Here is a 288358-nt window from a genome sequence, read left to right on the forward strand (position 1 = left end):
GAGTCCTGAAAAATTCATATGTTGATATTTTAACCCCAAGTACCTCAGAATATAACCTTATTTTGACATTGGGTCATTGTGAATGTAAATAGCTAGATTAAGATGAGGTCTTATATGAATCATGCAGATTCATAATCTAACATGACTGGTATTTTAATAAAAAAGTGCTATGTGAAGAGAGAGACATATACAAGTAAATACTGTGTAAAGCTTGGAGTTATACTCCACTAGCTAGGAGAGAATCTTGGAACACCTTGATTTTGAACTTCTGACCTCTAGAACTCTGAGACAATAAATCTTTTATTCAGAGTCACTTAGTTTGGGGCATTCTGTTATTCCTGCATCAGTAAACCAACCAAATTAGATCTATCTATTTTGGCTTCCCTGGTGGCTCAGCTAGTAAAGACTCTGTCTGCAATGCAAGAGACCCCGGTTCAATTCCTGCATTGGGAAGATTCCATGGAGAAGGGATAGGCTACCCACTTCAGTATTCTTGGGCTTCCCTGCTCACTCAGACAGTAAAGAATCCACCTGCAATGCAGAAGTCCTGGGTTCAATCCCTGGGTTGGGAAGATCCCCTGGAAGAGGGCATGCAACCCACTCTAGTATTCTTGCTTGGAGAATCTTCATGGACAGAGGATACTGGCATCGTACAGTCCATGGAGTCACAAAGAGTCAGACACAACTGAGTAACTAAACACAGAAACTTGCATTTTGTGTCACACTTAGAAGACACAAAGTGAAGAGTACATGATCCCCAAATAATCAGTAAAGAGCTAATATAGTGATTTTTGATAAATGTAATGAAAGATTTCTCTCTTTGGTTAGGGTCTCTGATAAGCACCTCATAAGCTAAGGATCTAGGGTCATGTGATTTATTCAGGAAAATCTCACAGGAGGAACCAGAAACAGTGTAGAGGAAGCAGGATAGAAAGGGGGTAGAAGTTTAGCAAGGGTGGCATTTAAGTTAAAGTTCCAGATCAACTTAATCTAATCTAAGGGGGAACTCTGAAGTGTAAATTCAAAAGTCTGTTTCAACTGGAGGCCAGAGTTGGGCTTTTGTACTTCCATAGCTGTCACAGATACATATCACCCAGGATGTGGAGAAGATAATGCAAGAGTGAGAGGGCAGTACTGTGAGTGTTGCCGATGCTGCTAGCCAAGGGTGCAAGTGGGAGTGGGATTGCAGAGTGGATGTGGATGGGGTTTGAGGGCCAAATATTCTGTCTACACAGTTTATCAGACAACTTATAAGTGGCATGACACTAACCTTTAGGATTTAAGGAAAGCTTTTCTTGAAGGAGAGCCCTCTTTATTGAATAGTCTTGGGATATGTGTACATGTGAACCAGCTGAATGTCAGTACTCTTTTTAATTTCTCAGTTTTCTGATTTTACTTTCATTCTACATTCTATTTACTATTTTATTCCCTGCTGATTGAACTTGTATTTGGTTTAATAATGTTTTTTACACTGTCCAGCAGAGTCCACACAAATGTGTGTTAAAAGAATAAATATTGTTTTATTGGTATCAGCCTCATTCTTCTTTCTGTTGTCTATCAGTCACTGCTCTTCTAAAGCAAACTTTATTTTTAAATCTGTTCCAAGATATTTGAATTTTTAGGATGCTTTTTTAATTAATCACTTTATTTATTTATGGCTGCACTGGGTCTTCTTTGCTGCAAGTGGTCTTTCTCTAGTTGTGGTGAACAGGGTCTCCTCATGCTGTGGAGCACAAGCTCTAGGCTCCCAGGCTCAGTAGTTGCAGTTCCCTGGCTCTAGAACACAGGCTGAGTATTTGTGGTACAGGTGCTTAGTTGTTCTTTGGCATGTGAGATCTTCCTGGACAAGGAATCAAGACTGTGTTGTCTATACTGGCAGGTGGTTTCTTAATTATTGGAGCACCCAGGGAAATCCCAGGAAGTTTTTGACAATCCACTTATGTTACAGTGTCACTCTGGCATGAATAAAAAAATTACCAAAATGTTTAAACACATGTCCTAGACATGGTATTGTTATAATTAATTTATAAATAAATATTTGCTCATAAATATATATATATATATAATAGATATTTTAAACCTTAGAAGATATATGTAATAGACTGAATAGAATTTTCACTTCTGTCTTAAGCTTGATGTTATTAATAATAATATAAACATCAATCATTGAAAGCAAGATAATGTGATTTAATCCAATATTCTTTTAAATTGACTCAAATCATTTATATGGAAAAATAAAAAAAATTAGAACCTGTAAACCATAACAAGTACAGATTAAATGTAAACTCTAAAGTGAAGATTTTATTAGAAAAATGTTTTTTAAAAATCCAAATTTTATTAGCAGAACAATTGTTTAATTAACTTTCTGATTGTCTGAGGAATTCCCTATAAAATCTGAATCAAGTTCAAATATTTACCACAATATCTGTCATGGAAGAATAGCTACATTATGCAATACTGCTTTCTACGGCATGGTTATTTAATGGTTATAATAACTTGGGGCTTCCCCGATGGCTCAGTGGGTAAAAAATCCACCTTCAGTGCAGGAGACACAGGAGATGCAGGTCAGGAAGATCCCCTGGAGAAGGAAAAGGCAACCCACGCCAGTATTCTTGCCTGAAAAATCTCATGGATAGAGGATCCTGGTGGGCTAGAGTCCACAGGGTCACAAAGAATCAGACACAGCTGAGCAACTAAGCCAGCATGTCACTTAATAATAGTAGTGAATTTTCTGGTTATTCTTCTTTTGAAGTTTTCCATAATTTTTGGAAGATCTTGAATTACATGGAAGTGAATATGGTTCAAATGTAAAATTTCACCTTATACATCAATATATCCAGTAAGAAATGGAAACATGCTAAGACAGATGATATCAAAGGGTTGGAATTCATGCCTCTCTTTTCCCACTCCTTGGGAGGTCTTATCTACTTGAGGCAGGTGTTAAAGGAGACACTGTCCTTGGAAACAAGGAAAATAGAATTACAGAACTGCTAGTCTTTGAGGACCAGACTTACACAAATAAGTGTAATGGATGCTTTTAATGAAGTGATATAGCTCAAGTTTTACTGAAATTATTCAATGACTAATGACTCACAGGAAAAATAACCAACCTAAAAACAAAATGACTATTTAAATCTATATACAAAGTTTCATACACTTTTCTCTACTTTATTGTTAAATCTAAATCACTAAATGTATCTTGTGGTGCCATTGTAACAATTGCAAATATATCTAAAAATATATGTATTTGTAAAGCTAAAAGGTTTTTTTTTTTTCAATTTAAACCTTTTTTATATATCAAATGTTACCTGACAAGTTGTTCAGAAGCCATGTGTTAATTATTTACTTCTACCTGCATGGCCGTCTTCTACAATACTGTCTGAGATCAGACACTAGATAATTCCACTTCAGGTGTGAGAGTAATTTGTTTGATTTAGATATCAATGTTTTTCAGTATAGTTTGTGAATTAATTTCAAGATAATAAAAAGATTTAGCTCTCAAAGACATCAGCAGAAATGCCAATGGATATGATATAAAATCACAGATATATGTAGTCTGTTTCTTATACCTAAAATAAAAGAAAAATAAAAATATAAAATTTGCTCCTAAATACATAATTTATTATTCTATATTATAGGATTTTATATAATTAATTGGAATAAATCAGCATTAAAGTACAAGACTGTAATAATGAGACATACATGTATTGCTGTTAGCATAACTGATGCTGTCTTGGGCCTTCATTTTCTCCTGACCCTATGGCCTTATGTTCAGTTAACTTCAGTTCGGTCGCTCAGTAGTGTCCAACTCTTTGCGACCCCATGAATCGCAGTACACCAGGCCTCTCTGTCCATCACCAACTCCCGGAGTTCACTCAGACTCATGTCCATCGAGTCAGTGATGCCATCCAGCCATCTCATCCTCTGTTGTCCCCTTCTCCTCCTGCCCCCAATCCCTCCCAGTATCAGAGTCTTTTCCAATGAGTCAACTCTTCACATGAGGTGGCCAAAGTACTGGAGTTTCAGCTTTAGCATCATTCCTTTCAAAGAAACCCCTGGGCTGATCTCCTTCAGAATGGACTGGTTGGATCTCCTTGCAGTCCAAGGGACTCTCAAGAATCTTCTCCAACACCACAGTTCAAAAGCATCAATTCTTCGGTGCTCAGCTTTCTTCACAGTCCAACTCTCACATCCACACATGGCCACTGGAAAATCATAGCCTTGACTAGATGCCTTACTATGCTTTGTTTACTTCCAAACAATGCTGAAAATCTTAGTTGCATGTTCTGGAAGCCTACAAGACTAGTTATCCATTCATAAGTAATTGACTTAGGAAAGTACTTCCTGTTTCTAAGCACATACTCCCCTACCTTAGGTTAACTAAAAAACTGTCCCCATGGCCCCTCAGTGGTGCAGAGTGCAACTATGAACGCTTTCAGATTGTTTGTCCAGCCCTACCATGTGAGTAAATTGCCCTATAAAAACTTGATCCACTGGTTATTATGGAATTAATCTGCCTCATTTTTCAGTCTCAAGTTACGTCCTCAGCTCAGTGAGCACTTTTCATTCTCACCATTCTCCAACACATATGTTTTGGTAGATCCCAGTAGTGCAACTCTAAATCATAGTGTTAATTTGGAATAAACAGTTTCTCCATCATTTATTTAGTTATAAATATTTTTCCAAAAACATCTACTAGGCAACTACTTCATTCTGGGAATTTTGTTAAACCTTAGGGATACAGTGTTAAGAAGTAAACATGGGGAAGAACGTAATAGTTACAAAAAAATGCAACTTCTTAACATGGGGAAGAATGTAATAGTTGCAAAAGAATGCAACATTGATTGATAAATATTGTAATGAGTATATGCACAGAACATGTGTAAGTCCATGAATAAAATCATTTTACCAGTTTTCTGGCTTCCTAAAGAAAAGTTTCGAGTGAAGTGATTGCTTAGTAAAAGTCAGCAAGACCTAAGTGGGAAACCATTGGTTATGTTTCAGAAGGATGGAAACCAGTGGAGGAAATCCCAGACAAGAGAGGATCCATGAACAAAGAGATACAAGAGGACACAGCTTATTGTGGAAAAACCAAACAATCTAGTAAGTAGAGACTGTGACAAATAGTATGATTTATTAATAAAGGTAAACAAGTTATTCATTCTGAAGAAGGGTCTTTTTGAGTAAAGGATTTGGATGCTATCTGAGGCTTTGGTGTTTGCACTTTGGAAGTAGGTGATGATTATCAAACCCTTAACAATTATAAACAGAAGAAATTCTAAACAGACTTTTCAATGAGAGAAAAAAAAATCTTATTTGTTGTATCTATTCATATTTTTTTTCATTTTAATAAGGTTTATATTTGGCCAAGTACAACAAGCTTCAGAGATCAAGAGTTTTTATTAGGATTTTTTCCTGTCTTTACCCAACAGCACACACAGATATGTATATCATTACCTCAGTTGTTAATATTTTTAATCATGAGGTGACTCACAGAGCAGTTTTTTCAATTCAGTGCTGTATTACTCTACTGAAGTCCAGTCATTCCTCTTACAAATTTATGCAAAGAACTACACACTGTTAACAGTAAGACCTTTAAGTTGTGTACTTCTGATTGAGTATAAGTTATATCTGTTAATGAATATCAGCACATTGGCTAATTGCTTCACAGAGTTCTAAAAATTAGAAATATTTTAATATAATATAGATATAAACAATTAAATTCCTGAACTCTCAATAAAGCACTAACAAACCAACTATATTTTCTCCCAGTTCAAAACTGGGAATAGTATGGAACCATTTTATATAATACATATTCTTAAATGCTATAATCAAATTTAACATAAAGCAAAAATGTGTATGTTCTTTCATGCACAAATAATTTTATATTTCAGTTGCAGATATCTAAACTAAAAATTTTAAAGAATGCTTTATGTAAATGATGGATACCTTTAACTGTTTTATCAAATAAGCTATGTGAAGTTAAAAGAAATGAGGTACTTTTGTGACTCCAAAGTACTTTATACTAAGCATAGAGTTTTAAGTTATTGATGTCTTTTGTAAATTAGTGAACAACTCTGATTTCCCACTGTGTATTAAAAGTCTCTTACTTCCCATGAAAATTTTATTAGACACTAGATGACTTATTTTAAAATAGTTTTGTCTTGATAATCATTTTTACTCTGTGTAGAACAGGTGATTTCATAATCTATAAATTTTAAATGAATATTTTAACAAAGCATAGATTACTTTTCTTTTGATCACCAGTTGCTGTGTATCTGAACTTGTTTGTGCAGTCTATCTCAAATATGTGAAAAGAATTATTTGTCATTTTCTGGCTCAAGAATGAGTATATGTCTCAAAACAAAATGACAATCACTATAGTTGCTTAAGGATGGGGAATTAAGGTCAAAGAGAGGGGAGGATAGGGAATGTGATAGAAGATATGGGATATCTTTTTCAGGTTGATGAAAATGATCTAAAATTGACTGTGATGATGGAATATATATTTGTGAATGTTCTAAAAATAATTGAATTGTATACTTTGAATTAATGAATTTTCTGGTGTGTGAATTATATTAAAAAAATCAGTTAAAAAAACAAAAACTGCTTTACCTGGCTTTAGAAGATGGAGGAAGGGCCCAGGGGCCGTGGACTATGAGTGGTCTTTAAAAGGCAGAAGAGGTAAGGAACAGATTTTCCACTATGGCCACCAAAGAGACCTAGACCAACTTTGCCAACAATCTTACTTGCAGCCCAGTGACTCCATTTTTCACTACTGACCTACAGAACTGTAAGGTAACAAATTTGTGTTGTTATGAAACAATAAGTTTGTGGCTTAAAAAAGCAACATATAACTAGTATTCTTTACCTAGACTACATGGCTCTATTTGTAGCCAGTTAGTTGACAGAATGTTCAATGGATTCAACCAATGGATAGACAAATTCTGTATTAAAATAATAGAGGGGAAATGATGATCATGCAAACATGTCCTATATAAGTATTATCCTTTTAAAATAATGAAAGTAATAATACAAATAAATTATTTTAAAATAGATATAAAATAATACAAAATAATAAGTATTTGCCTCATGTGATACATCAGACCTCAGATTGCTTAATTGATATCATATATATATATATATATGATTGTTTGAAGTTGCTGATTTCTTAATTTCAAATGCATTTCAGATATCCTGCACTTGACTCTCCTCAAGATTACTGTTTTAGATAACGTATATGTGCATGGGTTATTTATTGACTTTACTATATGTTTGGCTTAACCAATGAACCTTCTCATTGCATAATTTTCTTGTTTCTAGTTGTAGCTTTTTCTTTTCTGCCTAGAGAACTTCCTTTAGCATTTGTTTTAAAGCCAGTTTAGTCGTGCTGAATTCTTTTATAAACAAGCTTTTGATGTCTCTATTAAATCTGAATGAAAGCCTTGCTGGGTAGAGTATTCTTGGTTGTAGGTTTTTCCCTTTCATCACTTTAAATATATTGTGCCACTCTCTTCTCGGCTGTAGAGTTTCTGCTGAAAAATCAGCTGATAGTTTTGTGGGGATAACCTTGTGTTTTATTTATTATCTTTCCCTTGTTTCATTTCAAATTTTCTGTCTTTGATTTTTGAATTTGATTACTGTGTGTCTCAGTATGTTCCTCCTTGGGTTGATCATGTATGGATCTTTGGATCCATTGTTTTCTCGAGTTCTTGGATCATCTTTAAGATAATTACTCTGAACTCTTTCTTAGGTTGATTGCCTGTCTCCATGTCACTTAGTTGTTGGTTTTATCTTGTTCCTTGGTCTAGAACATATTCTTCTGCCTTCTCATTTTGTTCTAAACTTTTATTTGTATTTTTAAATATGTGCAAGGTAAATAAATTTCTGGGCCTTGGAGAATTGTACGGTATGTTGTATGTTTCTCAGCAGTACATTCTCCTCTTGTCACCCAAGGGCCAGGGACCAGCTGGCCTCAGGGTAGGTTCTGACCAGTGTTTGTGGATTCAGTTCCACAGGCTGTGGGATTTTGTTTTTCTTTCTTCTGATGTATGTGTCCTTTTGGGTGAGGCTGGTTTACAGGCTTGTACAGTCTTCCTCGTGGGCCCTCCCACTTTTACCTACCCACTGGTGGGTGGAGCTCTCTTTTGACCTTGTGCTGGGCAGGTCCCTATCTAAGGGCATGTTATGGGCTCCAGAAGTCTTTAGACACCTTGTCTGTTGGTTGGTGGTATAATGTTCTCACTCTGTTGGTTCTTTGGCCTGGGGGGTCCCAGCACTGGAGCCTACAGGGTGTTGGGTGGGACCAGGTCTTCGTGATAATGACCTAACCAAAATGTCCATCAGCCTCTTTAGATGAATGCTATCAAATATGTTAATCATTAGCTTTTATGTCCCCAAAGAGATCCACAGCCACCCCTTATGTCCCTAAACCTTCCAGGACCAAAATGTATGTCTGACCCAGGCTTCTATGAAGTCACTGCTTTTGCTCTGGTCTCAGCACACATGAGACTTTGTGTGCACCCTTCAACAGTGGAGTCTCTGTTTTCCCCAGTCCTATGAAGTTCTTGATATCAAGTCCCACTGGCTTTCAAAGCCAAATGATCTGGGGGCTCCCCATCCTGATGCCAGACTGCCATCAGGAGCCTGATGTTGGGCTCAGAAATCTCACTCCTGTGAGGAAATTTCTGCAATATAATTATTTTCCAGTTTGTGCGTTGCCCACCTGGGTGGTATGCGGTTTGATTATATTTAAACTGCTCCCTTCCTACCCATCTCTTTGTGTGTGTGTGTGTGTGTGTGTGTGTATGTGTGTGTGTTTTGTCTTTAGAACTTACCAAAAGAGATACTCTACATCCTGTCTTTTTTTTATTGATTGTTTAGTGTTAATTGTAATTTGCTGTTCTTGTGGAAGGAGGTGAGTTCATGGTCCTTTTACTGCACTTTTCTTTAAAATACTATTTTCAAAAAATGTCTGTGTAGTTTTTATGTTCATCTATATTATAAAATCTAAATATCATTTCTTTACTATTATCAATCAATGAAAAATAGAAAATGTTCTTAACATAGTTTTGTTCTTTATTTTTATATGAAATTTTATTTGAAATACTACCATAATATATGGCTAGTTTTAATGTTAGAAACATTTAACTAATCTACTGTGTTTCATCAAATAAGGATAAGTATTTTAAAAAATCAAGTCTAAAATTAAAATTTTAAAGTTTCTTCATAATGCTTATTATAAATATGATGTCCACCATAGAAAATGAACAATATAATGATTCTATTTAAACAGTATCCATCCTATTCAATTTCTTATGTAACTTCCAATTTTTACATGAGAATAGTAAGGAAAAGCTTCTGCTTCTCAGTTTCTATTTGTGTGAAAATTTTATTTTAAATTTAAATTTTGCTCTGGCCAGGTTAGGTTGGTCAACTTAGTAACTATAATTTAGAAGTTGACCCTGACTATTAAGTGCAGGATATGAAATGTTAATTAATTTGCATAAGCTTTGAGTATTTCTCTGAAAATAATTTTTTAGCACTTTTTCATAGTGAATAGTATTACCAAAAAATACATTAGACTGAATGTTTTCAGATATTCTATTCCAATACAGAGAAGCTATTATTAACTTTGAAGTGTTTCTAAGTTACATTTTAGGTTTTGATTTGCTGTGTTCAAGTTAATTCCCAGATAATAACTCCAAAACCTTTCCAAAAGTAATTTTGAACTTAAGTAATGAAATGCATCTGAGGAAAATTGATGATGTTTTAGAGTGTTGATTTCTCTATATGGTGGCTAAAAGAATGTCAAGTATATTGTACTTTCCTTCGTTTTCAAAATATGTTAATACCTTATTGACCAGAGACTATTCATACACCTTTTGTTACCTGAACATTATTGTCCAGAGAGGAATAACTGGCCACAGGCATTAGTTTTAGCAGAAATCCCCTGACCAATAATGTGCTATTCAAAGAGATTTCATTTGCTACTAAGATGCTACTAATACCTACTATTGCCCTCATTATTTATATAGTGAAGTAGCTTGATAACACAATCATTTCTTTTGTCTTTCTCAGTGCTAATTAAAAGACATTCAAATCTAATCTTTCTCAGTCTACACTTCCTTCAGTCTATCTTAGCTATCTCTTAGCTTGAATGGGCACCACACTGCACAAGTTACTCAATAGCTGTAAGTATCTGTAGAGACAGATAATCACGATGGTGTGATCATCCACCTAGAGCCAGACATCCTGGAATGTGAAGTCAAGTGGGCCTTAGAAAGCATCACTATGAACAAAGCTAGTGGAGGTGATGGAATTCCAGATGAGCTATTTCAAATCCTGAAAGATGATGCTGTGAAAGTGCTGCACTCAATATGCCAGCAAATGTGGAAAACTCAGCAGTGGCCACAGGACTGGAAAAGGTCAGTTTTCATTCCAATCCCAAAGAAAGGCAATGCCAAAGAATGCTCAAACTACCGCACAATTGCACTCATCTCACATGCTAGTAAAGTAATGCTCAAAATTCTCCAAGCCAGGCTTCAGCAATGCGTGAACTTTGAACTTCCTGATGTTCAAGCTGGTTTTAGAAAAGGCAGAGGAACCAGAGATCAAATTGTCAACATCCTTGGATCATGGAAAAATCAAGAGAGTTCCAGAAAAACATCTATTTCTGCTTTATTGACTATGCCAAAGACTTTGACTGTGTGGATCACAATAAACTGCGGATAATTCTGAAAGAGATGGGAATACCAGACCACATGACCTGCCTCTTGAGAAATCTGTATGCAGGTCAGGAAGCAACAGTTAGAAATGAACATGGAACAACAGACTGGTTCCAAATAGGAAAAGGAGTACGTCAAGGCTGTATATTGTCACCCTGCTTATTTAACTTCTATGCAGAGTACATCATGAGAAACACTGGGCTGGAGGAAGCACAAGCTGGAATCAAGATTGCCGGGAGAAATATCAATAACCTCAGATATGCAGATGACATCACCCTTATGGCAGAAAGTGAAGAGGAACTCAAAAGCCTCTTGATGAAAATGAAAGAGGAGAGTGAAAAAACTGGCTTAAAACTCAACATTCAGAAAATGAAGGTCTTGGCATCCAGTCCCATCACTTCATGGGAAATAGATAGGGAAACAGTGTCAGATTTTATTTTGTTGGGCTCCAAAATCACTGCAGATGGTGACTGCAGCCATGAAATTAAAAGACGCTTACTCCTTGGAAGCAAAGTTATGACCAACCTACATAGCATATTCAAAAGCAGAGACATTACTTTGCCAACAAAGGTCCATCTAGTCAAGGCTATGGTATTTCCTGTGGTCATGTATGGATGTGAGAGTTGGACTGTGAAGAAGGCCGAGCACCGAAGAATTGATGCTTTTGAACTGTGGTGTTGGATAAGACTCTTGAGAGTCCCTTGGACTGCAAGGAGATCCAACCAGTCCATTCTGAAGGAGATCAGCCCTGGGATTTCTTTGGAGGGAATGATGCTGAAGCTGAAAGTCCAGTACTTTGGCCACCTCATGCGAAGAGTTGACTCATTGGAAAAGTCCCTAATGCTGGGAGCGATTGGGGGCAGGAGGAGAAGGGGACGGCAGAGGATGAGATGGCTGGATGGCATCACTGACTCGATGGACATGAGTCTGAGTGAACTCTGGGAGTTTGTGATGGACAGAGAGGCCTGGCGTGCTGCGATACATGGGGTCACAAAGAGGCGGACACGACTGAGTGACTGAACTGAACTGAGCTGAGAGACAGTTCAACATAGGCTTTAAAATTCCCTGTATGTTGATGCTGATTCTGCCAAGAATTCAAGACCCTTAGTGCTCATTAACTGGACCATTTTTCAGTATTAGGTTTGCAATAAACAACCTTTAGAGATGGAATTATGTCTTCTTGACAGAGAGCAACCTTGCTTCTACCCACTGTAAAATCGGAGAATTCTCTAATGCTGTGATCTTTCCTGTAGTGTAACCCACTGCACGTAAAGGCATTCTTCCTCAGCCCTTTGATTAAGACCTGTAGGGATTGCAGGAAATTGGAAGTGACACTAACAAACATGCACCTCTGATTACTCCTTTCACTATGATTAATTAAATTGTTTGTCTCTTACTCAGGAGTCTTGGGTTTCCTGCACATGAAATAGTAAGTAGCTACCTTATAGGCTTGTAAGTAGAGCAAAATCCTAGACTATTCATTATTCATGATGTTAAGAAGGAATTTCAATATAATGTAATACTACAATATTGGGGACCAATATCATTCATTATTCTTACACCATCAAGTAGTAATTCCAAACATTTTGTCTCCTCCTCAGCTTATTTGAATGAAATTTATAAAATAATCCCTTAAAATGTGGAGCTAATTTTAGTAATTAAACAAATATTTTCTAAGGCCTTAAATCGTTTAGTAGGGAAAAAGAATTTAATTTCATTCTTGAGAAGCTTCTAGTCAGTCCTTTGATGAAAACCAGAATGTCTCCTGAAAAGAAGTGTTAGTTAACAAGAAAGACGAGAGCTGAGAGTTGATTGCGGGAAGTGCTATTGTTAGTCGCAGTTGCTCAGTCATGTCTGAGTCTTTGTGACCCCATGGGTTGTAGCTGGTCAGGCTGCTCAGTCCATGGAATTCTACAGGCAAGAATACTGGAGTGGGTTGCCATTCACTTCTCCAGGGGATCTTTCAGACCCAGGTATCGAACCTGGCTCTTCCGCATTGAAAATGAATTCTTTACCATCTGAAGTCACCAGGTTGAGGGAAGATAGTGCACAATTCTAGAGAAAGGAAAGAGTGCATATGGATATCAATAATGATAACATAATGTGTTGTGCTCTGAGTAATACAAGTTCATAAGAGTACATATTAAGTTGCAGTTATGAAAATATATATTTTCAGGACTACTAGCACAGGACTATGGACACAATTAAATATCCACCTACCCACCACATTCTGTTTGTTTCTGTAAGCCCCAAAGGAACTAGAGCCATGCCCCTTCAAAAAAAAACAGTAATAGTTGACATTTATGGAGCACTCATTATATGATATTATAATATGACATAATATATTTTCATGAAAGTCTAAGTTTTAAATACATCTTTTCTCTGATTTATTAAATTCAAATGTATCTTTGATATCTATATTTTGATATTGGAGAGGCTTCTCAAAAGTACTAAGGTTATAAAGAAATGCCTAATCTTTGCATCACCATCTTCAGTTCAGATTTTTCTACAGCTATGACCACGTCAGCAAACTGCAAACCTATTTTTCCAGTTTTTTGGGAAAAAGGTGTAAGTCAATCTTTATGCCTTTTATTATTTTTCACATTAATTCCAATCACCCAGGGAAACCTGTTGGCACTTCTTTCACAGCATAAGAGAAATTTGATTGCTTTTTACTACCTTCATAGCTAGCATCTTGATTCAAATCACCATTATTTTTCACAATGATTATTATAATACCTTCCTTAATTATCTCACAATTCAACCCTTTATTTTCCACAATTTATTCTCAATTAAAAGATGCTTACTCCTTGGAAAGAAAGTTATGACCAACCTAGATAGCATATTAAAAAGCAGAGACATTACTTTGCCAACAAAGGTCTGACTAGTCAAGGCTATGGTTTTTCCAGTGGTCATCTATGGATGCGAGAGTTGGACTGTGAAGAAAGCTGAGCGCCGAAGAATTGATGCTTTTGAACTGTGGTGTTGGAGAAGTCTCTTGTGAGTCCCTTGGACTGCAAAGAGATCCAACCAATCCATTCTGAAGGAGATCAGTCCTGGGTGTTCACTGGAAAGACTGATGCTGAAGCTGAAACTCCAATGTTTTGGTCACCTCATGCGAAAAGTTGACTCATTGGAAAAGACTCTGATGCTGGGAGGGATTGGGGGCAGGAGGAGAAGGGGACGACAGAGGATGAGATGGCTGGATGGCATCACCGACTCGATGGACATGAGTTTGGGTAAACTCTGGGAGTTGATGATGGACAGGGAGGCCTGGCAGTGCTGCAGTTCTTGGGGTTGCAAAGAGTCAGATACAACTGAGTGACTGAACTGACTGAACTGAATCACTAATAATAAATAAAAATAAAATTTTAAAGGAATGATATAAAGGATGCCATCCTAAATCAGATTAGAGTTTTAAACCTTATTTGCTCAATGAGAAGTTATGAGTCTGATGATCTATAAAGTTTTAAAGAGAATATTATCATGGAGGGAATGATTTTTGGATGAGCAAATGTGAAAAAAGAATACATGACTATTACCATTGGTAAGTGAATAGTGATTATGTCTTGGACAGATTATTAAAAAAGAATCAATATAGTTGAATGGATTATAATTTAAAAGGAAGACAAAGTTTATAGATGCCTTATTTGTATGACAAAAGGGAATGGGTATAATCAAGGATTGATTAAATGGTGAGTGGATCATGATAATTCTTAAAGAGATATTGAATAAAATAGGTATAGTGATTAAAGAATTCAGATTTGGATATGTTAATTTTAGAACTCTAAATAAAAGAAGAAGGTGTGTCAATCAGGCTTTCTGTATCTCTTGAGAGTGATGCTCTCTGATGCTTGAGCATGATGCTCATCGATTCTGATGCTACACGTTTATGTAAAGAAATGTATAACTAGATCTTAGAGTTTGAAAGGCATCTGACAATTATTACCCATTTTTTTTTCTGGACCCTAAATAAATTTAGAAATAATACTGAAATGTTTCTGTTCAATATTATTATTTTAAATTTCTTTTGCATAAATTGTGAGACCAAATTAAAATAACATCTGAGTGTTCAGAAAAATATTATAAAACACTTTCACCAGTTTTAATTCTTGTTCTAGGTTCTAAATGACCAACTCTTCTTTCTTTTTTACTCTTTTCTTTGATAAAAGTTTGAAGCTAAATTTTTTATTTAAACAAATTATTTAAAAGTCAAAAACCTAAAATATGATTAAAATCTGCTATATATTTTTAAATGTCTAGTTCAAATTGATAGCCTTACTGAATTCACATTGAGAAAGCTTTTATGAGTTAACGTATTGCTAAAAAGTCAGAATTTTTATTAATTTAATTTGGATTTGGATATATTTAATATGATAAGTAGGTTTTTGAACACTTGGTGAAAGTATATTGAAATAATTAGCTTGTCAAATAATGAAGACAATCGTCTTGACATAAGGAACATTTGACAGTTAAAACGTTTTTTCAACATTTTAATATATTGGGGATACATGGCAAAATAATTTTAAATCCTTTAAACTGTAAATATCAAATCTCAATTTGCAAGCAATACAATATATGCTTGTTATATGAGGCCTGTCAAAACCTGGTTATATTGATAACACCAAATAAATACTTGAAAATAATGAGAAATTATGTCAATATTTACAAACACGTTTTAATAAAAAGTAAATCTGTGTAATTTCAAATAGTATTGCTTTGTAACTTGAATTTCTGTCGTGTTTTATGAGCAATATAGATTATGAAAAATGCACTTCTAGTTAAGTAAAAGGTTTTTTAATGTCAGTGCTGTCCTCAGTGAGAGTACCTTAGAGATTATTTTAAAGCTTGAGAGCAAAGCATTTCAAATTGCACAGGTGCTGTGATTATGCCTTTCTTGGAACTATATCCAAACACAAATTTTAGCATTCTTAGTATCAGTTATTGGGAATTGACTTTCTGTTCTTTATCACACTTTGCTGAGGACATAGAGACATAGCAAATGTCTGTATATTGGCAGTATGATATATGATATTTTAATATAAATGAAAAATTCATAAAGTGATAGTAGTATATAAAATAATGGTATTTTACTACATAAATAATAGCGATGAAATGTCATATTAAACATTATATTGGGTCGACCAAAAATGTTGTTACCCAAAAACCAGATGAACCATTTGGCCAACCCCAATATTTAAACTGAAGTTGAGTTAACAATACTATAGTTAATCACACTGTCATGAATTTCAAAGATTTCCACTGATTCTGAATCTTTAAAGTTCTGAAGTCAGAAACCACCAAAATCTTAATAGCTGTTAAAAATTAATAACTTAGACTGAAGAAACCTGTTGAATCATTTATTTGTTAAATAATATTGTGTGCCTTTTTTGTCCTACTCACAAGTTAGGAAACAAAATGTTAAATCAAGTCTAAAATTGTTCTATAATCACACCATATTCTGTTAAGCTTATCACTGCCACCACCATTTGGCACAATTAGCTATCCATATGTTACAGACTATTATTAACTATATTTGATGTAAAAAAAAAAATAATAGAATGCTAGCTTAAAAGAGAACAAGATGCATGACCTAAATGGAAAGTTCAACACTTACCAGGTTTTATTGTTGTTTAAGTAATAAATTTTAAATTTCGGTTTAAAGCATGTTTCATTCAGTCAGCTTTCCTTTTCTGCTTGTCAATGTTAAAGGAAGAATTGTTTCCTGATTGTCTAGAGAGTTTCAAGACTACTTTAGTGAATCTTCAATCAGTTGCAATTTATTATTGTATTTCTTCTCTAAGAACATATATTTATTGATTGAAACGTTAAAGACAAACAGACAATGCTTATATGTGTGTCCTCCTTGGATATGCTTCTTGGTAACAGGTAATTTATCTTATTCCTCTTCATGTACTCTGTACCAGCTAGTACAGTGCCCTGGACATAATATTATTCAACATATATGTGAATTTTAAATAGTCTGAAATAATTTCTGGATGTCTGCTTGACCATCTATTGTACCAAGGCTTAATATAATCTAGTAACTGTGCTAGTTGCAATGACTAACTTTCCCTTACATTATTTAGTAAAATGAGAAATTCAAACTTATAAATACATTTAAATTGTATACTGTCTGTTGAGGCAGTTATAGTTGTTTTGAGCTTTCCTTCACTAGTGTCTCAGACAGTAAAGAATCTGCCTGCAATGCAGGAGACCTGGGTTGGATCCCTGAATTGGATCCCTGGGTCAGGAAGATCCTTTGGAGAAGGAAATGACAACCCACTCCAGTATTCTTGCCTGGAAAATCCCATGGACAGAGGAGCCTGGTGGGCTACAGTTCCTGGGGTCACAAAAGAGGCAGACATGACTGAGAAACTAGCACTTTTTATTTTTTCCTTAGTGGTTAGATTCTTAATACCAAGGGCTGGAATATTAAGTATTGTTTAATAAATTGCTAATTCATTATGATGTTCTTTTTGAAATTAAAGAGGCAAACTTTTAGTTACCTACTTTAAACAAAAATGCAATAAAATAATAAGGTTTAATTTTTAACAATGCTATATTACCTTTTGTGATACCGGATAACAGATTGAGTAATGTATTTTTTTTTCCTTAAAATTTTGAAGTAATTTGAAAATATTGATGTCAAAATTTTTAAACTTAAATATTTTTAAAATTGATTTAACTTGTTAAACTATACATTTGATAGAATTTATTCTTCTTTCTATGGTGAAGTTAAATTTACAGACTTTAAGGTAATAAAGTTCTCCTAATAAAATTTCCACTTTCTAGCTCAAAACAAATAAAACCACCCTGTCAACAGAACACCTCCCTAAGACACGATATGGGAACAGCACTGCCTTCTCTTACCACAAGCTGTGGTAGTTCTGTTCAGGGAATTCTGCCTACTTTAAGCAAAGTGTAAATTTATCATATTTAATTTTTTCAATTAACTATTTTCAATAATTATTATTTAACTATTACTGTTGTTACTATTACTGGTTTTAGAAGGGAAGAAAAGAGATTCTTTAAACTGCCTAGATATGGGACAGCTTTTGCTAGAGCTTGGATTTTAACTTCATTCAGTCGTATTTTCCAAGTGCTTTCAGAGAATAGTTTTATTCAGTCCCTTACTTACGCCACACTCTAAATTAAATTGGAAAATACTGCTGATAAGTGCAATGTTTAATCTTTTACTTTGTTTTATCACTTAACTTAGGTGGCTGATACTTCCTGAGAAATAGCTAGAAAAGAGCAGAAAATTTTCCACAGAAAAATTCATCACCTCCACTTGCCTCACGCCACACTTAAAACTGCCACATTTATTGCTGTTGTAATTATATTTTCTTTGATTCTATATGTCGTGTGGACTACATTAATCACCAGATTTGAACTATCAACCTAAGTATTTACCTCTTTCTTATAAGTCAGCTTGCCTGAAACAGGCCTTTCCTGTGACTGTGCCCCACCTACCTTCTTATCTCATCCTTACTAGCCAAGTCAGTGTTTCGCTGTTCTAAATCATTCTAGAGGATGAGATGGCTGGATGGCATCACTGACTCGATGGATGTGAGTCTCAGTGAACTCCGGGAGTTGGTGATGGACAGGGAGGCCTGGCGTGCTGCAATTCATGGGGTCGCAAAGAGTCGGACACGACTGAGCGACTGATTTGATCTGAAATCATTCCAGGACCAGGTGGCAGGCACTGTAGACCACCACCGGAGCCAAGAAATTGGTAGAATTATTCAACTTAGCTAGTCTTACACTGTAATCCCTGACCTGCCTTGCCTTTCCGGCAGAAGCTCCAATTAAGGCCCTGGCTCAGGCTTTCCCTTCACTCCTGTCTTCTGACTTCTTGTGTTTCCCATTGAGCCTGGATGGCATGACATCTTCCTTTCTGTAGGATAATGTTAATAATATATTCTTTCAATGGCATTGGCCTCTCTGTCAGCACTAAGTAATAACTTTATAAATTAAGATCTCAGCACAGAAAAATCATCTCTTTAGGTCATAACATCTATGACACTGCTAGTCCTTTACATCATTTGCATACAAGTCTTTATTAGAGTAAGCAAGAGCACAGATCTGTTACTTAAAACAGTATTTATAGCTTCCACCCTTCAGGCCAGGTAAGGTAGACAACTGAAAGAGATTAAGAAATTGAACACGTGGATTGGCAGATATTTATCGTTCAATGTTGTTTAATAACATTTGTATATTGTCACCATGCTTATTTAACTTATATACACAGTATATCATGAGAAAAGCTGGGCTGGATGAAGCACAAGCTGGAATCAAGATTGCTGGGAGAAATATCAATAACCTCAGATATACAGATGACACCACCCTTATGGAAGAAAGTGAAGAAGAACTAAAGAGCCTCCTGATGAAAGTGAAAGAGGAGAGTGAAAAACTTGGCTTAAAGCTCAACATTCAAAAAACTAAGATCATGGCATCCAGTCCCATCACTTCAGGGCAAATAGATGGGGAAACAGTGGCGGACTTTATTTTTTTGGTCTTCAAGATCACTGCAGATGGTGATTGCAGTCATGAAATTAAAAGACGCTTACTCCTTGGGAGAAAAGTTGTAACCAACCTAGACAGTGTATTAAAAAGCAGAGACATTACTTTGTCATCCATCTAGTCAAGGCTATGGTTTTTCCAGTAGTCATGTATGGATGTGAGAGTTGGGCTATAAAGAAAGCTGAGTGCCAAAGAATTGATGCTTTTGAACTGTGGTGTTGAAGAAGACTCTTGGGAGTCCCTTGGACTGCAAGGAGACCCAACCAGTCCATCCTAAAGGAAATCAGTTCTGAATGTTCATTGGAAGTGAGAGAGTCATTTCCTAGGCAGGTTGATAAGAAGTCTAGGGGTTCCCAAGGAGAGAGGGGTCTGGAATTCCCAAGGAGGAAGAAAGGACAAACCTTTTTTTTTTTTTTTTCTCTACATTCCTTAGGATTATGTACACTGCCTGAGGACAGTCTCTGCATTAAACCTGGCTAATCATGTTATCTTAAAATGTAAATTATGGGAGTAGGTCTGGTGAGGTCTTTACAACCTCCAGACATTCTTTGGATTCATTGGAGAGTATATAACTCCATTGCTAACACTAGCAAAGGGGTACTGTTTCTACCCCCTTCTGATGTCTATGTCAGAAGCTTTCTCTATCTCCTTTACACTTTAATAAAACTTTATTACACAAAAACTCTGAGCGATCAAACCTCATCCCTGGCCCCAGATTGAATTCTTCTCCTCTGGAGGCCAAGAATCTCCACGTCTTTGTATGATTCAGCAACAACCTTTCAGAAGGACTGATGCTGAAGATGAAATTTCAATACTTTGTCCATCTACCTGATGTGAAGAACTGACTCATTAGTAAAGACCCTGATGCTGGGAAAGACTGAAGGCGGGAGGAGAAGGGGATGACAGAGGATGAGAAGGTTGGATGGCATCACTGACTCAATGGACATGAGTCTGAGTAAACTCCGGGAGTTGGTGGTGGACAGGGAGGCCTAGCGTGCTGCAGTCCATAGGGTTGCAAAGAGTCGGACATGACCGAGTGACTGAACTGAACTGAATATCATTTGAGAGTAGTAAGTATCTCTCTACTTCTAAGAATACATTCTGAATGGGACAAATTTATTTCAGTTTGAAGAAAAAGGATTATACCTGAAATCAACTCCTGAAAATATTTTTTAAACATTAAATGGTAAATTGTATTAATTTTTAAAAAATGTAACAACATTCAGCTAAGTTAAAAAACAAGCAACCTTTTTTCTTCCCACCATGACCATCAGTGGTCATGGATTGGGTTATAGCATATATAAGCATCAGTCATTTAATAATATGCTACATTTCATGTCACTTTCCATGTTTTTAAAGTATTTTCTACCTAATAGCTTATTGGATATGCACACTAAGATAAGTGTGTGTTGTATGTCAGTCTCTCAGTTGTGTCTGACTCTTTGTGTCCCCATGGGCTGTAGCCCACCAGGCCCCTCTGTCCATGGATTTCTCCAGGCAAGGATACTGGAGTGGTTTGCCATTTCCTCCCTCCAGGGAATCTTCCTGACCCAGGAATTGAACCCCAGTCTCCTGCTTTGCAGGCAGATTCTTTCCCATCTGAGCCACCAAGGAAGCCCTCCACTAAATATTGGGAGAAGGTGAGTAAGGCTACTTTAAAAAATAATTCTGTATTTTTGATAAGTAGCAGACATCTAAGAAGGCAAACAAGCTTAAAGGTAAATAATGACTCCTAAGGTTATGCTTTTCTTATTTTCCCTGTAAATATTGTTAACCAACAATATCAAGAACGAGCTACAAAATCGATTGCAATTAGTGCTTTTTAAATTGTAATTTCTAGTTTGATTGCCCTCAAGGGATCAATAGATGGATCAGAATCTCTTTGAAATAGTTGGATATGTGGGTATTATGTTTATATTAATATTTTATATATATTCTAAGAGAAGAATATAACTATACTAAATTACTTAAATGCAACTTAATGTGAACTAATTTTCTAGATGTTGTACTAAGGTGAATACATGCCAAGTTACTTTTATATTTAATAGCTCCTGGGACACTGAGATCTAACTTCTTAGTAGACCATCTTCTGGACTGAAAATGTTACAGTAATTTTTTGTTTCCTAGTACAAAACAGAATTTCTGAACAACAGTTTCCAAACAATTTAATTATATTAAAGCACTGAGTCAAGAAAACAAGTAACATCATATTAGCATCAAGAGAACAGGATGTTTTTAATGTTGTTTTAAAAATGAAATCCTGCCCCTGGATTCTAGGAATGGATGTCAGAATATTTTAATAAATTTATATAAAACTATTCAAAGCAAAATAATGCAGTGGTAAGCCTACAGCTATCATAATTTTTTTTTCCCCTGAGGCTGCTATATAAAATAAAGCAAAAACACTTTTTCCTATAACTACCCTTTTTAACTTGGCCTCATGTTTGCATATTTCATGGAAATGAAAAATTTCCTACATTTTTCATATGTTTGAAGTGAACAGATAGCTAAAATTACTTTTTGTAGCTTAATATGCTATATCATCTCTGATATCTCTCATTCTTAATGAAGTATTTTGAAACATCATCTTAATCTTTAATAATACATTTATATAAATTTTGTAGAATACAATTATATTTTACCATATCCTTCAACATTATTAAAATTCTGCAATCTAATATATATAGCTAATCTAAAATTTATTCTTAAATTTTAGTTGACAATTTGATCACTGTGTTAATGAAAAGATTGAGAGCTGCCCTTAACCTTGGTTTTCTGGATGGTGATCCTGATCTCTGTCAGTTTTGTTCCTCACGACAAGGTAAATCACAGCATAAATAGCAGTTACACATGTAGTACATAAAGAAATATTGACTACCATAACTTACTTTTCCATTGCTTCCAATGACTAAGTTAAGATGAGGGATACACTATGTTAAAATTGATTTTATTCAGGCCATTGGACATTCAGCTCAGCATGATTTTTCAATTTTATAAACAGCAGGAGACTCTACAAGAGATAATGAGGTAAAACAGGACAATGAAATCTCTAGCAGTTTTATTTTCTTCTTCTTTGGCCATTCAAGGTCAAAAGTTAATGCTCTTAGAAGGCAAAGCTAGATTGAAATGGAATTCCCAAGTAACCATGATTCATGTATGTGTCCTACATATACAGTGAATAACAAAGCATTTATCCTTTTAAGAAACATAATAAATTATAAAGGAGAAATGGACTGTATACTTTTCCAGATGTTTAAACAAATTGGATTTATTCACTACAGTAAATTTTAAAATATAATTCTGAATCAGAGATATTGATGCTTGAGAGTATTTTTCAGATTTCTATGAAGATAGTCACCCAGAACTTTTGTGCATCTTTGAAAATGATATATATTTAATGAAAGGCTGAATATTTCCTAGATATAGGTGAAGTATTTCACTTACCTAGGTACATGCCTCTAGCCTCCTGCTTTTATTCACATCATTCTATATATATCTTTTAGAATATCAATTATTCATCATATGTCATAGATTTTTTCCTAGATTCTAATAATATACTTCTATCTAGTCTTCAAATTTCAACACAAATTGAATATATATATATATATATATAATATTTGATGCCTTAATTATAATATTGTTTTCATCACATGTATATTTATTGAATACGGGTCTACATATTCTTGGAAAGTGAAAGTGTCTTTTAACTCCATTATCTAGAAGAGTGTTGACCATTAGAAATAACAAAATGAATAAAAAATGTGACCCAAATAAGGTTAATATTAATCATACAGTTTACTTAACTCAGTGTTTTAATTTTAACATATAGTCAGTATAAAATATTAGCAAAATATTTTACATGTGTTCCTAAGTGTAATCTCTTGAAAATATGTTGTTTATTTACTCATACAGAACATGTCAATTCCACTGGCCTCATTCAAAGTGCTTATTAAATTGATGAAAATGTGTGTGTTATGTATGTACATATATGTATGAAATAAGACATTAGAAAACATAACAATGTGGAGAAGGCAATGGCAACCCACTCCACTACTTTTGCCTGGAAAATCCCATGGATGGAGGAGCCCGGTAGGCTGCAGACCATGGGGTCGCTAGGAGTTTGATGCGACTGAGCAACTTCACTTTCACTTTTCACTTTCATGTATTGGAGAAGGAAATGTCAACCCACTCCAGTGTTTTTGCCTGGAGAATCCCAGGGACGGGGGAGCCTGGTGGGCCGCCATCTATGGGGTCACACAGGGTCTGACACGACTGAAGCAACTTAGCAGCAGCAGCAGCAGCAGCCACATAAATAAAATAGAAACGAAGTTGTTGAATCTGGAAACTGGCTGCTCAAATGAAACTTGCATCAGCCTCTACTCTTCACTGTCATCTGAATGTTCTTAGGAATTTGGAATTTAGCTAATGAAGATGTGTCATTTTTAAATGGAACTTTTCAGGTATTTCTTTCTGGACTTTTTTATTTTTTTTTAATACGGAACTTTCTTGCATATTGCTAGATGTATCAGTGGTCTCCTTTTGGTACAAAGCCAAGACACAGAACCTGCTCTGAATTCTGATAGGAATAATCTGGAAAGAACATTGATTTTCAGGGGAGAATGACTCCTTCCTAGAGGTCCTAAATTACGTTACAGTATTGTGGAGTTTTGTTGCTTGAAGTCTTCCTTCTGTCCTCACAGGCGATTTTGCCGAAGTATAATTGTCACATTTGGGGGAATTATTAAAACTCTAAGATAAAAAGTTTCAATAACTCATTTCTGATTGCATGTGAAGTCCCCCAGGGATGTATGAACAGGTGCATAACTTTAAAAGTGAAAGATAGTCAATGGTGCTGTCAATAAAAAGGTTAAAAAAAAAAAAAAAAGAAAACATAACAATGATACATTAAACATTCAAATTAATAGCTACAAAAGAGAAATGTATTTGGAAAAGACATAATTTTTGATTTGTAGATAGATATGCAGAATACCTAAAGAGACATGAAAGGAAGTAAAGAAACCAAAATTAAACAGAACAAAATTATTCAGTTATAAATTATTTCACTTTTATAACACAATGCTTAATATGCAGCTGGCTTAGAGATGACTTTTATCTTTTAAATAAAAATATATGCAAAAATTTTGGTGGTGGACATGTATTATATATACTTATCAGAAAAATGAAACAATATATCTTATAAAGCAAAAGTTGCCAAAGATTGAATGTTTATCCAATGTATTTTTTATTATTTTATTTTTAACTTTACAATATTGTATTGGTTTTGCCATATATCAACATGAATTCGCCATAGGTATACACGTGTTCCCCATCCTGAACCCTCCTTCCTCCCCTCTTTCCTCCCTCCCCTTTTTTAAGGAAAAATTAATGTCACTGATTGGAAAGGCCTTCAGGCTATTTATTTACAAAAGATAAGCTTCACCTTTCCAAGGAAACACTGAACTAGTGAGCAAGTGTGGAAACCAATACATTTCCAGAGTTCCTATCCATGGAATACTAATTGCATCAACTACCACTAATAGGGGCAATGTTTCTGTTTGTCAATAAATTGGCTTAGCCTTCCAGTGATCCAGTTCCAAACACTTCAAAGATACAATCTGATTGAAGATTGAATCTTCTCATTCAATCATTATGACTAGGAGAGTAATGTTAGTCACATGACACATAACACTATTCTTTCCAGTTGGTCACATGATTGATTCTTGTATAAATGCTCTCAGGAGGAAAAAAGCAATGGAATGGCATCTTTTATAAACCTATCATATATTACAATATTATCTTCACTATATAACTGCCATCATGTAGTTTGTTATGTATCGCTTTCTGTTCTTTCTCCCTGACATACAGTTTAAAAGAAATAATCCTTATTTTAATAAACAATTTTGCAATACAATTATACCCCGGGGGGGGGGGGGGGGCGAGGTGCGGGAATCACAAATAAACAATCCAACCTTACAGTGGCTCAGATGGTAAAGTGTCTGTCTGCAATGCAGGAGACCCGGGTTCAATCCCTGGGTTGGGAATATCCCCTGGAGAAGGAAATGGCAGCCTATTTCAGTATTCTTGCCTGGAAAATCCTATGGACCACAGAGCCTGGTAGGCTCCGGTCCATGGGGTCATAAAGAGTTGGACACGACTGAGCGACTTCACTTTCAAGAGAAAAACAAAAACCAAAGTTTGTGGAAAGAAATAAATTATAAAAGAACAGAGCAGAAATAAATAGAAATGAAAAATAGAAATGATTAAAGAAACTAAAATCTAGTTCTTTGAAAAAAATAAAATTAATAAACATTTAGGCACACTCAAGAAAAAAGGGAGAGTGCTCAAATCAATAAAATTAGAAATGAAAAAGAAGTTAGAGTCTTTGTATTTCTATGATGTCCATTATAAGAGACTACCACAAGCAACTACATGCAAATAAAATGGACAACCTAGAAGAAATGTGCAAATTCTTAGAAAGGTACAATCCCCTAAGTCTAACCAAGGAGAAATAGAAAATATGAACAGACCAATCACAAGCACTGAAATTGAAACTGATTGAGAAATTCTCAACAAAAATCCAGGACTAGTTGGCTTCATGGGCTTCCCTGGTAGCTCAGTTGTTAAAAAATCTGTCTGCAATGCAGGAGACCCCCGTTTGATTCCTGGGTGAGGATGATCTCCTGGAGAAGGGATAGGCTGCCCATTCCAGTATTCCTGGGCTTCTCTGGTTTCCACCAATGCGGGGGAAGATCACCTGGAGAAGGGAATGGCTACCCACTTCAGTATCCTGGACAGGAGAATTCCTTGGGCTGTATAGTCTATGGGGTCACAAAGAGTCAGACACAACTGAGAAAATTTCACTTTCTTTCACTTCAGATGGTTTCACAGGTGAATGTTATCAAACAGAGAAGAGTTAACACCTATACTTCTGAAATTCTTTCAAAAAATTGCAGAGTAAGGAATGCTCCTAAGCTTATTCAATGAGGCCACCATCAGCCCTATATCAAAACCAAAGAAAGATACAACAGAAAAAAAGAAAAAAATTACAGGCCAGTATCACTGATGAACATAGACAACAAAAGTCATCCAAAAAAACTCTAGCAGTCCAAATCCAACAATATTTTGAAAGGATCATACACCATGATCAAGTGGGATTGACCTCAGGGATCCAAGAGTTTTTTAATATCCGTAAATCAATCAGTGTAATACACACAGATCAACACATTGAAGAATAAAAGCCATATGATCAACTCTATAGATGCAGAAAAAGCTTTTGACAGAATTCAATACCAATTATGATAAAATCTCTCCAGAAAGTGGGCATGAGGGAAAATACCTCAATAAAGGTCATATATGACAAATCTGCATCATACTCAGTGGTGAAAAGCTGAAAGCATTTCCTCTAAGATAAACAAGATAAGGATATCCACTCTCAGCACTTTGATTTAACATAGTTTTAAAGTCTTTCCATGGCAATCAGTAGAAAAAAACGAATCCAAGCTGGAAAAGAAGTAAAACTATTTGCAGATGACACTGAAAGAATCAATTCCTAGGCAGGTTGATGAGAAGTCTGGGGTCCCCTAGGAGGAGAAAGGGGTCTAGGGTTCTCAAGGAGAAAAGGACAAATCAATATAACAATGTTTTTTGCTCCAAGGTATGTTTCTCCTTAACAGGAACCTTCTGACTAATCTTGTTGTCTTATGGGAGTGGGTCTGGTAAGATCTTTCTATTGTTAGTTCTAATCGTTCCATCTTTCCATCAACGAAGATCATGGCATCTGGTCCCATAATTTCATGGGAAATAGATGGGGAAACAGTGGAAACAGTGTCAGACTTTATTTTTGGGGGCTCCAAAATCACTGCAGATGGTGATTGCAGCCATGAAATTAAAAGATGCTTTGCTCCTTGGAAGAAAAGTTATGACCAACTTAGATAGCATATTCAAAAGCAGAGACATTGTTTTGCCAACAAAGGTCCATCTAGTCAAGCCTATGGTTTTTTTAGTGGTCATGTATGGATGTGAGAGTTGGACTGTGAAGAAAGCTGAGCGCTGAAGAATTGATACTTTTGAACTGTGGTGTTGGAGAAGACTCTTGAGAGTCCCTTGGACTTCAAGGAGATCCAACCAGTCCATTCTGAAGGAAATCAGCCCTGGGATTTCTTTGGAGGGAATGATGTTGAAGCTGAAACTCAAGTACTTTGGTCACCTCATTGGAAGAGACTCTGATGCTGGGAGGGATTGGGGGCAGGAGGAGAAGGGGATGACAGAGGATGAGATGGCTGGGTGGCATCACTGACTCGACGGATGTGAGTCTGAGTGAACTCCGGGAGTTGGTGATGGACAGGGAAGCCTGGCGTGCTGCGATTCATGGGGTCGCAAAAAGTTGGACACGACTGAGCAACTGAACTGACTGAATCTTCCCATCTTAAAACGTAAATTGTGGCAGTGGGTCTTGTAAGATCTTTACAACCTTGAGACATTCTTTGGATTTACTGTAATAACAAATTGAAAAAGTATATAGCTCCGTTTTCTAAGACTAGTGAGGGGGGCACTCTCCATCCCAATTCTGCTGTCTATGTCAGAAGCTTTCCCTGTCCCTTTTCTTACTTTATTAAAAGTCTGCTACACAAAAGTTCTTGAGTGATCAAGCCTGGTCCCTGGCCCCAACCTAAATCTTCTTCAGAAATCACGAATCTAGCACAGTTCAACTAAGCTATCAACATGATACTATAGATAGAAAATCCCAAAGATGCTGCCATAAAACTAATCTGAATATAACTCAATGAATTTGGAAAGGTTGCAGAATACAAAATTAACATACAGAAATCTGTTGTATTTGTATACACTAACAGAGATTAGAAAGAGAAATTAAATGATCCTATATACCATCATGTCAAAAAGAATAAAATACCTAAGGAGACAAAAGACCTGTACTCTAAAAACTATAAATAGATACAGATGAAAGAAATAGCAGATGACACAAACAGATGGAAAGATACACCATATTCTTTGATTGGAAAATCAATATTGCCAAAATGACTATACTTTTCAAGATGATCTACAGTTACATACACCTCAATGTTCATAGCAGCACTGTTAACAATAACCAAGACATGCACGCAACCTAAATGTCTATCAACAGATAAACGGATAAAGAAGATGTGGTAATATATACAATGGAGTATCACTTAGCCATGAAAAAGAATGAAATAATGCCATTTGCAGCAACATGGATGGACCTGGAGATTATCATAGTAAGTAAAGTAGAGACTTAGAGAATAAATTATGATTGCCAAAGAGAGGAGAGTAGAGGGGATAGATAGATTGAGAATTTGGGATTGATATGCACACACTGTTATATTTAAAGATCTACTGTATAGCACGTGGAACTCTGCTCAATATTCTCTAATAACCTAAAATAAAAAAGAGACATACCTTATTTTAATAATTTAAAATGTTTGTTAATACATGAGGCAACCCTTCTTTCTTATTTTGCTAACTTGGCACATTTTAAATATATTATTAATGCAATTTCAAGCATTCTATTGCCTGTCAAGATATACATGGACCATGGGTAGGTTTGTTCCTGACATACGCCTGAAAAGTGATCTGATGTTACCTCAAAAAAAATTCACAAGAGTTCTTACAAAGCCTCTTGTAAAGCACTTTCAAAATTAATGAAGTTAAACAACCAAGTTCTATTTCAGGAAGAGTTAATAGACAGTTCAAATCTCAGTTATTTCTAACATTGATTGATTATGCAAAACACCTGTTGGAATTGATTTTATTTTAAAAAGTGCTTAATTATAACACAAGTTCAATAGTTATTTATAATAGTATGAACATGAAATTATAGGAATTTAATTTTATTACAAATCATTACTGAAAGCAATAAAAATATGCTTAAAGTACAGTTAAACACCACCAGAACGAGTGGAAAGGTATCTGTCAAAACATTACGTAAATGTCTAGTTGTGGGATTAAATCTTCATCTTACATTTACCCCGAAAAAAGAAAAATCTGTCTTAAACAGTTCAGTTAAGTTCAGTCGCTGAGTCGTTTCAGATGCTTGCGACCCCATGAATTGCTGCACGCCAGGCCTCCCTGTTCATCACCAACTCCTGGAGTTCACTCAGACTCATGTCCATCGAGTCAGTGATGCCATCCAGCCATCTCATCCTCTGTTGTCCCCTTCTCCTCCTGCCCCCAATCCCTCCCAGCATCAGAGTCTTTTCCAATGAGTCAACTCTTTGCATGAGGTGGCCAAAGTAATGGAGTTTCAGCTTCAGCATTATTCCCTCCAAAGAAATCCCAGGGCTGATCTCCTTCAGAATGGACTGGTTGGATCTCCTTGCAGTCCAAGGGACTCTCAAGAGTCTTCTCCAACACTACAGTTCAAAAGTATCAATTCTTTGGCACTCAGCTTTCTTCACAGTCCAACTCTCACATCCATGCATGACCACTGGCAAAACCATAGCCTTGACTAGATGGACCTTTGTTGGCAAAGTAATGTCTCTGCTTTTGGCATGAAGACTATGTACTGTAGAAAATCATCAGATTTTTTAACTCAGAAGAAGCTCTGTTGATAATTAAATCACTAATATCAAAGATGCATACTAGGAATTTTAACTGAAAACATGACATAAATGAGAGAGGAAACTAAACTATCTCAGAGTATCTATATTATGTATAGCATATTTTGAATATATTTACAGTGTTTAAGTAAATGTATAAATATTTCCATCCATATGCCTAACATTTTATATTGTTCAACTGCCCCTTCCAAGAAAAAAAAAATTAAATATTTTATTTTTAAAATAGAGCATTATGTATTATTCAGAACTCTTTTAAACATGTGCCTAAGAAATCACCATATGTTTTAAATATGTGCACATAAAACAAGTATATAAGTTAGATTCTGAACTAGAAAATAAATGTATGACTGGTTCAAGGAGAATTCAATTCATGACATGAATTAAAATGATGAAAAGTCAAGCTAAACATGCTGCTGCTGCTGCTGCTGCTAAGTCGCTTCAGTCGTGTCTGACTCTGTGCGACCCCATAGACAGCAGCCCACCAGGGTCCCCCGTCCCTGGGATTCTCCAGGCAAGAAAACTGGAGTGGGTTGCCATTTCCTTCTCCAATGCATGAAAGTGAAAAGTGAAAGTGAAGTTGCTCAGTCATGTCCGACTTAGTGACCCCATGGACTGCAGCCCACAAGGCTCCTCCATCCATGGGATTTTCCAGGCAAGAGTGCTGGAATGGGGTGTCATTGCCTTCTCCAAGCCAAACATGAGTTGGTGATAAAATTACGAATAGATCATAAACATGAGAGCAAAACAAAAGACAGACAGGTACATGATAGAATCTGGAACCCTATTAAGAGAAAAATCCATTCCTGGAGACAGATACTACTCAAGGCAGAAAACAGGAACAATATCTACATGTCTTGGCTTTTCCCTTCTTCATGTCTTGCTATCTAGTTCTATTCCAGCATCACCTATTGTCCAAATTCAATATGTAATTGTATGATATGAATTTTACTTAAAAAAATGAAAATAATAAACAGCATGCCTAACAAAAATAAGAGGAAGCAGAATTTATTTCAGGTTAGAGGAAGACCTATGCAAGAAGCCATTGATGATTATCTCTTTTCTTATTTTCGATGAAATTTCCCATGAAGATATGTGAAATGTTTTTAAAAAGAATACAATCATAATAATATCCTAATTTTTAAAATCTTTTGGAAGTATATATGGAATGAATTTCCATTAAATAGAAATTGGATATTACTTGTTGGGGAGAAAAGACTCCATAATCTGCTAGTCATTAACTCATGTAGGAGAATAGCTCAAATAATACCAACTGCCTCCATTGGTTGTTCTTTCCCTATAGATGCTGACTTCTAATGAAAGGAGTTTTTAGGCAAAAATGGAAGACACTAATGTATTTCATAGGTAAAAGTATTATAATGTAACTTTTATTATATGTCACAATATTTCTGAAATGTTCATTTGCAGCCAAGTCCTAGGTAGCCATTTCTTTGATTAACAAATTTAAGAAGAACTCTCTTTTCCAGGGAATAGGAAGCAAAGTTTAAACATACACTTCACAGAATATCTAAGAAAATAGGCATTCAGTAAAAAATGCAGCAATGTTACACAAACATTGAAGGGAGAAGTAAAAATAACTTGGGAACTGCAGTGGGTACGATAATGGTTTTCCAAAGATATCCTTTTCATAATGTTCTAGCTCTGATGTCCTAATCTCTACAATCTTCAAATTGTGATAGATAGAACAAATGGGTTATGTACCTGGGTCCAATCTAACACATAGGTTTTTAAAAATCAAAAGTGGCGGATTAATTTTGATATTTGGCAAATCTAATACAGTTATGTAAAGTTTAAAAATAAAATAAAATTTTAAAAAAATGTAAAAAAAAAAAAAAAAAAAAACAATGCCACCCAATACCCATAGCTACAGAAAATAAATGTGTTGATGTTTAAAAAAAAAAAAAAAATCAAAAGTGTTTTCCCAGCTGTTAGCAAATTGAGATTTTGCTGTGGAATAAGAATCAGAGAGATGTGATGTTGCTGATTTGAATATGTGTATAAATGTGTTCCTGATGTGGGGAAGAGGACAGCCTCTGGAAGCTGGAAAAGGCAAAAAAGTAGATTATTCCCTATAGCCTCCAGAAAGGATGCAGTTCTGTTGACTCACTATCAAACTTCTGTTGGCCTTCTAAAGAACTATAAGATAATAAATATGTGAGGTTTTAAACCATTAAATTTGTGCTAATTTGCTGTAACAGCAATAGAAAACTAAGAAGATACTAAAAATAAAACCCTAGTGTAGGAGGATGAGGCTAATTTTCATTTAGAAGATGATATTAAGGTTTCTTTTAAACAAGAATAGAAATTAAGTTGGCACATAAGAAGTTGCCCCAGGCAAAAAAGACTGTAAGTGAAAGCAAAGAGCTGAGGCTCTTTTGGTAAAGTTTAACACAGAAAGGGAAGGGTAATTATTGAAAGATGACACTACAGAGATGACTGGTGATGGACCATAAACATTAGAACATGATAGCCTGGATTTTCCTAGGGATATGGATAATCAACAGGTGAGTGGCATGAATAAAATATTATTCCTGAGAAGGCAAAAATATTTTAATGTACAAGATGGGAGGCACAGGACAAGTAGCAAACTAGGATGATACTGTGCTACTGCTAAGTCATTTCAGTCGTGTCTGACTCTGTGCGACCCCATAGACAGCAGCCCACCAGGCTCCCCCATCCCTGGGATTCTCCAGGCAAGAACACGGGAGTGGGTTGCCATTTCCTTCTCCTATGCATGAAAGTGAAAAATGAAAGGGAATTTGCTCAGTCGTGTCTGACCCTCAGTGACCCCATGGACTGCAGCCTTCCAGGCTCCTCCATCCATGGGATTTTCCAGGCAAGAGTACTGGAGTGGGGTGCCATTGCCTTCTCCAGATGATACTGTAGTAAGATAAAAATACAAGTGACAGTTAAGGTAGAAAGGAAGAAAAACTGAGGAAGTACAGGTATGTAGGAAAAAGAGTTAACAAACCAAGGTCTGGTAACTGAAGTTAGTTTAAGGGACAAGAAGCAATTTCATACAAACCCCAGGTGTCTGGATAAAGAAGTTGAGTATAGTATAGTGTCATTCAGTGAGGTTGAAGATAGATGAAATAAGGGAAGGGAGAGAGGAAGTTTATTTTTAGACCTGTATTGGAGATTCCTGCTGGATATCTAGCTGGATATTTTAGTAAAGTTATCATTCATATTTTTAAACACAAAAGAGGCATTTGATTGGATATTTTTTGTTGAAATTATGTTACATATATGGTCATGATGTGTGGATGTTAAATAAAGTCAAGGAGTGAAAATCAAGTCCAAAGAAAAAAAGATTCTAAAATATATACCTAAGGAACATCAACTTTTATAGCCAGACTATGGAGAAAAATTCAACTGAAAGTATTTCCAGAAAGGGCAGATAAAGTCAGGCAAGAATTATTAGGATGCCCAAGGAACATAAGGGCTTCCCTGGAGGCTCAGAGAGTAAAGAATCTGCCTGCAACACAGGAGACCCAGGTTCAATCGCTGGGTTGGGAAGATCCTCTGGAGAAAGAAATGGCAACTCACTTCAGTATTCTTGCTTGGAGAATCCAAGGACAGAGCAGCCCTGGTGAGCTAAAGTCCATAGGGTAGCAGAGTGGGACAAGACTAAAGCAACTTAGCATGTAGCATGTAAGGAACATAAATCCATGAAACTGAACTCAAATAAAGGAGAAAGTTGGACTGTAAAAAGTTGAACCATAAAGAAGGCAGGGCTCCGAAGAACTGATGCTTTCAAACTGTGGTGCTGGAGAAGACTCTTGAAAGTTCCTTGGACAGCAAGGAGATCAAACTAGTCAGTCCTAAAGGAAATCAACTCTGAATATTCACTGGACAGACTGAAGTTGAAGCTGAAGCTATAACACTTGGGCCACTTGTTGTGGACAGCTGTCTCATTGAAAAAGACCCTGATGCTGGAAAGATTGAAGGAAGAAGGAGGATAGGGTGACAGACAATGAGATGGTTCGATGGCATCACCAATTCCAATAAGGATCTTTATGGGCTTCCCTGATGGCTCTGCTGGTAAATAATACTCTCGCAATGTGGGAGACCTGGGTTACATCCCTGGGTTGGGGAGATCCCTTGGAGAAGGAAATGGCTACCTACTCCAGTATTCTGGCCTGGAGAACTCCATGGGCTGTATAGTCCATGGGGTTGCAAAGAGTCGGACACAACTGAGTGACTTTCACTTTTACTACATCTCAATTCACACTTTAATATATACCTAGATTTTTATATTTTTAGTTAATGTGTTCTGAATTATACAGTCTTTTATGATCAATAGATAGATATAGATGAATGATATTTATCATTCATCAGTTGCTTACAAAACTGTTATAAAGATTTATTATAAGTGGCAGTGATTTCTCTTATATTTGAAAAGTTGCCTCTTTGATTTTCATGATACTTTCAAACTTAGTTCTAATAATAAGATTAACAGAGATTTCCATGAATCTTTCCATTGGAAGGAATGCATTAAAAATTAAATTAAAACTTGTTATGAACAAGCCAGGCTTCAGCAATATGTGAAACTTCAACTTCTGGATGTTCAAGCTGGTTTTAGAAAGGACAGAGGAACCTGAGATCCAATTGCCAATGCCACAGGAACATCAAAAAAGCAAGAGAGTTCCAGAAAAACATCTATTTCTGCTTTATTGACTATGCCAAAGCCTTTGACTGTGTGGATAACAATAAACTGTGGAAAATTCTGAAAGAGATGGGAATACCAGACCACCTGACCTGCCTCTTGAGAAATCTGTGTGCAGGTCAGGAAGCAGAACTGGACATGGAACAACAGACTGCTTCCAAATAGGAAAGGAGTATGTCAAGGCTGTATATTGTCACCCTGCTTATTTAACTTATATGCAGAGTACATCATGAGAAATGCTGGGCTGGAGGAAGCACAAGCTGGAATCAAGATTCCTGGGAGAAATATCAATAACCTCAGATATGCAGATGACACCACCGTTATGGCAAAAAGTAAAGAAGAACTCAAGAGCCTCTTGATGAAAGTGAAAGTGGAAAGTGAAAAAGTTGGCTTAAAGGTCAACATTCAGAAAACAAAGATCATGGCCTCTGGTCCCATCACTTCATGGGAAATAGATGGGGAAACAGTGGCTGACTTTACTTTTCTGGGCTCCAAAATCACTCTGGATCACGATTGCAGCCATGAAATTAAAAAATACTTACTCCTTGGAAGGAAAGTTATGACCAATTTAGACGGCGTATTAAAAAGCAAAAATATTACTTTGCCAACAAAGGCCCATCTAGTCAAAGGTATGGTTTTTCCAGGGATCATGTATGGATGTGAGAGTTGGACTATAAAGAAAGCAGAATGCTGAAGAACTGATGCTTTTGAACTGTAGTGTTGGAGAAGACTTTTGAGAGTCCTTTGGACTGCAAGGCGATCCAATCAGTCTATCCTAAAGGACATCAGTCCTAGGTGTTCTTTGGAAGGACTGATGTTGAAGCTGAAACTCTAATACTTTGGCCACCTGATGCAAAGAGCTGACTCATTGGAAAAGATCCTAATGCTGGGAAAGATTGAGGACAGGAGGAGAAGGTGACAACAGAGGATGAGATGGTTGGATGGCATCACCCACTCAATGGACATGAGTTTGGATGGACTCCAGGAGTTGGTGATGGACAGGGAGGCCTGGCATGTTGCGGTTCATGGGGTTGGAAAGAGTTGAATATGACTGAGCAACTGAACTGAACTGACTGATGAACAAGCTACCGATACATTTAGCAACATTAGTGAAACTGAAAACTATTATGCTATGTAAAAGAACGTTTCATGATGCATGATTCCATTCATATATTCTGGACACAAAAATACTATCATTACTGAAATCAGATCAGGACTGAGGATAGGTGGCATGGATTGAATGCTAAGAAACATGGAAGTGTGATTTAAGGTGATGAAATGATCTCTATCTTGATTTTTGAAGTATTAATAGTTATGCAACTATAAACAAACCCATAGAACTTAGGCATAATTACATAACATTTTGATAATATCTGACTTTAAAAATCTGAACAAATTGTAATGACTTAAAAGCTTAGTATAAGAGTTCAGTTCAGTTCAGTTGCTCAGTCGTGTCCGACTCTTTGAGACCCCATGAACCACAACACATGGCTTCCCTATCCATCACTGACTCCCTGAGCTTACCCAAACTCATGTCCATTGAGTCGGTGATTCCATCCAACCATATCATCCTCTGCCATCCCGTTTTCCTCCTACCCTCAATCTTTCCCAGCATCAGGGTCTTTTCCAATGAGTCACTTCTTTGCATCAGGTGGTCAAAGTATTGGAGTTTCAGCTTCAACATCAGTCCTTCCAATGAACACCCAGGACTAATCTCCTTTAGGATGGACTAATTGGATCTCCTCGCAGTCCAAAGGACTCTCAGGAGTCTTCTCCAATATCACAGTTCAAAAGCATCAATTCTTCTGTGCTCAGCTTTCTTTATAGTCCAACTCTCACATCCTTACATGACCACTGGAAAAACCATAGCCTTGACTAGACAGGCCTTTGTTGGTGAGATAGTGTCTCTGCTTTTTAATATGCTATCTAGGTTGTCCATAACTTTTCTCCCAAGGAGTGCCTTTTAATTTCATGGCTGCAATCACCATCTGCAGTGATTTTGGAGCCCAAAAATATAAAGTCAGCCACTTTTTACACTGTTTCCCAATCTATTTGCCATGAAGTGATGGGGCCAGATGCCATGATCAAAAATTTAGATTACATCCTGAGTTTTTCACAAACAACCAATATTTGAACTAACATGAGTACACATCCCTCTTTTCTGTTAATCTTGATAAGTAGCTAATAATTTCTTTCCTTAGTCAGTAAATTGGTCAATGAATTACTTCCTCTCGAACATCAGTTTTATAGCATATATAGTGCACTCTTCAAAGAAGAAATATATTGTCAGTGTCTAAGTTATTTTGCCATCTTTTGCTCCTTGATTTCTCTATGTCAGTAATAATTACAGTTTTGCCTATACTAGATTTAACATATTACAAGAGTTGAGGATAGTTCTTAATTATCTTTATCTGCAAAATAATTGTTTTAAAATTTCTAAAACCTATGTCAACTTTTTTCTAAAAGACAATTGTAAATAAAAGCATGTATTCCAGAAAACATATGAAAATAGAAACCACTAAATGTCAGCAAATATTCCATTTCTCTCCAATCTGACCTTGTGATTGATAACAAAGATTCTTAGAAATTTTTGGAAGAATGTATTTATTTTACATGCTTCCTGTTGTCTAAGGCTGAGAGGATTACCATTGATGTTCCCTGGTAATCACAGGAAAAGATTTTTTTAAAATAACATGCATAAAGGGACTAACAGAAAGACAGAACTGCTTATTTAAAATACAGCATTTTGTTTTAATCCTTGATAAGATTTCCACTACTGAGAGAATTCAACCTGATTTTGATTATTCTTTACATCTCAATTTATTTTTTAATCTATTGTCTACTTTGTCTTCAAATAAAAGATATTTTATCTGTCTGTAAAGTATCATATATTCTTACTAAATTTTCTTATTCAGAAAATGGAAATTCTGACAATTTTGTGCAATTTTCTAACCTCACTGCTAACTATTTCTCATAATATGTTTAACCCAATTTTCTGCCTTGATCTCTGTCCATAAAAAACTTGGTTCTAAAACTTCTCCTTAAAGTTGTTTTGAAAAGCACTATATTAGAGCAACTTTGGAAGATAGTCTGGCAGTTCCTTACAAAACAAAGCATGTTAACTGTATGAACTAGAAATCTTCATTTTTTTTTTTTAGTACTTACTCAAATGTGTTGAAATTTTACATCCACACAAAACCTTCAGTGAATATTTATAATACTTCTGTGCAAATTTATCAGCACTTAGAAGCATCTGTTCCTTCAACAGATGAATAAACAACCTGTGGTACAACCTTACAATGGAATATTATTCAGTGCTAAAGAGAAGTAAGCTATCAAGCCATGATACATGGATACTTGAATAGTAGCTTAGACCTTTCTTTTTTCATTAAAGAGGCAAATGAAGATAAAATAATCATAATAATTTTTCCATTTTATTTGACCCTTTCTATAATTATGATGGATGAAGATAAGAAGATCAAACTAGTCAATCCTTAAGGAAACCAACACTGAATATTCATTGGAAGGACTGATGCTGAAGCTAAAGCTCCAATACATTGACCTCCTGATGTGAATAGCTGACTCAATAGAAAATATCCTGATGATGGGAAAGATTGAAGACAGGAGGAGAAGGGGATGAGAGAGGACGGGATGGTTGGATGGCATCAACAACTCAATGGACATGAGTTTGAGGAAGCACTGGGATATGGTGAAGGACAGAGAAGCATGGCATGCTGCAATCCATGGGGTCACATTTAAACCAAGAGATGTACCCAAAGATCAAATTTATAAGACTCCAGAATGATATAGGTTAAAAAAGGATGAAACCAGCAATTGTCAATTTTAGCAGTAAAAAGGGGGAGTGAGGTAAGGAGGAGGGTCACAGTGGATTCTCAGTCATTTTTAATGGTCATAATGATATGAAAAATTCTATCTTAATAATATTAACAACTTAAGAAAATTGGTCAAATACCTCAAAAGAGAAAGAAACTATAGCTTGCCCAAATTGATAGAAGGAAAAAAAGAGAACAAGAATATTAAAAATACTGAATCTATAACAAAACACCTTCCCCCAAAGAAAAGTGGTAGCCAAAGAAAGTCCTCAAAAATACAGGGGAAAATTCCAATAAATATATGAGAACAGGCAAAACCACTGGAACATGCTATTTTCTAACAAAAAAAGAAATTAACACTCTCTCTTTTCTGAAGATAAAATTGTCATTTTCTATACCATTGCTTATATTTGTCTCAGTACTAAAAGGAAGTATTGCTTCTTTCCTAGTACTTTCTTGATGACTAAAAAGTTTTTTTTTTTTTTTTCCAATTCTAAATTAATGTTAGTTTTGCATTTAGAGACTAATGTCTGTTTTCACACCTTCCTGTTAACACAAATAGATTTTAATTTAAATGTGATTTCCTTCAGTTCAGTTCAGTTCAGTTGCTCAGTCGTGTCTGACTCTTTGCAACCCCGTGAATTGCAGCATTCCAGGCCTCCCTGTCCATCACCAACTCCCAGAGTTCACTCAAACTCACATCCATCGTGTTGGTGATGCCATCCAGCCATCTCATCCTCTGTCGTCCCCTTCTCCTCCTGCCCCTAATCCCTCCCAGCATCAGAGTCTTTTCCAACGTGTTAACTCTTCGCATGAGGTGGCCAAAGTACTGGAGTATCAGCTTTAGCATCATTCCTTCCAAAGAAATCCCAGGGCTGATCTCCTTCAGAATGGACTGGTTGGATCTGCTTGCAGTCCAAGGGACTTTCAAAAGTCTTCTCTAACAGCACAGTTCAAAAGCATCAGAGAAAAGGCAAAAAACATTTGGCTCTCAGCTTTCTTCACAGTACAACTTTCACATCAATATATGACCACTGGAAAAACCATAGCCTTGACTAGACGGACCTTTGTTGGCAAAGTAATGTCTCTGCTTTTGAATATGCTATCTAGGTCATAATTTTTCTTCCAAGGAGTAAGTGTCTTTTAATTTCAGGGCTGGAGTCACCATCTGCAGTGATTTTGGAGCCCCAAAAAATAAAGTCTGACACTGTTTCCACTGTTTCCTCATCTATTTCCCATGAAGTGATGGGACCAGATGCCATGATCTTCGTTTTCTGAATGTTGAGCTTTAAGCCAACTTTTTCACTCTCCACTTTCACTTTCATCAAGAGGCTTTTTAGTTCCTCTTCACTTTCTGCCATAAGGGTCGTGTCATCTGCATATCTGAGGTTATTGATATTTCTCCCAGCAATCTTGATTCCAGCTTGTGCTTCTTCCAGCCCAGAGTTTCTCATGATGTACTCTGCATATAAGTTAAATAAGCAGGGTGACAACATACAGCCTTGAGGTACTCCTTTTCCTATTTGGAACCAATCTGTTGTTTCATGTCCTTAAGGGATTTCAAATCAGTGAGGTTTAATAGTGGTAGCAGTGGCCCAAATATGTTAGCACTTTTGTTTATCACTATGTGATGCTGAAACTGAAACTCCAATACTTTGGCCACCTGATGGGAAGAACCAACTCATTAGGAAAGACCCTGATGATGGGAAAAATTGAAGACAGGAGGAGAAGGGGATTACAGAGGATGAGATGTTGGATGGCATCAATGATTCAATGGACGTGAGTTTGAGAAAGCACCGGGAGATGGTGAAGGACAGGGAAGTCTGGCATGCTGCAGTCCATGGGCCGCAGTGTCAGACACCACTGAGTGACTGAACCACAACAACAGTCCTAAGGAGAGAAATGTAAACAGCTGCCATTTTTTTTTTTGGCTTGTATCTTTGCCATGGAAATCAGCTTCTCATACCTATTCAAATATGAATATTTGTCATAATAAATTGTACCATTTCCCACATGTTTAAAATTCCTGTGCATGTAAAAACTTGCTCTTTTTTGTGAAGTGAGAGGTGGTGAAAGTCAGGAAAGAACCTTTTGATGGATTTAAAAGTTCACTTTTAAGGATGTGCATGGTGATGATGAAGAAGAGGAAGAGGATAACATCATGATGATAAATTCAGTAGCACAGTCAAGCTACATGAAAATTAGGCCATTTTCTTTAGTCCTAATACAGATTTTCTTGTGCTTTTTTTGGTTCTGTTTTTGCTTTTTAAAGTGGCTTACAGGCACCTGTGAATAAGTCTGAATGCATTTGTAAAGGCAGCTTTTGCTCTCAGCATAACCAACTGGAGCATTCCATAGAATAGCTTTGTGCCAGATTTTAATCTCCAGGACTATAAGGGAATTCCTGATTGCTTTATATTGCATTTCTTACTAGTAGCACTCAAAACTTGAAGATCTTGGTTCTAGATATTGCCTCTCTTAATGATTCCCAGTTCTCCTTTGTGCCACCTAAATTATTCAGATATTGTTTATCAAGTATTTTCTCAATTGCCTCTTTTTTAAACTCCCTGCTGAGCTTGAGTGTGCACAGAGGAATGCTCAGATAAAATAAAGAAGGAATATAAGAGTTGTAACAGTGCTGTGTCTCCTCACTCCAATAAGAACATTTAAGACACACATGACATTCTTGTTTACCCTAATAGATTTTCACTTTTATTACAACATCTTTACTCAAATTGGCAAAGTAGACAGCTATTCCATTGTAATCTTTGTAATACTAAACAGCAGGGCTGGTGATGTAACAATACAGCTAAAGTGTTTTCTTTCTGCTCTGGTATGAATCCACATGTAACTGGTGTATCTATTATAACCCAGATTACTTTTGTGATTACAAAGGTGTGATCAATCACCTTGAGCCAGACATCCTGGAATGCGAAGTCAGGTGGGCCTTAGGAAGCATCACTATGAACAAAGCTAGTGGAGGTGATGGAATTCCAGTTGAACTATTTTAAATCCTAAAAGATGATGCTGTGAAAGTGCTGTGCTCAATATGTCAGCAAATTTGGAAAACTCAGCATTGACCACAGGATTGGAAAATGTCAGTTTTCATTCCAGTCCCAAAGAAAGGCAATGTCAAAGAATGCTCAAACTACCGCACAATTGCACTCATATCACACACTAGAAAAGGAATGCTCAAACTTCTCCAAGCCAGGCTTCTACAGCATGTGAACCCTGAACTTCCAGATGTTCAAGCTGGTTTTAGAAAAGGCAGAGGAACCAGAGATCAAATTGACAACATCCATTGGATCATCAAAAAAGCAAGAGAGTTCCAGGAAAAATATCTATTTCTGCTTTATTGACTATGCCAAAGCCTTTGTCTGTGTGGATAACAACAAACTGTGGAAAATTCTTCAAGAAATGGGAATACCAGACCACCTGACCTGCCTCTTGAGAAATCTGTAGGTCAGGAAGCAACAGTTAGAACTGGACATGGAAAAACAGACTGGTTCCAAATAGGAAAAGAAGTATGTCAAGGCTGTATATTGTCACCCTGCTTATTTAACTAATATGCAGAGTACATCATGAGAAGTGCTGGGCTGGAGGAAGCACAAGCTGGAATCAAGATTGCCGGGAGAAATATCAATAAGCTCAGATATGCAGATGACACCACCCTTATGGCATAAAGTGAAGAAGAACTAAAGAGCCTCTTGACAAAAGTGAAAGAGGAGAGTGAAAAAGTTGGCTTAAAGCTCAACATTCAGAAAACTAAGATCATGACGTCTGCTCCCATTACTTCATGGCAAATGGAGAAATAGTGGAAACAGTGACAGGTTTTATTTATTTATTTATTTATTTTTTTGGTCTCCAAAATCACTGCACATGGTGATTGCAGTCATGAAATTAAAAGATGCTTCCTCCTTGGAAGAAAAGTTATGACTAACCTAGAAAGCATATTAAAAAGCAAAGATGTGACTTTGCCAACAAAAGTCTGTGTAGTCAAAGCTATTGTTTTTCCAGTAATCATATATGGATGTGAGAGTTGAACTGTAGAGAAAGCTGAGCACCAAAGAATTGGTGCTTTTGAAGTGTGGTGTGGAGAAGACTCTTGAGAGTCCCTTGGGCTGCAAGGAGATGCAACCAGTACATCCTAAAGGAGGTCAGTCCTGAATATTCATTGGAATAACTGATGCTAAGCTGAAACTCCAATACTTTGGCCACCTGATGCAAAGAACTTACTCATTTGAAAAGACCCTGATGCTGGGAAAGATTGAGGGTGGGAGAAGAAGGGGATGACAGAGGATGAGATGGTTGGATGGCATCACTGAATCAATGGACATGACTTTGAGTAAACTCCGGGAGTTGGTGATGGACAGGGAGGCTTGGTGTGCTGTAGTCCATGAGGTCCCAAAGAGTCAGGCATGACTGAGTGACTGAACTGAACAGCATCAACCCACATGTAAATGGTGTATCTATTGTAGATTCTGCCTTGTAGTTATAAGAAATCAAGAAAGCAAAAAGCAACATACAGTGCTTTTATATATTCTATATAATAGTCTGTATCTTATATAAGATTTAAAAATATCTCTAAATAACACTTATTAGCTAAGCCATGCTTCTTTATTTACACTGTTGTTTAAAAAGTTTCCCTCAAACAACAGGTAACATAAAGATTAGCATACTAATATTCAAAATATTCTTAAATTAAGTAATTTAAATAATTTATTTTTTGCCTGAATGAATGAACATTTGACAATTTTGCAGTGAAATTTTGTTCAAGTTATTAAGCATATTTTCATCTTTTCTTTAAGGACAAGTGCCAAACATATCTAGAAAAGGCTTACATCTACTGTAAGATTTAGTTGTTATTAAATATTTTTAAAGGTTTTGAAAATTTTGAAATGTTTTATAAAACAATTTAGAGACTTATTTATTTTTATTTCCCTCTTAATGATGAGATGGAATTTGTCATGAAAAGATCATCAAGGCCTTAATCTTCCTCTTAGTTTGACAAAACTTTAGACTGGCTCTTACCTGACTCTAGTATCCTGACTTCCCTTTCCTTATAACATTAATTTAATAAACAAAGCAAATAAAAATTCTTGTATATCCTTTCTTTCCCTCTTTGAGATGTAAATATTTTGAAAAACTTCTTGCTAGTTTTATTTATTTTTTTTAAGGGAAAGTTATTTTGCTTTTATTTCAAAGATTACAAAATGCTTCAATACTTTTAACTTCATGATATTCTAAGTATGCACATATTTTTTTTCCTAACATTTTTTTTTTTTTAGTTTTCTGAATGTTGAGCTTTTTTTTTTTTTCTTTAATTTTATTTTATTTTTAAACTTTAAAATGTAGGTATGTCTTTCTCAAGAACTAGGATCCATCCTTTTGAATTTTAATCAGCAAAGAAGGCAGTACTCCTGTTTCCCAGTCTCTGTTGGAAGACAGGAACCTAATTTTGGTGGGTAACTTGCTCCAAGTTGTAAAAGTACCACTTATTATGTAGACAAGAGAAAATTTAGTTTTCCTTTTCTTATGGGAAAAGTCAATATTTTCCACTATTAAAACCGCTCAAATATTTGTTTTAGTATCATTGAGATCAAACTGTGATTTGGATTCTCCTCCCTATTGCAGCAAATTTGGGTAAAGCCTTTCTTGCCTACTTAACTTTTTTAGATGCAGTTTTTGCTATGACATAAGTTGATAAAGGATACTCATTTGCTAAGTGTGTGTATATACATGTGTGTGCAGATATACATACATATATACACATAATATACATAATTTTATTCATTGTTACATGAAATATATAACATGTAGTATATAATAAGTTATGTTATAATTAATTATAATATATTAATAAAACATATAATATATAACATATCTTCCCTCATTTTCTGTTCAGCTGACCCTGCACTTCCATAATATATGTGTCATAATCTCTTCATAGTAGAAAATTTAGCACTGGTTTGAAATTAAAAAGTTAGTCTGACAATGAATGATCTATGTCAAGTCCTAATCATATTTGTACACTAATAGGAAGATATTATTAAATATGGGAAAAAGAAGAAAAACATGCTAGAAGAATATTAACAGGTTGAGGCAACTGAAAATGCCCTTATGATGAGGACACTTGCTTCTTTGAGAGGCTTGGTAGTGCCTGTCCTTTGGAAACCAGGATGATGGAGGAAGATGCTGTCATGGATCTGGAATACCTGATATTATTGTGGGTCCTGGGATCTTAGATTGTAGAGGCCAGTTATTTCTTTATGTAATCTAAGACAATTTAAGGATGAAGAAGTGGTATTTGAGATGCCATAGACCTAAAGGGAGCTCTGGCATTGTTTAGTAAATTGACTTCCAAAACAAAAATCGTTGGTCAGATGACTAAAAATTTGCTTAATTCGTGGAATAAGACAAAATAAGGAAGATAATTTCAGTCATCCTGGTGTAAAAATTTGGTAGCTTGCTGAATTTTAAGGTCTTGAGCCATTTCACAGATAACACACTCAATGGCCAGAAGCTGAGTCCATTGAATAGGACCAAAAAACACAGCAAATAGTCTCAACACAAAATCCTTCTATTCTTTATAAGATATTTGTAACTTTTTCACAGGCTAATGGTGCACACAGGAAGAGGGATTACCCAGCTATTTCAGAGTTGTTTAGATATAAGTATGAGCTAATACCAATGTCAGAATCATGGACTACTTTGGTAGATTTCTGGTTAGAGTTTGTGTTTATGTAAGCAAGGGAATTAATGCAGTGTTGACTCAAGTTAATATTATAGAAATTAGCTGTCATTTTTATATTTGACTCTTAAGGTGGAGTATCTTTTCCTAGTGATTGTTTTTAATAAATTATTTTGAATTACTTTTACTTGAAAATAATATGGAGTGATTGTTTTTTGTATTTAATTTGATTCAGGTTCACAGTAATTCTTTTTTTTCCACTCAACTACGTTTTAAGAAGTACAATATCTTGAATTCAACACCATAAGTATACATTTTTCTCAAGTTCATATGGAGGATTTATCAAGATTTTCCTTGGTCTAAGCCATAAATGTGTCTTAACACATTTGAAAAAAAGATGGAAATCATATAATGTTTTCTCTCATATCACAGGGATTTTAAACTAGAAATTAGTAACAAACAAATACACTCCAATAAAAATTAACTTAAAAAACAGGAAGATAACTGGAAAATATCCAAGTACATGGAAATGAAATAACATATTTCTAAATAACACATGGTTCAAAGAACAAATCTCAAAGGAAAATTTAAAAATATTTTAAACTAAGTGAATGTAAGCATGACATTAAAATTTGTAGGATGAATGAAATAAGTGCTTAAAGGGAAATTTATAGCAGCAAATATGTACTTTAGAGAAAAGACATAAAAAATAATCTACATTTCCACCTCAGCAAACAAGAAAAAAAAAAGTATAAGGTATGCAGGCCAAAAGAAATAATAAAAAATGAGCAAAACTAATGAAATTGAAAACAGGAAATTAAGCAACCTTGTCTGCGTTAGAGGCCACAAGTTGGGACAGGAGAAAAATTGGCAGAGTAGGAGACCTTGAGCTAATACCTTCCCATGAGAATATCAAAATCACAACTAACCAAAGAACCATCAATACAAAAGACTAGAACCTACCACAGAAGATATTCTACATCCAAAGACAAAGAAGAAATCACAAAGAGATGGAAGGAGGGGCACATTACAATAAAATAAATTGCATACCCACCCCCCTACACAGGTAGGCAACCTACAAACTGAAGAATAATTACATCACAGAAGTTCTCCCACAGGAGTGAAATTTCTGAGCCCATCAGGCTCCCTATCCTGAGGGGGTCTGACATCAGGAAGAGGAGCCCCCAGAGCATTTGATGGCCAGCAGGTCTTGATCACAAGAGTTTTATAGGACTGGGAGAAACAGAGACTCCACTCTTGTAAGAGCACACAAAGTCTCATATGCACTGGAACCCAGGGCAAAAAAACAGTGACTTAAAAGGAGCCTGAAGCAGACCTACCTGCTGGGGTTGAAGGATCCCCTGGGGTTGGGGCCTACTGAGACTCTCTTTGGGACTTAAAACCTCATGGGAAATATATCTAGAAGTACTCATCTTGTTAGATAACAAAGAAAAATCAGAAAGAGAAATTAAGGAATCAGTCACTCTCACCATTGCAAAAAGAAGAATAAAATATCTAGGAATAAAATTACCTAAGGAGACAAAAGAACTGTACACAGAAAATTATAAGACACTGATGAAAGCAATCAAAGGTAACATAAACAGATGGAGAGATAGTCCATGTTCCTGGGTAGGAAGAATCAATATTGTGAAAGTGACTATACTACCAAATGCAATCTACAGATTCAATGCAATCCTTATCAAATTATCAATTACATTTTTCACAGAACTAGAACAAAAAAATTCACAATTCATATGGAAACACAAAAGACCCCAAATAGCCAAAGCAGTCTTGAGAAAGAAGAATGGAGCTGGAAGAATCAGTCTCCCTGACTTTAGATTATACTACAAAGCTACAGTCATCTAGACAGTATGATACTGGCACAAAACAGAAATATAGACCAGTGGTACAAGATAGCCCAGAAATAAACCTATGTACCTATGGGTACCTTATTTTTTACAAAGGAGGTAAGAATGTACAATGGAGCAAATACAGCCTATTCAATAAATGGTGCTGGAAAAACTGGACAGTTACATGTAAAAGAGTGAAATTAGAACGCACTTCCTAACACCATACACAAAGTTAAACTCAAAATGGATTAAAGACCTAAATGTAAGTATGTGTGCTACAGCATTGGGAAGGTGAGTTAGTGACATGATATAAACTTGGAGATGTGAGTATGAGTCAACAAACACAGAACCTAGTAAGTAATGTGTTTTTGGCTGAAATATGTACCCCCAAATTCCAGATGTAAGCCTCAGTATCCTAGACCATAACTGTATTTGGAGATAAAGACTTTAAAGAGGTGAGTGAATTAAAATGTGGCCATTATATCAGGTTCTAATGCAATATAAATGATGTCTTTACAAAGCAAGGAAGAGACATCAGGGCACCTATGTATAGAGGGACAAAGATAGGAAGAGGCAACAAGAGGGAAGTCATCTACAAATCAAGGAAGCCAAGGTTGCTGGAACATTGACTTAAGCCTTGTAGCCTCCAGGACTTCTGTTGTTTAAGTTCCCTAGTCTTTGCTATTTTGTTATGGAAGGCCTAGAAAACTAATGCAGTGTGGTAAGGAGTTAGCACAATGATACAACTGACACTTTTTTTTAAAGATTTTTTTGTGTATGAGTGAAGAATGGACTAGAGAGCAGAATTATGGAGATGTGAAATCCAATTAACAGGCGTGTAAAGTTGTCAAGTTGAGCAAAAAAGAAATGCTGAATTATGGCTTTTTTAAGAGATGTAGATTCAAAAATACATTTTGATGAAAGGCCCTCAGAAGTATTTATATGTCACTGTGCATGAGGAACAAGCAATAGTTAAAAATATTCACTTGTGTTTACATTTCATACGTCAGTAAATTTAAAAATATATCAGTTTTAAATGTATTTATTTCTAAAATAACTCTAGTCAATATCAATTATCAGTTAAATTCACATATCTAACTTTTGAATAGTGAAGGAAATAAGATGAATATTTGATGTTTTTATTATTTTTTTGCATTAGGTATGTGAAAATTTCCATACAAAGTGGAAATCAGAACCACTGAGTCTTTAGTAAGATTACAAATTTTCCTTCAAAGTTAGAAAATTTTCCCATTCTTCAAGTGAAATGCCTTAAGCAGCCACCTATTCTTCCATCCTATGTATTTGTTTTCTCAAGACTACATAATTATTTTAAATGAAGCCAGAATAAATAGTTTATCAAATGTTAACAATTACCATTAACATAATTAGACATGGTTAACTCAAACAACCGCACAATTGCACTCATCTCACACGCTAGTAAAGTAATGCTCAAAATTCTCCAAGCCAGGCTTCAGCAATATGTTAATCGTGAACTTCCTGATGTTCAAGCTGGTTTAATAAAAAGCAGAGAAACCAGAGATTAAATGGCCAACATCCGCTGGATCATGGAAAAAGCAAGAGAGTTCCAGAAAAACATCTATTTATGCTTTATGGACTATGCCAAAGCCTTTGACTGTGTGGATCACAATAAACTGTGGAAAATTCTGAAAGAGATAGGAATACCAGACCACCTAACCTGCCTCTTGAGAAATCTGTATGCAGATCAGGAAGCAACAGTTAGAACTGGACATGGAACAACAGACTGGTTCCAAATAGGAAAAGGAGTACGTCAAGGCTGTATATTGTCACCTGCTTATTTAACTTATATGCAGAGTACATCATGAGAAACACTGGACTGGAAGAAACACAAGCTTGAATCAAGATTGCCGGGAGAAATATCAGTAACCTCAGATATGCAAATGACACCACCCTTATGGTACAAAGTGAAGAGGAACTAAAAAGCCTCTTGATGAAAGTGAAAGTGGGGAGTGAAAAAATTGGCTTAAACCTCAACATTCAGAAAATGGAGATCATGGCATCCGGTCCTGTCACTTCATGGGAAATAGATGGGGAAACAGTGGAAACAGTGTCAGACTTTATTTTTCTGGGCTCCAAAATCACTTCAGATGGTGACTGCAGCCATGAAATTAAAAGACGCTTACTCCTTGGAAGGAAAGTTATGTCCAACCTAGATAGCATATTCAAAATCAGAGACATTACTTTGCCAACAAAGGTCCATCTAGTCCAGGCTATGGTTCTTCCTGTGGTCATGTATGGATGTGAGAGTTGGACTGTGAAGAAGGCTGAGCGCGGAAGAATTGATGCTTTTGAACTGTGGTGTTGGAGAAGACTCTTGAGAGTCCCTTGGACTGCAAGGAGATCCAACAAGTCCATTACGAAGGAGATCAGCCCTGGGATTACTTTGGAAGGAATGATGCTAAAGCTGAAACTCCAATACTTTGGCCACCTCATGTGAAAAGTTGACTCATTGAAAAAGACTCTGATGCTGGGAGGGATTGGGGGCAGGAGGAGAAGGGGACGACAGAGGATGAGATGGCTGGATGGCATCACTGACTTGATGGACATGCGTCTGAGTGAACTCTGGGAGTTGGTGATGGACAGGGAGGCCTGGCGTGCTGCGATTCATGGGGTTGCAAAGAGTCGGACATGACTGAGCAACTGAACAGAACTGAACATCATAATATAAGTAACATCAGACTTCCCAGTTGGCTGTAGTTGTAAAGAACTCGCCTGCCAATTCAGGGGACCTAAGAGTCACAGGTTTGATCTCTGAGTGGAGAAGATCCCCTGGAGGAGGGCATAGCAACCCACCCCAGTATTCTTGCCTGGATAATCCCATGGGCAGAGGAGCCTGGTTGACTACAGTCCATGGGGTTGCAAAGAGTCAGACATGACTGAATCAACTTAGCACACGCACACAACATCGTAATGCATGGTGAAAAGCTGAAAGCACTCTGTTTAAGATGAGGAACAAGACAAGAATGATCACTCTACCACTTTATTCAACTTAGTGTTAGAAATCTTAGCCAAAGCAATTAGGTAAGAAAAATAAATAAAAAGCAATCAAATAATAAAGGAAGAAGTAAAACTTTAACTACTGCCTATGACATGGTATTAATATAGAAAATTCTCAAGGCTCCACCAAAAAAAACTGTTGCATGATATACAATAATATACAAAATTCTGTTACATGTCTGTCACTAATAACAAACTATCTTACAGAGAAATTAACAAAATCTCATTTATAATTACATTAAAAATAATAAAATGCTTAGATATAAACTTAATCAAGCAAGTAAAAGACATGTACACTGAAAAGTATAAGACATTAGTGAAAGAAATTGAGAAAGACAAAAATAGAAAGATAATTTATGCTTTTGTATTGAAAGGACTAGTATTACTAAAATACTCTAATGCTACCCAAAGAATTTACAGATTCAATGCAATTCTTATCAGAATTCCAATAGCACAGTTCTATAAATAGAACAATAAATCTTGAAATTTGAATGGAACCGCTGAATAGAAAAAAAAGAATATTGAGAAAAACTGAAGCTGGAGGCATCAAGCTTTCTGATTTAAAATTATATTTCAAAACTATAGTAATCAAAACAGGATGGTATTGGCATAAAACAGACAGGAACACATATCAATGGAACAGAGTCTAGAAAAAAATCCATGCATATATGATCAATTAATTTATGACAAAGGAGCTAAGGATATACAATGGGGAAAGGATAATCCCTTCAATAAATGGTGATGGGAAAGTTGGACAGCTATGTACAAAAGAGAAAAACTACACTGTCTTATATCATAAGCAAAATTTAGCCCAAAATGGAGTAAGACTTCAATGTAAGATCAGGAACTACAAAATTTCTACAAGAAACATAGGCAGTACTCATTGACATTAGTTTTGGGAATGACTCTTTGGATCTGACACCAAAATCAAAGACAACAAAAGCAAAAATAGATACATCAAACTAAAAACTTTCTACACAGAAAAGGAAATAATCACAAAATGAATGGGGAATGATATTTTCAAGTCATGTATCTGCTAATGAGTTAATATCCAAAATACATAAAGAAGTCTTTCCACTCAACAGCACAAACAATCCAACTTAAAAATGGGCAGGAGGTATGAGTAGACAGCTTTCAAAGAAGGCATAAAAATAGCTAACAGATACATGAACAGATGCTCAACATTATTAGTTATCAGTTCAGTTCAATTCAGTCGCTCAGTCGTGTCCGACTCTTTGCAACCCCATGAATCACAGTACAGGCCTCCCTGTCCATCACCAACTCCCGGAGTTTACCCACACTCATGTCCATTGAGTCAGTGATGCATCCAGCCATCTCATCCTCTGTTGTCCCCTTCTCCTCCTGCCCCCAATCCCTTCGGAAATGCAAATCAAAACTTACATTTTTGCAAGTTAACAGATTGCTGCTGCTGCTAAGTCACTTCAGCCATGTCCGACTCTGTGCGACCCCATAGACGGAAGCCCACCAGGCTCCCCCATCCCTGGGATTCTCTAGGCAAGAACACTGGAGTGGGTTGCCATTTCCTTCTCCAGTGCATGAAAGTGAAAAGTGAAAGGGAAGTTGCTCAGTCGTGTCCGACTCTTAGCGACCCCATGGACTACAGCCTACCAGGCTCCTCCATCCATGGGATTTTCCAGGCAAGAGTACTGGAGTGGGGTGCCATTGCCTTCTCTGAGTTAACAGATTATTAGCAGTTTAAAGTGATGTATAACTAGCAAGTATTTAGTTTCAAGTGTACAACATTTTATATATATATATATATATATTACAATTTGAATATGAGGTATCACCTCATACCAGTTAGAAAGGCTATGATGACAATGACAAGTGCTAAAGAGGATGTAGAGAAAAGGGGCACCCTTGTGCACTATTGGTGGAATGTACTTTGGTTCAGCCACAATGGAAAATGATATAGAACCTCTCCAAAAATAAATAAATAAATAAATAAAAGGTAAAACTTTAATATGACCCAGGAATTCCACTTGTGGATATTAAAGAAAACAAAAACAGTAACTCAAAAAGACATATACAACCCCATGTTTATTGTAGCTTATTTACAATAGCCAACATATGGAAACAACCTAAATGTTTATTAATGGATAAAGAAAAATTTGTATATATAAAATTATATATATGTAATATTATTCAGCCATAAAAATGAGAAACACCATTTGCATTAATGTGGATGGACTTGCAACATGCCAAGCAAAATGAATCAGCCAGAAAAAGACATAGAGCATGTAATCTGACTTGTACATAGAATCTTAAATGTCAAACAAGCTCATAGAGACAGAGAACAGAGATTGGTATGGCCAGAGAAGGGAGTGGTGGAGGGGTGAAATGGATGAAAGGTGTAAAAGGTACAAACTTAACAGTTGTAAAATAAATAAATAATGAAGATTTACCAAACAACATGGTAACTATAAATAACGCTTCTGTATTTCATATTTGAAATTTGCTAAAAGAATAAAATTTAGAAGTTCTCATTACAAGAAAAAAAAGTTGTCACTGCATGTTGATGTATGTTAACTACATTTATTGTGGTATTTATTTTGTAATATATATAAATATAGAATACTATATGCTTGAAACTAAATATATGTTAATTATACATAAATTTAAAATGCTAATAATCTGCTAACAATTTATAATATATATTCCAATTTATGGAAGGTTTTGTGTTTTTTTTTGACGAAGAAAATGTAGTATCTGAATACAAAATCTCTAAATGAGAGAAGAGGTAGACAGAGTTGTAAAAAGATATCAATAATTAATACTAAAGGTCCATTTTGCTAATATAACATAGTAGCAGTTATAGTGTGCTCATTAAATTCAAATACATATGGCTACAAAATATTCATTTAAATCTTTGTGTTTTATTAGCAGTAGACTGGCTGGACTAGCTTCAACTAGTGTATGTAATGACAATTGAAGTATAATCTTATTATAATGAATGTTCCACCCTAAATGAGAGAAGAGGTAGACAGAGTTGTAAAAAGATATCAATAATTAATACTTATGATCATGGTTGGTAACTAGGATATATATTAAAAATATAAAACTAAGATGTAAAATCAAAATAGTTATGTATATACATATTAAAAATCACAAATATCCCTTTCTCTATATAATTCTACATTATGTTTATTATTTTATACTGATAAATGTTTATAAATGCATATAATAAAGAAGGCTGAGTGCCAAAGCATCATTGCTTTCAAGTTGTGGTGATGGAGAAGACTCCTGAGAGTCCCTTTCACTACAAACAGAACAAACCAGTCAACTCTAAAAGAAATCTACCCTGAATATTCATTGGATAGACTGATGCTGAAGCTGAAGTTTCAATACTTTGGCCCACCTATGCAAAGAGCCAACTCATTGGAAAAGACCCTGATGCTGGGAAAGATTTAATGCATGAAGAGTAGGGCACGACAGGATGAGATGGTTGGAAGGCATCATCGTCTCAGTGGATGTGAGTTTGAGCAAACTCTGGGAGATAGTGAAGTGCTGGGAAACCTGGCAGGGTGCTGTCCATGGGGTCGCAAAGAGTCAAATATGACTCTGCGACTGAACAATAACCAGCAATAAAAGTTTTTAAAAGAGTAATGGAATTAGTTTAAAATGTATTATATCACCAAAACTTTTGTTTAAATATATGTGTGTGTATGTATGTGTGTGTGTGTGTGTGTGTGTATATATAAATATATATATATATAATGTAAAACATATACTGAACATTAATGATGAGAAAAGGAAAGAATCAGCTAAATAATGTTGACAAGTAAAATGAACTAAAGGTCCATTTTGCTAAATATAACATAGTAACAGTTATAGCGTGCTCATTAAATTCAAATACATATGGCTACAAAATATTCATTTAAATCTATGTGTTTTATTAGCAGTAGACTGGCTGGACTAGCTTCAACTAGTGTATGTAATGACAATTGAAGTATAATCTTATTATAATGAATGTTCCACCCCTATTCAAGCAATAAATTTTCTGTTAGTCTTATCTTAATGTAGTTGTTGTTTTTATTGTATAGTTCTTATATGAGTTTTAGTGTATATTGTGCATTAATTGTGTCTTCTCAAAAGATAAATCAAAGCCATAAGCCCCAATATCTGTGAATATGACTCTATTTGAGAATTGGCCACTGCGGATGTAATTGCACTGCAGTTAAGGTAATGTTACACTGAAAAGAGTGCTGTCCATTAAGAGGGGGTAAATTTGCATATAGACAGAGTTAAGATAGTCATATTAAGATGGAGTCAGATTGAAGTTATATCACAAGCCAATGAATGCCTGAGGCTGTTAGAATCTAGAAAAGGAAAGAACGGATTGTCCCCCAAAAGTTTCAGAGGAAGTGTAGCCCTACCAACACCTTCATATGAACTTCCCAGCCTCAATTACTGCAAGGAATAAAAAACAACAGCTTCTGTTCTCTTTCAGCTATCTAGTTTGTGGTACTTTGTTCCAGCAACCCTAGGAAATTAACACAGGGTATATAAAGTTATTATTTGTTGAATATATGACAAGTAGGTATCTTGAAGGAAATATTCCATTTATATTACTTATCCATGTAGTTTTATGATTTAGAAGTGATTTGAAAATTGTGTAATTATACCACAGTAAATTAGAATTTAATTCTGCTATGCCTCATAACCTACTAATAGGTTAAGTTAAGGTGTACATGCTTGAGAATGAGGCATCATTAATCACACTTTAGAAATAAGCAAAGAGACTTGTGAGGTAGAGGGAGAGGAAAGGAGAAAAGGGAAGGAGGGGGAGGGAGGGAGATAAAGAAAATAACAAGTCAAAAGTATATATTTTTTTACACAGATCTTTCTTCTTTTTCATTCTGCCTCTGTTTCAAACACCTTATCTGAACATATTACTGGTGTATATTGAAATTATAATTTATTTGTAGTCTTTCTACTCCATAAATTTTTCAAAGCTGTCAGTCAGATAAATCATACATGAATGAGTCGATTATGAAACGTTGAAAAAATGGCCCTGTGAAGACCTAGCAGGAAGGCAGCCATCCACAAGCCACGGAGAGAAGCCCTAAGAGACTAACCCATGATGGCACCTAGGTCTCAGACTTCTAGTCTTGAGTTATGAGAAAATAAACATCTGTTGTTTTAACCACTCAAAAACAAACAAAACAAAAAATGTAAAGAAAAAGAAACAGTGAAAGGCAGTATATGAAAAAGTTTCAAATTGAAGTCTTCTTTTGAAGGTAATTGGATGATGTATCATTATTTTTACACTAATATCTAGTATATAACTGAGTCTATAGACTTAGTGAAGGTTTTTATATGAGATCTTTACTGTGAAATATTGTGTACTGAAAATAGTCCTGCTTAATGTCATTTTAATTACAAATAGATACAAATCACTGTATGACAAAATGCAAAAAAAAAATTAATAAAAATGTCTTGTGTGCTCTATTCCTTCCATTAAGAGGAAATACCTATATAAAGCACACAGCATGAGCATTAGACATTCTATTCTATCATTTACGTCATCAAGGGCATTTTTATTTTCTTAACTAAATTACTTTTCTCCCCTTATGACACCTCCTTCACACTAACTATTCTGATATTTCCCTTTGAAAATTTGTCATGTATGTATCATTTCAATTTAAAATTAATATCAGCACTAAAAGGTCTACACTTCCAATAATAAATAGGCTAAAGGTACTACTGTGCCATAAAACCACCTAACTGTACTTACTTGAGAAGTAATTTTTCTGTAAGGTGATTATGTATGTACAAAAATAAAATACAACAACAAATCTCTTCCAAATTAATGATTTTTAAAGTTTTAAATCTTTAAAATTCATTTTTTTTAAATTTCATTAAAAGTTTTGTTGTTTTTATCTGCTATTGTTCTTGTTGTTTTTAATCTATAATCCCCAAATACTGGTTAGACTTGATTCATTTTTAAAGCATTTGCCACCCTTAAGACTGTTCATGCTATTTAGCCCTTTCACATAAGGGCTTCTGCCTATCTCTTCACTTCAACCAAAATTGTTTAGTTTCTTTCCATCCTACAATTTTTTAATCTATAGTTTACATTTATTATAATCAATTTCTACTTATCATGTCTCTCAGCCCAAGTTGTCTTCCTCAAGAAAGCCCTTCCAAACCTTCCTTTAGTACCACTCCATGATGCCTAAAGCTACACAAAAGCCCAAGTAGGACTTCTCCACTCATGTGTTTGTCATAGTGTCCTAGAATGTTCCCAGTATATATGTGCTACCTTATTGGATGGGACATTAATGGTTGAATGCAGTTTCTAATCTCCTTTCTCCTAAGAGGCACTCATGTGGTTCTGATTCAACCTACTCTATGACACTTATCTCCCTAACACTTCCTCAATCTCTTTAAGTGATGTCACCATTTATTCTGCCAATCAAGTCAAAACACTTGGGCCCTCATGTTTTCTCACTGTTCCCTCATTTCCAGTCTTTCAGCAAATAGTATTGATCTTACTTTAAAATTGTGTGTTAAACCTGCCTCATTCAAAACATTGTCATCTTCCATGATTTTAAGAACTTTCTGAATGTAACTGAACTTAATTTCCTATAGCTTATAAGAGAATAAGATAATAAGCTATAAGAGAATAAGCTGTGGAAAATTATGAAAGAGATGGGAATACCAGAGCACCTGACTTGCCTCTTGAGAAACCTATATGCAGGTCAGGAAGCAACAGTTAGAACTGGACATGAAACAACAGACTGGTTCCAAATAGGAAAAGGAGTATGTCAAGGCTGTATATTGTCACCTTGCTTATTTAACTTCTATGCAGAGTACATCATGAGAAACGCTGGGCTGCAGGAAGCATTAGCTGGAATCAAGATTGCTGGGAGAAATATCAATAACCTCAGATATTCAGATGACACCACCCTTATGGCAGAAAGTGAAGAGGAACGAAAAAGCCTCTTGATGAAAGTGAAAGTGGAGAGTGAAAAAGCTGGCTTAAATCTCAACATTCAGAAAATGAAGATCATGGCATCTGGTCCCATCACTTCATGGGAAATAGATGGGGAAACATTGGAAACAGTGTCAGACTTTATTTTTTTGGGTTCCAAAATCACTGCAGATGGTGACTGAAGCCATGAAATTAAAAGACGCTTACTCCTTGGAAGGAAAGTTATGTCCAACCTAGATAGCATATTCAAAAGCAGAGACATTACTTTGCCACGAAAGGCCCATCTAGTCAAGGCTATGGCTTTTCCTGTGGTCATGTATGGATGTGAGAGTTGGACTGTGAAGAAAGCTGAGCACCAAAGAATTGATGCTTTTGAACTGTGGTGTTGGAGAAGACTCTTGAGAGTCCCTTGGACTGCAAGGAGATCCAGCCAGTCCATTCTGAAGGAGATCAGTCTGGGTGTTCTTTGGAAGGACTGATCGTAAAGCTGAAACTCCAGTACTTTGGCCACCTCACGCGAAGAGTTGACTCATTGGAAAAAACTCTGATGCTGGGAGGGATTGGGGGCAGGAGGAAAAGCGGACGACAGAGGATGAGACGGCTGGATGGCATCACTGACTCCATGGACGTGAGTCTGAGTGAACTCCGGGAGTTGGTGATAGACAGGGAGGCCTGGTGTGCTGCAATTCATGGGGTCACAAAGAGTTGGACATGAGTAAGCGACTGAACTGAACTGATTTTCTTTATAAGCTATGATAATTTTTTTAATTGTTTTGAAGAGAGCCTTTGAATAGGTAGTTACATTTCAATGAGTTAAAATTCAGAAATTCCACTTGCAGTCAAAAAATAAATGTCATGGAGATGTACTGCATAGGGATTTTTTTTAATCAAAAATATTGTTATAAATATGAAAGTTACAGAGAAATTAAATTTTTAAAGTTTGTAAGAAAAGGGTGTCAATTTGTATGGTGACAGTAAGCCTATTATTGGGGTGATCATTTTCCAAAGCCAAAAATGTCAAATCATCAAGTTGTACACCTGAGATCAATACAAAGTTTTATGTCAGTTATACTTCAATAAATAAACTCAAGTTTCACAATTAAATTTACCAAGAACTTTCCCAATACTCATCTGTCACCTGAGGGGACTACCATGAACAACAAATGTCATTCCTGATATCAGATGATGTATAGAATTAAATAATGTATATATTTCATTAATATATGTTAAGAATCAACCCATTTTTTTAATTTAATATTATAAATTAAATAGTGGAGAATATTTCATATCAGAATTTAATAAAATAATTAATATGTTTTACTTTAGCATATTTCATTAAATGATGTAGCATAATCCCTAGGCTGTGCTGAGATCTCAAACTATGAGCTCTCTATCTCTTGTGCTACTCTGTCCATCAGGCTTCTGCTTTTGGCAGTGCTTGCACTGGGTTTATAGTTAGGAACTACATTAGTATTATTCATAATGGGCTTTGAATTTTTGTTAGTTCCTCTCCTTTGATGCTTTTAATCATCTGTGGGTGCTGCCTTCATCACTATTTTCAAACCAGAGGTGAAAATTTTTATTTTTAAAGAACAAAGCAGGCCATCCCTCAACTTGAAAGCCTCTAAGAACTTCTCCACTCACTCCAAATACAATGGAAACTTCTAAAGATTCCTACTCAGAATTAGGAAACTCCTGATGACATTTTATAAAATAGAGCCTAGCAGCATTGAATTTATTTGTATTCAGATAACACCATGTCATTTTCACCATATGTCCAATGATTTTGTTCTTGTCTATTACTAAAGAACATCTCTCACAAGCATTTTTCAAACACATGGATCTTGTTTTAAATGACATTTTCTGGGAGAAGATTTTCCTGATAATGCCCCTCCTTGATTCAGAAAGCCTATTCTAAAACATTATGTCCAATGATTTCTTTCCTAGGGCCTTTCAATCTAATTTATTTGCTTGTTTCTATATTTTCTAGTAATGTAGGATTATAATATAAACTCCACAAGTTTGAACTTTTTTTGCCTTATTCACTGCCATTTTCCTGGTACTTAAAATATATAGTGGGCATTCAGTAAATATCTTTTACATAAATTAACTAAAGAATATAATATCTTAAGTTTTTTCAGGAGAAAATTCAAAACATCAGTGAATATAGTAATTTGATAATAAACTTTGATATTGGAAATATTTCAAGGAGTCGTCTACCCTTTCATCATCTCATCATCTTCTGGAGAATCCAGCTTCAGTCATGGATAAAACCGTGTAGTAGAACAAATGTAAAGATATTATATATACTTTAGGGCTAATTAACACTAATTAATACTAACTATATCTTTGGAAAAGAGGTAGTGAGTCTAGTCATTGAAAGTATCAGAGCAGAACAATGGAACAATGAAGATGGGAACAGTGAAGAAAAATATTATTTCTATGATTACGCTACCTACCAGAGGCTTTCATGGGTTGAACTGTGTCCTCCCTAAATGGTATGTTGAAATGCAAACCTCCAGAACCTCCAGATCTGAACTTATTTGGAAATAAGGTTTTCACAGGCGTAGTCATTTTTTTGATGAGGTTTGTTAGATGGACTCTAATCTAACATGACTGGTGTACTTACAAAAAGGTAAGAAATTTGGACACAAATACCCACTCTCAGAGAGGGAGAATTATGTGAAGAGGCATCAGGATAATGTCATGGAAAGATTAGTGTTCAGTTCAGTTCAATCTCTTGGTCATGTCCAACTCTTTATGACCTCATGGACTGCAGCACACCGGGCTTCCCTGTCCATCACTAACTCCTGGAGCTTGCTCCAGCTCATGTCCATTGAGTTGGTGAGTTATGCTACCACAAACCAGGAAAAGTCTGAGGCTTCCAGAAGCTAGGAGGAGGCAAAGAAAGGGTCTACCTATAGGTTTCTAAGGGATAAAGTCCCTGTCAACACATTGATTTCTATCCAAACAGTAAGACAATAAATTTCTAGGATACCTATTTTGTGGTACTCTGTTAAGGTACTCCTGGGAAACAAATGAAAATGTCTGGAAAAAATTGGATTAAAAATTAATTCATATAATCCCTAACGTCCACAAGATTATACCATAATCAAGTAACTACATGAAACTTATAACAACAACAACAACAAACACCATCTATCAAAGCGAAATTGTTCTCTAAGAAACAAAGAAATACTCTGAAATAGAGCTCTCTTCACTAATATATAGCGCAACAGGACATTTTTCAGAATTCTTCTATTTCATAGGACAGCTGTATATACGAATCCCCACCCAACTCCATCTAATATTTAGTCATATCAACAGGTTAAGAAATGTATAGTGTTTTCATATTTCGTATTTCTTTTGCTGTCATCAAAACTACTTATGTTTCCTAGTTAAGGGACCATGCTCCCAAAGCCTTACACTTTATGAAATAAAACTAAACACTCATATTTATCACTTTATTCCTAGAAAATATGTTTAGTGGTGTGAATAAAGAAGATATTTTTCTGTATAAATTAATGGGATTTAACAAAAACATTTCAAAGAATAAAATTTTGATGTTGAGAAATACCAAAGGATACCAACAAAACAGAGTTTTAGAAGAATGAAAGAAGCACTTGGATCTTGTCGATTTGGTAATCATCCAAAATAAGTGAGGTTAATTTATATTAATTGCTAATGTGGTTGCTGAAAACAGAATATCCTAGGTAAACCCTAAGTTGAAATGAGGCATTTCTAAGTACTATTGTTATTAAAATTGAAACTAGCTAACTAAAATGGAGATTCTCTAGTGAAGTTATGGACAAAAGAGCAAGTGAACAGCTCTTCAAAGCATCCCCCTAAACAAATCAGTGTTTTAAAAATAATATTAGATATTTAAAATAATATTGAATCATTCAATAGAATTCTCTTTGCAAGTTGCTTTAGAATTATTGATGCATAAGAAAGTTAAAATTATGCATTTAGACAGCTAACTTAAAAGTAAAACTAATTTTCCTTTAAAAGTTATAAGCTTTTTATCATTTAGATTTATTTACTTTACAAACAAAATGTATTTTAAGTTTTCCCTTTTAGAACTTTCATTGAAAATGTTAAAACTAATTATTTAACTTAACAGTCCAAATGTTCCTAATTAAAGAGAAAAAAGTTTATGCTCCAAGAAAAACCATACTTTGTATACTTAATATAAATCTTATATGGCAACTAAAAATCAAATGTCAATGCATTCCAAAACCAAACCTGATTATTTGAAGTTTAGTTTAATTTGAAATTTATCTTCTTTCTTTTTCATTATTCATTATAACACTTGCATCTTGCCCAAACTCCAAAGTCTTTAAATATAACTACTGGGTCAAGTTTGCTTTTTAAAAAGCAATCATGGATATTGCTTTTGATTAGCCATTGGAAGTGACAAATAGATTCAAAGGATTAGATCTGATAAAGTGCCTGAAGAACTATGGACAGAGGTTCGTGACATTGTACAGGAGGCAGTGATCAAGACCATCCCCAAGAAAAAGTAATGCAAAAAGACAAAATGGCTGTCTGAGGAGGCCTTACAAATAGCTATGAAAAGAAGAGAAGCAAAAGGCAAAGGAGAAAAGGAAAGATATACCCATTTGAATGCAGAGTTCCCAAAATAGCAAGGGTAGAAAGCCTTCATCAGTGATCACTGCAAAGAAAAAGAAGAAAAATATAGAATGAGAAAGACTAGAGATCTCTTCAAGAAAATTAGAGATACCAAGGGAATTTTTCACAGAAAGATGGGCACAATAAAGGACAGAAATGATGTGGACCTAACAGAAGCAGAAGATATTAAAAATAGGAGACAAGAATACACAGAAGAACTGTACAAACAAGATCTTCAAAACCCAGATAACCATGATGGTGTGATCAGTCACTTTGAGCCAGACATCCTGGAATGTGAAGTCAAGTGGGCCTTAGGAAGCATCATTATGAACTAGTGGAGGTGATGGAATCCCAGTTCAACTATTTCAAATCCTAAAAGGTGAAGATTTTAGAGTGCTGCACTCATTTTCATTCCAATCCCAAAGAAAGGTAATGCTAAAGAATGCTCAAACTACCACACAATTGCACTCATCTCACACGCTAGCAAATGATGCTCAAAATTCTCCAAGCTAGGCTTCAACAGTATGTAAACTGTGAACTTCCAGGTGTTCAAGCTGGATTTAGAAAAGGCAGAGGAACCAGAGATCAAATTGCCAACATGTGTTGGATCATCGAAAAAGTGAAAGAATTCCAGAAAATCATCTATTCCTGCTTTGTTGACTATGCCAAAGCCTTGGACTGTGTGGATCACAACTGGAAAATTCTGAAACAGATGGGAATACCAGACAACTTGATCTGCCTCCTGAGAAATTGGTATGCAGGTCAAGAAGCAACAGTTAGCAGTGGACATGGAACAGCAAACTGGTTCCAAATCAGGAAAGGAGTACATTAAGGCTGTATATTGTCACCCTGCTATTTAACTTATATGCAGAGTACATCATTATAAATGCTGGACTGGATGAATCACAAGCTGGAATCAAGATTTCCAGGAGAAATAACAATAACCTCAGATATGCAAATGACACCATCCTTACGGCAGAAAGTGAAGAGGAACTAAAAAGCCTCTTGATGAAAGTGAAAGTGGAGAGTGAAAAAGTTGGCTTAAAGTCACATTCAGAAAACGAAAATCATGGCATCCGGTCCCATCACTTCATGGGAAATAGATGGGGAAACAATGGAACAGTGACAGACTATTTTTGGGGAGGCTCCAAAATTACTGCAGATGGTGACTGCAGCTGTGAAATTAAAAGACGCTTGCTTCTTGGAAGAAAAGTTATGACCAACTTAGACAGCATATTAAAAAGCAGAGACATTACTTTGCCAACAAAATCCACCTAGTGAAAGCTTTGTTTTTTCCAGTAGTTATATATGTATGTGAGAGTTGGACCATAAAGAAAGCTGAGTGCCAAAGAATTGATGCTTTTGAACTGTGGTGTTGGAGAAGACTCTTGAGAGTCCCTTGGACTGCAAGGAGATCCAACCAGTCCATCCTAAAGGAAATCAGTCCTGAATACTCATTGGAGGACTGATGCTGAAGCTGAAACTGAAACTGCAATAATATGGCCACCTGATGCAAAGAACTGACTCATTTGAAAAGACGCTGATGCTTGGAAAGATTGAAGGCGGGAGGAAAAGGGGATGACAGAGAATGAGATGGTTGGATGACATCACTGACTCGATGGACATGGGTTTGGGTAGACTCTGGGAGTTGGTGATGGACAGGGAGACCTGGGGTCCTGCAGTTCATGGTGTCACAAAGAGTCAGGCACAACTGAGAGACTGAACTGAACTGACTGACTTTGTCAAGTTTGCTTTTTTTTTTTTTTTTTAGTGTGATTTTATTTATTTATGTTTTTTTTTTTAATTTAATTTAATTTTATTTTATTTTAAATTTTATTTTATTTTTAAACTTTACATAATTGTATTAGTTTTGCCAAATATCAAAATGAATCCGCCACAGGTATACATGTGTTCCCCATCCTGAACCCTCCTCCCTCCTCCCTCCCCATACCATCCCTCTGGGTCGTCCCAGTGCACTAGCCCCAAGCATCCAGTATCGTGTATTGAACCTGGACTGGCAACTCGTTTCATTCATATTTTACATGTTTCAATGCCATTCTCCCAAATCTTCCCACCCTCTCCCTCTCCCACAGAGTCCATAAAGCAATCATGGATATTGGCTCTGAATGACTAAATTATATGACATAGAGTTGTCATTTATTTTACTAACATATTGGTCCATGGCTGTGAAGGAATTAAATGTATGAAAGCTTTTTGATAAGTGTATGCTTTATTATAAATGAAGAGATAATATGGTGGAAGTAATGATAAAATCTGACTTTACTGATAATTAACAATATGCAAGGCTTTCTTGAGTTAATTGATGTCAGTGCAATAATCCCCTGCTGTTTATCAAGTGTATCTGCCAATCTATCTGTCTAGAAATCCATCAATCTGATACAGATAAATATCCATATAGAATATTGACTATGATCTTGTAAGTGTATTACTTTTTTGTTTAACAATGAGTTTCTCTTTCAGAAAATCTATTATTTATTTACTTTTGTTGAGTACAAAGGCATAATCTCACCAGTAAAATTCCAATACCGAGGTTTGGCTAATTTTGCTTAAAAGTGACAGTGTACAGTTCTTAATATAGGACCCCCACTCTATTCAGCATTAGGATAATTATATTGTGTTTTTATTTTAAAATGTCATAAAGTGTAATCTGACTTTGAAGATATTTTTATTATAAATTTCTAATACCTTTGCATTTTTGTTATTACTTGATTGTTTTTTCCTCAAATTCTTATTTTATTATTAAAAATAATTTTTGTAAAAAATCAAATTTTTTATTAAGATCTGTCACTCAGATTTATTGACATATTTGCTAGCATCAAGTTGTTTCTAACAGTGACTGTAGTACTATTTAAATTTTAAAAATGGAAAGAAAATATTAAAATTGCATATGAAAGAAAATGTAAGTAGTCCAAAATATATGATTGTTGACATAGAAAATATAAAAAATAAATTTTCACTGGATGGATTATTAGAATTAATGAAAGTTGCGAGTTACTTGAATCACTGTTTCTTTTTTATGGCTGAGTAATACTCCAATATGTTCATGTGTGTGTGTGTGTGTGTGTGTGTGTGTTTGTATCACATTTCTTTTTTCATCTATTGCCAGACACATAGATTACCTCAATATTTTGGCTATTATAAATAATGTTGGCAATGAACATTTGAGAACATACACCATTTTAAATTAGTTTTTTGTTTTGTTTTCTTCAGGAAAATACCTAGCCATGAAATTGCTCTGTAATATGGGCAGTTCTATTTTTAACTTTTTTGAGGAACCTCAATACTGTTGTTCATCCTGGCTGTACTAATTAACAATATTTCCAACAGTGCATAAGCCTTCCCTCTTCCTCACATCCTCACCAACTTTTGTTGTTTCTTGTCTCTTTGATGATAGCCATTTTGACAGGAGTCTTTGTTTTTGATAGCTTTATTATAATGAATATTGGAGAAGATCTTTTTAAGTTGAATTTGTTCAGAGAACTATGAGCTTCATGAACTTGAATGCCACTCTCTCCCAAGATTTGAGAAGTTCTCAGCCATTATTTTTTCATATAAGCTTTCTGCCCTCTTTTGCTTTCATTCTCTTTCTGGGACTTTAATAATTTAACATTGCTTTTGTTGATGATATTCCATAGTTTGTGTAGGCTTTCTTTACTATTTTTTCATCCTTTCCTTTTTATTCCCAAACTAGATGATTTGAATTGTGTTTTTACTCCACAGATTATTTCTTCTGCTTGATCTGATGATGATGTTCTTTATTACATTTTTTTTTCATTTCATTCATACTATTCTTTAGATTCCGAATTTTGTTTTCTTTCTTATGATTTCTATTTCTTTATTAAATTTTGCATGCTGTTCACCTTTTGCTTTCCTGATTTTGTTGAATTATCTTTTTTTTCTTTTGTTTCAGCTCACTGAACTTCCTCAAAACATCTATTTTGAATTTTTGACATGTAAATCACAGATTTACATGTCTTTGGGGTCAATTACTAGAAGATTATTGTGATCCTTTGGTGGTATCACATTTCCTTGGTATTTTAATGTTCCTTGATTAATGTCCTGCATTGCTGTCTTTGCATCTGAAGTAGCAGATCACCCCCTCCAGATTTTACTGACTGACTTTGGTAGAGAATTCCATCAACCTTCCTAGGAATCCTGAAGCTCTCTCAGACACTCTGTGAATATGCCTACTCCACTTTACTTACTCCCTCTTGTGGCAGGTTTCTTATTGTTTTATGCTTATTTTAAATCCTGCAATACATCAGTCTGCATGCTGATAGGGTTTCACTAAATGCTGATGTTTGACATCTCTTGCAGGCTTTCTGTATGTGCTCATTAACCATCTGCAAAGATTCCCTCTCACTGCTATTAGGAGTGCACACAGGAGCTGGCTACAAAATGGTTGAGGGATGTGTATGTGAGACAAGCTGTGATGTCTATGGTCCATGTTGTGGGGATCCATAGCCACGCAATTAGTAAAATCTGCATCTTCTTGATGCTTTCCTAACCCTGGATGCTATTATCCCAGCTGCTAAACTAATTCTTAGTATGTAGCTCACAGCTCAGTGCACTGGATGTTGTGAGAGAAACAGGCCCCTTCGTCTGCATCTCATATAACTGGGAAACTGGCACTGACTCACATGCTCTCATACTGAGCTGTGCTGCCTTGGTGGACAGGAGTCATAGGTAATGTCACAGTTTTCCTCTTATGCTCTTCAGTGTGTCTAATCATGGAGATATAGTTATTTAGTTATTTATTTTAATTTTTTTTCTCCAGCAATATGCTGAAACTTCTCTGTTGGAATCTTGGACTTCCACAAAGACTCCCACATCAATAGGTGATTTTCTAAGTCAGTATTTTCCAGGGTTTCCCATCATGGACAAGAGGAGCTGGAGTCAGTTCACAGGTCAATTCATGGTCCACCGCTGCATCCAAGGTCTGTATGTCTATTACCTGACACAGAGGTATGTGAGACTCCTGTCAGGATCCACTGAAGTGTGGTGCTAGATTCCACATCAGCCACCAAGTCCCTTTTGTCCATGGATGAATGCCAAGTATTTGTTGAGGTGGAGATTTGGACTAGGTATGTCTTATTCACTTATCTTGCTACTGTCAGTCCTAATTCAAACTGTTTTGAAAGTTTTATTGTCATTTCTTGTGTGTGTATTTTATGTGAAATTGCTTAATAAGAATAGAAAAGAAAATACGAATATATCATATATCAAGACTCTTCCCAGAAAAACAAGTATACTGATCTGTTTTTACTTCATAAATTTGTATAAAGAAAATAATGAATTTCAGATAAATTTTGCAATGTGATTCATATTTTCTGTCACATTAATGTCTGGTATTTGACTTAGAATACTTTAACTGCTTTATTTGCTCTTTCTTATCCAGAAGAAAACATTAATCAACAGGATTTTGTTTTGAAATGGTTTTCTAAAGTCTATATAACAAAATAAATAATTTTGTATGGGAAGGATACAAAATGACAATATCTGCTTTTCCATTTTTAATCAAGTGTTTAGGAAGACAATAAACAATATTTTAAGTAAATTAAAATAAAATTTCCTTTTTACCATGCCTTATAAATGCTGAACAATGAAATGATTTAGTTTTTAAAGTTATTATGTCCCAATTGATCTTCCAGGAAGTGGACTTATTATCTAATTATGAAGATAGGCACATTTATCAAAAGTTAGAACCATCTGTCTCAATTCTGTTTAATTTCATTATATATTCATCATTTAGACAGCCAGCTTATGACATAAGCCTCTACTGACGAGTAATTCTAAACTGATTATCACTCAAGAACGTGCACAGGCACACACCAGTCAACTCTTATTAGTACACTTTGAAATTAAAAGCTACTAGTAACAGGCTGCTGATTAGCCTGTCATCACTGTTATATGCAATAAAAGTCTCTGGTATCCCTCTAAAGAAATCTAAAATGGTTAATATTTTTCAGCAAATTATATAAACTTAACATTTATAAATTTAGCTTGAATTGAGAAGTAAATACATTCAGACCCATCTACATATATTCAAAATTCTCATTTTTAGATTGAAGGAGAGAGTAATTATAATTTAAAGTAATTTCAGTTAAAGTATTTATAACATTCAGAAGATTTTATAATTCTGGGGAATATATCAATAATCCTAGTTAGTTACTCTGGACCAGAACATTAGATTAGATATGAAATATAATTTCATTTTCTTGCATGTGTGAATATTGCTGACAGAGATTAGTGAGAATATGGGAAATTACTTACTAAAAACACTATACCTCTTTTTGTGTATCTAGAATGAAGATTAAAACTATCTGGCATTCTATGATAAGGACACTTAAACTCATTAGAAAAATATCATATGTCAACTCATAAATAGGAATCCAGCACTTAATTGAGAAACAAAAACAAAAACATATCTTACATATGGCACATCTTTTTGCTTGATTTCTTTGGAAGGAATGATGCTGAAGCTGAAACTCCAGTATTTTGGCCACCTCATGCGAAGAGTTGACTCATTGGAAAAGACTCTGATGCTGGGAGGGATTAGGGGCAAGAGGAGAAGGGGACGACAGAGGATGAGATGGCTGGATGGCATCACTGACTCAACGGACGTGAGTCTCAGTGAACTCCGGGAGTTGGTAATGGACAGGGAGGCCTGGCATGCTGCGATTCATGGGGTCGCAAAGAGTCGGACACGACTGAGCGACTGATCTGATCTGATCTGATAAATAACACAAATGATAGGCTCAAAATTTTTCTAAAGAGAAAATCAAATCCTTCAAAAAAATTGTATGTAATTATTTTATATATATTATTCACATAGGTATTTATAATATATATGAAGGGCAAAACACTGGATAAAATAACTTAAAAATAAAATCTATTTTAATAACAATGTATGTGAAATGTTTAAGAGAAACTGTGTTTCTAAACAAATAAAAGTGTTGTATATTATAAGGGAATCCAGTTTTCCCCATTTATATCACACTGAGAGATTGGCTGTCAAAATGATTAAAGTCTCAACAAAGAGTATTGCTCAGAAGACAGTTGCCAGAAGCAGAAAGAATGGGGAAAAATGTAGACCAGACAGCCAACAAATTGAAATTTCTATAGAGTTAACCCATGGGCATGCTAGCAAGCAGGGTGCTTTTGACACTCATAATAGTATTAGCCAATAATTAGTATTTTTAAAAGAACAATATGTTGGATAGGACAAAAAAAATGGAAATATGAAGAAAGCCAAATATACCAATAGCTTCTTTTAAAATACCTTCTTTTTTAGAAAAGGTTTCTAGCCAGCAGCTGAATTTATTACTAACAGAATCAAATTTATCCAATGAAAAAATATAGATAAAAGTACTATATTAGAATTCTGACAACCAAGACTGTAATTTCAAACCCATAATGATATGATAATGCTTACCAGGATAACCAAAACCAAAGTATACATTAAAGATTGTTAATTCTTTCCCACAGTACATATGCATGCTGCTGCTGCTACTATGGCTAAGTCGCTTCAGTCGCGTCCGACTCTGTGTGACCCCATAGACGGCAGCCCACCAGGCTCCCCCCGTCCTTGGGATTCTCCAGGCAAGAACACTGGAGTGGGTTGCCATTTCCTTCTCCAATGCATTAAAATAAAAAGTGAAAGTGAAGTCTCTCAGTTGTGTCCGACTCTTCGCGACCCCATGGACTGCAGCCTACTAGGCTCTTCCGTCCATGGGATTTTCCAGGCAAGAGTACTGGAGTGGGGTGCCACATATGCATGCTAGGCTAACTTTAAGCCTCATAAAAATAAACATCAAAGTGATAAGAACAATTTGGCAATCCACCTTTTTGTCACGTGGAAGCTCAGAACTCTGTGATTGTTATGACTGACAGAGATCTGGGCTATTGTTTTAGGTTGCTGTCTTTGGAACAGACGGAGAAGGCAATGGCAACCAACTCCAGTACTCTTGCCTGGAGAATCCCAGGGATGGGGGAGCCTGGTGGGCTGCAGTCTCTGGGGTGGCACAGAGTCGGACACGACTGAAGCGACTTAGCAGCAGCAGCAGCAGCTTTGGAACAGAATGAGTCACTCACATTCGAAGAGTCATTCCAGTGTGTTATCTAAGACCAAGGGGCCTAAAATGTTAGTGTATATAGGGATTACTCAGAGAGTTATAAAATTTATATATTCTGCATCTTCCCTCTCCCAAATTTAAACAAACATACCAGGTGGCTCAGAGGGTAAAGCCTCTGCCTGCACTGCTGGAGACCTGGGTTCGATCCCTGGGTCAGGAAGATCCCCTGGAGAAGGAAATGGTAACCCACTCCAGTACTCTTGCCTGGAAAAATCTCATGGACTGAGAAGCCTGGTAGACTACAGTCCATGGGATCGCAAAGAGTCGGACACGACTGAGCAACTTCACTTTCACTTTTCACCAGGTGGTGCAAGGGGTAAAGCGTCTGCCTGCCAATTCAGGACAGGCAAGAAATGTGAATTCGATGCCTGGGTCAGGAATATCCTCTGGAGAAGGAATTACCAAACCACTACACTCCAGTATTTCTTGCCTGGAGAATTCCATGAACAGAGGAACCTGATAGGCTACAGTTCATGGGGTCGCAAAAGTCTGACGGGACTACGCGTGCACACACAAACTGAAATAGATGGTAGTGGTTCATGTTTTCAGATATACTATTCTAGGCAGAGTAAATGACCATTATGACTGCTTAAAGGTATTATTTCCTTAAAGAATTCTGACTCCTTAGTCAGACTGCTTGCAAAATTGCAAAGGTGGCATTACGGTTTAGGAAACTGAAAGAAGATTCTGAAGGCAGCATTACATCCTGTCACATTAGATGAAAGTTTAAGTGGATAATAATGAACTAAGGATAAACTCATACTTGAAATGATAAAATGAAAAGGACAAATAATTCCCCACTTATTTATCTTCTTTTTAGTTGAACCCCTAATAAAGATTTTAATGTTTTTATGAACTAGAAATATATGTTTCTGGCATTGTAAATAAGAAAATTAGATGGAGTGAAAAATATTTTCAGTTGTTACAAATGAAATCTTCAGAAATTAAATTCCCATTTTCTTTGGACCTATATCATTTTACAAGAAGTCGCAGTTAGCTTTATACTGCTTATTTGAAATATAGTCTTGCTTTTTCTCCAAAGACTAAGACATTTAATTTTTCATCTTTGGTTTTCAGTAGTTTTTCTATTATGAGCATATGGTATATACAACTTTGGGAATTGCAAGTCTTCTTGAGTATGCAGAACAATTTATTTTTCAATATTGAAAAATTCTTAGCCATTATTTAAATAATTCTTCTGCCTTATTAATTCTTATTTTCTTCTTGGACTTAAAATGAGCATATGTAAGCCTTTCACCACAGACATACTTCACCTCCATGCTTTCTTTCTGTATTTTATCATTTCTTCTATGTGTCATTCTACATTTTTTTTCTGAATTCCCTCAGTTTATTTTCTGTTCAGGAGTATATAAACAAACACTAAACATAGCCTTTAAGTAATTTATTTTCATTTATTATTTTCATCACAGCTACAATGTTTCTTTTTTCATTATAATTAGTTCCTGTTTTCCATTAAAACTCTGATCAGCTTCTCAAATTAAATTCTTATATCTTATTTCAGTTCTGTCATCATAGTAAGGATAGTTATTTGGAAGTACATAACTGCTGAGTTAATTTTGGGGGCTACTATAGTTTTTTGCCTTTTTTTTTTTTCTATTTTCTGCTGTTTGGGGTTATATTGTCTTTTGGATATTTACCTATTATTGACATATTCTTGCAAATTCAAGATTGAGAATTACACAATTAGACTTCCAGTTTCAATTCCAATATGTAAAGAACTTAGAAGTTGTCACTCACATCATTACAAGAAGAAACATGAAGTGAAAGTTTAGTTCCTCAGTTGTGTCCAACTCTTTTTGACCCCAGTGGACTATAGCCTGTCAGGTTCCTCTGTCCATAGAATTCTCCTGGCAAGAATACTGGAGTGGGTAACCATTCCCTTCTTCAGGAGATCTTCCTGACCAAGGGATCGAACCCGATTCTCCTACATTGTAGGCAGATTCTATACCATCTGAGCCACCAGGAAGAAAATATGTGAACAAAATAAAACAGTTTTTAAAATACCTATTATAGAACTGGAATTTCAAGGCAAAATACTATCATGACAGAAAAGCAAATCAAGACAGTCATAGATGAAGTTGGTTCTAAAACAGATATTCCATCAATTGGAGCCATAAACTAGTTGGACCATAAAGAATTGATGTTTCCAAATGTGGTGCTGGAGAAGACTCTTGAAACTCCCATGGAATACAAGGAGATCAAACCAGCCAATCCTGAATATTCATTGGAAGGACTGATGATGAAGCTGAAGCTCCAATACTCTGGCCACCTGATGCAAAGAGCTGATTCCTTGGAATAGACCCCCATGCTGAGAAAGATTAAGGCCAAAGGAGAAGAGGGTAACAGAGGATGAGATGGTTAGATAGCATCACCAACTCAATGGACATGACTTGGTGACTGAACAGCAACAAAATATTGACAAATTTGGGTAAGCTGATTGTGGTTAAGCTTGAGAGTGAGAAACTTCTAGGAGCTTCAGTCTTAGAGGTCTTTACATTTTCATAGATTTAATCTTCCGAAATCCCACAAGGTTGTCACTGTACATAACTAGGACAGAATCTCCAGTGGATCTGGCAAAAGATGGAAAAAATACTATCCATGATGAATTAAGCTCACAGTGCTCTTCATAACAACTCTTTAAGATAGAAAAAAAAAAAAAAAAAAAAGCTTTACCAGAGCATTATTACATTTAAACTAAGGGTAGTTCTCTGAGTCTAGCACCCTCCATCTTTATCACTCAAGTGAAGAAAAAAAAGAGAGAGAGAGAAATAAAACATTTGTGAAAATAATAGCCCAGAAACTCAGAGAAAAATTTAACTAAAACAATAAGATTTACTCATAAGATTATAGGAAACTTGCCTTCCCATATACTTTACCACCATGCCAATAGGATACCAGTTTAGTATCAGTGGAATATAGCTTAAAGAGTAGAAAGACACAGACACTATTTGATTAGGAGTTGTTCTGAAAGACCAAAGACAATAGAGGAGATAAAATCAAGGACAGTAATGGATTTGAAGTCTTTGGCACGTGTAGCTACAATATTCAGTTAATTTGTCAAATTCTAGAAAGATTTACATATAATATCACACTGAGACCCATTTACCTGAGTTCTTATTACTTGATACATTGTGTTTGGCTTTCAACAAAAAATTACAGAGGATGCTAAAATACAGAAAAATCAGTTTGAACAGACAAATCAGGCATGAGAACCATATTCCATTATGACAGAGATTTTGGAACTGTTACAAAGGGAATATAAAGTAACTGAATAATATGTGAAGGGCTCTAAAGAAAAATCAGGTAGTACATAAGAACAGATGGATGTTGTAAGCAGAGAGATGGAATATCTAAAATAGCATAAAAAGGAAATGCTTTATTTCAAAATATCTTTTATGGGCTAACCAGGAGGCCATATACAACTAAGAGAAACATAAGTGAGTCTGAAGATAGATCAATAAAATATGTAACATACAAATAATTGGAATATCAGAAGGAGAAAAAGAAAATGAAGCAAAATAAATATTTAGATTAATAATTGCTGAAAAGCCTTCAAAATTAATGATAATCAGACAACAAATAGCAGTTCCAGGAAGCTTGGAAAACACCAAACAGTATAAATATATTTTAAAAAATTATATGCAGACATATCATATTCAAACTTAAAAATACCAAACAGAGCAAATCTTAATCCTGGGAGTGGGAAGGGGGCAAGACCTTAACTTTAGAGACACAAGGATACAACTTACAGATTTTTTTCATCAGGCTGTGCAATCAAGAAGAGAGGGGAGTAACATTTAAACTGTTGAAAGGGAAAAAAGTTCCAGGTCTATCTAGGATAGACAAGTCCACTTACAGTTACAGAAGTTAAGAATCATCTTTCATAGACTGATGTATCAAGAAGGCAGAAAATTAGTAAGAATACAGTTGATGTGAAAAGTGCCATTAATCAACTTGATCTAATTGAAATTTATAGAATATAGAATAGCCCATCTAACAACAGCATCACTGACTCAATGGACATGAGTTCAAGCAAACTCAGGGAGATAGTAAAGGACAGGGAAGTCTGGTGTGCTTCAATTCATGGGGTCACAAAGAGCTGGACACAACTTAGTAACTGAACAACAATATTCCAACAACACAGAATACACATCCTTGTCAAGTTCACTTGAAAATTGACTAAGTACATATTATGGGCCAGAAGATATATCCTAACATATATAAAATAAAAATCATACAAAATATGCTCTTAGAGCATAATGGATTTAGACTAGAAATCAATAACAGATAGTGGGGGCTTCCTTTGTAGCTCAGTGGTAAAGAATCCACCTGCCAGTGCAGGAGACAAGGGTTCAATCCCTGGTCTGGGAAGATCTCACATGCCACTGAGCAATTAAGCCCACATGCTCAAGAGCCCAGGAACTATGATTATTGAGCCCACATACCTCAGCTACTAAAACTTGTGTCCTCTAGAGCCAGTGCTTCACAACAAGAGAAGCCACCACAATGAGAAGCCCAGGCACTGCAATGAAGAGTAGCACCTTCTCGGTGCAACAAGAGGAAAGCCTGTAGAGCAGTAAAGACCCAACACAGACAAAATTAAATAAATAGAATTATTCTTTGAAAAAAGATAGTTGGAAAAACTTAAAATATTTATAGATTAAATATACTTCTAAATAACACATGTCAAAAAAGAAACACAAAGATAAAAGAAGTTTGAATAATTTAATTAATACTGAAATGTAGCTTATCCAAATTTGTGGGATGCAGCAAAAACAGTGTTTAGAGGGAAATTTATAGAATTAAATACATATATTAGAAAATATTTAATAAAGATCTAAAAAAGAGTCCACCTTTGGAAAATAGAAAAAGGAGAGCAATTTAGCAAACAAGCAAAATAAAATAAATACTAGTTAGAGCAGAAATAAAAAAATTGTAAAATAGAAAACAACCATTCCAGCTAAACCGTAAGTGGGTTCTTTGAATAGATCAAAAATTTATAAACCTCTGGCCAGGCTAACTAATTAAAATGTGCTGTGCTGTGCTTAGTCACTCAGTTGTGTCCAACTCTTTGCGACCCCATGGACTGTAGCCCACCAGGCTTCTCAGTCCATAGTGATTCTCCCAGGCAGGAATACTGAAGTGGGTTGCCATGCCCTCCTCCAGGGGTTCTTCCCAACACAGGAATCAAACCCAGTTTTCCTGCATTACAAAAAGATTCTTTACCATCTGAGCCACCAGAGTGAAAGGACACAGATGACAAATATCAGAAGTTAAAGAAGAGTTATCATTACTAATCTCCACGCACGTTAAATGATTAATAAAGGAATACTGTGAACAACGAACTTCCCAGTGGCTCCCTGGTAAAGAACTTGCCTGCCAATGGAGGAGACATAAGAAACACCCCTGGGTCGGAAAATCCTCTTGTAGAGAGCGTGGCAACCCACTCCAGTATTATTCCCCAGAGAATTCCGTGGACAGAAGAGCCTAGTAGGTTATGGTCTATACGGTCTCAAAGAGTCTGACACAACTGAAATGACTTGGTACACACACACTGTGAACAACTTTATACAAACTTTTAATAAGATGATATTCACTCTTCACAGTCTTTTTCAGAAAATAGGAGCAAAGGAAAAAAGCTTTTGAACTCATTCAAAAATGCAAGTATTACCCTAATGCTAATGTCATATACAGATATTACAGGAAAGAAAGTCTACAAACCAATATCTTTCATAACAATAGATGGGAAAATATCAAGAAAACAACAAATTTAATAAACAAAGCATTAAAAGAAGCAAACACCAGGAATAAGTGGGATTTGTTACAGGTATACAAAGATTAAAATCAATTCCCCAACATCAATATGCTAAAGTAGAAAACATACACACACACAAAATAAAGTCAAAAACACATAATATCCTTTCATTGATACAGAAAATCATCCGACAAAATCTAGCAACCACTCATGACAAAAGAAGCCATCAGAAACTGAGGACAGTTTTGGAATATTTTCACCATCAAAAAGAACCTGTATAAAAAATCTGATGAAACACTGGATGCTGCTTCTCTAAGTGCAGTAAAACATTTACTCAGTATATTCCAACATCAAGAAAAGTAAATAAAAGTTATGAGGATTGGAAAGGGATAAATAAAATTATCACTGTTTACAGATACATATACAGAAATATATATTTGTATGCAAGTGGAAAATTTTCATCTTTTTAAGGCTGAGTAGTATTCAATTGTATTGATATATATTACATGTCACATTATATATCCATTCATGTGTGGATAGGCATTTAGGTTGTTTCCTTAGTTTGGCTGTTGTAAATAATGCTATAATAAATGAACAAAGGGATGCATATATTTTTCCAACTAGTGTTGTCATATTTGGAGATAAATACCCAGAAATAGAATAACTGGATCATATGGTAATTCTATTCTTAGTTTTTTGAGGAACTTCCATCCTTTCACTGAGCCTGTTTGTCTTTAGACTTGAGATGAATCCTCTGGAGGTAGTGTATATTTGATTTTTGCTTTTTAGTTGATTCAGCCACTTTGTGTCTTTTGATAGGGGGATTCAATCCATTTACATTTGGGGAAATTATTGATAAATGAGGCCTAAAATGGCATTTTACCTTTTTTTTTCTGATTGCTGTATGTCTCCATTGTTTCTTTTTTTGGTGTGTTGTTGTTGTTGTTTAGTTTCTCAGTCATGTCTGACAATTTGCGACCCAATGGACTGCAGCACTCCAGGCCTCCCTAACACTCACCATCTCCCAGAATTTGCCCTAGTTCATATCCATTGCATCGATGAGGCTGTCCAGTTATCTCATCCTCTGAGGCCTTCTTCTCCCACCCTCAATCTTTCCCAGCATCAGGGATTTTTCCACTGAGTTGTCCATTTGCATCAGATGATCAAAATACTGAAGCTGAAGCTTCAGTATCAGTCCTTCCAGTGAATATTCAGGGTTGATCTCCCTTAAGATTGATTGGTTTGAACTCCCTTGCTGCCCAAGGGACCCTCAGGAGGCTTCTCCAGTATCATAGTTTGAAGGCATCACTTCTTTGGTGTTCTGCCTTTTTTACGGTCCAGTTCTCACAACCATATGTGACTACTGGGAAGACCATAGCCTTGACTATACTGATCTTTGTCAGCAAAGTAATGTCTCTGCTTTTCAACACACAGTCTAGGTTTGTCATCACTTTCCTGCCAAGAATCAATCATCTTCTGATTTCATGGCTTCAGTCACAATCTGCAGTGATTTTAGAGCCCAAGAAGAGGAAATCTATCACTATTTCCACCTTTTCCTCTTCAATTTACCACTCACTAATGAGGGTGGATGCCATGATCTTATTTTTTTTTTTTTAATATTTAATTTTAAGCCAGTTCTTTCACTCTCCTCCTTCATTGTGTTGCTCTCTGCCATTTTAGTTTTGTGATTTTACTAATATTTTTTTTTCAGTTTTTTCTTCTTTTTTCTTTTTTATTTGTGTCTTCACTCTAGGTTTATGTTCTTTGGTTATCATCTGCTTTGTATAAAACCTCTCATAGACAAAATATTCCTGTTTTCTACTGACAGCATCTTACCTTCATTTGTCTGTAAAAGATCCATTTTCCCCCTCTTCCTCATTTGTGTTTTTTTTTTTTTTTTGGTCTAAAATTATCCCTTTTTATGCTGTGAGCTTATTACCAAATTGAAGTAGCTATGGTTGTTTTTATTGCCTTTTCCCCTTTAAATGTATGCTTTAATTTTTTAACAACCTATTCTGAAAAAGAGTTGCAATTTTCAGATTCTGTTTGTTACTTTACTCAAAGTTTTGTGTACTTTTGCTTTTTCTTTTCAAGTGGAAGAGTTCCTTTCAGCATTTCTTGTAAGGCAGGTCTAGTGTTGATGTATTCTTGCAGCTTTTGTCTGTCTGGGAAAGCCTTTGTTTCTCCCTCATATTTAAATGATAACTTTTTTAGATACAGTGTTCTTGGATGACAGGTTTTATCTTTCAAAATTCTGAGTATGTCATTCCACTCTCTCCTGTGAAGTTTCTGTTGAGAAATTTGTTAATGAGGGTTTCTTTGTAAGTTGCCATCCTTTGTACCCTGGCTGCTTTTAAAATTCTTTGTCACAGACTTCTGACAGTTCTAATATAATGTGCCCTGGAAAAGATCTTTTTATGTTGAGGTAATTGAGCATTCTCTTAGCTTGGTGGACTTGTATATCCAGTTGCTTTTCCAAGCTTGGGAAATTCTCAGCTATTATTTCTTTAAATAAACACTCTGCTACCCTATAGTTCTCACACAATTGCTTCATTTTAAAAATATCTTTATTATCTCTTTTTTTCTACCTGTATCATTTCAAGATTTCTATCTTTGCACTTACTAATTCCCTCTTCTTGTGGTCATCCCTATTATCACTGCTTTCTAATGTGTTCTTTGTCTTATTTATTGAGTTCTTCAGTTCCAGAATTTCTGTTTGGTTCTTTTCCAGAGTTTCAATCTCTTTGGTAAAGTGTTCACTTTGTTCACTAATTTTATGCCTGATCTCTTTGAACTCTTTTCTGAGTTTTCTTATAGCCTGATGAGTTTCTTCTTGATATCTTTTTTTAAAATTCTCTGTAAGTTATATCTCAATATTCTGTGACTTCAAGAATGGTTTCTAGAAAGCTGTCATTTAATTTTTGCAACACCATGCTACCATGGCTCTTCATGGTGCTCGATGATTTATTCCTCTGCATTTAATATAGCAAACACCATTTTTATTTAAGTAAAGCCTTTTTATTATTTTTTTTACTTGACTCTAGGGATGGGGAAACAGTGGAAAGAGTGTCAGACTTTATTTTTTTGGGCTCCAAAATCACTGCAGATGGTGACTGCAGCCATGAAATTAAAAGATGCTTACTCTTTGGAAGAAAAGTTATGGCCAACCTAGATAGCATATTGAAAAGCAGAGACATTACTTTGCCAACAAAGGTCTGTCTAGTCAAGGCTATGGTTTTTCCTGTGGTCATGTATGGATGTGAGAGTTGGACTGTGAAGAAGGCTGAGCACAGAAGAATTGATGCTTTTGAACTGTGGTGTTGGAGCAGACTCTTGAGAGTCCCTTGGACTGAAAGGAGATCCAACCAGTTCATTTTAAAGGATATCAGCCCTGGGTGTTCTTTAGAAGGAATGGTGCTAAAGCTGAAACTCCAGTACTTTGGCCACCTGATGCAAAGAGTTGACTCATTGGAAAAGACTCTGATGCTGGGAGGGATTGGGGGCAGGAGGAAAAGGGGACGACAGAAGATGAGATGGCTGGATGGCATCACCGACTCGTTGGACGAGAGTTTGAGTGAACTCCGGGAGATGATGATGGACAGGGAGGCCTGGTGTGCTTCAATTCATGGGTTGCAAAGAGTTGGACATGACTGAGTGACTGAACTGAACTTAACTGAGGGATTTAACAAGTTAGTAATTAGAAATCTTTCTTTTGTGTTGCAGTAGGAAAAGATATACCACAAAATTTGGATTTCTCAATCCTGAACTGCCTCTGGTTACATTTGATAATATGTTTTTTTTTTTAATTTAATTTTATTTTTAAAACTTTACATAATTGTAAATAATATGTATTTTTTACTTTGCATTGCTTCTGATAGAGGTATTGCCCATTATTCTTACTTCTAGTGCCTCCAGGGTCATTGCTGTTTTGCTGGTGGGGGTCACTCGCAGAACCATCTGGAGCCTTGAGGTGGGAAGAGAAAATTGGGATACCCAAGACTTTAGGTGTCTCTGCCAAGTTCAGGGTTAGCAGGACTTGGGCAGCAAACCTAGAGTTATTGGGTTGGGTATCCCCATGGTGGAGGGAAGAAGGTCACAGGTCTCTATGCCTATGCTGCTCAGTTCCCTATGGCTGCAAGTGCACTGCAACCAGGAAGTGGGAGTTTGTACCACCTCCTTTGATGCTACCATATTCTCTGGAATTGAAAGCTTAGCCATATGGTCACAGATCCAGAATCACAGGCACTACATCTGATGTCCTTCTGGTTTTACCTTCTCTAGGTATTCTAGTGCATCCAACATTCAATATATAGATGTATAGATTTCCCCAGCAGCCTGGTGTGTTGAATAGAAGTACCTTTGCTGAGTTATGGGTGTTTTACTGGTTGTAGATTGAAAGGGAAAGACAAATGGAACATATCACTTCACTATGATGCTTACATCACTCTTATATTGTCTAATTTTAAAGCTTACTGTGTACATGGAACAACAAACTGGTTCCAAATAGGAAAAGGAGTACATCAAGGCTGTATATTGGGAGAAGGCAATGGCACCCCACTCCAGTACTCTTGCATGGAAAATCCCATTGACAGAGGAGCCTGGTAGGCTGCAGACCATGGAGTCGCTAAGAGTTGGACACGACTGAGCGACTTCACTTTCACTTTTCACTTTCATGCATTGGAGGAGGAAATGGCAACCCACTCCAGTGTTCTTGCCTGGAGAATCCCAGGGACGACAGGGCATGGTGGGCTGCCATCTATGGGGTCGCACAGAGTCGGACACAACTGAAGCGACTTAGCAGCAGCAGCAAGGCTGTATATTATCACCCTGCTTATTTAACTTATATGCAGAGTACATCATGAGAAACGTTGGACTGGAAGAAACACAAGCTTGAATCAAGATTGCTGGGAGAAATATCAATAACCTCAGATATGCAAATGACACCACCCCTATGGCAGAAAGCGAAAAGGAACTAAAAAGCATCTTGATGAAAGTGAAAGTGGAGAGTGAAAAAGTTGGCTTAAAGCTCAACATTCAGAAAATGAAGATCATGGCATCCGGTCCCATCACTTCATGGGAAATAGATGAAACTGTGGAAACAGTGTCAGACTTTATTTTTCTGAGCTCCAAAATCACTACAGATGGTGATTGCAGCCATGAAATTAGAAGATGCTTACTCCTTGGAAGGAAAGTTATGACCAACCTAGAAAGCATATTCAAAAGCAGAGACATTACTTTGCCAACAAAGGTCCGTGTAGTCAAGGCTATGGTTTTTCCAGTGGTCATGTATGGATGTGAGAGTTGGACTGTGAAGAAGGCTGAGCACCGAAGAATTGATGCTTTTGAACTGTGGTGTTGGAGAAGACTCTTGAGAGTCCCTTGGACTGCAAGGAGATCCAACCAGTCCATTCTGAAGGAGATCAGCCCTGGGATTTCTTTGGAAGGACTGATGCTAAAGCTGAATCTCCAGTACTTTGGCCACCTCACGTGAAGAGTTGACTCATTGGAAGAGACTCTGATGCTGGGAGGGATTGGGGGCAGGAGGGGAAGGGGACAACAGAGGATGAGATGGCTGGATGGCATCACTGACTCGATGGACGTGAATCTGAGTGATCTCCGGGAGTTGGTGATGGACAGGGAGGCCTGGCGTGCTGTGATTCATGGGGTCGCAAAGAGTCGGACACGACTGAGCAACTGAACTGAACTGATGTGTGTGTGTCTGTTAGTTGCCATTGTGTCCACCTCTTTTCAACCCCATGGACTTATAGTGCTCCTAGTTCCTCTATTCATAGAATTATGCAGGCAAGAATACTGGGCTGGCAGCCCTTCTCTTCTCCAGTGGATCTTCTTGATCCTGGGCTCAAACACCCGTCTTCTGAATTGCAGGCAGATTCTTTACCATCTGAGCCACCAAGGAATCCCAAGTCTTACTATAAAAGTATAAAATAGACTTTAAAACAAAGGCTGTGAAAAGAGACAAAGAAGGTCACTACATAATGATCAAAGGATCAATCCAAGAAGATATAACAATTATAAATATATATGCACCCAACATGGGAGCACCGCAGTATGTAAGACAAATGCTAACAAGTATGAAAGGAGAAATTAACAATAACACAATAATAGTGGGAGACTTTAACACCCCACTCACACCTATGGATAGATCAACTAAACAGAAAATTAACAAGGAAACACAAACTTTAAATGATACAATAGACCAGTTGGACCTAATTGATATCTATAGGACATTTCATCCCAAAACAATGAATTTCACTTTTTTCTCAAGCGCACATGGAACCTTCTCCAAGATAGATCACATCCTGGGCCATAAAGCTAGCATTTGTAATTTCAAAAAAAAATAGAAATCATTCCAAGCATCTTTTCTGACCACAATGCAGTGAGATTAGATCTCAATTACAGGAGAAAAACTATTAAAAATCCAACATATGGAGGCTGAACAACACGCTGCTGAATAACCAACAAATCACAGAAGAAATCAAAAAATAAATCAAAATTTGCATAGAAACGAATGAAAATGAAAACACAACAACCCAAAGCCTGTGGGACACGGTAAAAGCAGTCCTACGGGGAAAGTTCATAGCAATACAGGCACACCTCAAGAAACAAGAAAAAAGTCAAATAAATAACCTAACTCTACACCTAAAGCAACTAGAAAAGGAAGAAATGAAGAACCCCAGGGTTAGTAGAAGGAAAGAAATCTTAAAAATTAGAGCAGAAATAAATGCAAAAGAAACAAAATAGACCATAGCAAAAATCAACAAAACCAAAAGCTGGTTCTTTGAAAGGATAAATAAAATTGACAAACCATTAGCCAGACTCATCAAGAAACAAAGGGAGAAAAATCAAATCAATAAAATTAGAAATGAAAATGGAGAGATCACAAGAGCAACACAGAAATACAAAGGATCATAAGAGACTACTATAAACAATTATATGCCAATAAAATGAACAACGTGGAAGAAATGGACAAATTCTTAGAAAAGTACAACTTTCCAAAACTCGACCAGGAAGAAATAGAAAATCTTAACAGACCCATCACAAGCACGGAAATTGAAACTGTAATAAAAAATCTTCCAGCAAACAAAAGCCCAGGTCCAGACGGCTTCACAGCTGAATTCTACCAAAAATTTAGAGAAGAGCTAACACCTATCCTGCTCAAACTCTTCCAGAAAATTGCAGAGGAAGGTAAACTTCCAAACTCATTCTATGAGGCCACCATCACCCTAATACCAAAACCTGACAAAGATGCCACAAAAAAAGAAAACTACAGGCCAATATCACTGATGAACATAGATGCAAAAATCCTTAACAAAATTCTAGCAATCAGAATCCAACAACACATTAAAAAGATCATACACCATGACCAAGTGGGCTTTATCCCAGGGATGCAAGGATTCTTCAATATCCACAAATCAATCAATGTAATACACCACATTAACAAATTGAAAAATAAAAACCATATGATTATCTCAATAGATGCAGAGAAAGCCTTTGACAAAATTCAACATCCATTTATGATCAAAACTCTCCAGAAAGCAGGAATAGAAGGAACATACCTCAACATAATAAAAGCTATATATGACAAACCCACAGCAAACATCATCCTCAATGGTGAAAAATTGAAAGCATTTCCTCTAAAGTCAGGAACAAGACAAGGGTGCCCACTTTCACCATTACTATTCAACATAGTTTTGGAAGTTTTGGCCACAGCAATCAGAGCAGAAAAAGAAATAAAAGGAAACCAAATTGGAAAAGAAGAAGTAAAACTCTCACTGTTTGCAGATGACATGATCCTCTACATAGAAAACCCTAAAGACTCCACCAGAAAATTACTAGAACAAATCAATGACTATAGTAAAGTTGCAGGATATAAAATCAACACCCAGAAATCCCTTGCATTCCTATACACTAATAATGAGAAAACAGAAAGAGAAATTAAGGAAACAATTCCATTAACCATTGCAACGGAAAGAATAAAATACTTAGGAATATATCTACCTAAAGAAACGAAAGACCTATATATAGAAAACTATAAAACACTAGTGAAAGAAATCAAAGAGGACTCTAATAGATGGAGAAATATACCATGTTCATGGATTGAAAGAATAAATATAGTGAAAATGAGTATACTACCCAAAGCAATCTATAGATTCAATGCAATCCCTATCAAGCTACCAACAGTATTCTTCACAGAGCTAGAACAAATAATTTCCCAATTTGTATGGAAATAAAAAAAACCTCGAATAGCCAAAGCGATCTTGAGAAAGAAGAATGGAACTGGAGGAATCAACCTACCTGACTTCAGGCTCTACTACAAAGCCACAGTTATCAAAACAGTATGGTACTGGCACAAAGACAGAAATATAGATCAATGGAACAAAATAGAAAGCCCAGAGATAAATCCACGCACATATGGACACCTTATCTTTGACAAAGGAGGCAAGAATATACAAGGGATTAAAGACAATCTCTTTAACAAGTGGTACCGGGAAATCCGGTCAACCACTTGTAAAAGAATGAAACTAGAACACTTTCTAACACCATACACAAAAATAAACTCAAAATGGATTAAAGATCTAAATGGAAGACCAGAAACTATAAAACTCGTAGAGGAGTACATAGGCAAAACACTGTCTGACATACATCACAGCAGGATCCTCTATGACCCACCTCCCAGAATATTGGAAATAAAAGCAAAAATAAACAATGGGACCTAATTAACCTTAAAAGCTTCTGCAAATCAAAGGAAACTATTAGCAAGGTGAAAAGACAGCCTTCAGAATGGGAGAAGATAATAGCAAATGAAGCAACTGACAAAAAACTAAGCTCGAGAATATACAAGCAACTCCTACAGCTCAACTCCAGAAAAATAAATGACCCAATCAAAAAATGGGCCAAAGAACTAAATAGACATTTCTCCAGAGAAGACATACAGATGGCTAACAAACACATGAAAAGATGCTCAACATCACTCATTATCAGAGAAATGCAAATCAAAACCACTATGAGGTACCATTTCACACCAGTCAGAATGGCTGAAATCCAAAAGTCTACAAGTAATAAATGCTGGAGAGGGTGTGGAGAAAAGGGAACCCTCTTACACTGTTGGTGGGAATGCAAACTAGTACAGCCACTATGGAGAACAGTGTGGAGATTCCTTAAAAAACTGGAAATAGAAACGCCTTATGATCCAGCAATCCCACTGCTGGGCATACACAGTGAGGAAACCAGAAGGGAAAGAGACACATGTACCCCAATGTTCATCACAGCACTGTTTATAATAGCCAGGACATGGAAGCAACCTAGATGCCCATCAGCAGATGAATGGATAAGAAAGCTGTGGTACATATACACAATGGAGTATTACTCAGCCATTAAAAAGAATACATTTGAATCAGTTCTAATGAGGTGGATGAAACTAGAACCTATTAAACAGAGTGAAGTAAGCCAGAAAGAAAAACACCAATACAGTATACTAACACATATATATGGAATTTAGAAAGATGGTAACAATAACCCTGTGCACGAGACAGCAAAAGAGACACTGATGTATAGAACAGTCTTACGGACTCTGTGGGAGAGTGAGAGGGTGGGAAGATTTTGGAGAATGGCATTGAAACATGTAAAATATCATGTATGAAACGAGTTGCCAGTCCAGGTTCGATGCACGAAACTGGATGCTTGGGGCTAGTGCACTGGGATGACCCAGAGGGATGGTATGGGGAGGGAGGAGGGAGGAGGGTTCAGGGTGGGGAACACATGTATACCTGTGGCGGATTCATTTTGATATTTGGCAAAACTAATACAATTATGTAAAGTTTAAAAATAAAATAAAATAAAAAAATGTACATTAATCAAGACAGCACTATATTGGTGAAAGAACAGACACCAAAATCAGTGGAACAAAATGGGAGATATCGACCCAAATAAATATAGTCAACTAAACTTTGAAAAATGAGCAGTTAATTCAATTGAGAAGTGACGAAGTTTTCAATAAATGGTACTGGAAAACTTGAATGTTAATATGCAAAAACAAAGCCAAAAACATAGAAAACCCCAGACATAGACCTAGATCATACAAAAAAAATGAATAAATAAATATTGCTTAAAATGGATCCCAGATTAAATGCAAAACTTTAAATTCTAAGTTTTCTAGAGTAAAACATACAAGAAAATCTACTTGACCTTTGGTTTTGCCGTGAGTCTTTAGATATCAAAAGCATGATTATGAAGGAAAAAAAATGTATAGATTGGACCTGATTAAAATTTGAAACTTCTGTTATGCAGAAACACTATTACAAAAATGAATATCCAATTCACAAATGGTAGGAAATATTTTTTAAAATTTTATCTGATAAAGGACATAAATTCAAAATATACAAAAGACATTTAAAACTTAACAATAAGGAAACAAACATCCCAAATAAAAATTGGAAGAAGGTCTGAATAGATGTTTCACAAAATTGGATATAGAGAGAGAAAGAAACATATGAACTCATGTTTGACATCCTTTGTCATTGGAGGATTGCAAATTAAAATAATGAGTACATTACTACAGACAAATTGTAATGTCTAAATTAAAAAATATATATGACAACACCAACTTCTGGGATATATGTATAGTATCAGGAATAATTATTATTTTTTGATTAGAATGTAAAATGGTACAGGCACTTTGGACTATGGTTTAGTAGTGAGATAGAAAATTATCAGGTAGTAGGTATAGGGTTGATAAGGCCTCAGTTTCTTCTTTTAAAAATGAAATTGTAATTTCCATTTATTTTCACACACAAGTGTCTTGCTCCATTAACCTATAGCCCTACTTGCTGTTCCAGTTTTTTAGTGTTCAGAGGAAATGCCTCCTTGACCTGGAGGCCGTAAAATACTCAGGGCCATGACTGGGCAATCAGTAATTGATGTCCAACTTATCAAGAAAAAAAACACCACGTAGACCATTACCTTTAAAACATACATCTGGTCCTAAAGAATTGCCTGAGGTCACTAGAAAAGATTGGGGAATGGACTCAATGTCTAAGAAAATTCAAGAACTGGGAAATCAAAGAGACCCATAAAATTGACAAACTGGACATGATGACATTTAAACTTATTGGTCAGGTATTACACACATCAGGACCCCAGAGCCAACCAAAAATGAACAGGTCAATATTGGTAAAGATACAAACTGTTGTGATTCCCTGTTTCAGGACAGTTTCCCCTCTCTCAGCGTTTATGCTGAGAGCTTTGTACTTCTATCCTTTAAAATAAAACTTTGCCTATGCGAGTGTCTGCATGTCTGTGGAGTCCATTCCTTGGCTTCTTGGATAAGAGCTCAGATTTCCATTTCAGTAGTTTCTTGGAAAGCTAAGCATAATTTTAGCTTTCATCAAGCAATTGTGATTTTATGTATTGATTTCACTGATTTCAAAGCTTAAGTGCACTCAAAAACTTTCATGTAAATATTTATAGCAGATTTATTCACATCACCCCAAACTTGATGCAACTAAAAGTGTCATTCACTAGGTAAATGGATAAACAAACTATGACATATATGTATAATGGAATATTATTCAGCAATACAGCAAAATGAGTCATCAAGAAAAAAATGACATGAAAGAAACATATCAGATCAAATCAGTCGCTCAGTCGTGTCCGACTCTTTGCGACCCCATGAACCGCAGCACGCCAGGCCTCCCTGTCCATCACCAACTCCCAGAGTTCACTCAGACGCATGTCCATTGAGTCAGTGACGCCATCCAGCCATCTCATCCTCTGTTGTCCCCTTTTCCTTCTGCCCCCAATCCCTCCCAGCATCAGGGTCTTTTCCAATGAGTCAACTCTTCGCATGAGGTGGCCAAAGTACTGGAGTTTCAACTTTAGCACCATTCCTTCTAAAGAACACCCAGGGCTGATCTCCTTTAAAATGAACTGGTTGGATTTCCTTTCAGTCCAAGGGACTCTCAAGAGTCTTCTCCAACACCACAGTTCAAAAGCATCAATTCTTAGGCACTCAGCCTTCTTCACAGTCCAACTCTCACATCCATACATGACCACAGGAAAAACCATAGCCTTGACTAGACGGACTTTTGTTGGCAAAGTAATGTCTCTGCTTTTGAATATGCTATCTAGGTTGGACATAACTTTCCTTCCAAGGAGTAAGCGTCTTTTAATTTCATGGCTGCAGTCACCATCTGTAGTGATTTTGGAGCCCAGAAAAATAGTCTGACACTGTTTCCACTGTTTCCCCATCTATTTGCCATGAAGTAATGGGACCGGGTGCCATAATCTTCGTTTTCTGAATGTTGAGCTTTAAGCCAACTTTTTCACTCTCGACTTTCACCTTCATCAAGAGGCTTTTGAGTTCCTCTTCAATTTCTGCCATAAGTGTGGTGTCATTTGCATATCTGAGCTTATTGATATTTCTCCCAGCAACCTTGATTCCAGCTTGTGTTTCTTCCAGTCCAACGTTTCTCATGATGTACTCTGCATATAAGTTAAATAAACAGGGTGACAATATACAGCCTTGACGTAATCCTCTTTCTATTTGGAAGCAGTCTGTTGTTCCATGTCCAGTTCTAACTGTTGCTTCCTGACCTGCATACAAATTTCTCAAGAGGCAGATCAGGTGGTCTGGTATTCCCATCTCTTTCAGAATTTTCCACAGTTTATTGTGATCCACACAGTCAAAGGCTTTGGCATACTCAATGAAGCCGAAATAGATGTTTTTCTGGAACTCTCTTGCTTTTTTGATGATCCAGCAGATGTTGGCAATTTGATCTATGGTTCCTCTGCCTTTTCTAAAACCAGCTTGAACATCAGGAAGTTCACGGTTCACATATTGCTGAAGCCTGGCTTGAAGACTTTTAAGCATTACTTTACTAGTGTGTGAGATGAGTGCAATTGTGCGGTAGTTTGAGCATTCTTTGGCATTGCCTTTCTTTGGGATTGGAATGAAAACTGACCTTTTCCAGTCTTGTGGCCACTACTGAGTTTTCCAAATTTGCTGGCATATTGAGTGTAGCACTTTCACAGCATCATCTTTCAGGATTTCGAATAGCTCAACTGGAATTCTATCACCTCCACTAGCTTTGTTCGTAGTGATGCTTTCTAAGGCCCACTTGACTTCACAAGAGATAGCAAGAGTGAATGTTGACATTCTAGGAATCAGTGAACTGAAATGGACTGGAATGGATGTATTTAACTCAGATGACCATTATATCTACTACTGCAGGCAGGAATCCCTCAGAAGAAATGGAGTAGCCATCATGGTCAACAAAAGAGTCCAAAATGCAGTACTTGGATGCAATCTCAAAATGACAGAATCATCTCTGTTCATTTCCAAGGCAAATACTTCAATATCACAGTAATCCAAGTCTATGCCCCAACCAGTAACACTGAAGAAGCTGAAGTTGAACGGTTCTATGAAGACCTACAAGACTTTTTAGAACACTGCCGGGGTCCAGCCCCGGCTGATCCAGGATATTCGAAGGAGATACGGCGTAGGCGAGGGTCAAGAAACAACTGCTTAATTAAACGTTAATTAAGGATATAAAGAGTAATAGAATGAGGATAGCTCAGTAGGAAAATTCAGTGGAGAAAAGAGGCTGAGTAGCTTGGTTTACGCGGGAGACCAATAAAACTTCAAGACAAGAAGTTTGCACCACTTACGTAGGCCGCAGGCGTCCTTCCGTTCTCCCAAAGGAGAGCAGACACTGAGGCCTCCCCGGTCAGATCTTAGAAGCCCAGGCATAATTAGCAAGCATGGTGGGTTCTGTGCTGCAGATGGAGACTCAGCCAGAATTTGAGAGAGAGAGCGACATGGGGAGACTAAGTTTCAGTGAACGAGGCCCACACTTTATTTTCCAAAGTAGTTTTTATACCTTAAGTTATGCATAGAGGATAATGGGGGAAGCGGTGGAGTCATGCAAGGACAGCAGTTCCTGGTTCTAATCGAAGCCAGGCTTTCAAACTTATCATATGCAAAAGTTCAGGTGATTGACATCATCTTCTGGCCAGGAGGCCTGTTAACATTTTAAGAAACTTATTTTTCTCTAAAGGTGATTATACCAAAGTCAGGCACCAGCCTCCAAAAAAGCACTGGACAAAGCTGCATTTTACATTTCTATACACCCATTATATCAACCAATACACTGCCAAGGACACAGTAGGTACAGAGTATGGAGACTTAGCAGCAAACATTGGCCCAACAAGTGAAAAACCCTTCACCAATACAATTTCTAATCAATCTTTTAACTACTCAAAGGAATCTGTGTTTAGGCAGTTTAGAACATCTCCTGCCTCTCACAGTTGGGAGGCTCTGAACAATCACATGTGGCCAGAAAAACCTATTCAGGCAGGCTAGAGGATTTCCAAAGGAGTTTGTAGGTTGAAACACTGTCACACCCAGGAATTATTAACTGGAGCTGTAAACTAACTCTTTTTTCAGAGAGAGGTAGTGGGGGACAGCCCCCCTAAAGTCAGAGGTGTAGGTGAAAGCACAAAGCAGAAAGTAGGCAGACTCAGGTTTGGGGGGTAGATGCTCAAGAATTTCCAGGGGGACTCCTGAGGCTCAATCCCGCCTTTGCGTATGCCGAGCCTACTTCCTCATGACCTTTGTCATGGGCGGAGTTCCTCACGCTGGCTCCCAGCAGTGATAGAATTCCAGTTGAGCCATTCCAGATCCTGAAAGATGATGCTGTGGAAAGTGCTGCACTCAATATGCAATATGCACTCAGTATGCAATATGCCGGCCAAAAAAGATGTCCTTTTCATTATAGGGGACTGGAATGCAAAAGTAGGAAGTCAAGAAACACCTGGAGTAACAGGCAAATTTGGCCTTGGATACAGAATTAAGCAGGGCAAAGACTAATAGAGTTTTGCCAAGAAAATGCACTGGTCATAGCAAACACCTTGTTCCAACAACACAAGAGAAGACTCTATACATGGACATCACCAGATGGTCAACACCAAAATCAGATTGATTATACTCTTTGCAGCCAAAGATGGAGAAGCTCTATACAGTCAGCAAAAACAAGACCAGGAGCTGACTGTGGCTCAGGTCATGAACTCCTTATTGCCAAATTCAGACTTAAACTGAAGAAAGTAGGGAAAACCACTAGACCATTCAGGTATGACCTAAATCAAATCCCTTATGATTATACAGTGGAAGTGAGAAATAGATTTAAGGACCTAGATCTGATAGATAGAGTGCCTGATGAACTATGGAATGAGGTTCGTGACATTGTAGAGGAGACAGGGATCAAGACCATCCCCATGGAAAAGAAATGCACAAAAGCAAAATGGCCGTCTGGGAAGGCCTTACAAATAGCTGTGAAAAGAAGAGAAGTGAAGAGCAAAGGAGAAAAAGAAAGATATAAACATCTGAATGCAGAGTTCCAAAGAATAGCAAGAAGAGTTAAGAAAGCCTTCTTCAGCAATCAATGCAAAGAAATAGAGGAAAACAACAGAATGGGAAAGACTAGAGATTTCTTCAAGAAAACCAGATACCAAAGGAACATTTCATGCAAAGATGGGCTCGATAAAGGACAGAAATGGTATGGACCTAACAGAAGCAGAAGATATTAAGAGGAGATGGCAAGAATACACAGAACTGTACAAAAAAGAAAGAAATATATATATATATATATATATTGCTTAATGAAAGAACTCAGTCTGAAAAAGCAACATATTCTATATAGCAATCAGCTATATGATATTCTAGGAAAGTAAAACTCTGAGGAGGAGAGGACAATTAAATGGCTGAAGCACAGGAGACCTGGGGAAGTAGCAAAATGGTTCTGTATGGTAGTGTAGATATCGATACTTGATATACTCCTTTGTTTATGGGCTTCACTTCTGGCTCAGCTGGTAAAGAATCACCTGCAATATGGAAGACTTGGGTTAGATCCCTGGGTTGGGAAGATCCCCTGTAGAAGGGAAAGGCTACCCACTCCAGTATTCTTGCCTGGAGAACAACATGGACTATATAGTCCATGGGGTTGCAGAGTTGGACACGACTGAACGACTTCCACTTTGTTCAAACCCACAGAAATTTACAGAAGAAAAAGTGAACCTTCAGATTATACAAATCAATGCAATTGTATTACATGTGTATGAAATGATCTCCCTGATATGAATAAGAGGAAAAACAACTGATATAAGTAATTTAAATAAGTGGAGTCAGTAAGACTAAGACAAAAGTAACTGGTTTTAGTTAATAAAATTATTTGCTAAGGATTTAACAGCAGATCCATAATTCTGACACTGCTCTATTTGTGTACTTGAACAATTAAGCAAATGGGTGACAGAAGGTTGAAGTTAGTTTCTTTGTGTGGGAGTGTGGAGTTAGAGATAAGGGGAGGATTCTAGAATGATCTATGTTGTAATGGACTAGAGTTTGAGACTTCAGTCTGATCTCATGTTTAATGTAATATGTGTGTGTATGAGCTATATATAGGAATACTTATGGGTCTGTATATAAACAGGTGTAAACACACACACACACTTCCTTGTTTTATCAGGAGAAATGGCCTATAGGCAATAACACACTAGTAGCAATAAGCACATCTAGTACACAGACCTTTGTTTCTACTACCTTTTCAAAAAAAGAAACCAGAGTTTCTGTGAGAAGTGTCTAAGCCACATGACTGGTACTACTAGTAATATGAGTGAGGGGGAGAAATTTTGGTGGAGAGATGGCTGTCTCAGCTAAATACATGATTAATGGATACAATAAAAATTCATACTAGTAGGAATATTCCCACCCTACTGCAAATCTTTACTTCTCATTTTAGATGAATTATAAATAAATTGCTTCATTTAAAGTAGTTTATTAGAATTACATGGAGTACCTTTATAAGTTTTACCTATATGAAATGAGTACTACATAAACCCTATACTATTATACTGTTTGAATGATAGGTAAAATGTAAAAGAGACACAGGGAAGATAAAAGTCTTATGCTTGAAATGCCCTAATTTTATATTTAAGCTTCTCATCAATGGAAATTTATTATGCACTACAAATAACTAATTATATTGGTCACACTTCTATTGATTTCCCACAATTTCCTTTCAATAGAGTCTCATTAATATCAGAAAGCTAATGAACTTTAATCCATAGTTGTGATTCATGTACGAAAGTAAAGAGATAAGCTTTTGAAAACAGGTAAATATGTTTAAAGTAACTTTATATGGCAAAACAAAACAAAACAAAACCAAAAACAAAACACCTATGCAGGAAAATGCCTTTGATGTTAAAGGAATATTGTGAGTCTTAATTCATATTCAAATATTTTATCTCTGGTAACTTAAAAACAAAGGAAATTGATGTGAACAGATTTGATCTTAGTAGGATTTGAGCTATTGCAGGCCTAAAAATCAAGAAGAAGAAAACAAAAGTGGGTTTTATGAAGTTCTAGGGGAAGCTCAAAGCAGATTTATCATGTGGCGTGCCTGGGAACCTCAAATAAGATGGTTAAAATAAAAGTTTCATGCAATAAAAAAATGAAAAACAAACAGTATAGTATTTCTTTCACTGAATGGAAAGAATCCTTTCAATTAAATTCAACAACAAAATAGGGGGAAACAATGTACATATTATAAAATAAATCTGAAAATTTTTAATTATATATTCTGTGGCTATCATGCTTTTGTGTTGTAATTTTTAAGTGATATGTTCTCTTCCTCTCTCTTGTCTTTTCTTTCTCTCTTTTTTTTTTTAATTTGAAGTTGGTTTGAGTCACAGTTTTGGAAAGAACTCCACCTGACATTCTCACAAAGATAATCCAACCATTGAAAGTATAATGTATTTTCACTGGCTAAGAGCATAGGCCCTGAAATCAGATTGCCTAGTTTGTATTCTAGCTCATTTATTAGGTGTGTGTATTTGGAGCAAGTTATTTATTGTCCTCAGGATTAACTATAAATGGGGCTAATAGTTTTTATAGGATAGCTTTGTGTGACAAAAATATATATATTTGAAATCTATTTGCCTACCTAGCTACCTACCTAATTCCTGTAGAAAAGTTTCCAGTACATTGTAATACATGAGAGCTATTTTTATTTACTCAACATATATAATTTAAAAGTCTCTTCTCTGTCCAGGTAGTGGGTGCTGAGTGGACCACAATCAGAAACACATACACACTTCAGTCATAGACCTTTGGGGATAGTGAAGAACCCTAGTACCAAACAAGTAACTGCAAAGATGAAGCTGTGGCATACTATGTTACTGGACAGTTAGGACATGTAGGACGGAGAGAATGAATAGGCTAGTCTTGAGTAGTTCAGAGAAGGTATTCTTGATGGAAAGACTCTTCAATACTGAGTTGAAAAATGATGTAGATGGCTAGGAAAAGTGGGAAATAAAATTATGCACTTGGAAATGAAAAATGAACACAGCATGCTTTAGAAACAACAAAAAATGTGCCCGTTAGAGCTGAAACAAAGAAGTAGGAGTATATGAGATCAGTTCTGTTCAGTTCCTCAGTCGTGTCCAGCTCTTTGTGACCCCAAGAACCACAGCACACCAGGCCTCCCTATCCATCACCAACTGCTGGAGCCTACTCAAACCTGTGTCCATTGAGTCGGTGATGCCATCCAACCATCTCATCTTCTGTCATCCCCTTCTCCTCCTGCCATCAATCTTTCCCAGCATCAGGGTCTTTTCAAATGAGTCAGCCCTTCGTATCAGGTGGCCAAAGTATTAGAGTTTCACCTTCAACATCAGTCCTTCTGAAGAACACCCAGAAATGATCTCCTTTAGGATGGACTGGTTGGATCTCCTTGCAGTCCAAGGGACTCTCAAGAGTCTTCTCCAACACCACAGTTCAAAAGCATCAATTCTTCTGTGCTCAGCTTTCTTTATAGTTGAGCTCTCACATCCATACATGACCACAGGAAAAACTATAGCCTTGACTAGACGGACCTTTGTTGACAAAGTAATGTCTCTGCTTTTGAATATGCTATCTAGGTTGGTCATAACTTTCCTTCCAAGGAGTAAGCGTCTTTAAATTTCATGGCTTCAGTCACCATCTGCAGTGATTTTGGAGCCCAAAAATAAAGTCAGCCACTGTTTCCACTGTTTCCCCATCTATTCCCCATGAAGTGATGGGACCAGATGCCATGATGTTAGCTTTCTGAATGTTGAGCTTTGAGCCAACTTTTTCATTCTCTTCTTTCACTTTCATTAAGAGGCTTTTTAGTTCCTCTTCACTTTCTGCCATAAGGGTGGTGTCATCTGCATATCTGAGGTTATTGATATTTCTCCTGGCAATCTTGATTTCAGCTTGTGCTTCCTCCAGCCCAGCGTTTCTCATGATGTACACTGCATATAAGTTAAATAAGCAGGCTGACAATATACAGCCTTGATGTATTCCTTTTCCTATTTGGAACCAGTCTGTTGTTTTATGTCCAGTTTGAACTGTTATTTCCTGATCTACATACAGATTTCTCAAGAGGCTGGTCAGGTGGTCTTGTATTCCTATCTCCTTCAGAATTTTCCACAGTTTATTGTGATCCACACAGTCAAAGGCTTTGGCATAGTCAGTAAAGCAGAAATAGATGTTTTTCTGGAACTCTCTTGCTTTTTTGATGATCCAGCAGATGTTGGCAATTTGATCTCTGGTTCCTCTGCCTTTTCTAAAATCAGCTTGAACATCTTGAAGTTCACAGTTCATGTACTGTTGAAGCCTGGCTTGGAGAATTTTGAGCATTACTTTACTAGTGTATGAGATGAGTGCAATTGTGCAGTAGTTTGAGCATTCTTTGGCATTGCCTTTCTTTGGGATTGGGATTGACCTTTTCCAGTCCTGTGGCCACTCCTGAGTTTTCCAAATTTGCTGACATATTAAGTGTAGCACTTTTATAGCATCATCTTTTAGGACTTGCAATAGCTCAACTGGAATTCCATCACCTCCACTAGCTTTGTTCATAGTGATGCTTCCTAAGGCCCACTTGACTTCAGAATGATCTTAAACACAGCATAAATATATTACATATATATAGACCATAAATTTACTTTCTGATTCTTTTCCTAAAATTGAATTTAGAGAAGGAGCATCTGTAGAAAAGTTTTAAGTAAAACAATTTCATTTTTTGAATGAAACTAAATGAAGATCAATCTCATACAAATTAAAATCTGAATGCAAAATTTTCAGTTTCCTTGTAATAAAAATATGTAACAAAAGTGTTTCAGAGCAGGAGGAGAAGTAACACAAGGATATGTCAGTGTTGCTTTGTAAAATTATTGCTTTGTAAAAATAATCTAAAAAAATGATGTACTAAGAATCACATCACAAAATGCCTCTAAGAATTGAAAGCACATAGTGTGATAGATAATTTTCCTCACTTTTTTTTCATAATTTCAATGCCTTCCAAAAATAAGTATATTATTTTTATTAAATTACATTTATAGAAGACTTAAAAGCTCAAAAACTTGTTTCTACTGATATTTCTCAAATGACTACATTGGGATAGAAGCAAAATTAAAGAAATTAAATTCAAAGTGGAATTAAAATTGAAATGACTATCTCAAGGCATATTGCCAATACAGTCTAGACTGAAGAGATAAGAGGCAATGTTGTTAAGCACAGTGTTTAAGATAAGTTAGCATAACTTTGTTGCTGAACCACCTAATAATTTGATTATCAACATTTTGTGCTCAATAGACTATTTTTGTGCCCTTCTATGCATCTTAAAAAAAAAAAAAAATCTCCTAACAAACCTAGAGCTTTCTAAGATATTATCTAACTTCAGTTCAGTTCAGTTCAGTCGCTTAGTCGTGTCCGACTCTTTGCGACCCCATGAATTGCAACACGCCAGGCCTCCCTGTCCAACACCAACTCCTGGAATTCACTCAAACTCACGTCCATCGAGTTGGTGATGCCATCCAGCGATCTCATCCTCTGCTGTCCCCTTGTCCTCCTGCCCCCAATCCCTCCCAGCATCAAAGTCTTTTCCAATGAGTCAACTCTTCGCATGAGGTGGCCAAAGTACTGGAGTTTCAGCTTTTGCATCATTCCTTCCAAAGAACACCCAGGGCTGATCTCCCTTAGAATGGACTCTCCTTAATCAATGTGGTATTCAATATCTGCCTTTTAAAAGAGAAAACTGAAAACTACATTTATAAAATAATTTATGTAAAAAATTGAGTGAATACTAGCTATCAGTAGTTTAAATCCACAAAACTGCTGTATTTTAGAGAATAATATTATTGTACTATAAATAATAGCAAAATGAAATATCTTTTTAGGAGTTTTTGTATGAAGGGATATGTGTTAAAAACAGTGCTCATTCCTCCTCATTATTTATTATTATTAAAAATAAGACAACAAGCTTAAAATGAAGGCACTTACACTACCACCACTTAAGTACAGCTTCAGCTCTCTCAGAAATGGAATTTTAAACCAGTTAACCAGAAATCACCTGACCAATATGGGCTGGTGTCTTTGCCAAGACCAATCTTTTTGCTAGTATAACTTCCTTACTTCTACTCTCTGCTGCCTGTGAAAATCTTTCATTTTGCACAGCTCCCCAGAGCTTCTTTATATTCTTAGATTGGATGCTGCCCAGTTCTCTGAACCATTGAATAAATAGAATGATATCTTTAAAAGTTATTCAGTTAAGTTTTATTGTTTGACCTTCAGTCAGTTCAGTTCAGTTAAGTCTCTCAGTCATGCCCAACTCTTTGCAACCCCATGGACTGCAGCACACCAGGTCTCCCTGTCCATCACCAACTCCTGGAGTTTACTCAAACTCATTTCCATTGAGTCTGTGATGTCATCCAACCATCTCATCCATTATTGTCTTCCAATTAAACCAACATTGCCTCCAGAATACTAATTTTACTAAGAAAATATTTAGGTTGTAAGGTTATTTACTCTCAATTCATAATAAACTTTGGTAACATCTAGGTTATATTATTTCAGTCTCTTGTCCAATGATAAATAATAAAGAGTCTGCCAGACATAATTTTTCTGACAGGGGTTGGAGCTTTGTTGAAGTAGAACATATGTTATAAAAGGCTAACTTTTGATAAGGGGATATAAATAATATTAATACTATAAAGGCCCCTAGCTCCAGGTGGCCCTGTACCAGGAATTCCTGTGTAGAAGGGGGGATTAATCACATTAAATATTTCAGGAATTTAACATCATTTTAAACTATTTAACATTGCATTGCTCTTTAGAAAATTACATGTCTCTTATACAGATTAAAAACATTACCTCTAGTATTGTTAGAAAATGTGTCAATCTTACTCGTGGTTCTTTGCACACTTTGGGCTTCCCTCATGGCTCAGACAGTATCTTTATTGCCTGCAATGCAGGAGACCTGGCTTCAATTCCTAGGTCAGGAAGATCTCCTAGAGAAGGCAATGGCTATTCACTCTAGTATTCTTGCCTGAAGAATTCCATGAACAGAGGAGCCTGGTGGGCTACAGTCCATGGGGTCACAAAGAGTCAGACAAGACTGAGTGACTAACAGTTTCACTTTATTTATTACACTTTTTATTTACAATATTAGTATAAGATTAGAATTTAGGTAGGGAGAGTAAGGAAGAAAAACTAGAGATCAAATTGCCAACATTCACTGGATTTTAAAGAAACCAAGGGAATTTCCAAAAAACATCTGTTTCACTGATTACACTAAAGCCTTTGACTGTGTAGATCATGACAAACTGTGGACAGTTCTTAGAGAGGTAGTAATACCAGATCATTTTACCTGTCTCCTGAGAAACCTGTATGTAGGTTAAGCAACAATTAAAACCCTGTGTGGAACAACTGATTGGTTCAAGATCATGAAAGGTGTACGATAGGGCTGTCTGCTGTCACCCTGTTTGTTTAACCTATATGTTGAGAACATCATGAGAAATGCTGAGCTGGATGAGTTACAAGCTAGAATCAAGATAGGCGAGAGAAACATCAAGAACCTCAGATATGTGGATGATACCACTCTAATGGCAGAAAGCAAAGGGGAACTAAAGAGCCTAGATGAGGGTGAAGGAGGAACAGGAAAGAGCTGGCTTAAGGCTATTAAACAAGCTAAGATTATGGCATCAGTCCCCATTACTGCATGGCAAATAGAAGGGGAAATGTGGAAGCAGTAATATATTTCCTCTACTTGGACTTCAAAATCACTGCAGATGGTGACTACAGTCATGAAATCAGAGTATGTTTGCTTTGTGGCAGGAAAGCGATGACAAACCTAGACAGTGTATTGTAAAGAAGAAACATTACTCTCCTGACAAAGGTCCATATAAGTCAAGGCTATGGTCTTCCCAGTGCTCACGTAAGGTTGTGAGAGCTGGACTGTAAAGAAGGCAGAGCACCAAAGAATTGATGCCTTTGAACTATGGTGGTGGAGAGGACACCTGAAAGTCCCTAGGACAGCAAGGATATCAAACTAGTCAATCTTAAGGGAGATCAACCCTGAATATTCACTGGAATCACTGATGCTGAGGCTGAAGCTCCAGTATTTTGGTCATCTAATGTGAACAGCTGACGCATTGGAAAAATCTCTGATGCTGTGAAAGATTGAGGGCAGAAGGAGAAGAGTACAACAGAGGATGAGATAGCTGGACAGCATCACTGATGCAATGAACATGAACTCGGACAAAGTCTGGGAGATGGTGAGGGACAGAGAGGCCTGGCATGCTGCAGTCCATGAGGTCGCAAAGAGTAGGACATGACTGGGTGACCGAACAACAAGAAGGGAGAGCAAAAACACTCAGTACATAATGACCATAGAGAAGAGAAAGCTCAGTTAGAATTGTAGAGTCTTTAGTTATTTGGTGTGCCACCTATGTTAATATTAATAAAGTATGTAAAACATTTTTTTTTCAAATAGTAGTAAAATGAAGAATGAAGGGAAGAAACTAATACTTTCATCAGAACTAAGTGCCTCCCAGGAAGACTGATTTCATAGTTTATCCCGTCTGAAAATCTCTATTGCAAGAACATCCACTGGATCCTCGAAAAAGCAAAAGAGTTTCAGAAAAACATCTATTTTTGCTTTATTGACTATGCCAAAGCCTTTTACTTTGTGGATCACAATAGACTGTGAAAAACTCTGAAAGACATGGGAATACCAGATTACCTGAACTGCCTCTTGAGAAACCTGTATGCAGGTCAGAAAGCAACAGTTTGAACTGGACATGAAACAACAGACTGGTTCCAAATAGGGAAAGGAGTATGTCAAGGCTGTATATTGTCAGCCTGCTTATTTAATTTATATGCAGAGTACATCATGAGAAATGCTGGGCTGGAAGAAGCACAAGCTGGAATCAAGATTGCCGGGAGAAATATCAATAACCTCAGATATGCAGATGACACCACCCTTATGTCAGAAAGTGAAGAAAAACTAAAGAGCCTCTTGATGAAAGTGAAAGAGGAGAGTGAAAAAGTTGGCTTAAAGCTCAACATTCAGAAAACTAAGATCATGGCATCTGGTCCCATCACTTCATGGCAAATAGACGGGAACAATGGCTGACTTTATTTTCGAGGGCTCCAAAATCACTACAGATGGTGATTGCAGCCATGAAATTAAAAGACACTTACTTCTTGGAGGGAAAGTTATGACCAACCTAGACAGCATATTAAAAAGCAGAAACATTATTTGTCAACAAAGGTCTGTCTAGTCAAGGCTATTGTTTTTCCAGTGGTCATGTATGGATGTGAGAGTTTGACTATAAAGAAAGCTGAGTGCCAAAGAACAGATGCTTTTGAACTGTGGTGTTTGAGAAGATGCTTGAGAGTCCATTGGCCTCCAAGGATATCCAACCAGTCCATCCTAAAGGAGATCATTCCTCAGTGTTCTTTGGAAGGACTGATTTTTTTTTTTAATTTTATTTTATTTTTAAACTTTACATAATTGTATTAGTTTTGCCAAATAAAATGAATCCGCCACAGGTATACATGTGTTCCCCATCCTGAACCCTCCTCCCTCCTCCCTCCCCATTCCATCCCTCTGGGTCGTCCCAGTGCACCAGTCCCAAGCATCCAGTATCATGTATCGAACCTGGACTGGCAACTCGTTTCATACATGATATTTTACATGTTTCAATGCCATTCTCCCAAATCTTCCCACCCTCTCCCTCTCTCACAGGACTGATTTTGAAGCTGAAACTCCAATACTTTGGCCACCTCATGCGAAGAGCTGACTCATTGGAAAAGACCCTGATGCTGGGAAGGATTGGGGGCAGGAGGAGAAGGGGACAACAGAGGATGAGATAGTTAGATGGCATTATCGACTCAATGGACATGGGTTTGGGCTGACTCCGGGAGTTGTTGATCGACAGGGAGGCCTGGCATGCTGCGGCTCATGGGGTCACAAAAAGTTGGACACTACTGAGTGACTGAACTCTACTGAAGTACATTGACATCCTACTTTAACACAAAGGGGTTAGTCCTCTACACAATTTTTCATGCTATGTCCTTTTTTTTTTAAATTATTTTTTATTGAAGGATATTTGCTTTACAGACTTTTGCTGTTTTCTGTCAAATCTCAACATGAATTAGCCATAGGTATACATATATCCCATCTTTTTTGAAACTCTTTCCCATCCCGCCCCCCGCCCCATACCATGCCTCTAGGTTGATACAGAGCCCCTGTTTGAGTTTCCTGAGCCATACAGCAAATTCCAGTTGAATATCTATTTTACGTATGGTAATGTAAGCTTCGATGTTACTCTTCCCATTCCCTCTCCTCCCCTCTCCCCATGTCCATAAGTCTCTTCTCTATGTCTTTATTTTTTTCCCACTATTGCTCTGTAAATAAATACTCAGCATCATTTCTCTAGATTCCATATATATGCATTACAATATGATATTTATCTTTCTCTTTCTGACTCACTTCACTCTGTATAATATGTTTGAGGTTCATCTTCCTCATTAGAACTGACTCAAATACATTCCTTTTTATGGCTGAGTAGTATTCCATTGTGTATATGTACCACAACTTCTTTTTTTTTTTTTCACAACTTCTTTATCCATTCATCTGTTGATGGATATCTAGGTTGCTTCCATGTGATAGCTATTGTAAATAGTGCCGCAATGAACAATAGGATACATGTGTCTCTTTCAGTTTTGCTTCTCTTAGGGGATATGCCTAAGATTGAGATTGCTGGGTCCTAGTTTTTTAAAGAATCTCCATACCACCATCAATAGTGGCTGTATCAGTTTGCATTCTCATCTACAGAGCAACGGCATTCCTTTTTCTCCACACCCTCTCCAGCATTTATTGTTTGTAGACTTTTTGATGAGGGCCAAGGAGATCCAACCATTCCATCCTAAAGGAGATCAGTCCTGGGTATTAATTGGAAGGACTGATGCTGAAGCTGAAACTCCAATACTTTGTCCACTTCATGTGAAGAGCTGACTCAATGGAAAAGACCCTGATGCTGAGAAAGATTGAGGGCAGGAGGAGAAGGGGACAACAGAGGATGAGATAGTTGGTTGGCATCATCGACTTGATGGACATGGGTTTGGGTGGACTCTGGGAGTTGGTGATGGACAGGGAGGCCTGTCATGTTGTGGTTCATGGGGTCTCAAAGAGTCGGACATGGCTGAGCAACTGAACTGAACTGATTCTGACTGGTGTGAGGTGATATCTCATTGGTAGTTTTGATTTGCATTTCTCTAATAATGAGCAATGCTGAACATTTTTTTCTTGTGTTTGTTATCCATCTGTAAGTCTTCTTTGGAGAAATGTCTGTTTAGGTCTTTTCCCCAATTTTTGAATGGGCTATTTGTTTTTCTGGTATTGAGTTGTATGAGCTGGTTGTATATTTTGGAAATTATTCCTTTGTCAGTTGTTTCATTTGCTATTATTTTCTCCCATGCTGATGATTCTGTTTTCACCTTGCTTATAGTATCCTTTGCTATGCAAAAGCTTTTAAATTTAATCAGGTCCCACTTGTATACATTTGTTTTTATTTCCACTACTCTAGGAGGTGTGTCATAGGGATCTTCCTTTAATTTATATAATTGAGTGTTCTGCCTATGTTTTCCTTCTAAGAGCTATGAAGTTTCTGGTCTTACATTTAGGTCTTCAAACTATTTTGAGTTTATCTTTGTGTATCGTGTTAGGAAGTGTTCTAATTTCATTCTTTTACATGTAGTTGTCCAGTTTTCCCAGCACCATTTATTGAAGATGCTGTCTTTGCCCCATTGTATATTCTTGCCTCCTTTGTCAAAAATAAGGTACCCATAGGTACATGGGTTTATTTCTGGGCTTTCTATCTTGTTTCATCGGTCTGTATTTTTGTTTTTGTGCCATGACATACTGTTTTGATGACTGTATCATTGTAGTATAATCTGAAGTCAGGAAGGTTAATTCTTCCAGCTCCCTTCTTCTTTCTCAAGACTGCTTTGGTTATTTGGGGTCATGTGTGTTTCCATATGAATTGTGAAATTTTTTGTTCTAGTTATGTGAAAAATGTCATTGGCAGTTTGATAGGTATCACATTGAATCTGTCGATTGCATTTGGTAGTATAGTCACTTTCAAAATATTGACTCTTCCTACCCAGTAACATGGAATATCTCTCCATCTGTTTATGCCATCTTTTATTTCTTTCATTAGTGCCATATAATTTTCTGTGTATAGTTCTTTTGTCTCCTTAGGTAAGTTTATTCCTATATATCTAATTCTTTTTGTTGCAATGGTGAATGGGATTGATTCCTTAATTTCTCTTTGTGATTTTTCATTGTTAGCATATAGAAATGCAATTGATTTCTGTGTATTGATTTTGTATCCTGAAACTTTGCTAACTTCACTGATTAATAATTTTCTGATACTATCTTTAGGGTCTTCTATGTACAGTATCATGTCATCTGCAAACAGTGAGAGCTTTACTTCTTATTTTCTGATCTGGATTCCTTTTATTTATTTTTCTTCTCTGATTGCTATTGCTGGACTTCCAGAACTATGCTGAATAATAGTGGTGCAAGTGGAAACCCTTGTCTTATTCCTGATTATAGGGGGAATACTTTCAGTTTTTCACCATTGAGAATAATGTTTGCTGTAGGCCTTTACTATGTTGAGGTAGGTTCTTTCCATGCCCATTTTTTGAAGAGTTTTAATCATAAATGGTTGCTGAATTTTGTCAAACAATTTTTCTGCATCTATTGAGATGATCATATGGTTTTTATCTTTCAATTTCTTAATATGCTGTATCACATTGATTGATTTCTGAAAATTGAAAAATCCTTGCATCCCTGGTATAAACCCAACCTGATCATGGTTTATGAGCTTTTTGATGTGTTCCTGAATTCTGTTTGATATTTTTTTTTTTTTTTTTGAGGATTCTTGCATCTATGTTCATCAGTAATATTGGCCTCTAATTTTCTTTTTTTTGTGTTGTCTTTTTCTGGTTTTGGTATCAGGGTGATGGTGGCCTTGTAGAATGAGTTTGAAAGTGTTTTTTCCTCTGGAATCTTTGAAAGAGTTTTAGAAGGATAGGCATTAGCTCTTCTCTAAATGTTTTATAGAATTCTCCTGTGAAGCCATCTGGTCCTGGGCTTTTTTTTTTTTTTTTTTTCTGGGAGATTTTTTTATCATAACTTCAATTTCAATGCTTGTATTTGGGTTGTTCATAATTTCTATTTCTTCCTGGTTCAGTCTTGGAAGATTGAACTTTTCTAAGAATCCATATATTTCTTCCAGGTTATCTATTTTATTGCCATATATTTGTTCATAATAGTCTCTTATAATCCTTTGTATTTCTTCACTGTCTGTTGTAATCTCTCCTTTCTCATTCTAATTTTGTTGACTTGCTTCTTCTCTCTTTTTTTTCTTGATGAGCTTGGCTAAAGACTTGTCAGTTTTGTTTATGTTCTCAAAGAACCAGCTTTTAGTTTTATTAATATTTACTATCATTTCTTTTATTTCTTTTTCATTTATTTCTGCTCAAATCTTTATGATTTCTTTTCTTATACTAATTTTTTGTTGTTGTTGTTCTTCTATTTCTAATTGTTTTAGGTGTAAAGTTAGGTTGCCTATTCGTGTTTTTCTTGTTTCTTGAGTTAGGACTGTATTGCTATATATGTCCCTCTTATAACTGCTTTTGCTACATCCCATAGGGTTAGAGTTGTGTTTTCATTGTCATTTGTTTCTAGAAATTTTTTTTATTTCCCTTTTGATTTCTTCAGTAACCTGTTGGTTATTTAGAAACCTGTTGTTTAGGCTCCATGTGTTTATGCTTCTTACTCTTTTATTCTTGTAATTGATAGCTAGTCTCAAAGCATTGTGGTTGGAGAAGATGCTTGATACAATTTCAATTTTCTTAACTATACTGAGGTGTGATTTGTGACCCAAGGTGGGGTCTATCCTGGATAATGTTCCATGTGCACTTGAGAAGGTATATTCTTCTTCATTTGGATGGAATGTTCTGAAGATAGCAATGAGATCCATCTCATATTATGTATCATTTAACACTTCTGTTTCCTTATTAATTTTCTGTTATGATGATCTGTCCATTGGTGTGCATGAGGTGTTAAAGTATCCTATTATTATTGTGTTACTGTCAATTCCTCCTTTTATGTGTGTTAGTGTTTGTCTTGTGTATTGAGCTGTTCCTATGTTGGGTGCATAGATATTTACAATTGTTATGTCTTCCTCTTGGATTGATCCATTGATCATCATGTAGTGTCCTTCCTTATCTCTTATAATCTTTATTTTAAGGTCTATTTTGTCTTATATGAATATTGCTACTCCAGCTTTCTTTTGCTTTCCATTTTCATGGAATATATTTTTCAATACTCTTACTTTAAATCTATATGTGTCTTTAGGTCTGAAGTGAGTTTCTTGTAGACAGCATATTTATGGGTCTTGTTTTTGTGTCCATTCAGCGAGTTTGTGTCTCTTGGTTGGAGCATTTACTCCATTTACATTTAAGTAATTATTGATATATATGTTCCTATTTCCATTTTCTTTATTGTTGGATTTGATTTTGTAGATCTTTTTTTCCTCTGTTGTACTTCTTAACTCTATAAGTCCCTTTAACATTTGTTGTAAAGCTGGTTTGGTGGTATTAAATTCTCTTAACTTTGCATGAATGAAAAGCTTTTTATTTCTCCATCAACTCTGAATGAGATCCTTGCCAGGTAAGGTAAGCTTGGTTGTAGATTTTTCCCTTTCAGTACTTTAAATATATCCTGCAATTCCCTTCTGGCCTGTAGAGTTTCTGCTGAAAGATCAGCTTTTAATAGTATGGGGTTTATCTTGTATGTTACTTTTCCCATGATGTGTTTAATATTCTTTCTTTGTGTTTAGTCTTTGATAATTTGATTAGTATGTGTCTTGGTGTGTTTCTCCTTATGTTTATCATGTGTGGGACTCTTTGAGCCTCTTGGACTTGATAGACTCTTTCCTTTTCCATGTTGGGGAAATTTTCAACTATAATCTTTTCAAAAATTTTCTCATACCCTTTTGTTTTCTCCTCTTCTTCTAGGACCCCTAATAATTCAAATGTTGGTGCATTTGACATGGTCCCCAAGGTCTCTGAGACAGTCCTCAGCTCTTTTCATTCCTTTTAGTTTATTCTGCTCTACAGAAGTTATTTCCAAAATTTTAACTTCCAGCTCACTGATTCATTCTTCTGCTTCAAATATTCTGTTATTGATTCCTTCTAGAGAATTTTTAATTTCAGTAATTTTGTTGTTTCACTCTGTATGTTTATTATTTAATTCTTCTAGGTCTCTATTAATTGATTCTTACATTTTCTCCATTTTGTTTTCAAGGTTTTCGATCATCTTAACTATCATTATTCTGAACTATTTTTCAGGAATTTTGCCTATTTCATCTTGATTTATTTGGACTTCTGTGTTTCTACTTTGTTGCTTCATTTGTGCAGTATTTTTATGCCTTTTCATTATTATTTTTAAGTTGTTGTGTTTGAGGTCTTCTTCTCCCAGACTTCAAGAACAGTTGAATTCTTTCCTTGAAAATGGTTGAATTCTTTTTTCCTTTTGGTTTCTACCCTCCTAAGGTTGGTCAAGTTGAATGCAGAGTTCAAACGAATCAAGGAGAGATAAAAAAGCCTTCTTCAGTGATCAGTGAAAATAAATAGAGGAAAACATTAGAATGGGAAAGACTAGAGATCTCTTCAAGCAAATTAGAGATACAAAGGGAATTTTTCATGCAACGATGGGCACAATAAGGGACAGAAATGGTATGGACCTAACAGAAGCAGAAAATATTAAGAAGAGGTAGCAAGAATACACAGAAGAACTATACAAACAACATCTTCATGACCCAGATAATCACGATGGTGTGATCACTCACCTAGAGCCAGACATCCTGGAATATGAAGTCAGGTGGGCCTTAGGAAGCACCATCATGAGCAAAGCTAATGGAGGTGATGGAATTCCAGTTGAGCTATTTCATCCTAAAAGATAATGCTGTGAAAGTGCTGTACTCAATATGCCTGCAAATTTGGAAAGCTCAGCAGTGGCCACAAAACTAGGAAAGATCAGTTTTCATTCCAATCCCAAAGAAAGTCAATGCCAAAGAATGCTCAGACTACCGCACAATTGCACTCATCTCACATGCTAGCAAAGTAATGCTCAAAATTCTCCAAGCCAGGCTTCAACAGTACATGAACCATGAACTTTCAGATGTTCATGTTGGATTTATAAAAGGCAGAGGAACCAGACATCGAGTTGCAACATCATTTGGTTATTAAAAAAAAAAAAAAAAAAAAAAAGAGTTCCAGAAAAATATCTACTTCTGCTTTACTGACTATACCAAAGCCTTTGACTATGTGAATCACAACAAAATGTGGAAAATTCTTAAAAAGATGGGAATACCATACCACCTGACCTGCTTCCTGAGAAATCTGTATGCAGGTCAGGAAGCAACAATTATAACTGGACATGGAAAAACAGACTGTTTCCAAATAGGTAAAGGAGTACCTCAAGGCTTTATATTGTCACCATGTTTATTTAACTTAAATGCAGAGTAAATCATGAGAAATGATGGGATGGTTGAAGAACAAGCTGGAATGAAGATTTCCAGGAGAAATATTAATAACCTCAGATATACAGATGACATCACCTTTATGGCGGAAAGTGAAGAGGAACTAAAAAGCCTCTTGATGAAAGTGAAAGAGGAGAGTGAAAAAGTTGACTTAAAGCTCAACATTCAGAAATCTAAGATCATGGCATATGGTCCCATAAATAGATGAGGAAACAATGGAAACAGTGACAGATTTTATATTTTTGCACTCCAACATCACTGCAGATGGTGACTGCAGCCATAAAATTAAAGACACTTGTTTCTTGGAAGAAAAGTTATGAGCAACCTAGAAAGCATATTAAAAAGCAGAGAGATGACTTTGCTGACAAAGGTCCATCTAGTCAAAGGAACAGTTTTTCCAGTGGTCATGTATGGATGTGAGAGTTGGACTATAATGAATGCTGAGCACCAAATAATTGATGGTTTTGAACTGTGATGTTGGAGAAGACTCTTGAGAGTCCCTTGGACAGCAAGGAGTCCCAACCAGTCCATCCTAAAGGAAATCAGTCCTGAATATTCATTGGAAGGACTGATGTTGAAGCTGAAACTCTAATACTTTGGCCATCTGATACAAGGAACTGAGTCATTTGAAAAGACCCTGGTGCTGGAAAAGATTGAAGCTGGGAGAAGAAAGGGACAACAGAGAATGAGATGGTTGGGTGGGATAATTGACTCAGTGGACATGAGTTTGAGCAAACTCTGGAATTGGTGAAGGACAGGGAGGCCTGATGTGGTGCAGTCCATGGTGTCACAAAGAGTCGGACATGACTGAGCAACTGAACTGACTGATGGTTGGTCCAGTAGTTTGTGTGAGCTTCATATAGTGTGAGAGTTGTGCTGAGTTTTTTTGTTTTGTTTTTCTTCTGATGGGCAAGGATGAATGAAGTGGTAATCTTTGTGCTGATGATTCAGTTTGTTTTTTTGTTTTGGTTTTTGTTTAAATGAGGCATTCTGCATAGGGTGCTACTTGTTTTTGGGTGATGAGGGGTCTTGTATTCAAGCTGTTTCCTTTGTGTAAGTTCTCACTATTTGATACTCCCTAGTGTTATTTCTCTGGTAATCTAGGGTCCTGGAGTTATTGCTACCATTCAAAAGGCTCAGGGCTTGGTCTCTTGTCAGGAACGAAGATTCCACATGTAATTTGTAATGGCACTAAGTGAGATTAAAACAAATATCCAAAAATGAGAAACCAACAATGGACCCCAGACAAACGGCAGTTACAAAATCAGGCAAATTAAAATAATGGAATATACACATATACATATACACCCATGAGCAAAGTGAAAACAGTCCAAGAAAAATCAAGTACAGTAGTCTGCCTGGCAAACAAAGAAAATCAAAAATTACATTTACCAGTTAAGAACAAAACTAATTTAAGCACAAACTGGAAAACAAAACTAAAGCAAGGTGCCCAGTGGGGAATAAGGCAATAAAAATAAGACTAACAAATATATTGAGAGGAAAGGAGAGAAAGAAAAGTAAGAAAAAATAGCTTCCCTGGTGGCTCAGTTGGTAAAATCATCTGCCTGCAATGCTGGAGACCCAGGTTTGATCCTTGGGTCAGGAAGATCCCCTGCAGAAGGAAATGGCAACCCACTCCAGTACTCTTGCCTGGAAAATTCCATGCATGGAGGAGCTACAGTCCATGGGGCCACAGTCAGACATGAGTGATCAACTTCATTTTTCACTTTTTAAGAAGATTTATATACATTAAAATTTTACTACAAGGTGAAAAGTACAGTAGGAAATGCAAAGAAAGGAATGAATGTAGAAAAAATATAATAGGCTTAAAAATTAAAATTATAAAAAGAAAAAAAAAAGGAAGAATAAAGAAAAAAGTAAAAGAAAAGGAAAACTCCACAGAAATGCAAAAGTCCAATGTAGATGCAGAGGTTTATAACAACAATAGAAAGTATGACTGGGTATATACATATACACCCATAAGATGAATTCCCTGGTGGCTCAGAGGGTAAAGTGCCTGCCTACAATGTGGGAGACCTGGGTTGGATCCCTGGGTCAGGGAGATCCCCTGGAGAAGGAAATGGCAACCCACTCCAGCATTCTTGCCTGGAAAATCCCACGGACAGAGGAGCCTACTTGGCTATAGTCCATGGGGTTGCAAAGAGTTGGAGACGACTTCACTTTTACTTTCACTTTCACTTTGTATACCCATAAGCAAAATCAAAACAGTCCAGTGAAAATAAAATACAGATTGACCTGGTGAACAAAGGAAACCAAAAATTATATCTACCAGAAAAAAAAAAAAAAAAATTAAAACACAAACTGGAAAACAAAAGAAAAGCAAGGTGCCAATTGAGAATAAAGCAATGAAAATAAAACTAGCAAATGTGTTGAGAAGAAACGAGAGAAAGCAGAGAAAGAAAGAAAAGATACGCAAAGGTAAATAGAGATATATAAAGAAGATTTATATATGTTAAAGATTAACTGCAAGGGGAAAAGGACAGTAGGAAAAGAAAACAAATGAATAAGTGTATTAAAAATAATAATATGTTAAAAAATTTAAAAAAAGAGAAAAGAAAAAAAATGAGGAAAACTCCATAGAACTGCAAAAGCCCAATGTAGAAGCAGAAGTTTATGACAACAATAAAAAAATGTGACTGAGGACAAAAAAAAATAAATCAAAACTTAATTGGATTTCTTAGTGCCAATATTATCAACAACTGCAACAGTGGGGGAGAAAAGGAAAAAAAAGAAAAAGAAAAAAAGATCCAAAAGAATCTACAGAGTAAGTCAAACAATAAGAATAATAAATGTTTTTCTTGAGTCACTGCTGTCAGAGTCCTTTTCTTCGCTGGGAGTCACAGCCCACCTTATCTCCCTAGGATGCCCTCCAACACTGTACTGTTCTCTGGACCCTGATGTTGAGTCAGCTCAGATTCTAATCTGGTCCTACTCCTATGTGTTCTTGCCTCCAATGTCCAGCTATCTAGTACTCCAGCTATCAGAAATAGCGTGTTTTCTTTTGTGGGAGCCCTAAATAGCCTTTTATATATTCCATAGACACAGAGTCTGCTTAGCTGATCCTGCGAATTTAATCTGTAGCTTGTACAGCTGGTAGGAAAATTTTGGGTCTTCTTCCTTAGCCACACTGCCCCTCGGCTTCAATTATGGTTTTATTTTCACCTTTACCTGTGGGTTATCCACTGGAGTTTAGCTCCTGAGGCTGCCTTGGAGGGCTTGGGTTTGCCCCTGTGAATGCCAAGTGTGGAGGTGGTTCAGCTGCTTGGGTCACAGGGGTCTGGCAGCACCAGGTACTCAGTGGGGTTGGCTGCTAGGGCAGCAGGAAATATAGTGCTCTAGAAGGATATGGCAATAAGTATTGGCCAATATGGTCCACTATTCTTGCCTGGAGAACCTCCCTCCCTGACAGAGAGTCCTGACAGGCCAGTCCACAGGGTCTCAAAGAGTTGGACAGGACAGAAGCAACCCTGAATGCATAGATGCAAGATTTTGTATTGCCTGTGGCAGCTCTGCCCCATTAAGAGTTGAGCGTGAAGGTGGCACAGCTGCTTAGCTTGCGGGGACCCTGGTGGCACCAAGTGTGCAGGGACACAGACTGCCTCCACCGCAGGAGTTATGGCCCTATCAGAGTCTTTTTTCGAGCCTCTTGTAGCTGGCGATCAGACGGCTTCTTTGATCAGTCTTTCTCTATAGTTCCACCCATTTAGGCACATTAGAGGGGCCCCCCTGGCTGGGGTCCTACTCTGTAGATCTTCAGTCAGGCACTGAAAGGAGAATCCTGGGTGGGTCCTACTCTGTGGTTCATTGTGTCAAGAGTTTGATGGGCCAGCCTCTCTATTGTTCAGCTTCTGGTGCTTGTGTGAGGGAGAAGGAGGCTATGATGATGGCTCCACCCTCTACATGGGACTCAACAGTATCACCTTGCTTCCATGGCTGCCTGGCTTTCTTCCACCAGCATTTCCCACCATGATCTCCTCCCTCACATCCCCTAAATCCATCTCTCAGCAGTCAACAGCAGCCCTCCCATGGGATTGCTCCACAATCCCTAAACTCCAGCTCCCAGCCGCTACACCTTCCAGGGGACCAGCATTCCTGTCCAGGGTATGTATGACTGTGGCAAGGAGTATCTGATTCTCATTCCATTTAGGCTGCCACAGATCAGCTGTTTCACTCTCAGCCTTAAATGTTTCTCCTCTGATTCAGACAATTGCCCTGCCGTGGGGATCAGACTCCTGCTTCAGTTCCCCCACCCACTGAGGGCAGGTCCCATCCTACTAACACTCCTGTTTTTTCCCCTAGTTCCTTTGTCCTACCTAAATTTGTGTGGTTCTATATATTCTTTTCCACTGGTTAGGCACTCCTGTCTGCTTTCAGCTGGTGTTCTGCATGCACTTCTATGTCTGAAGGTGTATTCCTGATGTGTCCATGGAGAGAGATGAACTCCATGTCTACCTACTCCTCTGTCATCTTGTTCTCCTCTTTTACTTAATATTAAATTCAAGGAAAAAAGAAAGCTTTTCCTTTCAATATATGTGTTCTTTGCATGAATATCAAAGTCTTATAAATAGTTGTTTCTACCTGTTCCTACCCTTTTCATCTTCCATGTTACCATACCATTTTTTATTTTTTACTAGATAAATGACAAATTTGTGCCTCAACTTCAAAAAGTATGTGGTAAATTTCTTCTAAAGCTGAGTTTTATATTTTATCTTGGTTTGGATTATATGTGTCCACAATATATGCATGCATGCATGGTGTGTGCATCTATATGTACGTGCTCTAATTTTGAATATTGAAATAAAAACAATAATGTAGATGAATTGAGAAATTACCATATTCCTCTAAAAAATCAAATATAGCATTGTTTTTTCATGTTTTCATATATTTTATCCTAAAAACAATAAAATAAGGAAGGCTCCTACACTATGAATTAGAATTTAAATTTGTACAGTCACTATGGAGAACAGTATGGACACTCCTTTAAAAAAAAAAAAGAAACTAAACTAAGAATAGAACTAGCATATAATCCAGTAATGCCACTCTGGGCATATATCTAGAGAAAATCATAATTACAAAAGATCCATGCACTCCAATGTTCAGAGTAGCACTATATATAATAGCCAAGATATGGAAGCCACCTGAATGTCCATCAACGGATGAATAGATAAAAATGATGTAGTGGATTTATATAACAGACTATTACTCAGCCATGAAAAGAATGAAAAATACCATTTGCAGCAACCTGGATAGACCTTGAGATTATCATGATAAGTGAAATAAGAAAAAGACAAATTTATGATAGCACTCAGATGTTGAATCTCATTTTCTAAAATGATACAAAATAACTAAGAAACAGATTTACAGATATTGAAAACAAAAGTATGCTTATCAAAGGGGAAATTTGGAAGGAGGGATAAGTCAGGAATTTGGGATTAACATACATACACTACTAAATATATGATAACTAGCAAGGATCTACTCTGTAGGTGACTAATTGGCTGTATTTATCAATGCAACTTTGTTCATAATGTTCCCTTATTGGCCTTATGATCTGTACAGCTATTTTTCTTTTAATATTTTATTAGAGCCATTGCATACTCAAAACATCCAAAAGTCCAGTGTTGGAATGATGTATTTTGCTTGGTACATATTCATTTTGCTATCAAACTCTATCAGAATGCCGTTATAATTTAACTTACTATATCCTCCTTATATCTTGCTTCACTATTGTTCTTAATATTAAAATTATAAATGATTTTTTCTGAAAATAAACATACAGAAGTGATAGCAGGTAATCATTCACATTGATTGTGGTCGACAGAAATGTCAGGAGTGATAATTGAGACAAGAACTGAAAAGAAAGCAATAACCAGGAGTTATCAAGCCAGTTACCACTGTGGGTAATGGGGGTTAGTTCCAGAGGATGGTGATAATCATTTAGAACAAGTCCCTTAGAGTCTTCTCAACTGCACTCTGAGAAACCAGGAATATTTATCATATTCCTCAAAACCATTATTTCATAGTTACCCCAGGGGCTTAAAAAATCCATTAGTTTTGGATTGACAGCACAAATAAATAGAAGGGGCCTTAGGATTTAGAGAAAAATCCCCAGTGATAAGAGTCAACTGCTGGCAGTAGGATATCAGGCCAGCATACAAGAAATCATAAGGAGTGAGGGGATATAGTGAGACACAGAGATCACAGATGTAGTTGATAGCCTTCATTATTTAAAATTCTATTCTCAGGGCTTCCATGGTAACTCTGTGGTGAAGAATCTGCATGCCAATACAGGAGACACGGGTTCAATCCCTGATCTGGGAAGATTCTACATGCCATAGAGCAACTAAGCCTGTGCATCACAACTACTGAGCCTGTGTTCTAGAGCCCAGGAGCTACAACTGCTGAGTCCAAGTGCCACAACTATTGAAGCCCATGTGCCCTAGAGCTTGTGCTCTGCAACAAGGTCCTCCGCACCTCAATGAGAAGCCCATACTCTGCAATTAGATAAAAGCCCGTGTATCAGTGAAGACCCAGCACAGCCAAAAATAAGTAAATAAAACCACATCTTCAGATAAAAATCAGACACCCACATCAAGAATAGAGAGTCCTCCATTATACACTGTTCTACCAAAAGAGCCAAACATGATCTTGGATGATCCCCAAACTGACACGTACTAGGAATAAGGTTGCCTGTATGGGGCTTTGTTCTTAGCTGCCTACCCTGCCTTTCTTCTTGAACTCCTCTTTAAAGAGGAAACAAGGTGATAGTGGAATAAGACAATTGAGTAGTGCTTAGATAGGAATACTCACCTTTGTAAGTTAGACAGCAACTTCAGTCTTGCTTGAAAAGTAAGGTTCTGTCACCCTAGATCAAACAAAATATATGTACTCTGCTTTAGTTGGCAGTGGGAAGTGAGCAAAATTGTAAGAAAAAACACTAACTGCACCTTAACAGAGTGGTGAGAGAAAGAACAGCTAATTTTAGGATCATATGGACTGACAAAAGATCACCATTAATATTCTAAAATGGAGAAATATGATTTAGAATATGAATATACAACATGCAAAGTCATATTTCTTTGTTTAATGCCTTTACTAATCAATAAGACAGACATTAAATATAAAGTGCTTATGTCCAAAATACATATTGTGAGTATTCTAAAACCAAGAAAAACAATGTGAAGACTACACACACACTCTCTGTCTCTGCGTATGTGTGTGTGTGTGTGTGTAAATATACACACACACACATAGGCATACTTCATTTTACTGTAATTTGCTGAAATTGGCAGATACTGGTTTGTTTGTTTTTTAACAAATTGAAGATTTGCTGTAACCCCAAGTTATCAGATGATGGTTAGCATTTTTCAGCAAAATATTTTTAAATCAGTGTATACACTATGCTTTTTTTTTTTAAACATAATGCTATTACACACTTAATAAATATAGCTTTTTGTGTACTGGGAAACCAAAAATTTCATGTGATTCACTTTGAGATATCCCCTTTATTATCGTGGTCTGAAACCAAATCCACAATATCTCCAAGGTATGCCTGTGTCTTGTAATTGATATAAATAGAGTGAATAATTATCTAATTCCTCAGTATGTTCAAATAATATAGAAGAGCTCAGGTGGTCACCTGAAGTTTTATAACTTAAAGCTAATAATTTAGTTCCCTGTTGATTTTGAAGCTGCAACACAGCTTTCAGTTCAACTAATTAGGCCCTCTGAAAATTTTTGTCTATAAGCAAACAGCTTGTTTTCCATACCCGGCAAATTTAATACTTCTCATTGCAACAATTTTTAAAGTAACATATCCTCAGGCAATATTGTTAAGTAAGATTCAAAATAAACTCTGTTAAGGAATGATGGCAAGTAATTCAGTAAAACAGTGCTAAAAACAGAATTCTAGGGTCCAAAAAAGCTAACACAAAATGGTGCATAATATCATATTTGGAGAATTAGATGACATTTAATTATGATAGAGGTTATTTTTACCTAATCTTACAAATAAGGTCAGATAAAACTTAGTCATCTCAAACAACTAAGTTATCTCAAACATTTTTTAATGTAGCAGCAATTTCTCCCAGCTAATTTACTGATAAGAATATGGTCGACCATATGCTAAACAATTTAGCAAAACATACTCATTTCTACAAATGTATTTCCACTGGATTTTGACAATCAATACTGTCAGGGGAGTTCTCATCTTCCAGTGTCATATCTTTTTGCTTTTTCATACTGTTCATGGGGTTCTCAAGGCAAGAATACTGAAGTGACTTGCCATTTCCTTCTCTGGAGGAAGGAAAATATTTTGTCAAAACTTGCGAATATGAGCTGTCTGTTTGGCCCTGCAGGACATGGCTCTTAGCTTCGTTGAGTTACACAAAGCTGTGATCCATGTGATCATTTTGGTTAATTTTCTGTGACTGTGATTTTCATTCTGGAGGTGTAATATTGTACTTCTTGCTTATTCTGTCTGCCCTCTGATAAATGAGGACAAGAGGCTTGTGCAAACTTCCTGATGGGAAGGACTGGCTGTTGGGAAAACTGGATCTTCCTCTGGTGGGAAGGGCCATGCTCAGTATATCTTTAATCTAATTTTCTGTTGAGTGAGGGCTGTGCTCCCTCCTTGTAAAGTATGAAAAAGCAAAGATATGACACCAGAAAATAAGTCCCCATGTTGGTAGGTGTCCAATATGCTACTGGGGAATAGCAGAAAAACATCTCCAGAAAAAAGAGGCTGGGAAAAAGCAGAAATTACTTCCAGTTGGGGATGTGTCTGGTGGTGAAAGTAAAGTTCAATGCTGTAAAGAACAATATTGTATAGGAACCTGAAATGTTAAGTCCATGAATCAAGGCAAATTGGATGTGGTCAAGCAGGTGATGGTAAGAGTGAACATCAAAATTTTAGTAATCAATGAACTAAGATGGACAAGAATGGGCATATTTAATTCAGATGACTATTACATCTACTACTGTTGGCAAGAATCCCTTAGAAGGAATGGAGTAGCCTTCATAGTCAATAAAAGAGTCTGAAATGCAGTACTTGGGTATGATCTCAAAAATGACAGAATGATCTTGATTTGTTTCCAAGGCAACACTGGTCAGCATCACAGTAATCCAAGTTGTGCCCCAAACACTAATGCTGAAGAAGCTGAACTTGAATGGTTCTATGAAGATCTATAAGACCTTATAAAAGTAACATCATAAAAGGTGACCTTTTCATCATAGGGGATTGGAAAGCAAAAGTAGGAAGTCAAGAGATACCTGGAGTAACAAACTTGTTTGGCCTTGGAGTACAGAATGAAACAGGGCAAAGGCTAACAGAGTTTTGCCGAGAGAACACGTTAGTCACAGAAAACACCCGCTTATAACACAAGAGACAACTCTACACATGGACATCACCAGGTGGCCAATACCAAAATCAGACTGATTATATTTTTTGCAGCCAAAGATGGAGAATCCGTATCAGTTCAGTTCAGTCGCTCAGTCGTGTCCGGCTCTTTGAGATCCCATGAATTGCAGCACGCCATGCCTCCCTGTACATCACCAACTCCCAGAGTTCACTCAAACTCATGTCCATCGAGTCAGTGATGCCATCCAGCCATTTCATCCTCTGTCGTCCCCTTCTCCAGCTACCCCCAATCCCTCCCAGCATCAGAGTCTTTTCCAATGAGTCAACTCTTCACATGAGGTGGCCAAAGTATTGGAGTTTCAGCTTTAGCATCATTCCTTCCAAAGAACACCCAGGACTGATCTCCTTTAGAATGGACTGATTGGACCTCCTTGCAGTCCAGGGGACTCTCAAGAGTCTTCTTCAACAGCACAGTTCAAAAGGATCAATTCTTCTGAGCTCAGCTTTCTTCACAGTCCAGTTCTCACATCCATACATGACCACTGGAAAAACCATAGCCTTGACTACAAGCACCTTTGTCAGCAAAGTAATATCTCTGCTTTTGAATGTGCTATCTAGGTTGGTTGTAAGTTTCTTTCCAAGGAGTAAGTGTCTTCTAATTTCATGGATGCAATCACCATTTGCAGTGATTTTGGAGCCCCCCAAAATAAAGTCTGCCACTGTTTCCATTGCTTCCCCATCTACTTCCCATGAAGTGATGGAACCAGATGCCATGATCTTCGTTTTCTGAATGTTGAGCTTTAAGCCAACTTTTTCATTCTCTTCTTTCACTTTCATCAAGAGGCTTTTTAGTTCCTCTTCACTTTCTGCCATAAGGGTGGTGTCATCTGCATATCTGAGGTTATTGATAATTCTCCTGGCAATCTTGATTCCAGCTTGTGCTTCTTCCAGCCCAGCGTTTCTCATGATGTACTCTGCATAGAAGTTAAATAAGCAAGGTGACAATATACAGCCTTGACATACTCCTTGTCCTATTTGAAACCAGTCTGTTGTTCCATGTCCAGTTCTAACTGTTGCTTCCTGACCTGCATATAGTTTTCTCAAGAGGCAGTTCAGGTAGTCTGGTATTCCCATCTCTTTCAGAATTTTCCACAGTTTATTGTGATCTACACAGTCAAAGGCTTTGGCATAGTCAATAAAGCAGAAATAGATTTTTTTTTGGAACTCTCTTCCTTTTTCCATGATCCAGCAGATGTTGGCAATTTGATCTCTGGTTCCTCTGAGTTTTTTAAAACCAGCTTGAACACCTGGAATTTTGCAATTCAGGTATTTCTGAAGCCTGGCTTGGAGAATTTTGAGCATTACTTTACTAGCGTGTGAGATGAGTGAAATTGTGTGGTAGTTTGAACATTTTTTGGCATTGCCTTTCTTTGGGACTGGAATGAAAACTGACCTTTTCCAGTACTGTGGCCACTGCTGAGTTTTCCAAATTTGCTGACATATTGAGTGCAACACTTTCACAGCATCATCTGAAATTCCATCACCTCAACTAGCTTTGTTCATAGTGATGCTTTCTAAGGCCCGTATACAGTCAGCAGAAAATAAGACCAGGAGCTGACTGTGGCTCAGATCATGAACTCCCTATTGCAAACTACAGACTTAAATTGAAGAAAGTAGGGAAAACCACTTGGCTATTCTGGTATGACTTAAATCAAATCCCTATGATTATACAGTGGAGGTGACCAATAGATTCAGGGGATTAGATCTGATAGACAGAGTGCCTGAAGAACTTTGGATGGAGGTTTGTAACATTGTACAGGAGGCAATGACTAAAACCATCTCAACAAAAGCAAAATGCAAGAAGGCAAAATGATTGTCTGAGGAGGACTTACAAATAGATGAGAAAATATGTGGAAGGTAGAGAAAGGGAAAGATATATCAAACTGAATGCAAAGTTCCAGAGAATAGCAAGGAAAGATAAAGTCTACTTCAGTTAACAATGCAAAGAAATAGAAGGGGGAAATAGAATGGGAAGGACCAGAGATACTTTCAAAAACATAAGAGATACCAAGGGAACATTTCATGCAATAATGTGCACAATAAAGGACAGAAATTGCATGGACCTATCAGCAACAAAAGATATTAAGAAGACATGGCATGAATACACAGAACTGTATAAAAAATGTCTTAATGACCTGGCTAACCACAGCTGTGTAGTCATTCACCTAGAACCAGATGTCATGGAGTGTGAAGTCAGGTGGGACTTAGGAAGCATTTCTGTGAAAAAGGCTAGAGGAGGTGATGGAATTCAAGATGAGCTATTTCAAATTCTAAAAGATTGTGCTGTCAAAATGCTTCACTCAATATGCCAGCAAATTTGGAAAACCCAGAAGTGACCACTTGACTGGACGAATTCAGTTTTCATCTCAATTCCAAAGAAGAGTAATGCTAAAGAATGTTTTCCTACTGTAAAATTGTCCTCATGTCACATGCTGACAAGAAAATGTTCAAAATCCTTCAAGCTAACTTCAGCCTTCAGCAGTACATGAACCAAGAACTTCCAGATGTACAAGCTGGATTTAGAAAAGGCATAGGGCCCAGAGATCGAATTGCAACATCTGTTGGATCACAGAAACAGCATATGAATTCCAGAAAAACATCTACTTCTGCTTCATGGACTACATTAAAGCCTTTTACTGTGTGGATCACAACAAACTTGGAAAATTCTTAAAGAAATGGGAATACCAGATCACCTTATCTGCCTCCTGAGATACCTGTATGCAGGCCAAGAAGCAACATTTAGAACTGTACATGGAACAACACACTGCTTCAAAATTGGGGAAAGAGTATGTCAAGGCTGTATATTGCCACCTTGCTTATTTAACTAAATGCAGAGTACACCATGTGAAATGCCAGGCTGGATAAGTCACAAGCTGGAATCAAGATTGTTGGACTACATGCACTCTAGTTCTTTGTAGTACTACAGTACCCAGAACGAACCTAAATGTCCATCAGTGGAGGAATGGATAAAGAAAGGATTGAAACAATGCCTTTTTTTCAATGACATGGATGGACCTTAAAACTGTCATAATGAGTGAAATACACCAAACAAAGACACATCGTATAATATCACCTATGTCTGGAATCTAAAAAATGGTACAAATGAGTCTATCTTCAAAACAGAAGTGGAGTCACAGATGCAGAAAAATTTATTGTTACCAAAATGAAAATGCGGGAGGGGAGAGATAAATTGGGAGATTGGTATTGACATATACACACTGCTCTATATAAAATAGATAGCTAATAAGAACCTACAGTATACCACAGGGAACTCTACCAAATTCTCTGTAATGACCATACGAGAATGGACTCTAAAAAAAGAGTAAATGTATGTATAACTGATTCACTTTGCTGTAAAGCAGAAACTAACACAATGTTGTGAATCAACTATGCTTCAGTAAAAATTAATTTAAGATAAAAGAACAAAGCAAAGCCTCTGAGAAACGACCCATGCTAACATTCATTAAACATTCATGGCATGTCACAGTATAATAAGAAGAATGAAGGACAATTACATTAATTGTAAGAACTGACATAAAGTATACACCAAACAAAATGCCATCTTCCCTCAATGTGTGTTCTACACTATTTGGTAAGTATAATCCTTTTCAAGTAAATGTAATTATTCTTATAACTGGTTTTCAATTTACCATTTTGTTTCTGCTTTTTATTTTTCCTGTTATTTCTATACTAAGTTCTTTTTCCTTTTTTTTCTAGGTTAATTTTTAAAATAGGATTATATTGTAATTACTCAATTACTTGAATTTTAAGCCATATCTTTGCTTTATTTTCAGTGCTTGATCTAGGTATTATAATATGCATCATTAACCTATCAAGTTTATGTGAAGTTAATATTTTACTACCTCACATAAAATGCAAGAACCTTTTAATAGTATAACTCAATTTACTGCCCTGTCCTTTCTGTAGTTATTGTCACATATATTATATTGACATATATTTTAAAAGCACAATACAGTGTAAAGATTTTAATGATATTCTATCCCACATCCATTCTTCTCCATTTCTTCCAGGAGATCTGAGTTTTTACGTCACATTATTATCAGCTGAAAAACTGATTTTGGCTTATTTTCCAGTGTACAGATGTGCTGATTATGGATTCTTACAGTTAAGAGTTATATAAAAATATTTTTATTTCACCTTAATCTTTGAAATATGATTTTTTCTGAATGTATAATTCAGGGTTGATTATTTTTCCTTTCAATTTACCACTTTACATATTTCATTTTTTGACTTCTAGTTTCTATTATTTTCATAGAAGAAAGTTTCATTAGTATAGTTGCTCCCCTCTAGGTAATATGGTATTTTTTTCTTGGCTTTCTGGAAGTATACATAGAAGATTTTCATCTATTTATTTTTCACTTATTTTCAAAAGTTTGATAACCTTAAGTGTTTTTTGTTTGCTTTATTCTTGTTTAAAGTGCGATGAGTTTCTTAGATCTGTCATTTATTTTAAAATTCAGTTCAGTCACTCAGTCATGTCCAAGTATTTGCAACCCCTTGGACTGCAACATGCCAGGCTTCTGCATCCATCACCAGCTCATGTTCATAGAGTCGGTGATGCCATTCAATTATCTCAACTTATGTCATCCCCTTCTTCTCCTTCCCTCAATCTATCACAGCATCAGGGTCTTTTCAAATGAGTCAGTTCTATGCATCAGGTGACCAAAGTATTGGAGTTGCAGCTTCAGCATCGGCCCTTCCAGTGAATATTCAGGACTGATTTCCTTTAGGATGGACTGGTGGGATCTCCTTGCTGTTCAAGGGACTTGCAAGAGTCTTCTTCAACACCACACTTCAAAAGCATCAATTCTTCAGTGCTCAGATTTCTTTATACTCCAATTCTCACATCCATACATGACGACTGGTAAAATAGCTTTGATAAAATGGACCTTTGTTGGCAAAGAAATGTCTCTGCTTTTTAATATGCTGTCTTGGTTGGTCACAGCTTTTCTACCAAGAAGCAAGCATCTTTTAATTTCATTGCTGGACTCACCATATACAGTGATTTTGGAGCCCCCAGAAATAAAGTCTCACTGTTTTCATTGTTTCCCCATCTATTTGCCATGAAATGATAGGACCGGATGCCATGACCTTAGTTTTCTGAGTGTTGAACTTTAAGTCAACTTTTTCACTCTCCTCTTTCAATTTTGTCAAGAGGCTCTTTAGTTCTTCTTCACTTTCTGCCATAAGGGTGGTGTCACCTGCATATCTGAGCTTATTGATATTTCTCCCGGCAATCTTGATTCCAGCTTGTGCTTCTTCCAGCCCAGCATTTCTCATGATGTACTCTGCATAGAAGTTAAATTAGCAGGGTGACAATATACAGCCTTGACGTACTCCTTTTCCTATTTGGAACCAGCCTGTTGTTCCATGTTCACTTCTAACTTTTGCTTCCTGACCTGCATATAGGTTTCTCAGGAGGCAGGTCAGGTGGTCTGGTATTCCCATCACTTTCAGAATTTTCCACAGTTTGTTGTCATCCACACAGTCAAAGGCTTTGGCATAGTCAATAAAGCAAAATTAAATGTTTTTCTGGAACTCTTTTGCTTTTTCAATGATCCAACAGATGTTGGCAATTTGATTTCTGGTTTCTCTGCCTTTTATAATCCCAGCTTGAACATGTGAACATTCGCAGTTCACATACTGTTGAAGCCTGGCTTGGAGAATTTTGTGCATTACTTTGCTAGTGTGTGAGATGATTGCAATTGTGCAGTAGTTTGAGAATTCTTTAAAATTGCCTTTCTTTGTGATTGGAATGAAAACTGACCTCACAGTCCTATGGCCACTGCTGAGTTTTCCAAATTTGCTGGCATATTGAGTGCAGCATTCTAACAGCATCATCTTTTAGGATTCCAAATATCTCAGCTGGAATTCTGTCACCTCCACTAGCTTTGTTTGTAGTGATGCTTCCTAAGGTTCACTTAGGTTCACATTCCAGGATGTCCGGCTCTAGGTGAGTGATCACACCATCGTGGTTATCTGGGTCGTGAATATCTTTTTTGTATAATTCTTCTTTGTATTCTTACACCTCTTCTTAATATCTTCTGCTTCTGTTAGGTACCTACCATTTCTGTCCTTTATTGTGCCCATCTTTGCATGATAAAATCCGTTGGTATCTCTAATTTTCTTGAAGAGATCTCTAGTCTTTCCCATTCTATTGTTTTTCTCTATTTCTTATCATTGGTCACTGAGGAAGGCTTTCTTATCTCTCTTTGCTAATCTTTGGAACTCTGCATTCAAATGTGTATATCTTTCATTTTCTCTTTTACTTTTTGCATCTTTTCTTTTCTCAACTGTTTGTAAGGCCTCCTAAGACAACCATTTTGCCTTTTTGCATTTCTTTTTTCTTGGGGATGTTCTTGATCACTGCCTCCTGTACAATGTCGTGAACTTCCATCCATAGTTCTTCAGGCATTCTGTCTATCAGATCTAATCCCTTGAATCTGTTTGTCACTTTCACTGTGTAACCGTAATGGATTTGATTTAGTTCACACCTGAATGGTCTAGTGGTTTTCCCTACTTTCTTCAATTTCTGTCTGTATTTTGCAGTAAGAAGTTCATGATCTGAGCCATAGTCAGCTCCTGGTCTTGTTTTTTTTTTTTTTTTTTTTTTTTTTTTTCTGACTGTCTAGAGGATCTCCATCTTTGGCTGCAAAAAATATAATCAATCTGATTTAGGTATTGACCATATGTTGATGTACATGTATAGAGACTTCAACTGTGTTGTTGAAAGAGGGTATTTGATATGACCAGTGTGTTCTCTTGGAAAAATTCTGTTAGTCTTGGACCTGCTTCATTTTGTACTTCAAGGCCAAATTTGCCTGTTACTCCAGATATTTTTTAAATCCCTACTTTTGCATTCCAGCCCCCTATAATGAAAAGGACATTTTTTTTTTTCCAGTGTTAGTTCTAGAAGGTCTTGTAGGTCTTCATAGAACAGTTCAACTTCACCTTCTTCAACATTACTGGTCAGGGCATAGACTTGGATTACTGTGATATTAAATGGTTTGCCCTGGAAATGATCAGAGTTCATTCCGTTGTTTTTGAGTTTGCATCCAATACTGCATTTTGGACTCTTCTGTTGACTATGATGGCTACTCCATTTCTTCTAAGGATTTCTTGCCCACAGTAGTAGATATAAGGGTCATCTGAGTTAAATTCACCCATTCCAGTTCATTTTAGTTCATTGATTCCTAAAATGCCAATGTTCACTCTTGCCATCTCCTGTTGGGCCACCTCCAATTTGCCTTGATTCATGGATCTAACATTTCAGCTTCCTATTCAATATTGCTCTTTACAGCATTGGACTTCCATCACCAGTCACATCCACAACTGGGTGTTGTTTTTGCTTTGGCTCCATCTCTTCATTCTTTCTGGAATTCTTTCTCCACTGTACTCCAGTGGCATATTCAGCACCTACCAACCCGGAGAGTTCATCTTTCAGTGTCCTATATTTTTACCTTTTCATACTGTTCAAGGGGTTCTCAAGGCAAGAATACTAAAGTGGTTTGCCATTCCCTTCTCCAGTGAACCATGTTTTGTCAAAAGTCACCACCATGACCTGTCCATCCTGGATGGACCTATACAGCCCTATACCATGTAGATTTCAGGGGCAGATGGGGTTGGTGTATTTGAGAATAAAAATTGTCATCAGAGAATGTATTTGAAAAATTATGAAGATAATACAGTGACATATTGGATAATATAAAACCCTGTAATATACATATAAACAAATGAGTGTGTGTATGTATGGGTTTCCCTGATGGCTCAGAGGGTACAGAATCAGCCTGAAATGCAGGACACCCGGGTTCAATCCCTGGTTTGGGGATCCCCTAGAGAAGAGAACAGCTACCCTCTCTAGTATTGACTTTGGGAAATACCTATCTATTGTTTCTTAAAATATTCATTTGCTCAATTTTCTCCCTGCTATCCTTCTAGATCACATACACACACACACACACACGTTATATATATTCAACTGCTAGTCATTCAGTCATGTCTGTTTGTGACTCCATGAACTGTAGCTCACCAGGCTTCTCTGTCCATGGAATTCCCCAGACAAGAATACTAGAGTGGGTAGCCATTCGCTTCTCTAGAGGATTCTTGACCCTGGGATCGAACCAAGGTGTCCTGCTTTGCAGCCTGATTCCTTACCTCTGAGCCACCAGGGAAGCCCATACATATGCATGTACACACACATATTTGTATATATGTATACATTAGAGGGGTTGATATTGTCCAACATGTCACTGCAATTATCTTCATAATCTTTTAATTTTATTCTCTGATGACAATTTTTATTCCCAAATACACCAGCCCTGTCATCTGCTCCTGCAACCTGCTGGTAAGCCCATCTAATAAATTTGTCATTTTAGTTATTGTAGTCTTTAGTTTTAGAAATCTGTTTGCCTAAATATTTGTATTTTTCCTGTCATAATATTCTACATCTGTTTATTATCATCATATTTATCTTTAAGTAGGTGAATATACATCTAATGATTACTCTAAAATCCTTGTCTTGCAATTCCAACACTTGAATAATCTCTAGGCTGTTTTCTGTTAAGCTATTACACCCTTTTCTAATTTTTACATAGTTTTTGTTTGTTTGTTTGTTTTTGGTTTGTTTTGGCCATAATACTGTGAATAGTAATATACTCAGTTACCTCTCCCTGAAGTGTGTGGATTTTGTCCTAGAATGAAATCATCTTGGCTTGACTTAAACTGCAAACTCAGTTTTCCCAGCAATGGGCAAGAGCTGAAATTTTCACTCAGTTCAAAATACTGTTGTCCACTAGCTCCTTTTATTCTCCCATATAAATTCAATTTATGATCAACCAAGAATTTGAATGAGAGTTTATATACATGTTTAGGCTTCTTCATCTGCAGCTCTTTTCTTTATGTAATTTTTATCTTCACCTTTCTGCAGCTTTGGCAACCCCGAACTGCAGGATCTTGCTACCACAACAAGGAAATTATGACATTCTACTGGAACTCCCAGCTCCCTTCTCTGATAACCTGTGGTTTAGGGAGTACTCTCAAGTAAAAGTTCTTATATATACAATCTCAGTTCTTTTCTCCCATGGTATATTTCTGTAGTTTATGCCTGTTTATTTTATTTTCTCACAAAATTACAAGCAGTTGTTTCTTAAAATATTTGTCATAGTTTTTAAGTGTTTAATAGAGCTTTATCTGATAAACCTAATGGAATATTTTGATATGGCCAGATAGTATTCCTTTCTGTTACATATTTTTACATCAAACTATATTATTAAGAAGCAATTTCACAAGAAATGTAGAGAAAACACACCTTTTTTGTTTTGCAAGATGGGGTACTCTTTAATTATTTGGAAGCAGTTTATTTTGGGAATGGCAGTTATTTGTTTTATTTTCTTGTGTTTAGATCAGAATATCACATACCCAATAATGTTGCAGAATGCTTATTACTGCATGTAATTAAGCTATAATATATATATATTATATATATATATAATATATATATATATATATATACACACACACACAGCAGTTTAACTACTAATGAAAATGTGAGGTAGAATTCACCCAGTATAAAAGAGGATTCATGCTTTTTTACCTAAGTGATCTCATCTACACAAGGTGACTAAATCATGCACTAGAGTCTTAGCATTTTCACGTATTTCCTTTGTGATTTATACTGTCTTAACACAACAGCTTTTTTTTTTAACTTAGTGAATTCAAATTTAAGCGTTTGAAAGCTAATATGTCTAAAATTAACTCATCTTTTCCCAAAACTTTCCTATTCTTGTGAACAAAGAACAGAGAAGATTGCTCTCCACAAGTTCTACATGGATTAAATTGCAACCCACTGCAGTTATTGACTGATGGTCACTCTTAGAAAAATTAAGACAATAACAGGATGAGGCCCCCTGAGATTTGGACAAGCAGGCGCCTTAGACAGATAAACATCTCAGGAAGAACTATTATGACCCCAGATTCTTACATCTTCCCATACATAGTTTTACTTGAGATGTCTGTTCTTTGTGACCAGTGGTAATCATTTATCAAGATGTATGCTTGACTACATGTATTCCTCAGCCACAAATCATATATAAATTGGTTACTCCTCTATTTCTCCTGCAATGTGGGAGACCTGAGTTCAATCCTTGGATTGGGAAGATCCCCTGGAGAAGGGAAAGGCTACCCACTCCAGTATTCCTGGAGAATTCCATGTACTGTACAGTCCATGGGGTCGCAAAGAGTCAGACATGACTAAGCAACTTTCACTTTCACTATTTCTTCAAAGCAGTTTCCTCTGAGCTGACTGAGTGGTTGTCTCCAGGCTATAGTCCTCAGTAAGATCCTGAAGACACCTTAAACCCACAACTCATGTTGTGTGGCTTTTTTAATTTGGCACTATTAAATCTATAAATTTATTTCTATCTACCACAACACACTAGGATAATTACTATTATGTTTTACCTAGATTCTTCAAATAGCTTTCTTTCTGATTCCTCTGCTTCCAAGCCTTATTCTTTCTCATCTTTGATCTGCATAATGTTCAGAATAATGGTTTTAAAGTACAATTTTAATATATTACCTTACTTAAAAACCAAACTATGCAGAACTATGTTTTACTTTGTAAAAAAAGAAAAAAAAAAATTCTGAGAAGGTATTTTGAATTATCACTGTAAATTCTTATATTTACTTTATATATTTATTTAATATATTTATATAAGATATATGTGAATTCCATGTAAACACTAATTGAAATTGAACAAATCAGCTTCATTGACAAGGAAAAAAATAAATAATATCAACAAATATACTCAAAACCAAGCATTTTGCTAGAATCACTTACAAGTATTTAGCTAGAATTGAATAGTTAAATCCTATTTGAATGATTGTTCATTTTGAATACAATGTCCCATAGACCACTTATCATTTGCCATATGTTGTGTTAATTATATATATGTTGGTTTATGCTGTGAATATGCTGCAAATTAACATTTCTTGTTTCTGGAAAGAAAATGATAGATTAATTTGCCAAATGTCAAGTTCAGTTCATGTCAAGATGTTTTTTGTGTCATGATCTATCATGAAAAATTAAACAGATATGTTCTACTAAACAGATCAATTTCGGGGCAGCAGCTGTGGCTCACAATTCTTTCATTTGGTAGATTCATTCCACCTGACTTCAGAGAGATAGCTAAGATGATGTTTTTATGGTATGAGTATGTTTTTGTTTCCTTTGCTCAATTCAGTTGGAGTTGGAAAAGGAAAAGGATATTTTGTTGTATTACGTATCATCAGTTGAAAATAGAAACTACAGTTGTTTTATTCATATACCAATAATTAGAAAATAAATATATATTAAAATTTAATACATCTTTAATTTATTTTAACATGGAATATTTATAAATGTCATTAATTGCTCTGAATGAAATATGACTTTGTAAGATTTTGTAAGCCTACAATGAAGAAGAACGGAGAAGGCAATGGCACCCCACTCCAGTACTCTTGCCTGGAAAATCCCATGGATGGAGGAGCCTGGTAGGCTGCAGTCCATGGGGTTGCTAGGAGTTGGACACTACTGAGCGACTTCCCTTTCACTTTTACGTTCATGCATTGGAGAAGGAAATGGCAACCCACTCCAGTGTTCTTGCCTGGAGAATCCCAGGGATGGGGGAGCCTGGTGGGCTGCCATCTCTGGGGTCACACAGAGTCTGACACGACTGAAGCGACTTAGCAGCAATAGCAGCAACAATGAAAAAGAGTGTCAGCAGTGTATATTGTATCTCATGGTATTATAAACTACAATTAAATTAAATTAATTAAAATTGACTTGGGAGGAAACAATTTGTTACACTTTGTAGTCGAGGATTTTATTTTATTTTATTTTAAAAAAGAGGCATTTTAAGTGGCTTACTTCTGACTCTCAGTTGAAATTTCATTATTTTATACTTTCTCTCCATACCTGTGTGGTATAAAATTACTTCTCATGAAAAGGGTATCTTGAACACATTTTTTTACCAAAAGGATATCTCTAAATAACAAGTTTATATCTTTTGAAAATATATAGACCCAAACACTCTGACTTATTTCTGAATTCCTTTCTTACATATTTGCATAACTTTTGTAAGCATAGCACACCATCAAGGCTTTCAGAAACTTAGTTGTCTTTCATGTGAGATACTGTGTAACAGCCTAAGCAGGAAAAATATAAAATGGTTTTTGTGTCTGCATGCATGCCAGACATTGAACTAGTCATAGTACATAGGTTTACATAAATCATCACCTTTAATATTCACAATAGATTATACTAATATAATATGAATATACTATTATGCATATAAAAATACAGATCATAAAATATTAAATAGTTTGACCTAGTTACATATTCAGTAAGTAGTAGTTGGAAGTAAGTGCAAGTCTCTCTAGTCAATAACCTGTGTTCTTAATCTCTGTGAGGAAACTGACCTAACAGCATTCACTTCATTGTTTCTACTTGACCAGAGTGAGGAATATGAAATCTCCACTTTCTGAAGAATTTGGGTCTTCTAACACCCAGAACAACATGACCTTTGTTCCACATGGAGACAATTGTCAATCCTTTTGTTACTTACTGTTGAATCATTTAACTGATGTATGAACTTCAGACAGATCTAAAATCACATTTGTAATTATCTATAGTTCTTTATTTGAAAGTTTTAATGTAGGAACTTTACTAAAATTTTATATAAAAGTTAAAGTACTATTATTATGATATGAATTGGTGTAAATTTGAAGAATATTCACACCAAATCCTTTATTCCAAATTATAAAAGAAAAAAAAACAAAACAGATAATGAATAGTTTTACATGAAATTAGCATACATTGTAAAGCTCCAGTGATCCAATAGTCTCTTGGGAGTTCACTCCACTATTTAGTGATCCAAAGACAACATCGAGTTTCCCCTAAAGAATAATATTTTTATAATAATTTTTTAAAAAGTGAAAAATCATATATAATTACAAATATATTTGAAGATTGTACTTTAATACTTACAAAAATATTTCCCAAATATGTCTGTTGTTTGACTTGAATGTTTAAATACATAAAATGTGCTTACCGCTTACCACTTAAATGCAAATATGACTGTGGTATAGGACACTTTATACTAATTCTTGTAAGAGACTTGAGGAGCTAATCAGTGAATTTATGAAAATCAAAGGCTCCAGAGGCATAAAGATTGATAATGATTATTTTTCTAAAAAAAATAAAAGCCACAAAGAGGAGGCATACATAATTTTATGCCAAAGGAAAACATATGAGTTTATTTTTCTTTCTTCTTACAAAGCCAGTCAATCCATCTCTTTAAATATTTCAAATTCTTAGTAACACAGTTGAAGATAAATCACCTTCAGTGCTCTGCATGGGTTCCAAAGGCTGTCTTTTGGACAATACATGAATGCTTAGAAGCAGGGCAGCAGAGGGTATGGTTCAAAATCAAAACTTTCTCTGCATATTCAACTGCAATAAAAAATTAAAAGGCAGAGCTTTTGGAAGATGGAAAAAAATTATCAAATTAATAATGACTAATGTCTATAAGGTGATCAGTCCTAGGTGTTCTTTGGAAGGACTGATGCCAAAGCTGAAACTCCAATACTTTGCCCACCTTATGCCAAGAGTTGACTCATTGGAAAAGACTCTGATGCTGGGAGGGATTGGGGGCAGGAGGAGAAGAGGACGACAGAGGATGAGATGGCTGGATGGCATCATCGACTTGATGGACATGAGTTTGAGCGAACTCCAGGAGTTGGTGATGTACAGGGAGGCCTGGTGTGCTGCAATTCATGGGGTCATGAAGAGTCAGACATGACTGAGCAACTGAACTGAACTGAACTGAACTGAATGTCTATAATTTTTGCTTTCTGTTAGAAAAACTTCTAAATTGTTTAAATTGTATTAATATAAAATTGTATTAAAATTATGGTTTCCTGATTGTCCAATTTCTACATGGGTTAGCTTAAATAGATAATTCTGGGCTATCAAAAGTAATTAAGAAAAATGAAACAACTCTTCTGTTGTTGAAACAACTCTTTTGTTACTTCTTTCAAATGAAAGGTTGAACTATGATGCAGACACTGTTTCATGGAGAGTTCCACACTCAAAATGACTTTTCAGAATTGCCCACCTTATGTCAAGGAATCTGAGCCTTGTTACTATACATGGGTCATTGTATGTATGCTGCACCCTAGGCAGAAAGAAATTTCCTTGGTTAGGTGGATTTTTTCAACTGAAAACAATTATCAGAGTAGGTTTTAGGTTATAGCACAAAGCCAACAACACTATCTGCACAGGGAAGAGTAAGCCTCTCAAAACTAAAAGGGGATCTGGGTTGGGCCCTATAGTATCCATTAACTGCTCCCCTCCCCACCCCTCAACAATGTTCAAATCCATATTCCTGAGTTTTGGGAACTGGTTGGACTAGGATACTAGTTGGACTCTTTCTGGGGAAACTTCAAAGAGTAAGATATATAGGAGGAGCTATCCTCATTCTGCAGCTGTTCTCAAAATAGCAACTGCTACTTACCACCTCTCTGCTTCACTGGAGAGTCCTCTAATCTTGGCTAGCACTTTTATGGGTTTGTGTTAGTTACATAGGGCTGCAGTGGCAAATTACCACAAACCTGGTGACTTAAAATAACAGGAAGTTTTTCTTTCATTATTGTAGAGACTGCATATGGTAGATTGCTGGTGGGCCCAAATAACCTTACGATTTGCTGCTTTTCATCACTCATTCTTTTGATATGTAGTCTGGCTGCCTGATCATTTTATTTTCCATTGTTAGGAGCTCTACCTTGACCTGGAACCAGTTGCATACCAGGTGGTATTAATCAAATAGTGTTTCTATTTTGGGCATAAACAATTTGAACTTGTCCCAAAACCTAAATAAGGAATGGATATGTGTATATGTGGTATGTGTGTGTGTGTGTAAGCACACTGTTGAATCCTCATTTGGGAAGTTTTTAAATCTGTTTATGAAAGGCACACATTGAAGAAACTGAAACTGTAAAGCCTTAAGTGCTATGTTGATCAATGTTCCAAAAATTTCCTGAGACTTTTCTGATTCACTAGTATATACAGAAACTAGCAACTTGTGGAATCAATGAATATTAACAGTAGAAATTTCAATAAATACTCTCTAAGGGTTCCCTGATTAATATGTATATCTCACTTCAAGCATATTGAAAAGCAGAAATCTGTGTGAATTCACTTTATAATAAAGAAAATTTTCTTTAAAACTCTATCATTTTGTCAATATAATGAAGTTTGGTAACTATCTCTAAAATGGAATTGATTTCTACAGGTTATACCTTTCTTTTTTCACAATCATGAATCTAACTTTTCTTGAAATCTTATCATTGTCTAAGAAGTGCTATTTTTTAAATTAATGTATTTTAATTGGAGGATAATTACTTTACAATATTGTGATGGGTTTTGCCATTATCGGCATGAATCAGCCACGGGTACACATGTGTCCCCCCATCCTGAAACTCTTTCTGACCTCTCTCCTCACACCATCCCTCGGAGTTGTCCCAAGCACTGGCTTTGAGTGCCCTGCTTAATGCATTGAAAATAAAAGTGTTATATATATTTTTTATTCCAGCTAACATTTTATCTACATTTTGAGTAAAATTGACAAATAATAAAGTTTACAGTAGTACTAGTAAGAAAAATTCACTGTTAGGGGAAACAAATTATAACCACAAGACACTGGGAGAGGATATAAAGTAGTAAATGAATAAATAGAGAGTACATGTTGTATATTTTCATTTACATAAAATTCTAGAAAATGCAGGCTGCTGCTGCTAATAAGTCGCTTCAGTCATGTCCAACTCTGTGTGACCCTATAGATGGCAGCCTACCAGGCTCCCCCATCCCTGGGATTCTCCATGCAAGAACACTGGAGTCGGTTGCCATTTCCTTCTCCAGTGCATGAAAGTGAAAGTGAAGTCGCTCAGTCCTGTCTGACTCATAGCGACCCCACGGACTGCAGCCTACCAGGCTCCTCCTTCCATGGGATTTTCCAGGCAAGAGTACTGGAGTGGGGTGCCATTGCCTTCTCCAGAAAATGCAGGCTAATACATAGCAAAGAAAGAGTCAACAGCAGATCAGTGATGGTTTGAAATGGGAAGAGAGCAGTAAGAAGTTAAGAGGAAAGAGAAAATTTGGAAGGATGATGGACAAGTTTCTTGCATTTATTGTTGATGTTCTCATATTTGCATGTACATCTATATCTATATATTAGTATTCAATATGTGCAGCTTACTTTTAGACAATTTGCCTCAATCCTGATGATTAAAATTAATTTTTTAAAAATGTAACTTAAGAATCTTTGAGGTTTTACTAGGGGACGTTTTTCATTTTTATTTTCTGCAGTAATCATAAATCAAATGATAATGAGAATGTCAAGAATAAAGCTATCTTGCTATTGAAGTTGAAAGAGAAGTACTGGGGAGATAAGGTTGCCTTCATCCCAGATGTTTAATGATGAACTAATGGGACCACATCTCAAGGTTGTAATAGATACAGGAAATAGTACAACCTCTGATAAATACAGCTAAGAAAAAAAAAACAATGTAAAACTTGAAGTTTGACTTGAAATTAACCCTTGTGACTCAGATGGTTAAGAATCTGCCCACAATATGGGAGACCCAGGTCTGATTCCTTGGTCAAGGTGATCTCCCAGAGAAGGGAATGGAAACCCACTCCAGTATTCTTGCCTGGAGAAACCCATGGAAAGAGGAGCCTAGTGGGCTACAGTCCATGAGGTCACAAAGAGTCAGACATGACTGAGCAACTCATCAGAAACAACAATATTAACTTGATATACCCAAATAAGTTTTGAATAAATGCTTACTGGTAGGATAAAAATTGCACAGTCTACGAAAAGATGAAGACAGTACATATACATGATAAATAATTTAATTTTTCTAAAATTTAATTTTTACTCTATGCCAGGCAATGTTTCAAGCGTTGGACATAGCAGTGAAGAAACAAAATTAATGATCTTATCAAATTTAATACTTTAATTTTAATTCTATGTCATGTAACAAGAGAGATATATTTCTTATATAAGTTAAGAAACCTCAAGATTTTTGTAGTGGACAGTTCTCTTTTTTATTTTTCACAGTCAGTAACCATAAATCAAGTGAGAATGTCAAGCATAATGCTATCTTGCTACTTAAGTTGAAGGAGAAGTACTGGGGAGATAAGGTTGCCTTTATCCCACATGCTTAATGAACTAATGGAACTACATTACTACAGTAATAAGTGCACTTGATAGTTCTTACATATTTCCCTGTTTAGCCTCTGTACATAATTGGTAAATATATGCATACTTATGGTTTGAAAAGTGAAAGTATTACTGCCTAGTGGCCTGGACAGTAAAGAATCTGGCTGCAATGCAGGAAACTCAGGTTCAATCCACCTGGGTTGGGAAGATCTCCTGGAGAAGGAAATGGCAATTCACTCTAATATTCTTGCCTGGAAAATTCCATGAACAGAGAAGCCTGGTGAGGTACAGTCCAGGAAGTTGCAAAGAGTCACACACAATTGAGAGTTTAGTTCATCACTATTTGACCAATGTACAGCTCAGGAAAAGAAAACATATTTCAGTATCATTTTGGGCTATTTGAGGACGAGCTCACTTAGAGCCTTATAATTTTGTAGGTCACCAAAAGGATTGATTTTGTGATTATTTGTGTATTCACGTATGGCTGACCTTTCATATCAGTGTGGTGTCTTTTACATTACAAAGAAACCTCATTTTGACTTGTCTGATTTTATTTCCTTCCATAATATTTCCATTCTAAAATCTTAATTACATCTTAACCATCTGATTATCTTCCTTCTGATTTATATTTCATATCATCTTTAGCAGTAAGTTGTAAATAAAAATACAAAGCAAAATAATTAAAATCCTAACATGAACATAGTAGCTTTTAATATTACTTCTGTGCTTGTATGACATATTCTAGTTTCTACAATTTTGTGATAAATACCATTTCATCTCTTTATTTAAACATATATGAGTTCACCCAATAATTTATTTTCTTCACCATTTTCACATATATTCCACAGGAAAACTGTTATTAGAGGCCATAGCATTTTCTTTTATTTCTAAATATCATTTTCACAAATACTTTTTTTTTAAAGTAGAACATATAACCAAGAAGGAAACTTGTTACCTGCTTTCCTATAATTTACTTGCACTTCATATCTCACCTTTCTTTTGTGTTATGCTTAAAATAGCATAACTGAATCCCTCCTACAGATGTGAACTCCATCCATATTGAAAAGGTAATGAAAAACTGTATCTATGTTCAGTGTTCCTGTTTTCTGTGAATGTTTCCTTATATTTTATTTATAAAAATTAATTTTAATGCAAATACTCACCATTTGTATATTAAACATACTGTGTTTAACTGAAAATATGTCTACATAGAAATTGTGGTTATGAATATTCTTTACTGGTCATTTATCCCTAGATTCAATTCAGTTCAGTCGCTCAGTCATATCCGACTCTGTGACAACACGAACCACAGCACGCCAGGCCCCCTTGTCCATCACCAACTCCTGGAGTCCACCCAAACCCATGTTCATTGTGTCGGTGATGCCATTCAACCATCTCATCTTCTGTCATTCCCTTCACCTTCTGCCCTCAATCTTTCCCAGCATCAGGGTCTTTTTAAATGAGTCAGCTCTTCACGTCAAGTGGCCAAAATATTGGACTTTCAGCTTCAACATCAGTTCTTCCAATGAACACAGAGTACTTATCTCCTTTAGGATGGACAGGTTGGATCTCCTTGCAGTCCAAGGGGCTCTCAAGAGTCTTCTCCAACACCACAGTTCAAAAGTATCAATTCTTCTGTGCTCAGTTTTCTTTATAGTCTAACTCTCACATCTATACATGACCACTGGGAAAAACAGCCTTGACTAAATAGGCCTTTGTTGACTAAGCTTTTCAATATACTGTCTAGGTTGGTCATAAGTTTCCTTCCACGGAGCAAGCATCTTTTAATTTCATGGCTTCAATCACCATCTGCAGTGATTTAGAACCCAGAAAAATAAAGTCAGCCACTGTTTCCACTGTTTCTCCATCTATTTGCCATGAAGTGATGGAACCAGATGCCATGATCTTAGTTTTTTGAATGTTGAGCTTTAGGCCAACTTTTTCACTCTCCTCTTTCACTTTCATCAAGAGGCTCTTTAGTTCTTCTTCACTTTCTGCCATAAGGGTGGTGTCATCTGCATATCTGAGGTTATTGATATTTCTCCCTGAAATCTTGATTCCAGCTTGTGCTTCCTACAGCACAGCATTTCTCATGATGTACTCTGCATATATGTTAAATAAGCAGAATAATAATATACAGCCTTGACGTACTCCTTTTCCTATTTGGAACCAGTCTGTTGTTCCATGTCCAGTTCTAACTTTTGCCTCCTGACCTGCCTACAGATTTCTCAAGAGGCAGGTCAGGTGGTCTGGTATTCCCAGCTCTTTCAGAATTTTTCCACAGTTTGTTGTGATCCGCACAGTCAACAGCTTTGGCATAGTCAATAAAGCAGAAATAGATGTTTTTCTGGAACTCTCTTGCTTTTTTGATGATCCAGCAGATGTTGGCAATTTGATCTCTCATTTCTCTGCCTTTTCTAAAACCAGCTTGAGCATCTGGAAGTTCATGGTTCATGTATTGCTGAAGCCTGGCTTGGAGAATTTTAAGCATTCCTAGATTAGCTGCTTGCAATTGACTATAGGCCACAATCAGTGAAAGCTATTTATAGCCCCACATTAGAGAGAGCTATATATGAGTTCATGTTTGGCTCTCCTACCAAGAAATAAATATCAGTAATTAAAAAAAATTAATGCAGGATAATTGCTTACAATGTTGTGTTGGTTTCTGCCATACAACAAAAATCAACATATACATATATGGTGGTGGTTTAGTCGCTAAGTCATGTCCAACTCATTGTGACCCCATGGACTACAGCCTGCCAGGCTCCTCTGTCCATGGGATTCTCCAGGCAAGAATACTGGAGTGGATTGCCATTTCCTTCTCCAGGGGATCTTCCCAACTCAGGAATCGAACCTGGATCTCCTGAATTGCAGGCAGATTCTTTACCAATTGAGCTATGAGGGAAGCTCCTATATATATATATATATATATTCTCATATATATATATATATTCTCATTTCTTTGCCTTTTCTAAAACCAGCTTGAGCATCTGGAAGTTCATGGTTCATGTGTTGCTGAAGCCTGGCTTGGAGAATTTTATATATATATATATATATATATATATATATATATATATATAGGAGGTAGATGAATCTAGAGTTATAGAGTAAATATATGGAATATAGAAAAATGGTACCGATGAACCCATTTGCAGAGCAAAAACAGAGATGCAGATGTAGAGAATGGTCTTGAGGACATAGCAGGGGAAGGAAATCATAGGATGAATTGAGGGAGTAGCAATGACATATATATGTCATATATACGACATATGTGTGTGTGTGTGTATATATATATATATATATATATATATACACACACACATATACATAAAATCACCATGTGTAAAATTGGTAGCTAATGAGAAGCTGGGATATAAAACAGGGAGCCCAGCCCACCACTGTGTGATAACCTATAGGGGTAGGATGGGGTAAGTTTGAGCCTCACTCCCTCCCACTTACCCCATCCTACCCCTATAGGTTATCACACAGTGGTGGGCTGGGTTCCCTGCTTTATATCCCAGCTTCCAATTAGCTATCAATTTTACACATGGTGATTTTATGTATATGTATATATACATATACATATGTCATATATATGACATATATATGTCAGTGCTACTCTCTCAATTTGTCCTATGATTTCCTTCTCCTGCTATGTCCACAAGACCATTCTCTACATCTGCATCTCTATTTTTGCTCTGCAAATGGGTTCTTCAGTACCATTTTTCTATATTCCATATATTTAATCTGTATAACTCCAGATTTGTCTACTTCATTTCAACTGACTCAAATGTGTTACTTTTTATGGCTGAGTAATATTCCATTGTATATATGTACCACAGCTTCCTTATCTATTCATCTGTTGATGGAGATCTAGGTCAACATCCTGGTGATTGTAAATAGTGCTGCAATCAACACTGGGGCATATGTGTCTTTTTGAATTATGGTTTCCTCAGGGTGTATACTCAGTAGTGGAACTGCTGGACCATATGGTAGTTTTATTCCTAGTTTTTTAAAGAATTTGAATACTGTCCTCCATAGTCATTGTTATCAATTTACATTCCCATCAACAGGGAAAGAGGGTTCCCTTTTGTTCACATCCTCTCTGGCATTTATAGTTTGTAGATTTTTTGATAATGGCCATTCTGATTGGTGGGAGGGGATACCTCACTGCATTTTGGACTTGAATTTCTCTAATAATGAGCAATGCTGAGAATCTTATTATTTTTTTTTCCTTTGACTGTGCTGTATCTCTGTTGCTTTTGTGCAGGCTATCTTAAGTTGGTGGCAAGAGGGAGCTTGTTGTGGTGCATGTATATCTTATTGAAGTGGCTTCTCTTGTTGTCGAGCACAAGCTCTAGACACGTGGGTTTCAGTAGTTGTGCCTCATGGACCCTAGAGTACGTGGGCTTCAGTAGTTGTGGCACATAGGCTCTAGAGCACTGGCTCAGTAGTTGTGGAGAATGGGCTTAGTTGCTCACAGCAGGTGGAATCATCCTGGAACAGGGATCAAAACTGTGTCCCCAGCATTGGAAAGCAGATACTCATCCACTGCAACACCAGGGAAGTCCAGTGTTGAGCATATTTTCATGTATTTGTTGGCTGTCTGTATTCATCTGTACTTCTCTTTTTAATAGTATACATTAACAATTTTTTTTCTCTTATAAAACAAGTAGCAATGTGATAAATTGAAAAAATGGCCACAATTTTTATAGCCCACTTGTGCAATGTCACTTTGCAACATCTTACATAAACTGGTGGAGTCTACTCTTCCATCACTTGACTCTAGGCTAGATCATGTGACTTGCTTCAGTCAGTGGGTGACTAAACTTTTTTAGTCAACAAAAAATATGATCGGTGAATTGTTGTTCAATTGCAAAGCTATGTATGACTCTTTGCAACCCTGTAAAGTGCAGCACACCAGGCTTTCCTGGCTCACCGTCTCCTGGAGCTTGCTCAAACTCATGTCCACTGAATCAGCAATGCCATCCAACCATTTCATCTTCTGTCATCCCCTTTTCCTCTTGCCCTCAATCTTGCCTGGCATCAGAGTCTTTTCCAAAGAGTCAGCTCTTCGCATCAGGTGGCCAAAGTATTGGAGCTTCAGCTTCAGCACCAGTCCTTCTAATGAATATTCCAGGTTGATTTCCTTTAGGATTGACTGATTTCATCTCCTTTAGTCCAAGGAACTCTTGAGCATCTTCTCCAGCACTACAATTCAAAAGCATCAGTTCTTTGGCACTCATCCTTCTTTATGCTCCAACTCTCACATCCATATATAACTACTGGAAAAATCATAACTATGACTAGGTGGAATTTGACAGTAAAGTAATGTCTCTCCTTTTAATATACTGTCTAGTTTGGTCATAGCTTTTCTTCCAAGGAGCAAGCATCTTTTAATTTCATGGCTGCAGTCACCATCTACAGTGATTTTGGAGCCCAGAAAAATAGTCTGTCATAGTTTACATAGTTTCCCCAATCTATTTGCCATGAAGTTATGGAACCAGATGCCATGATCTAAGTTTTTTGAATGTTGAGTTTTAAGCCAGCTTAAGTGAGATGGGTGAATAGCTTTAGTTTATTCATTGGAGTTTATACACTATTGCACCTCAAACTCTCCAATTATGAGGTAAAGTAGCCCTCACTAGTTGATGAAGGATGAGGGATTCACTGCAGAGAGGCATCAGAGGTTTTTTTAATCAACTCAGTAATCCTCTGTTAAGATACCAGAGAATGAGCTGAGCCCAGATGAGAGGAGTATCCAGTATATACCCAGAATTATACACCTATAGATTCATGGGCCAACAAAGTGTTTATTAGTTTAAGATTTTAGTTTCAAGGTATTTTATTAGGCTTCGCTAAGTGCTTCCCTGGTGGCTCAGCTGGTAAAGAATCTGCCTGCAATGCCAGAATCCTGGGTTTGATCCCTGGGTTGGGAAGATCCCATGGAGAAGGGAACAGCTACCCATTCCAGTATTCTAGCTTGGATAATATCATGGACTGTATAGTCCAAGGGATCAGAAAGAGCTGGACACAACTCTCTGAAAGATGAGTCTTTCACTTTCATCTCTGAAATTGAGTGAGTTTCACACATTTTCTTAGGCAGCAAATGCTAATGGAATCACTTAGTAGAGTGAATTAGCTTTAAAACTCCCCACAAAGTCTGTAATAACATTATACATAGTGACTTTTCTCAGATTTCTTTTTTATTATTGGTTATAATCACAAAAAAATTCTAAGATGCATAGAAACATTATAGGATTAGGAAATAGAAAGCTAAGAACTATATATATATATATATATATATATATATAAAAACAGTTAAAAGTGCTCAATTGAACCTCTATTTAATATGTCTGCCTTTGTTCCTTACTTCAGTTCAGTTCAGTTTAGTTCAGTTGCTCAGTCGTGTCCGACTCTCTGACCCCAAGAATCGCAGCATGCCAGGCCTCCCTGTTCATCACCATCTCCCGGAGTTCACTCAATCTCACATCCATTGAGTCCGTGATGCCATCCAGCCATCTCATCCTCTGTTGTCCCCTTCTCCTCCTGTCCCCAATCCCTCCCAGCATCAGAGTCTTTTCCCATGAGTCAACTCTTCATATGAGGTGGCCAAAGTACTGGAGTTTCAGCTTTAGCATCATTCCTTCTAAAGAACACCGAGGGCTGATCTGCTTTAGAATGTCCTGGTTGGATCTCCTTGCAGTCCAAGGGACTCTCAGGAGTCTTCTCCAACACCACAGTTCAAAAGCATCAATTCTTCAGCACTCAGCTTTCTTCACAGTCCAACTCTCACATCCATACATGATCACTGGAAAACCATAGCCTTGACTAGACAGACCTTTGTTGGCAAAGTAATGTTTCTGCTTTTCAATATGCTATCTAGGTTGGTCATAACTTTTCTTCCAAGGAGTAAGCATCACTTAAATTTCACTTAAAATGAGGATAAATAAAAGTATAAACTTAATGAAAAAAACCTAGAAAGTCTAGAAGGTTCTCAACTTACAGACAGAATATGGGGAAGTTAGCAAATCTAAATGAAGTAAACACTAAGTACCTACAGAGCAGGGGGAGCAATTAGAAGTGTGTCATTCCATGTCACAGAACCAAGGCCAAGAGCAGATATGGTCCATTATCTAAAACAATAGCCATAGAAAAAGACAGGGAAAAGCATACCTCCTAAAACATGTGAGGGATTAATAAAAAGGACTCCTAATAACATGTCCAGATCCTTATGTTCTCAGAAGGAGAAGAACCCAATTTTTTTTTTGGTGAATTGTTACAAGTAAAAAACTTGTCATTCACAGAGTTTCTGTTAATTGATTTTAGTGCTTCTTGAAGTAGGGGGGAGGGGGTAGGAAAGACCAGAATTGATAAATATTTAATGAAAGAACTTTTCCCCATGTTAAATTTGGAGCTCAAGCCTGAAACAAAGAAAAGGAAATTGAAGGAAGAAAAAGTTTTAATAATATCTATAATAGTCTCAGATATACAAAATAAGGTTTTGAATTCATTTGAAAAGAGGCAATTTAAGAATAACAATCAGAGAGGAAATATTATTTGTAAAAATCAAAAGTGCAATAATGATTTACAAGGATACATTAAGAATATTTCCCACAGCTAAATGACAAAAAGTTTTAGAACAGTAAAATATTATCCTGAAATCATCTAACTTGTATAGAAAATCAAAGTGGGAAAACACCATTCCAAGTCACTTCTTAATATATTTTCAGAACTTTTTGTCAGACAGAAGGATTAAAATCTACTAGAGGAAAACTTATAGATAACATATAAAACATAAAATTTTAAGGTACACATGATGATAAGACTTCTCAATAGTAGACAATAATGATCAATGACTTCAAATTTCAGAAAGGAGAACTGTTTCCAAATTTGACTTTTATAATCAGAAAACCTGTCTCTCAAATATATGCCAATGATATTTTAGACATGTAAGAATGCAAGGAATATATCTTTCAGTGGCTCTTTAACAGTATCTAGCAGACAAGGTGCCTAATCTAAGGAAAAGGAAAAAGTAAAAATAAAAGAGCAAACAAACCAGAAGACAAGCTGGTAAAATTTAACATGAGAGTTATAGATAAGATACAGAGAACAAGGGAATAAAACGGTCCACATGCATATCTGTGAAGGAAACCAAAAAGAATTGGAATGATTTCTTGGTATGTCTAATATTGTCAAAAATGATTAGTTTTAAAATTTTTGTTTGAGAGTTTTGGAAATAGTTTTGGTAAGTACAGAGAAAATTATAAATAAATAAATAAAATTCCATCCACTCATTTATCTACCCGTCTATCTGGTACAAGAGTTATAGAATAATAAATTAATCATTATCCACTAACTAACTAAACAATAAAGAAAATTTTTGAGCCCAAATATCTAGTTCATCTATAATAGGCCTCAGATATGCAGATGACACCACCCTTATGGCAGAAAGTGAAGAAGAACTAAAGAACCTCTTGATGAAAGTGAAGGAGGAGAGTGAAAAAGTTGGCTTAAAGCTCAACATTAAGAAAATTAAGATCATGGTATCCAGTGCCATCACTTCCTGGCAAATAGGTGGGGAACAGTGGAAACAGTGCTGACTTTATTTTTCTGGGCTCCAAAATCACTGCAGATAGTGATTGCAGCCATGAAATTAAGACTCTTACTCCTTGGAAGGAAAGTTATGACCAACCTAGACAGCATATTAAAAAGCAGAGACATTACTTTGTCAGCAAAGGTCTGTCTAGTCAAGGCTATGGTTTTTCCAGTGGTCATGTATGGATGTGAGAGTTGGACTATAAAGAAAACTGAGCACAGAAGAATTGATGCTTTTGAACTGTGGTGTTGGAGAAGACTCTTGAGAGTCGCTTGGACTTCAAGGAAATCCAACCAGTCCATTCTAAATGAGATCATTCCTGGGTGTTCATTGGAAGGACTGATGTTGAAGCTGAAACTCCAATACTTTGGCCACCTGATGCGAAGAGCTGACTCATTTGAAAAGACCCTGATGTTGAGAAAAGTTGAGGGCGGGAGGAGAAGGGGACAACAGAGGATAAGATGGTTTGATGGCATCTCCGACTCAATGGACTTTGTTTAGGGTACTCTGAGAGTTGGTGATGGACAGGGAGGCATGGCATGCTGCAGTTCATGGGGTTGCAAAGAGTCAGACATGACTGAGCGACTGAACTGAACTGAACTGAAGGAAATGATATTGCTTAGGTTGAAACAGGTATGTAAAATTGCTAAAGTCTCTTGTGATATAATAAAATGTCAATAATGGCATTTCAAAATTATAAAGTAGCAGTACATTTTATTATTTTTAAAAGATTATTGTGACTACTAGAGGAAAAATTATGTGCTATTTGTGTGCGACTTGAGAAAGATGTTCTGACAGATAGGAGTCTATGATTTTTCATGTAGCTTCAAAACCCCTTCAAAATTATGGACATATTTTGAAAATATGGTTTAAAAAATAAATGACTTCTTATCTAGTCTCTTGAAATTAATATTAACTTAGTTCCATTGATTGACAGTTGTTCTTCTTCTAGGTATCTATTTCAATGGTAGGACCCTAGGTTATTTCCAAATAAAATGACTGTCAGAAAGGAAAGGAGATTAAAAAATAATAAGAAATGACTATCAGAACAAATTCACATGGAATTATTTCTTCTCAAAAGAACTTTCCTTTTGAATAGTAGAGTTACAGACTATATGTGCTTCATACATAGCTGTTACCCCTTCATGGGTCACAGCCTTGTCATGGTAAAGGGGTTCTCTAAGTCAATCAAGCTACTAGCCATGCCATACAGGACCACTCAAGATGGGTGGTTCATAGTGGAGCATTTTGACAAAGCATGGTCCATTGGAGTAGTGAATTGGAAACCATTCCAGTTATTCCGGCCAAGAGAGCTCCATGAACAGTATGAAAAGACAAAAAGATATGACACTGGAAGATAAGTCCCCCAGGTCAGAAGGTGTACAATATACTACTGAGCAGATAAATACTTCCAGAAATAATGAAGAGGCTGGGCCAAAGCTGAAACGATACTCAGTTGTGGATGTATCTGGTGGTGAAAGTAAAGTTCAAGTAAAGCCATGGAAGCCTGGTGTATTTGCAGTCCATGGGGTCACAAAGAGTTAGACATGACTGAACGACTGAACAACAAAATAAAGACTGGTTCAAAATTGGGAAACAAGTTCAACAAGGCTGTATATTGTCACCCTGCTTATTTAACTTATATGCAGAATACATCATGTGAAATGCCAGATTGGATCAATCACAGGCTGAATCAAGATTGCAGGAGAAATATCAACAACCTCAGATATACAGATGATACTATTCTAATGGCAGAAAGTGAAGAGGAACTAAAGAGCTTCTTGATGAGGGTGAAAGAGAAGAGTGAAAAAAACTTATTTAAAACTCAGCATTCAGAAATCTAAGATTATGGCATCTGGTCCCATCACTTTATTGCAAATAGAAAGGGAAAATGTGTAAACAGTGATAGAGTTCATTTTCTTGGGCTCCAAAATTATTATGGGCAGTGACTACAACCATGAAATTAAAAAGACACTTGCTCCTTGAAAGGAAAGCTATGACAAACCTAGACAGTGTATTAAAAATCAGAAACACTACTTTGCCAGTAAAAGTCCATATAGTCATATATATGGTTTTTCCAATAGTCATTTACAGATGTGAGAATTGAAGCATAAAGAAACCTGAGTGCCAAAGCATTGATGCTTTTGAACTGTGGTGTTAGAGAAGACTTTGAAAGTCCCTTCAACTGCAAGATCAAACTAGTCAATGATAAAGGAAATCAACGTTGAATATTTATTGGAAGGACTGATGCTGAAGTTCCAATGATATAAAGAGGCCACATGATATAAACAGCTGACTCATTGGAAAATACCCTGATGCCAGGAAAGATTGAACGCAAAAGGAAAAGGGGACAGCAGAGGATGAGATGGTTGACAGTATCACCAAATCAGTGGTCATGAGTTTGAGCATACTCTGGGAGAGAGTGAAGGACAGGGAAGGCTGGTGTGCTGAAGTCCATGGGCTTGCAAGGAGTCAGACAAGAATTAGAGACTGAAAAACAACAACAAAATATAGCTATAAATAGGTAGAATTAAAATAAATCATGAATCTCTACTGAAATGTATAATTTTCCAATAACTATTTACAACAAATAATTTTTAGATTCTTTCTTAAAATTTATAATTCTTTCTTCCATGCTTAAATCCCCAATTTTTAATAACACTTGGCAGAATACATTAGTATATTCCTTGTATCTCAGTTTATTCACACTTAATACTCTCAGTCCATCCTAAAGGAAATCAGTCCTGAATGTTCATTGGAAGGACTGATGTTGAAGCTGAAATTCCAATACTATGGCCACCTGATGCAAAGAGCTGACTCATTGGAAAAGACACTGATGCTGGGAAAGATTGAAGGCAGCAGGAGAAGGGGATGACAGAGGATGTGATGGTTGGATGGCATCACTGACTCAATGGACATTAGTTTGAATAAACTTTGAGAGTTGGTGATGGACAGGGAGGCCTGGCATGCTGCAGTCCAAGGGGTCGCAAAGAGATACAAATGAGCGACTGAACTGAACTAATACTCTCAGAATGATATGTTTAATAATACATATAATTGCAAATAATTTAAGATTTATTTTACATTTTTATTTTGTTTACTGACCATGGTACACTATTCAATTGGAATGTACAACTAAATCACTGAGTTTTGAAATATCTTGGAATGCTCCTTCTCTGTAGAGTATACCATTTTCTGGGTGTATATTTTCATTTGTTTTATTTATATAAAGTTAAATATATTTATTTATAATTTCTTCATTCATCTAAAACTATAAGCAATACGACTATAAACTATCACTGTAAATTATAACTAAACACAGATATAAACTATACAACCGATGTCAGACACAAATGACACTTTCAACATGACACTTTCTACCACCACCGCCACCTAGGAAATCCCTATATGCACATTGTTGTTCAGTCACCAAGTCCTGTCAGACTCTTTGTGAGCCCATGGACTATAGCCTGCCAGGCTCCTCTGTCCATGGGATTCTCCAGGCAGGAATACTGAAGTGGGTTGCCATTTCCTTCTCCACTAGAAGCATATATATGACCCTTATTAGATGAGCAGTAAGTAACATACCATATAAATTTACCTACATCATGTAAGAATGATAGATTTAATATATATGTATACCTGTGGCTGATTCATCTTGATTTATGGCAAAAACTGGCACAATATTGTAATGCAATTACCCTCCAATAAAAAATTTTAAAGAATGATACTTTCAATAGCAATGAATCATGTAATGTATATAATGTTGTCTTGAAACACAGTTCCTCACAAAGGTGAATTGGGAATTGTGGAAGATAAACTTGTAACATATTCTCACACTAGATTATGAGGATGAAACAATCACCAACAGGATCAGATCAAAATTACTGAGGAACCAATCTTATAAGATATTCATTAGCCAAGGAGAAAATACTAATTTGTAATAAATGCAAAAAGTTAAAACATCACATACTATTAATCCATGATTTTATGATGAACAAACAAACCTAGTTGGTCATTATCAGGCATGTTATTGAAGAAATTGTTTTGAAAACCAGTAAAAGGTAAAAAAGAAAAAAAAACATTTATTTTGCTTTTGAAACTATTGGATAACCTACAAGTACATGAAGAGTGGCATTTCAAGTAGTAAATGGAGAAGTGGTGTTAGAATTATAATTTGTAAAGCACATAAATTAATGAATCAGGGTGCTGGTCTTTAGCAACTGCTATCACTCAACATAAGAAAGTAGACATAATACATCTATTGATGGAAGAATGGCCATTTATGAAGTGGACTTACCCAAAAATTAACATAAGCTAAATCAAGCCTCTGTATTCAAGTACAGTTTATAAAGATTACAGAAATCAGAGGAATATTCCAAGTAACACCTTGGCATATGGGCAGGGACAAGGGGAGAAGAAAAACCAGTGAAATTCGTAAGATGAGATACTCTACAAATGACCACCTTTCTTTAGCAAATAGCTTGCAAAGAAAAAATAGATACGGTGAAAATCTATAGATTTGGGAAATTTAAAACACATATCAAGCAGTCATAGGGTAGATTTATTTGGATTAAGATTTACTAAAATTTAAAACAACAATAATCACAAGACACACATGAGACAATTGAAATTTTGAACATTACAGTATTTCTTGAATCAATCAGTTTAGTTCAGTCACTCAGTTATGTTCAACTTTTTGTGACCCCATGGACTGCAGAACGTCAGGCTTCCCTGTCCATCATCAACACCCGGAGCTTGCTCAAACTTGTGTCCATTGAGTGGGTGATACCATCCAACCATCTCCGAATTTATTGCATAATTGAAAATATTAAAACTTCTGTTTCTTACAGGGGAATTATAATAATATTGTGGATATGTGTCTTAAATTTACTATCCTTTAGAAATAAATACCAAAATATGTACTAATTAGATGGTAAGGTATCTGTAAATTGTTTCAAGATAAGATTTTTTGAAAGTTATGGAAGGTTTGAATAAAACAGATTGATTTTGAACTAATAATTGTTGAAGCTGAGTATTGATCAAACAGATTTTCTTAACATTAATATATTTAATATACTAGTATATTACCATGGATATGTACATAGCCAATTTTGTATATATTCAAATTTTCCATAATAAGCTATCATTTACCTGTCAACTATCCAAATTATATATTATATAAAATACAGAGTGAAAATAAGTTAACATACAGCCTTTCAGATTAGCATAGATAAGATAATATAATTTAATTGATAGTGACAAGGATTAAGGTTCAGTTCAGTTGCTCAGTCGTGTCCGACTCTGGGACCCGACAATGGGAGCCCATGAACTGCAACAACTAGGGCTCCCTGTCCATCATCAGCTCTCAGAGTTTGTTCAATCTCATGTGAATCGAGTCGGTGATGCCATCCAGCCATCTTATCCACTGCCATCCCCTTCTCCTCCTGCCCCCAATTCCTCCCAGCATCAGGTTCTTTTCCAATGAGTCAACTCTTTGCATCAGGTGGCCAAAGTAGAGGAGTTTCAGTCTCAGCATCATCCAAAGAACACCCAAGACTGATCTCCTTTAGGATGGCCTGGTTGGATCTCCTTGCAGTCCAAGGGGCTCTCAAGGGTCGTCTCCAACACCACAGTTCAAAAGCATCAATTCTTAAGCACTCAACATTCTTCACAGTCCCACTCTCACATCCATACAGGACCACTGGAAAAACCATAGCCTTGACTACATGGACCTTTGTTGGCAAAGTAATATCTCTGCTTTTGAATATGCTGTCTAGGTTGGTCATAACTTTCCTTCCAAGGAGTAAGCATCTTTTAATTTCATTGCTGCAATCATTATCTGCAGTGATTTTGGAGCCCCAAAAAATAAAGTCAGCCACTGTTTCCACTGTTTCCCCATCTATTTCCCATGAAGTGATGGGACTGAATGCCATGATGTTAGTTTTCTGAATGTTGAGCTTTAAGCCAACTTTTTCACTCTCCTCTTTCACTTTCATCAAGAGGCTTTTTAGTTCGTCTTCACTTTTGGCCATAAGGGTTGTGTCATCTGCATATCTGAGGTTATTGATATTTCTCCGATATTTCTTGATCCCAGCTTTTGCTTCTTCCAGCCCAGTGTTTCTCATTATGTAGTCTGCATATAAGTTAAATAAGCAGGGTGACAATATACAGCCATGACATACTCCTTTTCCTATTTGTAAGGAGTCTGTTGTTCCATATCCAGTTCTAACTGTCGCTTCCTGATCTGCATATAGTTTTCCCAAGAGGCAGGTCAGGTGGCCTGGTATTCCCATCTCTTTCAGAATTTTCCACAGTTGATTGTGATTCACACAGTCAAAGGCTTTGGCATAGTCAATAAAGCAGAAATAGAGGCTTTTCTGGAATTCTCTTGCTTTTTCCATGATCCAGCAGATGTTGGCAATTGGATTTCTTGTTTCTCTGCCTTTTGTAAAACCAGCTTGAACATCTAGAAGTTCATGGTTCACGTATTGCTGAAGCCTGGCTTGGAGAATTTTGAGCATTACTTTACTAGCGTGTGAGATTAGTGCAATTTTGCAGTAGTTTGAGCATTCCTTGGCATTGACTTTCTTTGGCATTGGAATGAAAACTGACTTGTTCCAGTCCTGTGGCCACTGCTGAGTTTTCCAAATTTGCTGGCGTATTGAGTGCAGCACTTTCACAGTATCACCTTTCAGGTTTTGAAATAGCTCAACTGAAATTCCATCACCTCCACTAGGTTTGTTCGTAGTGATGTCTTCTAAGGCCCACTTGACTTCACATTCCTGGATGTCTGGCTCAAGGTGAGTGATAACATCATCATGATTATCTGGGTCATGAAGATCTTTTTTGTACAGTTCTTCTGTGTATTCTTGCCACCTCTTCTTAATATCTTCTGCTTCTGTTAGGTCCATAACATTTCTGTCCTTTATCAAGCCCATCTTTGCATGAAATGTTCCTTTGGTATCTCTAAATTTCTTGAAGAGATCTCTAGTATTTCCCATTCTGTTGTTTTCCTCTATTTCTTTGCATTGATCACTGAGGAAAGCTTTCTTATCTCTCCTTGGTATTCTTTGGAAGTCTGCATTCAAATGGGAATATCTTTCATTTTCTCCTTTGCTTTTCACTTCTCTTCTTTTTACAGCTATTTGTAAGACTTTCTCAGACAGCCATTTTGCTTTTTTGCATTTTTTTTCCATGGAAATGGTCTTGATCCGTGTCTCTGGCATAATGTCATGAATCTCCGTCCATAGTTCATCAGGTACTCTGTCTATCAGATCTAGTCCCTTAAATCTATTTCTCACTTCCACTGTATAATCATAAGGGATTTGATTTAGATCATACCTGAATGGTCTAGTGTTTTTCCCTACTTTCTTCAATTAAAGTCTGAATTTGGTAATAAGGAGTTCATGAGCTGAGCCACAGTCAGCTCCCAGTCTTGTTTTTGCTGACTGTATAGAGCTTCTCCATCTTTGGCTGCAAAGAATATAATCAGTCTGATTTCAGTGTTGACCATCTGGTGATGTCCATGTGTACAGTCTTCTCTTGTGTTGTTGGAAGAGGGTATTTGCCATAACCATTGTGTTCTCTTTGCAAAACTCTATTAGCTTTTGCCCTGCTTCATTCCATACTCCAAGGCCAAATTTGCCTGTTACTCCAGGTGTTTCTTGACTTCCTACTTTTGCATTCCAGTCCCCTATAATGAAAAGGACATGTTTTTTGGGTGTTAGCTCTAAAAGGTCTTCTAGGTCTTCATAGAACCATTCAACTTCAGGTTTTTCAGCATTACTGGTTGGGGCATAGGCTTGGATCACCGTGATATTGAATGGTTTGCCTTGGAAACAAACAGAGACCATTCTGTCATTTTTAAGACTGCATCCAAGTACTGCATTTCGGACTTTTTTGTTGACTATGAGGGCTACTCCATTTCTTCTAAGGGATTCCTGCCCACAGCAGTAGATATAATGGTCATCTGAGTTAAATTCACCCATTCCAGTCCATTTTAGTTTGCTGATTCCTAGAATGTTGACGTTCACTCTTGCCATCTCTTGTTTGACCACTTCCAATTTGCCTTGATTCATGGACCTGACATCCCAGGTTCCTATGCAATATTGCTCTTTACAGTATTGGACCTTATCACTAGTCACATCCACAACAGGGTTTTGTTTTTGCATTGGCTCCTTCCCTTCATTCTTTCTGGAGTTATTTCTCCACTGATCTCATGCAGTATATTGGGCACCTACCGACCTGGGGAGTTCCTCTTTCAGTATCCTATTATTTTGCATTTTCATACTGTTCATGGGGTCTTAAGGCAAGAATACTGAAGTTTTTTGCCATTCCCTTCTCCAGTGGACCACATTTTGTTAGACCTCTCCACCATGACCTGTCCATCTTGAGTGGCCCCACACGGCATGGCTTAGTTGCATTGAGTTAGACAAAGCTGTGATCCATGTGATCAGACTGGCTACTTTTCTGTGATGATGGTTTCAGTGTGTCTGCACTCTGATGCCTTGTTGCAACACCTACCATCTTACTTGGGTTTCTCTTACCTTGGATGTGGGATATCTCTTCTCGGCTGCTCCAGCAAAGAGCAGCCGCTGCTCCTTACCTTGGACAAGGTCGCCCCTCCTGACCTTGAACGTGGAGTAGCTACTCTTGGCCCACCTGTATTCACGCAGCCACCACTCCTTGTACGTGGGGTTGCTCTTCTTGGCTGCAGCCCCTGACCTCACAGCGGCTGCGATGGACCGCACAGAGCACGTCCAGGATTAAGGTTGTGACATGTAAATTAGACTTGAAAGTTAAATAGAGAGGGTAGAAGAAACAATTAAAACATGACAATGGAAATAAAATTTAGGGAAATGGTTGAAACCAAGATGATTTGGAGGAGGAGTGGCATTGAGGATAAGATTAAGTAACACGTTTTTCTCTCAATCAAAAGCTAAAACAATTGAAAAATGAAACAAAGAAGATGGTAAATATGAGCTAACCTATCTCCTTTAACACAAACAGAGACCATTCTGTCATTTTTAAGACTGCATCCAAGTACTGCATTTCGGACTTTTTTGTTGACTATGAGGGCTACTCCATTTCTTCTAAGGATTCCTGCCCACAGCAGGAATCTCCTTAACACAAATCAAGTAAGATCCGTGTTAAAGTGTTCTTTGGCTATTAAGTTCACTTCTGTATCTTCCATTTCTAGAACATACTGGCACATTGTACATGCTTGCATACTCACTGAATGGGTGAAAAACTATAATATTATTATAATAGTAATGAATTGAAGTATGAAAAAGAGCTAAGTTTTAAACTACAGCCTCAGGATCCTAATACTAAAGTTCAGGATTATATAGACTTAGGTATCAAACTAGAGGTCACAAAGAACCAATTTTATAGTGTGTAGGACCAAAGAGAATGATTTCATATATGTAGCCTGATTTCCAAAGAAGAAAGGAGATGTTGGACTATATAAAATGAGTTTCTCCTATCAAATATATCAACAGATAATCCATTACTTCACATCTGGGCAACATGAGTAAAGGAGAAGAGAGAATGGCCAGGAGATAAATTGTTCAGTGTCTACATGGATCAGGTTACATGGATCAGGTTACCACCACAAGCACCTACCTCTACTGTTAAAAAATCTACTGTGGTTTAACATGTGGTCTCTTGTGTGGTGGAGGAATCAATTCTCAGAGGGGATTAAATCTCATGCCAGAAGTTTATGGTTTGTTTAGATAGGAAATGGAGTAAGTCTCAAAAGTTTCTGAAAAATTCAGAGTTATGATTATTTTTTATGACATCACATCTATTGGCATTAGCCATTCAATTTCCAAATCTAAAGGCCTCCTGTAAGTCACTGTTTACATTTCTTCTAAGGCAATGAATGGTAGTGACTTTTGTTGCTGCTGTTGTTTTTTTTTTTTTTTTTTTCTCAGTCCTTCATCATATCAATATTTGGAAACCCTGTTCTATTGTTTCTGCATATGAAATATATTCCCATTTTGTTATTGTCTTTCCAAACTGAAGATTGAAACCTCTATTCAGCCCATCATGCTTTCTTGTACTAATATCTATTAATTTATCTCCATCTTTTTAGACTCTCCTTATGAATTATATGCCGTTTTCAGAATTATAATTTTTGAAAACTCAATTCTAATAATGTCACTTTTCTGACTTAAAAGTTTTAAATATTTCCCAGTGACAGCTGAAACTTATCCTAAATTCTTGATACTTAATTATATGAATCATTGTAAACATATTTTTAGATTCATCTTCTAGTACTATTCCCTCTATATCCTGATTATATTTATGGTATAACTGACAAATTGTATCCATTTTGTACTCTTTTATTTCTGGTGAAAAAATACTGTTTAATTAAATGCATCTATATTTCCCTAGACTAAGATACATTACACACACACACACACACACACACACACACACTGGAAGTTTTAGTAATAGAGCAGGATAAAACTGATTATTTTGACACTGGAAAATCTTTTTTGACACATGTTTAAATATTTTATGTGTTATGAAGTTGAGAAGCCATTCTGTGACTGAGAAATTATGCCATTTCATTTTATGATTTAGATCAGAGTTCCTTAACTGGTCTGAGTCAAAAATAGTTTTTAACAAAGTATTTTAAAATGATCTTTGTAAAAAATAACTATTTCCTTTTTTTTTTCCACTCAGAATTGTAATACTTCAGTAGGGATTCTTTCTCACTTCTTGTTAGAAACAGTTACCCTGCATAGGATACTGTTTTCAAAAAGCAATCATTAAACAAAGCATTCAGTGGTACTAATTAGTGTAGAAAAATTGGATGAACAAATAATTAAAGTAGAAGAATGATGCATAGAAGACTAGATAAAAATGAGGTTATCTTATAAAAAGCATTTCAGATAAAAGATCAACCAAGAATCATGCTGGAGGAGATTTTGAGACATTTTAGCCAGGCCCTAAAATTTATCTGTGTGAGGAAATACTGAGAAGACATAAAAACATACTTAATAATTGCAGTCTTTATCTTTAATAAATCCTTAGAGGTACCTGAAAAGCCATATAAAGCCTGCAAAGAAATTTCCAATGAAAATCCCAAGAGTTTAAAACAAGACAATTTTTGCTCAAAAGTTTAGCATGCATGGAAGATATCATAAACCATAAACAGATTTTAAGAAATATGACTCATTTTTAACTTACAGTAATAATTTGGGCATAGAAAATATAAATAACTTTGAAATTAGATAAAGGGAGGGGGGAACCTAAAAATAATATTTTGGTGCTTAGTTAATACTTAAGGCTTCCCTGATAGCTCAGCTGGTAACAAATATGCCTGCAATGCAGGAGACCCCAGTTCAATTCCTGGCTTGGGAAGATCTTCTGGAGAAGGAGTAGGCTACCCACTCCAGTATTCCTAGGCTTCCCTCGTGGCTCAGCTGGTAAAGAATCTGCATGCAATGTGGGAAACCTGGATTCGATCCCTGGGTTGGGAAGATCCCCTGGAGAAGCGAAAGGCTATCCACTCCATTATTCTGGCCTGTAGACTTCCATGGACTGTATAGTCCACGAGGTCACAAAGAGTCGGACATGACTGTGTGATTTTCACTTTCTTTCACAGTTAATAGTGCTCAGCTTCCTAGATCTTCTACTAATTAATTATCTATTCTTGGATATTGAAAAAGTTTCTCTGGCACATAAAACTCATTTGTTATTGTTTAGTCATAAGTTGTGTCTGATTCTTTGCAACTCCATGGATTATAGCCCACCAGGCTCCTTTCTATGGAATTTTCTAGGCAAGAATACTGGAATGGGTAGCCATTTCCTTCTTCAGAGGATCTTCCTGACCCAGGGATCAAGCCTGTGTTTCCTGCATTGGCAGGGAGATTGTTTACTACTGAGCCATCAGGAAAACTCATAAGAACATTGAGTTTAGCAACTATTGATTTTGATATATTCTGACCAAATATCTTCAGGTATTTAAAATAGATAAATAATCTTCAAGTAATTTTCAAGGTGATAAAAATGAAAGTCAATTAGTAGAAATAATTATTAAGCTTTTTATAGATTTTTATTAATTATTCTGTATATCTAAGTGGTAAATTATGGTTTTTACATGAGCCATTATCACTACTTAAAGTTAGGCTTTATTTTAAGGCCACAAAATAAAAGATTGGGGAAAAAATGCAAAAGCAAAAAATCTCTATTTAGCCCCAGAGTAAATGTCATGGCTGACCTAGTAGTATTTAACAGTCCTGAGAAGTGAAAACTGATTTTCTTGTTAACAGTTTGAGTAAGCATCAGGTTATAAGTTTAATACAGTAGGGGTTAGCAGACCATCTGTGTCCTGAGTCCTACCTCCCTATTGGGTGTAATTTTGGTGGGTAAACACCTGGAATCTGTTTTACACCCCCTCCAGGTAATTGCTATATATACTAATATCTAAGATAGCTCTGGCAGTTTTCTAACTCATCTACTAACCTGTTACAAGTTAATTGAAAACCCATTGCTTTCAAAAGATTTCTCATGGTTTGTATTAGCCTGAATCCTTTAAATTTTAAAATAGTTACTATAAATAAATATAATAATTGAATGATATTCTGTAACCCATTATGTAGCAAGTATAGAGGAACATGGCCATTGAGATTCATTTTTAATACACACAACTAGAATTAAAAATTTGACTCTTTTCCCCAAAACTTCATCTTGGAGAAATCAGTCTGGGTAAGAATAACTATTCATATAAACAGAGCTTGACTGTAAAATTGTTTATAGTTCAAAAGTGAGAAACACTGGCTAATGAAATTATGGAGGGGGGAAATCCAAAAGCTGCCATCAAGACAGAGATTCAGGGAAGAGCTTATAATTGAATTTCAATGTTAAAGGCTGTCTGCTGGCAGAATTCCTTCTTGCTCAGAGATTAGTCTTTTAATTTATTCAGGCTTTAAAGTTATTGGATGAGGCCCATATCATGGAGAGCAATCTGCTTTTTTCAAAGCCATTTATTTATATCTTAATCTGATTTGAAAAAAAAAAAAAGAAAACCTCACAGAAATATCTAGAATACTGTTTGAGCAAACATTTGAGCACCATGATCCAGCCAGGTTGACATAAAATTAACTATCAGCCATACTATATAATTTTAACATATCAGGTAAATATATTATTAAAATTTATTTCAACCATCTCCTTGTACATATATTAATGTACCAGAAAATTAAAAATTACAGATTTGGCAAGCTTTACATTTCTATTGGACAATACTACTACAGACTATAGATACAGAATATTAATAGGGAAATATAAGAAATTATACAAGAAATTAACAAAAGTACTTGTCGGGGGTGATTATGGACAACTTCTAAAAATTTTATTCCATATAATCTTCTGCCTATTAGTCTATAATTAACATATATTTTGATAAAATGGAAAAATGCATTAACTATTCTAATTTAAATAATTACATTTTATAGTAAGTTTTGCAAATTGATAGGAAAATAATCCCTAGGATTACATTTTTTATTCAAAGGTTAGAAAAGATTCAGTTGAGCAAATACATTTTATTGAGAAACTTAGAAAATTTTCCCAGGCTTTTTGCACTAAATAATAATTATCTAAGTCTACATACTGATGACTCCTAAAAGTTTAACTATTTTTTGTGTGAGTGATAGTCACTCAGTCGTGTCTGACTATGCAACCCTATGGACTACAACCTGCCAGGCTCCTCTGTCCATGGGATTCTTCAGGCAAGAATACCGAAGTGGGCTGCCATATCCTTCTCCAGGGGATCTTCCTAACCTAGGGACTTAACCCAGGTCTCCTGTATTGGAGGCAGATTTTTTACCATCTGAGCCATGAGGGAAGCCTACCATTAAGAGACATTTCTAATTATAAAGACAGGTCAACTTAAAAAGTATCAGCAGATACATGTTTGACTTTATCTTATAATTTATAGACAATACATTAGAGTATGTAACAAATACATACATTTTTTCCAAAAGGAATACCTGAGACAGAAGTAGCAATAAAGTTATAAATGACAGCCCATCAAATGAAATAATTTAGACAAAGCTTGTTTTTTTTTTTTTTTTTTTTTTGAAAGATGGGGGCTCAGGAAGCAGTCAGGAAGGAAATACAATGTGCTTTTAACTTTGTATGAAAAATAATGAACAGTTCCAATTTGCCAAATATTTCTATTTTTGCAATATATATCCTCTATTTCAAATTACTGTCCAATGTGTATTAAAATTTCACTTCTAAAAAAAAAATCATTTCTGGCCTTTCTTTTGGAATCTATTACTTTTGTTGCTACCTCCTGATATGATTAATTACTTTTATTTTGTGCCAAATTATTGGACATTTGATTCTAAGTTAATTAGCGTGTTTAAAATTATAAGAAAAATATTTGACCTTGTGAAGAAAAGAAAGACACACACTTTGAATTTTTGCCTATTTATTTTGAGATTTGCTTTTCCATTTAGGATTGTATACTTTTTTAAGTTTCTTTTCCTTTTCTTGCTTCTAGAGTAATAATGGTGGGGTTAAAATGCTGCTGCTGGTGTGGGTATTTGTATGCAAGACTTTACTTCACAGTAAAATGAATTTTAAATGCAAAACAAAGCCCACATTCTATAATGATTGAAATACAACAGTCTGAGAATAAACAAAAACTACGCTAATTAAATCCATTTGCAAGACTCAATTAAAAATAATACCTTTGAGAGAGAAATGTACATTGAATTAGATTTTACCTTTGTGAAAACAGACAGATGCAGTTTTGAGTATTATATACTTGAAAGTTTTATTTGCTATAATAATTGCTCTCTAAAACGCACTGAAAATTAAGTGCAAAAAATCAAAGCTACAAGAAAGGGGAGATTCATTTAAATAACTGAGTATCAATGGGCTTACTATTGTGTTTCATGCTTAAGAACATAATTAGTCTATTTTACTACAGATTCTAACTTTGTAGAACTTGAGACGTTCTTTTTTTTTTAATTCATTTTAAACAATTTTGATAATATTTGTAACAGCCTGCCATTTTAAGTTTTATATATATATATATATAAATTATACTAGTAATCATCTTTTCAGTTCCATCTCTCAGTCATGTTCGACTTTGAGACCCCATGGACTGCAGCACGCCAGGCTTCCCTATCAATCACCAACTCCGGGAGCCTACTCAAACTCATGTACATCACATTGTTGATGCCGTACAACCATCGCATCCTCTGTAGAGGAAGATCCTCTACCCATCTTCAATCTTTCTCAGCATCAGGATCTTTTCCAATGAGTCAGTTCTTTGGGTAAGGTAGCCAAAGTATTGGAGTTTCAGCTTCAGCATCAGTTCTTCCAATGAATATTCAGGACTAATTTCCTTTAGGATTGACTGGTGGATCTCCTTGCAGTCCAAGGGACTCTCAAGAGTTTTCTCCAACACCACAGTTCAAAAGCACCAATTCTTCAGTGCTCAGCTTTCTTTATAGTCCAACTCTCACATCCATACATGACTACTCGTAAAACCATAGCTTTGACCAAATGGACTTTTGTTGGTAAAGTAATTTCTCTGCTTTTTAATATGTTGTCTAGGTTAGTCATAGCTTTTCTTCCAAGAAGCAAGCATCTTTTAATTTCATGGCTCCAGTCACCATCTGCAGTGATTTTGGAGCCCCTAAAAATAAAGTCTCAATGTTTCCACTATTTCCCAATCTACCTGCCATGAAATGATGGGACTAGATGCCATGATCTTACTTTTCTGAATGTTGAGTTGTAAGTCAACTTTTCCCTCTCCTTTTTCAGTTTCAAGAGGTTCTTTAGTTCTTCTTCACTTTACACCATAAGGGTGGCAATCATTTGTATATCTGAGGTTATTGATATTTCTCCCGGCAATCTTGATTCCAGCTTCTGCTTCATCGAGTCTGGCATTTCGCATGATGTATTCTACATATAAATTAAATAAGCAGGGTGACAATATACAGCCTTGACATGCTCCTTTCCCAATTTGGAACCAGTCTGTTGTTCCTTGTCCAGGTCTAACTCTTGCTTCTTGACCTGCATAAAGATTTCTCAGGAGGCAGGCCATGGGTTCTGGCATTCCCATCTCTTGTAGAATTTTCCAGTTTGTTGTGACCCACACAGTCAAAGGCTTTGGTGTAGTCAATAAAGTAAAAGTGAAGTGAAGTCACTCAGTCGTGTCTGGCTCTTTGCAACCTCATGGACTATAGGCTACCAGGCTCCTCTGTCCATGGAATTTTCCAGGCAAGAGTACTGGGGTGGGTTGTCATTTCCTTCTCCAGGGGATCTTCCTGACCCAGGGATTGAACCTGGGTCTCCTGCATTGCAGGCAGACACTTTACCATCTGAGCCACCAGGGAAGCCCCAATAAATCAATAGCAGATGTTTTTCTGGAACTCTCTCGCTTTTTCTATGATCCAACAGATGTTGGCAATTTGATCTCTGGTTCCTCTGCTTTTCTAAATCCAGCTTGAATACCTGGAGGTTCTAGGTTCACGTAATATTGAACTCTGTCTTGGAGAATTTTCAGCATTACTTTGCTAGCATGTGAGATGAGTGCAATTGTGCAGTAGTTTGAATATTCTTTAGCATTGCCTTTCTTTGGGATTGGAATGAAAACTGATCTTTTTCATTAAGTGAATATATACTATTTTTTTTTTAATTTGAGAAAGCTATGATCGATATCAGTTGCTGTTGCTGCTACTGCTGCAAAGTCACTGCAGTCGTGTCCAACTCTGTGAGACCCCATAGACAGCAGCCTACCAGGCTCCCCCATCCCTGGGATTCTCTAGGCAAGAACACTGGAGTGGGTTGCCATTTCCTTCTCCAATGCATGAAAGTGAAAATTGAAAGTGAAGTGGCACAGTCATGTCCGAGTCTTAGCGACCCCATGGACTGCAGCCCACCAGGCTCCTCCATCCATGGTTTTTCCAGGCAAGAGTACTGGAGTGGGTTGCCATTGCTTTCTCTAATCAATATGAGTACCACTCTATAAATGTATTAAGGAGTAGGTTTTAAGTTTTTAGAAGCTTCATCATTACTATATCATCATTACATGGGTCTCTTTCAGTTCAGTTTAGTCGCTCAGTCGTGTCCAACTCTTTGTGATCCCATGAATTGCAGCATTCCAGGCTTCCCTGTGTCCATTTTGGAGCCCCCAAAAATAAAGTCTGACAGTGTTTCCACTGTTTCTCCATCTATTTCCCATGAAGTGATGGGAACAGATGCCACAATCTTCATTTTCTGAATGTTGAGCTTTAAGCCATCTTTTCACTCTCCTCTTTTACTTTCATCAAGAGGCTTTTGAGTTCCTCTTCACTTTCTGCCATAAGGGTGGTGTCATCTGCATATCTGAGGTTATTAATATTTCTCCCGGCAATCTTTATTCCAGCTTGTGCTTCTTCCAGCCAAGTGTTTCTCATGATGTACTCTACATAGAAGTTAAATAAGTAGGGTGACAATATACAGCCTTGATGCACTCCTTTTCCTATTTGGAACCAGTCTGTTGTTCCATGTCCAGTTCTAACTGTTGCTTCCTGACCTGCATATAAGTTTCTCAAGAGGCAGGACAGGTGGTCTGGTATTCCCATCTTTCAGAATTTTCCAGTTTATTGTGACCCACACAGTCCAAAGCTTTGGCATAGTCAATAAAGCAGAAATAGATGTTTTTCTGGAACTCTCTTGGTTTTTCAATGATCCAGCAGATGTTGGCAATTTGATCTCTGGTTCCTCTGCCTTTTCTAAAACCAACTTGAACATCTGGAAGTTCACGGTCATAGCAATTCTTGTCACTAAAGCATTTTGAAGAAGAAATACATTTCACAGATTTTTAAAAATATCATTTTTATAAAATTAGTAAGTCTAGTTTTGGAACGTAACACCTTGGTGTTTCTAGCTACAATGGGCATACTTCTAGGATGACCATTCATGATTCTATGTCCTGTTGTCTATACCCTTCCCTTGAGTGTGGTATGACCTATGACTTACTCTTAACCAGTGGAACATGACAGAGATGATGGAGGTAGATATCACTTCCATGATTTTGTTACATAAGACTCCACAGGCTTAGCAGAGAGACTGCTAAGAGACCCTCCCCCTCTTTGGTTTAAGTAGATTAGCAGTCAGCTTGGGAAATGCATTTGGCAAGGATTTTAAGGATAGCCTCTAGAAGCTGAGATAAACTTCTAGCTGGCACCTAGCAAGAAGCTGGAACCTCAGTCCTACAAACATAAGGAAATGAGTTCTGCCAGCAACCTTATTGTGCTTACAAGTGAATTCTCCCCCATTTGAGCCTCCAGATGAGAATACATCCTGGCTGAAACCTTGGTTATAGCTTTGGGAAGCCTTCTCCAGAAGACCTCAGTAAGTGAACTCCAGTTTCTTACACATAGGAACTGTGAGGTAATAAATGTGCATCCTTTAACCATTAAGACTCTGACAATTTGTTAAGGAGTAAATAGATAATAATACAGATTTTAATACCTCAAAGTAGAGTGCTACTGTATTAAATACCTAAGAATGTGGGAGTAAATTTGGAAGTAAGCAGTGTTTAGAGGCTGGAGAAATTCTGAACAGTTTCATAGAGAAATCCTAAATTGTTTTGAACAGATTATTAGGATGCTAAGAGTGACAGCTCAAAAGCATTTGATGTTATTGGAAGCTAGAATACAAAAGATTATTGTTGATGTATGGCAAAACCAATACAATATTGTAAAGTAATTAATCTCAAATTAAAATAAATTAAAAATATACAAATGTGAATATGATTTAAAAAAAGATTATTTTTATGCAGTGACAGAAAGTTTCACAAAATTATCTCATGAGATAGATACAGAAAGCAGAATTTTAAGTGATGAACTTGCATATGCAGTCAAAGGGACTCGGAAGAAAAGTACTGAATGCCTACTGGCTTCTTGTTACTGATTATTGTGAAATGTTAGAGGATAGAGGTCAATTGAGGAAAGAACTGTTAAAGCAAAAGGAAACTGGACCTGATATTTATGAAAATTCTCAATATTACCAGGTAGCAAGGATGCTACTACTGGGAACTGGCTGTCAATCAATATTTAAAAAGTGATCTAGAGAAAAAGTCAAGGATTGACTATAAAATATCTTCCTAAAATTTACAGTCAAAAGATCATAGTATTCTGTCATAGGAAGTGTTCTTTAAAAAGACTGTGTGTGTTTATGCTCGGTCGTGTCCGACTCTTTGAAGACCCTAAATCTTATGCCTCACATAATTTCTAAATAAACCATAGAGACTCTAGAAAGCTTAATGGGGTTGTCTCCTAGCCATCTCAGCAGGATCCCCTGGTAGTGAAAAGCTTATTTTGAAAAGATCTATATGTGTAGTTTGTAGAGTGAACCCCTGTGAAATCCACAAGAGCCCTACAAAGTTTTTTGAGAGATTTATTTCTTTGACAACTGCCAACTTGGACTAAAAGAAGCAAAAAGTTCAAAAGAAAGAAGATTGCCAAAGTCTCAAAAGTCAACTGACATGAAGTTGGCTGATAAAGTAAATGGTACATCTCATGAAAAAGGAAGAATGGCTTGGAGAACAAGATCAAGGACCCAGAGATAGAGCTGAGAGGCATGGACAGTTCTCCCTAGGTACTGAAACCTAATCAAAATAGCCAACATTTGCCCAGATAGGTTTCAAAACTGCTACAGACCACTGACTCCTTTGTGACTCCCATTTATGGATGGGAATACTTATAGCTATCATCTTTTACTTGTCACACCACCGTATATTGCATATAGTGGGGACGGGGAGATAACCAGTTTCTTCAGTTTTACAGATAAACATGATTTTAAAGGAACTACACCTAAGGAACCTCATCCAAATATACACATAATTTAGATCCTGTAGGTTGAACAGACACTGTAATCAACTCATTATAAGACTGTTTTGGATCTAGGACATGAGATGGTGAATATATTTTTCATTTAGGAGGGATAAGAATCACTGGGAGCTTTAGGATAGACTGTGGCAATCAACACTAGAGTAGCCCTCTATAACGTCTCGCTGCTGGTGTTTACATCCCTTTATAACAAGCCCCCTCCAAGTATTTGGGTGTGGTTATGTCCTCTGATTTGCTTTTAATGAATAAAATATGGCAAAGTTGGAGAAATTATGTTACATTACATAAGAACTCACATTTCTAGCTCATTGGCTCTAGCAATTCTCTACCTAAGTGCCCTGGAAGAAGTAAGCAGCCACGTTGTGAAACCCACCTGCCAAGCTTTCTGCCAACAACCAATAAGAAACTGGGGCCCTCAGTTCTGAAGATGCAAGGAAATGAATTCTACAAACACTTTATTGAACCTGGACTTTTCTTAGTTTCCACAAAAGAATGAATTCTAGCACATGCTTTGATTTCAGCCATGTGAGATTCTTAGCAAAATACCTAGATAACCTTCTGACTCCTGACCCACAGAAACTGTGATATAATAAAATATATTGGGTTGTTTTAAGTCACCCAGTTTGGGCAGTTTGTCACACAACAATAGAAAATCAACAAAGGACTAAAAAATAGTTTGATGAAGAACCAAGTCCTACTATTTATTAAATTCTGACTTTTTCAGTAAATAAATTTAAGATATTAATGGCATATCTCATAAGTTTTTACTTTGAGGGATAAACCATTTTAAGTGCTTAATATAACTTACGTAGCTTTTTAGTATTATTTTAAAAAGTAGTCATAAATTAATAGCAATAATATTAGAATTACTGCTAAGTACTACACGTTTATAACTGCAATGTGCTAGATGGGTTCAAGATTGAGTCTTCTGATACAGGATTATTTTAATTAAAAAATAGGCTTTATATTCCATTTTTATCTGAGTCACAAATATTCTAAATGAAAGCCAATCACCTAGAGCAAAATGACAGTCTCCTTACTGTTTAAAAAAATGACACATAAAATAGAATAGTGTATGCTTAATTAGCAAAAGCCAAGATCTGACTTCTGACATAAAAGCTAGAAAGCATACATTTGGCCATACAATGATAGTTGAAAAAAGCCTTTGATTGTTCAGTTCCAGAATTTTTAATACTCAAAAATTCATAAGCAAGATTACAGTTTTCAGCATATTCCTTAAAGAAAATTATGGATAAATTATAGAATGATAGAAAAAATGTCAAGAGATTACTGGATTAGAGACAGGAATTTGTATTTCCATTAATTTGTGTAAGATCAGTGCTGTGCGAATACTAATGATGATGGTAATGCTTGAATATTTAGATTTAAAACAAAAGTTATTGCCAACATTAGGTAAAGGCATGGAAGCTGAAGCAAAAAATTTAACAATCTCTGCATATAGATAACTGCAGAGTGGCTCACTCTGAAGTGTCTTACTATGCATAAGAGACTGGAATGCTAAGGATTGGGCTTTCCAAACTTCAAAAAAAACTAATGTGGTCTTGGTGTCAGTACTCTTGACTTGGCTTCCTGATTACTCAACTCTGAAATTCTGTTAATTCAACACTCTCCCTTGAAAGACTGTTTGCTTTGTTGTTCTGAGAGAAATAGAGTCTACTCATAAAGCTCTTCCAATAAATGTAAGCCTCCTAGTTCCCTGAATTAAATAGTTTTTGCTTAAAGTGGATTCTTGTTATTAAAAATGAATAGGAAACATTCATAAAATTTAAAATATACCTAAAATTTTTATTTTTCATTACTACAGTATTAATGTGTTAACCTATGCAAGCATGTCTGAAAGCATAGTGATCATACACTCTATTTAGTTAAGTAACATAAGCACCAAAATTATGTCACTACAATATTTATCATTTTAATAACTACCATCATACACATAATATGCATACTTAATGATTAATGTAATTTCATCATGCATAATCATTAAGAATATGCATACTTAATGATTAATGTAATTCCATCATTGCTGGGCATTTGATAATGGTTAGATTTTGGTGAAAAATAATCACACAAGACAACCAGACATAAATCGGACTATAATCTTCTGATTACTAAGTAGTTATTATTTATATTAATTTTTGAATGAATATTTTGAATATTTAATGAATAATTTCATGGACATTCAAGAAATGTATATTCTTGGAACATCTTTAACATTGTTAAAAAACATGTCTTTTATGGATGATGTAAAGCTACAGTGAAATATATTTTACTTTGTTTTGGTTAGCATTCTTAAATAATTAGTAAGACTGGTCAAAAAAATATAATAAATTGCCAATATTGTCACCATCTGTGTTTTTCACATACTTAACTTCAAACAAATGCTTGTTTTAGTATTTTAACTTAAAAAAAAATTTCTTCAGAGTGGCAAAAATCTAATTATATTCATGCCTTAGAAAGCACTTATGAGAAAACTGATAAAGTTGACTACATATTTAAAAATTACATGGAAGGATGTATTCTAGGCAAAAAACAAGTAAACATGCCAAGTGTTAAGGATATATTTTGGATATGGTATGGCCCGAGGTACTGAGCCTTGTCTTAGCAACTGTCAGTGCATTCTCTTGTCACACCGTGGTCTCAGGTTAATTTCTATAAGGAAGCTCCATTTAGCTTTCCTCATACTATGCTTAGTAATTGGAGTCAAGGTCATCCTGACTTTAGATGTGATAGAGACCTGTATTTAGAATACTAAAATCTAACGAACCTCATTTGTGTGAGCAGAGTGTTGGAACTCATCTTCTGATTTTGGGCTTTTGGGTCCCCATTACCCCCTTCAAAGTAACATTACACAATATTGGCTCTGAGCGATAACAGAGATTCATGTGTGAATATAAAAATTAAATCAATGGCTATCCAAATTAGACAGTTAGGGAAAGCCCAATGTATAGTTGTCTCCCATTTGTCTTTCTTTTTGTTAGTAGGCATGCGTGTTATAATTAGAAAAATGATTTAAAGTGTCCCATACTAATATTGGGTCAGAATTGATGCCCACAAATGTTAACCTTTTTTCTACACAAATATGAACATTTTTCACTTAAATGAACAAATTTTATTTAAATATAAGTATTCAATTTTACTTATAAGCACACACTTTTAAGTAGAATAATATAAATCTAAGACTGTAAAAGGTCAGTTTTCATTCCAATCCCAAAGAAAGTCAATGCCAAAGAATGCTCAAACTACCGCACAATTGCACTCATCTCACACACTAGTAAAGTAATGCTCAAAATTCTCCAAGCCAGGCTTCAGCAATATGTGAACCGTGAACTTCCAGATGTTCAAGCTGGTTTTAGAAAAGGCAGAGGAACGAGAGATCAAATTGCCAACATCCGCTGGATCATCAAAAAACCAAGAGAGTTCCAGAAAAACATCTATTTCTGCTTTATTGACTAAGCCAAAGCCTTTGACTGTGTGGATCACAATAAACTGTGGAAAATTCTGAAAGAGCTGGGAATACCAGACCACCTGACCTGCCTCTTGAGAAACCTATATGCAGGTCAGGAAGCAACAGTTAGAACTGGACATGGAACAACAGATTGGTTCCAAGTAGGAAAAGTAGTATGTCAAGGCTGTATATTGTCACCTGCTTATTTAACTTCTATGCAGAGTACATCATGAGAAACACTCGGCTGGAAGAAGCACAACCTGGAATATAGATTGCCGGGAGAAATCTCAATAACCTCAGATATGCAGATGACACCACCCTTATGGCAGAAAGTGAAGAGCAACTCAAAAGCCTCTTGATGAAACTGAAAGTGGAGAGTGAAAAAGTTGGCTTAAAGCTCGACATTCAGAAAATGAAGATCATGGCATCTGGTCCCATCACTTCATGGGAAATAGATGGGGAAACAGTGGAAACACTGGTTTTTGGGGACTCCAAAATCACTGCAAATGGTGACTGCAGCCATGAAATTAAAAGACACTTACTCCTTGGAAGGAAACTTATGACCAACCTAGATAGCATACTAAAAAGCAGAGACATTACTTTGTTAACAAAGGTCCGTCTAGTCAAGGCTATGGTTTTTCCAGTGGTCATGTATGGATGTGAGAGTTGGACTGTGAAGAAAGCTGAGCACCAAAGAATTGATGCTTTTGAACTGTGGTATTGGAGAAAACTCTTAAGAGTACCTTTGACTGCAAGGAGATCCAATCAGTCCATTCTAAAGGAGATCAGTCCTGGGTGTTCTTTGGAAGGAATGATGCTAAAGCTGAAACTCCAGTACTTTGGCCACCTCATGCGAAGAGTTGACTCATCAGAAAAGACTCTGATGCTTGGAGGGATTTGGGGCAGGAGGAAAAGGGGACAACAGAGGATGAGATGGCTGGATTGCATCACTGACTTGATGGACGTGAGTTTGAGTGAACTCCAGGCGTTAGTGATGGACAGGGAGGCCTGGCGTGCTGCAATTCATGGTGTCGCAAAGAGTCAGACATGACTGAGCGACTGAACTGAACTGAACTGAAAACACTATACATTTAGACAGATTTCTTTTTTATGGAAAAAGTAATGAATTAGTAGGAAATGATAAACAAAGAGAGAAATAAGGTGAAATTCAAGTTAGAAGAAATATAAAGATATTAATTCAAATTATTTTAAATGATATTTAAGTTCCTAAAATTTCAGTTTCATCAGATTACCATATAAAGATAAATATTGGGCACCAAAAAGAAGCTCATTATAATATAAAATTTTCAAGTCCATTTCATCAGTTTTATTCATCACGTTGTATAAGTGTCCATTAAAATCCATAACCAGGTATCATTTATTTTCATAATACTACTTTACTAACAAACTTTTTTCTTCATTATAAAGTCAAAGATGAAAGTTTTACCTTTATTTTAAAAAATCAAATTGGGAGAGAAATAAAATCAGTGGGAAAGAATGAGATAATGACTGTATTATTCATAGGAGTGAATTTCTGATTTATGAGAAGTCTCAACATGTCATTTAAATCATTAGGCCACCAACTAAGCCGGTTTAATTAATGACAGTGATGACTCTACTTTGAATATTAATTTTTTTCTTTTTAAATAAAAGGGTAAAATGCATTTTTCAATCTGTTCATTTTAAAGTAATTTTTTCATTTATAAAAATAATGTTTTACACCTTTTAAATTATCTTTAAACATAAGCAATGGAAATGTACATTTGCATTATTACAGTCTTTAAAAACATTACATTAGCTTATGTTTGTATATATGTATGTGAGTATGTGTCTATTTTGGATATCTTAAAAATTGTTAAAGTATATTGATTTCCCTTCTATTTAAAAAATTTTTAAATCTAAAATTTTTGTGAAATATGTAAAGTATTGTCATATTCTCTACATGTTAATCATATTTGGGGAATGTATTTAATTCCTGAAACTGAACAGCAATCAAAAAAAAAACCTATGAAATTTACTTGAATTTCACTTATAGACCAAAATTATTTTCTGAAAAATTAATATCAAGTAAAATATTATCTAACAAAGGAAAAATATGATAATTAATCATTTTTAATCATCTGATGCCAAGACTGTATTCATTTTACTAAGTACCAAGAATTCTTTGCTATTGCATATCCCCAAAACTTATTAATTTGACAGAGGAGGTAGTACCTTTAAACATAAATTTTTATTTATCATTTTAAATAGGAGTAGATCAGCTTTTATTCGCTGTTTTATCTTTTATTACAAATAGCTTTAAAAGCTTATGTTACATAGCACAGTAACTATATTCATACAAAAGTCCAGAACTGAAAGGGAAAACACCAAACATATTTCACTGAACCACATGAAGTCATTAACATCACAATTTTAACTTATAATAGTAAGCACATATAGTTCAACATAATAATTATCAAAATATGAAGCAGAAATACTAAATTTTAAGTGCTGGCAAAAGTTAGCTTAGGAGAAAAACAGCAAAAGTTGTTCTTTTCCTTTTCTTCCAAAATGAACAAAAAGGAAGGATGTTGAGTATCAAGAGTCTTCAACGTGTCTTGCAATGCCAAAGAATGCTCAAACTACCGCACAATTGCACTCATCTAACACACTAGTAAATAATGCTCAAAATTCTCCAAGCCAGGCTTCAGCAGTACGTGAACCGTGAACTTCCAGATGTCCAAGCTGGTTTTAGAAAAGGCAGAGAAACAAGAGATCAAATTACTAATATCCGCTGGATCACCGAAAAAGCCAGAGAGTTCCAGGAAAACATCTATTTCTGCTTTATTGACTATGCCAAAGCCTTTGACTGTGTGGATCACAATAAACTGTGGAAAATTCTGAAAGAAATGGAAATACCAGACCACCTGACTGGCCTCTTGAAAAACCTATATGCAAGTCAGGAAGCAACAGTTAGAACTGGACATGGAAAAACAGACTGGTTCCAAATAGGAAAAGGAGTATGTAAAGACTGTATATTGTCACCCTGCTTATTTAACTTATATGCAGAGTATATCATGAGAAGTGCTGGGCTGGAAGAAGCACAAGCTGGAATCAAGATTGCCAGGAGAATTATCAATAACCTCAGATATGCAGATGACACCACCCTTATGGCAGAAAGTGAAGAGCAACTAAAAAGCCTTTTGATGAAAGTAAAAGAGGAGAGTGAAAAGGTTGGCTTAAAGCTCGACATTCAGAAAACTAAGATCATGGCATCTGGTCCCATCACTTCAGGGAAATAGATGGGGAAACAGTGGAAACACTGTCAGACTTTATTTTTGGGGGCTCCAAAATCACTGAAGATGGTGGCTGCAGCCATGAAATTAAAAGACACTTACTCCTTGGAAGGAAACTTATGACCAACCTACATAGCATACTCAAAAGCAGAGACATTACTTTGCCAAAAAAGGTCCGTCTAGTCAAGGCTATGGTTTTTCCAGTGGTCATGTATGGATATGAGAGTTAGACTGTGAAGAAAGCTGAGCACCAAAGAATTGATGCTTTTGAACTGTGGTGTTGCAGAAGACTTGAGAGTCCCTTGGACTGCAAGGAGATCCAACTAGTCCATTCTAAAGGAGATCAGTCCTGGGTGTTCTTTGGAAGGAATGATGCTAAAGCTGAAACCCCAGTACTTTGGCCACTCATGCGAAGAGTTGACTCATTGGAAAAGACTCTTATGCTTGGAGGGATTGGGGGCAGGAGGAGAATGGGACAACAGAGGATGAGATGGCTGGATGGCATCACTGACTTGTTTGACGTGAGTTTGAGTGAACTCCAGGAGTTGGTGATGGACAGGGAGACGTGGCATGCTGCAGTTCGTGGGGTTACAAAGAGTCGGACATGACTGAGTGACTGAACTGAACTGCACTGATGGATATTCAATCTGGTTTTAGCAAAAGCAGAGGAACCAGAGATCAAGTTGCCAACATCTGCTGGATCATGGAAAAAGCAAGAGAGTTCCAGAAAAACATCTATTTCTGCTTTATTGACTATGCCAAAGCCTTGGACTGTGTGGATCACAATAAACTGTGGAAAAATCTGAAAGTGATGGAAATACCAGACCACCTTTTCTGCCTCTTGAGAAATCTGTATGCAGGGCAGGAAGCAACAGTTAGAGCTGGACACGGGACAACAGACTGGTTCCAAATAGAGAAAGGTGTATGTCAAAGATGTATTTTATCACCCTGCTTATTATTTTATATGCAGAGTATATCATGAGAAACACTGGGCTGGAGGAAGCACAAGCTGGAATCAAGATTGCCAGGAAAAATATCAATAACCTCATATATGCACCCTTATGACAGTCACCACCCTTATGGCAGCAAGTTAAGAAGAACTAAAGAGCCTCTTGATGAATGTGAAAGAGGAGACTTTAAAAGTTGGCTTAAAGCTCAACATTCAGAAAGCTAAGACCATGGCATCCGGTCCCATCACTTTATGTCAAATCGATGGGGAACAGTGGAAACAGTGGCTGACTTTATTTTTCTTGTCTCTAAAATCACTGCAGATGGTGAGTGCAGCCATGAAATTCAAAGACGCTTACTCCTTGGAAGGAAAATTATGACCAACCTAGACAGCATATTAAAAAAACAGAGTCATTACTTTGCCAACAAAGGTCCGTCTAGTCAGGGCTATGGTTTTTCAAATGGTCATGTATGGATGTGAGTGTTGGACTTTGATGAAAGCTAAGCACTGAAGAATTGATGCTTTTGAACTGTGGTGTTGGAGAAGACTCTTGAGAGTCCATAGGACTGCAAGTAAATCCAACCAGTCCATCCTAAAGGTGATCAGTCCTGGGTGTTCACTGCAAGGACTGATGTTGAAGCTGAAACTCCAATACTTTGTCCATCTGATGCGAAGAACTGACTCATTTGAAAAGACCCTGATGCTGGGAACGATAGAGGGTGGGAGGGGCAGGGAATGACAGAGGATGAGATGGTTGGATGGCATCACTGACTCAATAAACATCGGTTTGGGTGGACTCCGGGAGTTGGTAATGGACAGGGAGGCCTGGCGTGTTGCAGTTCATGGCGTGACAAAGAGTCGGACATAACTGAGCAACTGAACTGATGGGCATGAAAAAATTAGATATCAAGGTGAATACTGAGAACTGTATATAGCCTCTCTTTCAGACTTTATCCTAACAGTATCTCCAATAAAATTCATCTCCTTTTCAGCCCAGTTTCTTGTGTTTTATAAATATACAAGTCAATAGCATTAAGATATTTATAATACAAAATATACATCTGAATATTTGTCTCTGACATTTAAAAAATCCCTGTGATAAAGTTTTATTTATACTTCTAATTTTCTCACCAAATAATTTGCCTAAATCTATGTCATCGGATAACGATAATATGTTCCCACTAAAATCCCACACTGATGCTGTTCTTTTCCGTTTTATTCAGAATAATATAGATTTAAGCACATGCAAGGTTTAGGTTTATTTTCTAATCACTTGCACATTTTTTACCCTATTTTACATAATTATTTTAGCTTAATAATAACTGCCTTCTGAAAATCTGACATAATTGAAATTGCCATCTATTTAGAACAGATGATGTGAATTAACTTAGTAATTATTCACTGGCTGACATATTCCACAGAGAAAGAAATTTTCCCACTTCTAATGTGGAAAAGAGAATTATAACAAAGTTCACTCAAATTCATGTTTTGCTGCAGTTGTTCAACTTGTAAGGTGAGGTCCTTGTCAACATCCAAGCAAAGGTATTGAGGAAAAGGATCCTTATATTGACACATTATGATAAAGTAAGATACAACAATGTCAATATGTTTTAGGACTCACTAAAATAATAAAGACTCACATTATATGAAAAAGGCTCTAACTAGTATATTATATATAGTCACTCAGTTACAGTGCCTATGATTGTGCTTTACACTTGATGCTGAGCTTACTATCTGTGTGATATTAGAGATATCAGTGGTCATAGGGAAATAAGCAAAGGACAAAATCTAACTCAGATTTTGTCTTCTTATAATCTCTCTCAGCCATAAAACTAATTCATAGATTTCCTTTATATTTATCTTGCTTGTGACATTATTAGAACTATAATAGTTCAGTTTGCTTTCAGTTCAGTTCAGTTCAGTCACTCAGTTGTATCCGACTCTTTGTGACCCCATGAATCGCAGCACGCCAGGCCTCCCTGTACATCACCAATGCCCGGAGTTCACTCAGACTCACGTCCATCGAGTCAGTGATACTATCCATCCATCGCATCCTCTGTTGACCCCTTCTCCTCCTGCCCCCAATCCCTCCCAGCATCAGAGTCTTTTCCAATGAGTCAACTCTTCGCATCAGGTGGCCAAAGTACTGGAGTTTCAGCTTTAGCATCATTCCTTCTAAAGAAATCCCAGGGCTGATCTCCTTCAGAATGGACTGGTTGGATCTCCTTGAAGTCCAAGGGACTCTCAAGAGTCTTCTCCAACACCACAGTTCAAAAGCATCAATTCTTCGGTGCTCAGCCTTCTTCACAGTCCAACTCTCACATCCATACATGACCACAGGAAAAGCCATAGCCTTGACTAGATGAACCTTTGTTGGCAAAGTAATGTCTCTGCTTTTGAATATGCTGTCTAGGTTGGTCATAACTTTCTTTCTTAACTCAAAGAAAACCCTAAATTAGGCTTAATAGTCAAAGTTATGGTTTTTAACAGTAGTCATGTACAGATGTGAAAGTTGGACTATAAAGAAGGCTAAGCACCTAAGAATTGATGCTTTCAAACTGTGGGGCTGGAGAAGACTCTTAAGACTCCTTATGACATCAAAGAGATCAAACCAGTCAGTCCTAAAGGAAATCAATCCTGAATATTAATTGGAAGGACTTATGCTGAAGTGGAAGCTCTAATACTTTGACCCCATGATGTGAAGAGCTGACACTTTGTAAAAAGACTCTAATGCTGGGAAAGATTGAGGGCAGGAGGAGAAGTGGGCAACAGAGAATGAGCTGGTTGGATGGCATTATTGACTCAATAGATAGGAGTTTGAGCAAGATCCAGGAGATAGTGAAGGACAGGGAAGCCTGGCATGCTGCAGTCCATTGGGTAGCAGAGTCAAACAGCAACTGAACAACAATGCTTTTAATTGTAACAAATAATATAAAACTGGTTTGAATATATGTTATTACAATTTTTGAGTTCATTGTTCAAAATCATTATTTCAAGTATTGCCAAGCTTTTGGTCTCCTATGATATTATTTATGAAGGTTTAATTTACTCTTTCCTCACTTCAAAAATATGTTAGATGTTAGTTTCTAAAAATTAAATGGCCTGTTTCTTGCTTTCTTGAGAGATGGTCTGCTTTGTGACTTTATGCATTCTGCAAGTTATGATTATGTGATGGTTATTTTCAAACCTTTTTGCATAAACAATTTTAATTTTGTTGCTAAATATGACCTAATGGTAAGGATTATAACACAAAGATCAAAGATACTCTGATGTTAAGAAACTTAAAATGAATTTCACAGAAAACAAAAGTTAGAAGATAGAAAATGACAGGCTCAATGTAACTAAGAAGAATAAATAATTATTTAGATTTATCTTAAAATTGCATTATTATTATATAAAAAAAATAACTGGCCTGTAATTGGATTTTTCTAAAATTTATTTTGGAAGAAAGAATGTGGCAGCAGACAGAATTTGTAAAAATCACTATCCTTTTCACAGTACATGCACATTTTAAAGAAGAGAAAGTGAAAGTCACTCAGTCGTGTCAGACTCTTTGCGACACCATGGACTATACAGTCCAAAGAATTCTCCAGGCAAAAATACTGGAGTGGGTAGCATTTCCCTTCTCCAGGGGATCTTCCCAACCCAGGATCAAACTCAGATCTCCCAAATTGCAGGTAAATTCTTTATCAACTAAGCCACAAGGAAAGCCCTAAAGAAGAGAAAGACATTAAAATATGTAAGCATAATACATTGTATGTTACGTGACGGAAATGCTGCAAAGGAGCATAAATTAGACACGGAAAAGAATTTGTAGGAAGGAAGTTATTCCAGTTTTAAATATGGTGATCAGAGAAGGTACCACTGGTGAGGCAGATGGCAGTGAAATAAATATAGAGGAGGCAAGGGGTGGGGAAAGATACAATTGAAGAAGGAATTGCAAGTACAAATGCCCTGAGGTAGGAGAATAGCCTTGATAGAAAATATCACATATTATGGTCATTAGTCTAAAAATCTTAATGGAACAGGTGGTAAAGGAAAGGAATGAATTAGGTAAGACATCTGGGTTTTGGTCTTAAATGGGCAGATAACTGAACTGTGTTATTTATTGGAAATGAGGAAAGGTGAAGTGGGCAAAGGGCACTAGTTTCAAATTGTTTCATAGGTCAAGCTATTCTTCTATACAAGTGAAATTTCAGGTGGTTTTATTCACTTCACTTGATTATCACTCCTAATGGCATTTTTTTCCAGTCTTAAAAATCAGTGTCTCTGTGTGAATAAACATATAAATGTGTATAGCATATTATATAATAACATACCTGTATATGATATATTTTTCTTGCTGATATGTTGTAATTTTGTGATTTTACTCTCTGTAAAACAAATAGAACAGTAAAATTAATAGTAAACTTAGCATTGCTAACATCAAGAAGAAAAAATATAATTGAAATTACAATAGTTCACTCAGTTTCCCTAATACTAAATTCTAAATACTAAATGATAGTTGATCTGTGTAGAGTTACAGAGTATATCATGATCACTACTAAGTTCTTTGACAAAAATGTTGTTTCAAAAGGCACAAAGGAATCAAAACAATAACCAAATAAAAACAAAGCAAAACATATGTGTAACAAAGCCCAACAGCCTTAACACATCAGAGGAAATCTTCCTACCTTAGTGATAATCATGACAGAAGTAAACTTTACTTATATTGTGTTCTTTCCCTGCCTAAAATAACATTCATATTGTTATTTTTATAACAATTCATATTGTTATTCATATTGCCAATAAAAACCAATTTCAATGACTATAGCATGGCTTACAGAATACTTCAGGTTTGGATTCCTAAGTATCTATCCAACATTACTGATGCAGGTAGCTTTTTTTCACATTGCAAATTTCCTATCCCTTTTCCCCTTCTTCATTTAAAATGGAACATAAAATTTGCTTATGTGCCAAGCCTAAATCTATAGATGGGTTGTCCAGGATCATTTGTTGTAAGTGGCCATGTGAGCAATCCTAACAAGTAAGATAAAAGAAGAGCCTACTGTCTTGAGTATCTACATCTACAGAGATGACTATTCAGATAAAAAAGGCATGTGCCTTTACCCTTGGGCTTTCCCCTTTTTCCTGCCCAGAATATACACGCAATGACTATGGTATAAAGCTCAGTGAAGAAAAGGTCTGGTTCATTGGTTAACATTCTTAGATTTATATTGGTTAACCAAAATCCTTACCAGGTGAGAAAATAAACTCTTTATTGGTCTGGACTAGTCCAGATCATTTAATTCAAATTAATAAAATGTTGAGAGGTACCATAATGTTAAAAAAAAAAAAATTAACATCTTTCAATACATTTGTTATAACACAGTGTGATCTGTGTGTTTTCTTCCTTCTACCACAAACATTTTCCCAAAAGGTACCTTTAGGCTTCTCACAGTTAATGCTTCTTAAATACTCTGCTTAAATGCTCCTTCTTCAGAGAAGCATGTTGAAAAAATTATTTTTTTTAACTTTTTATATTTTGTAGTCTTTATTTGCAAATTCATATAGCATTTCTTCAAAGCATTTAGTGAGACAAAATACTTTAAATGTTGCTGCCTATGTATTGTACATCTATTTCTTCCATTAGAACGTGGCAGACAGATAATGTCTTGTTATTTTTGCACCCTTATTGCCTAGTATAGTTTATATAACATAGTAGATGTTTAAGAAATTATTTTAAAACAAATAAATGGATGGAAGTTATTTTGAAGCTCAAAAAATTTTGAGCTAATAAAGAGAGTTCTATGTTTCCTAACTTAAAAAATATTAGGTAGATATTTATTGTTCATGATGAAGAAAAACCAATAAAACCAAAATCACCCAATCCCACTTTCCATTGTAATGTTGTTGAAAGCAGAACAGGAGAACTAAAGAGTTCAGCAGCTTATTCATATTGGTTAGCATTCTTCTAGGTACTGGGATAAACTGTCACAAATCATGATTTAAGGAGAGCCATAAAGCAAAATAATGGAACAATGTTGGAGAAATAGAGAATAGGAACCACGTTTAGTAAAGAGATTTAAAATCAAAACCAAAACAAAGTTATGTGAGCTTGCAGGAAAAATAGAACCTTTCTATTGCTTGAGAATTTTCTAGTTCATAGATAGCTGTGTTTCATAACTAGAATATTCAATGAAGTCTCCATTTCTAGCCTTATTGTCTTTTTAAAAATTAATATATTTTTTATTGAAGGGTAATTTATTTACAGAATTTTGCTGTTTTCTGTCAAACCTCAATGTGAATCAGCCATAGGTATACAAATATCCCAACCCTTTTGAACCTCCTTCTCATCTCCCTCCTGATCCCACCCCTCTAGGTTGATACAGCACCCCGTTTGAGTTTCTGGAGTCATACAGCAAATTCCCTTTGGCTATCTATTTTAATGTAAGTTTCCATGTACTCTTTCCATACATCTCACCCTCTCCTCCCCTCTCCCCATGTCCACAAGTCTATTCTCTATGTCTGTTTCTCCACTGTTGCCCTGTAAATAAATTCTTCAGTATCATTTTTCTAGATTCCATATATATGCATTAGAATAAGATATTTATCTTTCTCTTTCTGACTTACTTCACGCTGTGTAATTGTTTCTATGTTCATCCACCTCATTAGAACTGACTCAAATGTGTCCTATTGTGTATATACCACTTCTTTATCCATTTATCTTTCAGTGGACATCTAGGTTCCTTCCATGTTCTAACTTTTGTAAATAGTGCTTCAATGAACAGTGGGTTACATGTGTCTCTTTCACTTTCAGTTTCCTCAGGGTATATGCCTAGGAGTGGGATTGCTGGGTCATATAGTGGTTTTATTCCTAAATTTTTAAGAAATCTCCATACTGTCTTCCATAGTAGCTGTATCAATTTACATTCCCACCAACAGTGCAAGAGTGTTTCCTTTTCTCCATACCCTTTCCAGCAATTATTGCTTGTAGACTTTTTGATGAAGGCCATTCTAAACTGTGTGAGTTGATATTTCATTGTAGTTTTGATTTGCATTTTGCTAATAACGAGCAATGTTGAGCATCTTTTCATGTGTTTGTTAGCCATCTGTATGTCTTCTTTGGAGAAATGTCTGTTTAGGTCTTTTTCCAAATTTTTGATGGCATTATTTGTTTTTCTGGTATTGAGTTGTATAAGCTGCTTGTATATTTTGGAAATTAATCCTTTTGCCAGTTGTTTCATTTGTTATTCTTTTCTCCCATTCTGACAGTTGTCTTTTCACCTTGCTTACAGTTTCCTTTGCTGTGCAAAAGCTTTTAAGTTTAATCAGGTCCCACTTCTTTACTTTTGTTTTTATTTCTGTTACTCGAGGAGGCGGGTCACAGAGGATCTTGCTTTGATTTATGTCATTGAGTGCTCTGCCTATGTTTTCCTCTATGAGTTTTATAGTTTCTGGTCTTACATTTAGGTCTTTAATCCATTTTGAGTTTATCTTTGTTCACGGTGTTAGGAAATATTCTAATTTCATTATTTTACATGAAGCTCTCCAGTTTTCCCAGCACCATTTACTGAAGAGGCTGTCTTTACCCCATTGTATATTCTTGCCTCCTTTGTCAAAAATAAGGTATTCATAGGTGCATGGGTTTATTTCTGCGCTCTCTATCTTGCTCAATTGGTCTATATTTCTGTTTTTGTGCCAGTACCATACTGTCTTGATGACTGTAGCTTTGTAGTATAACCTGAAGTTAGGAAACTTGATTCCTCCAGCTCCATTCTTCTTTCTCAAGACTGCTTTGGCTATTCGGGGTCTTTTGTGTTTCCATACGAATTGTGAATTTTTTTGTTCTAGTTCTGTGAAAAATGTCATTGGTAATTTGATAGGGATTTCATTGAATCTGTAGGTTACATTTGGTAATATGGTCATTTTCAGAATATTGATTCTTCCTATCCAGGAACATGAAATATCTCTCCATCAGTTTATGTCATCTTTGATTTATTTCATTAGTGTCATATAATTTTCCGTGTATGGTTCTTTTGTCTCCTTAGGTAAATTTATTCCTAGATATTTATTTTTGTTACAATAGTGAATGGGATTGATTCCTTAATTGGTCTTTCTGATTTTTCATTGTTAGCATTTAGAAACGCAAGTGATTTCTGTTTATTGTTGTTTTGTATAGGTGACTTTGTATCCTGAAACTTTGCTAAATTCACTGATTAGCTCTAGTAATTTTCTGATACTATCTTTATGGTTTTCATGTCATCTGAATATAGTGAGAGCTTTACTACTTCTTTTTCTGATCTAGATTGCTTTTATTTATTTTTCTTCTCTGATTGCTATAGCTAGGACTTCCAGAACTATGCCAAATAATAGTGGCAAAAGTGGACACCCTTGTCTTTTACTGGATCTTAGGGAGCAGGCTTTCAGTTTTTTACCATTCAGAATAATGTTTGCCATAGGCTTATCATATATGGCCTTTACTATGTTGAGGTAGATTCCTTTTATGCCCATTTTTTGAAAACTTTTAATCATAAATAGGTGCTGAGTTTTGGGAATAGGAATTAGCTCTTCTCTAAATATTTGATAGAATTCTCCTGTGAAGCCATCTGGTCCCGGGCTTTTGTTTTTTGGGAGATTTTTGATCACAGCTTCAATTTCAGTGCTTGTAATTGTGTTGTTCATAATTTCTATTTCTTCTTGGTTCAGTCTTGGAAGATTGAACTTTACAAAGAATCTGTCCATTTCTTCCAGGTTATGTACTTTATTGCCATATATTTGTTCATAATAGTCTCTTATATGGAGAAGGCAATGGCACCCCACTCCAGTACTCTTGCCTGGAAAACCCCATCGACGGAGGAGCTTGGTAGGCTGCAGTCCATGGGGTCGCTAAGTAGGACACGACTGAGCAACTTCACTTTCACTTTTCACTTTCATGCATTGGAGAAGGAAATGGCAACCCACTCCAGTGTTCTTGCCTGGAGAATCCCAGGGGCAGGGGGAGCCTGGTGGGCTGCCGTCTATGGGGTCGCACAGAGTCAGACATGACTGAAGCGACTTAGCAGCAGCAGTTTCTTATAATCCTTTGTGTTTCTGCATTGTCTGTTGTTACCTCTCCTTTATCATTTTTAATTTTGTTGATTTGATTCTTCTCTCTTTTTTTCTTAATGAGTCTGGCTAAAGCATTGTCAAATTTGTTTATGTTCTCAAAGAACCACCTTTTAGTTTTATTAATCTTTACTATTTTTTTTCATTTATTTCTGCTCAGACCTTTATGATTTTTTTTCTTTTACTAACTTGGGGGTTTTTGCTCTTCTTTTCCAGTTCTTTCAGGTGCAAAGTTAGGTTGTCTATTTCTTGCTTTTCCTGTTCTTGAGGTAGGATGATATTGCTATAAACTTCCCTGTTAGAACTATTTTTGCTGCATTCCATGGGTTTTGAGTTGTCATTATCATTTGTTTCTAGAAATCTTTTGATTTCTTCAGTAGCCTTTTTTTTTTTTTTTTTTTTTTAAGGAATGTGTTGCTTAATCTCCATATGTTTGTGTTTCTTATGCTTTTTTTTCTTGTAACTGATAACTAGTCTCAAAGCATTGTGGTCAGAGAAGATGCTTGATACTATTTCAATCTTCTTAAATTTACTGTGGTGTGATTTGTGACCCAAGATATGGTCTATCCTGGAGAACGTTCCATGTACACTTGAGAAGAAGGTGTATTCTTCTGCATTTGGATGTAATGTCCTGAAGATATCAATGAGATCCATCTCATTTCATGTATAATTTAAGACTTGTGTTCCCTTATTAATTTTCTATTTTGATGATCTGTCCATTGGTGTGAGTGAGGTATTAAAGTCTCCTATTATTATTGTGTTACTGTTGGTTTCTCCTTTTATGTCTGTTAGTGTTTGTCTTATGTGTTGAGGTGCTTCTATTTGTGGTGCATAGATATTTACAATTATTATGCCTTCCTTTTGGATTGATCCCTTGATCATTATGCAGTGTCCTTCCTTATCTCTTACAACCTTTATTTTAAGGTCTATTTTGTCTTATATGAGGATTGCTACTCCAGTTTTCTTTTGCTTCCCATTTGCATGGAATATATTTTTCCATCCTCTAACTTTCAGTCTATATGTGTCTTAAGGACTGAAGTGGGCTTCTTGTAGACAGCATATATATGGGTCTTATTTTTTGTATCCATTCATCCAGTCTGTATCTTTTGGTTGGAGCATTTAATCCATTTACGTTTAAAGTAATTATTGATATATATGTTTGCATTGCCATTATCTAATTGTTTGGAGTTGATTTTGTAAATCATTTTTCTTCTGTTGTATTTCTTAACTATATAAGTCCTTTTAACATTTGTTGTAAAGTTGGTTTGGTGGTACTGAATTTCTTAAGTTTTGCATATCTGAAAAGCTTGTTATTCTCCATCAATTTTGAATGAGATACTTGCTGGGTACAGTAATTTTGGTTGTAGATTTTTCCCTTTTGGTACTTTAAATATATCCTGTAATTCCCTTCTGGCCTGTAGAGTTTCTGCTGAAAGATCAGCTGTTAGGTGTTTGGAGTTTCCCTTGTATGTTACTTGTTACTTCTCCCTTCTTTTAATATTTTTTCTTTGTGTTTCATCTTTGTTAGTTTGATTAGTATGTGTCTTGGTGTGTTTCTCCTTGGGTTTATCCTGTATGCGACTCTGTGTGCCTCTTGGACTTGATTGACTCTTTTCTTTTCAATGTTGGAGAAATTGTCAACTAAATCATCAAAACTCTTCTCATACCCTTTCTTTTTCTCTTCTTCTTGGACACCTATAATTCGAACGTTGGTGCTTTTCATATTGTCGCAGATGTCTCTGAGACTGTCCTCAGCCCTTTTCATTCTTTTTACTTTATTCTGATCTTCGGGATTTACTTCCACCATTTTATCTTCCAGCTCACTGATTCATTCTGCTTCAAATATTCTGCTACTGAGTCCGTCTAGAGTATTTTTAATTTCAGTAATTGTGTTGTTTGTCTCTATATTCTTATTCTTTATTTCTCCTAGGTCTTTGTTAGTTGATTTTTTTGCATTTTCTCCATTTTGTTTTCAAGGTTTTTGATAATCTTTACTATAGTTATTCTGAATTCTTTTCCAGGAAATTTTTCTATTTACTCTTCATTTATTTGGACTTCTGTGTTTCTAGTTTGTTCCTCCTTTTGTGCAGTATTTCTCTGCCTTTTTTTTTTTTTTTTAAGTTATTGTGTTTGAGGTCTCCTTTTCCCATGCTTCAAAGAAAGTTGAATTCTTTCCTTGAAGAAGGTTGAATTCTTTTCTCCTTTTGGTTTCTTCCCTCCTAAGGTCAGTCCACTGGTTTGTGTAGTTTCATATAGGGTGAGATTTGTGCTGAGTTTTTGTTTGTTTGTTTGTTTGTTTGTTTTTCCTGTGATGGGCAAGGCTAAGTGAGGTGGTAATCCTGTCTGCTGATGATTGGGTTTATATTTTTGTTTTGTTTGTTGTTTAGGTGAGGTGTCCTGCAAAGGGTGCTACTGGTGGTTGGATGATGCCTCTTCTTGTATTCAAGTGTTTCCTTTGTGTGAGTTCTCACTATTTATTACTCCCTAGGGCTAGTTCTCTGATAGCCTAGGGTCTTGGAGTCAGTGATCCCGTTCCAAAGGCTCAGGGTTTGATTTCTGGTCAGGAAAAAAGGTTCCACAAGAAGTTTGTTATGGCATTAAAAGACAGTAAAACAATATACAAGAATGAGAAATCAAAATGAACCCCATACAAATGTAGTTACAAAATCAGGCAAATAATAATCAAAATAATGGAACATACACATATACATATACTCCTGTGAACAAAGTGAAAACAGCCCAACAAAAATAAATTAGATTGATCTGGAGAACAAAGGAAATCAAAAATTGTATTTACCAGTTAATAACAAAACTAACTTAATCACAGACTGGAAAACAAAACTAAAGCAAGTTGTCAAGTGGGGAATAAAGCAATGAAAACAAAACTAACAAATATGTTGTGAGGAAAAGAAATAAAGAAAGAATACATATGCAAAGTTTAATAGAGGTAGATGAAGAAGATTTATATACATTAAAAATTAACTGCAAGGGGAAAAAAGCAGTAGGAAAGGAAAACGATGGCATAGATGTATAAAAAATATAATGTTTAAAAATTTAAAATTATAAAAAGAGAAAAACACGGAAGAAGTATGTAAAGGGAAAAAAAAGTAAAACTCCACAGAACTGCCATAGGTCAATGTACAGGCAGAGGTTTATAATGACAATAGAAAATGTGACTGAATATACACATATACATATACATCCAAAAGCAAAATCAAAACAGTCTGACAAATATTAAGTACAGTAGATTGACCCATTGAACAAAGGAAACCAAAAATTATGTCTACCAGAACAAAACTAATTAAAGCACGAACTGGAAAACAAAACTAAAGCAAGGTGCCAAATGGGGAATAAAGCACTGAAAATAAAACTAACAAATATGTTGAGAGGAAAGGAGAGAAAGTAAAGAAAGAAAGAATAGATATACAAAGTTAAATAGAGGTAGATAAAGATTTATATATGTTAAATATTAAATGCAAGGGGGAAAGACCAGTAGGAAAATAAAACAAAGGAATAAATGTAGAAAAAATAATAATGGTTTAAAATTTTAAAAATTTAAATTAAAGTAAGAGAAAAGAAAAAAAAAAAAAAAAAAGAGGAAAAACTCCACAGAACTTCAAAAGCCCAAAGTAGAGGCAGAGATTTGTGACAACAGTAAAAAATGTGACTGAGGAAAACGGGGAAAAAAAAAAAAAAATCTCAAAAGCTTAATTGGATTTCTTAGTGCCAAGAAAATCAACAACTACAACAGAGGGGGACAAAAAGGAGAAAAAAATCCAAAAGAATCTACAGAACAAGTCAAAAAATAAGAATAATAAATGTTTTTCTTGAGTCATTGCTGCCAGTCCTTTCTCGTGCTGGGAATCACAGTCCACCTTTACCTTCCTAGGATGCCCTCCAACACTGTACTGATCTCTGGTCCTGCTGTGGGGGCTGCTCAGATTCTAATCTGGTCCTACTCCTGTGTGTTCTTGCCTCCAATGTCCACAGCTATCAGAACTAGTGTGTTTTCTTTTGTGGGTGCTCTCAATGGCCTTTTATATATTGAATAGGCACAGAGTCTTCCTAGTTGATTTTGTGGATTTAATCTGTAGCTTGTACAGCTGGTGGGAAGGTTTTGGGTCTTCTTCCTTAGCCACACTGCTCCTGGGTTTCAATTGTGGTTTTATTTGCACCTCTACATGTGGGTCGTCCACTGGGGTTTAGCTCCTGAGGCTGGAGAGCTTGGGTATGGCCCTATAAGGGCCAAGTGTGGAGGTGATGCAGCTTCTTGGGTTGCAAGGTTATTGGAAGCACCAGGTACTCAGGGGGGTTCACTGCTAGGGCAACAGGAAATATAGTGCTCTAGAAGGGTATGGCAACCAGTATTGGCCAATACACTCCAGTATTCTTGCCTGGAGAACCCCCTGTCTGACAGAGAAGCCTGACAGGACCTAAGTGACCCTGCACGCATAAACACAAGACTTTTTTGGCCTGTGGCAGCCCTGAGCCAGTGAGAGTTGAGCGTGAAGATGGTGAAGCTGCTTGGCTTGCAGGGACCCTGGCAGTGTGAAGTGTTTAGGGAAACAAACTGTTTCCACAGCAGGAGTTATGGCCCTATCAGAGCTTTTTTTTTTTTTTTTTTTTTGAGCCTCTTGTAGCTGGCGATCAGAAGTCCTCTTTGGCCAGTGTTTCTCTGTAGCTCTACTCATTCAGGCACTTCGAGGGCTCCCTTGTCTGGGGTCCTTCTCTGTAGTTTGGTGCACATAGAGGGGGCCCCCTGACTTGGGCCCTACTCTATCGATCCACGCATCAGGCACTTAAAGGGGAACACTGGTTGGGGTCCTGCTCTGTAGTTTGGTGCGTCAGGTGTTTGATGGGCCAGTCTCTCTATTGTTCAGTTGCCAATGCTGGCATGTGGAGAAAGAGAGAGGCTGTGGTGATGGCTCCATCCCCTACGCGTGACTCAGCAGTACTGCCTTGCTTCCATAGCTGCCTGGCTTTCCTCCACCAGCATTTCCCACCTCAGTCTCCTCCCTCACATCCCCTCAATCTATCTCTCTGTAGCCAACAGCAGCCCTCACACTGGGATTGGTCCACAATCACTAAACTCCAGCTCCCAGCCACAGTCCCTTCCAGGGGACCTGTATTCCTGGATGGCATATGTATGGCTGTGGCAAGTACTGTCTGATTCTCATTCCATATAGGCTGCCACAGATCAGCTGTTTCACTCTCAGCCTTAAATGTTTCTCCTCTGACTCAAACAATTGCCCCACTGTGGGGATCAGACCCCTGCTTCAGTTCCCCCACCCACTGAAGGCAGGTCCAGTCCTACTAATACTCCTGTTCCCCTCCCTAGTTTCTTCATCTTACCGAGTTTTTCATAGTTCTATATATTATTTTCCATTGGTCAGGTCCTCCTGTCTGCTCTCAGCTGGTGTTCTGCATGCACATCTGTGTCTAAAGGTGTATTCCTGATGTATCTGTGGAGAGAGATGTACTCCACCTCCACCTACTCCTCTGCCATCTTCTGGTTTTCTCCATTTCTAGCCTTAATGTCTTAACACATTACAATTGAGTACAGAAGCAATCAATGAATAGAACCTTACCTTCATGATGTGATTTGGATGTTTCAAAGGAAATAATCCTAGCAGTAGTGTGTAATGAATATAGTGTTGAATGAGAAAAGATTACCTACATAGTATTTTCACACCTAAATTTCTCTTCTTCAATCAGATGACTAGGCAGCTAGTACCAGAAATCCAGTGCAATTCAGAAGATCTATCATGAATAAGACACAAAAGAAAATAGAAAACTGGAACAAAAGCTCTTCACAATATCAGCATATTAGGTTTATACCTGAAATTGTAATTTTACCAACAGCTATGTGGAGAGCAAGGGCCAATAGAATAAATCTATATTATAGGTTTTTTTTTTTTAATTTGAATTTCCTTAATATTAAAAGACCTCTCACTTCCACATGTTCAAGCTGCTTTTAGAAAAGGCAGAGGAACCAGAGAACAAATTGCCAACATCCTCTGGATCATCCAAAAAGCAAGAGAGTTCCAGAAAAACATATATTTCTGCTTTAGTGACTATGTCAAAGCCTTTAACTGTGTGGATCACAATAAACTGTGGAAAATTCTGAAAGAGATGGGAATACCAGACCACCTGACCGTCTCTTGAGAAACCTATATGTAGGTCAGAAAGCAACAGTTAGAATTGGATGTGGAAAAACAGACTAATTCCAAATAGGAAAAGGAGTATGTCAAAGCTGTATATTGTCACCCTGCTTATTTAACTTATATGCAGAGTACATCATGAGAAATGTGGGGCTGGAAGAAGCATAAGCTGGAATCAAGATTGCCAGGAGAAATATCTATAATCTCAGATATGCAGATGACACCACCCTTATGGCAGAAAGTGAAGAGGAACTAAAAAGCCTCTTGATGAAAGTGAAAGAGGAGAGTGGGAAAGTTGGCTTAAAGCTCAACATTCAGAAAACTAAGATCATGGCATCTGATCCCATCATTTAATGGGAAATAAATAGGGAAACAGTAGAAATAATGTTAGACTTTATTTTGGGGGGCTCTAAAATCACTGCAGATAGTGACTGCAGCCATGAAATTAAAAGATGCTTACTCCTTGGAAGAAAAGTTATAACCAACCTAGATAGCATATTAAAAAGCAGATATATTACTTTGCCAACAAAGGTCCATCTAGTCAAGGCTATGGTTTTTCCTGTGGTCATGTATGGATGTGAGAGTTGGGCTGTGAAGAAAGCTGAAGGCCGAAGAATTGATGCTTTTGAACTGTGGTGTTGGAGAAGACTCTTGAGAGTCCCTTGGACTGCATGGAGATCCAAACAGTCCATCCTAAAGGAGATCAGTCCTGGGTGTTCATTGGAAGGACTGATGCTGAGGCTGAAACTCCAATACTTTGGCCACCTGATGTGAAGAGTTGACTCACTGGAAAAGACCCTGATGCTGGGAGGGATTGGGGGCAGGAGGAGAAGTGGATGAAAGAGGATGAGATGGCTGGATGGCATCACCGACTCGAAGCACATGAGTTTGGGTGAACTCCGGGAGTTGGTGATGGACAGGGAGGCCTGGTGTGCTGTGATTCATGGAGTCACAAAGAGTCGGACAGGACTGAGGGACTGAACTGAACTGAACATGTTGTAAAGAATCATTAACAGAAGAAACAGTGAATAATTAAAATAAATAACAATATAAAAGATGAAAATTACAGAAAAAATTGAAAACATAGTTTCCTTTAGAAAATTGTAGGACTCATTGAATTATCATTCATTAAATTTGGAAAACCATGCATATTATAAAAGAGTGATCAAACAGTAAATGGCAAAATGGTATGACTAAAAAAGAGCAGACTAGGCAAGCATAAATATATTGCTAATGTACACTATCCTTCTGTGAACCTTAAACCCATTACTGGAAAATATTTCTTTGACCTTAACCTAATTTAAGTAGTTCAGCTCTTGAAGGTACCCCTTGTGGTGGGCCATAAGCCTGGTCTCAATGTAGACAGGGAACCCATTATAAATTTGCATGTTTCTCCCAGGACTCTTTTGTTTCTTTTTTCTTCCTAATAGTTCAACTAGTTTTTTAATTCATGCTAATTTTTAAATGTATTTTCTTTATGAATTCAAATAAAATTATGTTAAATTATATTTTACCTTCAATGAAAACCATTTTTAGAATCGTAAGCAAGAAATGCTGTATTGGAAGGTTAATGCTTTCTTCCCAATCCAGTTTATTCTTGTAAATAGCATAAGTTATATATCACAATAATAAACTATCTATAATTATAAATAGAAAAAGGCACTAGAGACTTGAAAAACTGCCACTAACTTGCTATATAACATGCAAAATCCACTAATATTTCTGGTCATTAATTACCCTAGTTATAAATTAATGATATAAACTAGATTATCTCAGTGTTACATGCTATGTGTACGATTTCATGTAAATTTGCCTCCCACTGATTATCTTCAGTACCTAAAAATTATCTTTCCTGTTTGAGCTTCATTAAATATATTCAAATACTACAAAATCAGTAGATATAGATTTTTAGTAAATAGGGCTCATAGAAATACCAGTGACTAAGTATCATAAATATTCCTGCTTCTAGTAAATACATATTACAGAGCAGATGTACAAATTTATCTTTGTATAATCTTTTAAAATATAGAAATTTAAGGACATAATAATCACTATTCACTAAGCTTTAAATTGCAAGGTTAAGGGCAGTCATTTTTTTTCTCCAATACTATTGAAAGCCCACATCTGGATTTTAAATACTCTTTTTCCCTAAAAGCCCAAAGCTATAATTCATTACAATGATATTGCACCTGTGAATGACGCATATGAGTTATAAAAGCATATCATTCATAACTCTTTATCACTTCATAGTTTTCATTGGCAGCCTGATCTTATGTGATAAATAGAGAATGATATTGAAATGGGTATAAGAGTTGGGGGAAAAAACACAGTGTTCTTAAAACAAGTATTAATAACTACTTAACCATTCCAGTCTACTATTTGGTGGGCATATAAAAGTAAACCAATGTCCCTAACTTCAAGTTCATTTTATAGTTGGTTAGAGAAACAAGCAAACCAACTCTGGTTTCTTTTATCTACTTTTTGATTATAGGTTTTGTGCTTTTGGATTTCCAAATGTGTGAAAATAACTGCTTTATTCAACTGTTACTAAGATTTTAAAAATAGAATTTACAGAGGCTTTCAAAGATGTCAATGTTAATGCAAATGATAGTATCTGCCACTTATTTAGTATTTATGATAGCACAGAAAGCTTACTTTTTTTTTATACATTGTATTATTTTATTCTTACAACAACTGTATAAGTTCTATAGTAACAGTGGGGAAACAGAGGATAAGAAAAAATATTCAACTTGTCTAAGAATACAATAAAAATAAGCTGCAGTTACAATTTGAATTTTGATCTTTTTTGCCTGCCAAGTTGTTGACCATGTGTCCATATAGTCTTTATGTTTAATTAACAGAAAATTACATATAATACATTGGAAAAGAACTTGATTCTGAGAAACATTGAAAGAAGGATGTGAAGGGGACTACAGAGGATGAGATGGTTGAATGGCATCAGCAACTCAATGGACATGAGTTTGAGCATGCTCCAGAAGATGGTGACAGGGACAGGAAGCCTGGTGTGCTGCAGTCCATGGGGACACAAAGAGTCGAACACGACTGAGAGACTAATGACAACGACAATATATAACTCATAATCTTAGTATAATTCTTCTGCATGTTATCCATTCTTTCCTTTCATCTTGAAGCATACATGAAATGAAGAGCAGGGGTAGAAATATTGTCAGTATACTGTGAAAGAAATTGTCTTAAAGTTAAGTTCCACAACTAAATATTTAAAATATTTTATGATTAACTTAATAAAACAATCCTTTGATTCAGGTTGCTTATTCATTATAGCATTTCATACTGAGTCAAAAGGGACATGCCTTTTTTTGTTTAACGTAAACCTGAATTGGGGGCTTATATAAGGAAAGCAGAAATAAAGTATTTTAGAAAATTTGGATATTAGCCAATTACCAGATATTGTTTTTTTATTGAAGTACAGTTGATTCACAATGTCGTGAAATATTTGCTGTACAGCAGTGACTCAGTTATATACATATATGCATTCTTTTTAAAATATTCTTTTCCAGTATGGTTTATCATAAAGTAATGAATATAGTTCCCTATGCTATACAGTTCAGTTCAGTTCAGTCACTCAGTCGTGTCCGACTCTTTGAGACCCCATGAATCGCAGCACACCAGGCCTCCCTGTCCATCACCATCTCCGGGAGTTCACTCAAACTCACGTCCATCGAGCTGGTGATGGCATCCAGCCATCTCATGCTATACAGCAGAACTTTATTGCTTATCCACTCTAGACAGAATATTAATAACATCTGCCAACCCCCAACTCCCAGTCCATCCTTCTCCCTCCCGCTTCCCAGATAGTCTTAAATAGGCTGACCTGAGAATTCTGAGAAAAATAAACTCTGTTCTATGTTTTCTAAGTAATCTCAATTTCAGTGATAATTGACTTTTTGAGAACAGATTTATAAATAACCAACAGAAAAAAATGAAATAGGTATAAATTCCCTGGTGGCTCAGACGGTAAAGCATCTGCCTACAATTTGGGAGACCCGGGTTCAATCCCTGGGTCGGGAAGATCTCCTGGAGAAAGAAATGGCACCCCACTCCAGTATTCTTGCCTGAAAAATCCCATGGACGGAGAAGCCTGGTAGACTACAGTCCATGGGGTCGCAAAGAGTCGGACACAACTGAGCGATTTCACTCTTTCTTTCTTACAGAAAGAACAGGTTTCTAATAATGCTGAGAAACATATATGTAACTTAAACTTCATTCAGAGTTTGATTTAAAAAACAAAGACTAAATAAACTGTTTACATAACTGAATTTTTTTAAATTGCCAAAATGACACTCTTAAAATTATATAGCTAGGAATTATTGTCAGATGAAAAGATAAAGAGTAGATATTTCTAGATGGCAATCAAAATTCAAGAATCATGAAAACTTAGCAGAAAATACATAGCCACTTTTATTTACTAAAGTCCTCAGGTTACAATTATTATATCATTAATATACTTTATCATTAAGATACTAAAAATAATTCCAGATTAATGTTGATGATGTTATGAATCATAATAGCATAAGAAGGCAATCTACCATAAAATAAAAGGATTGTAACTCTATAACTGGTGCTCTGTTTCAGGTTCATTTAGGTAAAATATGTGTTAAGTGTCAGGAGCTCAGCTTAGCTGGGTAAGATAGCTGTTAGGTGTATAATAGTAGCCTATTAAAGAATTAAGCCAAAATGGAAAGAGTTAAACCTTTGATCACTTACTGCAATGGTTGAAGGAAAAGCACTAAACCAGAGAACACAGTGACTCCCAACTGTTTTATTTCCCTCATGAATATGGTTCCCTGGTTCAGGAGCAGGTTGATCAGGACAGATGTGGGATCGTCTCTGTTTTGGGAGCCCCAAAAAAAGACTCTAAGAGTTTTATGAACCCCAAGAAAGTGAGGAGAACAGGGGTAAGGACTAGGAGTAGAAAAGTATTAAGTACAAGGTCAGGGTGGGGAAAGTCTTTTCAAGTGGTTTCCCTCCTGCCCTCATAAGGAACTCTCAGCAGAGGCTCTTAAAGAGAGCCTCAGATTGCAGTTGTTGTTCAGTCACTAAGTCGTGTCCAACTCTTTGTGCTCCCATGAACTGTAGCATGCCAGGCTCCCATGTCCTTCACTATCTCCTGGAGTTTGCTCAAATTCATGTCCACTGAGTCAGTGATGCCATCAACCATCTCATCCTCTGCCACTCCCTTCTCCTTTTGCTTTCAATCTTTCCTAGTGCTGGGGCCTTTCCAGGTATAGAAACCTAAGAGTGAAGGTCCTGTTAAGGCTGTCAGATAAAGCCTTTGTAATTATGTATGGTCAGCCATCACACAGAGGTTTTTAACCAGATGCAGGTTCTCCTCTGTAAGCATGCACTTGAACTGTTAAACAATGCTTTATAACCAGTATCATGATCAGAAAATAGTGTTCAAAGTTTCCATTATGAAGAAAAGGTAATAAAAGACATTGTACAACTAATTATTTATGTGAAGTGTTTTTAGAGAAACTTGAAGAGCAAAGATTTTCCAAAGATAAAAATCAGAGAATACAATAAATGACTTTCCTTAGTTTTGCTCATGGACTTCCCTGATAGCTCAGTAGGTAAAGTATCCATTTGCAATGCAGGAGACCCTGGTGGGATTCCTGGATCAGGAAGATCTGCTGAAGAAGGGATAAGCTACAACACTCCAGTATTCTTGGGCTTCCCTTGTTGCTCAGCTGGTAAAGAATCATCTGCAATGTGGGAGACCTGGGTTTGATCCCGGGGTTGGGAAGATCCCCTCAAGAAGGGAAAGGCTACCTACTCCAATATTTTGGTTTAGGTAATTCCACGGACTGTATAGGCCATGAGGTTGCAAAAAGTTGGACGCAACTAACGACTTTAACTTTCAGGCTTGTTAATGTCTTTGAACAGGATCCAAGCAAGTAATCAATATGAAACTATTGTAAAGAAGCAGTGTACCACACTATAAAGCCTCAGTTCAAAGCAAGTTAGAAAAAGTACTCTAAGGGGAATCTTTTTCTCTCCCAGCAACACTGATAAGCACTGGCCACTGATCTTCCAAACAATTCCAGATGACTAAACAAAGAATCAGACTGAATTCTGCCCCTACCACTGTGAACCACTGTCAATGAGTAGCATCCTATTAAAAGGAGGGGGGAAGGAGTGGCTGCATGTACTTCTAATTTAACTGCTGTGTGTCAATAGACAAGCCTCTATTTTAAGATGTGCTATAATCAATGTTTAGTTTCAACAAACACATTCAGGCTCTAAAGAACATTAGGGGAAGTGTAAAAGATATAAACTATTTGGAAGGATGTGGTTATTTACTTTTTAGTTTTAATTCTCTTAACCGATAAACACTGAAAGTAGATGAAAGAGAAGAATTGAGGGGAAAAATGCTATCTTTAATGAAATAAGAGTTTAGCACAATATAAGCCACAAAGTGTGTTATACTCCTGCCTAATATCATGAAATATGAACTAGAGTAAGAGTGCAGAGGGCTGACACACAAGTGAGGGCTGATACACAATTCCTCTGTGGATTAATTGATATTATTTTCATCAATAGTAACATGGTTAGATTAACATAATTAGTATAATTATGATAGAAAACAAATTTAGGATGAGAAAATCTTGACTTAAGAAATGCGTACACTCACAGTGCTGTGATGCTGACCTGAATGTGACTAGCAGTCATGCAGATGGCAGGGATAAATGGATTTGGAAGCAATTGAGGAGTGAAATAGGCAACGTAATATATAGGGTGTGAAGAGTAAAAAGATGACGTTAAGGATGATATACAATCTTCCAGCACAGTTAAATAAAATATAATAACATTCCTTGGAAAAAGCCACTTTATAATAACAGCAGATTTTTGACATTATAAAGGAAGTGGAAGTAATAAATTGTTTGGAAAACCTGGACTTTGAGGCATCCGTGTCCTACCTTGGTAGAATATCAAACCAACATTGATTTCAGTAATGTTAGTAAAGTCCAGAGATCATCATCAGAGTGAACCAGAAAAAAAACAGAGCAAGCACACGTGAAGAAATTTAAGGTGAATATTTGAGAGGGTATCTAGTCCAAAGAAAATGACAAAGTTATAGCCAAGAAGGAGGTGGGCCTTATTCTTATCCAGGATCTCATTCAGGTATTCAGACATTAAGGAGTCAGTGTGATGGGAAGAAATATAACAGAAGAACAGAGTGCATGACTCTGTTCGCTTCTTTAATGATTCTAGGAAAGATTCCATCTCAGTGAGACTGGCAACTGAGTACCTGCCTGAGAGAAACAAAGAAGCTAAATATGCTCAGTGGTGACTTTTTGTATAAAAATCTTTAAAAATTAAAGAAGAGGCACTTGATAAAATTCTCAGGAATAGGGTTCAGGATGGGGAACACATGTATACCTGTGGCGGATTCATTTTGATATTTGGCAAAACTAATACAATTATATAAAGTTTAAAAATAAAATAAAATTTAAAAATTAAAAAAAAAAGAGTAACAAAAAAAAATATTAAGAATAATTTTGGTAAAATCTTGTGGGAGAAAAGGACTAAGAATCTCATTTATTTCATTTATTTAAAAATAAGTGAGATGATACTCTACCACTAGCTCCACATGGACCATGAGAATTTGCTTGAAAGTACTCTCCCTAGTGAGAAGAAATATATGTTGTAAAATAAAAAAAGGGGCTAGTTTCATAAAATTGTTGCTATATGACTGTGCAAATATGATCTATTAATACATAATATGTACATTGTGGTTTATTAACAGAATTGTGACTGAGCTGATAATTAGAAAAACTGAAAAGTGGAGATCAGAAGAAGCTATTAGAGAACACAGTATTATAATCATAATCTAATGATCAGAAAACTGGGTGGGAAAGTCACTGTTTTAGCAACTGCTTTTTGCAGGCAAAATGATGGCACTTAGACACTTAACCACTCACATTGGCCTCTGCAACTTTGTGTCAACATCAGTGCTCTATAACCTCGCTTGCAAGCTATTAAAGTCAAAAGCAGTGACAATATGGTCTTTCTCTGACTCCCCCCTTTCAAATCACATTGAAATTCATTTACTGTGCACAACATAATTACTATACAGAATGCTAGCTATAAGGAAATCTGACAAATGTAACACTCTAAAATTCTGGAGATTTTAGTAAAGGAAAAAATCCTATAAAAAAAGATGCACTGAGGTGGGAAGATGGGGCTGTGGCCAGCAGGCTAGACACCAGGATGCTCCTGCCTGAATCTGCCCCTGCTAGCCCCTTAGTGACTCAAGCCAGGTGACAGGGCAAGGTCCATGAATGCCTTTGCTGACCCAGCATCCAGTTTACCCTAGGAGAACAAGATGGCAGAGGAGCAGGCGGACGTGGAGTACATCTTTCTCCACAGACACATCAGGAATACACCTTTAGACACAGAAATGCATGCAGAACACCAGCTGAGAGCAGATAGAATACCTAACCAGTGGAAAAGAATTTATAGAACCACACAAATTTCTGTAGGAGGAAGGAACTAGGGGGAAAAACAGGAGTGTTAGTAGGATGGGACCTGCCCTCATTGGGTAGGGGAACTGAAGCAGGTGTTTGATCCCCACAGTGGGGCAATTGTCTGAGTCAGAGGAGAAACATTTAAGACTGAGAATGAAACAGCTGATCTGTGGCAGCCTAAATGGAATGAGAATCAGACAGACCTTGACGCAGACATACATATACAGGACAGGAATGCTGGTCCCCTGGATCAGCTGGAGTTTAGGGAACTGGAGTTTAGGCATTGTGGAGCAAAATCCCAGGGCAAGGGCTCCTGTTGACTGTGGAGAGATAGACTGAGGAGATGTGAGGAAATGCTGGTGGAAGAAAGCCAGGCAGCCATGGAAGCAAGGCAATGCTGCTGAGTCACATGTAGGGAGTAGAGCCATCACAATAGCCTCTCTTTCCCCACAAGCCAGCACCGGCACCTGAACAATAGAGAGGCTGGCCCATCAAATGCCTGACACACTGAATTACAGAGTAGGAACCCACCCAGGGTGCCCCTTTAAGTGCCTGACACAACAACCTACAGAGTAGGACCCCAGTCAAGGGGCCCCTCTATGTGCCTGAGGCACCGAAGAACAAAGAAGGACCCCAGGCAAGGGAGCCCTCTAAGTGCCTGAATGAATGGAACTATAGAGAAAGACTAGCCAAAGAGGCCTTCAGTCACACTTTTTATTATTATAAATCTCTGCTTCTACACTGGGCTTCTGCAGTTCTGTGGGGTTTTTCCATTTTTTTTCCCATTTTTCATTCTTCTTCCATTTTTTTCCTTTTCTCTTTTTTATAATTTTAAGTTTTAATTTTTTAAACCTGTTATATTTTTTCTACATTAAACTAAAATGATTGCCTTTCCTACTGTTCTTTCTCCTTGAAGCTCATCTTTAATGTATATAAATCTTCTCCATCTACCTCTATTTAACTCTACATATCTATTCTTTCTTTCTTTCCTTTCCTCTCAACATATTTGTTAGTTTTGTTTTCATAGCTTTATTCCCCACTTGGCACCTGGCTTTAGTTTTGCTTTCCAGTTCATGCTTTATTTAGTTTTGCTCTTAACTGGCAAATATAATTTTTTATTTCCTTTGTTCACTGTTCCCATCTACTGTACTTTATTTTTGTTGGACTCTTTTGACTTTGTTCATGATGTGCATGTGCATTCGTGTATGTTCCATTATTTTAATTATTATTTACCTGATTTTGTAACTGCCATTTGTCTGGTGTTCATCTTTGGTTTCTTGTTTTTGGATATTTGTTTTAATCCCACTTAATGCCATAAAAAAACACTTGTGGAATCTTCGTTCCTGACCAGAGATTGAGCCCTGAGCTTTTGGAGTGGGAGCACTGACTCCAAGACCCTTGACTAACAGAGAACTAACCCTTCAGTTCAATTCAGTTCAGTTCAGTTGCTCAGTCATATCCGACTCTTTGCAACCCCACGAATTGCAGCACGCCAGGCCTCCCTGTCCATCACCAACTCCCGGAGTTCACTCAAACTCACGTCCATCGAGTCGGTGATGCCATCCAGGCATCTCATCCTCTGTCGTCTCCTTCTCCTCCTGCCCGCAATCCCTCCCAGCATCAGAGTCTTTTCCAATGAGTCAACACTTCGCATGAGGTGGCAAAAGTACTGGAGTTTCAGTTTTAGCATCAGTCCTTCCAATGAACACCCAGAACTGATCTCCTTTAGAATGGACTGGTTGGATCTCCTTGCAGTCCAAGGGACTCTCAAGAGACTTCTCCAACACCATAGTTCAAAAGCATCAGTTCTTTGGCCCTCAGCTTTCTTCACAGTCCAACTCTCACATCCATACATGACCATTGGAAAAACCATAGCCTTGATTAGATGGACCTTTGTTTGCAAAGTAATGTCTCTGGATGTATCAAATAGTGAGAACTCACACAAAGGAAACCACTTGGATACAAGACCCAGGATCACCCAACCACTAGTAGCACCCTGTGCAGGATGCCTAATCTAAACAACAAAGAAAACAAGAATACACACCCAGTCATCAGCAGACAGGATTAGCACCTCACTCAGCCTTGCCCATCACAAGAAAAACAAACAAACAAAAACTCAGCACAAATTTCACTCTAAAGGAAGTTTACACACACCACTGGACCAACTTTAGGAGGGAAGAAAGCAAAGGAATAAAGAAATCAACCCTCTTCAAGGAAAGAATTCAAATTTCCTTGAAGCCTGGGAAAAGGAGACCTCAAACACAAACACAATAACTTAAAAAAAAAATAATAATAATGAAAAGGCAGAGAAATACTGCACAAATGAAGGAACAAACTTGAAATACAGAAATCCAAATAAATGAAGAGGAAATAGGCAAACTACCTGAAAAAGAATTCAGAATAATGATAATAAAGATGATCAAAAACCTTGAAAACAAGATGGAGAAAATGCAAGAATCAATTAACAAAGACCTAGAAGAATTAAATAATAAGCATACAGAGACAAACAACACAATTACTGAAATTAAAAATACTCTAGAAAGAATCATTAGCAAAATATCTGAAGCAGATAAATGAATCAGTGTGCTGGAAGATAAAGTGGTGGAACTAACTTCTAAAGAGCAGGATAAAGTACAAAGAATGAAGAGAACTGAGGACAGTCTGAAAGACCTCTGAGACCATATCAAATGCATTGACATTCGAATTACAAGGGTCCCAGAAGAAGAGAAAAATAAAGGTGCTCAGCTTTCTTTGTAGTCCAACTCTCACATCCATACATAAGGAAACACAAAAGACCCTGAATAGCCAAAGCAGTCTTGAGAAAGAAGAAGGGAGCTGGAAAAATCAACCTTCCTGACATCAGATTATACTACAAAGCTACAGTCATCAAAGCAGTATGGTAGTGAGACAAAAACAGAAATATAGACCAATGGAACAAGGTAGAAAGCCCAGAAATAAATCTATGCAATTATGGGTACCTTATTTTTGACAAACAAGGCAAGAATATACAATGAGGCAAATATAACATCTTAAATAAATGGTGCTAGTAAAACTGGACAACTGCATGTAAAAGAATGAAATTAAAATACTTTCTAACACCATACACAAAGATAAACTCAAAATGGACTAAAGACCTAAATGTAAGACGAGAAACTATAGAATTCTTAGAGGAAAACATAGACAGAACACTCAAAGCAAGGTCCTCCGTGACTCACCTCCTAGAGTAATGGAAATAAAAACAAAAGTAAAGAAGTGGGACCTGATTAAACTTAAAAGCTTTTGCAAAGCAAAGGAAGCTATAGGCAAGGTGAAAAGACAACCCTCAGAATGGGAGAAAATAATAACAAATGAAGCAACTGGCAAAAGGATTAATTTCCAAAATATACAAGAAACTCATACAACTCAATACCAGAAAAAAAGAAAAACAACACAATCAAAAATTAGGAAAAGGATTTAAACAGACATTTCTCCAAAGAAGACACACAGATGGCTATCAAACACATGAAAAGATGCTCTACACTGCTCATTATTAGAGAAAACCAAACCAAAACTACAATGAGATATCACTTCACACCAGTCAGAATGGCCATCATCAAAAAGTCTACAAACAATAAATGCTAGAAAGGGTGTGGAGAAAAGGAAATACTCTTGCACTGTTGGTAGGAATATAAACTGATACAACCACTATGGAAGATGGTATAGAGAGTCCTTTAAAAATTAGGAATAAAACCACCATATGATCCAGCAATCCCACTCCTAGGCATATACGCTGAGGAAACTAAAATTGAAAGAGACACATGTAACCCATTGTTCATTGCAGCACTGTTTACAACAGCTAGAATGTGGAAGCATATGTCCATCCACAGATAAATGGATAAAGAAGTTGTGGTGTCTATACACAATGGAATATTATTCAGCCATAAAAAGAAAAGCATTTGAGTCAGTTCTAATGCGGTGAATGAACATAGAACCTATTATACAGAGTGAAGTAAGTCAGAAAGAAAGATAAATACCTTATTCTAATGCATATATACGGAATCTAGAAAAATGGTACTGAAGAATTTATTTACAGGGCAACAGGGGAGAAACAGACATAGAGAATAGACTTGTGGACATCGGGAGAGAGGAGAAGAGGGTGAGATGTATGGAAAGAGTAACATGGAAACTTACACTACCTTATGTAAAATGGTATTTTACGGGAATATGCTATATGGCTCAGGAAACTCAAAAACGGGCTCTGCATCAACCTGGAGGGGTGGGATGGAGGGGAGATGGGAGGGAGGTTCAAAAGGGAGGGGATATATGTATACCTATGGCTGATTCATGTTGAAGTTTGACAGAAAACAACAAAATTTTGTAAAGCAATTATCCTTCAATAAAAAATAAATAAATTTTAAAAATAGATGCAGAATAGCTATCTAATTTGTTTATCAAAAATAGAAATGAGAATTTTTGAAGGAAAAAGAATGCAAAGTGACTAATAAAAAAAGTAGCTACAAAGCCCAAAAGAAGCATAAGAGGGGATTATACTATTTAAACATTTATTCTTGAATCTAAGAAAGACAGAAATTCTTACAACATATAAATTTCTCAAAATGCTTTATAATACAAAAGGTACTAGTATATCATTGTTCTACAAAATTATAAGCAGAAGAGCAATTTCATCAATTACTGTATAGGCTCTTGTATCTAATCAATTATGCCATCACACACTAAAATAGTATTTTCTTCTGTTAATATTTTATAACAAATGCAAAGTTTAATGATATGACATATTTCACTGAAAAAATATCATTTTACACGGAAGCACATCTTAATCTGAATAGCCAAATCACAAAATATTAGTGTTTTATAATACTTTAATTGAATTAGAATTTTTGTTTAAATGAAGTGTCACAATTGTTTCCATTAATAATACTTTTTGCAATTTACCTATTTCAGTAAGGTGAGTTTTGGTAACTGTCCCAATTTATTAGGATTTATGTAATTATTTGGACTGTTATGAGGAAAAATGTCAATTCCACTAAAACAAGTGGAATTTGAAATTTTAAACTCTTTACCATGTATATTAGTATCCAAAACATGAAATAGTTAAGTATAAACCTAATAAAATATTATAGGAGCTATATAAGCAAAATCACAAAACTGTGATGAATAAAATCAAAGAAAAACTAAATAGATGGAGTGATTATCTATGTTCATAGATAGGAATATTCAATATTTTCAAGATGTCAGTTCTTCCTAACATGACTAATAGCTTCAGTCCTGTCTTAAACTTGCAGCAACTTATTTTGTGGATATCAACAATCTGATTCTAAAGTTTATATGGAGAAGCAAAAGACCCAGAATAGCCAACAAGATTTGGAGAAGAATAATAGAGGACTGAAATCTGATGGATTAGTAGAACACAATAGAGAGCCCAAAAATAGACCCACATAAATGTAGTCAACTGATACCCACAAAAGAGTAAAAACAATGCAATAAAGACAATTTTCAATAAATGGTGCTGGAACAACTGATCATCCACATGCAAAAAATAAATGCAGATTTTATACACACTTCACAAAAGCTAACTCAAGATAGATCACATATCTGAATGTTAAAAAGAAAAAGTATAAAATTTCTATAAAATAGCATAGGAGAAAATCAAGATGACCTTTCGTATGCCAATAAATTTTAGGACTACATATAGTCTTTTAAAATTGAAAAATGATATTAATAGCTTATAGAAAAGTAAATAAAAGAAATTCCTAAACAAATAAAAAGATTCTCATGTATTAGAAGAGAAATGTAAATCAAATCACATTGAAATAAATTTATTTTCCTATCAGATTATCATCAAGAAATGTGTGCTTAATCTCTTTTGCATTACTTGTAGAAGTGTAAATTGATAAAACCTCTCAAAGGAATGAGTTGTCTTTCTCATTCGCTCTCCATTTATATATATATATTATATCAGATCAGATCAGTCACTCAGTCGTGTCCGACTCTTTGCGACCCCATGAATCGCAGCACGCCAGGCCTCCCTGTCCATCACCAACACACGGAGTTCACTGAAACTCACGTCCGAGTCAGTAATGCCATCCAGCCATCTCATCCTATGTAGTCCCCTTCTCCTCCTGCCCCCAATCCCTCCCAGCATCAGGGTCTTTTCCAGTGAATCAACTCTTTGCATGAGGTGGCCAAAGTACTGGAGTTTCAGCTTTAGCATCATTCCTTCCAAAGAAATCCCAGGGCTGATCTCCTTCAGAATGGACTGGTTGGATCTTGCAGTCCAAGGGACTCTCAAGAGTCTTCTCCAACACCACAGTTCAAAAGCATCAATTCTTAGGCGCTCAGCCTTCTTCACAGTCCAACTCTCACATCCATACATGACCACAGGAAAAACCATAGCCTTGACTAGATGAACCTTTGTTGGCAAAGTAATGTCTCTGCTTTTGAATATGCTATCTAGGTTGGTCATACCTTTCCTTCAAGGAGTAAGCGTCTTTTAATTTCATGGCAGCAGTCACCATCTGTAGTGATTTTGGAGCCCAGAAAAATAAAGTCTGACACTGTTTCCACTGTTTCCCCATCTATTTCCCATGAAGTGGTGGGACCGGATACCATGATCTTCATTTTCTGAATGTTGAGCTTTAAGCCAACTTTTTCACTCTCCACTTTCACTTTCATCAAGAGGCTTTTGAGTTCCTCTTCACTTTCTGCCATAAGGGTGGTGTCATCTGCATATCTGAGGTTACTGAGATTTCTCCTGGCAATCTTGATTCCAGCTTGTGTTTCTTCCAGTCCAGCGTTTCTCATGATGTACTCTGCATGTAAGTTAAATAAACAGGGTGACAACATACAGCCTTGATGAACTCCTTTTCCTATTTGGAACCAGTCTGTTGTTCCATGTCCAGTTCTATCTGTTGCTTCCTGACCTGCATACAAATTTCTCAAGAGGCAGATCAGGTGGTCTGGTATTCCCATCTCTTTCAGAATTTTCCACAGTTTATTGTGATCCACACAGTCAAAGGCTTTGGCATAGTCAATAAAGCAGAAGTAGATGTTTTTCTGGAACTCTCTTGCTTTTTCCATGATCCAGCAGATGTTGGTGATTTAATCTCTGTTTCCTCTGTCTTTTCTAAAACCAGCTTGAACATCTGGAAATTCACGGTTCACGTATTGCTGAAGCCTGGTTTGGAGAATTTTGAGCATTACTTTACTAGCATGTGAGATGAGTGCGATTGTGCTGTAGTTTGAGCATTCTTTGGCATTGGATTGAATGGCATTTGGGATTGGAATGAAAACTGATCTTTTCCAATCCTGTGGCCACTGCTGAGTTTTCCAAATTTGCTTGCATATTGAGTACAGCACTTTCACAGCATCATCTTTCAGGATTTGGAATAGCTCAACTGGAATTCCATCACCTCCACTAGCTTTGTTCGTAGTGATGCTTTCTAAGGCCCACTTGGCTTCACATTCCAGGATGTCTGGCACTAGGTCAGTGATCAACACCATCGTGATTATCTGGGTCGTGAAGATCTTTTTTGTACAGTTCTTCTGTGTATTCTTGCCATCTCTTCTTAATATCTTCTGCGTCTGTTAGGTCCATACCATTTCTGTCCTTTATCGAGCTCATCTTTGCATGAAATGTTCCTCTGGTATCTCTGATTTTCTTGAAGAGATCTCTAGTCTTTCCCATTCTGTTGTTTTCCTCTATTTCTTTGCATTGATATAATAATAAATGTATATTATATAATAAATATTAATAAATAATGTATATATGTATATATGTGTGTATATATATAATTTACTTATATATCTGAATTATAAATTATCCTTTTTATTTTGAATTTTTTCTATAGATATAAATGCATGTGTGCAAACATCTATATAATAAATCATGATACTTTTCTGAAAGAGAAATCTCTTAATCTATATATCTATACATGTACATGTAATCTACATTTTATGATGCCCTACTTTATCATCTAAAAGGTAATATTAAATAGAAGATAATATTAAATAACAAAAACAAGTTTCAGAGTATTGCTTCTATGTGCATACATTCCCTATGGGAAGGTTTATGAATAACTGATAACATTGCTGCTGCTGGTAAGTCGCATCAGTCATGTCTGACTCTGTATGACCCCATAGATGGCAGCCCACCAGGCTCCCCCGTCCCTGGGATTCTCCAGGCAAGAACAGTGGAGTGGATTGCCATTTCCTTCTCCAATGCATGAAAGTGAAAATTGAAAGTGAAGTAGCTCAGTTGTGTCCGACTCCTAGCTACCCCATGGACTTCAGTGCACCAGGCTCCTCCGTCCATGGGATTTTCCAGGCAAGAGTACTGGAGTGGGGTGCCATTGCCCTCTCCCAACTGATAACATTGGTTACTTCCAATTAGGGATTGGTTAATGTTTTTTGTTGGAGGGAAATTCTTAATTCTCCTATATTTTGATTCTGTAAATAATTCAAAATAATTGAATAAAATAAAAATTAAGAAATAATTTCCAGCATATATTTAACTATGATATAGAAATATCAGCACTGAAGTCACTCTCAGATGAAACAAAATTTCATATAAGAAAGGACTTTATTACTCAAGATTATTATTCCCCAATGGCTCAATGGCAAAGAATCCACCTGCAGTACAGGAGATGCAGGCAAACAGATTTGATCCCTGGGTTGGGAAGATTCCGCTGGAGGAGGAAATGGCAACCCGCTCCAGTAATCTTGCCCCAAAAATCCCATGGACACAGGAGCCTGGTGGGCTACAGTACATGGAGTCACAAAAAGTTTGGACATGACTGAGTGACTAAACAACAACATCATATAATCATGAAGTGAAAAGAAAACAAAACTTGAAATTATGGCAACTAAGCTTCAGTTCAGTTATAGCTGTTTTCTTTCAGAAATTAATGTCTTTGATGAGTCATGATTTATTTTTTAAATAGGATGAAGCATAGAGTTCCCTTGTGGCTCTGCTGGTAAACAATCCACCCGCAATGCGGGAGACCCAGGTTCAATCCCTGGGTTGAGAAAATCCCCTGGAGAAGGAAAAGGCTACCTACTACAATATTCTGGCCTGGAGAATTCCATGGACTGTATAGTCCATGGGGTCAGAAAGAGTTGGACACAGCTGAGTGACTTTCACTTTCACTTTTCACTTTCATAGAGAAGTACCTAAATGCATAGATTTTAAAATCATCAACTTAAGTCATTTTGAATGAGCTTTGTACACTCAGTTTATCTGAGTCCTATTTTTCTCACTGTTAAAGTGCAGATGTGTGCATGCTCAGTCACTCAGTTGTGTCCTACTCCTTGTGACCTCATGTTCCTAAAGGCTCCTCTGTCCATGGGATTTTCCAGGCAAGAATACTGGAGTGGGTTTCCATTTCCTACTCCAAGGGATCTTCCTGACTCACAGATTGAATCTGCGTCTCAAAATGCAGATAACAGAGCATTAATTGATTTTCACACCAAGACTGTAGGAGAGTCTCTGGGACATGTAGGTCTCAGAGCAGCATAATAAGACAAATATGACCCCAAAAAGACACAGTAAGTCCTATAGTGTGTTCCTGAGAGTTTACACACACATTTCACTGGCCAAAGCAAATCATATAGTGTAGCAAAAAGTGTCATCTTCCTTCTAGGACAAATCTGATAGCCAGTGGGACATAAGAGGGAGTAGTAGGAAATTATTTTGACAATAATACAATTAACTATGTACAACTAACAAATCAATTGTTTTAGCACTGTGCTATATTTTGACTCTATTATAAGTAGTCTATATATACATGATCTAAACTGTATTAATTCATTATCTCAATTCTCTCTAGAGGAAATAGGAAATACAAAAATCAATACAATGATGAGGATTTTGAATGACTGTCTCTTAAACTGACACTGTAGTAGGATAAGCTTAGTGAATAACTCATATACTGACTTGAACTTTGTGACTTTCCCTATTTCATAAGAAATCCACACTTGTTAAGACTCCTCATTATAAAAAACAAACAAACAAACAAACAAACCTGTCAAATTCCTGAATTTTAAGAAATAACACAGTTATAGGTCATGCCTCTAGTGTTTTGCAAAGCATCTACTGTTTAATATGCATGAAATAATGAGAAGAGGAAATAGTTAACTGGCACAGTTAAGCAACATGTAGGTAGAAGTTTGGTTATTGAGACTCAGGATTTTTCAGATGAATTGAGCCAAGTAGGATAGTGAACAGGTGAAGATATAAACAAAGACCTGGAAAGGGTTTAAGTTTCTGAATATCTTTTTTATCCTATTGTTTAAGTCTATAATTAAAGGTACATGATTCAAACTTTGTTTTGCTCTAAGGATCCTTTAAATACTTTTCTGGTTTTCTTTTACTTTGCTATACAAGTATATGTAAGGATGACCTCAGTCAGGGGTCCCCAAACTCCAGGCCACAGACCAGTTTCTCCTGTCAGATCAGCTACAGTATTAGATTAGAAGCCAAGTGCACAATAAATGTAGTGCACTTAAATCATCCTGAAACAATCTCCCCAACTCCCAGTTCATAGAAAAATGATCCTCCAAGAAATTGGTCCCTGGTGCCAGAAAGTTTGGAGACTGCTGCCCTATGACACTCAAAAAAGAAAAAAAAAACCTGTATAGTATTTTTATTCTGTTTGTGAAGAAAGATAAATTGCCTTCTGGTACTATTTTCATCTGTTTATGTTTGTTTCCCATTCTGCCTCATCACGTCTTCTCTCAGGGCTTCTAATTTTATTTCCTTCAATTAGGCCAAATAGTATATCAAATATACCTTATGTTTAAGTCTCTAAATATCCCAACAAATCTGATTTACTTATCATGCTGCAATGACAGTTGTTCATATTGTGTGAAGCAATTTTAAATTGAATAAATTACATATAATGCCACTCATTAGAAAGTAGATCATAGAACAAAAGACCTACTGCACATTACTTTTAAATATAATTTGTGCTTTTGCTCTTGCTTATGTTTTACATCAGTTGAAATATACTCAACTTCAAATAATATGTAATCTGACTCAAACTGCTCCAAAAAATGTATTGGATCATGTTGTAGTACGATGGCTGCAGCAATTTTGCTCTTTAATTTCACATATAATGTGGTTTGTTGAACCTTGATGAGAACAAAGTTTTGCCAATAGTTCTTAGCAAACCACTGCTTTGGACCCATTGTTCTGGGTCAGATGATCATTGTAAGGCAACCACTGGCAAGATGGGTGGAATTACCTGTACACCAATCAGAGCCACCTTAGTAGCTGAATTGCAGTCGCCTTTAACTGAATACATGAGTTAAGTAACACAGAAGCATAAAGTTGAGAAATATTAGGTTTCTATAGAGAATGAATAAGGCACAGCAATGAATATTGGCACGACAACCAATAATATCCACTTAAACATGTTTTAAAATATTCTCCATTACTCACCTCGTTGAGTTTGAATTATGTCTTAAATGCTCCTATTGTAAGGGAGAGTTGTGTTATATGAAATATATCAATTCAGATATTCTGTAGTGTAAAAGACAGTTAGGTACATTTTAACAGGCCCAGATTTTGTCATTGGGAGTATCTGATTTCTGCTGAAAATAACTTGAAAGGAGCAGCCCATCAGCCTTTTATTCTGTACCAGAAGAATGAACACCTTTGAAGGGGTGTCAGAAAGCACGATACAAACACATAACACTGAGATTAGACAAGTAGTAATTTTTGCAATGATAATTACACAGACTCTGTAGAACTATTTTCTCTTGTGTTTCACACACACACACACACACACACATACAAACCCACTAACACCTGTCTAGATCAGCTATATTACTTACTTCTCATAAGACATGAATTGTGTCAAGTAAAAATAATCAAAATAGTATATTCTTTTTTTTTTCCAATACTAGACATGTTCAGGGCCATTTTCATTATTTGGGAATACATACTACATACTGTATATATAAATACTCTGTACATATTTCAAAGATATATTAATCACAAAGTTATTTGCTAAACATTATGTGGAAACTATAAATATAATAATAATTTAAATAAAATATATAATGTGGCATAGTAGGTCATATTAAAGCAAATTTAATGGCCTAATACTTTAATATTCTTTATTATAAGCCTATGAGTTCAATGAAGGTAGAAGATATTATGGATCCCATTTTGCAGGTGCCCAATGGCACCCCACTCCAGTACTCTTGCCTAGAAAATCCCATGGACGGAGGAGCCTGGTAGGCTACAGTCCATGGGATCACTAAGAGTCGGACACGACTGAGCGACTTCACTTTCACTTTTCACTTTCATGCATTGGAGAAGGAAATGGCAACCCACCCCAGTGTTCTTGCCTGGAGAATCCCAGGGACGGGGGAGCCTGGTAGGCTACCATCTATGGGGTCACACAGAGTCAGACACGACTGAAGTGACTTAGCATAGCATAGCATAGCATAGCAAACACACTCATGGAGATGGCAATGGCACCCGACTCCGGTACTCTTGCCTGGAAAATCCCATGGACAGAGGAGCCTGGTAGGCTGCAGTCCATGGGGTCGCAAAGAGTCAGACACGACTGAGCGACTTCACTTTCACTTTTCACTTTCATGCATTGAAGATGTCAACCCACTCCAGTGTTCTTGCCTGGAGAATCCCAGGGACGGGGGAGCCTGGTGGGCTGCCGTCTACAGGGTTGCATAGAGTTGGACACAACTGAAGCGACTTAGCAGCAGCAGCAATAGCAGCAAACTCATATATGTCAAGTTCACATGATGGGTTGTAAACAGGCTGGAATTAGATTACTGTAATCTTGCTTTTTTGTCCATGATGCTTTCCAACGAAGAAAAGATGTTTGTGAGGTAACTGATTTTGGTAGACTACAAAACAAAGAATTAAAAAAAAAAAAAACTTAAACTGTCATAATGTGATAAAATCAATCTTTTCAGTTTATCAAAGTGAACTGAGAGAAAACCATTTTGTCTTGTAGGGCCTCTATATTTTACTTTTAAGAAGGTAAATAAACAAATGGTGATTAGGGTAAGTACACTTTATTCTACATCAACCTTTTTCTTGGTAATTTGTCTAACAAATATTTATTAAAGATTATTATAAAAATATTGGAAAAGATAGTAAAATCACACAAAATTATTACACCTAGTCAAAAATCTGGAGAAAGCAATGGCACCCCACTCCAGTACTCTTGCCTGGAAAATCCCATGGACAGAGGAGCCTGGTAGGCTGCAGTCCATGGGATCGCAAAGAGTCTGGTATGACTGAGCGACTTTGCTTTCACTTATCACTTTCATACATTGGAGAAGGAAATGGCAAGCCACTCCAGTGTTCTTGCCTGGAGAATCCCAGGGATGGGGGAGCCTGGTGGGCTGCCGTCTCTGGGGTCGCACAGAGTCAGACACGACTGAAGTGACTTAGCAGCAGCAGCAGGCAAAAACCACCTTTTATATTTTGGTGCATTTTTCCCATGTTATCCAAACATATATAATGTACTTGAATCGTCTCTTTTAACATGGTGTACTGACTAAAAATGTAATTGGGACATTCCTTTTGTCTTTAGAATTTGTTAATTATGTTACATCTATAAAATGTATAATATATCTTAGTTTTCAACTTTACTGCACTTTTTATATTATAACCATTTCATGTAAGTTTATTATTTGTGTTTCTGATTACTTTCATAAAATAAATGATTAACTATTACATTATTTCATATATATATATATTTGATATTAAGACTCCTGTTTTTAAAGCACTTAAGTTTCACAGCAAAATTAAAAGGAAGGAACAGTAATTTCCCATTATTCTCCCATATATATGTTTAGCCGTCCATTATCAACATTCCCCCCAGAGAGTTATATTTGTTGTAATTGGTGAACCTACATTGAAACATCATTATCACACCAAGTCCATATTTGTATTATGGTTCACATTTTGTGTATTATATCTTTTATGTGCTTGAAAAATATACAAGATGTATCCATGGTTATAAGTTTATACAGAATAGTTTCATTGCTCTAAAAATCCTCTGTACTCTGCGTATGCGTCCCTCCTGTGACCACAAAGCCCTCAATCACAATTTTTTTTACTATCATCTTAGTTTCACCTTTTCCAGAATGTCAAATGTTTGAAATCACACAGTATGCAACCTTTTCAGTCTTACTTCTTTCACTTAATAGCATGCATTTAAGGTTCAACTCTTTTCTTGGTTTGATAGCTCATTTCTTTTTAACACTGAATAATATTCCATAATTTGGATGTATCATAGTTTATCCATTCATTAACTGAAAGACTTTTTGGTTGCTTCCAAATTTTGGCAATCATGAATAAAGCTGCTATAAATACCCTTGTGCAGGTTTTTGTATGCATATAAGTTTTCATGTCTTTGGGGCATAAGCCAAGGAGTCTGACTGCTGAATTGTGTGGTAAGAATATGTTTAGTTTTTGAAGAAATGACTGGATTGGCTACGCCATTTTCCATTCTTGTCAACAATGAATGAAAATTCCTGTTGCTCCAGATCATATGTTCATTTTTGTACTGGGATATTTATTTTTTTTTTTAGTGATTTGAAAAAATATATTTGTAAACAGGAAGTGATATCTTTTATATGATTTACAAATAGTTTTCAATAAACATATTTTTACTTTAGTTTTCAGTTCTTTATTGTTATGTGATTATTTGCACTTTGGTCATATGTTTATCGTTTCTCTTGGATCTTCTAGGTTAAACCTTTAATAACAAAGGGCATTAGCACTTTGATTCTATAAAATACCTTTCTTTTAGACTTATTTTTAAATTTTTTTGATAATGTTAATTCAAATATTTAAATTATTGGGAATTTATCCCAATATAAAGTGTGCAGTATAAACTCAAATTTATTATTTGTAGGTATCTATCCTGTTGTTCAAATAGATTTATAAAAAACATTATTGTTGATGTGGCAGAAGTACAATTCTAGAAATTGCATCCATAAACATTCATGTGAATAAGGTGAACAGATATATCTACTCCCAGTGTAAATGAGAAAGGAGATGGTAAGTTAAGTGTGTATTTGTGAATGGTTAAAATAATGTTTTTCTTTTTTTTTTCTAATGATAAATTATGTGTTGCACTCTATTTTATTGAATTAAATGTTTAAACTTTTTAAATAGTATATGAATATTTAAATAATCCTCAATTCTTAATAAATCATAATTTTTACTATGTATATGGTCTGTCAAAAAATAAGCTAAAATGAAAGAATAATTAGGGTTGATTTTTTATATCTTTGTTACTCTGAATGAATATTTTCTGGAAATCATAATCTTTCAGTTTTGATGTCCATATATATTGTGTGACACAAGGTGATGTGATTATGAATAATTAATAATTGTTTAAATATATTTAAGTGAAGTCGCTTAGTCATGTCTGACTAGTAGCGACCCCATGAACTGTAGCCTGCCAGGTTCCTCAGTCCATGGAATTTTCCAGGCAAGAGTACTGGAGTGGGTTGTCATTTCCTTCTCCAGGGGATCTTCCAGACCTAGGAATCAAACTTGAGTCTCCCACATTGCACTCAGGTGTTTTATGGTCTAAGCCACCAGGGCTATGTGGGCACAGGAGGGCCAAGAGGAGCTACTTCACATTCAAAGTCAGGAAGGGTGACCTAGTCCAAGGTAAGGAGCAGTGGCTGTGCTTTGCTGGAGCACCCATGAAGAGATATCCCACATTCAAGGTAAGAGAAACCAAAGTGAGATGGTAAGTGTTGCAAGAGAGCATCAAAGGACAGACACACTGAAACCATAATCAGAGAAAACTAGGCAATCTGATCACACGGACACGGCTTTGTCTAACTCAGTGAAACTAAGCCATGCCCTGTGGGGCCACCCAAGATGGATGGTCAAGGTGGAGAGGTCTGACAGAATGTGGTCCACTGGAGAAGGGAATGGCAAACCTTTTCAGTATTCTTGCCTTGAGAACCCCATGAACAGTATGAAAAGGCAAAATGATAGGATACTGAAAGGGGAACTCCCTGGGTCAGTAGATGCCCAATATGCTACTAGAATCAGTGGATAAATAACTCCAGAAAGAATGAAGGGAAGCAGCCAAAGCAAAAACAATACCCACTTGTGGATGTGACTGGTGATTGAAGCAACTTCTGATGCTATAACGAACAATATTGCATAGGAACCTGGAATGTTATGTTCATGAATCAAGGCAAATTGGAAGTGGTCAAACAGGAGATGGCAAGAGTGAATGTTGACATTCTAGGAATCAGCGAACTAAAATGGACTGGAATGGGTGAATTTAACTCAGATTACCATTACATATACTATGGTGGGCAGGAATCTCTTAGAAGAAATGGAGTAGCCACAAAGGTCAACAAAGGAGTTCAAAATTCAGTACTTGGATACAATCATACACACACACACACACACACACAAATGAAACAAAACAGAATGATTTCTGTTCATTTCAAAGGCAAAGCATTCAATATCACTGTGATCCAAGTGTATGCCCCAACCAGTAACACTGAAGAAGCTGAAGTTGAACGGTTCTGTGAAGACCTAGAAGACCTTTTAGAACTAACACCCAAAAAAGATGTCCTTTTCATTATAGGGGACTGGAATGCAAAAGTAGGAAGTCAAGAAACACCTGGGGTAACAGGCAAATTTGGCCTTGGAATACAGATGAAGCAGGGCAAAAGCTAATAGAGTCTTTCCAAGAGAACGCACTGGTCATAGCAAACACCCTTCCAACAAGACAAGAGAAAACTCTACACATGGACATCAGCAGATGGTCAAAACTGAAATCAGACTGATTATATTCTTTGCAGCCAAAGATGGAGAAGCTCTATACAGTCAACAAAAACAAGACTGGGAGCTGACTGTGGCTCAGCTCATGAACTCCTTATTGCCAAATTCAGACTTTAATTGAAGAAAGTAGGGAAAAACACTTGACAATTCAGGTATGATCTAAATCAAATCCCTTAGAATTATATAGTGGAAGTGAGATATAGGTTTAACAGACTAGATCTGATAGACAGAGTACCTGATGAACTATGGATGAAAGTTTATGACATAGTACAGGAGACAGGGATCAAGATCATCCCCAGGGAAATGAAATGCCAAAAAGCAAAATGACTGTAGGAGGAGGCCTTACAAATAGCTGTGAAAAGAAGGGAAGGGAAAGCAAAGTAGAAAAGTAAAGATATTCCCATTTGAATGCAGACTTCCAAAGAATAGCAAGGAGAAATAAAAAAGCCTTCCTCAGTGATCAATGCAAAGAAATAGAGGAAAACAACAGAATGGGGAAGACTAGAGATCTCTTCAAGAAAATTAGAGATACCAAAGGAACATTTCATGCAAAGATGGGCTCAATAAAGGACAGAAATAGTATGGACGTAACAGAAGCAGAAGATATTAAAAAGAGGTGGCAAGAATACACAGAAGAACTGTACAAAAAAGATGTTCATGACCAAGATAATCACGATGGTGTGATCACGCACCTATAGCCAGACATCCAGGAATGTGAAGTCAAGTGGGCCTTAGAAAGCATCACTATGAACAAAGCTTGTGGAGGTGATGGAATTCCAGTTGAGCTATTTTAAATCCTGAAAGATGATGCTGTGAAAGTGCTGCACTCAATATGCCAGCAAATTTGGAAAATTCATCAGTGGTCATAGGATTGAGAAACGTTAGTTTTCATTCCAATCCCAAAGAATATCAGATCAGATCAGTAGCTCAGTCGTGTCTGACTCTTTGCGACCCCAAGAATTGCAGCACGCCAGGCCTCCCTGTCCATCACCAACTCCCGGAGTTCACTGAGACCCACGTCCATCGAGTCAGTGATGCCATCCAGCCATCTCATCCTCTGTTGACCCCTTCTCCTCCTGCCCCCAATCCCTCCCAGCATCAGAGTCTTTTCCAATGCATCAACTCTTCGCGTGAGGTGGCCAAAGTACTGGAGTTTCAGCTTTAGCATCATTCCTTCCAAAGAAATCCCAGGGCTGATCTCCTTTAGAATGGACTGGTTGGATCTCCTTGCAGTCCAAGGGACTCTCAAGAGTCTTCTCCAACACCACAGTTCAAAAGCATCAATTCTTAGGCACTCAGCCTTCTTCACAGTCCAACTCTCACATCCATACATGATCACAGGAAAAACCATAGCCTGGACTAGACAAACCTTTATTGGCAAAGTAATGTCTCTGCTTTTGAATATGCTATCTAGGTTGGTCATACCTTTCCTTCCAAGGAGTAAGCTTCTTTTAATTTCATGGCTGCAGTCACCATCTGCAGTGATTTTGGAGCCCAGAAAAATAAAGTCTGACACTGTTTCCACTGTTTCCCCATCTATTTCCCATGAAGTGGTGAGACTGGATGCCATGATCTTCGTTTTCTGAATGTTGAGCTTTAAGCCAACTTTTACACACTCCACTTTCACTTTCATCAAGAGGCTTTTGAGTTCCTCTTCACTCTCTGCCATAAGGGTGGTGTCATCTGCATATCTGAGGTTATTGATATTTCTCCCGGCAATCTTGATTCCAGTTTGTGTTTCTTCCACTCCAGCGTTTCTCATGATGTACTCTGCATAGAAGTTAAATAAACAGGGTGACGATATACAGCCTTGACGAACTCCTTTTCCTATTTGAAACCAGTCTGTTGTTCCATGTCCAGTTCTATCTGTTGCTTCCTGACCTGCATACAAATTTCTCAAGAGGCAGATCAGGTGGTCTGGTATTCCCATCTCTTTCAGAATTTTCCACAGTTTATTGTGATCCACACAGTCAAAGGCTTTGGCATAGTCAATAAAGCAGAAATAGATCCTTTTCTGGAACTCTCTTGCTTTGCCCATGATCCAGCGCATGTTGGCAATTTGATCTCTGGTTCCTCTGCCTTTTCTAAAACCAGCTTGAACATCAGGAAGTTCACGGTTCGCATGTTGCTAAAGCCTGGCTTGGAGAATTTTGAGCATTACTTTACTAGCGTGTGAGAAGAGTGCAATTGTGCGGTAAGTTGAGCATTCTTTGGCATTGCCTTTCTTTGGGACTGGAATGAAAACTGACCTTTTCCAGTCATGTGGCCACTGCTGAGTTTTCCAAATTTGCTTGCATATTGAGTACAGCACTTTCACAGCATCATCTTTCAGGATTTGGAATAGCTCAACTGGAATTCCATCACGTCCCCTATCTTTGTTCTTAGTGATGCTTTCTAAGGCCCTCTTGACTTCACATTCCAGGATATCTGGCTCTAGGTCAGTGCTCACACCATCGTGATTATCTGGGTCGTGAAGATCTTTTTTGTACAGTTTTTCTGTGTATTCTTGCCATCTCTTCTTAATATCTTCTGCTTCTGTTAGGTCCATACCATTTCTGTCTTTTATCGAGCTCATCTTTGCATGAAATGTTCCTTTGGTATCTCTGATTTTCTTGAAGAGATCCCTAGTGTTTCCCATCCTGTTGTTTTCCTCTATTTCTTTGCACTGATCACTGAAGAAGGCTTTCTTATTCCTTTTGCTATTCTTTGGAGCTCTGCATTCAGATGTTTATATCTTTCCTTTTCTCCTTTGCTTTTCGCTTCTCTTCTTTTCACAGCTATTTGTAAGGCCTCCCCAGACAGCCATTTTGCTTTTTTGCAATTCTTTTCCATGGGGAACGTCTTGATCCCTGTCTCCGGTACAATGTCATGTACCTCATTCCATAGTTCATCAGGCACTCTATCTATCAGATCTAGGCCCTTAAATCTATTTCTCACTCCCATTGTATAATCATAAGGGATTTGATTTAGGTCATACCTGAATGGGCTAGTGGTTTTCCCTCCTTTCTTCAATTTCAGTCTGAATTTGGCAATAAGGAGTTCATGGTCTGAGCCACAGTCAGCTCCTGGTCTTGTTTTTTGCTGACTGTATAGAGCTTCTCCATCCTTGGCTGCAAAAAATATAATCAATCTGATTTTGGTGTTGACCATCTGTTGATGTCCATGTATAGAGTCTTCTCTTGTTTTGTTGGAAGAGGGTGTTTGTTACGACCAGTGCATTTTCTTGGTATAACTCTATTAGCCTTTGCCCTGCTTCATTCCGTATTCCAAGGCCAAATTTGCCTGTTACTCCAGGTGTTTCTTGACTTCCTACTTTTGCATTCCAGTCACCTATAGTGAAAAGGACATCTTTTTGGGGTGTTAGTTCTAAAAGGTCTTGTAGGTGTTCATAGAACCATTCAACTTCAGCTTCTTCAGTGTTACTGGTTGGGGCATAGACTTGGATTACTGTGATATTGAATGGTTTACCTTGGAAATGAACAGTGATCATTCTGTTGTACTGCATTTCAGTACTGCATTTCAGACTCTTTTGTTGACCATGATGGCTACTCCATTTCTTCTGAGGGATTCCTGCCCACAGTAGTAGATATAATGGTCATCTGAGTTAAATTCACCCATTCTAGTCCATTTCAGTTCGCTGATTCCTAGAATGTCTACATTCACTCTTGCCATCTCTTGTTTGACCACTTCCAATTTGCCTTGATTCATGGACCTGACATTCCAGGTTACTATGCAATATTGCTCTTTATAGCATCAGACCTTGCTTCTATCACCAGTCACATCCACAGCTGGGTATTGTTTTTGCTTTGGCTGCATCCCTTCATTCTTTCTGGAGTTATTTCTCCACTGATCTCCAGTAGCATATTGGGCGCGTACTGACCTGGGGAGTTTCTCTTTCAGTATCCTATCATTTTGCCTTTTCATACTGTTCCCAAAGAAAGGTAATGCCAAAGAATGCTCAAACTACCACACAATTGCACTCATCTCACACGCTAGTAAAGTTATGCTCAAAATTCTCCAAGCCAGGCTTCCGCAATATGTGAACTGTGAACTTCCAGATGTTCAAGATGGTTTTAGAAAAGGCAGAGGAACCAGAGATCAAATTTCCAACATCTGCTGGATCATCAAAAAAGCAAGAGAGTTCCAGAAAAACATCTATTTCTGCTTTATTGACTATGCCAAAGCCTTTGACTGTGTGGATCACAATAAACTGTGGAAAATTATGAAAGAGATGGGCATACCAGACCACCTTGACCTGCCTCTATATGCAGGTCAGGAAGCAACACTTAGAACTGGACATGGAACAACAGACTGATTCCAAATAGGAAAAGGAGTACATCAAGGCTATATATTGTCACCCTGCTTATTTAACTTCTATGCAGAGTACATCATGAGAAATGGTGGGCTGGTAGAAGCACAAGCTGGAATCAAGATTGCCGGGAGAAATATCAATAATCTCAGATATGCAGATGACACCACCCTTGTGGCAGAAAGTTAAGAGGAAGTAAAAAGCCTCTGATGAAAGTGAAAGAAGAGAGTTAAAAAGTTGACTTAAAGCTCAACATTCAGAAAACTAAGATCATGGCATCTAGTAAAGAGATATTACTTTGCCAACAAAGGTCCATCTAGTCAAGGCTATGTTTTTTCCAGGGGTCATGTATGGATGTGAGAGTTGGACTGTGAAGAAAGCTGAGCGCTGAAGAATTGGTGCATTTGAATTGTGGTGCTGGAGAACACTCTTGATAGTCCATCCTAAAGGAAACTAGTCCTGGGTGTTCAATGGAAGGACTGATGCTGAGGTTGAAACTCCAATACTTTGGCCACCCCATGGGAAGAGCTGACTCATTGGGAAAGACCCTGATGCTGGGAGGAATTGGGCACAGTAGGAGGAGACGACAGAGGATGAGATGGCTGGTTGGCATCATCGACTGAATGCACATGAATTTGAGTGATCTCTGGGAGTTGGTGATGGATAGGGAGGCCTGGTATGCTGCGATTCAAGGGGTCGCAAAGAGTTGGACACGACTGAGCGACTGAACTGAAATATATTTAAATAAATATGTCATCCATCAGGGAGGGATGCATAAACATTGCATTTTTATAGCAATGAAACTATTCTGTATGATCCTATAATAGTTGATGTGTTATTATATATTGTTTAAAAAAGGATGATACAATACACAGTAAATTAATATTTAGAACATTTGAATACGTGGATAACATAATAGTGTGAGGTATGCTAAAAATAAATCTCATGCTCAGAAGCAATTTCAGATTACTTTTTTAGTACTCTTTGCCCAAGAAGAGCCATAGTGTGATGAGTGTTGGTGGTGGTATGGCAAAAATTATTAAAGACACATCTTCAAATATAGAGCTTGGCAAGTTGAAAATTGTGCATTTAAAACAAACAAACAAAAAATCTCATGTGTCTCTTTAGGATTTAATCTGTGATACCTCCTAATACTCACATTTTATATTAATATTTATAATCCCTTATATTTTCAAAAGCCTAACTAGTATATTCCTAGAGCTTCTGCAGAAACTATGACAACTCTCTCAGCCATCAGTAAATCTCATGTTTGTAACATTAACCAGTTAACTATAAAAATGAAATATTATTTACAAGGTTTACTTAATCATAAATTTGTCTAAAAATATTTTTAATGAGACTTGTGGGAGCTTGCTGTCAGATATATTCTTAAAGTGTTTCAGAAATGAGTGGCAGGGTTACATCAGTTCAAATCACTCGCTCAGTCATGTCTGATTCTGCAACCCCATGGACTGGAGCACGCCAGGCTTCCCTCTCCATTACCAACTCCTGGAGTTTGCTTAAACTCATGTCCATCGAGTCAGTGATACCATCCACCTATCTCATCCACTGTCGTCCCCTTCTCCTCCTGCCTTCAATCTTTCCCAGAATCAGGGTCTTTTCAAATGAGTCAGTTCTTCGCATTAGCTGGCCAGAGTATTGGAGTTTCAGCTTCAGCATCAGTCTTTCCAAGGAATATTCAGGACTGACTTCCCTTAGGATGGACTGGTTTGATCTCCCTGTGGCCCAAGAGATTGCCAAGAGTCTTCAACACCACAGTTCAAAAGCACCAATTCTTCTGTGCTCAGCTTTCTTTATAGTCCAACTCTCACATCCATACATGACTACTGGAAAAACCATAGCTTTGACTAGATGGACCTTTGTTAACAAAGTAATGTTTCTGTTTTTTAACATGCTACCTAGGTTGGTCATACTTTCTTTTTTTTTCCCAAGAGCAAAAGTCTTTTAATTTCATGACTGCAGTCACCATCTGCAATGACTTTGGAGACCCAAAAAACCAAATTACTCACTGCTTCAATTGTTTCCCATCTATTTGCCATAAAGTGGTGGGACCAGATGCCATGATATTAGGTTGTTTTTTTGTTTTCTTTTTTTTGTTTGTTTTTAATTTCTCTTTATTTATTTATTTTTACTTTACAATATTGTATGGGTTCTGCCACACATCAACATGAATCCACCACGGGCTTACACATGTTCCCCATCCTGAACCCCCTTCCCACCTCCCTCCCCATACCATACCCCCGGGTCATCCCAATCCACCAGCCCCGAGTATCCTGTTTTGAACCTGGACTGGCAATTCATTTCTTATATGATATTAAACATGTTTCAGTGCCATTCCCCCAAATTGTCCCACCCTCTCCCTCTCCCACAGAGTCCAAAACACTGTTCTATACTTCTGTGTCTCTTTTGCTGTCTCGCATACAGGGTTATCACTACCATCTTTCTAAATTCCATATATATGCATTAGTATACCATATTGTTTTTTTTCTTTCTGGCTTACTTCACTCTGTATAATAGGCTTCAGTTTCATCTACCTCATTCGAACTGACTCAAATGTATTCTTTTTAATGGCTGAGTAATACTCCATTGTGTATATGTACCACCGCTTTTTTATCCATTCATCTGCTGGTGGACATTTAGGTTGCTTCCATGTTCTGGCTATTATAAAAAGTGCTGCAATGAACATTGGGGTACACGTGTCTCTTTCAATTCTGGTTTCCTCTGTGTGTATGCCCAGCAGTGGGATTGCTGGACTATAAGGCAGTTCTAAAAGTTGAGTTTTATCTTAGTTTTTTGAAGGTTGAGTTTTAAGCCAGCTTTTTCACTCTCCTCTTTCATTTTCATCAAGAGGCTCTTGAGCTCTTCTTCACTTTCTGCCATAAGGGTGGTGTCTGAGTATCTGAGTATCTGAGATTATTGATATTTTTTACAGCAATCTTGATTCCAGCTTGTGCTTCATCCAGCCAGGCATTTCTCATATGTACTCTGCATGTAAGTTAAATAAGCAGGGTGACAATATACAGCCTTGATGTACTCCTTTCCCAATTTTGTACCTGTCTGTTGTTCCATGTCTAATTCTAATTGTTGCTTCTTGATCTCCATACATGTTTCTCAGGAGTCAGTTAAGGTTTTCTGGTATTCCAATCTCTTGAAGACTTTTCCACAGCTTGTTGTGATCTACACAGTCAAAGGCTTTGGCCTAGTCAATAAAGCAGAAGTAAATATTTTTCTAGAATTCTCTTGCTTTTTCGATGATCCAACAGATGTTAGCAATTTGATCTCTGGTTCCTTTGCTTTTCTAAATTCAGCTTGAATATCTGGAATTTCATAGTTCGCATACTGTTGAAGCCTGACTTGGAAAATTTTGAGCATTACTTTGCTAGCTTGTGAGATCAGTGCAATTGTGTGGTAATCTGAACACTCTTTGGCATTGCTTTTCTTCCAGATTGGAACGAAAACTGACCTTTTCAAGCCCTGTGGCCACTGCTGAGTTTGCCAAAGTTGCTGCCTTATTGAGTGCAGAACTTTAACAATGGTATATTTTGTGATGTGATCCCTTGTCAATTTAGGAATGTAAAGACAGGCAGAAAGGTTTCAAACACATTACTGATTTTTCCATGAGTGTTACATTACCCATAAACTTTATGGGTAGAAGTTATCTACCCATAAACTTCTCTTTATTAAATCCATCAGAATGATAGTGTAAATAGACACAAAGACTGGAAAAGGTGATGGCACCCCACTCCAGTACTCTTGCCTGGAAAATCCCATGGATGGAGGAGCCTGGTGGGCTGCAGTCCATGGGATCGCTAAGAGTCAAACACGACTGAGCGACTTCACTTTCACTTTTCACTTTCATGCATTGGAGAAGGAAATGCAACCCACTACAGTGTTCTTGCCTGGAGAATCCCAGGGATGGAAGAGCCTGGTAGGCTGCCATCTATTTGATTGCACAGAGTCGGACATGACTGAAGTGACTTAGCAGCAGCAGCAGACACAAAAACAATGAACATTTATGAATATATAGAGCAACAAATAAGGGAGTTATCCCTGTTCCAGGGGGCAATGTGTGTGCATAATATTATTTCCAGTAAAGGAACTGGGAGTATTTTCATCAAATGAAAAATAAGGGGGAAAAGTCACTTGCACCTAGCAAATAAAAAGAAAAAAGCATTCCTAAGATTAATGCAATAAGAAAAGATAAGTTGAAAAGGTAACTGTGTTAAATGTGACAGTTACTTTTTTGTTTCAACTTGGCTAGGTAGGATGTAGGACCCTGCTCATTGGTCAAATAATGGTCTGAATATTGCTGTGAAGACAGTTACTTTTTTGTTTCAACTTGGCTAGGTAAGATGTAGGACCCTGCTCATTGGTCAAATAATGGTCTGAATATTGCTGTGAAGGCATTTTTTAGAGGTTAACATTTAAATATGAGTAAAGCAGTTTACTGGGTTTCCCAGGTGGCTCTAGTGGTAAAGAACTCACCTGCCAATGCAGGTATATATAAGGGATGGGGGTTTGATTCCTGGGTCAGGAAGATCCCCAGGAGAAGGACACAGAAACCCACTCCAATATTGTTGCTACAGAATCCCATGGACAGAGGAGCCTGGCAGGCTGCAGTCCATAGGGTCACACAGAGTCAGATACCACTGAAAACTTAGCACATATGCATGCAAAGCAACTTACATGCATAATATCATGGGCCATATTATGCATCCAATCATTTCAAAAAACCTGACCTCCCCAGAAGAAGAGGAAATTCTGTCAGCTGAGTGCCTTCCAACTTGAACTGAAATATCAGCTTCTTCCCTGAGTCTCCAGATTGCCAGCTTACCATGTAGTTTTTGGACTTGACAACCTCCACAATCCTTTGAGACAATTCCTTAAAGTCTCTGTCTCTCTTTCTCTACATATACATATACATGTACACATATGCTGTATATGAAGAGAGAGACACACATACACACACACACACACATCCCTTGGGGTCCTATTGGTTCTGTTTCTCTGGAGAACCCTGACTAATAAAATCCATATGCTAGGAAAATAACCACTTATTATTTATAAAAAGTCAAATTATAACTTTTTAATGTGAGGTAGTTTTGAACACACTTGGAATTTTAACAAGCAAGTGTCACAGAGTCCCAGGCTGATTGTACTGACAGAATGTCATTCTTCCCTCAACATTCACAATGTCATGGGTAAAAACTTTTGAGTAGTTAATTGAAGTGGGACATATTAATTCTGGTTATAAGTGGCTCTAATTTCTAAGTTAGTACTATTTTTAAATGGGTAGCTGTGGGGTTATTCATTCACTCAGTAAGTGGTTCTAATGAGCAGCTAAGAAGGGAAATCTCAGTGGACAGAATTTGATATAACTCTTGGTTTTTGGATTACTGAATTTCTTAATCTACTAGAATCTACTATAATGATGTTAAATTCATCTTTCTTATTAGAGACTATATAATTAGGACCTACATAAGTTCCTGATAAACATTAAATACTTAGTAATCTGATGTATGCAAAATGAATAAATTAGTAAAATAATATGAGAATTTTTAATAAAAATATGTGGCAAGATTCATACTGAAATACCACTCTAAGCTTCTGTTTGTAAAAATATAAACAAAAAAATTTAACAGTGACTGCTGTAAGAACAATATAATTTTAAAAGTCTATTTGAAGATAGGATTGTCAATCACAGTTTAGAAGATAAGGTATTGGAAAATAGGTATATCTAAATTTTCAGTCCAAATTATCTTTCTGTTTAACTGCTTTAGCTAATCTTTGCAAATATTGTAAGGTTGTACTTACTAAAATCTGTAAGTATGTTTATGTCATTTGATCATCATACTCAAATAGAATATTCATGCCAAAACTCCTAGGACTATAAAAGTGTTACTCACCAATATATACCTTGTGCCTAGCAGAGTCTGGTACATAATACATTTATAATAGATAACTTAGAATGGCTGAATAAATATTTAATAAAGATTTATTACATATATGAATAGGCAATTATTTATGAAGATGGGTGAAATGATTGTGAAATAAACATAGTGTTATGCTTAATTATGTTATTCACTTATTTTGCAACATTTTTGTACCTTATATTTCAAGAAAAAGTACTGTGAGGGTCACTCAGAGAGGTTCACAGCGTTACATGGAGAAGAGTGTAAAATATCATGTATGAAACGAGTTGCCAGTCCAGGTTTGATGCACGATACTGGATGCTTGGGGCTGGTGCACTGGGACAACCCAGAGGGATGGTATGGGGAGGGAGGAGGGAGGAGGGTTCAGGATGGGGAACACATGTATACCTGTGGTGGATTCATTTTGATATTTGGCAAAACTAATACAGTTATGTAAAGTTTAAAAATAAAATAAAATTAAAAAAAAAAAGTAGACTAAAATTTCTATTATGTATCAAAAAATTTACTGTGAATCACATACATACAAAGATTTAATCATTTAAATATTTCAGTTAAACAGGTGTAGAAAAAAATGAAATCTGTGTGCATGTCTACAGAAGATTGTTTTATAATATTATGCACTTCTCTATACAGATGAGAAATAATGTTGACTGAATGAATTTTGAAGGATTATATTATAATTGTCCTGACACATTATGCAAAGCCTTTAAGTCAGTTTTTCTTTTTTTAATTAACCTACCTAAAGTAAAATTATGAGTAATACTGGATTGATAGTCTAACAGTTCTTAATGGCATATATAACATATGTTAGAAATTATTATCTTTATTTTAAAAAGAATTCAGATAAATGTCAGATGATAAGTGATATGTGATTAGGCAATTGTTGGGGCTGGTGCACTGGGATGACTCAGAGGGATGGTACTGGGGGGAGGTGGGAGGGGGATGAGGATGGGGAGCACGTGTACACCCGTGGCAGATTCATGTTGATGTATGGCAAAACCAACACAATATTGTACAGTAACTAGCTTCCAATTAAAATAAATAAATTTAAATTAAAAAAAGAGGTATACTATTTCTATAGTGACTGCTGACTATATAGTGATTAGAAAATTTGAAATAGTGAAATGAATGATGGAAAAATGTGTTTGTAGATATAAATAAATTTAGGTTACTTGTAAATATATATATATATATATATATATATTACTTTTTCAATACAGTGTGGAGCATCAATGTTAAAATAAAAGAATAAAAAGAAAAAAGTACTTTAAATAAAAGTTTAAACATATTAAAAGTAGATCTGGTTCTCAACTCATGAATAAAAACAAACAGTGAATCCAAAATTTGGATACATTGTGCTATGTGCTAAAGGTTTATAGACCCCAAAATTCATATGCTGAAACCCTATTTTCCAATGAGATAGGGTTCAGTTCAGTTCAGTCGCTCAGTCCTGTCCTACTCTTTGCAACCCCATGAATTACAGCACACCAGGCCCCCCTGTCCATCACCAACTCCTGGAGGTCACTCAAACTCATGTCCATCAAGTTGGTAATGCCATCCAGCCATCTCATCCTCTGTCGTCCCCTTCTCCTCCTGCCCTAATACATCCCAGCATCAGAGTCTTTTCCAATGAGTCAACTCTTCACATGAGGTGGCCAAAGTATTGGAGTTTCAGCTTTAGCATCAGTCCTTCCAAAGAACACCCAGGACTGATCTCCTTTAGAATGGACTGGTTGGATCTCCTTGCAGTCAAAGGGACTCTGAGCAGTCTTCTCCAACACCACAGTTCAAAGGCATCAATTCTTCAGTGCTCAGCTTTCTTCACAGTCCAACTCTCACATCCATACATCACCACAGGAAAAACCATAGCCTTGACTAGATGGACCTTTGTTGGCAAAGTAATGTCTCTGCTCTTGAATATGCTATCTAGGTTGGTCATAACTTTCCTTCCAAGGAGTAAGCGTCTTTTAATTTCATGGCTGCAGTCACCATCTGCAGTGATTTTGGAGCCCAGAAAAATAAAGTCTGACACTGTTTCCACAGTTTCCCCATCTATTTCCCATGAAGTGATGGGACCAGATGCCATGATCTTTGTTTTCTGAATGTTGAGTTTTAAGCCAACTTTTTCACTCTCCTCTTTCACCTTCATCAAGAGGCTTTTTAGTTCCTCTTCACTTTCTGCCATAAGGGAGGTGTCATCTGCATATCTAAGGTTATTGATATTTCTCCCAGCAATCTTGATTCCAGCTTGTGCTTCTTCCAGCCCAGCGTTTCTCATGATGTACTCTACGTAGAAGTTAAATAAGCAGGGTGACAATATACAGCCTTGACGAACTCCTTTTCCTATTTGGAACCAGTCTGTTTTTCCATGTCCAGTTCTAACTGTTGCTTCCTTATCTGCAAATAGGTTTCTCAAGAGGCAGGTCATGTGGTCTGGTATGCTTATCTCTTTCAGAATTTTCCACAGTTTATTGTGATCCACACAGTCAGAGGCTTTGCCATAGTCTATAAAGCAGAAATAGATGTTTTACTGGAACTCTCTTGCTTTTTTCATGATCCAGCAGATGTTGGCAATTTGATCTCTGAGATGGGGTTAGGGGGCAGTAATTTGGTATTGAAGGTAGAGTTCTAATGATGGGATTATAGAAGACAGTTGAGAGACCTACTTCATCCTTTCTCTGTCTCTTCCAAGTATTGGATACAAATAAAAAGACAGTTGTTTGGCAAAAAGAAAGAGAACTCTTAAAGTCAGACTGATTCTTCTGGCATCCAAATGTTGACCTTTACAGCAAAACATTAATTTTCATTGTTTAAACCAACCAATCTGTAGTAGCTTGTTATAGTAGCCTGGACTAAGAAAATGACCTAAAAAGTGGAAGTTACTAAATATTATAATTCATTAATGCATTAAATACAAAATTAAGAAGCAAAATTAAAGTGAAACAGATAGGAAATATTAATGGAAAGAACTATATTCTGCATTATTACAAATTATGGCTGTTAGAGAAGATAAGCTATTAGAAAATATGTATCACATGAACATATATGTCTAGACATAAACATGAAAAATATAGATTTTAACTTTCCCTGGTGGCTCAGATGGTAAAGCATCTGCCTGCAACGTGGGAGATCTGAGTTCAATCCTTGGTCTTGAAGATCCCCTGGAGAAGGGAATGTCTATCCACTCCAGTATTCTTGCCTGGAGAATCCCATAGACAGAGGAGGTTGGCAGGCTACAGTCCATGGGGTCACAAAGAGTTGGACACGACTGAGCCACTAACACTAACTCACTAACTAATCAAAATGCCATAGAAGAAAAGAAAGCAGTAGAGGTAAGCCTTTTCTGGACAATAAATAATTTAAAATGTAATTTTGGAATTATTTCATGGAAGTGAAACAGTTTTGACAGATGTTTCAGATTACCACCAATTACTAAATCTTTTTGAACTATTAAGAAACCATTTAAGTAGAAAACTCTGTTAAACTTCATCTTTGACAGGTTTATTACCACAATGGGATTAGAAAAATATTGATTAATTTGTTATCTCTTTAATAATTCAAATGAATATTTGGAATCAAGAAAATTTAATAAAGTGTATATTAAAGGGTTATAATGTATTTTAAATTAAGAGAGACAAATAAGTTTTGCAATAAGAAAGATCCATAAATCATTTCTATTACAAAGGAAAATGACAATTATTCTGATATAAGTTGAAAACAAATATTAAATACAGTTTTTGCAGTCATTGTAGTTTGTAGAACTTTAATGAGTATAATTTCAAGTGTAAGCCACATTTGAAAAAATAAGTAAAAGTGAAAGTCGCTCGGTCATGTCCTACACTTTGTGACCCCATGGACTATACAGTCCATGGAAGTCTCGAGAAACCTGGAGTGGGTAGACTTTCCCCTTCTCAAGAGTCCATTCCAACACCATGGTTCAAAAGCATCAATACTTTGGCACTCAGCTTTCTTTAGATCCAACTCTCACATCCATACATGACTACTGGAAAAACCACAGACATGACTAGATGGACCTTTGTTGACAAAGTAATGTCTCTGCTTTTTAATATGCTGTCTAGTTTGGTCATAATTTTCCTTCCAAGAAGTAAGCGTCTTTTAATTTCATGGCTGAAGTCACCACCTGCAGTGATTTTGGAGCCCCCTAAATAAAGCCAGCCTCTGTATGCACTGTTTTCCCATCTATTTGCCATGAATGACTATGCGAAACGGTTTGATTGTGTGGATCACAATAAACTGTGGAAAATTCTGAAAGAGATGGGAATACCAGACCACCTGACCTGTCTCTTGAGATATCTGTATGCAGGTCAGTAAGCAACAGTTAAAACTGTACATGGAATAACAGACTGGTTCCAAATAGGGAAAGGAGTTCATCAAGGCTGTATATTGTCACCCTGCTTATTTGACTTATATGCAGAGTACATCATGAGAAACGCTGGACTGGAAGAAACACAAGCTGGAATCAAGATTGCCGGGAGAAATATCAATAACCTCAGATATGCAGATGACACCATCCTTATGGCAGAAAGTGAAGAGGAAATACAAAGCCTCTTGATAAAAGTGAAAGTGGAGAGTGAAAAAGTTGGCTTAAAGCTCAACATTCAGCAAACGAAGATCATGGCATCTGGTCCCATCACATCCTGGGAAGTAGATGGGGAAACAATGGAAACAGTGTCAGACTTTATTTTTGGGGGCTCCAAAATCACTGCAGATGGTGACTGCAGCCATGAAATTAAAAGACGCTTACTCCTTGGAAGGAAAGTTATGACCAACCTAGATAGCATATTCAAGAACAGAGACATTACTTTGCCAACAAAGGCCCGTCTAGTCAAGGCTATGGTTTTTCCAGTGGTCGTGTATGGATGTGAGAGTTGGACTGTGAAGAAGGAAGAGCGCCAAAGAATTTATGCTTTTGAACTATGGTGTTGGAGAAGACTCTTGAGAGTCCCTTGGACTGCAAGGAGATCCAACCAGTCCATTCTGAAGGAGATCAGCCCTGGGATTTCTTTGGAAGGACTAATGCTAAAGCTGAAACTCCAATACTTTGGCCACCTCATGCGAAGAGTTGACTCATTGGAAAAGACTCTGATGTTCGGAAGGATTGCAGGCGGGAGAAGGGGACGACAGAGGATGAGATGGCTGGATGGCATCACTGACTCGATGGACGTGAGTCTGAGTGAACTCCAGGAGTTGGTGATGGACAGGGAGGCCTGGTGTGCTGCGATCCATGGGGTCTCAAAGAGTAGGACATGAGAGCGACTGAACTGAACTGAACTAAACTGATGGGACAAGATGCCATGATCTTAGTTTTCTGAAGGCTGAGCTTTAAGACAACTTTTTCACTCTCCTCTTTCACTTTCATCAAGAGGCTCTTGAGTTCTTCTTCACTTTCTGCTGTAAGGATGGTGTCATCTGTATATCTGAAGTTATTGATATTTCTCCTGGCAATCTTGATTCCAGCTTGTGCTTCTTCCAGCCCAGCATTTCTCATGATGTACCATGCATAGAAGTTAAATAAGCAGGGTGACAAATTACAACCTTGATGTAGTCCTTTCCCAATTTGGAACCAGACTGTTGTTCCATGTCCAGTTTTAACTGTTGCTTCCTGACCTGCATATAGGTTTCTCAAGAGGCAGGTCAGGTGGTCTGGTATTCCCATCTCTTTCAGAATTTTCCAGTTTATTGTGATCAACACAGTCAAAGGCTTTGGCATAGTCCATAAAGCATAAATAGATGTTTTACTGGAACTCTCTTGATTTTTCAATGATCCAACAGATTTTGACAATTTGATGTCTGGTTCCTCTGCCTTTTCTAAAACCAGCTTGAACATCCGTTTTCTTCTTAATAGCTTAGTAATACTCCATTTGTGTGGAAGTTCACAGTTCATGTATTGCTGAAGCCTGGCTTGGAAAATTTTGAGCATTACTTTACTAGCATGGGATATGAGTGCAATTATGCAGTAGTTTGAGTATTCTTTGGAATTGCCTTTCTTTGGGATTGGAATGAAAATAAAAAGTATATAGGTCAATAAAAATTTTGAAAGATACCACTTGTTATCATTGATCAAAGAAGACATTTCCTGATTTTAGGTTATGCACAAATATTAACCCATGGCTTAGAATGATAATCTAAATCAAATTTAAAAATTTATGCAGTTTTATAATTGTTTACCTTTTTAAGGTTAAAAAAGTAATTAATTTAATTCTTATACCTTGAAGAAATCTACATGTTTAAGGTATATAAATGAACATTCATGTTTCAGAATAAGAATATTCTTAAATTTTTTCCAAATTTTTTAAGAACACTCAATGGTAATTTTTTTTGCTCCTTATTAGATAAAAAATGAAAATTTTAAAACAGTCTTATTTGATTAACAGACAGGTTATCTTATTCAGTTATAACTCTGAAACATAAAATCAAGTAGAATGTTTACTCAAGCATAAAGTCTGTCATATGTTATCTGTGCTTCAGTTTGTTTGACTAATAATACAGTTATTTCTGTTTTATCTTTGATTTGCCTTTTTAGTCCCTGTAGTATATTGTCACCTGAATTGTCAACCTCTTGTTCTCTAGTGAATCATTGTCAGTGGCTGAGAAACATGAACTGGTATCACCAATATTAAAAAATACACAAAAATCAAACAAAATACAACTAAAATTGCTTTGAGCCTATCCTTTTCCAAATATTGTTCCATTTTCTGCTCTCCTTAGCAGCTAAAGTTATCAACTGTGTTGTTTAATCCTGTAAACGTGTTTCAGAACACTTATTTCTCAAATAATCAATTCTTTTATTCACAACAAGTTGCTATTTTTGAGGGTACCAATAACCTGCTTGTTGTGAAGTCCAATATATTCAACCATCCCCCACTGTATGTGTTCTATCTCTGCACACAGAATTTGAACTAACCATTTCTTCTTCGTTAAAATTTGGATGATATACATCTTTGGCTTTCCTCTTATATCCGACTCTTCCTTCCCAGCCTTCTTTGCCAGCTTTGTTTTCTTTACTGAACCACTAAATATGTTGAAGATCTTCAGAGCTCTGTTCTAACCTCATCTCTTCTCTGCTTTAGCCCCAGATCTTCCTAGTTGCAGTAACCAAAAATGTTTCTAAACATTAATAAATGTCACCTGAGTTACAAAATTTCTTTTGTTTAAGAATTACTGCCTACATGGTAAACTCCATGAAAATAATGATGATTTTACATCTCCAGTATCTCCAAAATCTAGAACAGTGATAGATTAAATATCTTATAAGTGTGTGCATGCTCAGCAGCTCACTCTTTGCAATACCATGGATTGTAGCCTATCAGACACCTTTGTCCATGGAACTTTCCAGGAAAAAAATACCGGAGTGGGTTGTCAGTTCCTACTCCAATATTTTATAAGTATAGTTGCTTAATTGTCTGGTTTTCTTGACACATCATTTTTATAACATTATACATAGAATTTAAAATGTATTTTTGATGACCAGCAAAAAACAAAAAGTATATTTCAGGGTAGTACTAAGTGCTAACTTTTTCAGTTTTTGTGTCTTTACCAGTTATTTCTATATCATATGCTGATGGTAGAAAAGTGACCATGGAAATTTGGAGACTTTTCACTATAGGCTTTAGTATTTAATATAAATAGATTTTCTCAGTATTAGAACTAGTGCTGCTCACCTGAAGATTTAGGTGCAATCTATATACAAAATATTATTTTTCAATTTGTATACAAAACATAATTCCTAGGTACATCCCCTTCTGTTGCTTAGCAAGTCACCTAAAGTGAAAGTAACAGTCACTCAGTCGTGTCCAGCACTTTTGACCCCATGGACTATATAGTCCATGGAATTCTCCAGGCCAAATAACTGGAGTGGGTAACCTTTCCCTTCTCCAGGGGATCTTCCCAGCCCTGGGATCAAACCCAGGCCTCCGTGGATTCTTTACCAGCTGAGCTACCAGGGAAGCCCAAGAATACTGGAGTGGGTAGCCTATCCCTTCTCCAGGGGATATTCCCAATCCAGGAATTGAACCAGGGTCTCCTGCATTGCAGGCAGCTTCTTTACAAATTGAACTATCAGAGAAGCAAACCTGTCTTAATAATCCTTTTTCCATTGTTCCTGCTGACTGTATTCTTAGATTGTTAAGTAGCTACTCAGCCTGTCGAAGACCATCTATTCCTGCAATATACCCAGATTTCAGTGTTCACTTTCAATTATTTTCTTAACAATTTTTATCATTTTATTATATTTTTAACAGTAATACTAAATATAATTGTAAATTATTATATATATATTAGAATTAGAAAGTATAAAGATTATGTTTTCTTCACTACAATCCTATAAAAGCTTTACTATTATCCCAAATTTAAATGTGAGTAAACTAAGAATTCATAAGATTAAGTGATAGCTAAGCTAGTTATTGGTTAAGCTAATAAATGATAGATCCCAGATTCAAACTCAATTATCTTTAACTTCAAATTTCACACTTTTAACCCTTTAACTCTGTACTAGCTCATAGGTACAGTTTGCCTTTGGTAGGCAAACTGCCTCATGGCATCAGGGATGCTATAATCAGTCAAAAATTAAAAATGGCAGACAAAAATGCCCAATGATTGAGACTTACAGAAATGACTAATAGGATATCATGTTAACAATAGCAGATAGATGAGAAGCCAACAGAAGACTGTAATATTGTGTATATTCTAAAAAGATCTATAAATGATGAACAAATGTAATCACATGATCATCTCAATAGATGCAGAAAAAGCATTTGACAAAATTTAGCATCCTATCACAAAAACTCTTGACAGACTAGAAATAGAAGGAAATTATCTCAACATATGAAAAACTCATAGCAAATAACATATTCAGTGGTGGAAAACTGAAAGCTGTTCCTCTAAGATCAAGGACAAAGCAAGAATGACCACTCTCACCACTTATATTTCATAGTACTGAAAGTCTTACCTACAGCAGGTAAAAAAAAAAACAAAAAACATCCAAATAGAAGAGGAAGAAGGAGAATTATCTGTTTCAAGATGATAGGATTATAGACTCTAAAGACTTCACGCACCAAAACAAAAATCAATTGAAAAAAATGAAACTCCTAGAACTAAGTAACCAATTCAATAAACTTGCAGATAAAAAAAAAATATATATATATAAAAATTAGACACATTTATTTACACTAACAATAATTCAACACAAAATTAAGAAATTAATCTAATTTAGATCAGATCAGTCGCTCAGTCGTGTCCAACTCTTTGCGACCCATGAATCGCAGCACGCCAGGCCTCCCTGTCCATCACCAACTCCCGGAGTTCACTCAGACTCACGTCCATCGAGTCAGTGATGCCATCCAACCATCTCATCCTCTGTCGTCCCCTTCTCCTCCTGCCCCCAATCCCTCCCAGCATCAGAGTAGCATAATATCAAAAATAATAAAATAGTTATGAATAAATTTAACTCAGGAGGTGAAAGTCCCATACAATGAAAGTAATAATACATGATGACGTGGTTATAATTTTTGAAAGTATAAAAAGCAAGTGTTGGTGACAATATGGAGAAATTAGAACCTTGGCACAATACTGGTGGAAATACAAAATCGCATAGCCACTGTATAAAACAGTTTAGCAGTTTCCTAAAATTTAAACATACAATTATGACTCAGCAATTCTATTCCTGGGCTCTACACCAGAAAAGTATATAACAGATACTCAAATAAATTCTTGTACACAAATATTCAGCGAAACAGTAGTCACATTGTGCCAAATGGTGGAAACATTCCAAATATCTATCAACAGATTCATGGATATGGAAATTGTGGTATATACAATGGAATATTATTCAGCCATAAATGAATGAAATAATGATGCAGGCTATCACTACTCAGTGAATCAGCCTCAAAAATACTAGAATTTGGATATAAAACTTCATCTATTGTATCATTCCATTTATATGAAATAGCCAGAATAAATAAATCCACAGATGTAGAAGCAGATTGTTGGTTGCCTGAATATAGGAGAAGAAGGAATGGGGAGCGACTGTTTAATGGGTACAGAGTCTTATTTTAGGGGTGATGAAATGTTTGGAAACTAGACAGAGGAAGTGGTTGAACAACACTATGAATGTACTGACCACAAATGAATAAAACTTTAAAAAGTTAATTTTGTTACATGAGTTTCACTTCAATGAAAATAAAAAAAGAATGAAAACACTAACTCCCTGACAGTTTTCTAAGTACTACCAAGTAGAAAGTGGATTGTCTCAGATCCATCTCAACTTGGAAAGAACAATATATTATGTCAACTCAAATTGATACACATCCAGTATTGATACACATTTTGGCTATGCTTATACTTTCTTGACCTCATTGCCTTAGTCTGTGCTACAAGGGCTAAGAAAATATCCAACCTGCTGATGTTAAGTCTAAAAATATTGCTTACATCAGAGGAAGTGAAATGGTGAAAGAATTCACTGACCCTGCTAAATAGCATACCACCCAGAGTGGATGACTGGACAAGTGTGATAAGACAGCCTTTTGTAGGTATAGATTATATTTCAGGTTAAAGATGACACTGTGCAAGGATAGAAGACAATGCTTTAGAATGCAGCATACACTTTACACCAATGATCTCTATGTGGTAGCCAGTAGGTAGAATATATGAACTCAGGAATTATGGTATAGGAATGAGTGTCCCCACTTACCAATGTTAATTTGGGGAATCTGAGCCTGTAATTTTAGGCTCTGTGGGACTAGATGTACTAGTTCCTATGTTTGGGGTGGAGGGGTATTTTCAAAAAGAAACAAAGTGAGAGTTTTACTGAATAAAAAACCATAGATGTTATGTTTACTTTGTGCCAGTAAACCACCAAGCAAATAAAGAAGTTATAATACCAGCAATGGTTGACTCTTATCTACATAAAGGTTTTGGGCTTTTGCTTTATAATGGGAATATAGAGGAATATGATAAAGAATCTGCTTGCCAATGCAGGAGACATGGGTTCTATCCTTGGGTCATGAAGATCCCCTGGAGAAGGAAATGGCAACGCACTCCAGTATTCTTGCCTGAGAATTCCCATGGACAAAGGAACCTGGTGGGCAATAGTCCATAGGGTCCCAAAGAGTCAGACATGACTGAGTGACTGAGCACAGATGGAGGAATATATTAGATTCTTAGGTAATCCTCCAGGATACCCCTTGAAATTCTAGTGTCCATCTGTAAGTGTAAGTCAAATACAGCAGCCATTTCCTGAATAGAGGCAGAAATTCAAAGTTGTCAGAGATCAGAATCTCCGTCAATTAACTAGGTGTGCCACCTAAACCAATAGATAGAAAGTTATCAAGAATGGATTCTGGAGAAATGAAATGATAAATGTTAGTAAAGACTTTGGGAACAACTGGAGTAGTGAGGTCTATGGTTTGTCTCATTAACTCTGAAATATATTTTTATATTTCCCTGAAATTGTGTCCAGCCATAAACCTCTAAATCTGGAGAATTTTTGCCCCATTTGTGTAGTTTAGTAGAAAAAAGAAGTAAATCTATATGGGGGCAGTCATGGGTTACACTGAGTATTGGTGGTGCTCCACTCAAGTCTCTTTTATCAGCTGATGCACCCATCCTCCAACCACTATGAGAGTTGACTGATGACAACTCACTGCTGCCGGCTTCTGAAGAACAGACAGCCATTAGCCAAATGAAAGCACCATATTCACAAGTCTATACCTGCCACACATATATTGGGCCACATATTACTCAATGACTGACCATAATGGGATACACTAAGCTGGTTGTCTATTCAAAAAGTTTACCTAACTCTTTGGTATAATTTGCACTTCAGTTTATTCTGATGGAATCAGCTTGAATGTAGTCTCTAGGGGAGGCCACATTCTTGCTTAGCTTCTTACATTGCCTTGCTGTGCTTTCTTTACTAGCTTCTTCTAGAAGACAGTTCCCCAATACACTACTTAAACAAGAACTCTTGTCTCAGAATCCATGTCTACAGAAGCAGAGTTTAGACATGGTTAATGATGATATGAGTTTGGGAAGACTAAAGTCTTGTTTGCAGAATATTACAAGCAAAATTGTAGTTGGTATTATTATTGTGAATACTGAGGCATATTTTGAAAAGTGTCTCTTCCCAAGCTCAATTTATGTTATATAATCTCCTTTTATTTCCAAAGGAAACTTGTCAATGTACAAAAAATTATTAACCATGAAAAAAAAATGGAGGTTAAATAAAGGAAAAGAACATACTATGGATGGCCAGTGAATATTGCTGATTAAATATTGACAGAGGTATCTTGAGATGAAATGAGTAAACACTGAAATACATTTCATTCATCAGACTTGACAAATTTGTGTAAGCTGGAATAAAAATGAATTTTTTAATGTACATTAAAAAATAATAAAGTAAGATTACTTGACATTTTATTTAGAGGAACATTAAATGGAAGAAGTCCTAATACGTGGGGTTAGAAGGCTTGGGATATTCTGTTTGAAAGATGCACATGCAACATGACCCTAGTCAATTCATTTACTCAGTTCCGACTGAGGTTATCATATCTCCAAGGGCTTCCCTCGAGGCTCAGGCTGGTAAAGAATCCGCCTGCAATTCGGGAGACCTGGGTTCGATCCCTGGGTTGGAAAGATCCCCTGGAGAAGGGAAACGCTACCCACTCCAGTATTCTGGCCTGGAAAATTCTGTGGACTGTTTAGTCCATGGGGTCACAAAGAGTCAGACATGATTGAGCGACATTCACTTTCATATATCTACAAAATCAAAATGGTTTTCTTCTGTGGTAGTTCAGTTTAGTTCAGTTCAGTCGTGTCCGACTCTTTGTGATCCCATGAACTGCAGCACTCCAGGCTTCCCTGTCCATCACCAACTTCAGGAGTTCACCCAAACCCATGTCCATTGAGTTGGTGATGTCATCCAACCATCTCATCCTCTGTCGTCCCCTTCTTCCACTGTCCTCAATCCCAGCATCAGGGTTTTTTCAAATCAGTCAGCTCTTCGCATCAGGTGGCCAAAATATTGGAGTTTCAGCTTCAGCATCAGTCCTTCCAATGAATATTCAGGACTGATTTCCTTTAGGATGGACTGGTTGGATCTCCTTGCAGTCCAAGGGGCTCTCAAGAGCCTTCTCAAACATCACAGTTCAAAAGCTTCAATTCTTCGGAGCTCACCTTTCTTTATAGTCCAACACTCACATCCCTACATGACTGCTGGATAAACCATAGCCTTGACTAGATGGACCTTTGTTGACAAAGTAATGTCTCTGCTTTTCAATATGCTGTCTAGGTTAGTCATAACTTTCCTTCCAAGGAGTAAGTGTCTTAATTTCATGGCTGCAGTCACCATTGCAGTGATTTTGCAGCCCAGAAAAATAAATCCTGCCACTGTTTCCACAGTTTCCCCATCTATTTGCCATGAAGTGATGGGACCAGATGCCATGATCTTAGTTTTCCGAATGTTGAGCTTAAAGACAACTTTTCCACTCCTCTTTCACTTTCATCTAGAGGCTCTTTAGTTCCTCTTCACTTTCTGCCATAAGGGTGGTGTCATCTGCATATCTGAGGTTATTGATATTTCTCCAAGCAATCTTGATTCCCGCCTGTGCTTCCTCCAGCCCAGCATTTCTCACAATGTACTCTGCATATAAGTTAAATAAGCAGGATGACAATATACAGCCTTGACATACTCCTTTTTCTATTTGGAACCAGTCTGTTGTTCCATATCTAGTTTTAAGTGTTGCTTCCTTACCCGAATACAGGTTTCTCAAGAGGCATGTCAGGTGGTATTCCCATCTCTTTCAGAATTTTCCACAGTTTATTGTGATCCACACAGTCAAAGGCTGTGGCATAGTCAATAAAGCAGAAATATATATATATTGTTTCTGGAATTCTCTTGCTTTTTCAATGATCCATCGAATGTTGGCAATTTGATCTCTGGTTCATATACTAACAGAGTTTCAGTCTTCTGTGGTATGTTGGGACCAAGTCTCTGAGAAAAATTGTTATTATTTACACGTTATTTTTTAAATTTATTTTAAATTGTGTGATGTAGGATAGAAAGGTAAACAGGATGAAAATTTGAAGTTGGAGGTTTTTGTTTTTTGTTTTTGTTTTTTTACAGACAGGAAATTAAACTCTTACCATAAAGGTAATATGGGATAGAATATTTTGTTTGATATTATTTTTGTTAATTTCCACAGGCAAAAATAGCAAAATGAATCATAATAAATTTTACCTCTTTTTACATACAAGACTAATAAGTAACCATAAAGTCTTAATTAATGTATGTGTTAAAATATTCTTTTCTTCTTATTTTAATGATTACTGTCAATGTATAAAATGTGTCAACCATAGTCATAACAATCGGAAGACACAAGAAGCAAAATCAATTTGGGAAACAAGTTTAGGTTATTGCGGTCTCTCCCCACTTGTCACAACTGGTGATATTTTATCAGAAAAGATATTACTGATTGCCCTGATACAATTAATACTAAAGAAAATTAAAAGAAGCCAGATAATATGAAAGGATTTTCTATACAAAGAAAGCAAGCAAGCTTGTAAAAATTGTAAAAAAGAGGAGAGCTAGGACTTCTAGATTTTATAGCAATGATTATTTTACTGAGTTTTTAAAATGTCTTTGTCAAAAGTTCAGACATGCACTCTGTTATTTTAAATGGAATTGGCTTTTAAGAATAAGATCTGCCATTAAGGTGCAAAATAATACTATTGGGATATCAGAGTAAGTAATCATCTGTTCAAAAGCTGTAGAAATGCCTTCCAGCTATTCTGTCAGCCTGTGGTAACAATATGAGGCCATGAAGAAGTCTAAATCTTAAATCTTGACCTTCTGTTGTTTAAGAGATACTTTTTTCCAAGATTATATACTTGTGGTTTTTTTTTAACCTATAAATATTCAAACAATATGACATTTTTTCTAAGATCTGTGTAGATTAAATTTCACCACTATCTTTTCCTCTTTACTTTCAAAACAGCATTCCTTTTGCAACATTAAGAATAGAATCACACAAATGGCTCAGGAAAAGTGTTTCCTCTACCCCCTGTTTTGAGAAAGATGGTACTATCTGGAGTCAAGGTAATAGAGAATATCAATGGAAGTAAGCTGTATCCATATTATCCTGGAGGTGTATTTTCTACCACCAATAGAAAATAGACACCTTCACTTTTGCTTGAATTAGCAAATAATTATGTCTATAATTCTAATGTTCTAAAGAAGTAGTGGTGGTTGATATTTTTAGGTTACCCAGTAAAAATCCAAGTGTATTTCAAAATGTGGCATTCTATACATTAGATTTGGTGTTCTCTGGAGGCCCTTTATCAGATAGAATTTGAAATCTTTTCAGTATTATATTACCTACAGTATTATATGCTGTTAAGTTGTAAAGCCAAAACCTTCACCCCATCTGTATGTGGTTTTGGTCCTCTCAACTCCAATGAATATGATTCCTCATTAGCAAATTGAAATTAATTAATACTGTCTTACTGACTTTCTAATAGTTTTGTATGGATAACATATTATCATAAAATTATGTAATATAAAAATATAAAATGTACAAATATGTTTAATGAATATTATAAAGCTGTGTAAACTATTAGGACATTTTACAAATTGAATCAGTTTATCCCCATAGTTTAACTACATTCATGGCATTATAATGTTTGCATCATTCTGCTCCTTGCAGTTTAATTAAGCAGTTTATCATGGAATTCTTTTTTAATCAATCCTCAAGGTTACTCTTTTATTATTTTTTACTGTTGAAGAATATGGCAGAAATATATTGTATTTAGACAACTCTCTATCTTATTGTTATAATGAATGCTGAAGTTAACATCTCATTATTAAGTGAAGGTTAAACATGAACATCACCAGATGGCCAATACCAAAATCAGATTGATTATATTCTTTGCAGCCAAAGATGGAGAAGCTCTATACAGTCAGCAAAAACAAGATGGGGAGCTGACGGTGGCTCAGATCATGAACTCCTTATTGCCAAATTCAGACTTAAATTGAAGAAAGTGGGGAAAACCACTAGACCATTCAGGTATGACCTAAATCAAATCCCTTATGATTATACAGTCGAAGTGAGAAATAGATTTAAGGGACTACATCTGATAGACAGAGTACCTGATGAACTATGGACAGAGGTTTGTGACATTATACAGGAGACAGGGATCAAGACATCCCAGAGAAAAATAAGTGCAAGAAAGCAAAATGGCTGTCTGAGGAGGCATTACAAAGAGCTGTGAAAAGAAGAGAAGTGAAAATCAAAGGAGAAAAGAAAAGATATAAGCATATGAATGTAGAGTTCCAAAGAATAGCAAGGAGAGATGAGAAAGCCTTCCTCAGCAATCAATGCAAATAGAGGAAAACAAAAGAATGGGAAAGACTAGAGATCTCTTCCAGAAAATTAGAGATATCAAGGGAACATTTCATGTAAACTGGGCTCAATAAAGGACAGAAATGGCATGGACCTAAGAGAAGCAGAAGATATTAAGAAGAGGTGACAAGAATACACAGAAGAACTGTATAAAAAAGATCTTCATGACCCAGATAATCATGATGGTTTGACCACACACTTAGAGCCAACATCTTGGAATGTGAAGTCAAGTGGTTCTTACGATGCATGACTAAGAACAAAGCTAGTAGAGGTGAGGGAATTCCAGTTGAGCTATTTCAAATCCTAGAAGATGATGCTGTGAAAGTGCTGAACTCAATATGTCAGCAAATTTGGAAAACTCAGCAGTGGCCACAGGACTGGAAAAGGTCAGTTTTCATTCCAATCCAAAAGAAAGGCAATGCCAAAGAATGCTCAAACTACTGCACAATTGCAGTCATCTTACACACTAGTAAAATAATATTCAAAATTCTCCAAACCAGACTTCAGCAATACGTGAACGATGAACTTCCAGATGTACAAGCTGGTTTTAGAAAAGGCAGAGGAACCAGAGATCGAATTGCCAACATTTGCTAGATCATCAAAAAGCTAGAAAGTTCCAGAAAAACATCTATTTCTGCTTTATTGACAATGCCAAAGCCTTTGACTGTGTGGATCACAATAAACTGTGGAAAATTCTGAAAGAGATGGACATACCAGACCATCTGACCTGCCTCTTCAGAAACCTGTATGCAGATCAGGAAGCAACTGTTAGAACTGGACATGGAACAACAGACTGGTTCCAAATTGGGAAAGGAGTACATCAAGGCTGTATATTGTCACCTTGCTTATTTAACTTATAAGCAGAGTACATCACAAGAAATACTGAGCTGGAAGAAGCACAAGCTGGAATCAAGATTGCTGGGAGAAATATCAGATATGGAGATGACACCACCCTTATGGCAGAAAGTGAAGAGGAACTAAAGAGCCTCTTGATTAAAGTGAAAGAGGAGAGTGAAAAAGTTGTCTTAAAACTCAACATTCAGAAAACAAAGATCATGGCATCTGGTCATGTCACTTCATGGCAAATAGATGGGGAAACAGTGGATACAGTGTCAGACTTTATTTTTTGCAGCTCCAAAATTACTTCAGATAGTGATTGCATCAATGAAATTAAAAGATGTTTACTTCTTGGAAGGAAAGTTATGACCAACCTGGACAGCATATTAAAAAGCAGAGACATTACTTTGTCAACAAAAGTCCATCTAGTCAAGGCTTTGGTTCTTCCAGTGGTCATGTATGGATGTGAGAGTTGGACTCTAAAGAAAGCTGAGCACTGAAGAATTGATGCTTTTGAACTGTGGTGTTGGAGAAGACTCTTGGGAGTCCCTTGGACTGAAAGGAGATCCGACCAGCCCATTCTAAAGGAGATCAGTCCTGGGTGTTCTTTGGAAGGACCGATACTAAAGCTGAAACTCCAATACTTTGGCCACTTGATGTGAAGAGTTGACTCATTGGAAAAGACTCTGATGCTGGGAGGGATTGCGGGCAGGAGGAGATGGGACGACAGAGGAAGAGATGGCTGGATGGCATTACCGACTCTATGGACGTGAGTTTGAGTGAACTCTGAGAGTTGGTGATGGACAGGGAGGCCTAGCATGCTGCGATTCATGGGGTCGCAAAGTCGGACACGACTGAGCGACTGAACTGAACTGAACTGAATGCTTGTGACATGTACTAATATTTCTGCAAAATTATGGCACTGTTCTCTGTAATTGCTACATAATATTCTGCAATATGACTGTACTACTCTTTGTGTATTTTATGCTTGAAATACATTTGCATTCATAAAAATTATTCCATGCAAACAATTTTTGTATAATGATCTTACCAACAAGTTTGAATAAATTACCTAGTAATTCTTAATATTTTACTATGGGTTATTTGGTATTATCACCTCAAATTAACTTGGCACCTTTGATGAAAATCAGTTGAACATCTAAATTTGAATCTATTCTGTACTCTATTTTGTTTGATTAATCTATATGCCTGTCTTACACCATGGTATTTTGATTAGTCTAGCTTTATATCAAATCTTATAATCATGTGGTATATATTTATCCATCATGTCCTTCTGCCTTGAGATCGTTTGGTCTGCCCTAAGTCTTCTGTCTTTCCAAGCAATACTTGGGGCTTCCCTGATAGCTCAGCTGGTAAAGAATCTGCCTGCAATGCAGGAGACCCTGGTTCTTCCTGGGTTGGAAAGATCCCCTGGAGAAGGGAAAAGCTACACACTCCAGTACTGTGGCCTGAAGAATCCCTGGACTGTATAGACCATGGAGTCGCAAAGAGTCAGATACAACTGAGCGACTTTCACTTTCAAGCACTATTTGAAGTAAAACCGTCAATTTCTTTTAAAAGGCTGGTACAATATTTTAAAAACAACTTTATATAATTTGTTTAGGGATTCCATAGGATTTTCATTGAATCTCTAGAAAAATTTGAAGGGATTTGCCTTCTACAAAATCTTCTCTCTCCAAATCCATGAGAATAGTATTGTTTATTTAATTAAATATTTTAGATTTCCATTTTCATTATTTTATAGTTATTCAACTAGTGTCTTGTGCAATTTCACTATATTTACTCCCTAATATATATAGAAAGAATGACAGTTTGTATCATATATATATGGGGCTGGGAGAGAGAGAGTACATGTATTTTTCAAGAATAATGAAAGAAATTGCAGATGTTCATAGATAAGGCTTTAATAAAATTTGCAGTGCACTCCATAATATAGAAGTCATTCAGGTAATGACCTAAGTAAGTAAATACTGCTTATATAATGTGAGAAAAGGGATTTTTTAAAAAATCAAATAGCTGTAACACCCTCTAGTATGCACCAGTCAGAATTAGCAGAATATACAGGGGACTGAATTTTGAAAAAGAACGTATGGGGTGTCAGAGTATAACAATGTATATAACAGTTTATTTGTCTAAGAGTTACTCTTAGAAATCAGAATTTAATAACCTGGTAAGGTCACATTGTATTTGCTACTGGAATAGTTTGTTGGAGCATGGGAGAAAAATGGAAATTCTGAAACTGCTAGGAAAAGATGAGAAAGGGTTTTTTAAAGCTCAGGAAAATGAACTTTAAGCTGTAAAGCCAAACAAATTTTCCAGATGACTATGCTTCCAGGGACAACAGAGATGGCCCTCTGTTTATTCCAGTGATAAGGATAGTACTAATAAGAGGATTAACAGCATTGAAAACCTTGATGGTTTCTGCCCTCTGTGGGTCAGGACTAATTGTAGAGGATGCTATTATGAACTCGATTCCCAAGTGTTGGGGATATAGAGTCCTGGTGGTCTCACTTGACATGAAAATTTATGTCACTGGCTAATAGAACATGATCTCCAGGAATCAGATAAGATAGCAATCTATTAATCACATTGTTGAACTTTTAAAATATGAAGAATTGGTAATGAGAGGCTGATGTCGATTGTAGCAATGGAAAATTATAAATGAAAAATTATCTAAGTTATCTGTAACTTATTTTCCAGACAAGAGCAAATTTTCAGTCAATACCCACTGTGGTTAAAAACATAAAAATATAACCCCCATATTCCCAGTAAAGACTGACAACTCATTATAACCAGTGATACTGAAAATGGTCCCCAACTGTTTAATCAATCAATGACAACTTTATAGTCATAGTAATAAGTAACAGGTGAGCACCAGGATGGATTGTAATCTAGTGTGAACAATCAATGACAACTTGCTTCAGTAAGCATACCAGACCAACTGGTTCAGCCTTACACTTTAAACATCAGCCAGACTGGTAGACATTCCACTGAACACACTTCTAAGACTGAATGTCAATATTCAGTCATATCCATGTCAATATACACTTGTCTTAAGTCAATATTATGAAACACACTTCTCAGACAATATAAATCATGATTTTAGACTGATATCAACCACCACTCTTGTTTGTAACTAATCAAGTACAATCAAATGTACAAATAATATATTATTTAATAATAAAATGTCCCTAATTCATACACGCGATTAGCAATTTGCCCAGTGAATTCACATATGACCTGCTCTTCCCAGGTGGCTGAGTGGAAAAGAATCCACCTGTCAATCCAGGAGAGGTGGGAGACATAGGTTCAATCCCTGGGTTGGACAATCCCCTGGAGGAGAAAATGACAACCTGCTCCAGTATTCTTGCCTAGAGAATTCCAAGGACAGAGGAGCCTCAAGGACTTCTTTATTTAACTAATCCATAAATCCAAATTCATAATTTTATGTATCGATACATGTTCTTATTCCTTGACAGTTCTGGGTATTCCCTCACTTTTATATTGGAACTTCTTATGTGGCATCATTTCATTGTATTCACAGACAGATTCAAATCAAATATGTTCTCCAGTCTCTTGTACTCAAATTCTTTTTGTCCAATAAATTTACTGCTGAGATTGTCTTAAACATACAGTCTGGTTAGTTTTACTAGGTTCTTGGTGCTGAATTTGTTTTGCTATGTGTGTGTGTATGATATATGCCCAGTCATGTCTGACTCTTTGTGACCTGATGGATCATAGCCAGCCAGGCTCCTGTGTTCATGGGTTTTTCCATGAACCTCCATGAAGCCATGCCCTCCTCCAGGGAATCTTCCCAATGCAAGGATCGAACCCAGGTCTCTTGCATCTCCTGCATTGGCAGCCAAGTTATTTAACACTAGTGCCACCTGGGGAGCCTGTGTTAATTGCTGTTACTAAGTTGCTAAGTTGCTTCAGTCGTGTCTGACTCTGTGCGACCCCATAGATGGCAGCCCACCAGGCTCCCCTGTCCCTGGGATTCTCCAGGCAAGAACACTGGAGTGGGTTGACATTTCCTCCTCCAATGCATGAAAGTGAAAAGTGAAAGTGAAGTCACTCAGTCGTGTCTGACTCTTAGCGACCCCATGGACTGCAGCCTACCAGGCTCCTCTGTCCATGGGATTTTCCAGGCAAGAATACTGGAGTGGGGTGCCATTGCCTTCTCCACGTGTTATTTGAAGATGACATAATAAAAAGACTAATTTTTATTTATTTATTTATTACTTTGTTAAAAGATTTAGGGAAAAAATAAGGGAGGGTACAGTAAGATGGTTACTAAGAAGAGCTTTTAACACCAACACCTTTAATAGAGCAATATGAGAAAAGAACATGTGACAAAAATTGTAGAGATTCTAGGAGTAATATAGTCTTTGTTTACCTACCAGAGAAGAGGTAATGATATATGACTCTCTTCACTCTTCCCACCTTCTGATCATCTGCCTGTAGCAGGTTAATGACTGACTGATGTGGTCCTTGTATCATCCTCACCGGTTAGAGAGCAAAATATTGAAAGACAGAGAGTGTTGTGTGTGTGTGTGTGTGTGTGTGCACATGCGTGAGCATGTCCATGCACTTTACAAAGCTCTTTATGGTACATATCAAAATGGAAATAGTGATTACAATTGAAGCTGAGAAAAAAGATTCACTTGTAAAAGACAGCTTTCAATGTTTCCCTCAATAGTCTCTATGGCATTGTATAGTGCAGGCATGCTCAGTCGTGTCCAACTCTTTGAGACCCTATGGACTGTAGTCCACCAGGCTCCTCTGTCCACGAAATTTTTCATGCAAGAGTACTGGAGTAGGGAGCCATTTCTTCCTCCAGGGGATATTTCTGACCCAGGGATTGAACCCGCATCTCCTTTTTCTATTGTATTGGCAGGCAGATTCTTTACCACTGAGCCACCTGGGAAGCCCCATGGCATTGTATACCTTAAATTTTATAAGAGAAATTAAAGTTTTGCAATATTTTAATATCAATATTATTTTAAAAACAATCTTTCATAGTGCTAATGAATTGCTTTTATGAACTGTTGTCCTGTTTCCCAGTGAGGAAAGCTAGAGAAATATTTAATTCATAAAATTAAAAAGTAAGGCTTACTTATTCTAAAGTTTTAAGTAAAAATGCTTTTAAATTGGATAGAGAAAAGTTTTATATAGATTAAACTGTGATTTCCAAAACTGTTACTTAAAAAAAAAAAAAAAAAAAAGGACGAATTTACTGCCTTTGTATGTTTTAAGACTGATTGAGTGGAAAGGAAATTTATAATTTCACTGTTTATGTTTTTAGTAGGATATGCACACTGAGGAAACTCAGTAGAAATGGAAGCTATAAAAATCTGTCTTACATCAAATAATTATATTACTGACATTTGTCAGAGTCTGACATTCTTAGCTCTCTGAAATAACTATTGTTCTAAGCATGTTATTTTCAGTAGTGACATCAACAGAGAAAAAATTGTATCTTTTTTTTTTACAGAATCTTAGAATTTCATTACTTCTCCCAAAGCAGAAACAGTAATACTATCTCACTATTATTCTTGCAAGCTTATTTTTATCACAGTATGACAAGTCCAGTTGTTTCAAAGATGTTTACCCAGCAATGCAAAGAGACTTTTCTTCTACCACATTACCAAAAATCATGCCAACTTTTACACTACTTTTAGGCTACTGCATAAGATAGGTGTTTATAACCAGAAGAAAGATAGTTGTGTTTGTATATAGCTTATTCAACCTAATACATAAGAAAAAAGTCAGTTCTATGAACATAAACTTTTATAGAGCTATGTTACTTAATATACATCAACAGTTCTCAGCTTTATACAACTCAAAATGGTAATAGTGGCTATGTAATTTGTATTGCTTGTGCTGTACTCCCAATCTATACTCTAGCACCTGGGTAGAAAATGAATAAATATAGGCTTAATGAGTCATATACAACTTGTATGTTATAAACGTGTAGTTGATTTAGACATTGAGATCATAAAAGCTTTCAAACTGCCATCATATTTTTCAATAAAAATATAACAGACATCTTACTATGTTCAAAAAGTATCAGGCTGGAATCAAAGTAAGATATAAGTTCTAGTTCAATATATTGGCTTGGTGAATTTTAAAATACTCATAAAATATAGAAGAACACTTTCAGAAAGATATTTTGATTCATTTTCAGTGAGTATATTAGTAAAATATAAAAGTAATTGTATTGTATATTAAATTTGACCTGAATTCTTGAAAAACTATCAAATAATAATAATGAACATGAAAATGTTATACTTAAATATGATAAGATATAATATGACTATTTTCAGATTATTATTATGCATGGTATTAAACATATGTGAGTGTTTAAATATATATATACATATTCATATATATATATGCACATATAACCACATACATTATTTACCCAAGATGTTTTAGATATGTTACATACTAACCTCTTTTATCAGAAACATGATTTATTTAGCAAATAGCATTAGCATTTATGAAACTAGTTTATTTTTCCTCATTGTGATAGTAAAACTGTAAATTATGATTTATATATTTATATACCTAAATAATATACTTATAAAATGACTACTTTTTATAATTTGCATGTTAGCACTAAAATATTATCAATGATATTGACAAAGGCATTCATAAATTCCATAATTCCCACTTGGAAGTCTTTGAGGAGAATGTGTAGAATTAAATAATCCTCTAGGGTAGATTCTTTTCTAATATCATAAAATATGTTATAGATTTTGTGAATTCCAGACAAAAAGAGGGACTATAAATGACTGGATATAAGAAAATTAAACTTTCAGAAAAATGCCACATTCAAATAAAAGATTTTTTTAAAAACCCTGAAAATAAATACTTAGACTCGATAATCTCAAGGTAAAAATGTTCTGGTCCTCATTCATCTTTTGCTTTGTGACATAAAAAGAAAGTTCATCTGCTAAAAATAAGCCTGAGAGTAATGAAGGCTTTGCAGAATGTAAAGATTGCCAGCCTATGTGACTATATATTTAAGGTTTAGGCACCAAATAATTGATACTTTTTGTGGTGTTGGAGAAGATTATTGAGAATCCCTTGGACTACAAGGAGATCCAACCAGTCCATCCTAAAGAAAATCAGTCCTGAATATTCATTGGAAGTACTGAAGCTGAAGTTGAAACACCAATATTTTGGCCACCTGATGCAAAAAAACTGACTCATTTGAAAAGACCCTGATGCTGGGAAAGATTTCAGGTGGGAGGAGCAGGGGATGACAGAGGATGAGATGGTTGGATGACATCACCAACTCAATGGCCAGAAGTTTGAGTAAGCTCCGGGAGCTGGTGATGGACAAGGAAGCCTGGTGTGCTGCAGTCTATGGGGACACAAAGAGTCAGACAGGACTGAGCGACTGAACTGAACGAATTGAAGGTTTAGGCATATGTTAGTAGATAGCCCAATAAGCAAAACAACAGCAAATATGAAAAAAAAAAAAAAATTACAGAATGATTGACCTAATTGTTCTGGGTGGGAAAGACTCAAATGAAGACAAGATCCATGCTGCTGCTGAGGAAATGACGAAGAGGTAAAATTAAAATGGACATAAATTTATTTTAAAGGATGCCAAAGGATCAAGCTGAATACAGAATTTATCTACAGTCACAGATCCACTTAGCATGGTGGATAGACTTGGGACAGAGAGGAAGGTAACAGTTTAAAAGTCACCTGGTTGTTCAGTGGTAAAGAATCCACTTGCCAATGCAGGAAATGTGGGTTCAATCCCTGGATCGGGAAAATCCCCTGAAGAAGGAAATGGCAACCCACTCCAGTATTCTTGCCTGGAAAATCCCATGGACAGAAGAACCTGCCAGATTACACTCCATGGGGTCACAAAGTGACTAAACAACAAGCAAGATATTCAGACAATGTAGTAGATAGTCAAATAAAGGAGTAAAGGGAACGTGTTATCCACTCAGTCTTGTCTGACTCTTTGCAACCACATGGACTGTAGACCACCAGGCTCCTCTGTCCATGGGAAATTTCAGGCAAGAATACTGGATTGGGTTGCTATATCCTTCCCCAAAGGGATCTTCTCAGCTCAGGGATTGAACCAGAATCTTCTGCAATGCAGGCAGACTTGCCACCTGAGCCACCAGGGAAGCTTCAAATAAAGGAGTAGGTGATATATATAAACTGCCTAAAATGTGAGTCTTGGTTTTTTTGTTTTTTGTTTTTATTTTACTTAAGATGGAAGAGAAATGCTTGGGCTTAGAAGACACACAGATTCCAGAAAAGCCAGAAACTGAAGGCAAAAAATTGGAAGAAATTGTGATTTTTAAAGCTGATATTAATAACAAAACAAACAAACAAAAAAAAAGGGTTCTGGATGGCACAATGAAAAGTTTTGTTAAGGAAATTAATGTGGAATTGAGTTCAGTTCAGTCATTAAGTCAAATTCAACTCTTTGTGACCCCAAGGACTGCAAAACACCAGGCTTCCCTATGCACCATGAATACCCGGAGCTTACTCAAACTCATGTCCGTAGAGTTGGAGATGACAACCAACCATTTCACCCTTTGTCGTCTTCTTCTCCTCCTGCCTTCAATCATTTCCAGCATCAGGGTCTTTTCAGAAAAGTCACTTTGGATCAGGTGGCCAAAGTATTGGAGTTTCATCTTCAACGTCAGTACTTTCAATGAATATTCAGGATTGATTTCCTATAGGATGGAATGATTTTGATCTCCTTGCAGTCCAAGGAACTCTCAAGAGTCTTCTCAACACCACAGTTCAAGAGCATCAATTCTTTGGAGCTCAGCTTTCTTTAGAGTCCAACTCTCACAGCCATACATGACTACTGGAAAAACCATAGTTTTGACTAGATGGACCTTTGTTGGCAAACTAATGTCTGCTTTTTTATATCCTGTCCAGTTTGGTCATAGATTTTCTTCCAAGGATCAAGCATCTTTTAATATCATGGCTTTAGTCACCATCTGCAGTGATTTTGGAGCCCCACAAAATAAAATCAGCCACTGTTTCCATTGTTTCATAATCTATTTGCCATGAAGTGATGGGACCAGATGTCATGATCTTACATTTCTGAATGTTGAGTTTTAAGACAACTTTTTCACTCTCTTCTTTCACTTTCATAAAGAAGCTCTTTAGATCTTAGATCTCTGCCATAAGGGTGGTGTCATCTGCATATCTGAGGTTATTGATATTTCTCCCAGAAATCTTGATTCCAGCTTCTGCTTAATCCAGCCTTGCCATTTCACATGATGTATTCTGCATATAAGTTAAATAAGCAGGGTGACAATATACAGCCTTGAGGTACTCCTTTCCCGATTTGAAACCAGTAAGTTGTTCCATGTCCAGTTCTAACTGTTGCTTTCTGACCTGAATACTATTTCTCAGGAGGCAGGTAAGGTGGTCTGGTGTTCCCATCTCTTTAAGAATTTTCCACAGTTTGTTGTGATCTACACAGTTAAAGGCCTTGGCGTAGTCAATAAAGCAGAAGTAGATGTTTTTCTGGAACTCTCTTGCTTTTCGGGGATCCAACGGATGTTGACAACTGGATCTCTGGTTCCTCTGCCTTTTCTAAATCCAGCTTGCATATCTGGAATTTCATGGTTCACATATTGATGAAGCCTGACTTGGATACTTTTGAGAATTACTTTGCTAGCATATGATGAGTGAAATTGTGTGGTAGTTTGAGCATTCTTTGGCATTGCCTTTCTTTGGGATTGGAATGAAAACTAACATTTTTCTAATCCTGTGGCCACTGCTGAGTTTTCCAAAATTGGTGGCATATTGAGTACACCACTTTCACAGCATCATCTTATAGGATTTGAAACATCTCAGTTGGAATTCCATCACCTCCATTAGCTTTGTTCTTAGTCATGTTTCCTAAGGCCCACTTGACTTTACATTCCAGGATGTCTGGCTCTAGGTGAGTGATCATACCATTGTGGTTATCTGGGTCATAAGTATCTTTTTTTTTTTTAATAGTTCTTCTGTGTATTCTTGCCACCTCTTCATAATACTTTCTGATTCTGTTAGATCTATAACATTTCTGTTCTTTATTGTGCACATCTTTGCATGAAATGTTCCCTTGGTATCTCTAATTTTCTTGAAGTGGTCTCTGATCTTTCCCATTCTATTGTTTCCCTCTGTTTCTTTGGACTGATCACTGAGGAAGGCTTTCCCATCTCTTTATTCTTTGTAACTCTGAATTCAAATGGGTATATCTTTCCTTTTTTACATTGCCTTTCACTTCTCTTCTTTTCTCAGCTGTTTGTAAGGCCTCCTAAGACAAACAATTTGCTTTTTTGCTTTCTTTTTTCTTGGGGATGGTCTTGATCCCTGCCTCCTGTACAATGTCATAAACCTCTATCCATAGTTCTTCAGGTACTCTATCAGATCTAGTCCCTTGAATCTATTTCTCACTTCCATTGTATAATTGTAGGGGATTTGATTTACATCATACCTGAATCATATAGTGATTTTTCCCTTCTTTCTTCAATTTCAGTCTGAATTTGGCTGTAAGGAGTTCATGATCTGAGGCACAGTCAGCTCCCTGTCTCGTCATTGCTGACTCTATAGTGTTTCTCCATCTATGGCTGCAAAGAATATAATCAATCTGCCTTCGATTTGACCATCTGTTGATGTCCATGTATAGAGTCTTCTTTCTTGTGTTGTTGGAAGAAGGTGTTTGCTATGACAAGTGCAGTCTCTTGGCAAAACTCTGTTAGCCTTGAACTGGCTTTCTTTTGTACTCCAATGCCAAATTTGCCTGTTACTCCAGGTATCTCTTGACTTATGGTTTTGCATTCTAGTCCCCTATATTGAAAAGGACATCTGTTTTTGGTGTTAGTTCTAGAAGATCTTGTAGGTCTTCATAGGACCTTTCAACTTCAACTTATTCTTCATATTGGATGTGGCATAGACTTGGATTACTGTGATATTGAATGTTTTGTTTTGGAAATGAAGAGATATCATTCTGCTGTTTTTGAGATTGCATCCAAGCACTGCATTTCAGACTCTTTTGTTGACTATGATGGCTACTCCATTTCATCTAATGGATTCTTGCCCGCTGTTGTAGCTATAATGGTCATCTGATTTGAATTCACCCATTCCAGTCCATTTTAGTTCACTGCCCCCTAAAATGTCGATGTTCACTCTTGTCATCTCTTGCTTGACCACTTCCAATTTGCCTTGATTCATGGATCTAACATTACAGGTTCCCATATAATATTCATTGGAAGGACTGATGTTGAAGCTGAAACTCCAGTACTCTGGTCATTTGAGGCGAAGAGCTGACTCATTTGAAAAGACCCTTATGCTGGGAAAGATTGAGGGCAGGAGGAGAAGGGAATGACAGAGGATGAGATGATTTGATGGCATCATGGACTCAATGGACGTGAGTCTGAGTAAACTTTGGGACTTGGTGATGGACAGAGGCCTGGTATGCTGCAGTCCATGGGATCACGGAAGTCGGACATGACTGAGAGACTGAACTGAACTGAACTGATGCAATATTGCTGTTTACAGCATTGGATTTTATTTTCATCACCAGTCACATACACAATTGGGTGTTGTTTTTGCTTTGGCTCTTTCTGTTCATTCTTTCTGGAGTTATTTCTCCACTGATCTCCAGTAGCATATTGAGCACCCACCAACTTGGGAATTCATCTTTCAGTGTCCTATCTTTTTGCCTTTTCATACTGTTCATGGGGTTCTCAAGGAAAGAATACTGGAGTGATTTGCCATTCCCTTCTCCAGTGGGCTACGTTTTGTCAGAACTCCCCATGATGACCCATCCATCTTGGGTAGCCCTACAGGGCATTGCTCATAGTTTCTTTGAGTTAGATAAGGCTGTGGTCCATGTGATCAGATTGCTTACTTTTCTGTGATTGTTGTTCTCATTCTGTCTGCCCTCTGATGGAGAAGGATAAGAGGCTTATGGAAGCTTCCTGATGGGAGAGACTGACTGAGGGAGAAACTGGGTCTTGTTCTGATGGGCGGGGCCAAACTCAGTAAATCTTTAATCCAATTTTCTGTTGATGGGTGGGGCTGTGTTCCCTCCCTGTTGCTTGACCTGAGGCCAAACTATGGTGGAGGTAGTGAAGATAATGGCAATTTTGTTCAGTTCAGTTCAGTCACTCAGTCCTGTCCCACTCTTTGTGACCCCATGAATTGCAGCATGCCAGGCCTCCCTGTCCATCACCAACTCCTGGAGTTCATTCAAACTCACATCCATCAAGTCAGTGATGCCATCCAGCCATCTCATCCTCTGTTGTCCCCTTCTCTTCCTGCCCCCAATCCCTCCCAGCATCAGAGTCTTTTCCAAATGAGTCAACTCTTCACATGAGGTGGCCAAAGTATTGGAGTTTTAGCTTTAGCATCAGTCCTTCCTAAGAACACCCAGGACTGATCTCCTTTATGATGGACTGGTTTGACCTCCTTGCAGTCCAAGGGACTCTCAAGAATCTTCTCCAACACCACTGTTCAAAAGCATCAATTCTTCAGCGCTCAGCTTTCTTCACAGTCCAACTCTCACATCCATATATGACCACTGCAAAAACCATAGACTTGACTAGACAGACCTTTGTTGGCAAAGTAACGTCTCTGCCATCTAGGTTGATCATGTCACGTGAGAGTATGTTCCTCGGTTCTTTGTCTCATCACAACAAAGATTTGGAGCGGCAGACATTAAAGCCCTCGGCATGTCACAGCTCTTGGGCCTTGGACAAACCGTGCTACAGCTCTTAGGCAAATCAGTGTTACAGCTCTATTTTATTTAGAAGATAGCAGAAGAATCCAAGACTTGAAGAGAAGAGAGTGGAGGAGTGCATGGGGAGGGAGGGAGAGAGAGTGAGAGAGAGAGAGAGAAAGAGAGAGAGAGATAGAGCACATGCACGCAGGAGAGAGAGTCCGTGAGAAAGCACTTTGGCTCCTCCTTTTATATGTTTTTTCCTCCACCTGGGCCTGCCCTATGCAAATTGGGCTTAGCCAGGAGTGTGTTTGTTCTGCCTGAAGTTTTCACTCTGGTCCTCAGACCTTCCTTTGACCCTCCTTGTCTTTTGGCCACAGCCATTTTGGACTCCTTTTCCCTATTCTACCTACCTAACAGTCATAACTTTCCTTCCAAGGAGTAAGCATCTTTTAATTTCATGGCTGCAATCACCATCTTCAGTGATTTTGGAACCCCAAAAAAATAAAGTCTGACACTGTTTCCACTGTTTCCCCATCTATTTCCCATGAAGTGATGGGACCAGATGTCATGATCTTCATTTTCTGAATGTTGAGTTTTAAGCCAACTTTTTCACTCTCCTCTTTCACTTTCATCAAGAGGCTTTTTAGTTCCTCTTCACTTTCTGCCATAAGGGTGGTTTCATCTGCATATCTGAGGTTATTGATATTTCTCCCAGAAATCTTGATTCCAGCTTGTGCTTCTTCCAACCCCACATTTCTCATGATGTATTCTGCATATAAGTTAAATAAGCAGGGTGACAATATACATCCTTGACGTACTTCTTTTCCTATTTGGAACCAGTCTGTTGTTCCATGTCCAGTTCTAACTGTTGCTTCCTGACCTGCATATAGGTTTCTCAAGAGGCAGGTCAGGTGGTCTGGTATTTCCATCTCTTTCAGAATTTTCCACCGTTTATTGTGATCCACACAGTCAAAGGCAATTTTGTTAGAGAACAGCAAATCCAGAGTAACATATGAATGAGGGTAACAGAGGAAATAAATTCACAGTAAAGATAAGAATGGAGGCATTATTGGAAAGATAATTAATGGGAATGTGAATTCTGATGAATTCATCTGGCTCTAAAATAATCAGTCATGACAGTCCTCTAACAGATAGTATATGGGGGAAGGATCAAACAAGCAAGTTTCTAAATGGGAATTTTGAAATGCATAAATATTTTATTACTCTAATTTCCAGTGCCAAATACAACTTTGCTGTTAGTTCAATATTAGATAAACAAGTTTGTTTTTGCTTTGTTCTGATTTTAATATTTGTGTCCTTTCCATGTATCATAATAGGTTATAAAGTTACAAGTGACCAATTTATGGACAGAGATTTGTAACCTTGTACAGGAAGCAGTGACCAAAACCATCTTAAAGATAAAGAAATGCAAGAAAACAAAGTTATCTGAGGAGGCTTTACAAATAGCTGAGGAAAGAATTAAAATGCAAGGGAGAAAGGGAAAGATACAGACACCTAAATGCAGACTTTCAGAGAATAGCCAGAGAGGTAAGAAAGCCTTTTCAAGTGAACAATACAAAGAAATAGAGGGAAAAACTAGAATGGGTAAGATTAGAGACCTCTTCAAGAAAACTGGAGATAACAAGGGAATATTTCATGCAAGGAGATATTTCATATAAGAAATATTTCATATAAGAAAAGAAACAGTAAGGACATAACAGAAGAAGAAGAGATTAAGAAGAGGTGGCAAGAATACACAGAAGAATTAAACTAAAAGGTCTTAATGACCAAGATAACCATGATGGTGTCATTACTCACTTAAAGCCAGACATTCTGGGTTGTGAAGTCAAGTGGGACTCAGGAAGCATTACTATGAACAAAGCTAGTGGAAGTGATGAAATACCAGCTGAACTATTTAAAATCCTAAAAGATGATGCTGTGAAAATGCAGCACTCAGTATGTTAGTAAGTTTGGAAAAGCCAGTGGTGGCCACAGGGTTGGAGAAGGTCAGTTTTCATCTCAATCTCAAAGAAGGGCAATGTCAAAGACTATCCAAACTACTGCACAATTGCACTGATTTCATATGCCAGCACGGTAATGCTCAAAATACTTCAAGCTAGACTTCAACACTATGTGAATTAAGAACTTCCATATGTTCAAGATGGATTTAGAAAAGGCAGAGTGGGGAAGTGGTCCCAACATGGCAGAAGAATAGGATGGGAAGACCATTTTCTATCCCACAAATTCTTCAAAAAATCATTTGAATGTTAAGCAACTTCCACAGAACAACTGAATCCTGGAGGAGGACACCAGGCTCCCAGAAAGGCAGCCCATTCTCTTCAAAAGGAGGTAGGACAAAATATAAAAGATAAAAAGAGGGACAAAAGGCTTAGGGGCAGAGACCTATCCTGGGAGCAGGGAGAATGGGGAGTTGCAAAGGAGGAGAAGTTTCCACACAGTAACAAATCCTCTCACAGCTAGGTGTGTGGGGAGTTTGGAATCTCAGAGGGCAGCATAACCAAGAGGAAAAAAACAAAAACACAAACCCACAGAATACGTAACCTATACCTAACCACAACTGCCAGTGGATAAGTAGCCCAGAAGCTCATGTATGCCACCATCGAGTGGGAGCTGGGCAGGGAGGCATTGGCTGCATCATTAGTCCTTAGGGTAAGGATCGGACCTGAATTCCGTGAGAACAATCTGAGGGAGTTAGTGTGACAGAGCAACCCAAACCATTCACAAAAAAAAAAAAAAAAAAAAAAAGGAACTTTCCCACAAAAGGCTCTAAAACACAGCCTGGCACACTCACAAGAATAAAGGCAAGTGGCTCCTGCAATCTTGACCCCAGAGACAGCATCTTCCACCAAACAGTGAGCAGGGTCACAGTTGCTAACCACATCTTCCTGGCATCCTGGATGGTTGACATCCAGCAGGAGTGCCACAGCCTGAGATCAGCTCCCCAGGGGAGACACACAGCACTCCTAAGGTGGTGCTTTCACAGCATACCAGGGAAACAGAGTGGCCAGAACTGGGGAGGTGATTAAGATAAATGGCCCATCTGGAACAGTGTGGTTGCCAAGCAACTGGTTCCCTGAACTGCTCAGACATGGGAAGGGCACAAAACGCACACCCAACCTGGTCTGTACCCTAGTGGAATACCCGAGGACGTAAGCTGCTTAGACCTGGGAAGTATATGAAATGCAGGGTCCACTTGGACAGTGACTTTGCAGGGCAACCTGGAGCCTGAGCAGCATAGACCTGGGAAGCACACACTGCCTTGGGCTGTGGCAAACCCAGTGTGGTCCATACACTGTGATCACTCCCCACACATGCCAGCAATATCTGTTTGCAGTGTCCCTCCATCCCCACAACACAACTTAACAAGTGAGCCTAAATACATGAACACCTTCACCCTCTTCTGTCAGGGTGAAAATTAGACACTGAAGAGACTTGCATACAGAAGAAGCCAAAATAAACAAATAAAAGGGAACCGCTCTGGAAGTGACAGGTGTCAACAGATTAGAACCCTGTAGTTAACAGTGACTATGCATTGAGGCGGCCTGTAGATCTTAAGAACAAGTACCAGCTGGAACAAGGAACTATCTGAAACTGAACTGACACCACACTGACCACAACAGCTCTAGAGAAATTCCTAGATATATTTTTACCATTATTACTTTTTAAACTTCTTTTAAAATATAAGTTCTTTATTATTCTTTTAATTTTCATTTTTAACCTACTATTACCTTGCAAAAAAAAAAAGAACCTATTTTTAAAGCAACTTTCATGTATATATTTTTAATTTTTTGTGATTGATTTTGTTTTGTATTTTTTATATTGTATTTTTGAGAGTCTAACCTCTATTCCAGATTTTTAATCTTTGCTTTTTGTATTTGTTATCAGTTTTGTACCTTTATGAATCTAATCTTCAGTATCCATTTTCACTTAGGGGTGTGATTACTGGCTTGATTTCTCTCTCCTCTTTGTACTCTCCCTGTTCTCCCCCAGGTCACCTCTATCTCCTTCCTCCCCTTTCTCTTCTCTACTTAATTCTGTGAATCTCTCTGGGTATTCTGGGCTGTGGACAACACTTAGGGAACTGATTACTGGCTAGAATGCTCTCTTGTCTTTTAACTCCCACTGTTCTCCTCCTGGCACCTCTCCCACATCCCTCTTCTCTTTTCTATGAAACTTTGGGAATTTCTCTGGGTGTCTCTCATTGTGGAGAATTATTTCACCATTAACCAGATGTTTTATCATCTGTGCTATATGTATGGAGAAGTCTTGAGGCTACTGTAAGAGAAGGACTGAAAGCCAGAGGCAAAAACCTTAACTCCATAACTTGAGGACATCATAGAACTCCTGATTCCAGGGAATATTAATAGACAAGAACTCATCCAAAAGTCTCCATACCTACACTGAAGCCAAACTCCACCCAAGAACTAACAAGTTCCAGTGCAAGACATGCCACACTAATTCTCCAGTAAAGCAGGAACACAACCCTAAGCATTAAAAGACAGACTGCCCAGAGCCATGCCAAACACACAGATACCCCAAAACACAATACTGGATACTTCATTGCCACCCAGAGAGAAGAGATCCAGCTCCACCCACCAAAACACAGATGCAAACTCCCCCAACTAGGAAACCTTGACAAGCCACTAGTCCAACCCCACCCACAGAGAGCAGCCTCCACAATAGGGAGGAACCATGAACTTCCAGCCTACAGAAAGGGCACCCAGACACAGCAATCTAAACAAAATGAAAAGGCAGAGAAATATTCAGCAGGTAAAGGGACATGGTAAATACCCACCAAACCAAACAAAAGAGGAGGAGATAGGGTGTCTACCTGAAAAACAATTCAGAATAATGATAGTAAAGATGATCCAAAATATTGAAAACAAAATGGAGTTACAGATAAATATACTGGAGACAAGGATTGAGAAGATGCAAGAAATGTTTAACAAAGACCTAGAAGAAATAAAGAAGAGTAAATAAATAATGAATAATGTAATAACTGAGATCAAAAGCAATCTGGAGGGAGTCAACAGGAGAATAACTGAGGCAGAAGAGAGGATAAGTGAGGTGGAAGATGGAATGGTGGAAATAAATGAAGCAGAGAGGAAAAAAAGAAAAAAATGTTTAAAACAAACAAAATACCATGCAAGCCCAAGAAACCCAGAGAGTCCAAAACAGGATAAACCCAAGGCAAAACACCCCAAGACAAATTATAATCAAACTAACAAAGATCAAACACACAGGGAAAATATTAAAAGCACCAAGGGAAAAGCAACAAATATCATACAAGGGGTTCCCCATAAGGATAATAGCTTATTTTTCAGTAGAAACTCTTCAGGCCAGAAGCGAATGGCAGGACATACTTAGAGTGATGAAGAGAAAAACCTACAACCAAGATTACTATACCCAGCAAGGATCTCATTCAGATATGAAAGAGAAATCAAAAGCTTTACAGACATGCAAAAGCTGAGACAATTCAGCACCACAAAAACAGCTCTTCAACAAATGGAAACACAGTAAAGGTTGATAAAATCAATCCCAAACAACAGTGTAAGTGGGGACGGGATCATACTTATCAATAATTACCTTGGATGTAAATGGGTTGAATGCCCCACCCAAAAGAGAAAGACTGGCTGAATGAATACAAAATCAAGACCCCTATGTATGCTGTCTGCAAAAAACCTACCTTAAACCAAGGGACACATACTCACTGAAAGTGAAGGGTTGGAAAAAGATATTTCATGCAAATAGAGACCAAAAGAAAGCAGGAGCAGTAATACTTATATCAGATAAAATAGACTTTGAAATAAAGACTGTGAAATGAGACAAAGTAGGACACTACATAATGATCAAAGGATCAATCCAAGAAGAAGATATAATAATTATAAACATATATACACCCAACATAGGAGCACCTATAATACGTAAGGCAAATGCTAACATGTATGAAAGGGGAAATTAACAGTAACACAATAATAGAGGGAGACTTTAATACCTGACTCACACCTATGAATAGATCAACCAAACAGAATATTAGCAAGGAAACACAAACTTTAAATGATACAATGGACTGGTTATATCTAATCGATATCTATAAGACATTTCACCTCAAAACAATGAATTTCTTCTTTTTCTCAAGTGCACACGAAACATTCTCCAGGATAGATCACATCCTGGACCATAAATCTAGCCTTGCTAAATTAAAAAAAAAAAAAAAAAAAAAAAAGAAAAGAAGAAAAGAAATCATTTCAAGCACCTTTTCTGATCACATGTGGTAAAGTTAGATGTCAACTACAGGAGAAAAGCTATTAAAAATACAAAAATATGGAGGCTAAACAAAATGCTTCTGAATAACCAACAGATCACGAAAGGAATAAAAAGGAAATAAAAATATGAATAGGAACAAATGAAAATAAAAATACAACAACCCAAAACCTATGGGATTCAATAAAAGCAGTGCTAAGAGGAAGATTCATAGCAATACAAGCTTACCTCAAGAAACAAGAGAAATATCAAATAAATAACCTAACTTTACACATAAAGCAACCAGAAAAAGAAGAAATGAAGAACCCCAAAGTTAATAGAAGGAAAAAAAATCATAAAAATCAGAGCAGGAATAAACGAAAAAGAAACAAAGGAGACTATAGCAAAAATAAACAAAGCTAAAAGCTGGTTCTTTGAGAAGATAAATAAAACAAACCATTAGTCAGACCCATCAAGAAAAGAAGGAAAAGAATCAAATCATCAAAATTATAAATGAAAATGAAGAAATCACAACAGACAACACAGAAATAAAATGGATCATAAGAGACTACGATCAGCAAATATATGCCAATAAAATGGACAGCTTGGAAGAAATGGATGAATTCTTAGAAAAGTATAACCTTCCAAAACTGAACCAGGAAGAAATAGAAAATCTTAACAGGCCCATCCCAAGCAGAGAAAACAAAACTGCAATCAGAAATCTTCCAACAAACAAAAGTCCAGGACCAGATGGCTTCACAGCTGAATTCTACCAAAAATTTAGAGAAGAGCTAACACCTATCCTACTCAAACTCTTCCAGAAATTTGCAGATGAAGGTAAATTCCCAAACTCATTATATAGGCTACCATCACCCAAACACCAAATTAACCTTAAAAGACATCTAACCTTACAAAAATCAAAGATTCTACAAAAAAGAAAACTACAGGCCAGTATCAGTGATGAACATAGACACAAAAATTCTCAACAAAATTCTAGCAGACAGAATTCAACAACATATTAAAAAGGTCATATATCATGACCAAGTGGGATTTATCCCAGGGATGCAGAGATTCTTCGATATTTGCAAATCAATCAATGTGATACATCACATTAACAAATTGAAAGATAAAACCATATAATTATCTCAATAGATGCAGAGAAAGCCTTTGATAAAATTCCACACCTATTTATGATAAAAACTGTCCAGAAAGCAGGCATAAAAGGAGCATGCTTCAACATAATAAAAGCCATATATGATAAACCCACACCAAGCCTTATCCTCAATGTCGAAAAATTGAGAGCATTCCTCTCAAGTCAGGAACGAGACAAGGGTGCCCTTTCTCACCACTACTATTCAACATAGCTTTGGAAGTTTTAGCCACAGCAATCAGGGAAGAAAAAACAAAACAAAAGGAATTCATATAGGAAAAGAAGAAGTAAAACTCTCACTGTTTGCAGATGATATGATCTTCTACATAGAAAGCCCTAAGAACACAACCAGAAAATTACTAGAGCTAATCAATGAATATAGTAAAGTTGCAGGATATAAAATTAATACACATAAATCCCTTGCATTCCTATACACTCACTATGAGAAAGCAGAAAGATAAATTAAGGAAACAACCCCATTCACCATTGCAAAAAAGAATAAAATACTTAGGAATAAATTTACCTAAAGAAACAAAAGACCTATATGTAGAAAATTATAAAACACTGAGAAAAGAAATCAAAGATGATACAAATAGACGGAGAAATATACCATATCCATGGATCAGAAGAATCAATACAGTGAAAATGAGTATACTTCCCAAAGCAATCTGTTGATTCAATGCAGTCCCTAACAAGCTACCACAAGTATTTTTCACAGAACTTAAACAAATACTTTCACAGTTTGCATAGAAACGCACACACAAAAAAACCTCAAATAGCCAAAGCTATCTTGAGAAAGAAGAATGGAACTGGAGGAATCAACCTGCCTGACTTCAGACTATACTACCAAGCTACAGTCATCAAGACAGTACGGTACTGGCACAAAGACAGAAATATACATCAATGGAACAAAATAGAAAGCCCAGAGATGAATCCACACAGCTATGGACACCTTATATTTCACAAAGGAGGCAAAAATATAAAATGGAGAAAAGACAATCTCTTTAAAAAGTGATGCTGGGAAAACTGGTCAACCACCTGTAAAAGAATGAAACTAGAACACTTTCTAACATTACACACAAAACTAAACTCAAAATGGATTAAATATTTAAATTTAAGACCTGAAAATATAAAACTCTTAGAGGAAAACATTGGTAAAACTCTCTCTGACATAAATCACAGCAAGATCTCTCTCCTAAGACCCACCTCCCAGAATAAAAAAAAAAAAAAAGCAAAAATAAATGGGACCTAATTAAACTTAAAAGATTTTGCACAATGAAGGGAACTATATGCAAGGTGAAAAGACAGCCTTCAGAATAGGAGAAAATAATAGCAAACAAAGCAACTGACAAAGAATTAACTCAAAAAATATACAAGCAGCTCATGTAACTCAATACTAGAAAAATAAACAACCCATTCAAAAAATGGACTAACAGACATTTCTCTAAAGAAGACATACAGATGGCTAACAAACACATGAAAAGATGCTCAACATCACTCATTATCAGAGAAATGTAAATCAAAACCACAATGAGGTACTATCTCATGCTGGTCAGAATAGCTGCTATCAAAAATCTACAAACAATAAATGCCAGAGAGTGTGTGGAGGAAAGGGAACCCTCTTACACTGTTGGTGGGAATGTAAACTAGTACAGCTACTATAGAAAACAGTGTGGCAATTCCTTAAAAAAAAAAAAAAACTGGAAATAAAACTGCCATGTGACCCAGCAACCCCACTGCTGGGCATACACACTGAGGAAACCAGAATTGAAAGAAACACATGTACCCCAATGTTCACTGAAGCACTGTTTACAATAGTGAGGACATGAAAACAACCTAGAGGTCTATCAGCAGACAAATGGATAAGATGTATATTGTGTTACATATACACAATGGAATATTATTCATCTTTTAAAAGGAAATCATTTGAGTCAGTTCTAATGAGGTGGATGAAACTGGAGCCTGTTATACAGAGTGAAGTAAGTCAGAAAGAAAAAAACCAATACAGTAATATTAACATATATATATGGAATTTAGAAAGATGGTAATGATGACCCTATACACAAAACAGTGAAAGAGACACAGATATAAAGAACAGACTGTTGGACTTTGTGGGAGAAGGTGAGAATGGGATGATTTGAGAGAATAGCATTGAAACATGTATATTACTATGTGTGAAATACATGACTAATCTAAGTTTGATGCCTGAAACCGGGCACTCAAAGCTGGTGCACTGGGACAACTCAGAGGGATAGGATGGGAAGGGAAGTGGGAGGAGTGTTCGGGATGGGGGTTTCATGTACACCATGGCGGATTCATGTTTATGTATGGCAAAAACCACCACAAAATTGTAAAGTAGCTAGCCTTCAATAAATAGTTTGTTTTTTTTTGTTGTTTTTTTTTTTTTAAAGAAAAGGCAGAGGAAGCAAAGATCAAATTCCAACATTGATTGAATTATAGAGAAGGCAGAAGAATTCTAGGGAAAAAAAAAATCTACTTCTGCTTCATTGACTATTCTAAAATATTTAACTGTGTAGATCACAACAATTGGAAAATCCTTAAAGAGATAGAAATACTTTACCTCCTTAGTTGTCTCCTGAGAAGTTTGTACACAGGTCAAGAAGCAACTGTTATAACTGGCATGGAACAATGGACTGGTTCAAAGTTGGAATAGGAATACATCAGGGCTGTACATGGCAGTACATCATCATCCTGTTTATTTAACTGATATGAAGATTTCATCATGCAAAATCCTGGACTGGATGAGTCACAAGCTGGAATCAAGATGGCTGGGAGAAATAGCAACCCCAGGTATGCAGATGATAACACTTTAATGGCAAAAAGCGAAGAGGAATGAAAGAGCCTCTTGATGAGGGTTAAAGAGGAGAGTGAAAAAGCTGGCTTAAAACTCAACACTCAAAAAACTAAGATTATGGCATCTGATCCCATCACTTCATGGTTAATAGATGGGGAAAAAATGGAAACAGTAACAGAGTTTATTTCCTTGGGCTCCAAAATCACTGCAGATAGTGACTGCAGCCACGAAATTAAAAGACACTTCTTGGAAGAAAAGAAAAACCAATATAATATTGTAAAATAAAAATAAATAAATAAATATAAATTAAATTTTATTTAAAAAAGCTATGAAAAACCTAGACAGTGTATTAAAAAGCAAAGACAGTATTTTGCCAACAAAGGTCTGTATAGTCAAAACTATATATATTTTTTTTTTAAGTAGTCATGTAGGGATGTGAGTGTTGGGCCATAAAGAAGGATGAGCACTGAAGAATTGATGTTTTTTAATTGTGTTGCTGGAGAAGACTCTTCAGAGTCCCTTGGACAGCAAAGAGATCAAACCAGTCAATCCCAAAGGAAATCAACCCTGAATATTCATTAGAAGGACTGATGTTAAAGCTGAAGCTCCAATAGTTTGGCCACATGATATAAAGAGACAACTCATTAGAAAAGACCCTGATGCTAGGAAAGACTGAAGGCGGGCGGGGAGGGGGTGAGGTCAGAGGATGAGATATTTGGATTGCATCACCGATTCAACTGACATGAGTTTGAGAAATTCCAGGAGATTATGAAGGACAGCGAAGCCTGGAGCCCTGCAGTCCATTGGGTTGCAAAAAGTTTGGCATGACTTAGCAACTAAATAACAAAAATAATGTCTCCTATTGCATTTTTTACCCTATCAGTTATTAGTATACATCTTCTCTTAGAAGACTTGCAGTCTTATTTTTAAATATAATTACTTCCTTTCATATTCTACAACTTAATTGTGTTATGCCATTCTCTAATCCAAATATATGGGATGCTTAACTGATATATTTAACTTGAGAAGATTGAACACAGCATTTAACAACATTACATTCTTGAAAAATCTCAGATATTGACATAATTCATCAAAATTAAAAAGCTATAAATAATTATGTCCTTGATTGAAACTAAGAGTTGTTTAACTGCCATTTCATTTCAGAGAATCTTCATCTGGTGAGCTTTATAGCAACTTAAAGTAAAACAAATCAGCCAACCAAACAACACTGTGGAAAAGCAAGATTTACAGAAGTAAATATTTTTCTTGAAGGATAAGATAATGGGTTTAGAAACTCAATATCACTCTTCCATGTACAAATATGAAAAACTATATAAAATGTGTTCATGTGCTCAGTTGTGTCTGACTCTTTGCAACCCCAACTGCTAAAGCCTGAGAGGATCCTCTGTCCATGGGAATTTCCCAGGCAAAAATATTGGAATGGGTTGCCATTTCCTCCTCCTGGAGATTTTCCCAAACCAGAGATAGAATCGGTGTCTCCTGTATCGCCTGAACTACAGACAGATTCTTTACTGTTGAGACCACAGGGAAACCCCAATAAGAGATGAAGGAGATATAAATATGCAATTTCTTTCCATTATAGTAATTTCTTGGCCATTATCAGCTATATATTCAATGATTAGTCTGGTGATCTTCTTTAAAGAGCACATCATGAGAAACACTGGGCTGGATGAAGCACAAGCTGGAATCAAGAAATATGGGAGAAATATCAATAACCTCAGATATGCAGATGACACCACCCTTATGGCAGAAAGTGAAGATGAATTAAAGAGACTCTTGATGAAAGTGAAAGAGGACAGTTAAAAAGTTGGCTTAAAGCTCAACATTCAGAAAACTAAGACTATGGCATCTGGTCCCATCACTTTAGGGCAAATAGATGGGAAAGCAGTGGATACAGTGTCAGACTTTATTTTTTTGGACTCCAAAATCACTGCAGATGGTGATTGCAGCCATGAAATTCAAAGACGCTTACTCCTTAGAAAGAAAGTTATGACCAACCTAGACAGCATATTAAAAAGCAGAGACATAACTTTGTCAATAAAGGTCCTTCTAGTCAAGGCTATGGTTTTTCCAGTGGTCATGTATGGATGTGAGAGTTGGACTATAAAGAAAGCTGAGCACAGAAGAATTCATGCTTTTGAACTGTGGTGTTGGAGAAGACTCTTGAGAGTCCCTTGGACTGCAAGGAAATCCAACCAGTCCATCAGTCCTGGGTGTTGTTTGGAAGGACTGATGTTGAAGCTGAAACTCCAATGCTTTGGCCACCTGATGGTAAGAGCTGACTCAGTTGAAAAGACCCTGATGTTGGGAAAGATTGAAGGCAGGAGGAGAAGGGGACAGCAGAGGATGAGATGGTTAGATGGCATCACCGACTCCATGGACATGAATTTAAACTCTGGAAGTTGGTGATGGACAGGGAGGCCTGGTGTGCTGTGATTCATGGGGTCACAAAGAGTCGGACACAACTGAGTGACTGAACTGAACTGAACTGAATAGCTCTAAAAGAAATTTAAATCACTCTTGACTTGTAAATCTCAATCACATACATGATTAGATTGTATTGCAGAAGTTTGGGGGGGAAAAGTGTGTAAATAGAAGCAATTAATAACAGCCTAATCCGAGAAAGATCCTGAGAGTTCAATGCCTAGGCAGGTTGATAAGAAGCCAGGTCCCTGAGGAGGAGAGAGGGGTCTGGGGCTCTTGAAGAGGAGATAGGGGTCTGGAATTCTCAAGGAGGAGAAAAGGACAAACTTTTTTTTTTTTTTTTCTGTACATTCCTTAGTCTTAGACACAAAACTTTTTTTTTTTTCCCTTTAATCTGATGATTACACAACAAATAATTCAGATACACTCTGAGTGTACAGTGTTTAAACTGTGTACTAAGGATTATATAACAACAATGTATCCTGCTTGAGGGCAGTTTCTGCTTCTTGAAACCCTTCAGTCTAATCTTGTTATCTTAAAATGTAAATTGTGGGAGTGGGTCTAGTAAGATCTTTACAATTTTGAGACATTCTTTTTATTTATTGTAATAACAAATTGAAAAAGTATGTAACTTCCTTTTCTAAGACTAGCAAGTAGGACAATCCCTGTCCCCCTTCTGATATCAGAAGCTTTCTCTGTCCCTTTTTATACTTTAATAAAACTTTGCTACACAAAAGCTTTTGAGTGATCAAGCCTGGTCCCTGGTCCTGAAGTTCTTCAGAGATCACAAATCCAACATGGTTCACTGCAAGCTATCACTTTGAGGGATCTTCAGGACAAGGTAAGAACATTCAAGAGCTTTCTAGCCTCTCTGCTTTCTTAGTATACATGTTTTCTGCTTTACTTTACTAACTCGACAGTGTGCTTGTGTGAATGAATAACACACCCTGCACAAAACAAGTGATGAGCCTTGCTCTGTGGTTTCATGGTGCTTTGTAATGACTATTCCAAAAAGGGGAGCCTTGTTGGGGTTGATGCCAACCTGCCAATGCCAATGCCCTTCACCCAACATCCCTGTGAGGGGAGAGGCAAGAAGCGGGCAAAGCATGTGGACCGAACTTTCCTTTCTCAGTCAACTTTTTCTGGTCTCTTTGACCCTTTTGTAATTGTGTGGGGAATTAGAACTACTAACCTAATCTGTTGGATCATAGACTTTCAATGTGATCCATGCCATTGCTATGTACTTTTACTTAGACCCCAAGCTTGGTAGTCCTGAGGAACCCAGACTTACTAAGAACATGTTTGGGAGCAAGGTGGAGCTCTAGCTCCAGGAACATCTCTCAGGCTAGGGGTTACTCTCTTGCCTGCCTGCCTCAAGGGCCAGCGACCTGAAAGTGAGTCTTTGTCATGGTTATGCTTCTGATCTATGTGGATAGAAGCATTGCTGTTGACCATGAGGTTTTTGAGGACAGAAATTAGGAATTGCAGGCTCTGGTCATATTGGAAGTACAATGGGCTTCTTCCTTTGGTAGTGCTAACTGTTAGTGGATCAGAGAAAGCTCTACAGTGACTTTTGTCTCAACTCCTTAGATATTCCTTTTGTGGAATTTGCAGAAATGAACTGGAAGGATTGGCCTTAGTAGCTCGAGGACAATAATCACTTTTTCCTCGCTGAGCAACCCTCCACAACCTCTTTTGCTATCATATATACCAGTGTGGTGACACTCAGAATGGACATATTCGTTGTTGTTCATCCCTTTATGACTTGCCGCTTCTACTGTGGCCAAGACTGTACTCAGGAATAAGCACAGGCACACATAAGATGGATACTTCCCCTAGTAGTCCTAGCTTGGGAAACATTCAGGGAAGACTACTTTGCTCCTCCTTGAGTGGCATCAGAGGAAAAGGGCAAATCAGTCAAAGGTCTTGGTGGTAAGAAACTGAAAATGAACCTGAGATGCCATCAGGTCTACCCCTGGTGCATCTCCAACTTAACCCAGTAGTAGAACTGGGAGGGATGAGTTAGGCACCTGCATCGGTAAGGGACAGACTGAGTCCAACCAGGGAAGGAAAGCTTCCATGGAAAAATCTGTCTACACCCCTATCTAGAGTAGGGATGGATGCCTCTGGTGGAAAGAAGCCACGGCTATGGAAGTCGCTTTTTTCTCTTACAGATGGAAGTTAGCAGTTTCAGAACCACTCCTTTACAATATATTAAAAAAAAAAAACCTGGGACAAGTTTTAAAAGACACGCTTGATCTTCTTCTGTGGTATAGAATAGCCACTATATCCTTTGTAAGATGGGAAATGCTGGTGAGTTGAAGGCTCTCTTAATTATGATGTTTTACAAGTAGATCGGTTCTGTAGAAAATAAGGGAAATTGGTAGAAGTGACATACGTGTTGCTCTTTACCTCTCTGTGAGACATGCCAAACTTGTGTCCTAAGAGTGCAGATTTGGGTTTGAAACATATAGCTGCCTCCTGTCCTCTTACTTTGCCCCTGTATCCAGGGCTCCCAACTGAACAGGCTGAGGATCAGGCCACCCTTCCAGGAGGGGTTGCCCTGGTCTTGGTAGAAATTCAAGCAGTACCAATTGTGGTCAAGACTATTCTGAGGATCCAAAAACTACATAGAAGCCTTTACAGAACTAATTTTACTGTATGACCTTACTTGGAGAAATGTAATGTATGTCTTGGGACAGACACTGACTCCTGACTTTAGAGCTTGAGTTTTGGGGGAAGCTACTGCTTTTGGAGATGAATGGCTTGAATGTGAGATAAGGGGAAAGAGGGAACATGAAATAGCCCTCCTTCCTATCAGAAGCCATGCAGTTTCCATAACAGAGCCACTGTGCTGAATGTATTCTTGAAGGACTCAAGCGAGGACACATTGACTTGAAAGTATGCTAAGTTGGCTGACATAGAACAGGTAGAGAAGGAAACTCCTGGTAAATTCCTAGATAGACTACGGGAGACTCTCCACAAGTTTACTGACATTGATCCTGAAAGTGCTTGGGAGGAATGATCTTAAAAGATAGATTTCTCATTCAGTCTTCTCCAGATATCTGTCATAAGTTCTGAAAACAGGTGTTTGGACCGAGTTGGTCTTTAGAAAAACTGTTACAGCTAGCTTAGGTGGTATATTTATATTAGAGAATATGAGGAGGAAAATAGGAGGCAAAAAAGAACCAGACAAAAGACTGAAGCCCCAACATGGTTGTTAAAGCTACTGTGAAACAGCCTGAGGAAAAAAAGCCCAGAGGGACCCAGGTGAAAAGGGATGGGCTTGTTACTACTGTGGAAAGGAGGGGCATCTTAAGCGGGATTGCCCTCAGGTGTCTAAGCCACCCCCAACTTCTATGTCTGGTCTGCAAAGGACCATACTGGCAAAGAGACTGCCCTCTAAAGTGTAGGCCCCAGGCGTCAGACTCTCAAGGCAATTGGGACTGAAGGTGCCCAGGGTCCCCACACAAGTTTCAATCCTAATAATACTTGAGGAACCCTGGGTAGTAACAACTGTGGGGGGCCAATCAGTAGATTTCCTTTTGGACACTGGGGCAACTTTCTCTGTGCTCACTGAACCCCTTGGTCCACTTTCCTCCTGATCCACTACTGTAATGGGACTGTTAGGATGAGCCAAATGCTATTATTTCAGCCATCCTTTAAGCTGCAGCTGGGACTCTGTGCTATTTTCTCAAGTTTCTAATCATGCCAGAGTCTCCCTTACACCTTCTGGGGAGGGATATACTGAACAACGTCCAGGCCTCTGTTTTCAAAAATAAGGAACATAGTCTTTTTAACTGAACAAAATGTAAATCCTAAAGTGTGTGCTGATGGAAAAACTGTGGTTCACAAAATGCTGTTCCTGTCATTATCAAGCTCAAGAACCCTCACCTATTTCTACATCAAAAGTAGTACCCACTAAAGCCCGAGGTTAAGGAAGGGTTAAAACACATCATTGAAAGTTTAAAGGAACAAGGACTATTAATTTCCTGTAACAGTCCATGAAACACTGCTATTTTGTGTATAAAAATGTCAAATGGTAAATGGAAGGATGCTTTCTAAAGTTAAACTTATATTTAATCATCCTCTACCTATGACTTTAAGACAACTGAAAGGATTTGGGGGCATTATAGGCTACTGCAGCATCTGGATTCCAGGTTATGGGAAACTTGCCCAGCTTTTATATAAACCTATAACTGAAATTCAGCAGGCCCAAACTGATAAGCTGGTTTGGTCCCCAGGGTCTCAAAAGGCTTTTAAGACTCTTCACACTTCTCTCTTGTAGGCTCCCACTTTGAGCTTGCCCATAGGATCAGACTTTAGTTTGTTTCTTAGTGAAAAAAAAGGTTATGGACACATTCCTTAAGGGTAATCGCTACTATTGTTTTGTTAATGCCTGAAGCTCATAAGTTTATTAATGGGCAAAATCTTACTGTACTGACTCCTCATGGTTTAAGTGGGATCTTAAACTCTAAAGTCCAGAGTGACAATGGCTCCATCTTTAAAGCTGCTGTAACTCAAGGGGTGTTGAAAGCTCTAGGAATAGAATATCACTTACACTGTTCCTGGAGACCCTGATCCTCAGGAAAGTTGAAAACGTTAATGACATTATTAAAAGACACGCATGTAAGCTAACTCAATAAAAACAAGACAGTTGATGTAAAGTTTTACCCGTAGCTTTAATAAGGGCTCAAACTGCCCCTAAGAAGAAGGGACTGCCTCTATGACAGACTGTTTTTGTGCACAGATATTGTCATAGATCCTAAAGCATTAGAATTAACTATATGAGTCAGCTTTCAGCTTTTCAACCTTCTCATCAATTGAAGACTTCACTTGGCGGGTTTCTCTGCTTCAAGGAAAAGACTTTCTTCAGCTCTGTGAATACCTTCACCAACGACAATCATATGTGATGCCTCTTCTTGATCTGATGACATCTAGCAATCCTAAAATGGACTGATGTAACTATGGACATAATGTAACTTTTTAACTTGGTTTAATGACTATTTTTCCTTAAACCTGTAACTATAAAACAGGATGTGTTTCTAACCACCTGAAAGCTTTTAAGTTACAAATGGTTGTCCAGGCTCCTATGAATGCCACAACCTCCTCCAACTTTCTCTTGGGTCCCCAGGATCAGAAACCCTTAATATGAGAGTTAGGAGAATATGTTGCCTTAACAATTTAGGGACAACACCACTGAACAGCAGGAAGTAGTAATGCAAGAAAAACGAAGCCCCTTTCCCTTGGCAACATAATTCTCCTAAAAGAAAAAGGGGGAATGAGAGAGTCAATTCCTAGGAAGGCTGATAAGAAGTCTTGGGTCTCTGAGGAAGAGAGAGGGGTCTGGGGCTCTTGAAGAGGAGATAGGGGTATGGAATTCTAAAGGAGGAGGAAAGGACAAACATTTTTTTCTCTACATTCCTTAGTCTTAGACACATAAAACTTTTTTTTTTTTTTTTAATTCTTTAAGCTGATGATTACACACCAAACCTTGGTTTAAACTCTATAGTAAGGATTATATAACAAAAATGAATCCTGCTTGAGGACAGTTTCTACTTCCTGAAAAAATTCAAACTAATCCTATTATCTTAAAATGTAAATTGTGGGGAGTGGGTTTAGTAAGATCTTTACAACCTTGAGATATTCTTTTGATTTATTGCAATAACTAATTGAAAAATATATAACTTCCTTTTCTAAGACTAGTGAGTGGGGTACCCTCTGACCCCTTCTAATGCCTATGTCAGAAGTTTTCTCTGTCCCTTTTTATACTTTAATAAAACTCTGCTAAACAAAAGCTCTTGAGTGATCAAGCCTGGTCCCTGGTCCCACAGCTAAATCTTTAGAAATCATGAATTCAACATCAGTCACCATAAGTTATCAATCCTGTTATTTTTTGGTATAATTTCATAGGATTTATTCTATTAGTATCAGTTCAGTTCAGTCACTCAGTCATGTCTGGCTCTTTGCAACCCCATGGACTACAGTATGTCAGGCCTCTCTGTCCATCATCAACTCTTGGAATTTACTCAAACTCATGTCCACTGAGTCAATGATGCCATCCAACCATCTCATCCTCTGTCGTCCCTTTCTCCTCCCGCATTCAATCTTTCCCAACATCAGGGTCTTTTCAAATGAGTCAGTTCTTCACATCAGGTGGCTAAAGAATAGGAGTTTCAGCTTCAACATCAGCCCTTCCAATGAACACTCAGGACTGATCTCCTTTAGAATGGTCTGGTTGGGTCTCCTTGCTGTCCAAGGGACTCTCAAGAGTCTTCTCCGACACCATAGTTCAAAAGCATCAATTTTTCGGCACTCAGCCTTATTTATAGTTCAACTCTGACATCCATACACGACTAATAGAAAAGCCATAGCCTTGACTAGACGGACCTTTGTTGGCAAAGTAGTCTCTACTTTTTAATATGCTGGTTGGTCATAATATGACCATAATATTCTGTCTAGGTTTCCTTCCAAGGAGTGTCTTTTAATTTCATGGCTGCAGTTACCATCTGCAGTGATTTTGGAGCCCCCAAAAAATAAAGTCTCTCATTGTTTTCACTGTTTCCCCATCTATTTGCCATGAAGTGATGGGACTGGATGTCATGATCTTACTTTTCTGAATGTTGAGCTTTAAGCCAACTTTTTCACTCCCTTCTTTCACTTTCATCAAGAGGCTCTTTCATTCTTCAATTCCTGCCATAAGTGTGGTGTCATCTGCATATCCAAGGTTATTGATATTTCTCCCAGCAATCTTGATTCCATGGACTTTCCTGGTGATTCAGATGGTAAAGCATCTGCCTACAATGTGGGAGACCCGGCTTCAATCCCTGGGTTGGGAAGATCCCCTGAAGAAGGCAATGGCAACCTACTCCAGTGTTCTTGCCTGGAAAATCCCATGGATGGAGAATCCTGTTAGGCTACAGTCCATGGAGTTGCAAAGAGTCGAACATGACTGTGAGACTTCACTTTCACTTTTTATCTTGATTCCAGCTTGTGCTTCATCCAGACCAGCGTTTCTCATGATGTACTCTGCATTGAAGTTAAATAAGCAGGGTGACAATATACAGCCTTGACGTACTCCTCTTCCTATTTGGAACCAGTTTGTTGCTCTATGTCCAGTTCTAACTGTTGCTTCTAACTGTTGACCTGAATATAGGTTTCTCGAGAGGCAGGTCAGGTGGTTTGGTATTCCCATCTCTTAGAGAATTTTCCACAGTTTATTGTGATCCACACAATCAAAAGTTTGTCATAGTCAGTAAAGCAGAAATTGATGTTTTTCTGGAACTCTCTTGCTTTTTTGATGATCCAGCAGATGTTGGCAATTTGATCTCTGGTTCCTCTGCCTTTTCTAAAACCAACTTGAACATCTGGAAGTTCATGGTTCATGTATTGTTGAAGCCTGGCTTGGAGAATTTTGAGCATATCATGTGAGATGAGTGCAATTTTGTGGTAATAATAATTCTATTTCATAATTAATATACTTCTCCTTCTTTAATAGTGCATTATTTGGACCTTCAGAACTACATATTTTAAGCGTGTATGAATACTTTCAATTTTGTGAAGAAAAATTTATAATCATACTGTATTCCCATTAAAACACAATGCTGGCTATTAAAGCAAAATGGAATAAGGGTCTCAAAGTCAAACAATTCCATAAAGGCCTATTATACAAACACAGCTACCCAGTGTCCCTTTTTTCTCCTCTATGTCCCACACTAAAGAATCAGCCATTTTCAAAGCTATAAGTTGTGTTTCTGGACTTTTTTCTGATTTTAACTAGAAATGTAAACAGTATAATGATACTGTTCATTTTTGATCATTCATTTGAAGAAATCACTTAAATATTTCTCCTGTCATTCAAATAATAGCTGTTATAATCAATGATCCCCAAATCTCAAAAGCTTAGCAAAGTTTGAAAAAAACAAAACAAAACAAACACTATATTGTGCTAAGCAGGATTTTCCAAAAATGATTCCTGGAGTTTATTCTTGGTCTACTAGACAAAGAGGCAACTACTCTCTTTCTTGTGACATGGACTGCATTACAATTAAACTCCTCACTCTTCAACCCATGCTAACTTTCTTTATTAGAAAAGTTGCAACATCTGTAAGACTCCAAGTCTTCCAAAAACTAAGCAGCTGGATAAAACTAGTGAACTCCCATTAACAGCTGGTACCTTAACACAGACAGTTTAGATACATGTGGTCTGTTTGTAATGCAACTGACTGCTTTGTTCCTCTTCTTCCCTCTTAAGAAGGGAAAGCAAAGTGGATGAATTTGGAAATAGGCAAAGATACTATGCTCCACTATCCAAAAAACAAAAAAAGCTAGAGTTGCTGAACAACCCTATTTCTAAGAATCCTCTTAGGCTCCAGTATACCCCTGTACAGAATCATGTGTTGAGGGCACTCACATGTCTTTTCTTGTTGAACCTTGCCTGATAAATCTCTACCATGACCAAAAAATCAATTTTAATTGACAACATCCAAAATACTATTGTATAGCACCTGTGGATAATATATAATTATACACATGCGATCCAATTTGAATAGGTCTACTGGCTGTTTCTTTACACATGATCTTAAGCAAAACTCAGAAGTCTTAGCTGAATTGTCCATAGGGCTAATTAATGAAGGAAATAAGGAAGAGAGAGGTATAAAACATGGTGTAATTTTAGCAGCAAGAGCGGGAAATATATATCACTTGAAGCCATGTTTTAATAGACATAGTCAAATAACTACCCTCTACTTATAAAAAGACTACAAATTGATGCTTAGCTGTTTTCCAGAAAGAGTTGTGCTTAATGAAGATATAACTAGTCTCTGTCATGTTCCATATGGAAGATAAGGACTGAATGTTTTTATGAATCTCCCCAGATGTACACACAGATGTCAATTACCCACATGTGCCAATATTAATTGTAACAAAATAATGCTACTGATCACATCTTAAGTAAGTAATATTTACAAATAGAATGAGTAAGGCATTGCATTATTTTCCTAAGGCTGCCAGAGCAACTTACCATGAACTTTGTGGCTTAAAACATAATTTTTTTTCTCTCTCTCTCAGCTCAGAAAGCCAAAACTCTGAATTCAAGGAATCAGCAAGGTTGATTCCTTCTAATGGTTTTAAGGTAGAACCATCCCATGCCTCTATCTTAATTTTAAGTAGCTTGTTGCACTCTTTCACATGTATTGGCTTGCAGATGCATTACTCTATTTTCTTTAAAAAAATTTTATTTTATATTGGAGTGTGTGTGTGTGTTAGTAGCTCAGTCATGTATGACTCTCTGTAACCCCATGGATTGTAGCTCTCCAAGCCCCTCTGTCCATGGGATTTCCCAGGCAAGAATACTGGAGTGGGTTGTCATTCCCTTCTTCAGGGAATCTTCCTGACCCAGGGATCAAACCCAGGTCTTCTTCTGATTAATAATGTTGTCTTAGTTTCAGGTGTACCACAAAGTGAATCAGTTATACATATATATGTATATATATATATACTTTTCTAAATTCCTTTCCCATTTAGGTTATTATAGAGTATTGAGCAGAGTTCTTTGTGATATACAGAAGATCCTTATTGGTTACCTATATTATTTTATTTTTATTAATTAATTTTATTTCATTTAAGTTGATGCCTGCATCTTCACATAGCCTGCTTCTCTGTGTCTCTTTATGCATCCTTTTCTGTTTCTTTTAAGGACACTTTTATTGAAATTAGGATCCATTATAATCCAGTATGACCTCATCTTAATCCTTAATTACATTTGCAAGGATCCTAGTTCTGATAAGTTCACATCCTGAGATTCTTCATTAACATTTATTTTAGAGGGACACTATTCTACCCACTATGAGAGTATTATTAAATTAATTTTATTATATAACTTTCACCTTTCTGAAGTTAATATTATTTTATATTTTTGTATTTACTTTTCTTTATTCCTATCAATAATTTAGTGCAAACTTTCCTACATTTCCTAGAACACTTCTCAATCTGTTAAAACATACCATCTAAATTTTCTGTTTCATTCATCACTTTTGGAGCTTCTAGACTCCTAATCCAATCTGGAATGTGTACTACTTTAGTCATGTTGCACTGCTGCAATTCTAAAACACTTTTCACTGTAATCAAGGAATTCCCTTTGTATTGTACATCTTCTTTTGATATACTCCCACTACCTCTCATAGTATCATTTTGTAGAAGTGTGTGCCAGAGCACGTATTTTTAAAAATTTGCATAAATTTAAAACTTTGTTTTACCTTCACCCTTGACTGAGATTTAGCTTAGTAGGAATCATCTTCATTTGGATTACTGAAGATGTTGATATTAATATACTAACTCTACTAATTGGTGTACTAATATACTAATTATTTATATAGGCTAAATTCCCACTTGTGGAGTTACTTGACAAAATCTCATTAGCAGTCTTGATACTTTATTGCCACATCACTTTTTCTAAATTGGTGTAACAATTTGTGCTCCAAAGCTGGAGACATGAATTTTAATAAGTGAGGAATATGGATGTTTTAATGATCATTATCCATATCTTTTGAAAATCCAAGAGCAACTAATATATTCATAGAGCAATTATCAGGTTTCAAGAAAGGCAAGAAATGACAGGCAAAAGACAAGTGATATGTTGCTTTTAGTATATATATATATATATATATATATATATATGTGTGTGTGTGTGTTGTGTAATCCTCATGAATCATTTATGTTAAATATTTTTCTACAAAAATTAACTAATCAAGTGAAATCTTTGATATCATATTTGAACCTCACTGTCTTTCACATTATATATCTAACCACCAGAAAATCCTGTTGTGCCTATCTTCAAATTCTGTCCTAAATCTGATACAGATACTTTGTTTCATTGTGCTTCACTTTATTGCCCATCATAGATACTACATTGTTTACAATTAGGTTTGTGGCAACCTTGTGGCGATCTTCTGGCACCATTTTTCCAATATCCTTTGCTCACTTCATGTCTCTGTGTCATATTTTTATAATTCTCAGAATATTAAAATCTCCCACCAACAAAAAGATTATATTTTCCTGAAGGCTCAGAGAATGGTTAGTATTTTTAGCATTAAGATTTTTAAATTAAGGTTTGTATTTTTTAAGACTTAGTGCTATTGCACACTTAATAAAGTACAGTATAGTGTGAACATAATTTTAACATGCACTGAAGAGTCAAGTTTATGTGTGTCACTTCATTGTGGTATTTGCTTTATTGCACTGATCCAGAACTGAGCCCACAATATCTACAAGTTATGCCTATACTTTCTTAGCACAGTCACCGCCCTCACCATCATCTCTCACATTGACTTTTGTAGTAGCTGTTCCCTTGCTTCAACAGTTATCATTCAAAGTCTATTATCCAAATAGAAGTCAAGGTAAACTTCTTCTATTGAAACCTGATTTATGTGCAATTCTCCCATTCTTAATAGTCTTAGTATATATTTTAAACCATATAGTGCTTAAATATGTAATACTGCTTATTATTAAAATGAAAGAAATAGAAAGCCTTAAAATCTCCATTTCACACACTAGCAAGGTTATACTCAAAATCGTTCAAGATAGGCTTTAACACCACTTGAATCAAGAACTTTCAGATGTGCAAGCTGGACTTAGAAAAGGCAGAAGAATGAGAGATCAAGTTGCCAACAACTGTTAGAATCTAGGAAAAGCAAGTAAATTCCAGAAAAACATCTAATTCTGCTTTATTGACCACGGCAAAGCATTTGACTGTGTGGATCACAACAAATTGTGGAAAATTCTTCAAGAGATGGAAATACCAGACTACCTTACCTGCCTCCTGAAAACCTGTATGCAGGTCAAGAAGCAACAGTTAGAACTTGACATGGAACAACTGAGAGGTTCAAAATTGGGAAAGGAGTGTGTCAAGGCTGTATATTGTCAACCTATTCATTTAATTTATATGCAGAGTATATCATGAAATGTTGGGCTGAATGAAGCTCAAGCTGGAATCAAGATTGCCAAGAAAAATATCAATAACATATATGCAGATGGCAATCATCCTAATGGTGAAAGCAAAGAGGAACTAAAGAATCTCCTGATGAATGTAAAAGAGAAGAGTGAAAAAGCTGGCTGAAAATGCAACATTCAAAAAATGAAGATCATGGCATCCAATCCCATCACCTCATGGCAAATTGATGGGGAAACAATGGAAACAGTTACAGACTTTATTTTCTTGGGCTCCAAAATCACTGCAGATGGTGACTGCAATCAGGAAATTAAAAGACACTTGCTCCTCAGAAGAAAAGCTATGACAAATCTAGGTAGTGTATTATAAAAACAGAGAAATTATTTTGCTGAAAAAGGTCCATATAGTCAAAGCTATTGTTTCTCCAGTAGTCATGTGTGGATGTGAGAGTTGGACTATAAAGAAGGCTGAATGCTGAAAAATTGCTGCTTTCGAACTGTGGTTGTGGAGAAGACTCTTAAGACACTTGCACAGCAAGAAGATCAAATCACTCAATCCTAAAGGAAATTAAACCTGACTATTCATTGGAAAGACTGATGCTGAAGCTGAAGCTCCAGTAGTCTGCCACATGATATAAGGAGCCAACGGATTGGAAAAGACCCTGATACTGGGAAATATTGAAGGTAGGAGTAGAAGGGGTGACATAGGATGAGATGGTTGGTGACATCATCGACTCTACAGACATGAGTTTGAGCAAACTCTGGGAGATAGTGAGGGACAGGGAAGCATGTTGTGCTGCAGTCCTTGGGGTTGTGAAGATTCAGACATAACTGAGGGACTGAACAACAACAACAGCCTTATGGTTATCAATGTTAATTAAAGTAATTTTACTCAAAATTGGAAAACTATATTATGAAGGTAAAGCTTTACCTCTTTACAGTTAACCATAATGGGAAAACAGACAGAAATAGAAAAAAGGTTCAAGAACTTAGAGTTGATATTTTTTATATTCTGTTAAGAAAGGAAGAGAAAGATTGTAGGAGTCTTAGTATTACACAAATCTAGTTAGAAGAGATAGAAGAGATAAAAGACACACTCACTGATAAGATAAAGAACTTACCTTTAAGTATTGACAATGTCTAGCTGCATAATTTCTTCTTTGTAAGCTGAACTAATATGAAATGTTGCTACTAGAGATTCCAGAGTTCAGTTCAGTTCACTCAGTCGTGTCCAACTCTCTGCGACCCCATGGACTGCAGCACACAGACTTCCCTGTCCATCACCAACTTCCTGAGCTTGCTCAAACTCATGTCCATTGAGTCAGTGATTATATCCAATCATCTCACCCTCTGTCATCCCCTTCTCCTCTTGCCTTCAATCTTTCCCAGCATCAGGGTCTTTTCCAATGAGTCAGTTCTTTGCATCAGGTGGCCAAAAGATTGGAGTTTCAGCTTCAGCATCAGTCCTTCCAGTGAATATTCAGGAGTGATTTCTTTTAGGATGGAATAGGTGGATCTCCTTGCTGTCCAAGGAACTCTCAAGAATCTTCTCCAACACCACAGTTTAAAAGCACGAATTCTTCACCGCTCAGCTTTCTTCACAGTCCAACTCTCACATCCATACATGACTACTGAAAAAACTTCATCTTTTACTAGAGGGACCTTTGTCAGAAAAGTAATTTCTGTATCAAGATGGTGGAGTAGAAGGACTTGTGCTCATCTTCTGCAAGAACTCCAAAATTACAACTCTCTGCTGAACAATCATCAATAGGAGAATGATGGACCTCACCAAAAAAAAAAAAAAAAAAAAAAAGATAACTCACATCCATGGGCAAAGGAGAAGCCCCAGCAAGACAGTAGGAGGGGTGAAATTTCGTTTAGAATCAAACTCATTACCCGCCAGAAAGGTTCAGAGGACTCAAACAAAACCTTGTGCACACCAGGACCCAGAGATGCCACAGAGAATGAGCCAGACCTGCCTTCCAGAAGAGGGACGGTCTTTCTCTTCCTGGTTCTGATGCACTTCCACCACCTTGTAGAGTATGTAGCTCCTGACTCTGCAATTCAAAGCAGCCAGCAGCATTTGGCAACAAGCTGCTTCCCTGGGCAGCCCTTTAGTTTGGTTCACAGCAAATTCTGAGGAGCAGCACTTCTCAGTGGGAGGCTTTTCCAGGCACCCCATACGGCAAGTTTCCAGCAAGCTCCAGAGTGAGGATTTCCAGCCAGTTGCTCTGACACATCACCAGAGCAGCTTCACAGTCATTTAATGAGTCATGGCCATGGAGTTCTCCAGGGAGGATATGTCTGAGCCCCAGGGCTGGAGTTAGGGGCAAGCAAGGAAGAAACACTACCTTTGGTTTTCTCTCTAAGCCATAGATATTAGTGGCTTTCTTAGTCCATTTTGTGGCTGCAATAACAAAATGTCATAGATTTGGTGGCTTAAACAACAGTAATTTATTTAAGGCAAAAGTTAGAGATCAGAGTGCCACCATAGTTAAGTTCTGAGGAGATCACTCTTGGGTTTCAGACTGCTGATTTCTCTTTGTATCCTCATGGCAGAAAGACAAGAGTGGAAGAAAACTCATTGATGATTCTTATAAAAGCACTAATTTCACTCCTGAGGACTTCACCCTCATGACCTCATCTAATCCTAATTACCTCCCAAAGGCCCAACCTCCTAATACCATTATACTAAGAGTGGGGTTTCAAAATATGAATTTTGAGAGAAATGCAAGCATTCAGTACCATACCAAGGACAGTAACATGAAGGTCATATTCATAAAATTGTGATAAAATATGGAGATTGCTTTAGACAGGACAAAGGAAAGATTAGTACCATGTTTTCTAGCACATATATATGATACTTTTAGAACAATCTTAGCTCCTAGATCAAGTCACAATCTTAGTAACAATCTTAGCTCCTAGATCAAGAATGTACCCTTGGGGTTACATGCTTTTGTTCAGTATTTCGCCTGACTAGCTGAGATGGAAGAATAATATTCAAACATTTTCTCCTCTTTCCTCTGACAAACTGTGTATTCTCGGTAACCACTGTGATTGCCATTCATCAGTGAACTGTCAAATCTGAAGCCCTGCTGGGTTCAGGATCAGTGGAGGTGAGAAAGCATTATTTCCATACAAAGGACCACTTTAGTAAGAAGTACTACAGGAAAAGAAGAGGCATACTTGCTCCAAACCAAAAAGAAGAAGGGTTCTTGAGTAAACCGCCTAAAGAAAATACTTCTTTAATATAACATTCTTAAAAAAAATATATATATATATATATATATAACATTCTTTTTTTTCCACTAAAAACTGTATCTTTTTAAAAATCAAGAGCTTAAGTTAATTTATTGAGTGCTTACTATAGACATTGCTCCATATGCTATATATTTTTGCCTTACATTGGATTACTCAAAAATTCTAATAGTAGTTTTCATATATTTCTGGTATCTTGATATTAAGTACTTAAAAATCTCCAAGCACAATTGATACAAATGAACTTTATATTATAGAGAATTAGAGAAAGTCTATTAATATAAAAATAGTTACTTTTTCCTACTTAAACATCTTGCTATAATTATATTATTTAAAAAATAGGAAATATATATTTAGATCACATTTCAATTTATTCAACAACTACTGTGCATGAGTGGTAAGTCACTTCAGTCATGTCCAACTCTTTGAGACCCTGTGGAGTGCAGCCTACCAGCCTTCTCTGCCCATGGGATTCTCCAGGCAAGAATACTGGAGTGGGTTGCCATTCCCTTCTCTAGCGGATCTTCCCAATCCAGGAATCTCACCCTCATCTCCTGCAGCTCCTGCAATGCAGATGAATTCTTTACCACTAGGCCACCAGGGGAAGCCCAGCACCTATTGACTATGAGCTTAAAATTTAGCAGATACTGTTAGAGCAGGCTGGTAACTAGATGTGAGCATAGAAAGGGGCACAGCGCAGGTGGCAGGAAAACACACTGTGTGGTGACAGGGGTCCTACAGACAAAGAAAGAAATGTGGGTAAAACTGGGACTGTCTAGCATCTGAATGTAACATCTTATTCATTATGCTCTAATTACAATATAACTAGCCTTGCAGATAAGAAGTACTCATAATGTGGCAAGGCCAATTCTGATCAAGACCAAATAAGGAAAACCCACTCCCTCTCCTTGGGAAGGTGAACTGTGACAAAAACCAGGATATACAAACCCAAATCCTTCTTTCCTCAATGAATATTCCATCCAATCATTTTTACATCTCATATAGTTGGCTTGCCAAAAGGAACTTGTTGCAGCTGCTCATCTGAGCCTGGCCACTCTCCTTCCTGAGAGTGTAATATCACTTAATAAACTCTTGCTGTGTTTTCTAGGCCTCCATGTCCCATCTCTGAGTCCTTCCCACCATGAGAGAAGAACCAACTCTCCAGTAATAATACTCTAATAGTTACAAGACAAATTGATGACCAAAGGAACAACCAAACTTCTTTCCATGAACTTTACAATAATTAAAACAAAACAAAACAGAAAGTAAAAATGGTACCCACTATAAGGAAACTTGAAAATTACTGCAAATACATTAGTAAGAAACTTGATTTAAACTTCATCATAATGGGAAGTTTTCCTAAGAACAGAAAAGTTGCTTTCAAATATGAAGATTAAGTCAGAGTTAATTGGATCAAGAAGAGTCTGGAAAAGATGGACACAATGGGTTTTAGATACTGGGAACAATGCTTAGAAGGCTCAAGTTGCTGGAATTAACACTGACAGCAGCATAGGAAGATCCTGATCTCACCTCCTCCCACATACACACTAAATATGTAGCTGTATGTGGATAATTTTTCTCTGCAAAGATCTCAAAACTCGATGAACTCCACAACTGATCTCCACAGCAAAGGACGAAAAATTGCATCTTGAAATGTACCTAGGCATTAAGTGGAGATCCATTTGCTAACCTAAAAGTGTCATCTGGAGGAGCAGGGGACAAATGCTCCCCAGAGACAGAGAATCTGGTAGATGCCATTACTACTTCCTCAACATAATCTGCTGGCACCAAGCACAAAACTTTGGAATTGTGCAGCACACTCTGGCCACCTTTCTAAGACAGAGAGAGGTGAGCAATGGCACTATCTTATTGCTTTGCTGAAGCCAAAGAATGTGGGCATTTACATCATTCCTCAACTTCTTGCCTGGGACAGGTAGGTAGAAATGGTTGCAACATTTTACTGCTCTGTAGCAAAAGTCTATCAGCATCAGTGGGTGGTTATTATACTGTTCCACTCTGGATGAGGTTGTCAAGCATTAGCAGTTGCAGCATTTCATCACCCTCAGCCTAAAGCTGGTTGCCAAGCATACACAAGGCATTCCCCTGTTTCACTGCTAAAGCTCACTCCCCACCTCCTATACCTTCAGCAACCTTGCTAAATGCAGTAGGCACATACAATCCACACCTAACATAGGAGCTCCAAAATAGGTAAACCAAACATTAACAAATATAAAGGAAGAAATTGGCAGCAATAATAGAAGGAGCTATTACCACCTCATTGATATCAATAAATAGTTATTCAGATAGAAAATCAATGAAGAAGCAATGACCTTAAATGACACATTAGAGAGATAGACTTAACTGATATATATAGAACATTCCATCCCAAAGTAGCAGAATACCCATTCTCAAGTGCACATTAGAACATTCTCAAGGATAGAATGCATATTAGGTTACAAAACAAGTCTCAAAAACATCAAGAAGATTCAAATAATATCAGCCATCTTTTCTGATCACAGTGGTATGAAACTAGAAATCAATTACAAGATGAAAACTGGAAAAAATACAAATATGTGGAGATTAAACAACATATTAATGAACAATTAATGGGTCATAGGGGAAATCTAAGGAAAACTAATAAAATACAGAACAGATGAAAACAGAAATATGGAATATTTGAAATATGAAATACTGAAATATGAAAACAAAAATCTATGAGATGCAGCAAAAAGCAGTTATAAGAGGGGAAGTTCATAGCAATACAGGCCTCGCTGGAAAAATCAAGAGAAATCTCAAATAAAAATTTTAACTTTACACTTGAAGGGACCAGAAAAAAAGAGCCAATGAGGGTTGTGGGAGCAGGGTTCAGGATGGGGAACACATGTAAACCCATGGTTGATTCATATCAATGTATGGCAAAAACCACTACAATATTGTAAGGTAATTAGCCTCCAACTAAAATAAATAAATTAAAAAAAGAAAATAAAGAGCAAATGAAGACTAAATTGAGTAGAAGAAAGGAAATCACAAACATCAGAATAGAAATAAGTGAAATAAAGATCACTAAAATGATTAAAAATCAATAAAACAAAGAGCTGGTCTATTTAAAAGGTAAACAAAATTGACAAACATTCAGCTAGAGTCACCGAGACATTTCAAATAAGTAGCATCAGAAGGAAAAGAGAAGAAAATACAACTGATATGACAGAAATACTAAGGCTCATAAGACATTATTACAAACAATTATATGCCAACAAACTGGAAAACCTAGAAGAAATGGATACATTTCTAGCAATTTGCAATCTTTCAAGACTGAATCATGAATAAACAGAAAATATGAATAGAAAATTCACTAGTAAAGGAACTAAATCAGTAATCAAAAGCTTCAAACAAATCAAATTCCAAAACTAGATGGCTTCACTGGTGAAATCTTTCAAATATTCAAAGATTTAACATCTATCCTTCTCAAACTTTTCCAAAAATGTGAAGAGAAAGAAAAGCTTCTGAGCTCATCTTATGAGGCCAGCATTAACGCAAAGTTGAATACAAACAATGACATCAAAAACAACAGCAAAACAAAAAACAGGCCACTCTCTCTGATGAACATAGACATAAAAATCCTCAAACAATATTAACAAATGGAAAACATCATGCACAAAAAAGGTCATACACCATGATGCATGTGTACTTATTTATGAATACAAAAGTAGCTCAACATCTGCAAACCATCACCACTCTATACCACATTAACAAAATCAAAAATAAAAATAATATCATTTCAATAGATCAGAGGAAGCATTTTACACAATTTAATATCTACTTATGGTAAAAACAACAACAACAACAACAACAACAAAACTTTCAACAAATTCAGTATAGAGGAAATGCACCTCAATATAATAAAGGCCATATATAACAAACTCACAGTTAATATCATACTTCATGGTGAAAATATGAAAGCTTTTCCTCTAAAATCATGAAAAATACAACAATGTCCTATTTCTCCACCTTTATTCAACATAATATTGGAATTTTAGCCAGAACAAATAGAAAGAAAACCAAATTAAAGGATTAAAGGCATATAAATTGCAAAGAAAGAAATAAAGCTGCCACTATTTGCAGATGACATGATATTACATAGAGAAAACCCTAAAGACCCCCAAAAAATCTGTTAGAACTTACAAATATAGATTCAGGATACAAAATTGAATGCAAAACCTGAATCCTAAAACTCTTAAAAGAAAAATTAGGCAGTAAGCTTTTGACATTAGTCTTAGTGATTTTTTTTTTTAATCTAATTTCAAAGACAAGGGAGCAAAAGCTTAAATAAACAAATGAAAGTGAAAGTCTCTCAGTCCTGTCTGACACTTTGTGATCCCATGGACTACGCAGTTCATGGAATTCTCTAGGCAGGAATACTGGAGTGGATAGCCTTTCCTTTCTCCAGGGGTCTTAGCAACCCTGGGATTGAACCCAGGTCTCCCATATTGCAGGCTGAGTCTTTATCATCTGAGCCACAAGGGAAGCCAAAGTATCCTGGAATGGGTAGACTATCCCTTCTCCAGCGGATCTTCCTGACCCAGGAATAGAACCGGAGTCTCCTGCATTGGCAGACAGATTCTTAATCAATTAAACTATCAGTTCAGTTCAGTTCAGTTCATGTCAGTCGCTCAGTCGTGTCCGACTCTTTGCGACCCCATGAATCGCAGGAAACAGGCCTCCCTGTCCATCACCAACTCCCGGAGTTCACTGAGACTCACGTCCATCGAGTCCGTGATGCCATCCAGCCATCTCATCCTCTGTCGTCCCCTTCTCCTCCTTCCCCCAATACCCCCCAGCATCAGAGTCTTTTCCAATGAGTCAATTCTTCTCATGAGGTGGCCAAAGTACTGGAGTTTCAGCTTCAGCATCATTCCCTCCAAAGAAATCCCAGGGCTGATCTATTTCAGAATGGAATGGATGGATCTCCTTGCAGTCCAAGGAACTCTCAAGAATCTTCTCCAACACCACAGTTCAAAAGCATCAATTCTGTGCTCAGCTTTGTTCACAGTCCGACTCTCACATCCATACATAACCACTGGAAAAACCATAGTCTTGACTAGATGGACCTTTGTTGGCAAAGTAATGTCTCTGCTTTTCAATATGCTATCTAGGTTGGTCATAACTTTTCTTCCAAGGAGTAAGCGTCTTTTAATTTCCTAGCTGCAGTCACCATCTGCAGTGATTTTGGAACCCCCCAAAATAAAGTCTGACACTGTTTCCACTGTTTCCCTATCTATTTCCCATGAAGTGATGGGACCAGATGCTATGACCTTTTTTTTCTGAACGTTGAGATTTAAGCCAGCTTTTTCACTCTCCACTTTCACTTTCATCAAGAGGTTTTTTCGTTCCTCTTCACTTTTTGCCATAAGGTTGGTGACATCTGCATATCTGAGGTTATTGATATTTCTCTCGGCTGTCTTGATTCCAGCTTGTTCTTCCTCCAGCCCACCATTTCTCATGATGTACTCTGCATATAAGTTAAATAAGCAGGGTGACAGTATACACTCTTGACGTACTCCTTTTCCTATTTGGAACCAGTCTGTTGTTCCATGTCCAGTTCTAACTGTTGCTTCCTGACCTGCATATAGGTTTCTCAAGAGGCAGGTCAGGTGGTCTGGTATTCCCATCTCTTTCAGAATTTTCCACAGTTTATTGTGATCCACACAGTCAAAGGCTTTGGCATAGTCAATAAAGCAGAAATAGATGTTTTTCTGGAACTCTCTTGCTTTTTCCATGATCCAGCAGATGTTGGCAATTTGATCTCTGGTTCCTCAGCCTTTTCTAAAACCAGCTTGAACATCAGGAAGTTCACGGTTCACGTATTGCTGAGCCTGGCTTGGAGAATTTTGAGCATTACTTTACTAGCATGTGAGATGAGTGCAATTGTGCAGTAGTTTGAGCATTCTTTGGCATTGCCTTTCTTTGGGATTGGAATGAAAACTGACCTTTGCCAGTCCTGTGGCCCCTGCTGAGTTTTCCAAATTTGCTGGCATATTGAATGCAGCACTTTGACAGCATCATCTTTCAGGATTTGAAATAGCTCAAATGGAATTCCATCACCTCCACTAGCTTTGTTGGTACTGATCCTTTCTAAGGCCCACTTGACTTCACATTCCAGGATACCTGGCTCTAGGTCAGTGATCACACCATCATGATTATCTGGGTCGTGAGGATGTTTTTTGTACAGTTCTTCTGTGTATTCTTGCCATCTCTTCTTAATATCTTTTGCTCGTGTTAGGTCCATACCATTTCTGTCCTTTTTCAAGCCCATCTTTGCGTGAAATGTTCCCTTGGTATCTCTAATTTTCTTGAAGAGATCTCTAGTCTTTCCCATCCTGTTGTTTCCCTCTATTTCTTTGCATTGATCGCTGAGGAAGGCTTTCTTATCTCTTCTTGCTATTCTTTGGAACTCTGCATTCAGATGTTTATATCTCCTTTTTTCCTTTGTTTTTCACTTCTCTTCTTTTTACAGCTATTTGTAAGGCCTCTCCAGGCAGCCATTTTGCTTTTTTGCATTTCTTTTCCATGGGGATGGTCTTGATCCCTGTCTCCTCTACAATGTCACAAACCTCATTCCATAGTTCATCAGGCACTCTATCAGATCTAGGGCCTTAAATCTATTTCTCACTTCCACTGTATAATCATAAGGGATTTGATTTAGGTCATACCTGAATGGCCTTGTGGTTTTCCCTACTTTCTTCAATTTCAGTCTGAATTTGGCAATAAGGAGTTCATGACCTGAGCCACAGTCAGCTCCTGGTCTTGTTTTTGTTGACTGTATAGAGCTCCTCCATCTTTGGCTGCAAAAAATATAATCAATCTGATTTTGGTGTTGACCATCTGGTGATGTCCATGTGTAGAGTCTTCTCTTGTGTTGTTGGAAGAGGGTGTTTGCTATGACCAGTGCATTTTCTTGGCAAAACTCTATTAGTTTTTGCCCTGCTTCTTTCCGTATTCCAGGGCCAAATTTGCCTGTTACTCCAGGTGTTTCTTGACTTCCTACTTTTGCATTCCCATCCCCTATAATGAAATGGACATCTTTTTTTTTTTGGTGTTAGTTCTAAAAGGTCTTGGAGGTCTTCGACTTGGAGATCTTCACAGAACGGTTCAACTTCAGCTTCTTCAGCATTAATGGTTGGGGCATTGACTTGGATTACTGTGATATTGAATGGTTTGCCTTGGAAACGAACAGAGATCATACTGTCTTTTTTGAGATTCCATCCAAGTACTGCATTTCGGACTCTTTTGTTGACCATGATGGCTACTCCATTTCTTGTGAGGGATTCCTGCCCGAAATAGTAGATATAATGGTCATCTGAGTTAAATTCACCCATTCCAGTCCATTTTAGTTCGCTGATTCCTAAATTGTCAACGTTCACTCTTGCCATTTCCTGTTTGACCACTTCCAATTTGCCTTGAATCATGGACCTGACATTCCAGGTTCCTATGCAATATTGCTCTTTACGGCATCGGACCTTGCTTCTATCACCAGTCTCATCCACAACTGGGTATTGTTTTTGCTTTGGCTCCATCCCTTCATTCTTTCTGAAGTTATTTCTCCACTGATCTCCAGTAGCATATTGGGCACCTACTGACCTGGGGAGTTCCTCTTTCAGTATCATATCATTTTGCCTTTTCATACTATTCATGGGCAAGGGCGGCTGTGACTGCATGCAGAACATGGCCAAGAGAAGCTACCCCACGTCCCAGGTCAGCAGCAGCAGCTGGGAGGAGCTACCCCACATCCCAAGTCAGGGGCGGCGGTGGAGATTGCCAGGCTGTGACAGTGCAGGAGCCACTGAGAGGAGCTACCCCACTCGAGGCCAGGGTCGGTGGCCGGGAGGAGCAACCCCACGTCCAAGGAGCAGTGCCTGTGCGGGCACCGGAGGGCCTAGTGGAGCTATTCCATGTTGAAGGCTGGGAGGAGCGGCCATGAGGAGATGCCCCTCGTCCAAGGTAAGGAGCAGCGGCTGAGCTTTCCTGGAGCAGTTGTGAAGAGATACCCCATGCCCAAGGTAAGAGAAACCCAAGTAAGATGGTAGCTGTTGCAAGAGGGCATCAGAGGGCAGACACACTGAAACTATAATCACAGAAAACTAGTCAATCTAATCACACTAGGACCACAGCGTTTTCTAAATCAATGAAACTAAGCCATGTCCTATGGGGCCACCCAAGATGGGTGGTCATGGTGGAGAGGTCTGACACAATGTGGTCCACTGGAGAAGGGAATGGCAAACCACTTCAGTAACCTTGCCTTGAGAACCCCATGAACAGTATGAACTGTACTGAACTATCAGGGAAGTCCAAATAAACAAATGTGACTATATCAAACTAAAAGCTTCTATGCAGCAAAGAAACAATTAACAAAGTGAAAATGCAGCCTACTGAATGGAAGAAGGTATTGGCAAATCATATATTTGATAAGTTGTTAACATCCAAAATATAAAATGAACAGAGACAACTAAATAACACACATATGCACACAAAGTCCAATTAAAAACGAGCAGAAGACCTGATAGACATTTTTCTGAAGATGACAGACAAATCTAATACAGTTATGTAAAGTTTAAAAATAAAATAAAATTAAAAAAAAAAAATGAAGATGACAGATGGCCAATAGGCACATAAAAAGATGATCAATGACACAAATCAGGGTATTTGCAAATCAAAACCACAATGAGACGCCACCTCACACCTGTTACAATGACTAAAAAACAAGAAACAACAAGTGTTGGCAGGAATGTGGAAAAAAGGGAACCCTTGTCCACTGTTGGTGAGAATGTAAATTCATCCAGCCAATTTGAAGAACAATATGGAAGTTTCATTAAAAAAAAAAATATATATATATATAGCACTATTATATCATCCAAAATGTCACCACTGAGTATCTATCTGAAGAAAATGAAAATTCTAATTCAGAAAGACATATGTACTCATCTGCTTACTGCAGCATTATTTTTAATACCAACATACGGAAATAACCTAAATGCCTATAGATAGATGAATGAATAAAAAATATAAGCACACACACACAATAAAACATTAGTCATAAAAAGGATGAAATCATGCCATTTGTGATAACATAGATGCACCTTGAAAATATTAAGCTAAGTGAAGTAAGTCAGACAAATACCACATTATTTCACTTATCTGTGGAATCTAAAAATCAAACAAACTAAAAGCAAAATAAAACCCAGACTCATAGATACAGAGAACAGATTGATGGCTGCCAAAGGGGACGGAAGTTGGGGTTGGATGGTTGAAATGGATGAAGAGCATTAGGAAGTACAACTT

The sequence above is a fragment of the Bubalus bubalis genome, chromosome 7 (assembly GCF_019923935.1).
Source record: "Bubalus bubalis isolate 160015118507 breed Murrah chromosome 7, NDDB_SH_1, whole genome shotgun sequence".
In the NCBI taxonomy this organism is placed as follows: Eukaryota; Metazoa; Chordata; class Mammalia; order Artiodactyla; family Bovidae; genus Bubalus; species Bubalus bubalis.